Source organism: Phocoena sinus, chromosome 8 (assembly GCF_008692025.1).
Source record: "Phocoena sinus isolate mPhoSin1 chromosome 8, mPhoSin1.pri, whole genome shotgun sequence".
NCBI lineage: Eukaryota > Metazoa > Chordata > Mammalia > Artiodactyla > Phocoenidae > Phocoena > Phocoena sinus.
Window position 1 is genome coordinate 86,498,940 of NC_045770.1, and position 238,508 is coordinate 86,737,447.

General features: G+C 43.1%; 1 protein-coding gene across 23 annotated transcripts; it reads left to right on the forward strand.

Annotated features, from left to right (window-relative positions):
- The first annotated feature begins 132,251 nt into the window (after positions 1 to 132,251).
- CD44 (CD44 molecule (Indian blood group)) lies at positions 132,252 to 219,589 on the forward strand. Of its 23 annotated transcripts, none has more exons than XM_032639377.1 (19): positions 132,704 to 132,912; positions 167,990 to 168,155; positions 171,653 to 171,786; positions 178,138 to 178,206; positions 180,671 to 180,904; positions 185,491 to 185,613; positions 187,768 to 187,896; positions 189,127 to 189,282; positions 191,449 to 191,562; positions 192,266 to 192,382; positions 195,140 to 195,268; positions 196,746 to 196,877; positions 199,839 to 199,940; positions 201,753 to 201,842; positions 202,716 to 202,913; positions 205,894 to 205,959; positions 210,280 to 210,351; positions 212,460 to 212,538; positions 218,649 to 219,589. In XM_032639377.1, exons 1-19 carry the CDS (start codon positions 132,846 to 132,848, stop codon positions 218,851 to 218,853), a joined length of 2,382 nt encoding a protein of 793 aa, XP_032495268.1. In that variant the 5' UTR covers positions 132,704 to 132,845; the 3' UTR covers positions 218,854 to 219,589. The 23 variants fall into 23 exon arrangements, with proteins under 23 accessions (XP_032495292.1, XP_032495268.1, XP_032495269.1 ...); XM_032639378.1 differs by having other exon boundaries at positions 196,749 to 196,877; XM_032639379.1 differs by having other exon boundaries at positions 189,157 to 189,282.
- Positions 219,590 to 238,508: the final 18,919 nt, after the last annotated feature.

Sequence of the window (238,508 nt, forward strand, 5' to 3'; positions counted from 1 at the left end):
TCCAAGCAACCTTATTCTTCCTAGCGAAGTGGCTACTTTTTAAACCTCTAATTTAACCTCTTCTATATATGATATATACAGTTAAGAGAAACTTGGGCTTTTATTAAAAGTTGAGAAATTATAGCAAAATCATTATTTAGTCATGATTTTCCTTTATTCACACCTAAAGTAATTTATTTTTTCTGAAATTTCTTAGTCTATGAAATTACTACTATAACTAAAAAAATAGGTCTTTTAAAGATAAGGCTACTGTGGTCAGATTAAATTATATTAGTCATAGCACTTTATAAAGCATAAAGTATTATATGAATATGTTAAATTTTTAATCACATAAATTGCACTTGTTCTACACTTATGGCATTTATCAGGCAGCTATAATTTATTATTTACTTAGTAAATTACTATCCTTATCGAATGGAGCTACTGGTCTTTAGTACATACTTCATTTCCCAAGTTTGCATGCTTAAGTCAAGAGTATTTTAAGCCTAGTTTCAACTTTATCTGTAAACTACTGTGCTTTGGGTAAAAACTTTATCTCTGTGCCTCAATTTTCTCTTACCTATAAAATGAGGAAACAGGAGGGAAAATTAATCACACTAATGGTTGCTTACCTTGTTTAATCTTCTCAATTTTATAAGGTAGGTATATCTTACTTTATAACCATCATCACAAGACAGGATAAGGAAAGAAACTCAGGGATTATGTTATTTGGCCAAAGGCACACAACTCAGAAGCGCCACAACTGGGATTTGAACCTAGGTCTTTGTAAGTGCCAAAATTCAAGCTCACCACACTGCAGTATATAACTTTCTAGGTTGTGTTATTGCTGCAGGTATAGTTCTGTACTAACAGATAGCATATTCTACTTGCAGTAATTGGAAGGTCCTGTTCTTCAATAATAAAATGTGTCTACTACATGGCCACTCTTTTTTTTTTTTTTTTTTTTTGTGGTACGCGGGCCTCTCACTGCTGTGGCCTCTCCCGTTGTGGAGCACAGCCTCCGGACGCACAGGCCCAGCGGCCATGGCTCACGGGCCCAGCCGCTCCGCGGCACGTGGGATCCTCCCGGACCGGGGCACGAACCCGCGTCCCCTGCACTGGCAGGCGGACTCTCAACCACTGCGCCACCAGGGAAGCCCTCCCTACATGGCCACTCTTAATTCATATTTCTCTGTAGTGTAGTAGTTCGCTTTGTGCCTTTCTGGTGATTGATGCAGAAAGTGCTGAGGAATTTTTGTTTTCATTATGGACAACTATTAACCTGCAATGCTGAAGTTAAGGGTTGTAACTTCTATCTCCAAATAGAAGGCTTAGGAAAATAGAAGCTTAAAAAAAAAATAGGGGCTTAGTTTCTCTAAGGATAAAAAACATGATATAGGACATTTTACTTTAATAAATATCTTTGGTCCGAGTTCAGAGCCAAAGGTAATTAATTACCTCAGTTTTTATTTTGGAAGCTCCAGGCTTCTATATTGACAACTGTATCTCAGGGTCAAGCCTTCTATATTGACCACCTTATCAGTCAGCATCCAGTATTTGCAGCCCACTGGGTGTTGGAGAAGTTCATTGCATTGCCCAGGACAGATCTGTCTGCACTCGCCAGGGAACTATGAAGCCACCCTCCAGGGCGCGGGTCAGCCTCGCTGAGGGGGTCACAGTGCCACTGCGGGTGGGAGGCCTGGAGTACCTGCTGTTTGTGTGGGGAGAGCCATGTGGGAAGGTAGTCATCAGGCTGAGCTGGGGCTGCCATTCTGGGCACAAGGCAGGGGCAAAGCATCACTGGGTGTTCTACGCCCACTGAGCAGTCCGGCAGCAGCTAGAATTTGGCAGTGTCTCCCAGGCGCCTTCTGAGAAACTTACTGTGCTTGCTGTAAAGGAGAAATGCTTAGAAGAATCATCGATTAGTGCAGAAGTTCAGAGCAGGCACTGAAGGGTACAGTTGAATCTGAGAAATTAATTAGTGGCTGGCACAACAACCCAGCCAGATAGGCTGGGAAATAAAATGCGATCTTGTAATTTGGAATAACTCCAAATGATAAGACATCTTAGTAAGGGATAGCAGTCTATGTTAGATCTACTTTGTGGGTAGGAGTTATTTCAAATAAATTCCCCTGTTAGGTGAAACATTGACTAAAATGTGAAACAAAAGAAGATGTTGAGATATTATTCATTCAACAATGGTGAGCATCTACTGTGTGTCGGCACTGAGGATTCATAGTAATGGCCCTTACTCTCAAGCAGCTTAAACTACAGATAAATGAAATGCAATTCAGAGTTGCAGTAATCAGAGTCTGTGCATAGGACCTGGGCTGAGAGGCCAGTGTCACAGAGGAGGTAACATTTGAACCAGGTTTTTACATTACTGGTTATGACCAGCTCCTTACGGTTTCTGGTTTCTCTAATTTTAGTAACCAAATATTTAGCACTTGTTATACAGGCTCAGCAGTTCATTTTCCATGACCTTGACTCAGTACCTGTACCTATTACTATAATAACTTTAATCCCAGCAAAGCTTAGAAACTTAGTTGGGAGGAAAGCTACCTAGTGGCAAGTTGCATGGGCAGAGAGAGCTTTACACCCTACTTCTCGCAAAGAAAATATTCTTTGCCAGCTCATCATGCCTAAAGAAAGAGGCTGAGTCTGGAAGAAATGGTCACGCTTTGTATGATGGAAATGTGTTTCATGCCTCCACTCCTCCTACCTCTTCTCCAGGCCCGACTTTTTTGAAGGTGTCTTGTGTGTGCAAACGCACTTTATTAATAGAATAAGTCATCTGCCAGGACAGCCACTTCTTTAGGTAAATCTTCACGCCCATTGTTTTGCTTCTCAAGGGACCATCAGTCGAATTTATTTTCAGAGAATCAGGATCCTATCTTTTGAGTTCTCCAGCTGAGCAAAAACATAGGAGCAGGTAAAAATCAAGTTTAACTTTTACCATTCGGTATTTCTAATGCTAACTATCAAGCTAGTTTGTTCTTTAAATGCATTAGTTGAGAACAAGTGCTTGTGAAGTGGAAGCCAACTTTACTCGGCAGTGAGCACATGTAGCTTTTGCCGTGCTACACAGCCACCACCGTTAACTAGGTTTCATTACTTAGTAAATAATTTGTGGGCATTCCATTTTGACGCCAAATCATCTATTAATTATTGATGAATTAATAAGAATGTATCATCTCAACCTGTTAATTAAATACTAATTAGAATATCATGATGAGTTTCCAGGTATTCTCTTTATACCTATGCTTTGATGCAACTTTAGAAGAATGGAAATAGATGCTAAGATATATAGATGTAAGTGTTCCTGAGAGCAAACTCTGTCCTTTTAAAATTTCAGTCATTTTTCAGAGAATGCTTAAAGTCATTATTCCTTGCAGGTGAGAGTATATGAGCCTATGAATTAGGCAAAATTGGAAACTTAATATTCAGTGGGGTCACAGGGCTTTTGTATGTTTTGTTTCCTGAATGAGTCATCACGACTTTGGAAAATATTGGGAGGAATAGCTTCCTAAAAAGCCTTAAAAATGGAAAAACCGGTAAAATAATGTTTTAAAAGGATCGTTTGAGACATTCTCTACAGTACTCTTATTTTCTAGGTAGATATTTCAATATAATTTTCTAGTTACCTAGTTAACTTCATTCCCACTAAGTAGATACAGACCTTTTCTTCAAACTATACATATGCTGACCATGAAAATATAATAATACAATAGTAATAGCTAACTTAGTGTGTTTCAGGCACTGTTCTCCATGTTTTATATATGTATTATTAACTCAGAAGTTTTCATCATAACCTTGTAAGATAGGTATTAGTATTATCAGCATTTCACAAAAGACATGTTAAGTAACTTGTCTAAGATTACACAGCTAACAAGCGGCAATGACAGGATTCAGACAAGCAGATTGGTCCCAGAGCCTCACAAGAGATTCTTCTTTTAAAAACTTCAATTTAAAAGGAAATCCTGGAGGTTAGCACATTAAAAAGACTTACGAGTTGGGGAAATGCCTCTCTATTAATGTAGTGAAAACACCTTGCTGAACTTCTCGGTAGCACCTGCTACAGGACTATAGAAATAAGAATATTACAGAAATAAGTCCGTAGCTAAAGCCTCAGAAATCTTAATGTCCTCTAGATTTTAATATTAATGAATGATATATTTCTTTAACCTTCCAATTCACAAAGAGGTGGTAACTGGTGTGGATTAATAATTAAGGGTCCAACAGGAAAACACCTCAGTGTTCTCACTTAGAGGGCAAGTTATTGGGTGATGACCAAAAAGTTCTTTAGTTTTGCTATGAGATAACGAGCTATGGAAAAAGAAATGTCTAATAAATTTTAATTTAATAAATGTCTCCGTGGTTGAAAGTACATTTTCTTTCTATACAGATACCAGAGCTTGGTAAGTAGAAATATCTCCTCGATTTTCCCCAGATTGTTTTGCAAGTGTCTTGAATATGTTTTTCTTTGAAGTGTATTGCTCCTCCACCCTCATCCTTACTACCACCAATGCAGTTATTAGTTTGTAAAATATAACACAAGGCTTATACCTTGTAGGATGCCAGGCTGATTGGGTTTCTCCCACTCTTCACCTGTCTCAGCTTCTAAATGTGTCAGTTTAACCTTCACCAAACACATTCCTTTTTTAAGGACCTGAGGAATCTTGTTGGAGCAGTTCTGTGCCTAGGTTTCAAGAACATACCGATTAAGTAGAAGTATTAGCATTTGTCAGGACTAGCCCATAACCTTGTGTTTTCTCTAAGATGTTCTGAGGCCAGTTTCCCTTTTATGATGGGTAAATATGAACATTTTTATGACGGTAGCATTGACTCACCTTTTATTAAGAGGTTAGAGAAGTCTTTTTGTGCATTTATATTTGCAATACCATAAGACATTCAAAAGGAGTTTACCGGAAGACTCCTTATCTGCATCAGTTGTGTTTTTTCATAATTGAAAAATTACACTTTAATTGGAGGATGACTCTTCAGTAGAAGTTTCTACCACATGGTACTCAGATAAAAATAACAGATATTCGGTGGACTTCTGCTTCTTTTGTTTTTAAAGAAAAATTAAGAAGTTGGAGGGGGGATAAGACTGTGACAAATGTAAAAGTACTCATAATATTGGATAGATTCATGGACTAGGACACACCAGTAACATGGACAGTCAGAGATCTGATTTGATTAGGGACAAATTTTGTTAAAAGAAACCTTTAAAGTTTCATTGCAATTTTTTTTTTCCAGCACCGAAGGAAACTCCTTAGTAGTTAGTGTTGGCTATTGGCACTGGCCTAAAGTTTCAAACAGCAAGATTACCACGCAACAGAATTTTTAAAATTTCTATACATCTTGGTTTGGTAATTGCATTTTATTTCACCTTTAGAAAGATATGTTTGAATCATAAGCAATGACAATATTCGTGTACACTTTGCTTGGTGAAAGGTGGAGATGCTCACTGACCCTTATGTACCCCAAACATGTTCCAAATTTGACAAAAGATCAAACTCCTTGTTCACTACTTTGACACCTCTACCCACCTCTCTGCTCCCAAGGAGCCATTGATGTGGATTCAAGGGGGAGGACATTTATTAGGCTATGGTGCCAAGACTGCCTGCCACCTGTTAGGATTCTCTTATTCTTTCCACATGGCATGTGTGGTCAGATCAGCCTAAAGCCGTCCCTACTTGGAAGGCAGCCTCCTTAGGAAAGGCTGGATTAGGCGGATTCACTTATCTGCTTTGCATCTTCAGGAAAATCTCTTTTCCTTTTGATTTGTGTTCTTGTACAATTCTTTGTGTTTTTCTTGACAGGGGAATGGTAAACTCGAGCTGAGATAAGGGCGTGGACCTATAGGATAGAAGGCATAGAAGCTGTTCAACCTGTTTTTGTTCTTGGGTTAGGCAGTGGTGTGCTGGTAAATGTTTTAACAACCAGCTCTCTGGAAAACAAATGTATATACATATATAATCAAATGTAAGTCTATTAGAAATGCTACTGATATACAAAAAATAATTTATACAATTTGCAAATTGAATGGAATATACAATACTATTAAACAGTATATTATAAATACAGTAAGAATTCAATAGAATATACAGTTCACACACAATAGAATGTACAATACTCTATTGTAAATTTTTTAGAGCTCACCAATTCTCAAAGAATGCTTTCATTGATTTTATGGAAGCCTTGTATCTGTAGCCAAGCTATGATTGCAGTTGATGAATAAGTCTGGTTCCTGACATGAATGCTGGTTGATGTTTTTCTTTACATGAAAGAGTAAGATGATAGTTAAAACAACAAAGATGTCATATTTTGGAATTTCGCTTGTTTGTTAATGAAGAGAGTAGCATCCTTTCTAAAATCAGACAGTTTTCAAGTATTTAAAGAACATTTCCTCAAATTTTGTGCTATTCACAATGTACCAGCTACAGGCATGACGTATTTTAAAGTTTAATCTGCATTATTTATATTTTTCCATCACTTTAAGTCTAAAGACAACAATAAATCGAGCCCCAATTTTTTAGCGTTTGCCGATTTCCATGATATAAATGTTCTGATCTCAAGCAACCAATGTGTTGTCACTGAACATGGAGTTGGGAAGAGATGCATGGCCATGCACCATTATATAGCATTTCCCACCAGTGCATATACAACAGATGTAAACACCTCAAGAACATAGATAATAGTAAAATGTAGTTAAGTGATTAGGACATGATGAGCTTTGCATATTAGCTTTGTTTTTGATATAATTTATTTAATAGTAAGCTTATATAATTAACTTTTGATAAGGGTTTGCAAAATTCCTGAAAATTCCAGTCAGCATTTGTGAGCTGGTACAAGCCAGTTTCAGCACATTACTGGCCTTACACCTTCCAACTCAGATTAGTGGCCCCCTAATGCCAGTGGTGATGGGGCAGGAGAAGACATGCCAATACGCCATGCTGTTTAAAATACGGAATCCTGGCCCCCACCCCTGGAAATAAGTCTGAGATGAGACTTGAAACTGCAGTTCAGAACAAAACCAAACCTCCCCGGGTGACACTGATGTGCGACTACATTTAAGAACTGTCCCTCTGTCAAGAGTGCTTATAGTTCAAGCCAGCTCGCCAGGGGAGTCTTGAGTCAGGAGTCCTGTTAACAGTATGTCTTTCTTTGCCTGGCCTTGCTCTCTGCTCATGTATTGTTTCCCTTTGGAACCTCAGCGGGGAGAGAGGAGAATGGGGTCTGAGGAAAGCGAGTTCTCTTTTTTGAGATTCTGGGGATCAGCCACTTTTTCTTCCCCTGTTAACATGGGGTATCTTGGCTAGCACCACTTCGGATCCTACAGAAGTAGAATTCTAGCCCGCTTTCTCAGTTCCTGACCAGAAATTAGACTCTTAAAAGATACTCAAAAAGCAGAACTAGATATGAAAGGCCGTGGGCTCATTAGTTGGAACCATGAGATCTTTGGCTGGCTGCTGACTCATGGGGAAGTTCTGTCTCAGTAGCCCCCATTTTCATGTCTTTGTTTAGTAAAGCTTAACAGCAAAGCGTGATTGGCTCTTGTGTTGGCGTGGAGCCTGCTCAAACAAATGTAAAACAATCGTGGCCTCCATCACTTTTTTGAAATTAATTCATGAAAACCTGAAATTAGAACACATGAAGTAGGGAATGATGTCATTGTTTCAAAAGGGCTTTTGCTTTATGAAAAGGAGAAAGTCACCTAGAAAATACCCTTCAGATAATTTTAAACGGTGCTTACAAAATCCTCGCTAATGTATATATTTGTGGAAATACTATAGCATTAAGCATACTGAACCTATGTTCATTGTACAGTATCCAGAACCTGTTTTCTTATAGCTGGGAAATAGAAAATATGGTCCAATTGGGGCGGGGTGGGGGTAAGGGGGAGAATAGGGGAATTACATACTAGCATAAGTGTATCTTTGGAGACAGTCACAACACCAAAACCTTCTTCTTTGCTAGGCTGAGAGTTATTTGCAGGCAACGAGACTGAGCCATCAATTTTGAAACTGCTTTTGTCCCTGTAACACATCCTGGCCAATGAAATTACTAATGAAAATTAAGGAACCTTAGCTTGAGTGAAAGTTTTAAACTTTTCTTTTAAATTCTTGAAAAATCCATCATAAAACATATATATGAGGGAAAAGATTATGGGTTGTGGAGCAGGGAGGCCAGTGCATGAAGTCAGATAAACCTAAAATTGCATGTACTCATATAATTCTGTTATTTATTAATTCACTTTACCCAGAACTTCTCATGGACAATTTAAAAAGCCAGTGTCCAGGGGTGGGGGGCGTGATGTGTCCGGGACCATTAGGAGTCAAATTGTTTTCCTCATCAGTTCCCAAGTCCTCTGGTGAGCCTTAAGTACATTAGTGCACATGAGCTATGCTACAGATAGAAGCGAAAATAGGAGATGATTAGGGCATTACATTTTTTTTAAGTAATGACATTTCTATCTAAAAGCTTCCTTAAGATCTGTGAATGCATAATTTCAAAGGGAGGATGTCTAACCTGATAATGACAGGCAGGCTGCTCTTGGGCATGGAGAACAGAGATTGGAAACAAAAGCAAGCAAACTGTGATTGGTTTTACTGATTTGCTGGTGCCTCACATTTGTGCTGAGACCATTTACTCTATTTCCTTCTACCTTAGCTGCTCCAACTTGGAAATGTGTAATGTTCTGTGCAGCAATGTGGTCGTGGGACAAAGGGAACCAAGAGATCTGGTCCCTTTCACCACGTTTCCTACCTCTTCCCCTACCCCTCTGTATTTCACATGTCACACGTGGGGCTTGCTGACTTGTGTCTCTGCCTCTGTGCATCCCCTATCTTCCCATCTACAACCTCATTTCATGGATCCTGGATCCCTCATTTCATGACCTTATGCAAAGAGATCTTGTTCCAGGAAGGCTTCCAGGATAATCACTATTCTGTAATCCTCTGCAGACCAGACTACAGAACAAGCACAGCTCTCCCTGAGAGCCTGAGGAAGGTCATTGCTATAAGTCTCTTGGAGAGGTAGACTGATGCCATGAACTGGTGGTAAGTCCTGACTAGTCTCCACATGCTCTGTATGCTGTCCCTGGGGCCAAGAAGCAATGCCAGATGAAGCAAATGGGGACACAGAATTTTTTTTTTTTTTTTTTTTTTTTTTTTTTTTTTTTTTTTTTGCGATACGCGGGCCTCTCACTGTTATGGCCTCTCCCGTCGCGGAGCACAGGCTCCGACGCGCAGGCTCAGCGGCCATGGCTCACGGGCCCAGCCACTCCGCGGCATGTGGGATCTTCCCGGACCGGGGCACAAACCTGTGTCCCCTGCATCAGCAGGCGGACTCTCAACCACTGAGCCACCAGGGAAGCCCGGGACACAGAATCTTATCATGAACTTAGCAGGGATATTGTCCTTTCATGATACCATTCTGTATTACAATCCTGCTGTCCCTTTCCTTCCGTGGCTCCTTTTTAAGATAAAGTTGAAATTTCTTAGCCTAAGGGACAAAGCCCTTCATGATCTGGCCATGACTCTCCAGCTTCTCCCTTAATTATGTCCCTCTGCTGCATCCACATAGATCCATCTGTTTTTTGCATTCCCCCGAAATGACCACTACTTGCCTTTTTTTTTTTTTTTTTTTTTTTGGCGGTACGCGGGCCTCTCACCGCTGTGGCCTCTCCCGTTGCGAAGCACAGGCTCCGGACGCGCAGGCTCAGCGGCCATGGCTCACGGGCCCAGCTGCTCCACGGCATGTGGGATCCTCCCGGACCGGGGCACGAACCCGTGTCCCCTGCACCGGCAGGCGGACTCCCAACCACTGCGCCACCAGGAAAGCCCCACTACTTGCCTTTTAAAGTAAAGTTCAGGCAAGCATCACTTCTTGGCTCTTGGATGTATTCTGGGATCTTCCAGGTGGAGTCAAACAGTTCTCTGCACACCTATAAATGCCTTGTGGATCTTTCCTTAGAGCCCTTCTTACTTTGTCTAATCATGACCTTTCTTATTCACCATATTGTGAGCTTCCTAAAAGCAGACCATGTTTTTTTTAACTATCTCCAGCACCCAGGCAGAAGTGCCAGACATGTGGTAATTCCTCAACTAGTGGCTGAATGAATAAATGTCCTGTTGCGTACCTGGAAATTAAAATTAATGAATATGAAGAGAGGAAAGAAAGAATAAAGATAAGAGATTATCTCTGAGCCCAACTCCTAAAAGACATCAGAATTTTAACACTGTTCAGTGAGCCGTGGGAGTGACCCCCGCCTGTGATTAATGAGTGCTGGCAATGTGACTCAGGTATTCCTAGGAGTAGAAAGCCCTGAGAAAGGGCAAACACACTAGTCAGGAAGAGCTTGAAATAAAAATTATCATTAAACACTGAGGGAGAGCGGCCTTTGATAAGAAGTAATGCTCTAAGAATGCATCAGGATTCAGAACAAATAAATCTAGATTAAGAAGAGATTGTATCAAAAGGAACCTGTTTCGTTAGCTGGAAAGGGAAGAGTGATTCATAGCTCTCCTGGGTTGACAAAGTACAGGAGGTAAATCAATGACATGGTAGCAAAGAACCTACAGCTTCTTATTACAGTGTACTTTTAGCTCAGGAGAAGAAAGGTATTTTATTCAGTATGATAGCATGTATGCCACATGGCCATTTGGTTGATAAGGTCACAGAAAGTATCAATATATAGGACTTTTTCCAAGTTGGTGATAGTACCTATCAATGACCACTAGCAGCCTGAAGCTGCATAAAACAGCATAGTTGTGTTGGTTTCCCCCAAAAGGTAGTGTTTAACTTGTGGATGTGCTGGGTTGCATAAGGACAGCTGCAACCAGAGTTATATTGTGTTGTTCCCAGCCCAGCCCCACCCTGCTCCAAAAGGATTAATTATGGAAAAACCCCAAGGGCACAGAAATAAACAACACTCCATTTAAGGAAACTGTTCTATAGCAATTAAGCATTGAAAAGAGGCCCAATTCAGGATCTTGGGCCCTCACCTATGAGCTTAGAATCAAGATAGGATAAATTCTCATCACTACCTTTCTGCAGTGAATTGACAAGAACTTTCCTGGTAGAGAGTCTTACTGGTAGAGAGTCTTACGCTTCTTACCGGACCTACTTTAAAAATGATCAAGCATGTTGGCTTTTCCTCGGCAAAGATCTTGCTGGACTGGTGTTGGGCTCAGTGAAAGGCACTTGCCTTTGGGGAGGCTAAAGCTAGGAGTCCAGAATAGGGCAGTTAGGACCTCAGTGGCTTTGTTTGGAAGACCCCTGGAGACAGCTCTTTTTTCTAAACTAGTCTGGAAAGTAGCTCTCTTTGCCTGGCCTCTTGTGTTCCCTCATCTAATCATTTGACTGTTTCCCCCAAACCACATCAATGCACTGATAGGTCAGTAGGTGGCAAAGAGATCCCAGGCTGATCAGTTTACTTTTTAATGATTTTAGGCTTCGCTGCCAGAATCACCCTAATTTACACCATTGCCAGGAAGTGCTTGTGTTTGTCTATGGTAATGTGTGCGCTAAATAATGCAGGGGAATCCAGCAGGTGGTAGAGAGGGCACCGTCTACCTTTTGTCCTGCTTCTTTGTACATGCTGTTGAGGTAAACTGTGATTCTCACACTTCCTTTCTCACCTAAGCAAGCGAAGAAGAGGGAAGCTGAGTCCTCCAATCTGCCGGTTATTGCGTATACATGGTTATAAGCACTTACCTTAGAGCCAGACTGCCCGAGTTCCTACCCCCACTCCACCACTACTGTGTAACACAGGGCAAGCTGCTCGACCTCTCTGACTTTTACCCCATCTGAAAAATTGGGGTCATCATTATAATACCTTCATCATAGGGTTCTAAAGAGGATTAAATGAGTTAATATATGTAAAGTACTTGAATGTTAGGTACTATTATTTTTAAGCCCTTCTGGCAGGCACAGATTCTCAGATCTTCAGCCTTGCCATTGCAAAACATAGAATTTATAGAGATAGGGCTGATTGTCTAGACAGCTTCTCTTTTTTAATAAAGGAGAAAACTTAAATCCAAAGAAAAGATGGGCCTTTCCTAAAGTCAAATGGCTGTTAGGGATAGAGGGAGGACTGGCATTTGGGCTCTCTGACATCCGAGGCATCTTTTTAGTGGTCCATGGCTCTTGGGCAGTGAGAGGATCAGACTTCCATAGAGTAAACTGGCTATTTCTCAGACTAACTAGTCTTGTTTGCTTAGGCTTTCTGAATGGGCGTAAAGGGGAGGACTTTATAGTTTAAGAATATAATGCCAGAGTCAAGGTGCAAACTCAGGAGACACAAAGATTTCAGAGGGCAAAATTACAAACAGCCAGTGGCCAGGACTCCCATACTTAGAGGGCCTTGGAACTCTGCTTTGGTAGGAACTGATGGCTGCATAGGGACCAAGGTGGGCTGCATAGGAGGAGCGGGAAGTGGATTTGCCAGCCGGGGCTTAAAATAAAAAGACCTGTGGTCCATATACCTATTCAGTTTGGCATCCAGGCAGTAAACTCAGTGTCTTTATTTTATAGTCCTGTCTCACATATTACCTACACAAAATCCTCACCATCCCTCTCCCAAGATCGTGACTATCCTTATCAATCAGTCAAAGTAGGCATTATGGCCCTCTTTACTGCCTCGTCTTCCCCCTTCCCCCGTTTGTGGCTTCTTGACCACCTTAGTGTCCATTTCAGTGTGACTGAACCTCAATATAAAGAGCAGGATGAAGCACAGTGTGAACTGCCATGATAGGAAAAAAAGAATTTAAAATCCCCCTCTAAATAAAACTAGTCCACAGGCCCAAGTTGCAAGTGGTTACAAGGGTTATGCTTTTTTTGTGTGTGGGGAGCTGTCAACCTTGCTGGTCAAGTGGTCTCCCAGAGCCAGGGACAAGGGGTTACCCCCAAGGACAGGAGGAGAGTTCCTCTCCAAGACTGCAGAGCACAGCGTTCCTTTATTTTTGTTGTATCAAGATAGTCTCTTCACCCACCTGCAGGGTGAGGATAACTTGCTGTTTATCTCTCGGGTTTTCAGGAACTGGCAGTTACCAGATTTTGTCTGTTAATTTACTTAATTAATTCTTTATGCCTCTCTGAGCCCTGGCAGCTTGGGAAGTAAGTGTAGTGTTTTCTTCTGGAACTGAGCCTGCTGACCTTTTGAAACAGCCTAGGGCAGCCCTGGTGTTGGCTCCCAGGAAGAGGCATGTAGGGTTCCCTCTTTCCCTCTGAGGTTGGGGCAACCTCCAGTAGACCTTCTCCCCCTTTCCTTCAAACTAGGAAGTTGCAGTTGAAGGTGAAGCTGGTATGAAAATGATTAGCCTGAGAAAGCCCAGCAGGATGTGAGTAAATTAAAGAATTGGGTTTTTTTCCTTTGGGTTTTTAGGCAGGGGGAACCTATCTACTATCAAAACTAAATAAAAAGTACCAACATGAATGAATGTAGGGGCAAGTCCAAAGCCAAGATACCATTTTTGCTCTAAGTAAATCCACAAAGGGAATTTCCTCCCTTTAAAAAAAAAAAAAAGAGCAAGCTATTAGAAACTACTGCTTTCACCATTCTCTCTATGCCTAATTTTCCACTTTCTTCTGGGGTGGGGTGGGGGGGTAGGATGGGGGAGGTCTTGGAAGCTAATCAAGGAGAATACTGTCATTGGGTTAGATGGTTGGGGAAACTAATGACCATATATTTGGAGCCTTTATTGAAGGGGAAAGCAACTTGCTGCAGTTGACATGGGCCAAGGTGCTTGAATACAAGGCCAAGGTGACAAAATAAGGATGAGCCTGCAGTGAGGGAGTATACCACTATGTTACTAATGAGTCTGGCGGTCCCGATTTCTTAGAGGGAGAGGGCATCTAGATTTGGAGTTGCCTGCCTCAAGCATTAGAAAACATTTTACCTGCTGACTCTGTCCAGAGAGATAGAACTGGCTAAATATCTCAGTAGCCCAAATTCTAGGTCCCTGTTTGTTGAAAGAAGTCAGCCAGCATTCTGACCCTACTCAGGTTCCTAATTACTTTGAATTAGGTGGCCTGGAAAGCCCCAGAGATTTCACGTCTGATATCTGGAAGTCAGTTGAAAGAGAAACTTAGCAACAGGATCCCGAAAGAAAATATAAAAGTCAGCACCTTCTAGCAGTGGGTTCTTGGTCTCTGGAGTTTGTGTCCACACGTGGCCAGCGCCATGAGGAATCATGCCTCTTAGTTTGGGGAAGGGCACATGGCATCGTCTCACACTGGACAGTATAACTTTTACTTAAAGATGTGCCTGCCTGAGAGAGATGTTGCTTCCTTTATTGTTGTTGCTTTGAAACACAGTTGTCTTTTATTTTGCTCTTGCCATGGAAACTGTAATAAATAAAGAGAAGGGTGATTTCTTAATGGTCTTCATCTTCAGATGCACTTTTCTGCCTGATTACATCAGAGCATGTAGCTCATGGGAATAAAGAAAGGGGAGAGGGAAGGTGAGTATTGGCAGGACTAGGTAATACATTCATGTCTGGAGAACAGTGTACTCTTAGGCCCGTTTCTGACATTTGGTGTGGTTTTGTTTGCAAAAGGATGTGGTACGTGCATTGTACAATTTAAAAAAAATTTTTTAATTGAGTTAAATCCTATCTTTTTTTTGTATTTTGGCTATCCTTCACGTAACTTTCTTTAGGGGGGTGGTTTTCAATTACTTCAGCGTGGTGTCGCACAGACTCATTCCAGTGGAATCCAGTTAGATGGTCCAAATGCTTTTGTTCCAGAGGTAGACATGTGTTTTGATTTACATTGTGCTTGGATGGACCGTGTGTATGCTTCATTCCTATGGAAGACATAATTTGCAACAGAAGACTCAGAATGGCAGCATCCTGCTTGCAAAGCTATTGGAGGGAAAAAAAAGAAGAAGAACTTTCCGATTAATTCCAAAATCTAATACTGCTCTTCAGATAGATACCATTTCAAGAAGTTAACCCAGTGTGATTCTCAATTCTGGGTCTACAACAACCTCACTTGAGTGCAACATTAATCCTGCCCACCCTTATTCTGCCCAACCCCATCACTCCCAGTTCCAGAGAGTCCCAGTCTGTCTTGGGTGGGGGCCTTGGGATAGATAGGTAGGTAGGTAGATAGATAGATAGATAGATAGATAGATAGATAAATACATAGAGAGATAGATAGGCTGATTGATTGGATTTTTGTTTGTTTGTTTGTTTTGCGGTATGCAGGCCTCTCCTGTTGCAGGACGCGCAGGCCCAGCGGCCATGGCTCAGGGGCCCAGCCGCTTCGCGGCATGTGGGATCTTCCCGGACCGGGGCATGAACCCGTGTCCCCTGCATCAGCAGGCAGACTGTCAACCACTGCGCCACCAGGGAAGCCTGATTGATTTTATTAAACACAGGTGAGTTTGAGCCTCAGCCATGGTTGAGAAACTGAGTTTAAAAATGTGGGAGGTTTTTTAAAGGCAATTTGCTTGAATGACAAATAATAGATAAACCTAAGGATACAAAAAGAAGGAGATGCTTACAGAAATAAAGACAGCCAAATAATGTCTGTGGTCACAAGGCATCTTGCTTTTATAACCAACTGCTCCCTTATCTCGTGGGGTAATTTGACTTTACATAAAGGTAAGTGCTATAAAACTATAAAATTCCATTATGTTTTTGAAATCAAAAGCATGGGAAAAAGTCACCCCGAGCCATTAAAAAAAAAGACTGCCATTTCACTGGGCTAAATCTGGCCTCACATACCAAGGTGACATGTATTAGTCTCCAAATAAGGAGTGGTTAATTATCTGGATAGTGGTTGGCTGGTTCCTGGTAAATACAGTTTCAGTTGGATATGGACCCAAGCTTTATAAGGATTGTTCGGTACATACAACAGATAACCTGATAACAGCTACTTACCGTGTGCTGGGTACTCTTCTAAGGCTTTAGTACATCACCTCCCAACATCTCTACAAAGTCGGCATTGTTATTCCTACTTTACAAATGAGAGACTAGGTACAGACACTTGTCCACATCCTCTCGGCTAGTTGGCAGGGATTGGAACTTGGATCTGTATGGCCCCAAAGCCGTGCTGCAACCACCAGACCACTTTGTCTCACCCCTGCCCTGTGGAGTGGACCACAGTGGAACAATAAAGACCATGGAGCTGACAGCTATGCAACCACTTCAGAGAGGTATGTCAGAGATTTACAACCAAAGATGTGTTCTTAAGACATGTTATAGCAAAAAACCAAATATTCTTGTAAATGTGGCAGTGATGACTGAAGGGTTTTATTAAAAATATATTAAGTATGTACAGTGGAGTGTTAACCTCTGTTAAATCCAGGTGGCTTTATTTACCTCTCTATTTTTCTGTATGTTTGAAATATTTCATGGCTAATCATTCTTGAGCAAAAGGAAATGGAAGAAAGCTGATAAGCTCTTCTGCATTGAGTTATTCAGGTAGTTTTGCATAAACTGGAGGGCAGATAATTGCTGATATGACCTCAAAAGAGATAAGGAAGAGAAAGGAATGTTTGCTAATTAGCTACCAAGAAAAGAGAAATGTTAGGAATAATTAAATCACCTGGTTCTGTGTACTCCTCCAAAGTATTCTCCCTGTATGTCTCTTCTGACCTAATAACTAAGAGCAATCAGCCAACAATACACTCCGGGAGCAAAGAGATCTCATTAAGCTTCGAGTATCATGCCAGTGATGCATGTATTTTTTTCACAAATTATATATAGCGCTCATGAACTGGAATTGCTCCACTTTAAACACTCAAAATTATGAGACCAGCTGTCCTTAGTGGTTGCCTGGTGTTTGGAGTGAACCTCAAAGGCGATCCTTGGCTAGGAAAGATTCTTCCAGATTCCAGCAGCTTTTGTTAAAAGCAAGGCATATCTTATTTATGCTCCCTTCCAAGTTCAATGTAACACGGATGGTTGTTGCTTTGATTGTTTTCTTTTGGTTCATGGAAGTTATAAATGAAGTTTAATTTTCTAATCTTGCCCTTCAGAGCAGCTGACACATCTCAGCCAATGTTTGTGGTACGTGCAAAATATAAAGAAGGAGTAGCCGCTTCTCAGTGTATTTGGCTGTGGGACATTAATGTGCATGTCTTGTTAGTGGGAGCTGTTGATTTTAAGAAAGCTACTTAGATAAATAAGCTACAACAGAGGGAGTTCATCCAAGTTTTAATGAGACATCTCAACTCTCCCTCTGCTAAATTAATACATCTACTTTGAGATTTTAATCTCTAGGAAAAGTGACAACAGAAAGAGCAGTTGGAGAAACACTTCTTGTACACATTCAAGATATTTTTACAAAATCAAAGCTTTACTATAATTCCACTTTGTCTAAAAAAAAAGTGTATAAATGCAATTAAGGCTAGAAGAATATACAAACCAGAATGTTCATAGTGACTCATTTTCTCTTGAAGGTGATATTTTAGATGATTTTTATTTGATTTAACTTTTCTGTGTTTTCAAATTTCCCTGTAACAAGCCTATATAACTAGTTTAAAAGGAGAAAAAATACAAGAAATGTTTAAGTGTCAAGAGAAAAAGAAATATAAATATGCCCCTACATGTGACAGCTAGACCGTTTCTAGTGCTGGAATGTCTCAGGCTTCATTGCTCCCTTTGCAAATGAAGAACACAGTGCACCTGTGACAATAGCTACTGCGATGGCCAGGAGTGACTTCTGGCTGTCCTGCAGCTTCTGCAATGGAAAGAGTCTAAACAAATCTTCCTCCCCAAGGAAGGCTTTGAGGAGTGGAAGCTTCAGGAGGAACAGGCAGAGAGATGTATATATATATGTGAGTGTGTGTGTGTGTGTGTGTGTGTTACACACACAGAGGTAACGAAAACTTGATTTACCATAAGATATTCATTTACAAAATGAAAAGATATCACAGGTTCTTATCTGCCCACACTGGTCCTGCCACTGTACTTGTAGTCACAGTAATATTACCTATAATTATACTGATGTCTACACATATTCAAAAACAGTATTAACAATGAGAATTGTTATCTGTGGGTACAGATATGGTTAAACAGAAAAGAGTGGCCCTTTCTACCCTCTTGACCACTGCACACATGTAGGCTGTTTTCCCCCCATTTTGTTATGAACATTTTCAAACAAACAGTACAGTTGAAATAATTTCCTAGTGAACACTCTGTATCCACCATCTAGGTTCTACCATTAACCTTTTTTGTTAGGCTTAGTTTATCCCATGTATATCTATTCTTCTCTCCATCCATCAATCCATCTTATTTTGTAAATTACAAATGTCAATACATATCACCCTAAATATTACATCATGCATATTTTTAACTTGTTACTTTGAGGTAAAATTTATATACAATGAAATGCACAAATCTTATGTGGGCGTTCACTGAGATTTGACAAATGCATACAGCTGTTTAATCCAAACCTACCAGGCTACAGTATATTACCATCACCCCAGGAAGTTTCCTCATGCCTCTTCCCAATCGCCCCTGTCCTCACTCCCCCGGGCAACAAATGCTGTCATCTTTTTTCTACCATAGGTTAGTTTTGCCTTTTGTAGAATTTTATGCAAGTGGGATCATGCTTCCACTCAGCATAACTAACACTCTTACTAATGAGCTCAGATAGAAGAGTGTAGGGACAATTTACTTCCTTCTGGTCTCCAGTGTGTTGAGACACTCATTTGCTGCTGCTGCCACCCCGGCTGGACACTTGACGTAGCAGCTAGTTGTGGGTCTTGCCACAGTCTGTGAAACTGATGATAGTGCCGGGCCACCATTCACTGGGATCAGAGGAAAATGGAAATCCTAAGTTAGGCATTTATGGAATGCGTGCAGGAAACAGACACTGCCCAATCCTACTGGAGAGTACATAGGGAGGAGTCAAAACAGTCTGGCGCAGTGGTTTTTGTCATTAATCAGGGAGTGCAAATCTGCAACTCTCTTAGTGTTTGATAATACTTTTATTTTGCAATAAATCTTCTGGGCAACAATGAGCCGATTTTTTTTTAACATCTTTATTGGAGTATAATTGCTTTACAATGGTGTATAACAAAGTGTATCAGCTATACATATACATATGTTCCCATATCCCCTCCCTCTTGCATCTCCCTCCCACCCTCTCTATCCCACCCCTCCAGGCGGTCACAAAGCACCGAACTCATTTCCCTGTGCTATGCGGCTGCTTCCCACTAGCTATCTATAACTAAACTAAAAGTATACATTTAGTGAACAATTAAATACTAAGCTTCTGTATCTCAAGACAAATGATGATGAAAGTGCAACGTGCACAAAATATGCTTGGCATTTACTATCAAATCCCTCACTACCAAGGGTAAGATCCCTTTTCATTAGGGTGTCATAGCCATATCACCAACCACTTGAAAACCAGAAGGCACAAATCTGCCGCAGAAGACGCATCAGCATCTGCTTAATGCTAAGTGGGTATTTAAAGAATGTGTCCATAGATATGACTGCAGCTACAGGACGTGCGTTTACAAGTCACTTTACGAAGCATAGCATTGTCACTTAGATCAATGGAATATTGTCCTAAATTAATTTTACTTGTTTTCACTTTCAGATCTCTTGTGCACATTTGAAAAGTAAAGTATTGGGCAACTGAGAAGGGAAAAAATGGAGAACTTTGCAAACAGTTAAGTAATTCCAGTTTTACCACTGTCACTTGATACTTCAGATAGAAAATCAGTTCAGTTATATTCTGATATTGGATTTCTTTTTAAAATCCAATTCATGGAGTCCAAGGGAAGCTTTGGAAGTTCATCCTATCCAAAGGGAAACACTTGAGGATTTTTTGAATGTTACTGTAAATTCAATTAAAATGAATTAAAATGAATTAAATTCATTAAATGAATTCATTAAAATGAATTAAAATGAATTAACAACGAGGATAAACTTATTTGCTTTTCCATTAATAATATAAAAGCAAATTTTGGTGAAGCATAGCCATATAGTAAAAACTGTTCTTACTGAATGAAAACAGCCTGTGGAGCCAAATTGAACTCAAAATTGGTTGAGTGAACACATAAGCCATAATTTTGTACAAACAAGTCACAGTATTTTACCAATTAAAAAAAGAGCTGTAATTGTCAAACTTTATGCACACACGTACACACCCACAACAGCTAAACTACCAAACGTTTTGTGACAAGGTTAATGTTGAAATTTAAAAACTCCAACACGTTGGCACAGTAATATGAGCTTTATCCCCTTGCTGCTCGTAATCAATCAGATTTAAAACATTTTTAAGTCTTTGAATTTTTCTATTACAAATCAGCCTGTGCCCTATAATGTATTGAATTTTTGTTTGTTTAAAAATAACAGCTCTAAAATTTGATTGAACTCAATTTAAAATCAGTTGGAAATCTTTAAAGTATGCAATAAATGGAAAGCTCCCAAAGTGCAACTTTTGAAACTTTTGGAGAACTGCCATGAATAAAAGCAAAGCTTGCAAACAAGAAGATCCTGAAATATTTTCTTATTAAAGCAAAGATGGAACTAAACAAATAAACTAATGATCACTCAAACAGTATATGAGATTTGATTTGGAAAATTGGTAATTGAGTTTGGAATGTCTCAACATGTAGGAAGAATAATTTGATGGGGCTTCTGTTTTTTTTTATTAGATAAATTGGTATTCTGTGCCAGAATGAAGTAAAAGTAAAAAAAATCCTATGATTTTTCACCATTTAAATCTGATGAGCATGAAAAATAATAATAAATACAGGCAATCTTTACAGTAAATTTTGTCTTTAAAAATAGTTGTCAAAAAAAGTTACTCCAAATGGAAGCTGAAAGATAGTATCTGAAATATTTAGGCTGAAATATTTAGTTCTTTCAATATAGAAAAATATTTTTGAGAATATCCTTCATCCAGCAAAAATCACCTTGCTCTTACCAGCATCTATTAGTTATTTTCTCAATTAAAAATATTTTTTTTACTACAAATGACTCAGCTGAATATGTCAAGAATTTCAAATTAACCATAAATTACAATTTGAAGATCTCAAAAATCTTATGAAAATATCCGCGCAAAAATAGAAATATACTGAAGGGGCTTCCCTGGTGGTCCAGTGGTTAAGAAGCCTCCTTCCAATGCAGGGGACACAGGTTCGATCCCTGGTCAGGGAACTAAAATCCCACATGCCTCAGGGCAACTACTGAGCCCGCGTACCACAACTAGAGAGCCCATGTGCCGCAACTACAGAGCCCATGCACTCTGGAGCCTGCACGCCACATCTAGGGAGAAGCCCGAGAAGCCCACGCACCACAAATCAATGAAGAGCCCGCACGCCGCAAGGGAATGTCCTGCATGCTGCAACTAAGACCTGAAGCAGCCAAAAACAAACAAACAAATAAATAAATAAATATTTTTAAAAAGAAATATACTGAAAAAAATTCTTTGGAAAAATACCAGTGACACCGTTTTAGAGTTTAAAATGGCTAAGAACGAGTAAGCAGAGCACAGAAGATTTTTAGGGCAGTGAAAATACTCTGCCTGATACTATGATGGTGGATACATGTCATTACACATTTGTCCAAACTCGTTGAATGTATGCCTCCAAGAATGGACCCTAATATAAACTATAGACTCTGGGTGGTAACGATATGTCAATGCAATACATGTACCACTCTGGTGGGAGATGTTGATAATAGGAGATGTGTGCATGTGGTGGGGGGCAGGAGGTATAAGGGCAGTCTCTACACCTTCTGCTCAGTTTTTCTGTGAATATTACTCAGCCATAAAAAAGAACAAAATTTTGCCATCTGCAGCAACATGAATGGACCTGGAGGGTATTATGCTTAGTGAAATAAGCCAGACAGAGAAAGACAAATACTCTGTATTTTCACTTATATGTGAAATCTAAAAAGTAAAACGAACGAATGAATATAACAAAACAGAAACACTCACAGATAGAGAACAAACTAGTGGTTACCAGAGGGGAGAGGAGTTGGGGGGAGGGGCAAGACAGAGGAAGGGGGTCAAGAGGTACAAACTTCTAGGTATAAAATATTAATAAAATACAAAGATAGGGGCTTCCCTGGTGGCGCAGTGGTTGAGAGTCTGCCTGCTGATGCAGGGGACACGGGTTCGTGCCCCGGTCCGGGAAGATCCCACATGCTGCGGAGGGAGCGGCTGGGCCCGTGAGCCATGGCTGCTGAACCTGCGCGTCCGGAGCCTGTGCTCTGCAACGGGAGAGGCCACGACAGTGAGAGGCCCGCGTACCCCAAAAAAAAAAAAAAAAAAAAAAACAAAGATATAATGTGCAGCACAGTGAATATAACCAATATTTTATAATTTTAATATTTTAAATGGAGTATAATCTATAAAAATATCAAATCACTATGTTATACTCCTGAGAATAATATAATATAAATCAACTATACTTCAATAAAAAATATATATTTTAAAGGATAAAAATCACTAAGAAACTGATTGAAGAACAAGGATATGTACCAAGAATATTGTAATTATTATTTTTAATGGTCATATAATCAATATTTAGACATTTAAAGTTTTTGCATAAATATACATGGGTACATGTTACTTTCAGTTTATTAGAAATAATTTTTGAAAATATTTTTGAACAGGAGTTGTCATTCTATCAATATAACAAAACTTTTCTCAGTCAATAAATATTTCAAAAATATTTAACAAATTATTTTAACACTCCTTTCTCCTCTCTAAAGTGTGTTGTCATCCTACTTTTGAGGGCAGTTAAAAGAATACTATGCATCCTGAAAGCAGTCCTCAAAAGGGAGCAAAGGCAACGGGATAACCAGGGCACTTCTGAAGCAAGACACTTGATGAAGGACCGTAGTCATGTAGAACACCCAGCAGAAAAAAAGAAAAGGTCGGTTCCATTGACTCTGTTTTCTTGTCTGAAAAGAAAAGTTTGTCTTAAAGTAGATCCTACAAACCAGAGTGTGGGAATCACCTGGAATATTTTAAACAAACACTGATCCCAAATCTCCATGAGTGATGGAGAAAATGCAGGAAGCCGCATTTTCAAAGGCTCCCGGGAGATGCTGAACCAGCTGCCTACTCAATAGTATGCATATACATATGTATATGACATATGTGTGTGTGCATGCACACAGATGTGTGTGTGTGTATATATATATTTAATGGATATACACCAAAATGTTAGCCATAGTTAAGTTACCTTTGGATGGCACTATGGGTAATTTTTTAATGTATTTTCTCATTTTTGTTTGCCCATATTTTTTGAATTCTCTACAAGGAACATCTATTTCCTATGCCATGTTGTAAATTTTCAAAGATGTTCTTTATTAAATGCTTTTGAATAAAAGCAAACAAAATTTTTCCATATGTGTATAAATACTTTATTTTGACCTTTTAGTTTAATCTCTACTTCTTGAATTACTTTTCTGTGGAGAATACTTGGATAATTTTGCAAGTGATGGTAAAATACACATAGCATAAAATTTTCCATTTTAACCATTTTTAAGCGTACTGTTCCGTGGTATTAAGTACATTCTCATTGTTGTGCAACTATCACCACCATCCATCTTCAGAGCTCTTCATTGTGCAAAACTGAAACTCTGTACTGATTGAACAACTCCATATTCTCCCCTTCCTCCAGCCCTTTGCAACCATCATCCTGCTTTATGTCTCAATACATTCTGAGTACTCAAAGTATCTCATGTAACTGGAATCATACAGTATTTGTTCTTTTATGACTGTATGATTATTTCACTTAGCATAATGTCCTCAAGGTTCATCCATGTTGTAGCATGTGTCAGAATTTCCTTCCTTGTTAAGACGGAATAATATTCTATTGCATGTATATACCACATTTTCATTATCGATTCATTCATCCATAGACACATTGCTTCCATCTTTTGAATGTTGATAATAATGTTGCTATGAACATAGGTGTACAAATATCTCCTTGACTCTCTGCTTTCAATTGTTTTAGGTATATACCCAGAAGTGAAATTGCTAGATCATATGGTAATTCTGTTTTTAACTTTTTGAGGAACTGCCATGTCAGCTTCCATAGTGACTGCACCACTTTACATTCCCACCAAAAGCACACAGGGTTACAATGTCTCCACATCCTTGCCAACAGTTGCTCTTTTCTATTTTGTTTTGTTTTTGTAGCAGCATCCTCATGGATGTGAAGTGGTATCTCATTGTGGTTTTGATTTGCATTTCCCCAATGATTAGTGATTTTTTTTTTGATTAGTGATTTTGAGCATCTTTTCATGTACTTGTTGGCAGTTTTTATATCTTCTTTAGAGAAATGTCTATTCAAGTCCTCTGCCTATTCTTTTAATTGGGTTGTTTGTCTCTTTGTTATTGAATCATGGACATTTTTTGTATATTCTGCATCTTAACACCTTATCAGATATATGACTTGCAAATATTGTCTCCCATTCAGTGGGTTGCCTTCTCTGTTGATTGTATCCTTTGATGCACAGAAGTTTTAAATTTGGATGTAGTTCAATTTATTTATGTTTTCCTTAGTTGTCAGTGCCTTTAATGTTATATCTAAGAAATCATGGCCAAATCCAATGTCAGGAAGCTTTTCTTTTATGTTTTGTTTTAAGAGTTTTACAGTTTGCTCTTATATTTAGGTCTTTGAGTTATTTTTTTGCAGGTGGTGTAAGATAAGGTCCAACTTCATTCTTTTGCATGTGGAAATCCAGTTTTCCCAGCACCGTGGATTGAAACCACTGTCCTTCTCCCCCTATATGGTCTGGGCACCCTTGTCAAAAATCATTTGACCATATATGTGAGTGTTTCTGGGCTCTCTATTCTACTAAACTAGTCAAATGTCTGTCTGTATGCCTGAACCACACTATTGATCACTGAGTTTGAAATCAGGAATTGTGAGGCCTCCAGTATTGTTCTTCTTTTTCAAGTTTGTTTCGGCTCTCCAGGGTCCTTTGAGATTCCATATGAATTTTAAGATGGATTTTTCTATTTCTGGAAAATACATCATTGGGATTTTGAGAGCGATTGCATTGCACCTATAGATCACTTTGGATAGTATTTACATCTTAACAATGTTAAGTCTTCTAATCTGTGAACACTGAATGTCTTTCCACTTTTTGGTGTTTTTTTATTTCTTTCAGCAACATTTTGTAATTTTCAGTGTATAAATCTTTTGCCTCCTTGGTTAAGTTTATTCCTAAGTATTTTATTCTTTTAGATGCTATTGTAAATGGAATTGTTCTCATTTCCTTTGAAATTCCTTTTTAGTATATAGAAATGAAACTGATTTTTGTGAGTGATTTGGGGGTATTTTTCCCCTTTTTTTGGAGTTGGAAATGTTCTATATTTTGATATGAGTGGATTACACTGAAGTATACTTATATAAAAATTCACCAATTTGGACAGCTAAGATTTTTGTTCTTTACTGCACATAAATTAATCCTCAAAAAAGTAAAAAGTTATGAAATATTCCAAGCAAAAAAAGTGTGAAGGATCATCCTTTTACAGAACACTTTAAAAATAACAACTGAGTCAGTTGGAGTCTTAGGTATAGACAGGTTCTTTCCCACTCCATCCCATCCCAGGTAACCTCCAATCTGAAATTGCTGAGTATTATTCTCTTCATGGTTATTTTAATGGTAAGTTCACATTATGGGTTCTCCACCCAAACCTAGAAGTCCTTATTACTTCTTCTATTTGAAATTTTAAAGTCAATTATTAAGTTCAGTGATGAAAGTTATCAGAAGAATACTTTTCCTGAAAATTATTTTTTCTTAGAAAAAAAAAAAGGAAAATCAAAACTCCTCTCAGTGTAGCCTCAAATGCTGTACAGTCAAGTCACCCTGCAGATGGGGATGGGCTGTTGGTCATTCTCTGGGTCAGCAGGATTGTTACTTGGACCATTCTCTCCTCAACCTCTTGCTCCAAGTCACCCTTATACTGGCACAAAGCCTCTCTGACCTCTATGTTTTGGCAGCATCTTCTGAAACGGGATCTCAGATGTGTCAAGATCATGATTTGTTTTAAATCATTGTTTCCCACTTAATTTTTTCCTGCTTGTTGTTCTTCTTCCACTCATTTCTTTTGTTTGACATTTTTCTTGTTTCCTGAGGCAGGCTTGCATCACTATAAACTTCCCTTTTAGAACTTTTCTTGTGCCCCACAGATTTTGTATCATTGTGTTTTTATTTTTATTTGTCTCCAAGTATTTTTTTATTTTGTCTTTGATTTATTCAGTGACCCATTGATTGTTTAGTAGTAGCATTTTGTTTAGCTTCTATGTGTTTGTGTTTTTGAAGTTTTTTTCCTGTAGTTGATTTTTAGTCTCACAGTTTTGTGGTCAGAAAAGATGCTTGATATGATTTCAATTTTCTTAAATTTACTGAGGCTTGTTTTGTGTCTTAGCATGTGATCTATCCTGGAGAATGTTCCATGTGCACTTGAAAAGAATGTGTATTCTGCTGCTTTGGGATGGAATGTTCTCTATGTATCTATTAAGTTCATCTGCTCTAATGTGTTGTTTAAGGCCAGGGTTGCCTTATTAATTTTATGTCTGGATGATCTGTCCATTGATATAAGTGGGGCATTAAAGTCCCTTATTATATTGTGTTACTGTCAGTTTCTCCTTTTATGTCTGTAAATATTTGCTTTATGTATTTAGAAGTTTCTATGTTGGGTGCATATATATTTACAATTGTTATTTCTTCTTCTTGGATTGATCCCTTGATAATTATGAAATGTCCTTCTTTGTCTCTTGTTACAGTCTTTGTTTTAAAGTCTACTTTGTCTGAGATAAGTATTGCTATCCCATCTTTATTTTTGTTGCCATTTGCATGGAATACCTTTTTCCATCCCCTTCTTCACTTTCAGTCTTTGTGTGTCTTTAGATCTGAAGTGACTCTCTTGCAGACAACATATAGATGGATCTTGCTTTTGTATCCATTCAGCCACTCTATGCCTTTTTATTGTAGCATTTAGTTCATTTACACTTAAAGTTATCATTGATAGATATATACTTCTTGCCATTTTGTTATTTGTTTTGAGGTGGTTTTTGTAGTTCTTTTCTGTTTCTTCATCTTTTGCTCTCTTCCCTTTAGATTTGATTACTATCTTTAGCTTTATGTTTGGATTCCTTTCTCTTTTTTGTCTGTGTATCTATTATAGATTTTTGATTTGTGTTACCATGAGGTGTGTGCGTTTTAAGTTGTTGATCTCTTAAGTTTGAACACATTTTAACAACCTTGCATTTTCACTCCCCTCACCCCCACATGTAATGTTTTTGATATCATATTTTACATATTTTGTGTGTGTGTATCCCTTAACTACTTATTGTGGATATAGATGATTTTACTACTTTTGCCTTTTAACCTGCCTACTAGCTTTATAAGTGGTTTGTCTACTACCCTTACTGTATATTTGCCTTTACCAATGAGATTTTTCCTTTTGTAATTTTCACATATCTAGTTGTGGCTTTTTCTTTTCTTCTTAGAGAAATCCCTTTAACACTTCTTGTAAAGCTGATTTGGTGGTGCTAAACTCTTTTAAATTTTGCTTGTCTGTAAAACTTGATCTTTCCATAAAATCTGAATGATAGCCTTGCCGGGTAGAGTATTTTTAGTTGCAGGGTTTTTTTCCTTTCATCACTATAAATATATTGTGCCACTCCCTTCTGGCCTGCAGAGTTTCTGCTGAAAAGCCAGCTAGCTGATAGTGTTATGGGAGTTCCCTTATACATAACTAGTTACTTTTCCCTTGCTGCTTTTAAGATTCTCTCTTTCATTTTTCTCATTTTAATTACAATGCATCTTGGTGTGGTCCTCTTTGGGTTGATCCTGTTTGGGATTCTCTGTGCTTCCTGGACATGGATGTCTGTTTCCTTTCCCAGGTGAGGGAACTTTTCAACTATTATGTCTTCAAATTTGTTCTCTTCCCTTTTTCTCTCTTATCCTTCTGGAGACCCCTATAATGTGAATGTTAGTATGCTTGATGTTGTCCCAGAGGTCTCATAAGCTGTTCAGATTTTTTTTAATTCTTTTTTCTTTGTGCTGTTCAGATTGAGTGATTTCCACTACTCTCACTTCCAGTTTTCTGATTTGTTCCTCTGTATTCTACTGCTGATTCCTTCTAGTGTATTTTTATTTGTTGCTGTATGCTTCAGCTCTGTTTCGTTCTTCTTTATATTTTCTTTTTGTTAAACTTGTCACTGGGTTCATCCATTCTTCTCCCAAGTTTGTAAAGCATCTTTATGATTGTTACCTTGAACTCTATTGGGAAGATTGCTTATCTCCACTTCACTTAGTTCTTCTTCTGTGATTTTATCTTGTTCCTCGATTTGGAACATATTCAGCTGTTGCCTCATTTTGCCTAATTCTCTGTTTTTATTTCTATGTATTTGGTAGGTTGGTTACACTTCATAATCTTGGAGAGGTGGCTTTATGTAGAAGATATTTTATGGGACCCATCAATGCACTCCCCTTTGGTCACCAGAGCTATATGCGCTAAGAATGCCCTCTAAGTGGACTGCATGACCCTTCTGTTGTGGTGGACTGACTACTGTGGGCATGCTGGTAGGTGTGACTGGCCCCTGGTCTGGCTGGTTGCTAGTCCCTGCCTAATGCAGAGGCTGCCTGCTTCTGATGGGTTGGGCCAAGTCCTGGCACAGCTGGCTGCATGGCCCTGGGAGTCCTGGTCCTGAGGCCAGCTCATTGTTGGGCAGGTCTGTGGAGCACTAGGGGTCTTGGGGCTAGTTCTGGCCCGCTGATAGGCAGAGCCGGGTCCTGGGGTAGCTGGCTGCAAGTCTGGAGGTCCTGAAGCTAGTATCATCCTGCTGGTATGCGGGGCCAATTCCTGACATGCTGACTGTGGGGTCCTGAGCATCCTGGAGCTGGTGTCAGCCCACTGGTTGGTGTGGCCATGTCCACGGGGTTGTTGGGGGCTCAGGGGTCCTGTGGAAACTGGCCTGCTCATGGATGGGACTGTTTCCCTGCCTGGCTAGCTGCTTGGCCTGGGGTGTCTCAGGACTTGTGCCTACTGGCTGGTGGGCAAGGCCAGGTCCTAGTGCTAATAAGCTACAGGGAGGATTCCAAAATGGTGCTTACCAGTACTAGTGTTCTCACTAAAATGGACTCTCAAAAATGGCTGCTGCCAGCATCCATGTCCCCAATGGGAGTCCCAGTTGCCTCCTACCCCTTCTTGAGGCTCCCCAAGATCAGCAGGTCAGTCTGACTAAGGCTCCTTTCAAATTACTTCTGCCCTTGGTTTCAGAGCATGTCAGATTTTGTGTGTGCCTTTAAGAGTGGAGTCTGTTTCCCACAGCCCTCTGGCTCTACTGAAAATAATTCCCACTGGCCTTCAAAGCCAAATGTTCTGGGACCTTATATTCCTGGTGCATGAGTCCTGGGCTGGGGAGTCCAACGTGGGACTCAGACCCCTCACTCCTTGAGGAGAACCTCTGCAATTGTAATTATCCTCTCATTTGTGGTTTGCCTACCTGAGAGTATGGGTGTTGACTATATTGCATCTCTGCCCCTCCTACCCATCTCATTGTTGTTCCTTTTTATATTTTTAGTTGTGGAAGATCTTTTCTGCTAGTTTTTTTTTCTGTAGGTCATTTTCATAGATAGTGCTCTGTAAATAGTTGTAATTTTGGTGGGCCCATGGGAGTAGGTGAGCTCACTGTCTTCCTACTCTGCCATCTTGGTGACCAGAGATGTGTGTTGATTTTGTATCCTGCAACTTTGCTGAATTTGTTTGTTAGTTCTAACAGTTGTGTGTCTGTGTGTGTGTGATTTTCAGGGGTTTTACATAAAAGATCATGTCATCTGCAAATAGAGATAATTTTACTTCTTCCTTTCCAGTTTGGATGCCTTTTATTTCTTTTTCTTGTTCAATTGCTCTAGCCAGGACTTCTAGTATTATGTCAAATAAAAGTGGCAAAAGTGGGCATCCTTGTCTTGTTGCAGACCTTACAAGAAAAACTTTTAGTCTTTCACCATTTAGTATGTTGCTATCTGTGGGATTTTTATATATGGCCCTTATTATGTTGAAGTAGTTTTTTTCTGTTCCTACTTCCTTGAGAGTGTTTTCTTTATCATGAAAGTGTGCTGAATTTTGTCAAAGGTTTTCTCTACATCATTTGAAATGATCATGTGGATTTTTTTCTTTATTCTGTTGGTGTGATGGATTACATTCATTGTTTTTCATGTGTTGAACCACCTTTACACTCCAAAAATAAATCCCACTGGTCCTAGTGTAAAATCCTTGTAACATGCTGTTGAATTCTGTCTCCTCGTATTTTGTTGAGGACTTTTATATCAGTATTCACCAGGGATATCGGTCTGTAGTTTTCTTTTCTTATAGTGATTTGTCTAGTTTTGATATCAGAATAATGCTGTCCACAAATGAGTTTGAAAGTGTTTCCTCCTTTTATGGTTTTTGGAAGAGTTTGAGAAAGATTAATGTTAATTCTTCTTTCAGTGTTTTGTAGAATTTACCAATGAAATCATCTGGTCCTGGACTTCTCTTTAAGAGGTTTTTTGTCACGAATTCAGTCTCCTTTCTAGTTATTATAAGTCTGTTCAGATTTTCTATTTCTTCATGATTCAGTCTTGGTAGGTTTTGTGTTTTAGGAATTTGCCCATTAAACAAAAATGTTAAAGGGGTAATCAGTGGTATAATCAGTGAGAAGCTTGCTCTCACTTTTATCCTCATCAATTCAGTTCCTACATTCCTCCACAGGTAACCAATTATATTTATTCCTTGGGTAGTGTTCCAGTGTTTTATATACCATTACTATGAATTGAAGTATATATTTACTTTTCCTCCTTCCTAACACAAAGGCACCTTTTGCTTTTGTTTATTTTCTATTTAAGAATGTATTATGAGGCTCTCTCCATTGTGAGCTTCCTTTGTGTGAATAAACCATACTTTATTGTTGAATGAAAACATATCTTGGTTTAGAATTTTTAAATGACAGAACTGTTGCCTCAGCACTTTAAAGATAATGATTTCATTGTTCTATGGCATGCATTGTTGCTGATAAAAAGTATTGTCACTTTGATTGTTCATTACTTTTCAAGTAATCTTTTTTATTTCTGGTTGTTTTTCATTGTCTTTGGTGTTTTTCATTTTCCTCACAAATTGTTTAGGTGTGAATTTATTTTTATTTATACTATCCAGGACTCTTCTGTACTTGTTCTGTCTGAGAACTGAGAACTTGTGATTTTCTTCAATTTTGGAAATTTCTTATCTTTTTCAAATTATCACTTTATCCTGTATTCTCTAGTCTTACCTTCTTGAATTCCTATCAAATAAAGGATGACATGTAAAAATTCAAGCAACACCATTTATGTTGGACACCTTGTGAAGAGTAACCTTTAGAACTGTACAACATAGCAGCCCGATTTTATATCTGCCCTCCATATTTTCTATCTGTTCATTTGTATTTGCCACCTGTTCTCTGTGATACAGTCTAAGCAGTTTCCTCGGTTTTATCTCACAATTCACTAATTTTCTCAGCAGCTTTGTCTAGCCTTCTATTAATTCTTTATTTTATTGACTGCATTTCCTTTCTGTTCTTTGTCAATGTATCTTATTTTACTGTCCTTTTCTTTCACTTTGGATCATAGTTCATCCTCCCCTGCACTTCTTAAAACTTCTTAATTGTTTGAAACATACTTGCTTTGTTGTCTCTTTTAGATTGTTCTACTAGGTCCAGCTCCTAGGAGGCTAACTTTTTGTTTATGGTTCCTTATGACTCCTATGGTAGCTTATTTACTCACGTAGTTTTTCATTTTACTGCTTTTGATGTTGTGAGCTTGTCTTCAGCAGGAGGCCCATGTACTCTGGATTTTGGAAGAGGGCTTTCAATAGTTCTACACCAATTTTATGTTAATTCCTTGGATAGGATTTCTGCAAGACACAGGTAGTTTAAATCCAATCACCATACCCTTGCTTTCTACAGTTTTGGAGTACTTATATCTCAAGTGCAAATTTATTCATCACCTATGTCCTTGACAAATGACAGGCTTCCTTTATCTTTTTTTTTCTTTTTCTTTTTTTTACTTTTATACAAATCATTATACTTTCACACAATGGATAAACTCTTGAAATTTTTCATGAATATCAAAATCATACTTTAAATGCAATGGTAGATGTTTTCAAAAAGTAAATAATCACTTTCTACTCTACCAAAACGTAAATAAGGGCCCAGTAAGTAGGAGGTTGTTTTAAGTGAATTTGGTATTGCTCATTTAAAAAGTGATTGGGCCATCTTGATATATCCCCCTGTACCCCTCACACCACCCCGCTACAAAGCAGAAAATTCAGCAGAAATTTGAATATTGTTCAGTGACTCTCAGCTGTCATTAAATACCGTGGATAGAAATTCACCAAAAAAAAAAAAAATAAATGAGGAACTAAGGGTTTTGGTTTGCATATGAATTCAGAAGTAGCCTGGGAATTTGGGGTTTCCTAACTGTGGGTCCCCTGAGCCCTCTTTTCGGTGATACTGACAGCTTCTTGTGAAAAGTCAAAATGCCTGTGTTTTGGGTGTGGCTCCCAAATTTGCTTCTGTAACTAGTGTGACTCATTTGTTGGGCTCACTTAATATAAAGTTGTGGGAAGTTGTGGGAAGTGAGCTACTTACCAGGAGAAAAATATAGTACTTTGGGGGTTTCTAATGGCTTTCCTGAGACAAGGTGTCTGCTGAAATGAAATGGCATTAACACTTTGAAGGGTGTGTTCTGTGCCTGGCTGAAGACCTGAAGCTTGTATCATTTGATAACTTCTACTGGGAAGGAAGGAAAGTGACACTGATTGAACACCCATCATATGTAGGATCCTGAGCCAGGTGCTTTGCATTAAAAGATACTGTTTTTTGATCCTCTTAAAAACTTCATTTTATAAATAAGGGGATTAAGGTTTAGAAAGTTGACAGTCTTGTTCATGCACACAGCCAGCAAGTAGGTAAGGGAGCTGGGATTTTAAAGTTCATATTCTTTCTGAGTCCACTGGGCCTGAAAGGATGTACAGTAAAGTCATAAATTAAATTCACTGCTGGGAAAGTATGTAAAGGGCTGAAATTAGCAACTGTACCACCTTAAGAAAAATTAAAGAGAAACTGTGTGTGGTGAAGGGAAATTTTTTCCTAGTAAAAATTGTTATCACTTTTTTGGACTTCCTGTGTCTGATGCCCTGTCTTCATAGTGAGGCCGGGCCCAGCATGAAGTCCTTGTGCTCCATGAATATTACTCGTCTCTAATGTATTCCCTTGGTCCTTGTATGAGGCTGAGTTCTGACACCTGGGATGAGCCTCAGCAGACGTCAGACTGGTGTGTCATTTTATGAGTGAGAGCTTCTGAGCTAACTCCCATGAGCTGTGACTCACTGGGCTTCTAAGTATAACTTGTCATGGCTTCTCAGATAATGGGTTTGTCTCAATGGCTTCCAGGGACGGATTAGATCAGTCCTATATTTTGTGGGTCTTGGGTGTTCAACCAACTCGTGATATTCTTTGTGGAAACAGAGAAGAGTCTGACACGCTGTCCAGAATTTAAGTGGTGTCTCCAAAATTTTCACAGTGACTTGACAATGCCTCTTAGCAAGTGCTCCCAGGGTTCAGATGTCAGTGGTGGAGTTTGGCAGTCTTGCTTCAGGTCTCAACACAGGAGTGTACAAATCCTGAAAGAGCTTTGGCATCACAAGGACATCAATACCCCATGGCTGTGATGGTGGTGATGGGCGATAGACTTTACACCCCACAGATGCAGCAACTCAGGGAACAACAGAGGCAATAGCACTAGAGAGGGCGAATAGAAGGCAGGTTCAGAAGAGGAAAGAGTGTAAGAGTGTCATCTGACCTGTGGAAACTGACAGAACGTGTACTTGTGGGGCACCTCCTGGTGACTTTTGGGAGTAACTGGGGAGACACTGCCAGCAGTTAGTAGCCCTGCAAAGCAGACAGCAACAGCCTCTGAAACACAGGCTACATTGCCACACACTGCTGTGTCTGAAAGGGACCCGAGAGGTCCAACATTTAATTGTCACCCTTTACAGATCAAACACACCTCACAAAGGCTAAATGATTTTCCAGCATTACACGGGCTGGTTAGGAGCCACTACTTTTCAAGCCCCCAATTAGTTTTTTGTTTTATTGTGTGTTTTTTTGGCTGCACCGCGCGGCATGTGGGATCTTAGTTCCCCGACCAGGGATCGAGCCCACACCCCCTGCAGTGGAAGCACAGAGTCTTAACCGCTGGACCATCAGGGAAGTCCTCCCAATGAGCATTTTTGATGCACAACAAATATCTAAGTTTTTCCTCCAAAATTAAAATATGTTTCTGATTCAGTTGACTAAAACTGGTTGGGGGGGAAGTTGGGGTCATTTAAAAAAACATGGACAGTGTAATTCAGTGGTATATTTCCAACTGTAGGATCTTCAGAATGTGACACCATGGCTAAAGCTCTGTATCTACATGGTTCACGCAGAAATTTTTATAGTGGGCTCAGAGCTCAGGATTTGGAGGATGAATCTGCAGAGACTTCTCCTCTTCTGTCATTCGTATTGCCCCTCAGATGCCTCATCCAACCCTGACCAAATAGCTGAGACAGCTCATTATGGGGTGGGGATGAAGAGGAACCAGACAAAGGGCAAGAGGGACCTGGGGGCAAGTCTCAGCCTGAGTCAGACTTGAAAGAGACCAAGACCATACGCTAAGTGCAAAGGACCAAAGTCAAAGTCGATGCAAACTTGGGAGCAAGGCAAAGACAAGGTTCAAAGAGAATAGGAGCGAGCAAAGGAGAAGGGTCTATGGAGGGAAGAGCAGAGAGATTTCCTATCACTTCGGCAGAGAGATTGCCAACATTTATCAACTGATAGGAGCTACTAGAGCAATGGATTAGGGATCAAGCTTGGTGGGATTGTTCTGTAATTGACCAGTGATGTCTGCTCTGAACGTCAAGCACAGTGTATTTCCAGTATGTGGGAGTGTAGCCAGCTGGTTAAAAGTGCGAACTCTCCAGACTTTCTCATCTCTACCCCTTATGGCTGGTGACCTTGGACAAGCCACTTACCTTTTCAGTGTCTTATTTTCCCCATTTGTAAAATGGGATTAAAAACCCATAAAGGTTTTGTGAACATTAAATGCAATAATGGAAGTATATTACCTAGCACAATGCCTGAGATGGAGGCAGCATTCACTAAATGTTAACCGTTATTACAGTGTTATCCCTTATCTTGGACCACTGCCCTGAACAGGTTTGGGGTGTTCATAATATGTAAGGATGAGGATCAGATATAAAAGGCCACAAAGAACATGAGGTTAATTGGACAACTTCACTTTTTCTGACAATGCCTATAAGGCATTTTGAGTCTAGAGTATTTAAAACAAAACTTAAAAGTATGTTTTGAACCTGAATGCTGGACGGGGGGGTTGGGTTGTGGGCATGCTCTTAAAACAATGTGGATTTCATAAAAGCAGCCTCCACCTAATCCACATTGGTGCTAAGTGTGGGTTTTTGTTTAAACCAGTTGTGACATTTAATTGGCTTGCTCTCTGGTTATCTTTAGTCTTCAAACTTTTGAAAATCCTCCCTCTGCACTGGAATTGGGGGGTGGGGGGGAGATGGGAGTGAAGAAGCTTTGACCATGCAGGCTTGGACCTCATATTGTGTAACAGATTTTGCTGTGTGCAGATGGGGCTTGAAGGTGGCGCAAGCTTTTCTCTGAACACTTGTTACCCTACTGGGACTGGCAGTCTGTGAGTCCACCACTCACCTCCAGGTCTCTCACCCAGAGATTTTGTTCACTTACACCCCTCATACTTCAGGTCAAAGAGGGAAGGAAGCATCCCGTTGTTCCCACCTGTCCTTTTTCAAAATTTTTATTTTACTTTTGGCTGCATTGGGTCCTGGTTGCTGCGCGCAGGCTTTTCTCTAGTTGCGTTGAGCTGGGGCTACTCTTCATTGTGGTGCGCGGGCTTCTCATTGTGGTGGCTTCCCTTGCTGCGGAGCACCGGCTCTAGGTTAGTGGCCTTCAGCAGTTGCGGTACGCGGGCTCAGTAGTTGTGGCTCATAAGCTTAGTTGCTCTGCGGCATGCGGGATCTTCCTGGACAGGGCTCGAACCCGTGTCCCCTGCATTGGCAGGCGGATTCTTTCTTTTTTTTTTTTGGATTCTTAACCACTGTGCCACCAGGGAAGCCCTCCCACCTGTCCCTTTAAGATGTATGCTGTCGTGCTGTTTTCTCTCTCTCTGTCCCTCTCTTTCTCTCTTTGCCTTTCTCTGTCTCTCTGTCTGTCTCTCAGTATTTCTGCCCTCAATGCTGGCCATGCCTTGTTTTCTGAGGATGTAAACCTCTGCCTTCCTCTCTAAGTCAAATCCCATTGTTAATCTCAGCGACGCAACTTTCAGGTGGACAGTTACCCTGTTCCTAGTTCCTTGGTTCCTTGAATCCCTCATGACCAATGACCACCCCTCCATCCCACCTCAGCCACCCACCCATCTTTTCACTGTCATCACCAGGGAGTATACCACCTCTGAAATCTGTCAATATCACTCTTTCTGACCATCACCTCTTACCTTCCATCTCACCTCCTCTACCTGAGATATCATACTTTATCTCAGAGACAAATGTTTTATTCCCCACCACCCCCTCCCTACTCAGCAGCTCTTCCCTTTATTCACATCCCATCTTATCCTAGCTTAGATTTCATGGCCCACCATTTTAATCTCTCTTGCAAATACTCTCAAACTTCCTTGTCTCATCCTTTGTCCTATTCACCTGACACAACTCAAACTCCTTAACTAATCCAGCTTTCTATCTTCTGCCTTCTCTATGCTTATATGTGAACAACTGGACATTGCAGGAGAAAAATCAAAGAATGCAGTTCACTGGTTTCACTATAAATTCATGATCACAATTTTAAAAGATATCTAGTAATCCACTTTTTGAATAGAAGTCTGGCCTTCCCAGTTTCCAAGGTGACTATTTAGTATTCAAAACACACTGTCTTCCTTTCCTTATTTCTGGGGTCCCTCCCCCCAGACTTCACTAATAAAAGTGGCCAGACATGCACAACCTTTATTTCCCTAACATAACATAAAAGCTACAATCCTGTCTACATGCTGTCCCTCTTCTCCAAACTTCCTGTTTCAGAGCACAAAGTGTCTCATCTAACCAAGGGCCACTCTTTCTGTCCTCTCTCATTTTATCAAGGATACTTTACTCATCTCCTTTCTATATTTCTAATGTATCTCTCTTCTACCATGTTATTCCCATCACTACATAGATATAATGTAATAGTATTTACCTTAAAAAACAAAGAGAAAAACTCCCATCCTTCATTAACTTAACAGTCCTCCACCGGTTCTGCTCTTCTTAGCCAAAATTCTTGAAAAGCTCCAACATACTCTGTCCTGTATCTTCTATTTCATCTTCAACTCATTCTGGCTTCCATCCCCACTTCTTAAATGAAATTGTTTTATCAGAGTTACTGATGACCTTGAAATTCAAGATATAATTTTCTAGCCTCTTCTTTATCAACCCAGTTGAGCATCCGCTCCTTGGAATGCTTCCTTCTGCTGACTTTCCTTACCTCATCACCTGACCCTTCTCATTCCCTCAATATCCTAATGATAGGACCAAAGGTTCAGTCCTAGACATTTTCTGTCTACACACTCATGTCAAGACCTTAAGAGTCATCTATGTTGGCATAGCCATCTCTATGATGGTGGTTCCCGAATTCATATGCTCCCCTTTGATAGCTCGCATGAGTTCCGGGTTCTAACAATAATAGTAATATTAACTACAGTAACAACAACAAAAGTAACTAACACTGGACTGTTGACCACATGCCAGCCCTGTGTGAAGCACTTTTATGATGGAATCGTTGATCTTTATCACATAGCTTTGAAGTAGATCCACTGTGATCCTCACCTTATAGATGGGGAAACTGAGACACAGGTGCTTGTGTATCTTGCCACTCCCAATTTGTAAAGCATAGATCTGGAATTTTAAACTAAGCAATTGATTTTATCTACTAGACAGAAATTTTAGTACCTATCCATCCAACGTGTTTTCATGACATGTTACACAAGACAGAAATCTGAAAGCCATCTTTGGATTATTTCTTTCTCTCACTCTCCACATATAATTTCTTTGGAATTCCTGGTAATTTCAGGTTAAACACACATCTTGAATCCAATTACATTTTCCCATTTCTCCTGCCATCACCTGTCCAGGTTTTGTCTACCTTGGGACAATTTACATTAGGGGTTGGATAAATCCTTGTGGTGGGGACCTCTCATGTGCATTTGTAAGATGTTTTGCAGAATCCCTGGCCTCTCCCACTAGATGCCAGCAGCACCGGACCCTGGCCCCAACCCCAGTCATGACCACTAAAAATGTCTCCAGACATTGCCAAGTGTCCCTGGAGGACTGAGGACCACTAACTTAATCTAAGTCCTCACCATTTCTTGACTGAAACTACAACAATAGTCTTCTGCCTGGACTTCTTGCTTCAAGTTTTATTCCTATTTTTATTTTGTCATCCACAAAAACAAACAGCAAATGAAAATAAGGTTACAGTATCCTTCTGTCTAAAATGCCTTAATGGTTTCCTTAATGGTTTCCTAATGAACTTGGGAAAAAAAGTTTAAGGAAAACTATCACATTTTTCAAAGGCTTTGTGTGATCTGGCCTCTGCAAATTCACCAGTCTCACTTTATATTACCTTCCCCTTTGTTTCAGCCACGTAAGATTTCTTTCAGCTCCTTGAATCAGTTGACTTTTCTACCAACATGCTCTTCCCTCTGCCAATAAAGCTGCTGCCTCTCTCACCACACACCCACCATACACACACCACACACACAACATACATACCACACACACACCATACAAACACCACACACACCACATACACACCATACACACCACGCACACCACACACATCACACACCACATGCACACCATAGGCACACCATGCACATAGCACAAACCATACACACACTGCACACACCACACACACACCACACATACCACACACACCACACACACACCATACATACCACACACATCACACACACCACACACACACCACACACACCACACACACCACAAACACGACAAACACACCACACACACGACACACACCACGCACACCTCGGACACCACACGCACACCACGCACACCACACACACACCATACAAACACCACACACACCACACACACACCATACACACCACACACACACCATACACACCACACACACACCATACAAACACCACACACACCACACACACGCCATACACACCACGCACACCATGAAGACCACACGCACACCACACACATCACACACCACACGCACACCACGCACACCACGCACACCACACACACACCATGCACACCACACACATCACACACACCACACACACACCACAAACACAACAAACACACCACACACACCACGCACACCTCGGACACCACACACACACCACGCACACCGCACAAACCATACACACCACACACACACTGCACACACCATACACACCACACACATCACACACACCACAAACACAACAAACACACCACACATACCACACACACCACGCATACCACGCACGCACTACACACACACCACACACACCACACACACGTCACACACACCACACACACCACACACACACCAAACACATAGCACACACACCATACATACCACACACACCACACACACACCATACACACCACACACACATCACACACACACCACACATACCACGCACACCACACACACACCAAACACATACCACACACATCACACACACCACACACACACCGCACACACCACACACACCACACACCACACACACCGCACACACCACACACACACACCGCACACACCACACACACCACACACACCTCGGACACCACACACACACCACGCACACCACACACACTACGCATGCACCACGCACACACCACACATACCACACACACCGCACATACCACACACACACACCATACACACCACACACACCACACACACCACACACACCACACATACCATACACACCACACATACCACACACACACCACACACACACCATACACACCACACATACCACACACACCGCACACACCACACACACACCATACACACCACACACACCACACACACGACACACACCACACACACCTCGGACACCACACACACACCACGCACACCACACACACTACGCATGCACCACGCACACACCATACACACCACACACACACCACACACACACCACACACACACCATACACACCACACACACACCACACACACCATACACACCACACACACCACACACACCACACATACCATACACACCACACATACCACACACACACCACACACACACCATTCACACCACACATACCACACACACCACACCTCCTGCATACCACTCCTACCCTGTCCTGTTTCAGAAAATTGGTCGTTGTCGGGCTTCCCGGGTGGCGCAGTGGTTGAGAGTCCGCCTGCCGATGCAGGGGACACGGGTTCGTGCCCCAGTTCGGGAAGATCCCGCATGCCGCGGAGCGGCTGGGCCCGTGAGCCATGGCCGCTGAGCCTGCGCGTCCGGAGCCTGTGCTCCGCAACGGGAGAGGCCACAGCAGTGAGAGGCCCGCGGACTGCAAAAAAAAAAAAAAATTGGTCCTTGTCATTCTTCAGGTCTCTGCTTTAATGTCACCTTCATGGAGAGACCTTCTCTATTTCCTCTATGAAAACATGCTCCCATTGCCCCTCCCGTTATTCCCTGTCCCTGCACTGCACCCCGCTTCTTTCGTTATTTCACTCCCTGTAGTTATGTATGCTTTCCGTCCCCCACACCCGTCTGGAAGTCCCCTGCAGGCACAGGACCTGCCAGTCCTGTTTACTGTGGTGCTCCTGACACCTGGCACAGGGCCTGCCACACACAGACAATAGGCACTCAATGGAGAGACTGATAAAATGCATGGCACTTAGAATGACTGAATAATTTCAAAGACTTCCCCCAAACCCCGGCTGATGGAGCGCAGTGCAATTCGGGAATAATGCTACGAGTAAAGGAGGGGAATTTAACCACAACCAGTTTCATCAGAGCCAACATGGTTTGTCTTGGAAAAAAGGAAATCCTATCTGGGCCACCACTGTGCATTCCCCAGCACTGGTCTGTCCCAGGTCAGGCTTGTTATTTCTGGCCCCAGTTACCCACTGGCTAAGTCCTTGGGTAGCATGGTTTTTTCCCTTTCAGTTTGTGGTTTGTAACTTGGGGAAGTACCCCATTATCAGTTCTGCTGGGCCTCCCATTCAGGATGTTAGGAAATGGGAATCAAGTGTAACTCCCTTGGGACCGTTTTAACCTCTGTGGTTTTTGAGAAAGTCCGCCTCTCCCAGAACCAGCCTCAGAAGAGAGGAGATGCACAGCAGGGATAGTATTCTATGACTTCTGGGACTGTCGCATCACTCCCGCCATCGTCCCTGGTGTGGTGTGTGTGTGTGTGTGTACACATGTGCTCATACACATTTACTACAAGTGGCCTCATCATTTCTAAAGCTGGAAGAATCTTTAGGCACATGTAGCATAACCTTCTCATTTGATGGAAAGAAATTTAGGCCTTGAGAAATTTGACTTGTCTAATGTCCTGCACCTAGTTAATGAAAAAGCTAGAGTCAAATAAAAGTCAGGCCTCTTTCCACCATATCTCACTGTCTGAAAGACTCATTTCAAAACAGAATATTTGGTTATTTTTTCTGATGACAGAGTAACATGTGGAGGAAGATTCCGAGTGCTCTGGGTTCAGTTAACCCTCAGAAGAACCACCTCCAGCTTCCCTTCTAAGAGGTGGCCCTTGGCAGAGGCATTGTCAGCAGGAGCCTGTCTCTAGGTGAAGTCCCAGCCTTGTTCTCTGACCTCAGCCCAACCCTTGCTCTCCTACCCTGTTGGTTTCTTTGTTTCAGCCATGAGTTATCAACAACCAGCCGGCCTGCTGGGGTTCCGCCTCTGGCCCGTTGTCAGTGGTCCTGCCTTCTCCACCTGGCCAATCCCCGACACAACTCCAGCCCCCTTATCTGGCCTAGTTCTTGCTTATCCTGAGCATGTATTAGTCACACGCAACAACTTTGGATGCAACCCATCAGCCCTTTTCCTAAAAACACCTATCAACCCAGACCCTTGATCACCAAGGGAACACAAGAGCCCAGGCTGACACCCCTTCCTTGTCGGCCTCCTGCTTCCCTGGAAGTACAGAGAGAGAGGCCACCATACAGAGCACAGGGCATTTTCCATAGGTACAAACTGATTTGTTTCCATTCTTCGTTGAACTGTTTTACAGTGCGTGAAATTTTGTGAGCCGCCACAAATCCTCCTCGGAGGCGCCCAAGGGAATAATAGATGTGAGCATAAACAATTATTTATTGTGCCAGAATTTGCTAAAGGGCACCAAATAACGTGAGAGATAAGGGCTGTACTCTACAGCTCAGAACGGGCCCTTTGATATGCGCAATATCAGATCATAAGAAGATCCAACTGCAGAGACTGTTGTATAAGGAATAAACTGTAGCTTTGGCTGTTTTGGAGAAGATTGAAATATGTGGTGGACACTTACCCTTTTGTTTCTTTGGGTTCTCCACCTTTCCACTCCCTCTATTTTGGGGCATTTTCCCACCCTGATGTGTTTTGTGTTGGTAGAACCCAGTACCCTACCTCTTCCTATAGAAGTTGAAAGAGGGAGCTTCTGAGTTCTGCCACTGGGGCTTGTAACCTATACTTATCCAGTCAGATGCTCCTCTGTAGGACATGGAGTGTGACACAAGGCTGGGGGTGGGGGGACACCTAGAAAAAGTTTATCAGAGCAGGAGACAAGAGCTGCACCACTGGCAGTGTACACAGCATGTCTTAAAGGAGTTCTTCCTCAGGCGTGGTCTTGACAGTGCTTACTGTTCCCTGAATCTCGGGAGCTGCTCTTGTCTTTGCCTTTTTCCAAACCTCACTCTCTCGCTTTCCTTTCTATTCTGTGAACTTCCCTGAACTCTTCTGCTTCTGTTAATTCATCGCTGATTTCTGTTGCTTGTGCTTAAGGACCTTGGATCGTACAACGCAAGTGAGGTGAATTCACCCTCCCCAGCACTCTTCTCTATGGAATACTAGAAATTCTCAAAGGCACACTTAAGTCACTGGTTTTAGAAAAGGAAAAGGGGGGCGGTGCTAGAGAGGTGCTTGTATGATCTATGCTTTCCAAAGAGATAATAGAATTGTGGGCATCAATAACAGTTTATCCGCAGATCTACGTGACTACAAACATAATATTAATTGAATGAATGAGTAAATGAGTGAAATCTGTCTCCAGAGAAAACTTGGCTCTTATTTGAGTTTCCTGCCCAGTTGGGAACGACTGTACCTGGCACTCCATATCTTTATAAGTGCCTCAGAGTCTTACTTTACAGCAAAAATGCTCTTTATCTGATAAATGTCTTGAGATGCAGAAGGCAACTGGATCCTGGAAGTCCTGATTCCTTAAGCTCTGCTTCTTTCATATGTTCTAGAAGGAAGTCATCAGAAGAGGGATTGATTTGCCTATGTTTACTTGAATCATTGTTATTATCTAGCACCAGGCTTATGACACATTCACGGATCAACCCTGAAACAGGCTTCTGTACTCCTGGGAAACTCTCCTGAGTTGGAAGCTAATTCCTAAATACGATTGAACATGTTTCCAAAAGGACATTAGATGACCTGCAGTGTACCATCTGGAAGCCACATGGAATACAAATTCTTCTTTGAGACCTGGAGACTAGGCAAGCAGGCTACCTCCAGGGGCTGTACCCCAAAAATAACCCCACCAGCATCATTTCTGGTGAAGCATCTTATTTCGTTCATAGGGGACTGTTTCACACACCCTCCTTTTCTGTTCGTTTTGTTTTATTTCAGTGGTCTTGTAATGGGCATGTGTGGGAATCCCTTACTAAAGGCGAAAGATGGCATTTTCTCTAAAATCTAAGCCAAGACATGAAGAAGTTCCAGAATATAAGAAGGCACTTCCTTTTCTGGAAAATGAAGGTGTGGTGGGCTAAAGAATTTCTCAATACATTCCTCCACAAAGGCTGGTGCACAACTACTCATCAGCTCTGAAGAGTTTTAAAGGCACAGGCTGCTACACATGCTTCCCTCCACTTCCCAAATCAAAGAGCCAGGTACATCCTGGGAGAGGTGAAACCTGAGGGCATGCTGGGGTCACTGCTGGAATCACTAGGGAACAGGCTTGGTCTTGATCAGAGAGGCAGGGGTATGAGGGAGTATGCTGAACTAATCCTGAGTCATCAGGAGGTTGACTTCTCAGCTGGGGAGGGATCTAAAGAATCAATCCAGAGAAAAGGGAGTGTCAGAAGGTAGGAGCACTCAGTTCAAGCTGCTTCGATAGGAACCTGGGAATAGGTAGGAGGACAGTCTGACTGATTGCTGGATAGCATCTTTCTCATCTACCGACATGGTACTCTTGAATCCATGTCTTAGAGGGGCTGCCTTGTGTGGATCTGATAAAAGAGCATGTACACTTATTTAACATAAAAATTTGAGAACTTTCATCTTCAGGTATCCACGTTTAGGTCTCTTGCTGCTTCTCACTGGGGCTGGGAGAATAGAGTCAAACTCACTTAGCTGCCCAATTCACGGGAAGCCTTGGCTTGTGTTTAGCTTATATTACTTAGCTTATAAGATGGAATTGACCGTGTTCTCTCTATTTTTACTGTGCCATTTCTCTAAGGATCTCTGAGTCTTATTTTAACAGCAGAAGTATGTTTATCTTTGCTGATCAAAAAAAAAAAAAAAGTCTGAGATACAAGAAACAATGGATCCTGAAGAGTCCTAGTTCCTTAAGCTCTGCTTCCTTCAGAAATTTTGGAGGGTAGGCATCAGAAGAAGCATAGAGAGTGAGAGGGTTTTGGGAAGGTGAGGAGGGAATCCCCCATTAAGAGTCTGTTTACGCACATGGTGGCCCAGACCTACGGAGATCTGGGTAGAGACAAGGGTGAAGTGAGACTGTGTTTTGGAAACTGTGGTAATAAAGAACCGATGAGTCAGGGCTTACTATCCCCAGAAAAAGATACTGCTCACCGGGGAGGCTTTGGGGCAAAGCCTGTACATTTATCTGGGGGTGGGGTTGGAAAGGCAGATTGGCAGGTGGGAATTTGGAGGGAAAGGAGTGGGAGGAGAGAGAGTATGAATGAACAAAAAGTGGAAAAACACATTGGGGGGAATAGTACTGAAAGTGGGACTCCAAGCGGAAAGAGCTGTCAAAACAGGAACAGAACTCCTGTGTTGTGCTGACAGTATAGGGAGATTTGTAGGTTGTATGGGAAACCCACAGACTTCATTTCATTTTTTCTTCATGCTTCTAATTTTAATTTCTTTTCAATCCAGCATGTGTGAAATTATTGGTGTTTAGAGCAATGTTGTCTTGGTCACCTTAGGGCTATACTTAATGTCCAAGTTTAGGGGTTAACCAAATATAGCATACCTGGAAACAGTCCTTTATTTATCGGTAGCTGAAATAGAAGCTGAGTCACAGAAGTGACACAAACACATCTGGTGCCTGTCTCAGACCTCCCAGTTCCCCGGGGGTGCTGGTGAGTTTGCTCTTCACTTGCTTGGGTTTTCAATTCTCCTCTCTGTTGATATCCGCACACCTGGCTCAGGGATGATCCCCCTTACACTGGTCTTTCTCTAGTTATTCTCCCAGACGTCAGTGACTAGATATTTATGGGTGACTTTCAGAGTTGAGCTATAGGGCCTCTGATAGACTAATGTGTCAGCAATTCCACTCACTGGTCTAAACACGGGTGATGGAATAGAGCTCAGCTTTGAAATTTCAACTTTGCTTAAACTGGATTTCATCTGTGCTTGAAGGGAAGGAGGAAGCAGAATCCATCTGGCTTGGAAAAAATGTGTACCCTTTTCCCACCTGGTAGTAATCAACTACAATCACTGTAGCTGATTATCCCCCCAGGCCCTAGCACTGGTACAGAGGAAGGAATAGGCTGGGATGGAGAGTACCACTATCTCAGTGGCTCAGAGTCCATTAAAAAAAAGTGGGATGGATTTACATCTGTAAGTCGTGGTAGTTCATCTCCTTATTTCCCACACAGTCTTTCTATCACAGGTAAGACTGTGAGAATGCTCCAGTGTAAGATTTGCCTACATCAGGGGAAATCAAGATGATCCCCTGGGTGCAAGAAAATACTAGAGCCTCTATTATATTCATTTTTATCTTACCCTTTAAAATGTTTTCTTTTTGTGTATATGTTATAATATGCATTGCATACTACTATATTGGTAGATATATGTTATCTATCATCTAATATCTTTCTATCTCATTTGTCATCTATCTATCCATCCTTCTATCACAAGGTTCGTTGAGCAGCATTTTTGGAAGGTCAAATTCATGTGAGATTCTATTTTAGTAGGCTTCAGGTAAGACCTAGGAAACTGTAGTTATCTGATTCATTTATTTTCATTAAGGAACCTTTCCTTAAAGGTAACCTTACATAAAATCCTACCATGTAAAGGATAAAGCTGGGGCCACTCTTTTGAAGGGGGGCTGAAGGCAAGGGTAGGGGATGGTCCCACCCTCCAAACTTTCCCTTCCATTTGTTCTCCCCTCTGCTCTCCTTGGTCTGTGTAAACTCCCACTTGGAAACCACCTTGATAGCTCCCGAAAGATGCATCCTTGGAGATTAACTGGTTCAGTGTTTCAAACTGGACTAACAGGACATGGTTCCATTCTCAGGTTTGATCTTGTAAATATTTCCCACTAGCCGGGTCCATCCCAGTCTGTCTTTCATGCCACGTGCCAAACACCCCCTCACAGCCCAGGCTAAGCAAAGGGACTGACATCGTAAATAGACTCCTTCTTCCTCCTAAGAGAAGGCCCCTCCCCAGGTAATTTCCTGCCTTGCAATTACTACTTCATTTTTCCTAACATAGTGACTTCCCCACAGTAAACAGCCAATGTATTCATGAAGAGTCCTGTTCAGGGCAGAGTATGATCAGACTTCTGCAGCAAACATTTCTCTGATCTTATTTCAGACTTGCAATTAGCTCCCTCTGCAGAAGGAGATTCTGCTTAAACTAAATGCAACCCCCTATCCGAGGAGCACCTCATCCTGTAGCTGATCCAGTTATGCTTATGCATGGTTATAATTTTCTTTCTGATTTTATTTAGAGATTGCCTATTTCCCAAGGGCAATTCACACTGTCATTTATAAAGTTATGTTGTCTTCATGTTTAACCTTGAGGGAGAAAATTGTCTATAGAAATAGGGGAAAACATACGGTGTATGTAGCAGATACAGATAAAATACTCAGATCCCCTTTCCAGAAAGGACTCACTGCCCAGCTACCAGGAGGATAACGAGGTGACAGCCTCTCCTCTTAGCAACTTTTGAGCTAAATTCACACTCTGCTCAGAGTGGCACTAGCCCATAACTGAGCAGGGCCATGGGATAAAGTCATGGCCATTTCCACCTGATGGGGATGCACTCCAACAGGTAATCTTGCTCTGGAGCAACCTCTGGGGCTAACAGAGCCTGTACCACAATCAAGTGGCTTCCTCGTGGCCATTCCTGCCACCTCATATTTCCTTTCACAGGTGTTACTCCCCACAAGACCTCATGCTTCCTAATTCTGTTTTAGAGTCTGCTTCCCGGAGAATTAGAGGTTGAGGGGGAGGGGAAGGAAGCAGGAACCAAATACAGGTTGCAATATTCTCCCAGATTCCCTGAGTTTACTATTCCCAGCCTGTGGCTATGAATAGCTCCTGGGGAACCTCAGAGTTATTGCAAGGGGTCTGCAAATATACCCACGTGCCCAACATTGCCTATAGCCCGAATACATAATATGTCCAGGTATTTTGAATAATATATGTGCTATTTTTCAAATAACAATTCACTAAAATAGCTTTTTAAAATAGTGCATTTTTAGATCAGTGGGCTCTAATAGTTATACACACATACACATATGCACATCAGGGGAATTTTTTGCATTGAAGAGGTGTCTTCATGTTAAAAGGGCTGAGAACCACTGTGTTAGTTGATGCGGCCCTCTGGCCTTCAGACATGAGCTGGGAATTTCCAATGTAATTTCCGGATAAACTTTGGGAAAGGCTGTGTAATTCTCAGATGGAATAGCTCTAATTTGACAAATGTTGATGGCTCAGGGGTGCTAGAATGGTCAACTTTAAAGGGTAATGAGATACCGTGCGGCCTCTTGGTACGATATCAAATCTCCTAAAATGTGCTTATGTTCTGACCTTCCTGTTCAGAGACATGACTAGGTAAAAAGTGTTTGACTTGGGTTCAACATCTCTATTTGTTTTGGGATAAATTGCCTTGTCTTAGCATACAATAGTTACCTTTAGGGAGCAGGTACCATGTAATTTGGGATTACTATTTAGGTAGAATCATATAACTGAAAGAGGCCAGCCTTCCTGTCCTACGGAGGAGAACACTGAGACTTATTCTGGGGAAATATAATAACTTGTCCAAAGCCACAGCTAATAAGTGGCACGTGTCTCTCTTAACGGTAGATAGGAACCAAACTATGGCTTATGATTTGAGGTGTGAAATTTATTAGCTGTAACAGTCAGGATGGGCTGAACTATGCTGCTATAACAAATAATGCCAAATGTTAGTGGATTAACATGAAGGAAGTTTATTACTGTCTCAGCTGAAGTCCACTGTAGGTCTCAATGGTTCTCTAGGACACCTGTGCCCCAGGGATCCAGGCTGCTCTGATCTTATGACACTTCCATTTCAACAAATGGCTCCACAGTTGCCACAGCAGAGGAAGAGCATGCTGCAAGATCTCTCACTGGCCGTTAAACACCTTCGTCCCTCATGACACAGGTGGTAGACCGTATCTGTAATAAGAGGTGAGGAGAGCTGCATAAAAATAAGCACTCGACTTCCCTGGTGGCACAGTGGTTGAGAATCCACATGCCAGTGCAGGGGACACGGGTTCGAGCCCTGCTCCGGGAGGATCCCACGTGCCACAGAGCAACTAAGCCCCTGCGCCACAACTACTGAGCCTGCGCTCTAGAGCCCACGAACCACAACTACCGAGCCTGCATGCCTAGAACCTGTGCTCCGCAACAAGAGAAGCCACCACGATGAGAAGCCCACGCACCACAACAAAGAGTATCTCCTGCTCGCCACAACTAGAGAAAGCCTGTGGGCAGCGGTGAAGACCCAACACAGCCAAAAATAAATAAATTTTAAGAAAAATCACCACCTTGAGCATTCTCAGAGAAGAAAATGGCTAGGTTGTTTAAAAAAAAAAAAGCACTCAAAATCCCTACCATACCAGCCTCTCAGAGTGCCAGAAAAATTTCATTAGTTATTTTTAAGGTAAATTTCACAAGTTCTCTGAGAATAATAATTTATTAAGTCATTAGCACTCCATAGCATACATCATAAATTAGTTTATCAGTTTAGGTTTAGTCACTAATACTTTGAAAAACTGGACAGCTGTGGTGGAAATACACTTTAAGAGCCTCTCTTAATAAAAGACAGCTGAGGGGTTTGGGCTGGCCAGACAGAGTTGTGTGGGAGACACTTGGGAGGCCCCAGCTCTGGTGATGGATGGTAGTTGAGGGCAGTGAGTGTCTGAAGGAGAAGACTTTCTAAGGGCAGACGGGGCACTCAAAGGGGTAGAGGCGGCCTGTGACCAGCTTCCTTGAGTTCAACACTTTGCCCCAGGCTGCTCAGGTGAGCAAAGCAACATGCAAATGTCCGTGGATGTATCTGAATGATACCAGGTCTTATCAAACTCTTGATATTATGTTTGTCTCCAGTCTGCCTTCCCTCCCTGGCCGCCAAACACTGCTTTGAAAATAAAACTTTGCTGACCTAGACTATTGGGTTTCCTGCCACATTTTGGTGTCTGTAGTGCTAGGGAGACCAAAGTGGCAGAGAGACACTGCAGAAGGAAGCCAAGCTTGGTTTCAGCGTGAATTACTCCTTGCCATCTTCCAGGCTACTACTTCCATGGGCCTGGCTCACCGGGCTGAGGTCACTGGTCTCCACTGGGAGCTTTGAAGTCTTCGAGCTGAGTGTTTACCTAAGTTCTTTAAGCCATCTGGGCCTATGGAATGGACTTGGACACCATCTTTTTTGAGATCTTCTGCATTTTCACTTCAAGCTGAAAATATTAAAAAGTGAAGAGCCACTTCTGTCCCTAGCGGATATGGGATGTTTACTCTCAGACTAAGACAAATGAGGGTCAGATTAGAATAGAACAGAGTCTAAGGGTCTGGCCAATTTACTCTAATGGAATTTTTCTTCAAACATGGGCTAATAGACATGTGACTTTCTAGTCCAGTTCATGACTTTGGAGGCAGTCTGCTTGGGCTCATACGCTGACTCAATCATTTACTAATTATGTGTTTGTAGACAGATTACTTAATCTTTATGCACCCCAGCTTTTCTTAAACTTTAAAATAAGAACCACTGCATCTGCTTCAATAAATTTGAAGGCCATGGGGCACTCAATAAATATGAACTATTATTGTTTTTGTAGTGCTTTAGAGAGATTCGGGGGGAGAAGTGTGATAATTTGACATCTAAGACCACCGTTGTTATTGTCAGTAATAATACTACAAGGTCTAATGTGATATACTGGCAGGTACTTCAGTTTCCTCATCCATAAAGTGGGACTGACGTTGCTGGCCCTTCCTACCTTAGTGGATTCTGTGGTGCATCAAATGAAGTGAGAGATACCTTGAAAAATAAACACGTACTATGGAGACAGGAGATCTTGTCCATGCTGTGCAAGTAACAGCAGCGATGGCAGTGGTAGCTGTCGAGTGTCTTTGTCCATCCTGTTGCCACTTGGGCTGATGCAATCTCTGCATGTGGCTGTGACTGAAGAGCTGGGTTTTGCTGGGGTAGGTGGGACTCGTTCTTACTGCACTGCTTTGACAGAACCTCGTGCTGATGAGGGCGTTGCTTTCTTTTTCGTTTTTTCATTTTCGAGTAGTATTTATGGATTTTTTCCCAATTTGAAAGTAACACGTAATCATTATTGAAAATTTTTAAAATATGGAGAAGCTTAAAGAAGGCAATTGAAATCACCCATAATCCCATTACTAAGAGACCCGATGACTTGTGTGCTCTCCCACGCTGCCCTCCCCTTCTGTTTCTGGTTCTGGTTCTCCGTGCGCACACACACACGCAGACACACACACACACACAGAGGCATCGTACTGATGGTGCGCTTTGACAGGCTCTTGTCAATTAACAGCGTGTCAGGGGCATTTCTTACCTTGCTTAATATTTTTCACAGCATTCCTTCTCCTCACCCACTCTGAGTATACGGAGCCCTACCTCCTAAGGAAGGTCCTCCCACCACCACCCCATACCTCCGTCCCACCCCTCTGGACTTGCACGCATATGAGGGCATTGTTTTCTGACACCCAACGCTTCTATCCATGCAGTCAGAGGTGCTTCTGCTAGGAGTTGTCTGTCTCTGAGAGGTCAGTGCCAGAGCCTGGTTTCCAGTTCAGAAAACCACAGGATGAGCAAAGCCGAGTCCTGCAGCGGCAATATACCAGGCTCCGGCGGTGGGCTGGCCCTCGCTCTCTCTCTCATCTAAAGAGTCTTTTTGAGGCTGGATTTGCTTGGCTGCCCCTGGTTGGGAAATAGTAAGAAGCTTGCATTCGTGGAAAAAGGAAGGAAAAGACAATCACCAATGCTTTCATAAAACCCAGCCTGTCACAGTTCCTGTTTAAGGAGGAGGACTCATTTTCCCCTAAGTTGAAAATATTTGAGCCAGGATGGGAGGTGGGGAGATGGGAGGAGAAATTGCCCTCTGGCCAGAGCCAGGCAGAGCTTTGCATATACAGTGAAATATACTGGGGCTCTCATTTTAGGGGGAGTTCTTTGCTTCCAAGCAAAAGAAACCAACTTTAGCTAATTTAAGCAAAAAAAAAAACCTAAAAATACACACACGTATACATCATGGCACGCACACATACATGTTAGAAGGCCACAGAGCAGCTCACAGAATCAAATAAAAAGCTAAAAATTCTGGCTTTGTATGGGACAGGAAACTAGGTGATCTAGGTGGGAGAGACTAACGGACTCTCCATTAGTTAGGGATCCCTGTGTCCCTTCACCCAGGATTTCTGTTCCCTGGAGAGAGTAAACTGGCCTTGCTTGGTGACATGCCAACTACTTGACCCGCAGAAGGTGAGACGCCTTGCTTCAGGCTCTGTTAGAAGGGAGGATGGGCTCCTGAGCAGGCCGTAGAGCAGATGTCTACCAGTCTGCTTTTTATCATCAGCCTCTTTGCTATAATTAGTTCCCCAAGGCTGCCTGAATTTACATTCATGTAAATGCAATTAATGTGTTTCTGTTTTATAGCATCCTTGATAAAAATTAAACCATGCTAAAAGTGGACGACAGTCTTCTCACTCAATACAAGATCTCTGCCTTGGCTTTGTGGTCCACCTGGAGAAAAGGTGCTTAGGGCTTCCTGAAGCAGTCTCTTGCTTCACCTGTCTTCCCTTTGATGGCTCCATGCTCTGGATTCTGGAAGTTTGTGCCCCAAGAGCCCTGGTTACCCAGCCTAGCTCTTGCTTTAGGCAGCAAACTAAAAATAAGTGTCCACAGGACCATTCTTGTTGGCAATGACAGTTGGGCTGCCACCTCACCACAGAGACACTTGTCATTTGGGGGTTTGGAAAAGGGAAACACTTAAGTGCTAGTTTATCAGCCAAAAGAAGCTACGACCAAAAAAACACAGCACCCATCCAACCCACAGACATCTGGTCAGAGTGTCAACTTACAGGGGAAAGTTTAGCCTGTTATAAATTAAAGACATAGAGGTGGTTCTTTATTTACACATTTGCAGGGGGAAAGGGGAGACAATGTGAGCCCACAGCAGCTGCCTTTTAGAAGTTTCCAGGGAAACTTTAAAAGAGAACAACATTTTTTTAAAAAAGTGTTAGAACATTTTCAAAGTATCGAGGAACAAAGAAAAGCCTGCAACAATGTACAATATTAATATTTTGGTGTGTTTCCAATCCTGGCTTTTAGATTGTGAGGATGAACTTAGGGGTCAACTTGCTTCCACGCCTGTCATATCTGCTCTCACTTGGGAATGAAGCCTGGAATCAAGTAAAAGTTTAATCAGTGTAGCTGGTGTGCTGACAGGTTTTCATGCATGACATTCATAAGCCTCCTTTATCCACTTAATATAACATAAGGTTTTCCCCATGTTTGAAAATTTCTTTGCCGGTTTTTTCTCAATGGCTTTATAATATTCCACCAAGCGGTTGCTCCATAACTTGCCGAAGCAGGCCTTTGACGTTGCACATGAAATGTCACAAGCAATGGGTATTTTTGTGCCTAAACTGGGGCCACCATTTGTCAAAGTCCAGCCTCACAACTTCTTGGGTGTGAGGTTTTTATACTGTCACTTTTTTTTCTCTTAAAAGGCAGCTCTTCACTGGACAAAGTCTAATTATCCAGTTCATAGGTGATTCTGCCCTAATTATTCTTCACTCTTTTCCCTCCTTTTATGTTTCTGGAAGTCATTTCCTAGATTGTTAGCAAGGGTACTAGAAAATTAAAGAGAGGACAAACTTTAAGTACTTATTGCTAAGTCATAGAAAAAACTTCCTGGGGGACTGTAAGAGCCAGAGGGAAACTTACTTAGGAAATCCATCAGACAGGTCTAGACACTGCTTTAAAAATATGGGAACTGCTCTTATAGTTTTTCAAAATATATTTTATATTGCTACGGTAAAACATGCTTCTGTTAGGCACATGGTAATTGTGTGTGTGACAATAATAGCAATAACTTTTTTTCTTTAAAGGCAGAGAAGAGGATTTACAAGCCCACATTTCTTTTCCCTCTAGAAGTATCTAACCTTCCTCTCTTAGAAGCTTCTGGGGGCTCAGATATTAATAGTGTCCATCTTTCCTACTCCATTTATCTAGTCACCTAGGCGTGCAAATTTAGAGTATTTACTAGAACAACAATGATCAAAACAAAAACAAGAACTATCGTTAACTGAATGCTTGCTGTATGCCAGCCACTGGTCTAAGACTTTGAGAGAGAGACCTAACAGAGGGAGGATGTATACAGCAGGTTCAGTGGGCTTTTTGAGGTGATGACAGCCACAGGAAGAGTGGGGGGATAGGATGCTGGCGAGGGTGAAGGGTCCCAAGTGTGGAAGAGCATGACCTCTTCTGCCATGGATGGAGATTAGCAATAGGGCAGGAAAGTGGCATCAAATATAGCTGGAAGAATATTTAATAAGAGAGGGACAAGATCCAATTCATATCTTAAGAAGAACATACACATCTACATGGAGATAGATTGCAGGGGAAGTAGGGTGTGCACAGGAATGAACTGTGAATGTGTCTGGGGCAGTGGATGATGGTGGCCTGGACTCAGGGGCTCTGGTGGAAACGGACCAAAGCAGATGGACTTGGGATGCATTTTGGAGATAGAATTGACAGAGCTTGCTGGTAAATTGCAAAAAGGAGGTAGGGTAAGGGAGACATAAAAGCCAAGTCCTGTGTTTTTCTGTTTGAGCACCTAGGCTGTGGTGGTGCCATATACTTAGGATATGAAATCTGGAGGAGTAACTGATTCATGGGTAGGAAATGGAAGTTTCTATTCTTACCTTGTCATTCGCCAAAATAGACATACTGACCAAAGATAGAAAAGCAAACAAAACAAAACTAGAAACTTAATGCTTTAATCGTTTTTGTGTAGTAAAAGGAGACCAGACAGACCTAGGACTGCTATTTTCAAGTTGTACGATTTAAATTACCTAGCCACCTGCCACTGGATGCTTTAACCTCCTAATCTTTAGAAGGGAATTAATATTGCCCGTCATGCATTTTTGTTGACGTAATGTATGTGCGGCTCCTAGCCCAGTCTCTGGCACATAGTAGTTCCATTTCCTAAGTGTTAGCTGCCGTGCTTAGAAACAGCCTGCACGAGATAGAGCTGTCATATGCAGTAAAGGCCTCCTTGTGATGGGCTTACACACACCTTAGCCTGGGTGACAGGATATATCCCTGTTACTTTCCATCCAAAGTCCCACATTCAAATGCTTTATTCCTTCCGTGGAAGGCCTTTTATCCTTACTGAAATACCAGTGGCCTTGAAAAGAGAATCGTTTAAGGCATATCTGTCAATAATAGAAAGCCATCCTAATGTAGTGATTAAGAGCATCGCTTCTGGAGCCAGACTGCCTGGGTTTGAATCTTATCTCTGCCACTTATGAGCTGTGTGACTTTGGGCAAGTTACTTGACTTCTCTGTAGCTAAGTTCCCTCATCTGTGGTATTGGGACATTCATGATTCCTACCATGAGTTTTGATGGAGGTAATACACATAAAATCATAAAACAATGCCTGGGAAATAGTAACCATAGTGTAAGAATGTGTTAAATAAAATACAAATAGTTAAGGTGTTAGAAAACATGGCTTTGAGAAGGTGAGGAGAGAAGGATCAGGTCAGGGAGGAGAAGGAGGGCTGGGCCTCTGGAGGAAGCAGAAACAGTAGGACACGGTGGCTCCAGCCCCAAATATTAGATCTAAGTTTTCCCTTCTTAGAAGCAGCCTTTAATCCATGTTGGGCTCACGCAAGGTAACACGCACAGAAACATGCATTTCTGCTGTTGCTGCTTCTGTCGGCAGAATCTCTCTGCCTGGCCTTCATAAAGATCGTGTGAAGGTGTCCCCTACCCATCTGATTTGGCCTAACTATGTGGTTTCCTATGGCTTACCGAGGTCTCAACTGAAATCTGGCCACAGACTGCTCCTCCAGAGACTCAAGGGATGGTTCATCATTTCTGGCGTTATTATAAATGGACTGGGGAGTCCAGGAAATGTGTACGTTTCCTTTCTTATCATCCTTTCTTCAAGGAAAATGTTTCATGGACTGTTGCATCTAGATGGCTGTTGGCTTTTATCATTAATTCCCATCTGAGCCAAACTAGGGACAGAGCGTCAGCCTTTTTGAAAAATGGGGCAGCGGAAAGGATGTTAGTGAATCCCAAACTCACCTGGAACTCTAGCAGCATCTGAAGACTGTCCCTCAATTTTTCCAAGTGTGGTGAGGATGCAGAGAAACTAGGTCACTCATACATTGCCGGGAAGCGTACAAAATGGTACCACTATCCTGGAAAACACTGTGGCACTTTCTTAAAAAAAAAAAAAAGATACGCCAACTACCACACCACCCAGAGATCGCACTCTTGGCCATTTATCCAGGTGAAATGAAAATTAGTGTTCACACAGAAACCTGTACTCAAGTGTAGCAGTTTTATTGGTAATAGCCCCAAACTGGGAACAACCCAAGCGTTCTTCAGTGGCTGACTGGTTAAGCAAACTGTGGTCCATCCACACCGTGGAATAGTACTTGGCAAGAAAAAAGGAATGCGCTATGAATTATTCGTATAAGCAATAACCTGGATGAAACTCCAGAGAATTATGCTAAGTGAAAAAAGCCAATCCCTAAAGATTATATACTGTATGATTCCCATTCTTAAAATGACCAAACGGTTGAAATGGTGAACAGGTTAGGAGCTGCTAGGGATTAAGGAGGTGGTGGGAACAGGAGAGAAGTAGCTGAGGCTGTAAAAAGATGCCATGAGGAATCCTTATGGTGACGGAGATCTTCTGTATCTTGACTGCATCAGTGTTAATATCCTGGTTGTGATATTGTACCATGGTTTTTACAATGTACCATGCGGGCAAACTGGGTAAGGAAGGGTATCTGCATCACTTCTTAAAACTGGATGCGTGTCTACAATGATCTCAAAGTAAAAGTTTAATTTTAATAAATAGAGACAGGATAAAGACTGTTAACTGATCCCCAAATTCATCCTGAGCTCTACCAGGACCTAAGTAATGCCCTTCAACTTTCCCACATTCCTTGCTCTAAAAGAATTTTTAGTTGTTGAAAGATGTAACCAGATGCAAGATTAGGTAAACATTGATACATTGTTAGATACATTGCTTGCCACACACAGTTAGGCCCTCAGCCCACCTACTGTTCATTTTATCACTCATTCATTCAACAAACATTTATGGTGCCCCTCCAATGTATCAAAGACTATTCTAGGTATTGTAGATACAGGGAGACAGATAACAGACTCTGAACCTGAATGGAGCTTATATTATAATGGGGAAGACAGATAATATATAACACATACATAAAAAGATGATTTTAGAGAGTGGTAAGAACTAAGGGTGCAGTAAAACAAGGGGATGTGGACAGTGTCAGGAGAGGGGAACCTCTTTCAATAGGGGAGTGAAGGAAGGGCTTTCATAGCGGACAATTTGATCTGAGAGTAAATGATGGAACAGGGCCCCAGAGCTGGGGAGAAGAGTATTGCTGCATTACCTTTACAAAAATCACTCTTGTGATATGAAGAACACACTGACAGGAAACAAAAATGAGAGTGAGGGGACCAGTTCACAGCCATTTCAGTGGCCCATGCCTGCGGTGATGGTTTCCTCAACTAAGGTTTAGCAGTGGAGACAATGGTGCCATTTTCCAAGATGAGAAAAACTGTGTGGGAAGAGGGAATGCGGTTGGTTGTGTGGGAAGAGTTCTGTTTAGTCATGTTCATTTTGATATGTCTAATAGACATCCATCTGCACTGGGCCATGAACATTGTTCAGCCTCATTCTTTGTCAGTCTCCCCCCAGCCAGTGCTAGAAAGATGCTTTCTAGTCCATATTAAAGTAAGGTAGGGATGCAAAGAGCCATGAATAGCCAAGACCACCTCAAAGAAGAACTAAGTTGGAGAGCTTACTCAACCAGATATCAAGATTTATTATAAAGTGACAGTAATTAAGGCAGTGTAGCATTAGCACAGCAATAGGCAAATAAAGCAATGGAACAGTGTAGAAAATCTAGAAACAGACCCACAGGCACTTGCTTTATGAAAAAGGTGGTACCTCAGAGCAATGGTACAAACTTATCAAAAAATAATCTTATCAATAAGTGGTGCTGGATCAAATAGATATCCAAATGGAAAAATAAGAATAAAACCCTACCCCTGCCTTTTACCAGAGCAAAAAATATCAATTCTATGTGGTCCATAGATTTTAAGTACGAAAGCTTTTAGAAGATAACACAGGTCAAGAATAGCTTCTTTAACTTGAGTTGGCAAATATTCTTGAATAGGACACAAAAAGTACTAACCATAAAGAACAATATTTACATACTGAACTTTATTAAAATTAAAAACTTGGATTCTTCAAAAGATACCACTAAGAAAGTAAAAAAAAAAAAGAGTCAAATTACAGAGTGAGAAAAGATATTCACAGTACATATAACTGATAAAGGGCTCAATTCAGAATATATAAAGAACTCTTATAAAAGACAGATCATCCAATTAAAAACAAATCAGCATCTCACAAAAATAGAACAGCCAATGAACACAAGAAAAGGTGCTCAACTAGTCATCAGGGAAATATACATGAAAATTACATTGAGAGACCCCTAACCACCCACAACACCTGTAAGGGTGCGGAGCAACTAGGACACATACATTACCAGTGGGAATTTAGAGCGATACAGCCATTGGGGAAAGTTTGGCAGATCTACTAAACCTAAACATAATATGTTCAAAACCTGTCAAGTCTATTCCTGGGTATACATCTGACAGAAATGAGGGCTTATGTTCATCAAAGACATGCACAGAAATGTTCAGCGCGACATTATTCATAATAGCCTCAAGACAGAAAAACTCACATGTCCATCAAGAGTAGAACAGATAAATACACTGTGACATATTCATAGAGTGGAATACTGTACATGACGAAAATAAATTAACCACCGCTACACACGACATTGATGACTCTCACAAATATAATGTGGCATGAAAGAAGCTAGTTACAGAAGAATGCATATTGTCTGATTCCATTTATACGGGGTTTGAAACCAAACAAAATTCACCTGGGATGTTGCAAGTCAGGAGATGGTCCCTTTAAGGAGCAAGCAGGAGGTAGTCGTGTGAAGGGGTGGGAGGAGGGCTCTGGGTGCTGGTAATGTTCTATTTCTTGACCTGGGAGGGGGGTACATGGGTGTATTTACTTGGCAATAACTCATCAATAATTCATTTAAGGTCTGTGTGCTTTTCTGTGTGTATGCTCTACTCAAAAAAAAGTTTATCTGAAAAATGAAATGGGAAGGCTGATCTTCACTTTAAGAAATGATTAAAATGTTTCTCCCCTCTGTTTCTGACACCACTCCCCCATCCAAGTTCCCCACTGCATGGGAACTTACTTGTTCTCACCAAATGAATCAATCATAATGGAACAAATTTAATGGATTTCCAAAGATTGTTTTTTTAAATGTAATGTCTTCCTTGTAAGGTCATTAAAAAAACCCTCTGCCTTTAAATAAAACCATCACACCTCATCCTCCCTCCCTTTATGGTGAAGAAAACTGAAATGCTACATCCAAGAACAATAGTCATTCTGGGACCAGAGGTGAAAATGGATCAGAAATTCATTTGATATTTATTAAGCAGTTGCTAAATGTCAGGCATTATTCTCGGCACAGCAGATACAGCAGTCAACATGAGAGAAAAGATCTTTGTTCTCGTGGAACTTAAAATATAACCCCCAAATGAGCAAATGTCATGGAGAGAAACAAGTGAAGGGGCGTGGGATAGTGGGGGCCAGGGGTAAGTTTTGCTGTTGTGTAGAGGGTGGTCAGAGAAGGCCACACCCAAAAGAGAGAGACCTGAAAAAGAAGAGAGGTGGCCATGCAGGTGACAGGGAAGAGTGTTCCAGGCTGAGGGAGCCTGAGGTGGGAACAGTTTCTGCATTTGAGGAACAGCCGGGAGGCCGGTGCAACAGGAGGGGAGTGAACAAGGACCAGAGCAGCAGGAGACAGAGACAGAGTCCACTAGGGCCCCCCAGGCCATTGTGAGGGCTTTGGCTTTCCCTCTGTGTGAGATGGAGCCACTGGAGGGTTTTGAGTAGAAAGAGAGACATGATCTGACTTAGATTTTGAGAATCACTCAGGCTGCAGGGGGAGAATAGACAGAAGGGGGGGGTGGTGGTAAGAGCAAAAACAAGGAGACCAGGAAGTTGTTACAGGGATACAGGTGGGAGACCTTAGCGCCTTGGAGGGCCAGTGGAGATGGGGAGAACTGGGTGTATTTCATGGCAGAGACAAACAGGGTTCAGCGTTTGGAAGTGGGTTGTGAGACAGAGAGGAGTCAGGGTTTTGGCCTCAGCAGCTGGAAGGACAGTTTCTGTCAACTGACATGTGGGTGGAACAGGTGTGGGTGGAAGGTTCTGAAGTGCTGTTTGCACACTTCTGGTTGAAGACGTCTGCTAGACATCCCAGTGGAGGCTGTAAGGAGGCAGCTGGAGATAACGAAGCCAGAGCCCGAGGGAGAAGCTGGGACTAGAGGTGTAAATGTGGGTGTTGGTGCTTCAAGCCATGAGACTGGATGTGGTCACCTAGGGAGAGGATATCGCCAGAAAAGAGAAGTCATGGTCTGAGGAATGGCCCTCTGAGGTCAGTCCTGCCCCAAATCCTGCTTCCACTGTAGGAAGGGGATGTCGTCATGTTGGAGGAATTGGCCCCCATTCACCTGGTTCCAGATGGCTGATGTGTTGCTGGTGTGAGGATACATGGGGCAACACTGTGACCCAGAAACTGGTCCTCAATGGAGACCAAACATTGTGTGAGGGAAACAAGCAAACATCTTTAGCATCCCTCCTCTCCCTGTCCCTAGCTCAGTTGGGATTTAAAATAGTGACCTGGAGGGCAAACTTCTCCATGCTAGTCCTGGTTTGCCAAGTGCCCATGGCCTTCTCCTCTGGCATTCTCTTTGTCTGTCTGCTAGTCCAGCTGAGCGCATTTTACTCTCCTGGAAGAGTGCTTGGTCCCTGGGCAAGCAGAGCATCCTTTCACACTGAGCCAGAGATTGCAGGCTGGAGGAAGGCGGCCTTCGAGGCAACAGGGGCTTGGAGAGGAGCTGTCCTACACATTTTACCCATTCGCTGAAAATCTCTCATAACGTTTTCCATTCCCCTTCTAATGAATCGTCAGATCATCAGGGCCCCTGCTAGAAAGTTTATAAAAACCTCACAGGATTTTAAGGTCTGAACAAAGAGAAGAAATGGCTGACTGGGGCCGTGGCAGGCTCAAGTCAGAACCTCTTTCCCTGGCTGGTCTTTATTCCTAAAACTGGATTACAAGGGAAATGAAGAAGAGTGTTGGGGAAGAAGCTTTTGAAATGCTTCTCAGTTTTCTCCCTTCCTCGGCTTTACTGTCTCCGTTCAGGCTCCCCAGCACTCATCTGAGGAAGTCCCAGCCAAGAAAAGCATCAACAGAGAGGAGGAAAATTGGAAAAAAACCCAATAGCAGCAGGGATGGTGTTTATTGACCTCAACTTTCCAGTGTCCCATCTCACCTTCCAGAGACTCCCATTGTTTCCCCACTTCTGTTACCATCCTTTGGAACGATTCTAACATAAACTTGATTTCCGTACCCACTCCCTCCCACTCGCTGCGTGATCCATCTTTTCCTTCTTTTTCCTCTCTCTGTGGTAAAGGAGCAGTGGACAGACATAGCTGTTCTATGGTCTCCTGAAGTCTCCATCAGCTGGTGCCTCTCTGAAGACCTTCCACCCTGCCTCTCCTCACACAGTCACTAGAGACTCTACTCTCCGCTTTTCCACCTGAGAGGGAAAGTGGTCCAAGGAGCCCTTTACCTGAAAATGAGGACGGTGTTTACGCAGCTGTGCCCACCTGTTTCAGGATGGGACTCCCTCTGGGTCAGCTCTTGGAACGTGGCACACAGCAGTGAAAAGTGGGGAGTTTGAGATCCCTGGAGAATTGGAAAGATTGAACTCTCTTTCTCTTACTTTCAACCAGGATCCTAGAACACAAAAATGAATTACAAGTCACTTTCTGCTTCTTGGAGGTGGTGAGAAAGTAACTGTGTTCGGTGTAGCTACACTCCACATACAAACACTGATGGAAGTCAATGGAAAGGGTACATTTCTTGCCCTTCTTCCCCATAATGTTCCCGAATAGGTATCAGGCAAGCATTAAAAATAATCTTTTGTGCTCAACAAAAATTAGTGAAGACATTGATAATACTAGGTGCCTTTTCCATTCCAAAGGCCTCCCTCATAGTTCCCTCACCCAAAATTTTCATTTGCTCATTTATTCATTCAATATATTTTTATTGAATGACTACTGTGTCCCAGGCTGGCTGCTATGTGCCTCAGAAAGAATGGAGAACAAGGTAGATAAGTCTTACAGTAAAAGTGATGGGAGTGGCAAATAAATAAACAGATACATCCGAATAATTACGTATTTTAGTAAGTGCTATGAGATCTTTGTGGGCTGCTAGCCCAGAGGGTGAGGTTCGAAGAACTACAGGCTAAACATAGAAATAAAAGGAAGTTGCATTTTTTAATGACTTGCTTTTACATGTAACTTAGGAAATATTCTTTGGAGAGTCACAGCAGAATTTTAAAATGGAATTGCTTTCCCTGGAACTAGGACATCAGCAATACCCATGATCTCATGAAGGCAGATTGCAGCTCCTAAAATGCCTTCAAATGATGTGGCTTTGCCTCTTTGAGGGAAATAAACCAAAGGAACAACCCAACTGCCTCAGCCACAGACACTACTGGTTGTCTACCCAACAGCTGTTCTCTACTTGCCTGCCCCCTTTTCCATAATCTTGTGGGGAGGTCTTTGTGACCTTGTCCCTGCGAGAATGGTCTAAAACTCACCACTGGTCACCTATTTGGGAGAAATGTGTATCACGCCATCTCCTTGAGAGAGATGATGTTATGAAGGTCCAAAGGAAGTGATGTGGGTTGATACTTTCTCTTCTCACCTTGCTTTCCTGGACTTAGAGAATGAAATCTATACCATAGCCCTCTGCTTTCTCAGCTCCTCTTCAAAGGACCCAGAGCCACCAATTCTCTTCTGTGGCAACCTGGCCAGGTGGCAATTTTCCTACTCTCTGGTAGCTTACAACTGAAGTTCTGCTTGGTAGATGGGGATGAGTAATCCTATTTTCCAGAAACCCATAAACCTGGTTGCCTTCCCAAGCCTTCCCATTTCTGGAAAGAGGATGGAGATGATTCTATGGTAAGTCAGGGTAAGAAAGCCAAACTAAAGCTTCCCTCTGTTAGGTAGGGAGATGGCCTCTATCTCCATCCAAAAAGATGTATCTTTTTTCTACTCTTTTCCTGGTCCTTAAAACTGTCCGACCAGCTCAAACCACATCTCTCTGCCTTCTTGTCCTTAGATCCTCACAAGCAGCACCCCGTGATGTTTGAACAATTTGACCATGACCCTGTCTTACTGTTCTCAACCTGCTTCTATTTGAATCCCATCAGACCTGACCCTTCAAGTTCAGTCTCTAGTCCTTCTCTGGCCCCTCCAGTTTTGTTATTCTTCCATGACTCTACTTGCCCTTATTTGAGCCCCCTGCTTTAGTTCTAGGGAGAGCTCTATACTTGACCCCGCTTGACACAAATCCCATCAGCCCAGGACTTGCTAACCAGCTTCAGCTCTTTCCTTTCTTCTATGACACCACCACTAGATGTGAACTTAACATGGGTGTTGCTTTCCCAGACCATGCACACCGAGCTGAGCATAAGAGGGATGCCACAGTGGTTGAGTCATGCTTGTAAAGTTCATACCTGAACTGGTTTTCAGGCTTTCCACTTCTCCCCATATCTCCGTGGTCTCCTTACTACGTTGGCTGCCTACCAGTCCTGTCCTGGGAACCTCTCTGCCAGCTAACTTGCTCCTCAACCTGCAAGCTCTGCATCTCAGACTCAGACTAGCATGTTCCCTCCTGACCTTGTGCAGCATCTGAGCTCACATCTGAACAACTGTCCTGTAAAGAATCATCTCTGGGGAGTGACTATGCAGCTATTAAAGTACCTCTTAGAGTCACTGTCATTGAAGGAACTTTTTTTTCTGGACACGTGTAAGTAAAACTTTTTTCTTCTAGTTTTATTGAGATATAAGTGACCTGCAACACTGTATAAATTCGAGGTGTCCAGCATAATGATTTGACTTACATACCTCATGAAACGATTGTCACAATAAGTTTAGTGAATACCCATCATCTCATATAGATACAAAATTAAAGAAATAGAAAAAATTTTCCTTCCTTTTGATGAGAACACTTAGGATTTACGCTCTTAACTTTCATAGATAACATACAGCAGTGTTAGCTATATGAATCATGTTGTACATTACATCCCTAGTACTTACGTATCTTACAGCTGGAAGTTTGTACCTTTTGACCGTCTTCATCCAATTCTCCCTCCCCCCAAACCCTGCCTCTGGTAACCACAAATCTGATCTCCTTTTCTGTGATTTTGTCTGTTTGTTTTTGAAGTGTAATTGACCTACCACACTGTGTTAATTTCTGTTATACAATGTAGTGATTTGATGTTCCTAATTCTCATTTCAAAATGATTACCATGATAAGTCTAGTTATAATCCATCACCATACAAAGATATTACCTAATTATTGGCTATATTCCCCACACTGTACATTTCATACTCATGACATTTATTTTTCAAGAGGAAGTTTGCACCTCTTAATTCCCCTCACCTATTTCTCCCCTCCCCCCAAACCCCTCCCTTCTGGAGACCACCTATTTGTTCTCTGTATCTATGACTCTGTTTCTGTCTTGTTATATTTGTTCATTTGTTTTGGTTTTTAGATTCCACATATAAGTGAAGTAATACTGGGTTTGTCATTCTCTATCTGACTTACTTCACTTAGCATAATACCTCTAGGTCTATCCATGTTGTCACAAATGGCAATATTTCATTATTTTTTATGGCTGAGTAATATTCCATTGTGTGTGTGTGTGTGTGTGTGTGTGTGTGTGTGTGTGTGTGTGTATACATATATATATTTACCACATCTTAAAGCATTCATCTATTGATGAGCACTTAGGTTGCTTCCATATCTTGGCAATTGTAAATAATGCTGCAATGAACATAGAGGTGGGTATATATTTTCTAATTAGTGTTTTCATTTTCTTTAGATAAATATATCCAGGAGTGGAATTGCTGGATCATATGATAGTTCTATTTTTAATTTTTTGAGGAATCTCCATACTGTTTTCCACAGTGGTTGTACCAATTTACATTTCCACCAACAGTGCACAAGGGTTCCCTTTTCTCCACATCCTTGCCAATACTTGTTATTTGTTGTCGTTTTGATAATAGTCATTCGGACAGGTGCAAGGTGATATCTCATTGTGGTTTTGAGTTGCATTTCCCTGATGGTTAGTGATGCTGAGCACATTTTCATATGCCTGTAGGCCATCTGTATGTCTTCTTTGGAAAAACGCCTATTCAGATCCTTTGCCCACTTTTTAATGAGGTTGTTTGGTATTTTTCATGTTGAGTTGTGTGAGTTCTTCATATATTTTGGATATTAGCTCCTTATTGGATATATCATTTGCAAATATCTTCTCCTATTCAGTAGGCAGCCTTTTAAATTTGCTGATAGCTTCCTTCTCTGGGAAAAAGCTTTTTAGTTTGATGTAGTTCCATTTGTTTATTTTTCTTTTTTTTCCCTTGCCTGATGAGACAGATCCAAAAAAAATATTACAAAGAACAATGTCAAAGAGCATACTACATATGTTTTCTTCCAGAATTTTTATAATTTTAGGTCTTACATTTAAGTCTTTAATGCATTTTGAATTTATTTTTGTGCATGGCTTGAAAAAGTAGTCCAGTTTGATTTTTTTTGCATATAGCTGTGCAGGTTTCCCTGGACATCCTTAACTAAAGAGGCTGCCTTTTCCCCACTGCATATTCTTAGACAGATTAATAGCCCATATAAGTGTGGATTCACTTCTGGGCTCTCTATTCTGTTCCATTGATCTATGTTTCCATTTCTTGTGCCAGGACCATACTGTTTTGATTACTCTAGTTTTGTAGTATAGCTTGAAATCAGGGAGCATGACTCCTCTGGCTTTCTTTTTCTTTCTCAAGATTGTTTTGGTTATTTGGGGTCTTTTGTGTTTCCATACTAATTCTAGAATTACTTGTTCTAGTTCTGTGAAAAATGCCATCGGTATTTCAATAGGATTACAGTGAATGTATAGATTGCTTTGGGTAGTATGGTCATTTTTATAACATTAATTCTTTCACTCCATGAGCATGGTATATCTTTCCATCTGTTTGTGTCATCTAAAATTTCTTTCATCAGCATCTTATAGTTTCCAAGTACAAGACTTCTATCTCCTTAGTTAGATTTATTCCTGGGTATTTTATTCTTTGTGATGTGATGGTAAATGGGATTGTTTTCTTAATCTCTTTCTGATAATTTGTTGTTAGTGTATAGAGATGCAACAGATTTATGTATATGAATTTTGTATCCAACAACTTTACTGATTTCATTGCTGAGTTCTAGTCGTTTTTTGGTGGCATCTTTAGGATTTTCTATGTAAGGTATCAATGACAGTTTTACTTAATCCTTTGCAATTAGGATACCTTTTATTTCTTTTTCTTGTCTGATTGCTGTGGCAAAGACTCCAGTACTATGTTGGATAAAAGTGGTGAGAATGGGCATCATTGTCTTGTTCTTTATCTTAGAGGAAATGTTTTCAGCTCTTCACCATTGAGCATAATGTTAGCTGTGGGCTTCTCATATATGGCCTGTATTATGTTGAGGTATGTTCCCTCTGTACCCACTTTGTTGAGAGTTTTTTTTTTATTATCATAAACAGATGCTGAATTTTGTCAAAAGCTTGTTCCACATCTATTGAGATAATCATGTGATGTTTATTCTTCAACTTGTCAATGTGGTGCATCACAGTAATTGGATTTGCAGATATTGAACCATCCTGTCATCCCTGGGATAAATCCCACTTGATCATGGTGTATGATCCTTTTGATGTACTGTTGAATTTGGTTTGCTACTGTTTTGTTGAGGATTTTTGCATCTATGTTCATCAGAGATATTGGCCTGTCATTTTATTTTTTTCTGATATCTTTGTCTGGCTTTGGTATCAGGGTGATACTGGCCTTGTAGAATGAGTGCAGAAGTGTTTCTTCCTCTGAAATTTTCTGGAATAGTTTGAGTAGGATTGGTATTAACTCTTCTCTAAATGTTTGGTAGAATTCACCTGTGAAGCCTTCTGGTCCTAGACTTTTGTTTGTTCGGGTTTTTTTAAATTACTGATCCATTTTTATTACTGGTAATTAGTCTGTTTATATTTTCTATTTCCTCTTGTTCAGTCTTGGGAGATTGTACATTTCTAGAAACTTGTCCATTTCCTCTAGGTTGTTCATTTTATTGGCATATAATTGTTCATAGTAATTTCTTATGATCCTTTGTATTTCTGTGGTGTCAGTTGTAACTTCTCTTTTATCATTTCTAATTTTATTGACTTGGGCCCTCTCCCTTTTTTTCTTGATGAGTCTGGCTAAAAGTTTATCAATTTTGTTTATCTTTAAAAAAAAAAACAGCTTTTAGTTTTATTGATCTTTTCTATTTTTGTCTCTATTTCATTTATTTCTTCTCTGATCTTTATTATTTCTCTCCTTCTACTAACTTTGGGGTTCTGTTTGTTCTTCTTTTTCTAGTTCCCTTAGGTGTAAAGTTAGGTTGTTTATTTGAGAACTTCCTTGTTTCCACCGGCATCCTTGTGGTAGAATGATCTCTGAAAAATGGCTGCTGTCAGTGCCCATGTCTCCAGGGTGAGCTTCAGTTGCCTCCTGCCTCTCCTGGAGGCTCTCCAAGATCAGCAGGTGGGTCTGATCAGTAGGCCCCTTTCAACTTACTGCATCTGCCCTAGGTCTCAGAGCATGTGAGATTGTGTGTGTGCCTTTTCGAGGGGACTCTCTATTTCCTACAGCCCTTTGGCTCTCCCAGAATTAAGCCCCATTGGCCTTTAAAGCCAAATGTTCTGGAGGCTCATCTTTCCATTGTAGGACCCCCGGGCTGGGGAGCCCAATGTGAGGCTTGGATCCCTCACTCCTTGGGGAGAACCTCTGCAATTGTAATTATCCTCCTGTTTGTGGGTCACCCATCTGGACATATGGGTCCTGACTAGTTTCTTCCCCTCTTACTGTCTTGTTGTGGTTCCTTCTTTATGTCTTTATTTGTAGAAGATAATCCCTGCTAGTCTTTAGGTCTTTCTTATCAGTAGTTGCTCTATAAATTGTTGTAATATTTATGTGCCCATGGGAGGAGGTGAGCTCAGGGTCTTCCTACTCTGCCATGTTGGCCACTGCTCTGGTAAGTAACACTTTAAGAAAACCGAGATAAAAGATTTCATCAGGAAAAAAGTTACTAAACTAAGTGACTTTCTGCTTTTAAAATGGGAGTACTGTGTAATTCTTTTAAACCTGGAAGCATATTATTTTTCACAATAAAATTTGAGAATAACTCCAACGAAACAAATGAGTGATTCCACTTATGGGAAGGTAGAATAGATGTAATTTTTCCCATTTCTTCCATTAAGTGCGAGAGAAACCCTGAATATTACATATAAAACAAGTATAAGGAGCATCTGAAAGGGGAGAGAAGAAGATTGGTTAGGGATATTGGGACCCACAGAACAGAAAACTGGTGAGTTCCCTGGGTTTTCTTGTTGCCTCGTATATCCCAGACTTGGAGCTGATGAAGACAGCAACCTGGGAATGCCAACAGGCACAGACAAAAAAAGTCACAACAAAAGTCTGCTTTCTGTAGCCAAAGTTGTAGGAAATGGGTAGCCTAGTAAGATAGAGAACTTTGAGATAGTAACAGCTCTGCTCTAGCCAAACACCACAGAGAAAGCTATGGCCTCACTCTTACTCATTCCAGCAAAGACCTAGGGGGAAACATAAATTTCCACCTTCGCCAGACTGTAACAAGGCCCCCTAACACTGCAAGCCCCCACCTCACAAATAGGGTGATGTTTAAAAAAAGCTAAGTTGGAAATGTCTATGTAGAAGATACCAAGGAATATACAAAAACTTCCTGGTATGTTCAGCAAGATCACTAGGTACAAAATAAACATAGAAAAGTCAATTGCATTTCTATGTACTAACACTGAACTCATGGATATTAAATTTTTGAATGTAATACCATTTACAAGTGCTCAAAAAAATTAAGCACTTAGATGTAAATTTGACAAACCATGTACAGGATTTGTATGCTGAAAACTACAAAATGTTGATAAAGGAATCAAAGAAGACCTAAATAACTGACAGGCATGTTGTGTTTGTGGACTGGAAAACTCAACATAGTTAAGATGTTAATTCTCTGCAAACTGACATTAAGGTTTAACACATGTCCTGTCAAAATTTCTCTAAGGTTTTTTGTAAACATAGACAAGATTATTCTAAAATTTATACGGAAAAGCAAAGGAACTAAAATAGTTAAAAGCAATTTTTTAAAAGAAGAATAAGCAGGAGGAGTAGTTCTACCCCCATTTCAAGACATTATACAGCAGTAGTAATCAAGACTGTGTGATATTGATAGAGGGGCAGACAAAGAGATTAATGAAACAGAATACAGAGCCCATAAGTAGACCAATACATATATGCCCAGCTGATTTTTGACAAAGGTACAAAAGCAATCCAGTGAAGGAAGGGTAGCTTTTTTAACAGGGAGGAAGGAGCAATTAGACATTCATAAGCAAAAAAAAAAAAAAGGAAACTTAAGTCTCATAATTTATATGACAATTTAAATGGATTGTGGATTTTTAATGTAAAATGTAAACTATAAAACTTTTAGAAAAAAACATAAAAGAAATTCTTTGGGATCTAAAACTAGGCAGAGTTCTGACACCAAATGCACTATCCATAAAAGGAAAAATTGAGAAATTGGACTTTATAAACAATAAAACCTTTTTAACCATGAAAAGCCTTGTTAAAAAGATGAAGACTGGAAGAAAATATTTGTAAATTATATATTTGTGATATGATTTGGATCCAAAATATTTAAAGAGTTCTCAAACTCATTATAAGAAAACAAAACAAAAAAAGCAATAAAAAAAATGGGCAAACTCTTTGAACAGCCATTTCACCAAGAAAATATCAGATGTCAAATAAACAAATAAAAGGTTCAGATCTGAAAAATATCAAGTGTTAAGAACATAAAAAGTTCTCAACGTCATTCGCCATTAGGAAAATGCTAATTAAATCATAATGAAATACTACTACATGCATATGAGAATGACTAAAAAAATTTTTTTTAATGGCTATACCAAGCGTTGGTAAGAATGCAGAAAACTGGAACTTTCCTATATGACTGGCGGGAGTTTCCAAAACACTTTGGAAATCAGTTGAAATGTTTTTTAAAAGTTTAGACAGATCCAACATATGATCTAGCCATTTTATTTCTAGGTATTTACCGATGGTAAGTGAAGGCATATAATCATATAAAGACCTATTTATGAATGTTCATAGCAGCTTTATTTTTAACAGCCCCAAACTGGAAACAGCCCAGATGTCCATCAACAGGTGAATGGATAAACAAATTGTTTTCAGACAAACTGGAATATTATTCAGTGATGAAAATAAGTGAATTGTTGATGCACATTTCAACACGGAGCAATATAAAAATAATTTTGGTGAATGAAAGAAGCCAGACAAGAAAGAGTGCATAGTGCATGGTTCAATTTATATAAAATTCTAGAAAACACAGAAAATAGATCAGTGGTTACTCAGGGATTGGAGTAGGGGAACATATGGGGAGAGGTAGGAAGAAGAGATTTAAAAGGAGCATGAGGGGCTCCCCTGGTGGCGCAGTGGTTGCGAGTCCGCCTGCTGATGCAGGGGACACGGGTTCGTGCCCCGGTCCGGGCAGATCCCACATGCCGCGGAGCGGCTGGGCCCGTGAGCCATGGCCGCTGAGCCTGCGCGTCCGGAGCCTGTGCTCCGCAACGGGAGAGGCCACAGCAGTGAGAGGCCCGCGTACCGCAAAAAAAAAAAAAAAAAGAGCATGAGGAAATATTTGGAGGTAATGGAATATGTTCATTATTCTGGTGGTAGTGAAGTTTCATGACAAATTTATACATATGTCAAAATTCATCCAATTGTATGCTTTAAATATGTACAGTTTTTGTACAATTACTCAAAAATACACCTATTAAAAAGTTCATGCTAATAAAGTTTTGACCATTGATCACAATTATTACAGAAACATTCACCTCAGTTAGTATTTGTTGAGCACCCATTTCACGCAATCAGCTCTAGTCAAACCACAAAACAGCAATAATGTGAAGATCTGATAGTTTTAGATTTATTCCAAAGTCATAACAATTAAGTTACAATTGTTGACTGGTTTGAAGGAGTTCAGATAACTCAGAAAGTATTCTTCCTAAGCAAGTATAGACAGTTTCAATGTGGGGATATAATGCTTATTAAAAATTTATTATAATGAAAGAAAATAAATAGAAAACAACATTTTTTTAAATGAGGGAAGGAAGACTCCAAAATTAAAGAATAAGTTCTCTATTTAAAATAGGATTTGATTTATAAAGTCTTCAATTTCACTCAACTTTTGAGAGAAATACTTATCCCATAAAGTAAAAAGATGTGTAGAACATGGTGGTCAGACTGATCCAGAGCAGCAGGCTATGTCAATTAACATTATTTTAAAAGGCTTGTGTAGAGTTGTTTCAAAACTGTTGGTTTTTTCCAATTTAAAATCTTATTTTTGAAATTTATGAAATAGTTCCCAAAGTCCTACCCTTGTGAAGAAGTGGATTTAGTCATATCCATATTGAATTGCTTGTGAAGTTTGTTTTGCATTTTCATACCATAGTAAGGTCTTTCTAAGGTCATAGTGTTACTTTTAATAACAGCATCAATATTATTCATAATGTTGGTTTTTCTTCATCCTGAAGCACTCAATGTGTAGTCTTGAAGCCATGCACTGTGGCTGCCTTTACCTGGTTTTGTCAGGGTTTTTTATTCATCTAAGAGAGAAGGGTTTTCTCTAAATCCATAGGTATTATAAGACAAACCCTTCCTAGCACTGACAGGGTAGTCCCATTGACTTTTATGCAACAGTGGTGCACAGAGAAGATTTCTCAGGCAGATGTCCAAAGAGAAGACAGACCAGTCCAAAGTGTTGGCAACAAAATCTTGAACTGAGATAGTGTTTATGGAAAGAAGGAGAGTGAATCCTGGCTGCAGTGTGGAAACAAAAGCAGATGTTGGCTTACTTAAGTGTACTCATTCTCTAGACAGGCTGGGACCTCAGTGGCTGACAGAGGGCAAGATAACAAAGCTGGGAACTGCCAGGTCCAAGACAAGCACACCAAGATTGTAAAATAGGACTGGCCCCCAATGGGGCATGGAGCCTCCATCAAAATCCTGTCTACTAGAAAAGGCTCCCATGAGCTAATAGGTCAGCATCCACATTTAAGTGGAAACTTTTGGGCAGGAAGAGCAATATCATAGGATTTTCTAGAACAGGGGTCAGCAAACTATGATCCGTAGGCCAAATCTGGCCCATGACCTGTTTTTGTAAATAAAGTTTTATGGGAACACACGTCTGTTCATGCTACAATGGCAGAATTGAGTAGTGACAGAGACTTGGGGTTTACAAAGCCAAAAATATCTTCTATCTGGCCCTGTACAGAAAATGTTTGGCAACCCCTGTTCTACAAGAGGGTGAGGCTTGGAATCAGTATTGTGGTCCCAGGTGAGATGTTTGGTTTGGAGACATACACCAGGCATGGGCTGAGAGGAACCCATGATCGAGGCAGGATGTCAAAACCACAACTGAATGGTTTGGAGTTCAGGACCTCAGGTACAGGCAGAAACCAAGGCAAAAGCTCGGTCCTATTGACTGGACAAACATGATGGTGATTAAGGAAAGAAAAAGGCCCAGTAAACTTGAGGGATCCAAGTTACCTTTAGTCATAGAAGATACCAAGTCTAGGACAGCAAGTCCAATTTCAGTGACCTGCGGATGGGTTCGAACCAATGGTCAGTTTGAAACGCTCGGTGTTGAACAGAGCTGGGAAGGCAGAGGCTGACCCAGAAGGAAGGAACTTTCGAGTCCAAATAACCTGGCTCTTTCTGCTAGAAAGTAGGAGTATGGTGTTATACTCTCCATTTCCTCTTCAATATGTAGCTTATCACCCTCACCAGCCCAGCGTGATGAGATTGAAATGTCTCCTGGCTTGGGTTGCCATATGTAGCAAATAAAAATACAGGAGGCCCAGTTCAATTTGAATTTCAGACAAAGAAAAATTTAATGAATAAAAGTATATCTGAAATATTTCATTGGACATGTTTATGCTAAAAATTGACTCATTATTTGAAATTCAAATTTAAGAGACTTCTCTGGTGGCGCAGTGGTTAAGAATCCTCCTGCCAATGCAGGGGACATGGGTTCGAGCTCTGGTCCGGGAAGATCCCACATGCCGCGGAGCAACTAATCCTGTGTGTCACAACTACTGAGCCTGCGCTCTAGAGCCCACGTGCCACAACTACTGAAGCCCGCACACCTAGAGCCTGTGCTCCGCAACAAGAGAAGCCACCACAATGAGAAGCCTGCACACCGCAATGAAGAGTAGCCCCTGGGCTTCCCTGGTGGCACAGTGGTTGAGGGTCCGCCTGCCGATGCAGGGGACACGGGTTCGTGCCCCGGTCCGGAAGGATCACACATGCCGCAGAGCGGCTGGGCCCGTGAGCCATGGCCGCTGAGCCTGAGCGTCCAGAGCCTGTGCTCCGCAACGGGAGAAAAAAGAGTAGCTCCCGCTCACCGCAACTAGAGAAAGCCCATGCACAGCAACGAAGACCCAACGCAGCCAAATAAATAAATACATTTATTAAAAAAACCAAACAAACAAATTTAACTTGAGTCCTATAATTTTTCTGACAATGTTATTTCCAGGAAACTGGCCATCTTTGTGATAAATCACGACTAAACTAAGCAATATTTTGACTCCTGGGACAGCAAGAAATTTCTAGTCTTTTGGTTTCTCCTCTAGTCTCTTTTGCTTCTCCCTTTCTCCACATACAGACTTCTTTCCCACCTCCTTCCATCTCTTCTCTACCACTTCCTTTCCAAGGGCTGTCCAGGAGAGGGGACCGATTGCATTTATCAACACTTCCAGTAATTATAATATAGCTTCAACTGTCATTGATTAAACCAGAAAAGGGCTGAAAACTGAGAAAGAAGAAGTGAAGCTTTTTAAAGTGACTCACAGGAAGGAAACCTGGTGAACAGACAGTTAGATGATTGGCTTCTGACTCATAGGAGCTTTCTTTTTCTTTTTTTAATCTAATCATGCTTTTGCCTATTTCTTTTATCATCCACTGATGATTTTTTTTAACAACCATGATTTATTTTATTTTATTTATTTTTTATACAGCAGGTTCTTTTTAGTTATCTATTTTATACATATTAGTGTATATATGTCAATCCCAATTTCCTAATTCACAGGAGCTTTCTTTGCTAGAGATCTGTAGTCCTCTATCACCATTAGTTTGCTATCAACAAACCACTGTCTTGGTAGAGGACTTGGGTTTAGATAAACGGCGTGGCACTTGCTGGTTGCAAATGGTGAATTAAAATGGACATTTTTTTTAATTTACAAAGAGCCTCTTAGATTAAAATCAGAGGGCTCTGTAAAAGCCATGCTCATTGGTTTTAAAGCATTACGCCAGCACCGTGTTCTGTGAAGATGTTCTTAGGAAAGTTTCAAGAACAGTCAAATCGTTTTATGCTGCGGTCACAGTGGATTAAAGCTCACCTGCAGGGAAAAGGATGTGGGCTGAGATTGTGCTCAGTGATGACTTGGGTAATATATAAAACATGTAGAAAATACCAGTCTGATGTGATTTGCATTATTTCCCCCATCAGTCAGTTCTCTAACAACCTTCCCCCCATTGTAGCAGCATTAGAGGTGCCCATTTGGGTCTCCCTTCAAGAAAGAACTTACTGTTCAGCAGTAAAAGATGCAGTTAGCTTACAGCCTCCAGCTGTCAGTACCTTAGGATCCACCGCACCTTTAGAGCAGGAGCCATGCTCTTCCTGGGGCAGCCCCCAGCCAGTGACTGAGCACAGAGTAGGCCTGGCCAATTCTTCAACATGGTACTCCTCTGATGAGCAATCTTTGTTCTGGAATCCCTCATTGGGTTGGCCAAAATGACTCAGATCTGCGTCGTGATCTGAGGCTTTCCCTGTCCAATTGTACTTTCTCCCTCTTTTATCTTCACAAGTGTTACTCCCCCAAAAAACTCTTGCAATCTTAATTCTGCCTCAGTGTCTGTTTCCCTGAGGGCACACTTGACCCAACCATGATGGCCCCAGGGAAGTGGATGGAACAGATACCATTTTAGCAAGGAAAAAGATATTTTTTTTTTTTTTTTTTTTTTTGCGGTACGCGGGCCTCTCACTGTTGTGGCCTCTCCCGTTGCGGAGCACAGGCTCCGGACGCGCAGGCTCAGCGGCCATGGCTCACGGGCCCAGCTGCTCCGCGGCATGTGGGATCTTCGCGGACTGGGGCACGAACCCGTGTCCCCTGCATCGGCAGGTGGACTCTCAACCACTGCGCCACCAGGGAAGCCCGGAAAAAGATATCTTGAGGGATACATTCTTACCCGAAAGGAAGAGGGGGAAAGGGCACACTCATTCCTGTCCAGCAGAGCACAGGAATGAAAAAAGAGGTGGACGCAAGCTAAGACCCTCACACATCAGAGTCTTGCCTTGCCTCTTCCTTGAGGCCAAGCCCTTTTTGGGGAGGGAACTATGAAAACATTCAGAAAGGTATAGAGAGACTAAAAATATTAGGGCAAGTGACCTACTTTCCCATGCACAGCCTGGAAGAGGCTGAAAGCAACTAGGTGAAGCCCAGCATGTATCTGGTACCATGTCTAACATGGCTTGGGTGGGACAGTGCAGCATTAACAAATGGAGGGACCTTGGTAGAAAACGATGAGATGTATCCCTGTATTCCAAGGTGCCCTGGTGAAGGTGAGGGAGGTTCAAGATGGATCAATGGAAATGCAGAGGCCTGAAGTTGGAAAGTGGAGGCCATTGACATCAAGTAGTTTGACTTCCAGAGGCAATAGCAGTGTCAATGTCCCATGGCTAAGTTTGTCCATTGCATGCCAATGAACAAACTAGACCGGGAGTAACTCATGGGACACCAGCACAGGACCCAAACACCCAGCAGGGATGCCCCTCAAGACCGGAGGTCACCATGCTGATTTCCACACCCATAGCCGCATGGTAGCCACACCCCCACCAGCCAAAGAGCCAGGTGCTAACATCAGGAGACCAAGGGACACCAGAAGAGGCCAGGATATACCGGCTGACCATGTACGTTCAGTCTTTTCCTACATGTTCCATAGGGTTGAGGGGATACAAGGAAGATTCGATCAGTTCTGGAAAACAAAGGAGCTGCCTGTGTTGGCATGTCTGAATGTGTGTTAATCACTCGGTGACCCCACTGCTCTTGTTACATTTTGAATTTTAGTCCAAGCTATGGAGTTAAGGAGGGTCAGACTTAGTGTCTCTAAGCCATATCTGAATAGCAGGTTCGAGCTGAGAACCTCCATGGGCCAGATAAGTTATAGCATCCATGTATGGGAATGTTTGGTTTCTCTCTAGACCTCATTTTCCAAGGGGTGGGAGATAAACCACTGGTGATAGCCAAGATGATTTTAGGTTGTGTGCAAACACCTTTCATTAACACTGAATCACACCCAAAACATCCCATTTCCGGTTTTTCTCCATCCTCCTGATCACATAAGAGGAAGTCTGGGTGCCGGTCTCTACCCTCCCCCAAACTTGCCAATTCCACCTGCTAACAAAGTGAGAGCAGATTTCACATTCAGAGTATCAGCCCCGCTCCACCCTCAATCTATTCTTCATGAAGCAGCCACAATGATCCTTTAACAGAAATCAAATCACACCACTTCTCTGCTGAAGACCCTCCCATGCCTCCTCATTTAATTCAGAGGAAAAGCCTGAATCTTTCTTGTGGCCCCCAAGGCCCTACCTGATGTGACACGTCACACTCCAGCCTCACCCTCTCTCCTCCCCTCTGGCTCACGCTGCTTCAGCCATGGTAGCCTCCTGATCGGTCTCGGGATGCTCTTTGCCCAGAAAGCAGCCCAGCTCAAGTCCTTGCCTGCCACAACTTGACTCAGAGCCACTTCTGTAGTGAGGACTCCTTTGGTTCTCCTCTCCTGGACCGCAGCTCCCTGACCTCCATCTTGCTTTATGTCTGTGTGTGCACTCAATACGTTTTATGTGCTCATCATGTTTTGTTGTCATTTTGTCATTTGAAAAACTAAACTTGTCATCTTTATTTCCTGCCTCTCCCTTGAATGTAAGCTACATGAAGTCAGGAATTTCTGCCTGTTATGTTTACTGCCATATCTCCAACATCTGAAACAGGGCCTGGTAAGTAGTGGGTGCTCACTCAGTATCTACTGAATGGATAACTGAACTCTTGGCTTATTCCTACATGTTATTATCAGTATCATATCTTTCCTTTCTCAGCCTCCCTTTTAATTCTCCTTCCTTTCCTGGCAAAGCAAACACAAACGAATACACACAAAACACACAACAAAAAAACCCACAAGATGCTCTTCGTTACCCCTTCTCAACTTCATGGAAGTTCTAATAATCATGTATATTTTATATACACATATATATTATAAATACATTATGTTTTATATATACATTTTATCTATCTAGATACATACACACACGTTATATTTTCCTTTCAGATGGGAGATTTGGGGTGTGGAGTACCAAGGGAAAAGAATTTGGGGAATCCTTGACCTGGCTGACTTCTACCCTTCTCCCAGCTCCCTTCCATCCTCCCTCCGCCCCTGGCCCCCACCCTCCTCTCACATTCCTGCCTGCTGAGTTCTGCTCCCCAGCAGCCCTTAGCATTTGGGCTGGGATGGTTGGAACGCGCGCGGGCTCAGCATTTCCAGGATTCCCTCACTGGCTGAGTGGGGAGCACAAGAAACACATGTGTCGGGCTGCTTCTTCTCAAGACCAGAATTTGGCGTGGCTGTTCTGTGTGACTGAATGACAAATCACGAACACACAGCTAGACCTCCGGAACGGAGAGCGAGATAGGTGGAAGCGGAAGCAGGCCTAGCTCCCCACCGCTGACTGATCCTGTTTACTCTGTTTCTTGTTGTCACCACAGCACCATGTCGGGTTACCAAGGAGATAGAAAGAAACAGACCTGTGAGAAGCTCTCCGCTGGAGCGTGGGCGGCAGCTGACTGTCAGTGAGGGCAACGCCCTCATTCTTGGCTCCGCCTCTCCTCCCACACCCCGAAAGAAACCACACAGGAGCTGGAGTTTCAGGAGCTGTCTTTAGAATGCAGACCAGAGCTTGCGCACACCTACTCTCTGGCCCTCGTGCCCCTTTGAGCAAGAGGGTCTGCGGGCTTGGGTCTTGCTGCTGGATCTGCGGGCTTTTCCAAGCCTTGGGGATGTATTTGTGTTGTAAGAAAACACCTGGCTTTTTTCAGGGGTCGGAAGAGATTGGTGGCTGAGCTGTTTTGCTCTCGTGTGGATGGAAGGCTGTGAGATGGGGCCCTTGATCACCACGGAGCCCCTGGAAAATTGGAAGGAGAGGTGCCAGGAGCCAGGCCCCAAGGCCTGGATTCCTCATCTGAGCTCGCCTGCCGTTAGCAGGACAAAGTAATAGCATGGGGACATCCACACCGAACTTTGAGAAGGAACAAGGCTAACTCTGATGGTGAGCCGGCCCCGTTTGTACATGCCAAGGTCTAAAAGACCATGTTTGCTTTTGACAAGCCTTTGGGAATATCCGGTAATTACGGTAATTCCATAATCATGCTACTAAACGCACCTAATGCTTTCATCTTTACAAAGCTTGTGTCCATTTTCCGCCTTCTCCCCTAGAGAAGGGGGCTTTATTTCCCCTACTTTACAGATGAGAAGGTAGAGGTGGAGGAACTTTCTGCTACCATAAAAGTAGCAGGAAAGCATTTCAAACCCAGATCTTATGACCCCACATGTGGGGTGTTTCCACTCGTTCCTGGTAGAGGAGTTCCTGAAACAGGAGCCTGAAACCACAGGGCTTACTGATGTAGCTGCAAACTGCAGCGCTCAGACAGCAAGAGAAAATGCATTGCTCTGGAGGACCTTAGCGTGTCTCACACAGGCGGAATATTTACATGTGTTCCCCGCACGGTCTCCGTAGCAACTGTCAGAGGTGCAAAAATGCGTCATCAGTATTTGTTAGAGGATGAGAAGAGATCCTCTTTCTCTCAGCGGGCAGGGCTATTTCCATCCACCAGCTTTGTGACTTCTCCCAGCAGCCAGTTGGCAGGAAGGTTTCAAACAACAGGGAACCCGCGGATCAAACCAATTGGCGTCTGAAACTTGCAGGATGGAGGGACCTCATCTTCTGTTCCCTCTTCCAGGCAATTAAGCACGGAGTCAGGAAGGAATTTTGTTATTCAGAAGTCTCAGTAGAAAGGAGCTGAGAGGTTGTGGTTTCCAGCTTTTAACCACAGCATTTAACACATGGCTCCATTTTCCTTATAGTTTCCAAGTGCACATCATTACCTAATTCTCCCTGGAGAATCGATATTGCTTTATGATGCATATGTATCAGTGATGTGAGCTAAGGCTCAGAGCCAGCAAACAATGTCTTTCTCATAAACCTTCCTCCCCAGCCTCCTTTCCCACATTGCACCTTGAAATGATGCCTTCTACCCTTTCTATGTCACATGCTCCATGGGCTCCTTGGTCAGGAATGAAGTCTACGTTGCTGCAATGAAAACTATAATTCAGTGCCCGTATGTGCCCCAGAATATCTTATCTCCAACATCTCAGTTTGGGACTTGTCATATGTGATTTGTGTGCTGTTGTATCATGTGTCAAAATCTTCCAAGTGCTTTGGGAGAAACAGGAATCAGAGAATTCCTGATCCCCAAAGATCTTACAGTCTAGTTTACCTAAGCTCTTATGTAGCATTCAACCCAGCTTTACACACTCAGCATGAGACCAACACATCTATTAAGCCCTATGTGAAAAACTGAGCCCCTACACAATTGTCCCTGGCGGGTCTGGACTCATGGCTGAGCAACTGGTGTTGTTGACCAAGACTCCTGCTCAGAAGGACTTGCTTGGGGTTTAATGTCCTATCACTGCTGTCTCACATTTCTTAGTTTATCTTCGTATTTGTGTCTCATAAGTGAAGTCTGATGGGATAATGAAGCTCAGCTCACTGGTGGAGCTGCCCCCTACCTCCAGCCCCTGGTGTCCCAGAACTCGACCTCTTTCCCACCCCCATCCCATGACCACTGCCACCCTCCACCCAGGGTGCCCACCAGGTCTTGTCAGCATGTGGGGAGCTCCCTTCTACCTCTGCTCCCTGTAGGAGACCTGGGAGCCGATGCAGGAAGGTTGGTGGTTGGGTGTGTACACCATGGCATCTTGGGAAACAGCATGACAGTGCTGTCCCTGCCCTGGCCTGTCAGTGCCATAGTGCATTTGACTTGGTGGGGGTCTCTCACCCACCCCCATTGGTGTACCCAGTGTGTGCTGGAGGTTGTAATCCCTTGGGGGGCACAATGGCAAGCAGTGGGAAGGGGAGATGGACTTCCCCGTTACATTTTCGTTTTGTGCTTGAACCCCACAGTTATGTAGCCAGACCAAATGGACTCCAGCGACTCTCTCCTTTCAATCCAAGCAGGTTTCGTAAGGCTGTCATGAACAAAGCTCGTGTAAGCCAATCCTGCTTTCCTGTCAGTTCAATGAAAAACAAATTGTATTCTGTTCCTCAGAACCCATGTCAACCACAAAAATACCAAATTATGGAAATGAGATGTGATTACTGTGAAGTCACCTCCTAGGCGTATTTAATAGATCTGATGTATTTAACATATGCAAAATAATCATGATCTTTAGAATTTACTATTTTAAGATATGACCCACACCTTAAGGTTTAGCAAGCATTGGTTTGTTACGGAAAACCAAGAACCATTTAAAGTTTACATCATAAATGTGTCTTGTGGGGGACTTTCCTGCAGAGACTGAACTGACTGAAGCTTTGCTCTCTAAACTCAGGTAGACATTTCAAGTGTTGAAAAGTGTCATTTTGACGATGATTTCTTTCAACGCTCGTCCAGCTTTGGAAAGGAAGAGTTACAAATAACAAGGCATGAGATTCCCCTCAGGTATATTTTTAGCAAAATAACACCTTGTAAAATTTCCTGTCCTTGTACCCAGCTGCCGGGCGATGGCATAGGAAGTTGATCCAAGCTGACACACATTCATTGGGCATCTGCCATGATATGAGCTGAACCCTGGGCCCTGGGCAACATGGAGGATGTAGAGATAAATAAGATGGTCCCTGCCTCTAAGAAGCAAGTAAGACCCTCAGCTGGGGAAGAGATATAAATTTATAGCTGCTGAAGGGAGCTGGCTAAGAGCTCACCGGCTGCTGGCAGGCCTTTCTTCATGGCTTACCCCTCCCGGAGCACCATATTGTCGGCAGAAGGCTGCTTGGCCCAGACTAACTGTGGACAGGGCTTGATCACTTACAGGCCATTGGGAGTTGCTGTCTACAGCTTGACACATTGAGAAGCCTGGCTTTCTGTTCTGTCTCTAGCATAGGAATTGCTTTTGGAAAAGCACCGTTTCTTGGGGCAACATGAAGATTACCCCGTGGAAGACCCTGGAAATATGAACTATTATTATTATTGAGGGCTTGTTATATGTGAGACACTGTGCCAGATTCCAGGCATATAGACCCTGCCTTCAAGGTGTCATGGTAAGTTAGAAGAGATACAGATGTAAGCAAATGACTAAAGTGTGCATGGACATTGGGCATGGGGAGATGACAGTCAAAAGACCTAATATGAAATCTCGGCTCTGACCAGCTGGCTCTGTGACTTTAGTCACGTCCTGTAACATCTCTGGGCTCTGGTTTCTTTATTTGCAAAATCTGCCTGGGGGAAGAAGAGTTGTCTGTTTGGTCTCCAAGGTGCCTTTCTGTTTTAAAATTGCCTGTGTCTTTTAATTAACATCCTAGAAATAATCTGTGCTCCATAGGCAAGATTCTTTCTGAACTTGTATTAGTTTTCTAGGTCTGCTGTAACAAAGTACCACAAACTGAGTGGTCTAAATAACAGAAATTTATTGTCCCACAGTTCTGGAGGCTGGAGTCTGAGATCAAGGTGTTAGCAGGTTGATTCCTTCTGAGGGCTGTGATAGTCTTTTCTATGTCTCTTCCTTAGTTTCTCGTGGTTTGCTGGCAATCTTTGACATCCCTTGGCTTATACAACTCTGTCTTCATGTTCATCTGGTGTTCTCCTAGGTGCATTTATGTCCACATTTCTTTTTTATAAGGACATCAGTCTTACTAGATAAGGTCATATAGCTCAGAATAACCTCATTTTAACTGTGTAATCTCATGTTAAGTAATTACATTTGCAATAACCCTATTTCCAAAGAAGTTCACATTCTGAGGGATAGGACTTCAACATATGAATTGGGGAGGGGTGGGACAAAATTCAACCCACAATAACCTGTTTTACTAATTTCTACCTTGGAATCTTTGGTCCATCCTTATCCAAGTTGTTAAATCTTTTTCATCTTAATTATCAGCTCTGATCAATTGTAGTGATTACCTGGAGTGCTGTGTTGAGAAGGGTTGTGAGTTGACATCAGGGATTAATGGGAAAGGTGACTAGAATTGGCTCAGATTTTTTATTTCCATGGGTACAGGATTTAAGGAATAGGGTTTTGTCATGTGCCTGCTCACCCGAGGAGCAGGAGATTTAAAAGTCTCGCTACTTATCCCTAAAGCAGAAACCTCACCAAAAAGTGAAGGAAGGACTGCTTTTTTTAAGATCTCTCCATTTGAGATGGTATTCAAAAGGTGATTGCCAATTTGTAGTCTCACTGCATTTAATCATCCTTGTAGGGCCTTTCAGCCCAGCCCATGAAGATGATTTAGTCTTCAACAGGACTCAACTATTCCATAATGAGAGTGAAGGGAGTTAAACTTTTAGGAAGACATGATCAGTCTGGGCTTTGTGAATGTTTTCTTCCTTTTCTTTTCTTTTTTTTTTTTTTTTTTTGCTTTTAATTGTTTTTAATTTTTAAAAAATGTAGGAGGGGAACTTTTGTGATTTTTGTTTCTTTGTTTTTTAATTTTTATTGGAGTATAGCTGCTTTACAGTGTTGTGTTAGTTTCTACTGTATGGCAAAGTGAACCAGCTATACATGTACATATATCCCCTCTTTTTTTGGATTTCTTTCCCATTTAGGTCACTACAGAGCATGAGTAGAGTTCCCTGTGCTATACAGTAGGTTCTCATTAGTTATCTATTTTATACATAGTATCAATAGTGTATACATGTCCATCCCAATCTCCCAATTCATCTGTGAAAGTTATTTGGAAGCACCAAAAATAAATCCTCACTCCCACTCTTTTTTTTTTTTTTTTAAATTTTTATTGAAGTATAGTTGGTTTACGATGTTGTGTGAGTTTCAGGTGTACAGCAAAGTGACTCAGTTATACATATACATATCTCCACTCTTTTTTAGATTCTTTTCCCATAGAGGCCATTACAGAGTACTGCTCACTCCCACTCTTTACACCTATAACGTCAAAACCACCAGACGACGACAGTTGCTGTAGAAATCTAAGCACGTGGAGAAATGCCCACCTTGAACTAGCTAAGCTTGGTACGGGAGCCAAAAGATGGGAAATGACAGGAAGCCAGTTGTCTGTGTCATTGTGGCTACAAAGGAAGTACTTTCAGGAAAAAGAGGAGACGTGACTATCCAGGGAAGCCTTCATTTTTGTTTCATCTGCTGAGTTCCTTAATGAAAACCTGGCAGATAGAGATAGAGCCAAAGCCTGCTCACTTCCAGAGAATATTTCTATTGAGGCCTTTGTACTCAAGACATTCATCTGAAATATGAAGTCACTGATTTGAAGCTTTTTGCATCATATGAGGGGCTCAGGGTCTCACCCAGGCACTGTTTCAAATGTTTCCCACTAGTGAAGGCTATATTCTCTTCTTGTCCAAAACTACATTTTTGCTTCTCCCTGTTTGACCCTGGCCCTCATCATGAGAATATGCCCAGGCTAGTCTGCTGGAAGTAAGTCAGAGACACATGGAAGAGAGCCAGGTCATCCAACCAAGGCCATCCTAGTTGAGCTATCCCAGTCACCTAACAAACTTGTCATAGGCACATGAGTGAGCCCAACCACCATCAGCCAAGCCCAGTACAAACCAGCAGAACCACCCAGCTGAACTGTAGACTTGTGAGAAATAAGGAATGTTTGTTATTTTAAGCCATTAAACATTGGGGCGGTTTGTTATGTGGCAATAGCTAGCTGCTACACATGGTGTCCCTCATGTAGGGGTAAAGAGAAAGGGTAATAGATTAGGCATAAGCTGTGTCCAGTGTTGGAGTTCAGTTGTGACTAGGAAACTGATGGGGCAGGTCTGTTAGAAGGCTATTTGCATGAGATGCCTTCCCAGGAGAGAATTCATCCCAAGGAATGAACAAGTCAAGCAGAGAAGCTTAGTCTGGGAATGATGACTTAGTCATCAGAGACTGAGAAAATCCACCACAGTGTCTGTTACTCTAATGCATCTTCTGACTTAGGGTCAGCGAATTCTTGTTTGACTTTTATGATTGAGGATACAGCTCCCCAGCTTTGGGATAAGTGTAGAAAACTGTAAAGCTAAAGCAACATTGGAGGAACATGTGAACAAAGCACCAATTTGGTACCCAGAAGATTCCAGCACCTCAGTCAAAGATAGGGCAAAGATAGGGTACCCAGAAGAGGACTGAGTCACATCTGTCTAAATAGCTACATTAATTCATTCATTTATGTGTTCAACAAACATTGAGGGCTATCCAGATTACACTGTGTTAGGTTATGTTAAGGGGAGACAAATGTTTTCATAAGGTGGGGTCCCTGCCTGTAAGGAGCCCACAGACCAGTTCACATTTAAAAATAGGTTTTATATTGTGTGCTCTGATTGATTGATAATGGCTGCCTAGAGTACTCCAGGGGCATTTGAGAGGCCAGATCCCAATTCAGAGGAGTACTGTGATTGATTAGCAATGTCTGCTTTGGTCACATAGTTGTAATCCTGGTGGTCTAGTTTTATGTCCTGGCTCCATTTACTCATAGATCCATAAACTAAGCTTCTTGCATGTATTATATGTAAAATTCATCTCTCACTATCTCTTCATGCCTTGGCTGAGTGACAAAGAGCTGATGCTAAGGAAGGTGGTTCTGAGTTGGCATTCTTTTTTGACAAACAAAGGAGCACGATATTTTCTCTGTATGTCTTTTTACTCCTCCCCTATAAGTCAGAAACACAGTCCTCAGAATGGGGATGGGGTAGAATGGAGTATGGAGGAAAACCTATGTACAGTGACAAAAAAGACTCCACCATCCTCCAGCAGAGTGATAAAGGGTTTGGGGGTGAGAAGACCATAACCCAGCTTTGAAAAGAAGCACTGAAATAGTACCAAGCCATCCTGACTTGGCATCATATGGGCAAGGAAATAAAGACGATCCAACCAGTCACGTTTCTTGTATTTATCTAGTATGAATGTGGCTAATCTGTTGACAGCCTTGCCGAGCCTGCGGATCCTGGAGAGGGCCAGGCAGCGCTCCCAACGGGCATTTAATGAACATCATGGAGACTTTTCAGTAGCCCCTCTGGAGACCCCAGGCTGGATTGGATGCACAATACTGGACAACCATGGGGAGGTGAAAGATCTTAAACTCACCAGTCTGCCCTGTTCCTGAAGGTCTGTTCATTTTGTGAGCCATCTAGAACTCAAAAGGCTGAGTATTTAATAAGGATTTAATTAAATATGGCTTTTGTCATCTGCAAGACCTGTTCTCAAGTCTGCTCTGCCCTTCTCTACTCGTGTGACTTGGAGCAAATGCCTTAACCCTCAGTGTCTTCATTTGAAAAACAAGGGGTAAAAATAGTACTTACTGCAGGGGTTTTGTGAAGACAGAACAAGTATGTAAAGCACTCAATAGAATGCCCAGCATATAGTAAGTGCTCAATAAATGACAGCCATGATTATTAGCAATTAAGTTCTAGACTCTTTGGGAGCATCACCCACACCCCATCCCCTTTCTGCCTTCTCCTTTCTACTCACAAGCGGTAGTAGGCTCTAACTCCCTGTGGCCAGAAGCTCTGGGTGCAGGCTCCCAGGGGGCCTGGGTTTCCCCTCTTCTTTCCCCGGGCCCAGCCTCAAGCCACCCTGCAAACACAAGTCATGTGGGGGTCACTTGATGCCCAAAGGAGATGCTGCTTTCTAAGCAGCTCAGCTTCCATTTCCAGGCCTCTTTGGCTTATGTCTCTGCACATAAAGCCCGGTGTGTATGTGAGGCTCCAGCCATTGTGACACTGAGTAATGAGAGGGCTGCGCAGTGGGTGAAGAAATGAAGCTGCTGAGCAAAAGCCAGCAGTGCTCCTGGCTGTTTACACCCGGCCGCGGACAGCGCCTGCTACCCAGGACCCAGGAGGACGGTTTCAACACCGGAAGCCACAGGGCCCAGCAGAGCCACCCCTGTCAGACTGCCCTGCTGGGTCACCTGACCTGGACAGGGTGGTGGGGATAAGTTTTAGAGGAAGTGACACTGGATAGGGAAGTGGGGAAAATGCCCTCTGGTTCTTGCACTCTGGGCTTCCGTTTCCTTTGGTCAACAGGAAAATAAAGCACGTACCCATCATGCCCAACGTGGGACGGAGTGATAGGAACACAGGGCTTGACAAGGCAGCTTGGCTTCAACACTTGCCCCTACTACCTTCCACCCACATATGCTTGGACAAGCCTCATCACCTCTCACGCAGCCTCAATTTCCATATCTGTAAAATAGGGACCGTCACGAAGTTGACACAAGGATCGCGTGAGATCATGTATGTCTCAGCCTTTTTAAGGCAGGCAGTTATGTGCACAAATATTTCTTTTGCTTACTTGTCCTTCTCTCTGTGCCTTCTCTTTTCTTTGCTCTGCCTCCCTCCTGTCTTCATTTATTTCCTTTTTACCAGGCTTATCCCTGAGGCCAGGGATTTTCAAACATTTCCACCAAAATGCCCTTAACAACCAAAAAGGGTAAAAAAGATTTAGCCTAAAGTGCCTATTATAGTGTGAAATTTCTTTGGCATCTCATGTTTATTGTTAAGATTCCTGTGACTCTCGTGTTGGGCTCTATGATCTATCGATGTGTAACAGTTACTGTTGTTCTTGGATGAAAACAACAGAGCCTGCTCTCAGTAGCTCAGACAGAACAGGAATTGAAGGGCAACTGTAGATTTTGTAGGGGAACCAGAGAGTCGAGCCCTCCCTGTACAGGAAACATGCCCAAACCACCCCTCAGGGGCTGCCCCCGTGAATCCCCAGTGGGGTTGGCCTTGAACACAAACACCACAGCTGCCAGATGGAGCTGTGCACACCGAGCCCACTGGAGACTGGATGCTGAGGCACCGCCACCACTGTGTATGGAAATCGGTGCTGCTGCCATGATGCTGCCAACACTTGGATTCCTCAAGGCCCCATCCTCAGAGGCTTTCTGCCAAATTGAGGTCTTATGTGAATGTCTGTATGGCCTGGTCTAAGACACAGCCCATAGTTCAGCTAAAAGAGAAGATGGAAGAGCCAGTTCCGGCAGGACCCACCACGTGGGACGTTTTCCCAACAGAGAAAGGGCTTTCAGAACACACTAAGTGGTCATAAGAGACCTCACCTATACACTATCTACTTTAACATTATGTTTTAACCACCAATCAGCAAGTGAAATGAACGTTCCAGAAACATACACTCTGTTTTCCTAAGCTTTGTGTACCTGTCACTGTTTGTGTATGGTCTCAGGGGCACAGGGGCTCCAGCCTAAAAAGCCAGGCCTTAGACCCTCCAAAGGCATTCCCCAGCCTCATCAAGTGTACCCGGGGTTAAAGAGTCATCACTGGGGCTTCCCTGGTGGCGCAGTGGTTGAGAGTCCACCTGCCGATGCAGGGGACAGGGGTTCGTGCCCTGGTCCGGGAAGATCCCACATGCCGCGGAGCGGCTGGGCCCGTGAGCCATGGCCGCTGAGCCTGCGCGTCCGGAGCCTGTGCTCCGCAACGGGAGAGGCCACAACAGTGAGAGGCCCGTATACCACCGAAAAAAAAAAAAAGAGTCATCATTGCCAGAAAGAGAGCGCAGCTCCTATCTCCTAGGAGCAGAGGCATGATGGAGACATTTGAATAATGCTGGCTACGTCACTGTCATATTGGACCAAGGGAGCTGACCTCCTTTCACTGCATTGGTCACCATTCCCACTGTGAAGATCAACTAACGTTTCAGTTGATGTTGGTTTCCTTCCAACCTTTCCCATGGAGCCTTGGCTCCTATCTGGTGAAGGTGAACAGGCCCACTCAGCCCATCTCATGTCCAATTTTGTTTACAATACAACATCAAGCCCCTCCCCTATTCCGGTCCATAATTCCTATTGGGAATGGAACCCACTGGGAGAAAGCCATGAAAGGACTGTGCCTCTTTTTCTTAGAACCTTGACTTTTCTTACTTATACATCCCGACCTCTCATCACCTTCATTAGCAGAAAGCCCCAAGGCCATCAATGAATCTTTGAAATAAAACATGATTCAAATCTCCCTGTGGCTGAAGGGAGCAGGGTTGGTGCCATGGAGGTTCACATCTTCTCTGCAAAATGCAGGCCGACATTCTCCTAAAGACAAAGGCCTGTCATTGTTTGGAACTGATTCACTGTGCAAACCCTCTCCAGGGTGTGGACTCTGAAACCACTGGCCAGATTTCAAATATGAAAATGCAGAATGAGAGGTATTTTCCCAGTTGGTCACTAGAAATAGAGTCCAGGAAAGAGCCCTAAAGTTGGAAAGTACATTTCATAGCAGTTTTTTCCCCTAAAAATAGAAAAGTAGCTTTGCTGTGCAAGAGGCGGGACTGAAGCCCTAGCCCAGGAAGGAAAGGAAGGCTGCCTTGTCTTGACCTGGTAAGACTCGCTTCCCTGCTCGGCAGGAGTCCTGTCTCCTGAGATATGACCTCAAGATCCTGAGCTCAGCCCTCCTGCTGCCCAACCATGCTGTATTCCACATGAAAGGAGTGACCGTCCATCTCTCGCCATCCTGCCCAGACCTGTGTGCTAGGTTGCCAAAGCTTGCCTTTGGCACGGATCTGGGGTCATTGATAGTAGGTGTATCAGCTCCAAGAAAGAGCAACCTGTTGGAGGTAGTAGGCAGACATTTAAGGTGGTGCTCGTGTATTTGCTGAATGGACTGGGATAGGTGTCCTCATCTTCTCACGTGACTCTGGAACGTGACTTGTGTTCCCTGGGAGCACACCAGACTGGGTGACAAAAATGGGTTGCCGCTGACAGCAGTAAATCACGTTTCACTGGTCTCAATTGCTGTCACACACTTCAACTTTCCTCAAAGTGGCACTCGAGGGTTTCTGAGCTTTCTTGGGGTTTTATCAGATGCTCTCAGAAAGAAGCCCTTGTCGTTTGCACTTGGTGCCTGCCATTGTCATCCTGTCCCCCTCTGGCCTCTTCCAGGGGAGTCCCATGTCTGTGATTCTTCAGTCAACAGCCACGGCAAGAAGGGTCATGCCCAAGACTTCCTCTGTGCACTCAAGGCCACCGCTTGGTCCCTTTGCACCTGGAAATCTTTTCTGCTCAGGTTTTTCTCATAACTTGTCTCTCCCAGGAACTCTCACATTGAGTCCCTGTGGGGCTGGATGGGCCGATATGGCCAAGTGACATCACCATACAGGATCCAGAATCAGGCTGCCCTTCCCACCATGACTGCTTTGTTATCAGGCCAAGCTTCTCGCTCCTCTGGGTTCTAGTACCAGCTCTGCAGCCGACTTGCTGAGTGATCTTGGGTAAAGCATCTAACCTCTCTGGGTTTCAATACACTTATCTGTAAAACACGAGAGACATGCTACCTTGTTTCCATAGTCGCTTCTATTCTAGGATTTGGTGACCCTTTGGAGGCACAATGCCTTAGCGACCAATACCCAGGAAGGTATTAGCTACCTCTATGAGCCAAGTGGTGGCCAGGCGCTCTGTAAATAAGGGATTGCTATTTTCTTTCCTCTCTCTGACAAGAACAGGTCTCTCTGCTTATCGCTCTGTTCAAAACCCTCCAGTGGCTTTCTGTCATAATTAGAAAAACTCCAGACTCAGTGGCATCCTATTTTGGTGACATCACCTCATACTCTTTCCACCCTTGTTTAACACACTCCCCTACCCCCGGCCAAGCTTGCCCTATCCCAGGGCTTGGCAAATGACGGTCCAAGGGTCAAATCTGTCCACACCTATTTATTCACATGTTGCCTATGGCTGCCCTCGTGTTACACCAGCAGAGTTGAGGACTATGTCTGTGTAGCAGCAACAGAGACCATATGGTCCATAAGGCTGAAGCTATTTACTGTCTTCAGGAAGAGTTTGCCAAGCCCTGCTTTTCCCATAGCCTCTTTTATCCGCAGCACCTATCAGTATCTGAGTTGACGAATCAATCTGCTTCCTTGCTTTTTGTTTTTCTCCCCCCATTAGAATGTGAGTGCCATCCAAGTCCAAGGACTCATCTGTCTTGATATGAGTGGTTTCATTCTTTCTTAGCACAGTGCCTGACACAGAGGCAATAAATAACAGAAGCCCAGATGGAGTTAGCTCTATTTCCTCTTGCTTTATTGCAGCAACAATGCACACAGAGGGTATCATGTTTTGAGATCAGTGGCTGTGCTTCTCAGTCGCTCTGATGACAGTGGTGATTATTCAGATTGTGGTGCCGGCTGGCTACCTCTGGAGACCCTAAAGAGTATTCACAGAGAAAAGAAGAAATTAAAAGTTTTGAATATCCAACTGAGAATGCAGATAGAAAATCAGCAAGCCTCCGTGGTCTGGAAGGCACAGTGCCTTGTCTAAGCAAGTGGCTCAGACCCCCATGGCACTTACACTTTCTCCTTACAGCCATACCTATGGCTCCATGGAAGTTTCTCATGGCTAGTTGAAAAGACAATAACAGACTAGGTGTGTGGGTGGATTTACATAGTATCCTTGCACCAACAAGAAGTGGATGCCACTACTTACGGACCTACTCAGGGGTGGCCCTAAAAGATAGTGGTGATGGAAAATTGTCTGAGTGGGTAGAACTTTTGGCAGTGCAAGGACTTTGGCTCTTGCAGGATTAGAAGACTGGTGACAAGGAGGTCTGGGGAGATGGATGTAGATGGATCTCTAGGAGTGGGTACAAAGTGTAAAGACATCTATATGTCCTGTGAATATACTCACCAAGGGCATTAACTGCAGACGAGGTTCCAAACAATCAAATGGACAAGATGATCTGTCTGAGGGATGTCAGTCCTTTTTCCAGATGACCCTGTGCTCCCTCCATATGCAAAGTGGTCCTGGCAGTAGGGGTGGGTGCCATACATGGGCCCAACAACACACATGTCCCCTTACCAAGGCTGCTCAAGCTGTCACCACTGCCAAGTCCATTCTGTCAAAAACGAAGCCGATATAAGCCTCTAATGTGGCACCATTACCCAAGGAACCGACAGCCACCTGGTAGCAGAATAACTACAATGGACCCCGTTTATTATGGAGAAGGCAAGGTTTTGTCCTAGTGGGAAGAGATACCCATTTCATTTATAGAATTTGCTTTCTTTACCCACAATGCTTTTGCCACCTCTTTTGTTTAGGGATGTATAAAGAGCTTTATCTATTACCATGGTGTTCCACACAATATTGGCTCCAAACAGGGAACTCATTTTTTAAGAGCAACAAAAGTATAGCATAGGGCTCATGACTACGGAATTCATTGCTGTTTCCATATACCCTCTCATCCAGAGAGAGCTGACTGGATATATTAGCTATCTACTGCAAATTACCCCAAAACTTCACATTTTAAAACAACAAACGTTATCTCCCAGTTTCTTGATGGGTCACGAATATAGGCATGGTTTAGCTGGGTACCTCTGACTTAGGGTTGCTCACAAAGCTTCTAGCAAGATGTGGGCCAGAGATGTGGTCTTCTCAAGCCTTGAGTAGGGGAGGAATCACTCACTCGCACACACAGCTGTTGGCAGGCTCCAGGTCCTGGCTGTCTATTGGCTGGAGATATCAGTTTCTTGCCATGTGGACCTCCTCAAAGAGCAGCTTACAGCTTAGCAGCTGGATTCCATCAGGGCAAACAAACAGAGAGCAAGAGAAAACCAGCAAGAGAGAAGCCAGAGTCTTTGCAATCTAATCTTAGACATGACATCCCATCACTTTTGCTATATTCTATTCATTGGAAACAAGTGACTAGGTCCGGCTCACGTTCAAGGGGAGGGGAATACACAAGGATATGAGTACCTAGACAGCCTGCTGAAGCCTCATTTATAGTCCTGTAGGCTAGGGTGCTGTCCTACAGTCTGTAAAAATGACTAACAGCTAACATGTGGTACCACCTCTCCCACCAGAGGATTCACAGGTCTGGAAAACCAGAGATGGAGGTAGAAGTATCCCCTCTCACTATTACAAGAAATAACCTACTTAGAAAAATTTTTCCTCCCTTCCCTGTGTCTTTGAGTTTAATGTGTTTGGAGGTCCTAGGGCCCAAAGGTAGAATGCTTTCCCCAGAGACCACAGCCTTGGTTCTGATAAATTATAAGCTGAACCTCCTGCTGACCATTAGGGGTGCCTCGTATACGTGAACCAACAGAGAAGATAGTCACTATTTTTTCTAAGGGAAAAGTGGGGTGCTGATACAGAATGGGGGCAGGAAGGATGTTAATTGCTCCTTTGCCTCTGTTTTCCTCACTACCTTATCAGAATAGCTCTGGTGGTGACTAACGTTTTAGATTTCAGGCAACAGTGTGATGGAATTCATCACCCTGAAATGATGCAATATTTGAAGGACTTGGAAACTGCTGAGAGAGAGGTGTGGGCTGAAGTGAATAGTTTCTATTTTCCCGTCCCAATCCACTCTGCCCTTCTTCATCTTTCCCTCTCTGTTCCCTGTGAGACTGACTTTTAGAGACCCTATCACTGGCTTTTCTTGCCTCTGGCTTCCGAGAAGCCCTGGCAGGACATCACAGGGTTGAAGGAGATAAGTAGGGTTATTTATTCCTCCAGTTCCTGCCAGGTCAGTTCTCAGATTGGCAGTGACTCTGCTTCTCTGGCAAAGATTGGTTTTCTGTGTTTAATTTTGAGTGCCCTTGAAAGCAGCACCTGAGAAGAGAAGTTGAGTGTTGGAACTTTACTTGGGAATTGATCTCAGGAGGCAGAAGGAACAATAGAGTGTTTATTAATGATCTGGTTATTGCCCTTGGCAACTGGGGCTCAGTCACTTTGGGGATTCCCTGAGGAACTGTTAACCAGTGTCCCAGAAGGATTTCCATGGAGACTGAGAAGTTTGGCCATTTATCCATTGACTCCTAGTCACCATTGATTGAAATTGCTCCTGCAAACACCAACTCCATGACTGTCTGTGTTGTACCTATGTTGGCTAAGTGGCCTTCGGCAGCCTTGGAGAAAGCCCCAAGCAGCAAAGCAGAGACATTTCTTAAACAGTCTCTCTTTCTCTGTCTGACTTACTTCACTCTGTATGACAGTCTCTAGGTCCATCCACATCTCTACAAATGACCCCATTTCATTCCTTTTTATGGCTGAGTAATATTTCATTGTATATATGTACCACATCTTCTTTATCCATTTGTCTGTCAATGGGCATTTAGGTTGCTTCCATGACCTGACTATTGTAAACAGTGCTGCAATGAACACTGGGGTGCATGTGTCGTTTTGAATTATGATTTTCCCTGGGTATAAGCCCAGTAGTGAGATTGCTGGGTCATATGGTAATTCTATTTTTAGTTTTTTAAGGAACCTCCATACTGTTCTCCATAGTGGCTGTATCAATTTACATTCCCACCAGCAGTGCAAGAGGGTTCCCTTTTCTCCACACCCTCTCCAGCATTTGTTGTTTGTAGATTTTCTGATGATGCCCATTCTAACTGGTGTGAGGTGATACCTCATTGCAGTTTTGATTTGCATTTCTCTAATAATTAGTGATGTTGAGCAGCTTTTCATGTGCTTCTTGGCCATTTGTATGTCTTCTTTGGAGAAATGTCTATTTAGGTCTTCTGCCCATTTTTGGATTGGGTTGTTTGTTTTTTTAATATTGAGCTTCATGAGCTGTTTATGTATTTGGAGATTAATCCTTTGTCCATTGATTTTTTTTGCAAGTATTTTCTCCCATTCTGAGGGTTGTCTTTTCATCTTGTTTATAGTTTCCTTTGCTGTGGAAAAGCTTTTAAGTTTCATTAGGTCCCATTTGTTTATTTTTGTTTTTATTTCCATTACTCTAGGAGGTGGGTCAAAATGATCTTGTTGTGATTTACGTCAAAGAGTGTTCTTCCTATGTTTTCCTCTAAGAGTTTTATAGTGTCCAGTCTTACATTTAGGTCTTTAATCCATTTTGAGTTTATTTTTGTGTATAGGGTTAGGGAGTATTCTAATTTCATTCTTTTACATGCAGCTGTCCAGTTTTCCCAGTACCACTTATTGAAGAGGCTGTCTTTTCTCCATTGTATATCCTTGCCTCCTTTGTCATAGATTAGTTGACCATAGGTGCATGGGTTTATCTCTGGGTTTTCTATCCTGTTCCACTGATTTATATTTCTGTTTTTGTGCCAGTACCATATTGTCTTGATTACTGTAGCTTTGTAGTATAGTTTGAAGTCAAGGAGTCTGATTCCTCCAGCTCCCTTTTTTCCCCTCAAGATTGCTTTGGCTGTTAGGGGTCTTTTGTGTTTCCATACAAATTTTAAGATTCTTTGTCCTACTTCTCTAAAAAAATGCCATTGGTAATTTGATAGGGATTGCATTGAATCTGTAGATTGCTTTGGGTAGTATAGTCATTTTCACAATATTCATTCTTCCAATCCAAGAACATGTTATATCTCTCCATCTGTTTGTGTCATCTTTGATTTCTTTCATCACCATCCTATAATTTTCTGAGTACAGGTCTTTTACCTCCTTAGGCAGGTTTATTCCTAGGTATTTTATTCTTTTTGTTGCATTGGTGAATGGGTTTGTTTCCTCAATTTCGCTTTCTGATCTTTCGTTGTAAGTGTATAGGAATGCAAGAGATTTCTGTACATTAATTTTGTATCATGCAACTTTACCAAATTCATTGATTAGCTCTAGTAGTTTCCTGGTGGCATCTTGAGGATTATCTATATATAGTATCATGTTATCTGCAAATAGTGACAGTTTTACTTCCTCTTTTCCAGTTTGTATTCATTTTATTTCTTTTCCTTCTCTGATTGCTGTGGCTAGGACTTCCAAAACTATGTTGAATAATTGTGGCAAGAGTGGACATCCTTGTCTTGTTTCTGATCTTAGAGGAAATGCTTTCAGTTTCTCACCATTGAGAATGATGTTTGCTGTGGGTTTTTCATATATGGCCTTTATTATGTTGAGGTAGTTTCCCTCTATGTCCACTTTCTGGAGAGTTTTTTTTTTATCATAAATGGGCGTTGAATTTTGTCAAAATGTTTTTCTGCATGTAAAGAGATGATCATATGGTTTTTATTCTTCAATTTATTAATATGGTGTATCACATTGATTGATTTGCATATATTGAAGAATGCTTGCATCCCTGAGATAAATCCCACTTGATCATGGTGTATGATCCTTTTAATGTGTTGTTGGATTCTGTTTGCTAGTATTTTGTTGAGGATTTTTGCTTCTATATTCATCAGTGATATTGATTTGTAATTTCCTTTTTTTGTAGTATCTTTGTCTGGTTTGGTATCAGGGTGATGTTGTCATCATAGAATGAGTTTGGGAGTGTTCCTTCCTCTGCAGTTTTTTGGAAGAGTTTGAGAAAGATGGGTGTTAGGTCTTCTCTAAATGTTTGATAGAATTCATCTGTGAAGCCATCTGGTCCTGGACTTCTGTTTGTTGGAAGATTTTTAATCACAGCTTCAATTTCATTGCTTGTGATTGGTCTGTTCATATTTTCTATTTCTTCCCGGTTCCGTCTTTCTAAGAATTTGTCCATTTCTTCCACGTTGTCCATTTTATTGGCATAGAGTTGCTTGTAATAGTCTCTTATGATGCTTTGTATTTCTGTGGTGCCCATTGTAACTTCTCCTTTTTCATTTCTAATTTTATTGATTTGAGTCTTCTCCCTCTTTTTCTTGATAAGTGTGGCTAAAAGTTTACCATTTTATTTATCTTCTCAAAGAACCAGCTTTTAGTTTTCTTGATCATTGTTATTGTTTTCTTTTTTGCTATTTCATTTATTTCTGCTCTGATATTTATGATTTATTTCCTTCTAAAATTTCGGGTTTTGTTTGTTCTTCTTTCTCCAGTTCCTTTAGGTGTAAGTTTAGATTGTTTATTTGAGATTTTTCTTGTTTCTTGGGGTAGGATTGTATTGCTAGAAAATTCCCTCTTAGAACTGCTTTTGCTGCATCCCATAGGTTTTGGATCATTGTGTTTTCATTGTAATTTGTCTCTAGGTATTGTTTGATTTCCTCTTTGATTTCTTCAGTGATCTCTTGGTATTTAGTAATGTATTGTTTAGCCTCCTTGTGTTTGTGTTTTTTCCCTGTAATTTATTTCTAATCTCATAACGTTGTTGTCAGAAAAGATGCTTGATATGATTTCAAGTTTCTTAAATCTACCAAGGCTTGATTTGTGACCCAAGATGTGATCTATCCTGGAGAATGTTCAGTGTGCACTTGAGAAGAAAGTGTAATCTGTTTTCAGATGGAATGTCAATTAAATCTATCTGGTCTATTGTGTCATTTAAAGCTTGTGTTTCCCTACTAATATTCTGTCTGGATGATCTGTCCATTGGTGTAAGTGAGGTGTTAAAGTCCCCCACTATTATTGTGTTACTATCAATTTCCTCTTTTATAGCTGTTGGCATTTGCCTTATGTATTGAGGTGCTCCTGTATTGAGTGCATATATATTTATAATTGTTATATCTTCTGCTTGGATTGATCCCTTGATCATTATGTAGTGTCCTTCCTTGTCTCTTGTAACATTCTTTATTTTAAAGTCTATTTTATTTGATATGAGAATTGCTACTCCATCTTTCTTTTGATTTACATTTTCATGGAATATCTTTTTTGCATTTTTCCATTGCATTTGCATGGAATATCTTTTTCTATCCCCTTACTTTCAGTCTGTATGTGCCCCTAGGTCTGAAGTGGGTCTCAGCATATATATATATATATATATGACACCATATATATAGGTCTTGTTTTTGTATCCATTCAGTGAGCCTGTGTCTTTTTGTTGGAGCATTTAATCCATTCACATTTAAGATAATTATCGATATGTATGTTCCTATTACCATTTTCTTAATTGTTTTGGGTTTGTTTTTGGAGGTCCTTTTCTTCTATTGTGTTTCCCACTTAGAGAAGTTCCTTTAGCATTTGTTGTAGAGCTGGTTTGGTGGTGCTGAATTCTCTTAGCTTTTGCTTGTCTGTAAAGCTTTTGATTTCTCCATTGAATCTGAATGTGATCCTTGCTGGGTGAAGTAATCTTCATTGTACGTTCTTCCCTTTCATCACTTTAACTATATTGTGCCACTCCCTTCTGGCTTGTAGAGTTTCTGCTGAGAAATCAGCTGTTAACCTTATGGGAGCCCCCCTGTACGTTATTTGTCATTTTTCCCTTGTTGCTTTTAATAATTTTTCTTTGTCTTTGATTTTTGTCAATTTGAATACTATGTGTCTCGGTGTGTTTCTCCTTGGGTTTATCCTCCCTGGGACTGTCTGCATTTCCTGGACCTGGATGGCTATTTCCTTTCCCATCTTAGGGAATTTTTTGACTATAATCTCTTCAAATATTTTCTCGGGTCCTTCCTCTCTCTCTTCTCATTCTGAGACCCCTATAATGCAAATGTTGGTGCATTAAATGTTGTCTCAGAGGCCTCTCACACGGTCTTCAATTCTTTTCATTCTTTTTTCTTTATTCTGTTCCGTGGCAGTTAACTCCACCATTCTGTCTTCAAGGTCACTTATCCGTTCTTCTGCCACAGTTATACTGCTATTGATTCCTTCTAGTGTATTTTTCATTTCAGGTATTGTATTGTTCATCTCTGTTTGTTCCTTAATTCTTCTATGTGTTTGTTCGTTAACTCTTCTAGGTCTTTGTTAAACATTTCTTGCATCTTCTTTTTTTTTTTTTTTTTTTGCGGTACGCAGACCTCTCACTGTTGTGGCCTCTCCCGTTGCGGAGCACAGGCTCTGGATGCGCAGGCTCAGTGGCCATGGCTCACGGGCCCAGCTGCTCCACTGCATGTGGGAGCCTCCCAGACCGGGGCATGAACCTATGTCCCCTGCATCGGCAGGCGGACTCTCAACCACTACACCACCAGGGAAGCCCTCTTGCATCTTCTTGATCTTTGCCTCCGTTCTTTTTCTGAGGTCCTGGATCATCTTTACTATCATTATTCTGAATTCTTTTTCTGGAAGCTTGCTTTTGTCCACTTCATTTAGTTGTTTTTCTGGGGTTTTATCTTGTTTCTTCATCTGGTACATAGTCCTCTGTCTTTTCATCTTGTCTCTCTTTCTGTGAATGTGATTTTTGCTCCACAGGCTGCAGGATTGTAGTTCTTCTTATTTCTGCTGTCTGCCTTCTGGTGGATGAGGCTATCTAAGAGGCTTGTGCAAGCTTCTTGATGGGAGGGACTGGTGGTGTGTAGAGCTGGGTGTTGCTCTGGTGGGTAGAGCTCAGTAAAACTTTAATCCACTTGTCTGCTGATGGGTGGGGTTGAGTTCCCTCCTTGTTGGTTTTTTGGCCTGAGGTGACCTAGCACTGGAGGCTACAGGCTCTTTGGTGGGGCTAATGTCAGACTCCGGGAGGGCTCATGCCAAGGAGTACTTCCCAGAACTTCTGCTGCCAGCATCCTTGTCCCCGTGGTGAAACAGAACCACCCCCTGCCTCTGCCAGATACCCACCAACACTACCAGGTAGGTCTGGTTCAGTCTCCTATGGGGTCACTGCTCCTTCCCCCTGGGTCCTGATGTGCACACTGCTTTGTGTGTGCCCTCCAAGAGTGGAGTCTCTGTTTCCCCCAGTCCTGTCAAAGTCCTGCAATCAAATCCAGCTAGGCTTCGAAGTCTGATTGTCTGGGAATTCCTCCTCCCATTGCCGGACCCCCAGGTTGGGAAGCCTGATGTGGGGCTCAGAACCTTCACTCCAGTGGGTGGACTTCTATGGTATAATAGTTCTCCATTTTGTTAGTCACCCACCCAGTGGTTATAGGATTTGATTTTATTGTGATTGTGTCTCTCCTACCATCTCATTGCAGCTTCTCCTTTGTCTTTGGATGTGGGGCATCTTTTTTGGTGAGTTCCAGTGTCTTCCTGTCAATGATTGTTCAGCAGTTAGTTGTGATTCCGGTGCTCTCGCAAGAGGGAATGAACACATGTCCTTCTACTCCGCCATCTTGAACCAATCTCTCTCTCTCTCTCTTTTTTTTTTATGACTAATAGTCCATTTGTATATATGTACCACATCTTCTTTATCCACTCCTCTGTTGATGGACATTTAAGGTGCTTCCATGTCCTGACTATTGTGAATAGTGTTACAGTGAACTTTGGGGTGCATGTATCTTTTCAAATTATGGTTTTCTCCAGATATATACACAGGAGTGTGATTGCTATATCATATGGTATCTCTATTTTCAGTTCTTTGCCCTTGATGTGGGCAAAATGCATGGAACTGTCCACCACGTCGTGCTAAAGTCAGGTGGACTGAGGGTCTATGATGGAATATGTCACAGTGTCTTCTCACTCTCTCATGGTTACAGGACCCTTTGCCCCTTCAGACCCATCATCACAACAGCTTTTGCCCTTACTAGCCCTAGGGTGCTTCATCATCCCTTGTTTGTTTCTACTCATGAGCACTATGCTTTGGTAAATAACCCCTCCTTGAACCCTCTCCAATCATCCTTTGGAGTGGCCATCTGTTTTGTGCCAAAATTCTAACAGATAGAATGAATGAGTCTCCAGAAGTGAATATAAAATAAGCTAAAATCCAGACAGCTAGTCTAAACAAGGCCTAGTATTTCTACAGCCATCCACCATGCACATATCTGTTCCTTATTGAAATGTTCAGAGCCACAGAATCAATTTTCTGGCTCCTCAAGATCCAGAGACTTTGAGAAAGCACTTTTCATGCCAAGGAAACACATGATTTCTTTTATTTTCTTTAATTTTTATTGGAGTATAATTGCTTTACAATGGTGTGTTAGTTTCTGCTTTATAACAAATTGAATCAGCTATACATATACATATATCCCCATATCTCCTCCCTCCCATCCTCCCTATCCCACCTGTCTAGGTGGTCACAAAGCACCGAGCTGATCTCCCTGTGTTATGTGGCTGCTTCCCACTAGCTATCTATTTTGCATTTGGTAGTGTATATATGTCCATGCCACTCTCTCACTTCATCCCAACTTACCCTTCCCCCTCCCTGTGTCCTCAAGTCCATTCTCTACATCTGTGTCTTTATTCCTGTCCTGCTCCCAGGTTTTTCCAAACACTTTTTTTTTAGATTCCATATTCATGTGTTAGCATGCAGTATTTGTTTTTCTCTATCTGACTTACTTCACTCTGTATGACAGACTCTAGGTCCATCCACCTCACTACAATAACTCAACTTCATTTCTTTTTATGGATGAGTAATATTCCACTGATAAATGTGCCACATCTTCTTTATTTATTCATCTGTGATGGATACTTAGGTTGCTTCCATGTCCTGGCTATTGTAAATAGAGCTGCAATGAACATTGTGGTACATGACTCTTTTTGAATTATGGTTTTCTCAGGGTACATGCCCAGTAGTGGGATTGCTGAGTCATATAGTGGTTCTATTTTTAGTTTTTTAAGGAACCTCCATACTGTTCTCCATAGTGGCTGTATCAAGTTACATTCCCACCAACAGTGCAAGAGGGTTCCCTTATCTCCACACCCTATCCAGCATTTATCGTTTGTAGATTTTTTGATCATGGCCATTCTGACTGGTGTGAGGTGATACCTCATCTCATTGTAGTTTTTATTTGCATTTCTCTAATGATTAGTGATGTTGAGCATCCTTCCATGTGTTTGTCGGCAATCTGTATATCTTTGGAGAAATGTCTATTTAGGTCTTCTGCCCATTTTTGGATTAGGTTGTTTGTTTTTTTGATATTGAGCTGCATGAGATGCTTGTACATTTTGGAGATTAATTCTTTGTCAGTTGCTTCATTTGCAAATATTTTCTCCCATTCTGAAGGTTGTCTTTTTGTCTTGTTTATGTTTTCCTTTGCTGTACAAAAGCTTTTAAGTTTCATTAGATCCCATTTGTTTATTTTTATTTCCATTTCTCTAGGAGATGGGTCAAAAAGGATCTTGCTGTGATTTATGTCATAGAGTGTCTGCCTATGTTTTCCTCTAAGAGTTTTATAGTATCTGGCCTTACATTTAGGTCTTTAATCCATTTTGAGTTTATTTTTGTGTATGGTGTTAGGGAGTGTTCTAATTTCATTCTTTTACATGTAGCTATCCAGTTTTCCCAACACCATGTATTGAAGAGGCTCTTTTCTCCATTGTATATTCTTGCCTCCTTTATCAAAAATAAGGTGACCATACGTGCGTGGGTTTATCTCTGGGCTTTCTATACTGTTCCATTGATCTATATTTCTGTTTTTGATTACTTGTAGCTTTGTATTATAGTCTGAAGTCAGGGAGCCTGATTCCTCCAGCTCTGTTTTTCTTTCTCAAGAATGCTTTGGCTATTCGAGGTCTTTTGTGTTTCCATACAAATCGTGAAATATTTTGTTCTAGTTCTGTGAAAAATGCCATTGGTAGTTTGATAGGGATTGCACTGAATTTGCAGATTGCTTTGGGTAGTATAGTCATTTTCACAATGTTGATACTTCCAATCCGAGAACATGGTATATCTCTCCATGTTTGTATCATCTTTAATTTCTCTCATCATTGTCTTCTAGTTTTCTGCATACAGGCTTTTTGTCTCCTTAGATAGGTTTATTCCTAGGTATTTTATTCTTTTTGTTGCAATGGTAAATGGGAGTCTTTCCTTACTTTCTCTTTCAGATTTTTCATCATTACTGTATAGGACTGCAAGAGATTTCTGTGCATTAATTTTGTATCCTGCTACTTTACCAAATTCATTGATTAGCTCTAGTAGTTTTCTGGTAGCATCTTTAGCATTCTCTATGTATAGTATCATAGAGTATGATACTATACTATATATTCTCTATGTATAGTATCATAGTGTCATCTGCAAACAGTGACAGGCTTTATTTCTTCTTTTCCAGTTTGGATTCCTCTTATTTCTTTTTCTTCTCTGATTGCTGTGGCTAAAACTTCCAAAACTATGTTGAATAATAGTGGTGAGAGTGGACGACCTTGTCTTTTTCCTGATCTTAGAGGAAATGGTTTCAGTTTTTTACCATTGGGAACGATGTTGGCTGTGGGTCTGTCATATATGGCCTTTATTATGTTGAGGAAAGTTCACTTTTTGCCACTTTCTGGAGGGTTTTTATCATAAATGGGTGTTGAATTTTATCAAAAGCTTTTTCTGCATCTATTGAGATGATCATATGGTTTTTATCCTTCAATTTGTTAATATGTTTTATCACATTGGTTGATTTGCATATATTGAAGAATCCTTGCATTCTTGGGATAAACCCCACTTGATCATGTTTTATGATCCTTTTCATGTGTTGTTGGATCTGTTTGCTAGTATTTACACATGCTTTCTTTCAGAGGTAGCATGCAAATTTATTATTAAAATTTTTTTTCTGTATGACTTTGAAATATCTCAGGAACAGAAGTTTTTTTTTAAGGAAATGAAAATCATATAACGTTTAATTCCCTGAAACTAGCAACATTGACATCTATCATTCTGTGTGACTGCCCAGGATATAAACCTCTTTGCTATGTATGGAGAATTTCCCACCTTAAGACTCTTAGTAGAAGGGAGAGACTACTTCCCAGACTCCTCTGCAACAAGGAAATTTGCATGTGACTCAGGCTCCACCAGTCAGACACACCCATACGGGGCATCCACCAGAGAGAGAGCTAGTGAGGCAAAGAGGCAGGAATCCTTGTAGCAAAGATGGTGGCAGCAGGAGCAGCTTCATCTGTTTCTTCAAAGCAGCAGTGTTTCAATGAGAGCAGCAACGTTCCATGCTCAGAATTGGAGGTAGAAACAGCACAAGTGGTGCCGAGCATTGGCAGTAGAGGTGTCTGGTTGTGACCAGTCTGGGCATGATTTTGGATGTTGTCCAAAGCTGTGTAGATTCTAATCCTGGTTCATTGTCCCTGGCAGCTTTTTGATTTCAGATGTTGTCCATGGATGTGTAGGTTCTAACCTTGGTTCATTGCCCCTTGCAGTTTTTTGATTTGTGATGTTGTCCATGGATGTGTAGGTTCTATTCCTAGTTCATTGGCCCTTGCAGTTTTTTGAGCTAATGAATACCTTTTAATAAATTCTCCCTCTTCCCTCCCTTTTTTTGCTTTAATAGCCAGAATCCATTTCTGTATTTTGTAAATAAGTATCTTCAAATATGAAGGAGGGTTTCATTAATAGCCTTTTATAGATACATAGTATTTTATAAAAATAATTATTGGAATTTGTAGTAGAATTAATGAGTAAAATAAACAGTGTTAGAAATTCTAAGTGCAAAGTTGTCTGGTCCACTAAATTTAAACAGCTTTACTGCTTGCCGGGTGATCATTTATATCATATGTGTCTGTATGTATAATGTGTACATGTATATGTATGTGTGTGTATATATATCACAAGTACAAAATTATGCATTAGTGATGTCCGCCTGTATGAAAGAAGACTGTAGGCTATGAAAGGTGCTCTATTTAGAGCACACACTGATTGGGAGTGTGTCCTCCTTTTTGGGAGAAAAAAGAACTTCAAGTGTTAAAGGACACACAAAGATGATAATGGTTGGGTCCTCAGACTTCCTTACTTCATTCCATCATTTATTTTGTGCCTCTTTGAGATATCATATCCAATTCTCCCACTTTCCCTATAAATCCAATGTGTGTGTGTGTGTGTGTGTGTGTGTGTGTGTGTGTGTGTGTGTGGTGTGTGTGTGTGTATTATTTTAGGTCATTCCTCCTACGGAGACCCTCCTGCCTCCATCTCATTGAGCTTTACTACTCAGTCACAGATGGCTGGAAGTCCCTCTCTCTTTTGGAAATCTCCCTTCACTAAAGGATAAAGTAGGGAGAGGTCAACATAGTGCCATGACCGTACATGATATTAAATAAATATTTGCTTCCACATGCCAGCTCAAACCCAAGTATTAAATTCTTCCTCACCCAAACATTCTCCCCTCTTCCTGTTCCTACAGAGTGTCTTGGTTGGATTGCACAACTAAGCAAACTCAATCTGAATCTATTGAAAAACAAAGTAAGAGTCATCAAGTATAAAGGCCTATGTGCCTTCATTTCAACTCAATTATATACTCAGTTGTTGAGTGGCTAGTGTTTTCTAGGGACGACACTAGTGATTGCTGTTGTTATTATTAAGGGGGATTTAAAAGTCTGGACCAGTGGTTCTCAGAGTGTGGTCCCTGAACCAGCAGTATCAGCTTCATTTGGGAATGTATTGCAAATGAAAATTCCCAGGCTGTACCCCAGACCCTACTGAATCAGAAACTCTGGGGGTGGGGCCCAGAAATATGTATTTGAACAAGTCTCTCACGTGTTCTGGAGCACACTCAATTTTGAGAACACTTGCTCTAGAACAATGGCTCTTAATTCTGGCTGCCCTTAGTATCACCTGGGATGCTCTTTCAAAATAGCAAAGGCTGGGTCCCACCACTGACCAATTGAATCACAACCTCTGGGGGTAAGGCCTAAGCACTGGGAGATTTCAGAAGCTCCTCAGTTACTTCTGTTGAGCTGCCAAGGTTGGGGACCAATGATCTAAAGGCTCACATTCAGTATAGTCATGGACTGTAAAGAGCTCTAATACAAAGCAAAGTGGGACAGCATTTTAGAATAAAGATACTAAAACAGGCTACAGATAAGTAAGGAGTAATCTGAAATAATGCTAGTTGCTGTAACAGATACACTTCCAAAGCGTTGGTACCATAACATGCATTTCTTTTACCCCTGCAACAGCCTAGTGCAAGATCTGCAACTCTCTGCTTCATGCAGCTGCTCCAGAGACCCAAGCTCCTTCCATCTTGTGGCTCCATCCTCCTCTAAGTCCTTGGAGTCCTCCCCATTCAGCAGGTGGATAAGGAAGGAGAGTAAGGACCTCAGGATATATGGCCCTCACCAAACTTCATGGGAGGTGTGAACCCAGGAAGAAGAACTTGAGAGAGCTTTAGCAGGCAGCCCTGTTGCATCATCTGTGATTTTCCTCAAGGGACTGCCATCAAACATCTTGAACAAATGAACTGCAAGTTTGTAGGAAACACATGAACTCTGCATTCCCATCAGTTATATATGGACTTCCCATGCTTTTCCAAAAGAAGGCAAATAAAGAAGTTATATAGGGACTTCCCTGGTGGCACAGTGATTAAGACTCTACGCTCCCAATGCAAGGGGCCAGGGTTTGATCCCTGGTCACAGAACTAGATCCCACATGCATGCCGCAACTAAGAGTTTGCATGCCACAACTAAGGAGCCTGCAAGTAAGGAGCTGACGAGCCGCAACTAAGGAGCCCTGGAACCGCAACTAAGGAGCCCACCTGCAGCAACTAAGACCTGGTGCAACCAAATAAATAAATAAATATTAAAAAACAAAAAAAGAAGAAGTTATATAGTTGGATAACTTGAATATGGAAAAAGTGTGAATATTTTGAGGACACAGTGAAAACAGCAGGTTTTGAGGATAAAGTCACAATAAAGGAAAGAGGAGGAGGAGACTGTTAGAACCTTCCAGATGTCTCGAAGAAAGTAGTTTTACAAGTCTAAAAATAACTGAGATATTTGGATAGGACGACAATCTGACAACTATGTCTGTGAAGGTTTCCCTATACACATTTATGTTTATTCAATCAAGCTCTCCATGTATCGTGGGATGTGCCATTTCTCAGCTATGATAATCACTTGGCATCAGAATCTGCCGGAGGGTTTGCGTGAGTTGCCTTCTGGGTCATGTAGTGGCAAGTTGAGGGCAGCCATGATGGGCTGTGGGTGGTTAGGAAAAGGCAGTGGTTCTGTGGGAGGCTGGTAGAGTTATTTACAAAGCTTTAGGTATTTTAGGCAAACCATTCTAAAAGTGACTTTTTCAAAGATGCATCAACAGAGGTTTCAAAACTGGCCAGAAATGATGGTTCCCGGCTCTAATGCAAGTTAGCTACATCTCCTGGAATTACAATCTAAAGTGTTCTTTCATTCATCGATTCAAGAAAAGTATAGAGAGAAGGAAGCTAATGTTTGCCAGAAACTGTCATGCCCTGGGGATGCACCAGTGATCAACACAGAATGTGCACCCTGCTTTCCCTGAGCTTGCGTCTGGTAGGGATGGTATATGAGCAACTGGCTCTTATAGTGCAGTATGATAAGACCTTTGTGGAGTCTTAGAGGATGTCCAAGGTGGCACTGACCTAGTGTTTGGAGGAAAGGGTGTATTGGTTATAACTGTGCTTGACTGCAAATAGCAGACTCCATCCCCTCACCTTGACCTCTCCCCAGGGAGGGGGAAAGAACAGTGGCTTTAACAACTAAGAAGTTTATATTTCCAGAAGCAGGCAGTCCAGGGTAATATGGCAGCTCAAAGATGCCATCAGAGCCTTTGCTCAGTCATTCTTAGCATATGGATTGTGTCCTCATGGTTGCAAACTGGCTTTTAAAGTTCTAGGCAGCAATTCTGCATTCCAGGTAGTAAGAAGAGGAAGATCAGATGGCAAAATGCCAGATGAATCTGTTGGAGGTTTTCCAGAGTCTCAATCCAGCACCTTCTTATCTTTTTGGCCACATCTGTGTCCCATGGCTACGCTAGATGCAAGGGTGGTGAGAAATGTAGCTTTTGCCTCAAAACTTCGCCAAGTCAGGCTGAAGTGGACTTGCGTTCATCAGGCAGAAGGCAAAGTGGCTACAGTGAAGGTTATTCCAACCACTTGTCCCAGGGGCCAGGTTATGTAGAGGAAGCAGGCACTGCATTCCTCGCCACTGTGTTGTAACCTCCATGGGTTTTGCTCTTGTTTTTGCAGCTCTCACCGCTCTAGCAGTTGCAGGTGATCACAAGGCAGGCGCAGGTACGGGGACCTGCTGAAGCCTGAAATCACTTCCCCCGATTCCCCCCATTTCGGGCAGACCCACCTGCAAGCAGGCTGGGTGTGCTCCATGTTGGATGCAACAGGGAACCATACGGATTCCCCTTCCCCGAGGCTCCGCATTCAGTGAAGACATCAAAAACACAACCATTCCCACTTTAAGCATTTCACTGTTTTTACACATTATATTAATTCCTCCCAGCAAACTTGAAGGGAAAGCAAGTATGTGGTCTCATTATAAGGATAAGGAAACAGAAGGCCAGAAAGGGTGACTTGCCCAGGGCCACACTGCAGATTAGGGGCAAACACTGGACCAAGATGCTGGGCTTGCGCTTCTCTCCTGTCCAGAGCCAGCTCCTGCCCCGGTGTGGATGCCTATGAGCTGCCTACCTTCAGCAGGGCTGAGCTGAAAGCCTGGCTCAGGTAAGCAGGAGGATTGGAGAAGGAGGATGGACGGGCTGGGGGCCGCAGGCATCGGAGCCGTCAGCCATGGTATCTACCAGCATTGCTGATCGGTCCCCACTGCCCTGGTCCCCTCCAGTTCCTGCAGGGGAGATGGTGGCGGCTTTCCTTACGGTCATAAGCTTCGGGAAGGTGTTCCCATCCTTGGCCTGCTAGGATGGCACCTCCCTGGACAAGTTCCCCCTCTTTTCCCAGTCAAACACCGCTGGTTCTTTTCCCTTCGCAGAAGACCTGGGAAAGTTGGTCTTATTCTCTTCAGTCCCTTCTTGCTCTCAATTCCTGTGGAGTCTCCTTGGCTGTGAGCAGGCTTCAGGGCGGAGCTGCTCTGAGCCAGCCTTGGGATGGAACGGCGCTGGCCTTCCCCCAGCACTCTCACTTTCTCTCCCTTCCCTCCCAGCGTGGCTCTGGCTGTCTCCCCAACCCTGTCCAGTCCTGGCAGCCACGGCCTCAATGTTAGTTGCTAAGAGGAACTTTCACACTTCCCCCATGGACCATGCCTGGGCCCTAAGCTCAGGCACCAAGCTGGGTCTTCACGGAGGCTCACGAAGACAGCTGTGTGGACGGGATGCGCTGAGCTGTCCCTCTCATCACCGTTCCCACAGCCTGCAATGCTCTCCCAGCTCCTGCGAGGCCTATGCGTGACTCAGGATTCAGTTCAAGTTTATCTCCTTTGGCAGGTCTTCCCTGGCCCCTGTCCCCTCCACTGTCACAGGCTCACCAGTGTTGGAGGATTCCCTCCCCAGGTCCCACGGGTCTCAAAGCATCGACCCCGCTCCAGTGTACTATCTGTGTATATGTCTTCTTCCTCCCTCCCCCAGAGTGTTAGGTCCTTGCATTCTCTAGATCTAAACATTGCCTGGCACTTAGTAGGCCCTCAACACATACCGGATGAATCAAGGATGCATTATGGTGCAGGATATTATGAAAGCATGTGGGAAAATCTTTTGTCACCTTCTTGAGGTACCTTAAGCTGAAACAGTTGCAGAGAGGGAAAGAAATAATCACAGTGCGTGTTTGTTGAGCACTTAGTACATGCCAGGCATGATCACAGGCTCTTTGCAGGTCCCTGAATCCTTACAACAACCTCCATTTTGCTCATTAGAAAACAGGCACAGAGAGGTTAAGTAACTTACTCAAGGTCCCACAGCCAGGAAGTGGTGGAGGAATTTCAACTGTGGAGCTCAGGCTGTTAACCCTTTACCACATGTGCTGCATCTTTAGTGCCAGCTCCCCACCCTCCCAGCCAAGCAAGAGCCCTCATGTGTATTAAGTAGACAAAAAGACAAGACACAGCCTTCCCAGCCCTTGCCACTCATCCCTGTGCCGATGTGGGAGTGAGAGGCAGAAGGGAGGGCTGAGGGCCGGCTGGAGGGGAAGCTGGGGAGACCTCTACAGAACAGGTGCGTCCTCGGCAGCCTGGGAAGATGCAGAGCGCTCATGGCTGAGGAGCTGGGGCCCTTCCTCCGCAAGATGGGGCAGGGAGAAGTGGCTGGGTGGAGACCCACATCAGGGCGGGAAAGGTGCCAGAGCGTCCCCATCACCCGAGGAGAAAGGAGACTCCTGTTTATCAGTCAAGGGTGAGCTGGGAACAGCTCTCAATAACAGCACTCTGGCTTTGGGAGCAGAGCTGGTTGCTTTCTCCTGGCAGAACTAGGAAATAGAACCACCCAGACAGGGCTCGCTGTTACCCACGAATGTCTCCTTCCGTTCAGGTGTTGCCACAGTCTCTGAAATGCCACCACTGGCGAGAGATTTGGAAACCTTATCCCTTTCTGTTCTCGCAAGATAGAAAGAGTTCATGTCATTTTAGAACTTGTCATGAAAAGCATTCAGATTCCCTATCTCAGTTGAATCTCCCAGGTTGGCTATAAAGCCTGAGGGTTCGCAGTAGCTACTGAGGCACTCAAGTGATGCGCCTGTTTGACTCGTACACAGACTGCCTGAATCCCACTTCTGACTGACTACAGAACCTGGGCAGCTCTCCTGCCCTCCCACTGCCTCAGCTCTCTTTGCCCATAAATGGGGTGATGATAGGACCTACTCATAGAACTGTCAGGACTAAATAGGTGACCGACATGACATGTGGCATCATGCAGCATCATCTGGCACGTGGCAAGGGGTAATGTAAGCATCAGCTGTTATCATTATTCTGTTTTATAGTGAGGAAAAGTGAGGCTCAGAGAGGTGAAGTGACTTTCCCCAGGTCACACAGCCAGTTGGTGGCAGAATGAAGATCCAATCTCTGTAACTTGATCTTCCAGCTTCTCCTGGGATGTTTGGTAACCGGCCCAGGAGATGGGCTAGAGGAGAGCAGAGCCATGGTGCTCTCAGACTTGATTGTTTGGGCTCCCTCTGCATTTGTCACTACCATGCGAAGATGTGGTAAGACCCACCCTTTATGGGACAAGAGAAGCTGTCCTCATGGAGGTGCCCCTTCGATGTATGATGGCATTTCCTGTGGTATTTGGGCCCTTTGGGGAAGCATAAATTAGCTAATGTCTAAGAAGCAGGGGGCCCCAGCCAGGGCACTGGGCAGGCACTGTAGTCCTGACGGTATGTGGCATAGGGGCAGTGTTCTGTCTAAACAAAACTGTCCCTGAGCTCCGTGGCCCTGGGGACAAGACCCACCATTCCCTGGGCTGTACTCCTTGAGAAGGAGGTTGGGAGGTCTAGCTGGCAGGCAGCCCTCACGGGCTAACCCAGAAAGGCGGCTTGGTCTCGAGGACATTGGCACCGTAGCAGGCAAGTGGCAAAAAAATGTGAGTGAGATATACGTGTTTGAAAGACAACACTAGGCCGTGAGCTTTCCCGGACGGCGTGGCTCAGACTGGAGAGCTCCCAGAGGGCCACATGGCCTTTTTCTGGCTCTTGCCCATTCTCCACACGTCGGGCCATGGGTACGTGCTCCGCAGGGCCAGCTGTGAGGCTGGGGTCTGCTGTCTGGTCCTCCCTCCCTTGTGCATACGGGGGACCCGGGGGGGCCCTAAGCCGGAGCTGCTGCCCCAGACTGCAGCAAAGCCGCGCCGTGACTACTGCCCTCAGACCCGAGCTGGCTTAGGCTTCACCAGAAAGGAAAACGCCCCCTCCTTGTGCAATGGGTGCAGTCCCTTCTGGAATCTTCCACAAGCCAAGCCTGATTGAGCGTGGGTGACCGGGGACCCGGGCACTTGTCTATTTATTTTGTATCCTTTTAATATTGTTGTTACAGAAGTAAACACCCCCAAAATAGAAAAGTTAGAAAATATGGATGACAAGAGACATGAAAACCATCCATAATGCTGCCTTCCGGAAGTAAGTCTGGTTTACTTTTCCTTCCAGTCTTTTTTCTGTGTCCACATGCGTGTGCACGACGTGCTCCTTATTCAAATGAGAACATAGGATGAATTGTGCCTGGGGAATCCGATTCTTCTTCATTTCACGCTGTAGGGGTGAGCACGTATCTCTGTCAGAACACATTTTTCTTTGCCAACATGTTTCCTCACTATTTGTTTTCCCTAAGTCCTCTTTCAAAGGTGTTCAGCACTTGGTTTGGGTCACAGGTCCCAACTGGATCCCAGGATCCGGCCCTTTTGAGCTAAGTGTGCCAGGGCAGGCCCTGTAGTTTTGAGTAATGGAAAAGCCCCAGGCTCGCTGTTTGCAGCAAGTGTTCGTGCCCAGCCCTGCCCGGACTCATGGGCCATCTTAGACGAGTCACTTCACCCCTCTGGGTCTCAGTTTCTTTGCCTATAAAACGGGATGGTTGGTTTAAGGGCTTTGCCAGCTCTAAAGCGCCGTGACTAGGCAGCTGGAGACTCATAGGATTCCAGAAAACTCTGGGAGCGATGGCTGCTGAGGGGGAGTTGCTTCTTCCTGGTGAGTAAGCCAGAGTCTGGGTCTAGGCGAGCCGAGCTGGGAGTCTCCGTCTGGAAGATCTGAAAGCCCCTCTGGGGTAGTCAATGCCCTGTGCTATAGTTCCCAGGGCTGGGTCCTCCCCATTGGCTCACTCCCCACCCATGTGGACAGGGAGACGGCAGCTGCTCTGGTGCCAGCGCTGACCTCACAGCTCCACCACTTCTTGGTCATGGTATTAATACCCAGAACCAGCGGCCAGCAGTGGCTAGTTACATCTTGAAATACAAGCCACGTGACCCGGCAGGAAGCCAGTGCCAGCCAGTGCTGGGGCCACACTGCAGAGCTAGTGGGATCCGGGAAGGACCTAGGGAAGACACCTTGGGTGGGCAGGCCTTCTCCACCTCCCTTTTCCTACCACTACCCTCCCCCCCTTCCCTTCCTCCTTTGCTCCTGGAGCAGCAGCTGGCTTTTGTCGTTTGGGTTTGAAGAGATCCTGCCACGAAACTTTGGAGGCCAAGGCGGCTGCTGTGTGTAGGCTTCAAAGGGGCAGGAACATTATAAAATAAGAGCTGCAGAATCCTTCTCCCGGAGGCATGGACTGTTTCCCCGGCACATTCTCTTGTAGAAATAATAACAATGACAACAATCATAGCAACATTGCTACCATGTAATGAGCGTTTACTAGGGCTAGGAGCCAAATGTTCACTTGCTTCCTCTTATAATGGGTAGTCGTCGTTAGATTGCTCCCCAGAGTGAGGTACCGCTATTATCATCCCCATTTTACAGGTGATGACATGGAAGCTCAGAGATTAAGCAATTTGCCCAAGGCTCTCCAGCAAATGCAACTGGACTCAGGACTGTCTGACCCTGCTCTTCCACCTCCTTGAATTTCATGCCTCCATTGGTCAGAATCCTTCCACCATAGTTTCAGCTTTTTCTTTGTAGGCAGAGATTTCCAGAGACTTCACAATTCTATCGGTTCTGGACATCTATGTGCCAGGTCCTGTACTCACCAAGGGTGTACCCCAGATATGTGAGGCTTGGTCCCCAACCTAGAAGTTTAAATCGTCATTGATGAGACAAAGGGTATAGATCCTGCAGTCCTAGGACGCATTTGTCTTTTTCATCGCATCGTGGAAAGAACATGTGTTTTAGGGCTACGCCTACTGCAGTTTGAATCCCACCTCTGCCACTTACTAGCTGGGCTGCTCTGGGCAAGTCTTTTACCCTTTCCGTACCTCAGCTTCCTCATCTATGAAACCGATTTTATAGGTTGACTCGTAAGCATTAAAGAGACTATATGTAGAGTACTATCATATAGTAGGTGCTTAATAAATATTAGCTATTATTATAATGGCTGAAAGAATAGGGTCCTGAGTCAGATAGTCTGGGCTTGATCCTACCTTATCCACGTACCAGTTATATGACCTTGAATTGTGTACTTTCGTCACTATATTCCTCAGTTTCTTCCTCTACGAAATGGGGGTGATATAGGATTGTTGTAAGGAGTAAATGAAAGCATACGTATGTATCAGAGCAACAGGAGGCATCTTAGCAAATATTAAGTAAGTACCTTAGGAAATACTGACACATATTAACTGTTCAATATATGCTAATTTTTATTATTAATTATTTTTACTTTATTACTAGCATCATTTTATTTTTATCATTATTATTAGTCATCCATCTGATTTACAGATTCAAAATCCCCTCACTGATTCTCCTAGATGACCGTATTCCTATCCATGGCACTACACATTAAAATCGTCCAAATTTACAACTTCAGAATCACTGAAAAGTTTTCTTTCCCCGTCTACTGTCATCTTGTCAATTCTTTCTGGATTGTTTCTTCCACCAAAGATCTCCTTTCCGTTCCCACTGGCTTCATACCTCGTCAGTCATTTCTACCTGATGTGAATGCAGCTTTTCTTCTGGGAGCCATTATTGATGCGGGGAGAAGAAGACATGGTGGCAGCGGGCACATGGCCCTTCCACATCCACTCCCCTCTGCTTGATTATTTCCGATCTACACATGCAAATAATTATGCCCTGAACTTAGTTCTATCTGCTCCCCTCCTGGAAGAACAATCAATGGTTCCCCATGTCTTTTACTTTATATACAGATTCCTGAGGTTGAGATTCAATATTTTCCACAGGCTGGCCCAAACCTGCCAGGAGTCACTACTGTTGACTCTCTACCTTGCATGTAGATTATGCAATTACTTTATACCCTTCATAGTAGTTCACCTGTCATTGATTGGTTCAGGATTGGGCGACCCTAAGCCACTTCACATCAGTGAGATGTGAGGAGAGATTTGCTCAGGGCTTCTGGGAGAGAGAAACTTCTTTTTCCTCTCTACCTTTCAACGTGAACAACCTGTTCCCTGGATGCAGCTGGCAGCCATCTTGTAGCCATGAGAACGGCCATGAAGAGGGCAGCGTCAACACGGAGCAGAGGAGAACCAAGAGAAGAACAGAGAAACAGCATGGAGCCCTGGTCAAACTGCTTCTGGAGTTCCCCTGGCTATGGACTGCCTGCCTCTTGGCAAGAGAATATGGGTGGCAATGATGTTTGCCACTTTCAAGCCTGGCCCCTAAAATGACCCCTGCAGCTTCTGCTGTCTGGCTGGATGCAAAGGCCCAAGTGGAAGGCTCTGTGAGGGCTTTAAGGCATGGCCAAGCCACCAGAGGCAAGAAACCTGGATATCTGAGTCACTGTTTGAAGGAGAACTGCCCGGGAATGCTGCTCCACCAAGAACATCTGCATTGAACCTCGTGTAAGAACAAAATAAAGTCCTATTGTGTTAAGCCACTGGAGTGTTGAGATTATTTGTTGGTTAGTGAACCCTGCCTAACACGGATTATAAAGACAGGGTTTAGCAAAATCTTGGGGCATAGGTTGATGACAGTTCTATCCAGATGCTCAGCAAATGACAGGTTAAAAAAAAACTTTACCTGATGACTAGGAGAAGGATAGCAAGTAGAGGCCGTTGCAGTGGAATGGGTCACCCAACTGAGAAGGGATGGTTAGCTCAGTTTCCTAATGTTGGCTGTGAACGGCATGTGCTGGGCAGTCTCTGGACACTGACTCTACTCCTGTTCTTGGGGTCCCACTTGGGCCTATTATATAATGGCCCTTCTTTTAGGTCCCATAGACCTCCTCCCTCTTCTGCCTTTCATTTTGACAGATGTTACCAAACCACCATACACAAAAACTAAGCCCATTTGAAGTCCCATCAACTCTTTATGGGTTGGGGGTGAGTGCCTATTTCACTCTGTACTATCCAGCACTGCATATTCTGAAACTTTAATTTTGAAAAACCTTTACTGTGGTAAAAAACGCATAACATGAATTTTATCATCTTAACCCTTTATAAATGGACAGCTCAATGGCATTAAGTGTCTTTGCATTGTTATACAGCCAATCTCCAGGACTTTTCCATCTTGCCAAACTTAAACTCTTTACCCACTAAACAACAAGTGCCCATTCCCCCCTTCACCCCCCCCCCCCACCCCGCCGGCAACCGCCATTCTACTTTCTACCTCTATGAGTTTGACGACTCTACGTGCCTCACGTAAGTGGAAGCATACAGTATTTGTCTTTCCATGATTGGCTTATTTCACTCAGCTTGATGGTTTCAGAGTTCATTCACGTCACAGCACGTGACAGCTTCCCTTCTTTTTAAGGTGGAAAAATGTTTCATTGTATGCATCTACCACATTTTGCTTATCCATTCATCCATTGGACACTTGCGTTGCTTCCACCTTTTAGCTATTGTGAATGGTGCTGCTATGAACATGGGTGTGCAAATATTTCTTCAAGATCTTGCTTTCAAGTCTTTTACTTATACAACCAGGAGTGGAATGGCTAGGTCATATGGTAATTCTATTTTGAGTTTTTTGAGGAATCACCATACCGTTTTCCATCGTGGCTGCATCATTTTACCTTCCCACCAACAGTGTGTGAGGGTTGCAAAGTCCCCACATCCTTGCCAGCACTTGTTGTAGTAGCCATCCTAGTGGGTTTAAGGTGACATCTCACTGTGATTTTGATTTGCATTTCCCTAGTGGTTAGTGACATGGAGCATCTTTTCATGTGTTTGTTGTTTAATCTGCTTTAGCTTTTTATTTCCATTTTTTCATTCTGTTTGGAGGTCAAAGAGGAACTTTCTTCCCAATGGTGAGATGTTTCCACTTCTCAGTCTTATAAGGACTACCCCAACTTGGCAAACAACTGCTCAAGTCTGCGATGAGCTGCATCTCAGTGGTGGTGGAAAAGCTCACATTCATGATCACCATGCTCATCAGGAGCAAGGTTTACACAGCACTTTGTAGTTTACACGATATCTCACTTGACCATCACAGCAGCCTTGCAAGGTGCAGAGGACAGATGAGGAAATTGAGGTTCAGAGATGAGAACAGAGAAATAGAAGGAAACTGGTTCTTTAAAATCATAACCACTGAAACAAATGTCTAGTGATGCACAACAGACATGTCTGGCCGCCTACGCAACATCTGTTCTCTCCTTTTCTCTTTGTCAGAGCCCGATTTTGTTGGGGTATCCACCTTATCCGGTCGTAACTCCATGAGTAGGTCTAAAACAGTAATGGTGGTTCTAGCCTTTTGCTTAGAGATTGGTTTCACAGTGGCCAATACAGTGTGAGGGGGATTTTAGGAAAGATTTCTCATCTAAAATAGTGAAGCAGGGACAGCTTGGTCTCTTCTTTTTTTCTCGATGCGGTGATTCCTGGACGGGATGCCTGGAATTTCAGCATCGATCTTAGGAACACGGGTGGGACCAATTTTAGGATGAAGCCTAAATTCTGGGATGACAGAGCAGAAGGAAACTTGTTTTAATATCACTGAGTCATTGTTAATGTCACATTAGCATTTTCCCTTGTTGTAATGCGAAATAATAAGCTTCCCAAATGTAAATTGGGCCAATTTGAACTGGGATTTTTTTGTTTTGTTTATTTGTTTGTTTTTGTTTGTTTGTTGTTTTTGCTTCTGACCTAATCTTATTCTATGGTGGACAGAATTACACATTGACAGGAAAGCAAAGTGAAAACATGAATCAAAAGCCATGAATGTCAGAGCTGCATCTCCATGTTAGGGGCGCCCGCACTAGGCCAGGGGCTAAGGGGAAGGTCAGGAGAGAAGGCAGGAGAGAGTGGGTCTAACCTTGTGGTCATAACCACATGTTGTATGTGAGACATACAACACAAGGTGCAAATGGTGAGATGGAACCTGTTCTCATTATGTCCAGCAGGTCAGCTGGACATAATGAGACCCAAATATTGGGTCCAGAAAGAAACCTGTCATTCCCTGGCCCAATAGTTTCTTTCTTTTTTTTTTAAATTGAAGTGTAGTTGATTTACAATGTTTCAGGTGTACAACAAAGTGATTCATATATATATATATATATATATATATATATACACATATATGTCCTTTTTCACATTCTTTTCCATTATAAGCTATTACAAAATATTGAATATAGTTCCCTGTGCTATACAGTAGGTCCTTGTTGTTTATCTGTTTTATGTGTCATAGTTTGTATCTGTTAATCCCAAATTCCTAACTTATCCCTCCCCCTGCTCCCCCTTTGGTAACCATAAGTTTGTTTTCTATGTCTGTGAGTCTATTTCTGTTTTGTAAATAAGTTCCTTTGTATCGCTTTTTTTTAGATTCTACATATAAGTGATATCATATGATACTTGTCTTTCTCTGTCTGACTTACTTCACTTAGTGTGATAATCTCTAGGTCCATCCATGTTGCTGCAAATGGCTCGATATTTTCATGTGGAGGAATTTCAGCTAAAAATACTCCTGGCCTCTCTAATCATCCTTTACCCCCTCTTTTCTGGCCAGTGAGTTTGGAGAAAAACCAAATATTCTCCACTCAGCCCCTCCCTCTTCCCCTCTTTCAGACCCCGCAGCGGGGGACCATTCTGGGCTTCCATCCACTCTGTGGCAAGTGGAGGAAGCCTGAAGGTTTTTGGAGGGTATGCTGCAAGTTTGCTTCAGAGGGCAGTGTTAGAAAGCTCTCTCTGACCACATATTTAAAACAGATTCTTTTCTTCAGCTTTTCCTAGTAATAAAGCTGCTATCTTGATCTCCATCTATCTGTCTCCTGAATATATTTCTTCTTTAGCTCTGAACTCAGGAAGGAATATGAAAGACATTATTCATTAGACCCCTAAATCTTAACCCAAGCCACAAAATCAAAATTATTAAGTATTTAATTTAATACAAAACCTCACATTACATCTACTAGTCTATTGCTCCTATGTTATATTTCCTGCAGGATATGGAGGGACAGGAATGTTTGAATATGCCTGTTGTGATCTGGAGTATGTTTTCCAAAGTTAAGAGGGCCAAGGTCTCACAAAGGTCTTTAAAGAGCCTACAAACAATAAAGGATGGAGGGGGTGTGGAAAAAAGGGAACCCTGTTGCACTGTTGGTGGGAATGGAAATTGATACAGCCACTATGGAGAACAGTATGGAGGTTCCTTAAAAAACTAAAAATAGAACTACCATACGACCCAGCAATCCCACTACTGGGCATATACCCTGAGAAGACCATAATTCAAAAAGAGTCATGTACCACGATGTTCATTGCAGCTCTATTTACAATAGCCAGGACATGGAAGCAACCTAAGTGTCCATCGACAGATGAATGGTTAAAGAAGATGTGGCACATATATACTATGTAATATTACTTGGCCCTAAAAAGAAACGAAACTGAGTTATTTGTAGTGAGGTGGATGGACCTAGAGACTGTCATACAGAGTGAAGTAAGTCAGAAAGAGAAAAACAAATACCATATGCTAACACATATATATGGAATCTAACAAAAAAAAAATGGTTATGAAGAACCTAGGGGCAGGGCAGGAATAAAGATGCAGACATGGAGAATGGACTTGAGGACACGGGGAGGGGGAAGGGTAAGCTGGGACGAAGTGAGAGAGTGGCATGGACATATATACGCTACCAAATGTAAAATAGATAGCTAGTGGGAAGCAGCCGCATAGCACAGGGAGATCAGCTCGGTGCTTTGTGACCACCTAGAGAGGTGGGATAGGGAGGGTGGGAGGGAGATGCAAGAGGGAGGGGATATGGGGATATATGTATATGTATAGCTGATTCACTTTGTTATAAAGCAGAAACTAACACACCGTTGTAAAGCAATTATACTCCAATAAAGATGTTAAGAAAAAAATCAAGTAAGGACAGAGATTTGACTGAAGTCTCAGACTCAGCACAGACAGGAGATGTGTGTAAGGAACAGATGGCAGGGCTGAGAGGTGTGTATGGAATAAGAAGTTCTAAAATAATTTGACCTGTTGGATGACTGCAAAGCAGGCTGTGTTTGCCTCTAAGAAAATATTCTGGGTTTCACCCACATGATGTTGAGTCAGCTGAGTCTAAAGGGACAGAAAAAATAGCGTTAGTAGCAGTAGCAGTTACAGCAGCAGTAGGACTAGTACCAGCTAAGATATACGGAATGTATGTTATTTTATTTTATTCCGTCCTCACCACAACCCTATGGATTAAGCATTATATTAGCTTTGTTTTACATTTGAGGAAATTGGGGTTAGAGAGATGAAGTAGTTTGTCCAAGGTCACACAGCTAGCAAGTACCAATTCCCATTCCTGATAAATTTTCTGAGGAAAAATTTGATGGAAGCAAAAAGCAACATGCATAAGAATTTCCATTAGAATGTTTGATATAATTGTGACCAGACAAAGCAACTTACATGGACATCAGCAAGGAAATAGTTTAATAAGTTTTGCTACATCCAATCAATGGAATGCTAGATATAATTTTAAAAGAGTAATTCTGGAACTCTCGTTGAAAAATGAGCACTAGAGAATTCAGTGCTAAGGGAACAAAGCAGAAGAGAAAATGGTGTGTACACCGTGATGGCAAACAGTGTAGGAAAAAGAAAGTCTGAGCACGTGTGATCAAAAACTAAAAATAGGCTTCCCTGGTGGCGCAGTGGTTGGGAGTCTGCCTGCCGATGCAGGGGACACGGGTTCGTGCCCCGGTCCGGGAAGATCCCACATGCCGCGGAGCGGCTGGGCCCGTGAGCCATGGCCGCTGAGCCTGCGCGTCCGGAGCCTGTGCTCCGCGACAGGAGAGGCCACAACAGTGAGAGGCCCGCGTACTGCAAAAACAAACAAACAAAAACTAAAAAGAAATATCAAAAACAAAAATAACTTTTAATAACAAAAAGATTGGGACTTAGATGAATCTTTTTTTCTTTTTACCAAAATTATTTTCAGCGTTGCAGAGGCACTACCTTGTCAATAAAAGCAGAACAGATCTGAATGGAGCGCTGTAGGCAGACCTACATGCTTGTGCCATCAGCTAGTTTGTTGGTGGGGGAAGCGTCCCTGGGAATGTTGGGGAGAGCTTGATACTTCTGAGCCTCCATCCGACTTGCATGTATTAGCCTGATCCTAGGTGTCCTTTTAACTTGAGGCAGACGCTGAAATCCTGAACACAGGTTTCTATAAGCATCCCACAGGGAAGGGAAACTTTGATTCTGACTCCAATCAGCTAGAATTCCGAAACTCCACGTAGCAGGGAGGTTTTGCAGACTGCCCAAAGTACTGGTGACATCACTGAGTCGTGGGTGGAGAAAGGCATGGGAGAGAAGGTGAAGACATTTACACCATAAACTTTTCTAGAGGAAATGAGATGCAAATGAGTAAAGGGCAGGAAAGAGAGAAACAAATGCTGAGGTGTTGGATGGTGAGTGACTTTCTCGAATGGTTAAGACAGGAAAAGGCAGGCCAGTAACCCAGTTTCCTCAGTCCACAGAGGCCCTCATTGCAGTAGAAAGAACAAGGGCTTTGGCATCAGACAAGGTTCCGTCACTGGCTCCACTGCTGTGTGACTATAGGCAGGCCACACTTAACCTCTCTGATCCTCAGGTTCTTTATCACTAAGTGGCAATAGCCATTCCTACAGCACGGAAGTCACTGAGACATCCTGAAATCACCCTTCTCCCAGTGACTGCTCTATACAAAACTGGGACTTTCTTTGTCTTCCATCTCTCTCCCCGTGGAGATGGGGACTGTATAGTATATTCTGTGCCCTCCGTGTTTATCCCATGAGCTAACTTCCGGTCATTCTGTCTTTCTCCCCAGCAAAGGACCAGAGAAGCCTGTCCTGGCTTCCTGAGGGAAGAGAGAAGTGTAAAACAGGCTGTGCCCTAGAGCCATCCTCTGCTCTGAAGGTTAGTTTCCAGATTGCGTGTGATGAGAATGGAAACACATGAAAGACCTACACCAGGCCACCAGGGGCCAACACTCTGTGGGTGGGGAAAGAGAAAGGGACAAAACCCGACTGACAAGGTGGCAGACCAAGGTGGTGAGAGCGAGACTAAAGTTTCAAGAAAAGGCATAAATGTGGTTGGTGGGAGGGGAAGCCAGCTGAGAGGTAGGAATGAAGGGAAACTGGGGAGATGATGAACAATGAGGATGTGAGGAGGAAAGGGGGAAAGTGAAAGGGAGACAAGTCAGGGGGAAAACAGAAGTTAAAAGAAGATAGAAAGAGCGGGGAGTGAGAAAGATGAGACGTATCTGAGAAATCGATAGAATGCCCATCATTCCTGTGCATCCCGCAGACGTCACCCACCTCTGCCTAGCACAGGGGCACCATGACTACAACGTAGAGGGGAGCAAGCTCCGGTCATGGGACATGGGGCAGTTTCTCCATGAGATGAGGCAATGCATATGCCACTGTTGGTTGATTTGTCGGTGGAGATACATGACCCCCTGTTCTGGGGGTTCCCCTCCTCCACAAGACTAGGCCAGAATAAAGAAAGTTTTCCACTCTTGAATAAGAGCAAGCCATGTCTTGCCAGTGCCAACTATCACTGGCATGGCCCCACCTGGCCTGGGAAAGGGGCAGTGGTTGCTACTGAGAAGCCAGATTTGGTACAATTGGAACAAAAGCCAACGAGGTCTTAGGTACAGCCTCTTTCTGGGTTTTCCCTCCGGTTTTTCCTGAGAAATTTCCTCGTCCACATCCACCTGAGCCAAACTTGCTGGGGAAGAATGATCTTCTCAATTCATTGACCCAGCAACAAGAGTGACTGATAAGCCTTTACAAGTTTAGATGGCAGATGCTGGAGCATCAGCTGGCTGGCAGAAGAGAGGCTGACTGGACCTTCTCTCAGGATGTCACCTGGTGGTCCTGCCTCCTGCTTCTCAGGTTTGACAGCCTCCTGTGCATCCCTTTCCAGAGGCCGCCTGTCCGGACCACTCACAGCACTTGTAAGATTGGACCAGATCACCCTCAGCCCCATTTCTCACAGACTGGGATGAAGATGGGCAGGATTTCCCTTCCAGTTCTACTGCAGGCAGAACAGCTCCAACCAGCGTGGGGTAGAGACTGCCCTCGGGACCAGGGCGTTTCCCTAGAGATGAGGGGAAGCCACTCAGCATGTGTGTGTGCAACCTTTGTGCACACACCTGAAGACACCAGTTATGCTTACTGCATCTTAATATGTTTTTAAAATATGATCGTTTTATGATTCAAAAGTTATATGTATTTATTTATAATGTGCATACAAACGTCTAGTCGAGACAATTTTAAATCACCCATAATGTAATAACCATATCGTGGTTATGTTATTTTAAAGAGATTTTATCTTTTAGAGACACATTCTGATATATTTACAGATTAAAAAGCCATGATGTCTGGGATTTGTTTCAAGATAATCCGGTGATGAGGAAGGAAGTAGGAGGTGCAGACAGATAAAATAGACCATGACTTGATAATTGTTGAAGCTGGGTGATGTGTACATGGGAATTCATTATACTTTTCTCACTATCTGTTTATTTATATTTATGATTGAAATTTTCTATAATTAAAAGTGTTTTTTTAAAGATTTCTACCTTCCTTTTGTGCATATGTATCCTTCCATTAAATCTTCATTGCCTTGTTCGGAAAAAAATCACCAATAATCTCACCCCATATGCTTCCAGCCCTTTTTCAATACAAAGATATACAAAAAGAGAGACTGTACTCTATTGGGATTTGTAACAATGTGTTGAAAATAAGACCTTATTTATTTGGTCAATATTAATATTTGCACACTCTATTTCTTTTTTTATTGAAGTATAGTTGATTTACAATGTTATGTTAGTTTCTGGTGTACAGCAAAGTAATTCAGTTATACATATATAGATTCTTTTTCATATTCTTTTCCATTATGGTTTATTACAGGATATTGAATATAGTTCCCTGTGCTATACAATAGGACCTAGTTGTTTACCTATTTTATATATAGTAGTTTGTATCTGCTAATCCCAAACTCTTAATTTATCCCTCCCTCACCCCCTTTCTCCTTTGGTAACCATAAATTTGTTTTCTATGTCTGTGAGTCTCTTTCTGTTTTGTAAACAAGTTCATTTGTGTCACGTTTTAGATTCCACGTATAAGTCGTATCATACGGTATTTGTGTTTCCCTTTCTAACTTACTTCACTTAGTATGATAATCACTAGGTCCATTCATGTTGCTGCAAATGCAATTATTTTATTCTTTTTTATGGCTGAGTAGTATCCCATCGTGTATATATACACCACATCTTCTTTATCCGTTCATCTGTTGATGGACATTTAGGATGCTTCCATATTTTGGCTATAGTACTGCTATGAACATTGGGGTGCATGTATCTGTTTGAATTATAGTTTTCTCCGGATATACGCCCAGGATGGGATTGCTGGATCACATGGCACCTCTATTTTTACTTTTTAAGGAACCTCCATACTGTTTTTCATACTGGCTGCACCAATTTACATTCTCACCAACAGTGTAGGAGGGTTCCCCTTTCTCCACACCCTCTCCAGAACTGGTCATTTGTAGACTTTTTAATGATGGCCATTCTGACTGGCATGAGGTGATATCTCATTGTAGTTTTGATTTGCATTTCTCTAATAATTAGCCATGTCGAGCATCTTTCCATGTGCCTCTTGGCCATCTGTATGTCTTCTTTGGAGAAATATCTATTTAGGTCTTTTGCCCATTTTTGGATTAGGTTTTTTGTTTTGTTTTGTTATTGAGTTGTATGAGCTGTTCGTGTATTTTGGAAATTAACCCTTTGTCAATCACATCATTTGCAAATATTTTCTCCCAGTCTGTAGGTTGTCTAGACAACCTTGCTTAGTCTAGTTCAAGGATTTCAAAATTATGTTTTGTACTAACTTTGTGAGAAGTTTCTTAAAAATTTAAGCCATTGACATTTTGGGGATGCTGTTACTGCAGTGTAACCCAGACTGTCCTAATAAACTTAATATTCCATCCTCATGAGAGATGGTAAATATTGATCATTAGCATAACCATTGCCCCATCCTGGAGATGTGATAAATACTACCAACCCGTCACTGAACCCTTACCCATTGATCTGTAAGACCTCAGAATCTTTCTCATCACAGTGACCTAAGCCATCACTACTAGTTAATTAAAGCTGGAAAATGAAGGGAAACCTACCAAAATCATCCTACTGCAATCAGCATAAAATCCAAATTTCCTACCATAGCCTGCCAGGTCACACAAGAGCTAGACCTTACCCTCCTTTACCATCTCATTTCCTAACCACTTATTTCTCACTCATTCCACTCCAGCCACACTGGCCTTTCTGTTCCTCAAACACACCGAGAATATTCTCATCTCAAACCTTTACACGTGCTGTGCCCACTTTTTTCTGAAAGATTTTCTCTCATATTTTTGCAAGTTTGGCTCAGATGTCATCTCTTCAGGCAGACCTTCCTGTTCACCTCATTGAACTTACCCTGCATCCTCGACTCACCTCCTCAATGATAAGAAAACACTAGTCTGTCTTTTTTCGCTGTTGCATTCCCATTACTGAGTGGTTCCTGGTCCATGGAGGTGCTTACTAAATATTTCTGGAAATAATAAAGCAACTAATCTGCCAACCCCAGTATAGGGCATAATCTTTTTGAGGAGAGAGAGCAGGTCCGGCTCATTTGGGGCTTTTCCTCCGTGCTGAGTCCATGTAATGTCTCCAGTAAGGTACCCTTAAATTTCTGCTTGATTGGTGTTAGAAGGCTCTTATTTCCCTTTGTATCATGGTAGATTCATATCTGTGCCTTTTTTCCTTCCACCTCACATACACTCACTCAAGAGGTCTCCTCTTTTCTCTCTTCTCCCCCCGTCTCTCACCACATCCTCTCCCAGTGAAGCTCAGTTCAAGTGTCTTTCTCACACACACACACACACACACAAGGCCTTCCAAAACAGCAGTCTACTGTGGTGGGGAAGCGGCATCCAGCCCTAAAATGGGTTTGGGCCTGGCCTCACATCCAAACACAGTACCTATTCCCTTTTCTGTAGGAACTGACGCTAAGCCCCATCCAGACCTGGCTGGAGCCTCGAGCCTGTGTGTTGGAGCCCAGAAGTTTCACCCTTTGGGTATTTTGAAGAGAGGCAGCTGTTACCATTTGCCAGCTGAAAGGTTTGCCTTTGAAATAGACTGTGAGGCATGTTCAGGCAGAAAGGGGCTTTTTGGAGAAGGCCTGGGAAGACGGGACTCAGAAGACCTGCCACTCAGTTGGATTGCCATGCAACTGTAGGCAAATCATCAGAGATGTCTAGTGTCTATAACAGTGAGAAGAAATAATTGTATTCTCTCGGGACAGTTGGATGATGGGCGGAGGGGTTGTAGGTGAGGCCAGGTAGTGAAAAGAGCATGGAACTTAGAATCAGAAACCCTGAGATTTAGAGTCATAAGTCCTGAATTGAAGACCCGGTAAGAGGCACATCCCAGCCATTTAAGCCCCTGTTTACTCTTTTGTAAAATAGACAGATGCCCTCCTATATTCATCAAGTTTTTTGGTTGCAACAGAAACCAGCTAAAGCTAACACAGGCAGAAGAAAGGGGGTTTATGAAAGGACATCAGGGTGCATCACACAAGTCATGCAAGAACACAGTCAGGTGTCAAGAATGAACTAGAACGAGGAACCGAAAAAGTGTCAGAACTGAAGTTTTTCTGCCTTTCTCTCAGCTTTTGCCTTATTCTTCTTTCTTTTGTTTCTTCACCCACACGGAGGTACATGGCTACCCCACAGCTGCCAACTATGTGCTTTACAGGTTCAGCCATACTCCAATCCCAAGTTTCTAGACGAAAGACACTGATTGGCCCAACTTGCATCGGGTGTCTGGCACCTGGTCCAGTCAGTCATGGGCATGGGAGGTAGGGGTCACATAGTAAAATTAAGGCTGCCATGGGAACCTTTGAGGATCTAGATGCAATATTGACAGAAAGAATTATAACTTGTGAGTTGGGCCAGCAAACCAAAAAGTGGCTTGTGTGGACTATGGTCACTGGATAAACCTTCAGGTGCTGTAAATAGAGAATGGTGTTTATTTCTAGGAAGGACATACAGCTATCTCACAATGATATTCTAAGGAATGAAGTCATAGTCCTATGCAAATCTAGAATTTTCTAGTAAGTAATCAAGACCTGAGTTTTAAAGTCGACTCATTCTTAAACAACGAGGTCCTACTGTATAGCTCAGGGAGCTATATTCAATAACCTGGGATAAACCATAATGGAAAGAATATGAAAAAAAAAATATATATGAATAACTGAGTCACTTTGCTGTACAGGAGTAATTAATGCAACATTGTAAATCAACTGTACTTCAGTAAAATTAAAAACAAAAAAGTTGCCTCATTCTAAGAGACTAACTTTTCAGTGAGTTATGAGAATCAACATTCTCCACCTTTTACCTTAGGTACTTCTTCTCTACCTCCACAGGTCTAACAAAAGCTTCTGAAGGAGATCTTCCTTCTTAAAAGAAACTGACTGAGATAAAATCGAGTGAAAACTAATTAATTAAGACTCAAATGACTTAGTATTTTTGCTAGATCAAGATCAGAATGGGATCAAAAATTTCTATCTCTATATCTCTTAATGGCAAGAAAGATTTCCTTTAAGTAAAATGAAGATGCGACCTTGGATGAGTCATCTGACATTCCTGAGCCTCGGTTTCCTTATCTGTAAAATAGGAATGAACTTTTCATAAGGTTGTGGTGAGAATTAAATGGCATTGGGTTTGGTGTGTACTAAGCACTGGTGGTTAGCTGCTGTGTCTATGATAATGGGGTTGGGGTGGTGGTGGTGGTTGTGATGGTGATGATAGTAATAATGATGGTGGTGGTGATGGTGGTAATAATAATGGTGGTGGTGGTGGTGAAGTGATGGTGTGATGGTAGTAATAATGGTGGTGGTGGTGGTGGTGGTGATGGTGATGGTGATGGTAGTAATAATGATGGTGGTTGTGGTGGTGAAGTGATGGTGTGATGGTAGTAATAATGGTGGTGGTGGTGGTGGTGGTGATGGTGATGGTGATGGTAGTAATAATGATGGTGGTGGTGGTGGTGAAGTGATGGTGTGATGGTAGTAATAATGGTGGTGGTGGTGGTGGTGGTGATGGTGATGGTAGTAATAATGATGGTGGTGGTGGTGGTGAAGTGATGGTGTGATGGTAGTAATAATGGTGGTGGTGGTGGTGGTGATGGTGATGGTGATGGTAGTAATAATGATGGTGGTGGTGGTGGTGAAGTGATGGTGTGATGGTAGTAATAATGATGGTGGTGGTGGTGGTGAAGTGATGGTGTGATGGTAGTAATAATGGTGGTGGTGGTGGTGGTGGTGATGGTGATGGTGATGGTAGTAATAATGATGGTGGTGGTGGTGGTGAAGTGATGGTGTGATGGTAGTAATAATGATGGTGGTGGTGGTGGTGAAGTGATGGTGTGATGGTAGTAATAATGGTGGTGGTGGTGGTGGTGGTGATGGTGACGATAGTAATAATGATGGTTGTGGTGGTGGTGGTGGTGATGGTGGTGATGGTAATAATAATGGTGGTGGTGGTGGTGGTGGTGGTGAAGTGATGGTGGTGGGGTTGGTAGTGACAATGGTGGTGATGGTGGTGATGATTACTTATGAGAGAATCAAGAATATTTAAATTTTGCTCAGCATCTAATAGTCACATAGTGAATTGATGAAGAGGCAAACAATTTTCAGACAACCCCAAGGATATCAGCCACCATTATATACCGATCATGGATATGACCAACACAAATCATACTTCAGTGTTCATTAACGCAGATCCCTTAAAGACTTCCAAGAAACGTTTAACCAACAATTTGTATGACGTGGAGAGAAGATGAATAAATAAGAATTTTAGTTACTACATGTGCTTAAAAGAAATACAATTAAATTTCTTTTAAATAATTGTGCAAACGATACAGACTCTCACTTGTCTTCCTCCTAATTAGGTTACTACATACGGTCACACACCATTAATTCAAATCTCAACTTCAAAAATTCACAGTTTTAAATTAGTTACTCTCCAGTTGTGGGATTTGGTCCTAAAGGCACACCATTTTAACTTCCAAAGGTCTGTGTAAAGCCCCTTTGGCAACGGACATGGACATCCCTAGACTCCAGAGGCACCCTGTCCCTTTGGCATTTCCAGAATGCACCAACTACTTCAGTTGCCTTACTTTGAAAGCCTTAGTAATCCTAAAGGCTCAGCTTGGTAGTCACACTTGGTTAACTCGGGACCAATTAGTCATGCAATGTCATTTATTTATCGTGAAGATTGCTTCCCAAATGCCCGGTTTATTTGGACTTCACTAATAATTATGTCACGAGAGCTTTTTCAGCGCTGCTCACATGCATGTGTGGAATTCACACTGTGAGGGTGATCTAAGAATGGATTTATTTTGGGGGAGAAACATGAACGGAATGGCACTTTTTCTTTACTTTGCCAGCTTTCTTCTTCTCTGGGAGAGAAGAATCGGATGTTATCCCTTTAAAAGAGCCCGGTGAGCTGCTGTGTTTATAATCCTCAGATCCCATGATTTGGTCTCCCATCTCCCAGCTTTGCTCCACACACGCCTGCTAACATTGGTTTAGATCTGACTTTTCTTTGCTCAAGAAGAACAAGATTTATTACTAGTCAGAAGACAGCAGATCTCAATATTTTAGGAGGAAAAATAAACAAAGTCTAGTCTGCCAGCAGGATCCATGCTCCAGCTCCCCTGCATCTTCTGAAAGTGGTCACCCAGTTATGACACTGCTGCTTGCGTTTGTCTCGAAGGTGTTAAGATGTCTAAATGCTTCTACATATTCGCTCCTGTGATTCCCAAAGTCACCCTATAAAGTGTGTTGGGAGGAAAAAGAATAACAGTCATTCATGCATTTATGTCGTGTTTATTTACTGAGTGCAAACACTAGAGACGGGGCATTGCCAGGCACCCAGAACTGAGGATATACTAAGGCCCAAGGCAGACATGGCCCTGTCCTTAGGTAGCTTAGAGGCTGGTGGGTCATGGTCTCCCACCATGAGGCAGAGACCCCAGTAAAGAGTCTCGATGCCTGCTTTCACTTACTACTCATAACAGACTGTGAGAACGTTCTTATTAATCTCATTCTGTGGATGGGATAACCCAAACTCCCAGAGGTTAAGTGACCTGAGTAAAGTCACGGGCTGCTCAGCGGGAGAGTCAAGGCTCAGACTGGGGCTTCCTCATCCAAGGCTGCTGATTGAGTCCTGGATTCTTTCCAAACAGTGTAATCTCATGTCAACCCAGATCAATTCAAGCTCTCTTTTTCACTTTCCCACATCTCATAGTTAGGCTTAAAAAAGTATCTGTTGCAATAGATATTGAGCATCAAAAATTAGTGGTTTTGAGGATCTAACCTTTATAGAGGCTCAGAGAAGAGCACGGGGAAGTCTTTTTTTTTTGGATTGTTCATTGCAACATTGTTTGTAATTGCATTCTAAATGTCCAAACGGAAGTAATTGAAGGATGGTATTATCCATACAGTGGAATACTATGAAACTATAAAGTAACAATAGTAAGGATGATCTTGAGACCAGTGGTGTGGGCAGAGTGGGAGAGGGGCGTCTGGAATGGAAAGGAGACGGGGGTTAGCTCTGAGAGGTGATCCAGGAATTCCCAAAGGCTGACACTGACTCAGTAAGTCACCAGGTCAGTTTGAAATGAGTCATTTGTGGCATGGGGGCAAACAACCTCTGTCCCTCACTAAACTATCGGGAAGAAGGCAGGCAAAAGATTTCCCCTGGGAGAAGAATCCTAATTACAATACTGAGAATTTGCATGCCCCTCTACAGTTTGCAAAACACTTTCACACCCGTCTCTTCTCTTCGTTTGCTGAATGTTTACTGCCCAAGTGCAGAAAGGACCAGGGTTCAAGATGGCCTAGTCTAGTGGTTTTTATACACAACTTTTGATTGAAGTAAAATCCTTTGTCAGAATGAAATCGCACACAGTAGTCTAGTGTATAACATTGATGCGAGTGGGACTTCTGTGGCTGGGAGGGGGGAGGAACAACCCATGCCTAAGCCTTTGCTTTGACCTCTGTGTTTCTGAAGGGTCTCCAAAGAGCCGCCTAGTTCCATGAAACAGAAAGACAAACATTGTTTCTAGTATTTCTAGTGAATATAAATACCCATCCCACATTCTCCCCCCTCCTCCAAAAAAAGAAAGCTGAAAGCCCTGGAAGTGACATGAGATGGCCAAGGCCATTCCTTGTCCAATGTTCTTTCCATGGGACCCACTAGGGCTTGTTTCTTGGTGGTTAGAGCCTGAGGATCTGCTTGGAAGCCAGTGTGCCCCCAGTTGCTGCAGGAAAGTGTCCTCTTCATCACTGAGAGCAGCAGGGTCAACTCTGCTGCTACTGGTGTCATTATCAACGTGCCTGGTCGTCAGCTGGGGCTCAGAGGCATTGTCTTTGTTTCACACAGGCCACCCCATGAGAGAGTCGTGGAATGCCAGCCACTGAGCTTTTGGGGAGTAGTGGGTCCAGTGATTTTTTAGCCTCAAACACTGTCCCTGAAAATGCAAGAAGAGTAGCCTATAGTCAAGCAGCCTTTCCCCAACTCAAAAACTTACACTGAACTAGATAGTGTTTGTTATTGGCTAAATGTTTGTCTCCCCTGCAAGTTCATATGTTGAAATCTTAACCCCCAGTGTGAGGGTATTAGGAGGTGGGGCCTTTGAGAGGTAATTACATCATGTGAATGGAGCTCTCATGAATGGGATTAGTGCCTTTATAAGAAGAGACACACAAGAGAGCTTGTCCTTCTCTCTCTCTCTCTCTCTCTCTCTCTCTCTCTCTCTCTCTCTCTCTCTCTCCCTCTCTCTCTCTCTCCCTCCATCCCCCTCTCTCCCTCTTGTGAGGATAGGAGAAGACAGAGAAGATGACTATCTGCAAACCAGAAGAGTGTTCTCACCAGAACCAGACCATATTGGCACCCTGATCTCGGACTTCTCAGCCTCCAGAACTGTGAGAAATAAATTCCTGTGGTGTAAGCCACCCAGTATGTAGTATTTTGTTACAGCAGCTCGAACTAAAATAATGGCGATGGCTGCACCATTTTGCGACTGTATGAAATGCTACCTAACGGCTAAAATGTTAAATTTATGTTAGGTGTATTTGAGTACAACAACAATAATAAACTCACACTGGCTCCCTATTTCTTAAGGATCAGACTTCCTAGTGTAATTTACAAACTGGGCCCTGCTTCCCCCAACCCCGCCCCGCCAGCCTCATGCCTTGCTGTCCCCCTTCAACCTTTTCATCTGATCAAATGTTCCAACTGCTCTCCAAAGTCAAAAGGGGATTACTTTCCCTTGGAAATTCTGGCAAGGCTCCTTCAGGGTCTTGTCACAGTTACTGGTAACCATTATCATTTTCTGTGTGTCTCACCAGGCAAGAATTCCATTCAGATTTAGTTTCAGCCGTCCACATTAACAATAGATACCGTTTTTTGCTTTTCAAATATTAAACCACAATGTTATAGGTAGATATGAAATTATGATGCAAAGTATTGTTTTTCAAACTCAAAATGCCTCTGCTGAAGAATATGACAATCTCCTCCCTTTTTTGAGATTTGCCAAGCAGGATAGATGGGGGAAAAGTGGATTAACGTTTGCATAGATAGGAGTATACATGGAAGCAAGAAAGAAGAGACAGATAAAATGATGAAAGGATATGTGGATGATAGATGGTTGAATGATGGATGAATACATGTATGAACAGATATGTAGGTGGATGGATGGAGAAGAGAATAGTGTATAGATGGATGTGGATTTACAAAGAGATGCGAAAAGCTTAAGAAAGATGGATGAGAAGCTGTATGGGAGGGGCGTTGGAAGAATATGTCGTTGGATGGATGGACAGATGAAAGGATGTGTGGTTGGATAAATGGATGGACAAGAGGCTGGATGGATGTGAGTGCATACTGGATGGACAGGAGGATGGATAGATGTGTGAGCCCCGGAGGGATGTAAGGTAAGATGGGCAGATAGACGAATGCGTGGATGGAAGGATGTTTGGGAGGATGAATGAGGGTGTGCGTGAGAGGGTGGAAAAATGGGTGGATGGATCCAGATGCCAGCCTGGGACTGGAAGATGACACATAGGTCAGTGGAGCCAAATACCAGCCCCATGGCTGGCTATCATTAGCTTTCTCCAAGCAGTCCTGATAAGAATCAAAAATTCACCTGAGGTATGTGGAGTTCCTTCTCTTTCAAGGGAAGAATGAGCTCTTCCTCTCTCCCCTGGGAAGAATCGCAAGCTCCCCACCAAGGGCGGGGAAAAACCACTCTCCCACTGTCCCAGCTCCTCTCCCAGAATATCCAGCTGCCTGTGAAACCCAGAAAGAAGAGTTCCCCAGCCAGAGTCAAAGAGAAACCTAGCGGCGAGGAGAGGCCAGAGGCTGAACCCAACGGCGCGAGGTTTTAGGACTCAGTCATTCCCTCCTGCGTCCAGAGGCTGCGCTCCCAGACGCCGGGAGAGGAAAGCCGGTGCGCCCCGGGTGCACGGGGACCCCGCGGCACTCCGGGCGCCCGCCCAGGAACCCCCCCGTTTTACCAGCTCCGAGGAGAACGGGGCGGGGGCGGAGGGAGCAGCGCCAAGGAGAGCTGGTATGTCTTTAAACTTCTGCCGGCGGCTTAGTCACAGCCCCCTCGCTTGGGTGTGTCCTTCCTCGCTCCCTCCCTCTTAGGTCACTCTCTCAGCCCTGGAATAAAAACTGCACCCAACTTCCGAGGCGCCCTCATTGCCAGCCGGACCCCAGCCTCCGACAGGTTCGGGCGCCCTGCTCGCCCCGTGCTCCGCTGCCCTCCGCCCAGCGCCCGGCCCCTCCGGCCCCACTCGCTTGCTTTCTCGGCCGCTCCGACGCCATGGACACGTTCTGGTGGCGCGCAGCCTGGGGACTCTGCCTCGTGCAGCTGAGTTTGGCGCAGATCGGTGAGTGCCCGCGGGGGCGGCGGGAGGGAGTGGCCCGAGTGGCCGGGACCCAGCCGGCAGCCGCGCGGGCTGAGTTGGCCCTGGGGGGCCGGAGTCAAACGGGCGGCGAGCGGCTGGGATTTGGTGGAGAGCGGGGCGAGGATTTGCGCTAAGCTCTTGGAGAGCCTGTCGGTGGGAAGCACCGTTTTGTTGAAAGGAAAAGAGAAAGAGCGAAGAAAAGTTTGCTGGGCAGGCTGCCGGCGCGCAGTCGTGGGTGAGGTCTTTGCAGACGGAGGAGCACGGGGCAGAAAGTAAATGTATTCCTGGGTGCGCGCAGCCCGTGTCTGGCCTAACTCCTGTGTCCAAGGGCGCTTGAAGCCTGGCTGGGCAGTGGCCGGGCAGCGAAGAACTGGGCAGGGCAGGGACAGGGACTGGGGCAGAGGCAGGGGCTGCGGCAGGGACAGGGCTGTTAGCGAGGTGACCGTAGAGGTGGGCACAGTTGCCAGGCGTGAGAGCTGGTGGCAGTGAGCTTTCCAGAAAGGGGTCCTGGCTTCCTGCGGCTCCCCCACTGCGCCTGGGTTCCAAAGCTCTTACAGTTGGCTCCGGTCACTAACGATCTTAATGCTTGTGGGAACTTGAACTAGCTCTGTGGCGAGGTTCTGGGTCACCACGAGGTGCCAGCCTGGGGCGAGGAGTGTGAGTAGGAGAGGCAATGACTGGGCCAGCTGCTCCATCCTTGCGGCCTCCTCCTTCTGCCAGTGAGTTAGGGGAAATCCAGACAGTAATGTGACTCCTATATTCTGCCTGTCAGCCTCAGAGCAGGAGGGGCCACCTGGGCTCCAGGGGAGGCCTCAGGGATCCTGGAGCCGGGCTGCCAATATCCCATCCCAGCAGGGTCTGTGCCTTTCGGTGGCTGTGGACGGAGTGGCTGTGTGTGAGAGGTTCTGGTGAGGCTGAACTCCAAGCATTCCGTTGTCTATGTATCTACAGATAATCACGTGGCTGATTTGCTTATCACCGGCAAAATTAACTTTTCTTTTAAGACGTGCCAGCTGGGCATTAAGACAGCTCAACCTGTGGGTAATTCCATTCAACAAGTATTTATTAAACCCAGCTCTGGGGGTACCAAGAAAGTAAAAGGCACAGCCCTACCTGGGTGCTTTAGACTGAGGATAAGTGGGGATCCAGGATTCAGATTCCTGAAACAGAAAGAGTAATAATTAATAATAATCATTAGTGGTGAGAGGAATGACAGCAGTAGCCCTCATTTATTATACAGTTGGACTGTGCCAGGCACTGTGCTAAATTCTTTACATGCGTTCTCGCATTTTACCCTCACAATGGCCAAGTGAGACGTGTTGTGTCGTTAGTCCTGTTTTATAGGAGGGAAACAAACTGAAGCTCAGAGAGGTTAAGCGACTTGCTGGTGTTCACACAGCCAAGAGGATTGGTGCTCATGTGAACCAGGCCCCTTAGCCTGTTGCTTAGCCAGAATCCAGCAGGCTGTATGTATGGCATGGACAAACTCGGAAAGGCTTTTAGGGAAGGAAGGGTCGGGTCGTGGTGGACCAGAGGCCTTAGAGGAGGCTTCCAAAGGGAACTGGAGCTCCGAGGAGTCCTTGAAAGGCAGAGAAGAGGGAAAGATTTCAGGGAGAGCCGCGAGCTTGGCCTCAGGGAAGACAGACCATGCTGGCGTCTCCATGGCCTCTAGGGAAGTTTATTTGTATGTTACTTCCTGTGACATCTTCTGCTTTGATTCTGAGGATTCTGACTCCCCACTCCTTCCATCCTTAGCCCTGATTCTTCTAAAGGGCCCCATCCCCCAATATTTGGCACTGTCCTGACCCTTGAAGTTCTCCCCGAGACCAGTGGGCTCATTCCCGCCCTGCGTTTCCGTGGTCCCTTTGGGCAGCGTCACTTGGAGGAAGCACAGAAAAGTGCCAGTAGCCGTAACTGCCTGGACCCGGGCTCTCGTGTGCTTGTAAAGCTGTTTGGAAGGAACTGAGACTTGGAAAGGAGATGTGACCTAACAGCGGGCTCGGGCTGGGCAGGAAGAGAGAGGAAGGACTGGGTAGAGGGCAGTGCGATGAGCCCTCCATACCTCTCCGCCTCCTTTTCTCTGTGGGTGAGAGGTCGCTGCTAGGGAACTGTGCCCCTGGTGTTTAGAAAGAGGGGTGCATCTGAGACCTTTGGGGCTTGTGGGTGGCCGGCACCCTTCTGATCCCTCTGAGCATTAAAGACCCCTCTTTCTGGGAGTTAGAGCTTTGGCTGTGTTTTCCCAGGTGAAGAAGAAAGGAAGCAAACCTCCAGCGCTGCTGAGGTCAGTTAGCATCAATTAATTCAGCTGTGCCCCCCAAAACACAATGGACATCTTACTTCCTGTAAAGGCACAGTGCTAAGTAGGTGTGTTTGAGGCTAGCAGCCAGTAGGAAAAGTTTCCATTCTTTTTCCAAATTGCCCCACGCAGGAAAGGATGCTGGGCAGCGTGAAATTCTTAGTTCATGACAGATCCCCTTCCATTCATTCAAGAAATATTTCCTGACTCACTGTCATAGACCCAGAGATGGTGACTCCAAAGATCATTTAGAAAAACCCTTTCTTTTTCCCAAGGAGGAAACAGATCCCAAAAGGGAGAGAAAGGTGATTTCCCCTCTCTCAGGCCAAGTGTTAGTGCAGGATGCTTTCCAAACCTCAGGTCTCTGAAACACCTTGATCCTCAAGGACTGTAACAGCTCCACCTCTACTCCCTGCAGGGGGTGGGGACAGTGTGATCTACTGATGTAGCAACATTTGTTTCATGCCTGAAATACTGTCTTAAATACTCATTACAATTTTGCATTTTCCTCCACAATATACCCAGTTTAATATAAGAATAATGATATATTTCTTATAATCAAGCAAAGTTGCTGCTTGGGGAAGAGTCTCTATACTGTCTGGGGTCTCCTGGAGTGTTGCTGGATCCCTCCCAGTTAGGAGCACCCCAGCTTTAAAAGCCCGATGCTCTGCTCCTCTGTGAAGTAGGGTCCTAAGTCCCCAGGAAATACCATTTACTGAGCACTGACTCTGTGCTAGGCGTTCAGCCAGGGGCTTTGAATAGGTTATCCTATATAAGCCTCATGACAGCTCTATGTACATTTAGCGCTCTCTTCATTCCATTTTCTAGATAAAGAAACTGAGGCTCAGGGAGTTGACGTGACTTCCTCAAGGACACACAGCTAGTGAGTGATGGAGTTTTCTAACATCCCCCATGGTAGACTCCCATGCCTGTGTTCCTTTGACTCATTACCTTGCCTCTGGAGGACTTTGGAAATTGTGTGAGACCAGTGAACATGAAGCCTGGTATGAGTGGCTTTCCTCTCCCACTGGCAGGCCGAGGACTCTTAGCTACCCTGCTCTGCCCTGTCTCTCCCCAGCCCTGGCCACAGCTGTCAAGAGATGCCAACCTAGTTATTTGTTTCTAAAATAAGTCAATTCCCTTATCAGAGTCCAGCTGCCCTTCTAGACATGCTCTCACTTGCAGGCTTGGAAAAAAGGGAGAGGCTGTTCCTTGTCTAAGAGACAAGTCAGGGCAAGGCCTTTTGCCTGGAAATTAAGAAAGGGGCCCTGCAGAGGCCCTGACCCCACAAGCATTCTGGGTACAATGACCCAGGAAGCCCCCTCATCCCATGCTCAATGGAAACCCTCAGCATTTAGCAGGTCATACGTGCCCAGTGAGGGAGAGTCTTGAGGACCCCGGTCATGGGCTGACACGGTTCTCTAGAAAACTCAGGGGTCTTGAATGGAAAGCCATTGTGGGGCTCTAGGTGAAACGTGGTCACTCAAGTGAGATTTCAGTTTGGCCTTGCGTGTCAGACGGTTCCAGGCGGGGGTTCCCTGTTGGAGAGGAGGTGGTGGGAGCAAAGCAGGCCTCCCCAGCCATCCATCCTGGCTGGGATGGGGGCTGAGATACCGGCTGCCATTGTGTTTCCCCTGCACCTCCTTTTTAGCTGACTCTACCCAGAGCCTGAAAGGGAAGTGGGTCTTGTGAAAGAATGAACTGAAGCAGTGGCACACGCCACCACACAAAGTGCAGTTCTCACAGGGGATCTTCTCTGCCTCAGAGAGAAATTCTGGGGGTTTGCACAGCCAGAAGCTGACTCAAGCTCCTTTGTGTCCCCTCTTGAACAGGAAGCACACAAGTGTTCTTTAGAATCACCAGGGGAGGCTGGTGCCTCCAGCCTTAAATTGGAACCCCACTTCTCACTCCCTTAGCAAGTTGATATTTTTCTTCAAAAGGGCCCTCCCCCAAAGCAGGCCAGCAAGGGTTTGGGAAGTTTGTGGCTGTGGAGTCTGGCTTGGCGTGGACGCAGTTGTTGGGCACTCCAGATTTTCCAGGAGTGTCAGGATTTCAAATATGCAAATACTCTACCAATTGAAACCTAGTGTATATTTTGACTAACTATTTATATATTTTTCTACAAATAAGTACATGGCTTTGTGTGATTAGAAGTCAGAAACTTGCATGGATTTTTGCATAAATGAATATCACATTTATACAACTCGTGAATCAGTCTAGCGTCCAATTACATTGATGTTTGGTTCAGAAAATGTGTACTTTTGGAGAGGAACATTTGTATTCCTCTGCTCTCCATTTTTTGATCACCCCAATATGTGAAGTACCAAGAAAAGCTACATATAGGGTTTTTGCTTGCTAGGTGTGGACACACACAAGGTGTGGGTGTGCCCGTAGGTATATATGCATCTGAACACATGTGTCTACACATAATGTGGGTACTGCTGGTCAACCCTTAAGCATTTATAATGTGTCCTCTGTGGGTCCCATGCTGTGTGGGGTACTACAGGGGGATTAAGTGTGTGAGATGTGGGACTTCTATCCAAGAACCTTATGGTTCTACACATGTAAGACAGTGCCATCAAGTGACAGCCTGGCCATTTTAGGTTGTAAAGCCAACAGCCTTGCCAAGCTGAAGCACAGCTAGGAGGGCTGGGGAATCAGTGATGGGTGGGGGCAGTGTGGACAAGAGAGGATTTGAATATCTGAAGAAGAGGGAGTGAGATAGGGGTGTGTATATTTCTGTTACCCTGCTATTAATTTACCTCCTCTCAAGTAAGTTCATTAACTGGACAATATATCCAACGAACGTTCACACACTCACTGCCTATTTGGTGCACCCAGCGGATAGGTCCTGAGAGCTCATGGTCAGAAGGACACATTCCTCACTCCTGAGTAGTTCATGGTCTAGTGTAGGGTTTCCTGGATAACGGCTGACTGTGCATCTCTGGCTTCCACACACTAGATTCTGGTAGTGCAAACCTCCCCCTCGCCAATCCCGTGTGACGACCAATACTGCCTCCAGACATGGCCAAATGGGGGGGAGTTGGTTGAAGTCGCCCCCCCGGTTGAGAATCCCTGGTGTCACTGGATGGTGGCCAACTTCACCTCTGACAAGGAGGTATCTGGTTCCCATAGGTCCCCAGTTAATTAGCCTAAAAGCTGCACAGGCAAATCAAGATAAATAAGCGTATTTGGGACCAACGGGCGCTAATGACTTTCATGCTTCTCATTGGAGGAAAACCCCAAACCAGACAGATCTTCTCTTATATCTCTTCTGCAGTGCTGTGCGGGCCCCCTGACATCAGGGATCGAACCACATTCATTTCTGTGGTCCCGGATCCCAGTCCTGGCCCGTAATTGTTACCAGTAACTGTTGAACTGAAAAGAATGTCTAGAATATAGAAATTACTACATCCACGCTATATATGAAAGCATGCCTGATGGTCTCCCTGAGATACAGATGCATTTGTCTGTATATGACAGCAGTGGTGATGGCTGCCTTCTCCAGGACAGGGCTGAGACGGGCGTTTGGCCGGCCAGCTGCCCACCGCAGGGCTCATGTTTGGTCTGCCCAAGGAGGGAGATCGCCCGTCTGTTTGTGGCTTTGGTGGCTGCTTGCTGTGTCTGGGGACGTCCGTCTAAGGACAGGGTGACTCACTTCTTGGGCCAAGAAGAGAGTGAGAGCCAGGCAGGATGATGACACCAATCCCCAAATTGAAGCCTCAAAATAGAACACTCCCGTGCAATGGCCCACTTGGAGCTCTAGTTATTTTGGAGATGCTGATCTGAGTTTGGACTCTTTGCGTGAGAGGCCCACACCCTCCCGTCCAACGCCACACCTGCTTCTGGGTGGTGGCAGCTGGGAGAGAAGCAGAAGTACTTCCCAGAGGTCCTTGCCTTCTGTGTGGGTCTCCTACAGCAGCTACAGGTCTCTCGGGAAGCCTGACATCTGCTGCGGAGGCAAACCGTGCCTCCTTTCCACGGAGCTTGCCACATGGGAAGTCGCCCACAACCAGGGCAGGACCTGCCTTCCCATGGGTCATCCACCCTGTGAAACGTAGGGGCAGGGAGTCAAAGACAGGACGAGGGGGTGGGTGTCATGGGGGCACAGAACCTGATAAAGCCAGATCTCCCTGAGTTTGGGGTGCACCACCTGCCTGGGTGTGTCCTGAGGCCAGTGTCCCTCCTAAGAACAAGTGTACACAGACAGGCCCCAGGTGGGTGGGGAAGGGCTGAGTCACCAAGGAGGTGATTTGCAAAACTCAGGCCCAAAAAAATCTTTCTCGAGTCTTCAGCTTTTGAGAGTAAACATTAATTGCAAAACTCCAGGGAAAGAGAGAATTCACGTAGACCTGTCATTTTGAGCCTTTGCTCTGGTGTCATGGCGAGTCTCCTTGAGCTGTGCCTGAAAGTTCATCTTCCTAACCCTCAACCTTTCTTGAGAGTTAGAGCTCTTGTGCCTTTTATGGTTGTTTCTTTGCAGCTAGTTGTATGTATTTGAGATACCGTCACCGCTACTACTAATAATAGCAAACACAGAGTGCTGACCACATGCCGACACCATCCTAATTTTTCCTCTATACTAACTTGTTTAATCCATGCACTAACCTTAGGAAGAAGTGTTATTATTATCCCTCTTGTACCAATGAGAAAACTGAGGCATAGAGAATTTAAGTAACTTGCTCAAGGCCACAGAGCTGGTTAAGTGATGGAGCTAGGATTCAAACCCATGTTGTCTAGCAGCTGCGTTCATGTTCTTGGTCACTGCATTGCTGTGCCTGCCTTCGTATATCAAGATGTCAGGGTGCCCCAGAAACCCGAACGATGATACCTGCTAGTATGCTGGCTGTCTTCATAAATCCCGTTTAGGAATCCGAGGTGGGCAGGATCTTAATGTCCACAGAGCTGGTTTTGCTCTCCCTTTATACATGTGATGTCAGAGGAGGGGGCTGGAATTGCAAACATGAAGGAGAAGGAAGTAATGGAAATGTCTTCGCATTCATGCTCTGAGCAGCTCATTCATTCCAATTCCTGGGTACAAGTTCTGTTTTCTTCTATATGGGGTGGAGGCGGGGGGAGTTGGGGAGAGGCTCGGATTCAAAGGGATGGTGAATTGAGTTGTTTGTTCGTGATCACTTCGGTACTTGTCACCTGATGGACGATGAGGTTGCTGATGCGTTGCTCCATCATCTCGGACTTTGGCTCATGACAGGATAAAGTTGGGAAAGGAGCCAATCAGACAGCAGCAAAAATGTTTGCCCTCAGCTTATGGGTCCGTGATGCCAGGACCTTCTCTCTACCAGCTAGAACTGGTGACAGAAAGGGGTCCTCTGAGAGCGAAGGCTGTCAGGAATCAGCCTACGCTCACCGTGGACACCAGGAATCGAGCAAAACCTAGAAGTGTGCTGCCACCCTTCTTCCCAGCTCCAGTGCAAACCAGTGGTCTGGCTTCTGTTTGGCCCAGCAGGTGACCTTTGCAGGGGGGTGGGGCGGGGACGGTAGCGTTGCCTCTGGGTGCCCTGTCTGAGAAACAAGCCATCCCGGAAGGAAGGAGGCAAAGCCCCCTGGAGATGTCTGACTCAGTCTGCAGGAAGGGACCTGCGCCTTTGGCCTGGGGGCAGAAACTCATCACAGATCCCCATCTGTTTCAATTTCAGTACATCTTTTTGCACTTGAGCGGGTCTGTAGTGCCTTCCAGAAGAAACCGCATACCAGTAGCGGATCTAGGCAGCGTCTTTTTCTACATCCTCTCTCAAAGAGAACCCACCAAGATATTAGAGTGAGGATGGTAAGACCTCTTCACAAGTGTTCATCATTATGGAAATTGAGATGCTAGGGAGAAATTAACAATTCCACGCAGCTCAGACCTGGTCTCCTGCCTCTGACCTAGAAGGTCATTTCTGCCCAGGCCCCTGGCCTCAAAAGTATTAAATGGCGTAAACACTATACACCAGTCACAAATGTTGCCATTGTTGAATGTGTCCAGTCCGCGAAGCAGATTCCAGCAGAGCCAAGTACCATCTTAACAGTCTGCAGGAGACCAGTTGACGTCACTGAGTCAGCCCCGCAGCCACCAGTGAGTTTCAGGGCCACACTTCCCTGCAAGGGGTGGACAAGGGTTCAGGTACCCACCAGCATGTTGGTCACATAGACGCAAATCAGAGTTTGGAGAGAAAAGTAATACTGCTGTAGAAATCTCCTGCCCAGAAGTTCGTCTTTGCAGTGGATCCCCTGTGATGGCACTAGTTATCTTTCCAAGGTCAACCGTAGAGGTCAGGTACATCCCTCTAGACTTCCCAAAGTGACTTTTACCTTCTCCTGTTGTCTACTAACTGTTTCTCCCTGATCATTCATAAAAACCCCACAAGCATATTTCCATCTAAAAAGAAGTTCAAGGGATGCCTCTGAGCTGTATTACGATGCTCTGTTTTCTTTCACAGGTGATCCTGTAAGCTTCTTAGGGGAAAGCTTATGCATTATGTACATTTGTGTACATTATGTACAATTTTGTATTGATGTAGTCCCCAGCTGTCAGTTCCTCAATTACAGTAGACGTTCAATAAATATTGGGTGGCTGACTGAGTGAGTGAAATTTCTAGATTTGGCTAGCAAAGCCATCTTTATCATTTCCCTTCTGTGATTTTTTATAGGTTCTGGCTGATTTTTCTTCATCCTTTTTTATCTTTCTGATCTATAGAAATCTTTTTATTATTTTTTTCTAATGGCTCATGTTCACATCTCCTTGAAATCGCTTTTCTCTGCATGCTCTCTAATTTGAGCGTATCCTTCTTCGAGTTTGACATGTCAGGCAAGGCAGAGGAAGTTTAGAGCTCACTGGGTTTTGTCCAGTAAACCAGGGATCTTGATTTCTTTCTTTTTTTGCGGTACGCGGGCCTCTCACTGTCGTGGCCTCTCCCGTTGCGGAGCACAGGCTCCGGACGCACAGGCTCAGCGGCCATGGTTCACGGGCCCAGCTGCTCTGCGGCATGTGGGATCTTCCCGGACCGGGGCATGAACCCGTGTCCCCTGCATCGGCAGGCGGACTCTCAACCACTGCGCCACCAGGGAAGCCCAAGGGATCTTGATTTCTTAGAAGTCTGTCTGCCTCTCAGCCCCAGCACTGCCCTCCAAATCCGGCCTCATGTAGAAAGAACCCCAAGCTTCAAAATCATGTTCTCAAGAATGCTGAGAGAAAAGCATTTGGCTTTTCGGTCACTAAGTTAAAAGGGAACAACGGGAGGAGTTCTTTCTTTCAATGGTTTAAAGACCTTCCATACCAAACCAGCTATTTCGTATGGTGGTATAGGAGTTAGGAGGTTGGCTTTGGAGGAGGGCCATGTGGAAGGAAGAAGGGCTGTAAAACAGGTTGATTCTCCTTCCCGCCCCTTAAGAGCAGCGTGAGCTCCAGCACCGCACACATTAAGTGTCTATAACAATGTTTAGAGCTAAGTGTCTAGTACACCGAAGGTGCCTCAAGGATAGAAATGACTATGATATTTTAGTTCCTCTCTGTTACTGATTCACTATGTGATGCCAAACCAATCATTTTGCTTCCTATTTGCCTCCAATTTTCCATGTGTGAAAGTTGATCTGTGCAGTCCTTTCCAGGCCTCGTGTTCTATAAACCCACCGTTCTGTGGGCCCACAAACACCTAAGCCTCATAAAACTTAATGGAAAGAATAACACAACTATAATGCAGTCCCCCGCAGTGCCCCCAGCACACAAAAGCGATGCCTGGTTCGTATTAAATGTCAGAAGTGAATTATTAATCCACACCAGAAACAACAAGCATACGGACCCAGTTACACTCTAAACTCCAATGGGCAAGAAGGACTCCTAGGCCAAGGTGCTTTGCTCAGAGGACTCCCCCAAGTCCTCCCGACCACCTGCGGGTGAGCAGATGAAGCTTAAGCCAGAGAAGTTAGCAGCAGGCGTCAGTCACACAGCTAAAACTGCAGGAAGTTAGCCCTGGGATTAGCCACAGGATCTGGATGCAATAATCTTTGAAAAAACACTGCTTCAAGAGGTCAGAGCAGTAAACCCCTGAAGAAGAGAAAAGACTGTGTCCTTCACTCTCAAAGCTCCATGAACACATTGGATTTCTCAGCTTCCCTCAAGGGAACCCTGCAACATGTTGGTGCAAAATGAACCCTAATATTCAGCCAAAGCAGTGCTTAGAGGGCAAGCTCTAATATCCTAGGGAAAGTAACTAGGACAGCCATGGGAATCTGAAAAAAATAAAAAAGGCAAACAAAAGCAAACAAACATCTAGATACCAAGGCACAGGGCAAGGCAGACCTTTGAGATGGTGAGTTGCTTCTTCTACAGAGAAACTTCCAGACTCCTACTAAGATATTTCTTTCTTTTTCACGAGACCAGAGAAACTCTTCCTGCTCAGTGGGGGAAAAAAAAGAAAAGAAAGAAAAGAAAAAGGAAGTTATAAAGACTGTGTTACTTAGGAGTTTGTCAGAGTGGTGGGTCTGAGACTAAATGCCCTGTTGGGGTCTGACCTTCTATCAGTCACTGAAAATCCTTGTGAGATCACGGTCCATCCTGGGTATGCCCATATCCATCTGGAATCCACTAACCAGAAGTTGAAATACAACACCAGGCTGGGTTTAGTTCTCCTGTAGTAGGCAATGCCCTCGGTGATTACTGGGTACCATTCAGTCATCTGTGTCTCCAGCCAGTCCCCCAGACACTGCATTCTAGGAGAAGTGAGAACCACATGTGGCCAGCAGAGGCTCAACATTTCTCTGTTTTAGTCACAGGATGACTGTGGGCAAGGTTCTTCCTTTATTGGTTGCCTCTGTTTCCCCAGTTGTAAAATGGGGCTACACTCACCAATCAATGCACTAAAAACTATCATGTGATTGGAAAGAATCCTTTGTGGAAAGAAGTGAGGGATGGAGAAGATCTAGTTTCTGTCCTCAGAGAGTTTACCGTTTGGTGAAAGAAAAAGTAAACAAGTGAAGTAATTAAGTATACAAGAAAGCAGACCTCTCTGAGCGGCAGTTGTATAGGATGGCTTCATGGAAGGAGTAAAGTTTGAGGATGAACTGAGCATGGGAAAGAAGATGGACAGAGAGAGGAGAGCAACCCAGAGAAGTGTAAAGGATCAGCTGAAAGTTTAAAGTCAGAGAAATAAGTACGGCTTGATTGGGGTAAGGAGGGGGCTCCATCTACCTGAATAAGAGATGCCATGTTGAAGAACAGTGAAGGATGAGGTTGGACAGATTCCAGGTGATCATGTAACAGTGGCAACATCTATGAGATCCAGTTATGCTGCCCCAGAGACTTAGAAGTTCTCATGATACCCTCTTTAGACTGTGCTAGACAGAGTTCAGAAAAAGGCCAGCTCCAACATTGGTTGAGATAAAACTTTGGCAACTTTTGGCAATTTAAGAGAATCCCAAACAGACTGTATGGCAGGGCAGCAATAACAAACAGATTTCAGCTCCTGTACCATTTCCCATTGATTGCTAGAGGCTGCCTGTGGGGCTGTGCTAAGAAGCCAAACCTTGGCTCAGTCACAGAGAGTGCTGTGATCCATTAGTGATGTCTGCCATGGGCACAATATGGAGGATTTGACCCCGCTGTATCACATGGACATCCCCACAGTAGAGCAGTAGGCTTTTCTAGTCTACATTTCTGATAGTTGTGTGTAACTCTGGGAGTTGAATCTAGTCAGCTAGCCATACCATAAACTCCACCTCCTTCCAGAGCAGTATAAATGCAGTCTCTCACCCAGAGGAGTTTGGTCCCTTGAGCCTTCTCTTATGATTAATTCACACTCTGTTTTACCATTACCCCAAGTGAGGTAAGATGCTGGGAGCAAGGAATTTCCTCTCTTTGAATCAGGGCCAGACTTCCTGGCAAAGAGCTCCTTCATGCATCGGCTTCTCCATCGGCAAACTGAGACGACAAAAATGATTCCTCAGCCATGGGGGTGATAGGAGGCATAACTAGCTCATGTGAGTTAAAGCCTTTGAAGATGAAAAGATCGTATATGCACGTTAATTACAACTTTTAGCAGCCCTGGAGCCTCTGCATTCTCAGCTGCCACTGGGGCTCTTCTGTGCTTCCCAAATGCAAACAGTAGCAGCATTCCACAGGCTGGCCTTCCTGGGTCCTGCTGGTAGAATCCAAGTCAAGAAGGCTGGATTCTAAACTCAGGCTGGTCAACGCACTCTGGGCTGCTCAAGTTTCCCACTGTTCATCCCCAAGGGAAAAAGCAAGCTCACTACCTGGGCAGGTAAGATAAGGTAGAACCAAGGTATAAACAAAAGGCTCCATCAAGAGTCTACTAGAAATAGCCCCTGGGTGAGATTAGGACACTCTGCTCTAATTCCCACTGTGTCAAAGCCTAATTGTGTGACCTTGGGCTACTGGCTTTATCTGTCTAATGCTTCAATACAGTGTGTGACCCACCCAGGGATAATAATCTGTCTGCTTCCCCTAGACCTCTCCACCTTTGCCTGCTGGTGTGAAAGTGTTTTGTACTGGTAGGCAGAAGCACGTGATGCAGAACTACAAGGTTCTATTATTACCTGAAGTCACTTTCACCTTTATCTCTGTCTCCTGTTGCTAGTTGACCCCAGTCATTGAAACTGTATTCTTCAGAATGCTCACCCATCTCCTGCGAGCTGCCATCCCCTCCTGGGCAGTGCTTATCTAGGGGGCCCTGCTCTGTGCTCAGGTTCTTGGTCCTGCCGTTTCCAGAGACAGGCGGAGGCAGCCAGCCTGCAGGGGACTGGGGTACCCTGCCAAGTTGAGTCACAATCCCCTTACTGGGGTAACTCAGTAAGAGTGCTGGAGGCAGGGGCAGGAGGGCTTTCAGATGCTTTGCTAGGGCTTAGGTGCAAGACTGAGCTGGGTCGAAGTATGGATCCAAAGAGGGAAAAAAGGAGAAAGGGAGAAAGGGCCCTAAGTGAGAAGTTTTCATGAGCTGGTGACACAAAGCCCATGATGATGGCATGTCAGGATGGGAGAAAGTGCTAGAAGTTGTATAGCCCGCTAGTTTTATTGGACAAACAAGGGAAGGATGTCTCAAAGACTGCACGTGACTTGCCCAAGGTCATACAACCAGTTCGAGTCAAAACTCTGGTTTCTGAACCTCAATCCAGTACTCTTTCCATTTCATACTTTCAGATGATAGAGGAAAGGGCACTAAACAGGAGGACAGTGGCTGACCAGGGCAAGAAGACTTGGAGTGACAGAGAGGAAGATAAAATGGTCCTGGGTTTTTGGGACCCAATGGGAAACAGTGTAGGTGTTTACACTCTGCTGGGGTCTTCATTGTACCTGAATCTGGTTTCCTGTGTAGTATCTTGTACATCCATATTTGGTGTTCGTTTTGATCCTTTTTGACTCAATGAGCCTTTGGAAACCGGAAGGCCCCGCATAACCTGGCATTGCTCTTGCCCAGCCTCTCTGATCAATCATTGGTTTCCACATGATCCATGTGTTCACTTAACACATATTTATGGAATACCAGTATGTGCCAGGCACTCTGCCAGGGGCTGGGGATACAACTTTAAATGAGAGGCACAGTTTCTGCTCTGATGGAACTTACCAGCTATCCGGGAAGACATAGTAAACAACTAATTATGCCCTTATTTAATTATACTTGTGATCAGAGCTAGGAAGGAGAAGCCGGAGCTCATGAGAGCTGGTAACAGGGAGTCCTCAGCTGATCTAGAGCATCAAGGAAGACTTCTCAAGACTTCTCAGTGGCTAGCAGTGACTATGTTTGCAGGATCCCCACAGTTCCTTGGGAGGCCTACCTGTTGGACTTCTCAACCCCACCAGCTCTCAGGACCGGGGGACAGTTTGGTGGGTGGGGTCAAAGCTCCTCATAGCAACTCTAGCCAAGGCAGCTCCTAGTCTAGCTGCCTCTCGCGTGGGTCATCTGAGTAAGAGAGCCAGAAAAGCAAGTTTTATTCCTCAAGATTCTGAAAGCAACCAGTTTATCCTACCTGCCCTGCAAAAGACAGTGGTGGGAAGAGAACCATGGGAAGCTCCAAGCTGACTCAAGCTTTTAGAAGCACATGTTGGGGGAGAAAAAGAACCCAAACCCTGGGAAACAAAAAGTGTCATTTTTCCATGGGGAAAAATTCATAATTTACTTAGGAATCTTGAGCATTAAGCCTCGGTTTAGGGTCAGATTTATTGGCCCATTTTATTGGAAGTTTCTTGGTCTTGTTTTAAGCACTTTGGTGGCTAGAGCTCGGGCCCAGGGTCTACTGATGTGTAGGAAGTGGGAGGGTTATAGGATGACTTCCAGCAGCCATACAGGTGAATCTCCTGGGTCCAGGCAGGAGGGTCAGGCAAGAGCCCTGGGATTCAGATGTCCAACCATTTGACTACAAGGGCCTCACTCTTTTATTTCCTTTGTTGGTGGTTAACTACTTGGAGGTGACCAGAGTGGACTCTATCAGGAGAGTGAGATAGATGTGGTGAGAAAAAAACAAAAACACAAAACATCACTTATTTATCAATTGGTAGAATATAGGCACCGGCAATCCAAGTGGTCAGTTATAAACAACTGTGTCTTATAAACAAGAACAGGTTCAAGTTTATTTCCCCCCCGCCCACCCCAACCAGCAATGATGATAACATCCTTTCCCTTTTATTCAGATGTGCTTTCTTGGGTTGGAGAGATAAGGATGGAGTTATAGCTATCATGATTGAACATAAGCCACACCCCATCTATGCATCAAACCGTGATGTGTAGCCCCCCATGTAATTGTTATCTGTCACATATTTCTTGGTATACCCACATCAGTTCATGTCAGCTGGGTATCTCTGTAAGTAAAGAATAATCAACCCTCATAAAACATTATCTCCCGTAACAAGAAGTATGGAAGTAGGATGATTCCAGAAGCTCGACGTTGTTATCAAAGACCCAGTTTTCTTCCAGCTTCCCACTCTGCCCCTCGCAGTGTCTTTCTTTAGTTTAGCCTCCTTCGTGGTCCCAAATTGACTCCTACAGTTCCAGGCATCCAATGGAAAAACAAAATCATTATCCAGCACCAGAAGGATGCTTATTCATAAACATCTCTTCTAGAAAAATGGAGGAATGGCTTTTCTAGAAGTTCTTAATTGACTTCCCTTTGGAAGAATGGGGTCCCATTGCCTGGAATGCCCACATTGAACCAATCGCTGGCAAGGAGAACTCTGACCACAGTGCTTGACTTAGACCAGTCATGATCTACCCAATTGAGCTAGGAGTTGGGGCCTCGCCTCCCCTGAAGCACAAGCTTGAGATTTGGAACAAAATCGGGTTCAATTAGAAGAATTTTATTGCATTGGTAACGATGTCTGTTATAATGAGTAAGGCCCTAAAGGGAGTCTATGCAACTGGTAGAGTTGTAGGCAAAAGAAAAAAGGCAAAGCTAAGTTCTTGTGTTTCTAAGCCACACCCTCAACCTTATCCTAAGAAGACACGCCTCACAGACGAAGTTCACATGGGGGACACACTGCAGTTTGAGGCTTAGATGATCTGGGTTTATACTCAGTCACGATAGCTATAACTTTATCCTTTTCTCTCTCCAAAAAAAGCATATCAGGGAATAACCTTAAATCTGTTATAATTTATAAGAAACAGTCCATCTTTGCACACTTGAGCACTTTATTATTAGGGACTCATTATTGCAACCCATCTCAGCACTGCTCACTAGTCTGTAGTGATCCATTTAAAAAGAATTACTGTGACCTTGGAAGAGCATCTTATGAGATGATGACCCCCAAAGGAGAGAGCCTGCTTCCCTTTTCAAAAACTACACTCCTGGAGTGTTTTAATGTGTGTGAAGTGTTTTCAGCTCCATTATCTAATCCAGCCCTCATATTAACTTCGTGGCTAGCATTATTACACTCCTGTAGAGGAGGGAAGTTTAACGACTTTCTCAGGGTCATAGAGCTAATTAGTACAGATTCAGGATTTGAACCCTAGCTGTCCACCCACAGAGTTGATGTCCATGTCCACCACACTATGTTGGCTCCCAATGGATCTGACTTGCTTTCAGGGAGTCTAGAATTGGCCATTGAATTTTATATTAATAATTGCTCTTTCATAAGCAGGAAAACTCTTTCCTAATAGTTTCTTTGAGTCTAAAGTTCAAGGGCCCAACATCTTAACATTTAATAAGCCCAAAGGTGGACAGGTGGGTTTTCTGGGCCAGTCCCCTGCCTCCCTATGCAGTTACCTCATGAATCTAACAACACCGAGGGAAACTCAGGATTAAAATTTTTTTTCCCATTCCTTTTTATCACTTAAATATCATTAAAGGATTTATAATGACTGAATCCAGGGAAGAGAAAGCCAGCGGATGTTTAATGTGGACCTCAAGAATGTGATTTTTTCTTACATGGGAAGGGGGCCTCTCCTTCTCGAAATCTAATGATGAAAGAGCTTGAGGAAATGGATTCTATCAAACTGAAATGACTTATGCTTTATTTTGAGGGTGAATTTCCTGACTGTGAGGCCCGCTGAGCCTGGTCTGCTGTTCCCAGTCCATCCTTCAGTTCTCAGCTGAAATGTCATTGCCTTGGGGAGGCATCTCTTGGGGACATCAAAGGCCTTGAGGAGGAAAGGCCTCCCTTTAGACTAAGGGCTCAGCACCTTGCACTTCTGTTACAACATTTACTGTGCTGTGTTGTTGACTTGTTGAGTGTCTGTCTTCTCCTCTGGACCATAATCTCCTTTGGCACAGTGACCTTGCCGACCTTTTTCAATGCCCTGGTCCCAGTGCCTAGCACAGTGCCCGTGGGGGCACTGAATGAAACCTTGTTGAATGAATACACTTGGGATCTGTCTTCTCTTTTCTGAAGGCTGGTGTCCACTTTAATGTTTGGTTGGATTTCTGGGATTGTGGCTTACCATGGTGGATTCAGGCCGTGATGTCCAAATTCAATTAAAAAAAACAACTTTATATGTGTATGTATCCATGTATCTTTCATCTATCATCTATCTATCTATCTATCTATATCTGTCCATTGGAAAAAGAGGCAAGTGCTTAAAAAGCAAATGAGGGTCAGCAAGCAGACCACATCTTTTCTCCTCCCTTTATGGCCATGCACCACCCCAATTTCCATTCCTCTTCCTTGGCTGGCGTCACCTAAGAAACAGTCTCTTCCATGGTTTCCTGCGAAGGTACCAAACAGAGGCTGAATATGTGCAATATTTCATGGATGTGAAAGACAAGGAGGAGACATGTTCTGCTGAGGGCTAGAAGAGATGGGGCAAGGTTTGGGAAGGAAAGCCTTGGATATTCTAGACTCTTCTTCCTGGGGGCAGAGGGAGGGGCTCCCTGTGGCTTGCTTCTGGAACATGTTTGGGGCAGCTCTATTTCCTTTCAAATAAGTATCATCAGATAATCTCCAGCCTTCCTTAAGGACTGTTTCTCGGGGTAGAGGAAAGGTACCCTATTATCTCTTTGGGCTTCCTGTTCTTTGTATTGTTTGGAAGGCTAAAGTCAGCAGCTACTTCTGTATTCTACATTGTTTGCCTTGTTAAAACCTTTGGAAGACGCATTCAAGTTTCTTCTCCAAATGAGCTTCCCAGACCCCCTGGAAGACATTTAGAAATAGGCCACCAGGGAATAGTGTCTGTCAAAGTCAGGTTTTCTACCTTCCTCTGAAGGCTAGATTAGAGAGTGTGTGTTTACTCATCATCCTACATAGTTTAGCCTCTGGGCTAAGTACAGGGGTCAGGGATGCATGAGGGGGATCGAAGTCTGGTATCTCCGGCTCTCAGCAAGCAGTCTGGGTCCTGGAGTTAAACCTGGGTTCGAGTCCTGTCCCTCATCAGTTCTGTGTCCTTAAGCAATTGACAACACCCTGAGCCTCAATTTCCTCATCTTTAAAATGGAGTAATAATACCTACGTGCAGGGTTGTGTCAGGACCAACTGTGATCGCGTGCGGAATGACTGACAGGGAGCAAAAAGCGTCCTCAGTAATCATCGAGATCACTGTAAGTATCAGACCTGGGACCTCTCCCTTCCCCTCAGCCCAAACTCTGTTCCTGCTGCACTTGAGACATGCTTCCAGCTGCCTTTGGAAGATTTTCATTCCATTTCTGGGCAAAACATTAGCCAATAAGATCTCATTTAATGTGGGGGGAGGGCGCACCGAAGCGCTGGCACCCCCGTGCTTACTGGCACAACTGTTGCCAGGCATAAGGTGGCATAGGCTGTTCCGGGAAGCTTGGCCATTGCAGAAGCTGGTGGAAGCGAGTGGGGAACCACGCTCCAGGTCCTGTCTTTACTTGCACGCTGACAGGCGGTCTCCTGGGCTGCTAGTCTCAGCAGGATCTGCCTCTTCCTGCCCTCGGTGCTGGCAGTCGGCAGTGAGGCTGGAGGAGGAAATGGTATCTTCCTCCCTCTTGGGTAGAAGTATTTCTTTACAGTACTGTTCCCTGGTCTCGAGAGTATAGAAAGACCCTTAGGGGCAAGTTAATGCTGTAGCTTTCTTCTCATTCTGGAAATTTTGAAGTTTCCCAAAGCCCACTTCCTCCCCAGAAGCCCGGGCTTAGAATTTCCTGGTTGTGGAGGTTGTGGAGGGGACTAGCTTTTGAGTACATGAAGTGCCCACCCGTCAATCATTGGGGTGTTCAATCCTCTTATCTCCCAGAATACCTTGAATTGTCTCTAACTGCTCAGTTCTTTTCACCTCTAAAGAAAGGAACATCTGGCCTCTCCCAGCCACACCTCAGAAGTGGCTAAAACTTTTGCACCTTTTAGTAGGAGTGTTTGCCTTCGTGTCAGGTTCTGATTTTGCTTTTAATTTCATAGGAGTGTGGTTGCAGACTGTAGTTTGGGCTGAAACAGAAGATTATCGAAACACAGATGATTGTTCGTGGTGTAAATACATTATAAATTAGAACCGAAGGGTCCCCCTGGTATCTGGGAGAGCTGTGACTCGTCGTCCAGGGTTTTATCTTCCCGTGGGAGAAGGAAAATTAAGCACCTATTATGAACCAAACGCAACCCTGGTGTTTCCCTTGAGTTTATTATCTAACTCCCATAAACCTCTCTTGGCGGTACGCAGCAAATATCAAATATCCACTGAATAAATAAATGACTGAATTTCCTTAGAGTCATTTTGCAGGCTGAGAAACTGAGGCTCGTAAAGATAAAGTAACTTGTCCAAGAAGGCTCCGCTCTCATGTGGTGGGGCTGGAATTCAATCCTCTCCCTCTCACATCACACCAGCGTTCCATTCAGCTTTATGGGACCCATCCTGTCCTTCCATCTCCAGAACTGGAGGCCTTGAAAATTCAAGGCATCTCCTTTTCCTGAGAATCTGGATTTTTCTGGCTCCTTGACAATGAAGGACCTTGAAACAATTTAGTACTACCGAGAGTTATCTTCGGGAAAACAGGTGAAGGGAACTTCCCTCTTTGCTCTTCCCATTCGCAGTGGGACCTCCGAGACCACCAAGGATCAGGGAGCCAATCGGGGGTGGGTGTCTCCACTTCCAGTTGTGCAGGTGGGAGCTGCTGAGAAGCACCTCACTTGAGGATTGTCTCACAAGTAAAGAATGGTTTGCATTGGCCCGTGATGCTGAAATTCACTGCAGGGAGCGCTGGGGCTGTTTGTGGTAAGTTAGGAGTAGTCTCTCTAAGGAGATCAGCCATCCTGCTATGCTTCCCTTAATTGAAACCATTCTCTCCGTCCAGCTTGGATGGGGCAGGTTGTAGTCTCTGTGTGCTGGAAGGCATTTAGCTGTTGTAATTGGAGAGAAGGATGCTGGTAACACTCTTGTCTATTGTTTCTTTTTGCTGGCCACTCCAGCCTGCTTGACGCATCCATCACACCACCACCGCCTTGATTCCAGAGGGATATGCCACAACCCTGCAGGCAAGAGGGAGCCACTCGGGTTCCTGGAGTGTTTAGAGAACAAGTTTAAAAGAAACGTAGACTTCTAGAGGCAGAGCGTTAGGTTGGCCAGGGACCTAGACACCACCAAAGCCAACTTCTTCCTGCTCTGATAAAGAAACTGAAGCCGTACTGATAAGTACTGACAGCTTATCAGTAAGAAGTCCAACTCTAGAGCCCAGGTCACTGGACTCTAATGCGTTTCCCACAAAACTAAAGAGACATCTATTGGGCACCATACTATGTATCAGACATCGTGGATATAAGGATGAACAAGGCATAATCCCAGTGGAACCCATTTTGATTATGTGGGTTAGTATCACTTGAGGCATACTTCTTCCTAGAATAATGTTTTATAGATAGTGTCTGTCTGTCTATCCATCTGTCTGTCCATCCACCCATTCATCTGTCTCTTTCCTTCTTCCTTCCTCTCTTTCTTTCTTTTTTTCTTTCTTCCTTCCTTCCTTCCTATCTACCTACCTATCTATCATCTAGCTACCTATCTGTATATCTATCTGTCATATGTATTATATAGAGTAGGAGCTCATGTATTGTATAATTAGGCTTCTGACTCCTAAATGGAGGTCTTGAGTGGCTATTACCAGTGATACAGTGAATGACCGACCAGTTAATCAAGAATTGTCAGAGTGGGAGGCTCTTTATGATTAAGTAGCCTTACATAACACTTAATCTTTGAGATGATTGCCTACTATTGATCAAGTCCCAGCCACTTGGCTAAGCGTCAGGTACTTTGCTACGTGTTTCAGGTGCATTTCCCCACTGACACCTTAAAAGCACCCCATGACGTAGGTATTGCCTTCACTTTACTAATGAGGCTGAAAGGTTAAGAAAACATGGTGTGCCCAACATTCCACAGGAGCCCAAGCTGGGGCTTGGACCCAAGTCTTTCTGATATGAAAGACTATGACCTTGGCCGCTGTGCCATCTTACAATAGCATAGGGGTAATTGCTCTGTCACCTTAGTAACTATAAACTAAGGGAGGCTGAAGATGCCAGGAGATCCTTGTAAGCCTTCAGAGGGCTGGTGAGTGGACACATCACAGTTGCACTCTGACGGGCTGCTCTGTCACGCTGTTTGGTTTGCCTCCTTGAAGTTCAGGCCAAGACCCAGAAGGGGCAGACAGAGCCATCTTCCATCAGCTCTGTACCCAGCTTATGACTCAGATGGAACTCTTATCCACAAAGCCGGGTCGTTCGGTTGCCATACCTTTGCCTTCCAAGTCTCCCTTGTTTACCCTACTAAGTCCACATGCTAAGGACATCTCGTTATGGACCCTGGAAGGCAATGAATTCCAAATCTGATTTAATCTCTCTGTGTGTGTGCGTGTGTGTGTGCGTGCGTGTGTGTGTGTGTGTGTGTAGGTATTTCCTTTCGCCATGTATCTGATCTCACCAAGAGCTCCATAATAAGTAGGGAAAATATGCCCATAAGTTCATAGAAGAGTGTGCCTCAGACCACACAGACTGCCCGAAAAGGCAGCCTGTTCCCCTTTTATTTTTGTGTAGCTTTATCGCTCCCGAAATTGCCTTATTTATATGCTAATCGTTTCCCTGTATATCGTCTGTTTCCCCACACTAGAGCATAAGCTCTTTCAGGGCAGGGACCTCGTATGTCTCCTCAGCACCCAGGTTCATATCTGGTACATAACACTCACATCTTCTGGAGGGTGCTTTGAATGGATGCCTTGCGCCACGCCCTAAGAAGACCAATTTGGGAGGCACAGATTTCATAGGAGGAGGCCCTGCCCTGTTGTGCCTATCCTGCTGCTTCTAGAATGTCTCTCAAGTGTCCGGGCTGAAAGTAGCTTAGGCCTTCACCCAGGTGTGGTCTCTTGCCACGTTCGATGGCTATTTAGTTGAAGGAAAATCAAGATCTTATTTTCTTTTGACAACTTCGCAGAAGGATCATCTGTAGCTTCCTCCATTTCCAAGCCTCCTGGCTTTTTGCGTGAGCCATGTTCCTTAAAAGCAGGGAGTTATGCTCGGCCCACTCCGGCTACACATGAAATGGTAAAGGTTTTGGTCCAAACCCTGTGGCTTGAGTCAGATTTAAAAGCTTGTCAGAAGTGTGTTCTCTGGAGCCTGGCGTTTGCAACTGGCATCTGTGGTTACAGATGAGATTTCAGAGATTGAAAGCTCAGGAAGAGGTGTGAATTACAAGCTCTTAGCTCACAGGGCAGTTGGAACTGTACTGATCCTGGAAATCTTTTGGCCCAGATTTTTAAAAACTATCCCCTCAATCCAGCCTCTCCCTCGATAGGGTTTCTGCTTTGAAACATTTGTATTACTCTTAAAAGCATCTGGAGAATAAATAAGGGTAGGGTTCTTGGACTGGGAAGGGGCCTGTTACTCACATGAGCACTCACACCCCTCTTCACTTTAGCATCTGATGGAGAGAGAGAGAGAGAGAGAGAGAGAGAGAGAGAGAGAGTCTACGAGAAAAGAGAGCAATTGAGTCATTAAAATACGACCTGATGATTTCTGAGCCCTCCTAATTCGGAATCAGTGAAAATCTAGATCTCTCCTTGGTCACTTCTAATACTTGTTGTTGTAAACAAATGCTTTTGCAGCTACATCACTTCACTGCTGATGCATTTGAAGAGGAAAGGGGTGACCTAAAGGCATGGTTCTTGTTCTATCTCAAACCACGTGAAGGTCAGGATTGGTAGTAGGTAAATTGTAAGTACAGGGCTACTGGCAACCAGGTGCCAAGGCTTATGAATGACTTTCTTCTCTTATAAACTGCAGCAAACTCATGGCTATTCCTAGAAGACTTTGCGTGCTCACTCATTTGCATTTGGGTAAGATTTTTTGAGTGACAGGGAAAGAGGCCACTAGGGATGGCAAGGTACCTGGTGCCCATTGGAGTGTGACTGACATGGTCCCTCCTGTGAATTTGAAGTGGTGCCATGGGGGAAAGAGGATAAAAACCATCAATCTAAGGGGTGTCTGAACTAGGTACCATCTGTCATGGAAAGAGAAGAGGTAGCGAGTTACTATCGAAGCCAGGTGGAAATCCAAGCCATTCCTCAACATTTTCCTCTCACTGTGATCCTGAGACAGTCACCCCTGCCTAGGGCACAGGGCTGTTAAGTCCCAGTGCAGGACTCATTTCTCTATGAAAATGTCCCCATCTCCTTGGGTCTGTTAGTTATCCCATTGGAGGAGACAGCAGTCACCATCCACCAACTCTATTGGCATGACACTAGCAAATACAAATCCGGTAGATGCTCAAACTATCTGGCAGGAGGCATTATCCTGCAATTCACCTGGGATCTCCTGAAATTAAGTGATGAGAGAGGCATTCGTGTGGCATTTAAGAGAGAGGGGCCAGGCTGCCTGACCCCCTAACGGTGCAAACTTGGACAAGTTCCTTTCCTTTTTTTTGACATTATAATAAGAGTCTTTATTCCAAGTACTAAAATTCAGAAATAAGGAAAACAAGTAAAAAGCCAACAATTACATATTTATGATGTAGTTAAAATAACTTCTAAAGGCGACTTACATTTAATTATATAAATAAATGAATAGGAAAAGACCAAGTTTCTTAACCTCTCCAAACTGTAGTTTTCTTATCTGTAATAAGGTCTGATGTCAATAATAGTCCTTATCTCATACATTTATTGTGGGGATTAAATGAGATAATCAGTGTGAAGCACTTAGCACACAGTAGGTGCTCCATCCATGGTAATATTTCTGGGGAGCCCAGCCATAGGCTCAGCAGTAGGACCCGTCCCAACCACACCCCACAGGGTCCTTTCATTTCTAGCCTCCAGTGTGAGAATCTGTGTGCCCCAAGCAGAGGGGGGTGGCTTTGGTAAACATCTGGGCTAACTCACGTCGGAGACCAGATATCATCCCAGCGTTTGACTCATGGCCCTGCCACTTTCACAGCAAATGTTGAGTCAGTTGTGCTCTGGACCTCACTTGTTTCATCTACAAAATGGGATTGATGATTTGACCTCTCAAAGCTGCTCTGGAGATCACGCAGTACGACACCTGTTACCACATCTAGACTAACGTCTGACACGATAGCAGCTCCGTGAATTCCAGAATCTTGTCTTTATCACTTGAAAGGATGCTAAAAGAGATAGGGAAGAGAAAATCAAATCCGAGCTGGAGATACCCTGGACTGTGTGGTGATGCTGGATGCTAAAAGAGATAGGGAAGAGAAAAATCAAATCCGAGCTGGAGATACCCTGGACTGTGTGGTGATGCTGGATGCTAAAAGAGATAGGGAAGAGAAAATCAAATCCGAGCTGGAGATACCCTGGACTGTGTGGTGATGCTGGATGCTAAAAGAGATAGAGAAGAGAAAATCAAATCCGAGCTGGAGATACCCTGGACTGTGTGGTGATGCTGGACTCTGTGGGAGTTGGTGGTGGCCTTTTGTTCCCCTCCATCTGGATGGCTCTGCCTGGATGGCTCTACCTTCTGAGCCTCACCTCAGTTTCTGGATCTATAAATCCTCTCGAGTCCACTGCTCTCCAGCCTCCATCCCTGTAGGTTAGGATTGGAAAAGCAGACTTTGCTATGTCCTCTCCACAGGGTGAGCCAGGGACAACCTTTAAGGGGAACTTTACATTGCAAGGTATTTTTATTCTTGAGACTGACAGGAAAAAAAAAAAAACCATGCTAAGCCTGTATCACTTGTAAAGCATTTTTATACAATGCATTTCATTTGGGCTGCAGCCTTTGAGCTGCTAATTACTTAGCGCTCTGACCCTCTGTTTCCACAGCTGTCACATGGGGCAGCTAAACGTCTTAGGATGCTTTGGAGCCCCTGGCACATCGCAAGCCTTACCAAGGGGTGGTTATCATTGCTATGATTGGCGCCTACTGCGGTGGTTTCCAGAGTGTTCCACGCAGCCTCCTAAAGCATTGTGGAGGGTGTCAGGACCATTGGTGGGGTGGGGTGGAGGCTGGGCAAGAATGAGCAGCTGGAGGATCGAGGCTCTGGGGTCTCCACCCTCACTCCTACTCCCACAGGAGCAGCTCTGCTTTCTCCTATCCTAAATATTGTGGTTCTGCCTAAGACATCATTGGGAGGGGGAGGGGAAGAAAAGTATGAAAACCACTGCTCTTCTGTCTGAGTGCTGTCACTTTTCCCCTTTGCTTGCTGACACGCAAGATGGAAAGGGCAGCACCACGGGTAATGGGGAAACTCAGAAGACCTTGAAAATCTGAGTTGAGGTCTGGGTTTTATTCAAACTCTGTAAGACTTTGGAGTCTCTGAATCTCTTGCTCCTTTGTTTCTTCATCTGTAAAATGGGGCCATAGTACCTACCTGATGGGCCTCATGGGGCTGCTTTTGGATGTGGAAATGCTTCATAATTGGAGATGGAAAGTTCCCCCATGGCACTATTACTGACGCTTGTACTTTGATCCACCTGTTCTGCTGGGGTTGGAGAATACTAGATTTTTGGGAAGCTTTCTGAGATGTTCATACTGTCCCAGGTGTGCATATAACTCCTCTCCGCTTTACCCCACTAGCTTCAAGCATTTCCTAACTTCCTGCTTCATCCTGGGAGGCAGGAAGCCTAGGTGTGAACCAGAGACCTAAAGTGACTTATTCAACATCACACAGCATATAATGAACAGGAGTCAGGCTAGAACCGTTTGTCCTTCTCCCAGATGGGGTCCATGGCTCATCAGCGTGTCAGTGACTCACTAACCACCGCGAGATGCAGCTATTACTTGTGAATGACAGTCTCAGCCCACCTCAGCTCTCATGACATACTTCCCTCAGGTTAAAATCAGCCAGTTCCTCAAAGATCCAGCCACAGACCTGAGCCAAAGCTGTACCTGAACGAGGTGTTATAACTGTCATTAGCTCCCCCCACAAAAATCTAACTATGAAACAAAAAGTAGGACCTCTTTTTTTTTCTACTTGCAACAGGAAAAACCCCATGTGGGCCCCTGAGATGCTTTTTCATTTCATTTACCACATCCTGGGTTTGTGCTAGCCAGTCTGCTAAACAGATATGGTCCAAAAAAGAAGAAAACAAGGTCTCAGGCCCAAAGCCAAACATTTCCCGGTCGCCATGGCAACACGCAGGGGCACACACTGTGGTTTCTCTCCCTCAGCTGTCTTCCCGGAGACTCGCTCACCAAAGACCATTGGCCTCACAGAGTTGGGTACTGAGGTAACAGTTCTGGGACACACTCTCCTTTACCAGAAAGACTGTTGGATCCAGGATCGGGAATGGGGGCCTAACCAGACCTTCCCACCCTCTCCCCTCCCCCAGTTCCCATTACTCCACCAGGAGGCAGGGGTGGGGGTCTTTCTTCAGACTCCGTACAAATAATCCAAGAGCTTCACTGGATTGGTTCTTTGGAGGCCTAGACTGAAGGGCCAGTGTAGTGGCTGAGAGAACCCTTGGACTCTTCTCTGACAGAGTGGATGTGATGGGCCCTTGCTGGCTGCCATGACAGGCTCCTCGGACACAAAGGCTGAGAGGTCAGGGGATATAGCCAGCACCAAGAAGTTGGGGTGCATTTCCCTTCTAAGTGCCAAGGGATGAATCGCTCAGTTGAAAACAACCCAGGACACATTCTGGAGGAAATTCTCTCGGTATGATGGTGTATGACTATCTTCTCTGCTCATTAAACCCTCACCCGCCTCCAGGGCAATTCGGGGAGAGACTGAGTCCTTCAAGATTTATGGTCTGCCCAGGGCAGCCAGAGGCGATTCGGCCACTGAGTGTGATTTTGGCCTCGTTCAGAATGGGATGCTGAACAATAGACCCTTTCACCAGGCGCTCATCACATGGGCATCAGGGGATGGGGGCGAGAGATGTGGGGCAGCAGGAAGGCTGCCAGCCTTCTGAACTGGCAGGCCTGGGTGGCAGCAGGGGCTATAATAGCTAGGAAGACTCCCAGATGGAAACTTCTGGGCTTTGAAGACATCAAACAATCACAATGAAGAAGAGAATGGCTTCTTCATGTCCCATTAAGACAGTGGACTGTGGCTTTATTGGAACGGCTTGCTCAGGCCTCTTATAAAAGCAGTTCAGTAGTCAGAAAACTAGCAGTTATGGACCCCGGAGGTCCTGCTTTCCTCCCAGCTGGCTGGGGGACCACGCTCAGTCATTGTGGATTTTTGTTTTCTCTCTTGCGTCTCAAGAGAATTTTTGATGCTGGCTGGCCATTGTTCCTCCTCGCTTTAAACACAGATGATCCGATTAGCCATAATGCTTTAAAAAACAATTGGCCTTATCTATCTCTCCCTAGTTCTGATTAGTTCGGTTAGATTTGTGATGTTGCGTAATCTTTTTCAGACATGAGCTCGGCAAATCAGAGGACAGAAAGCGAATCCCAGCTGCTTCATGATAAACACTGTAAAGATGAAAAATGTGGAGAGCTCGCTGGTGCTTCTGGCCACCTCTGCCCAGGAGGCTTGCATGTGACTGACTCCAGGGGCTCGACGGAGTCAGATGCAGTGAGCCTGGAGTGCCATGCTCCAGCTAGAAGGGCCTGGTCTGTTGAGGTTTGGGGGCTGGGCAACAGACATCTCAAAATGTCACAAGGACAGCCTGTGGTCTGGCATCCCAGCCCTGGGCCAACCTCTCTTCATTCTGTTCTGTCTGGCCTTGGCCAGAGCCCTCAAGCTGTAAAGGACAGAAGAAGCCTGAGGCTGAAGCTGGGGTTGGGGGGGGGGGGGGTCTCTGATCCCCAGGGGGATCTCGGGAAGAGCACAGGTAGAATGAGAGAGAGGAAGCCAGACCTCTGTTGGGGGAAAGCCAGCGAACACAGAGACCTCGGAATCTTTGCCTTGGGGAGAGGGTGGAAGTTCCATTAGGGCAGGTTTTCCCACCTAAGTTTTCCAAGCCTTTGAGCAAAGGGCCCTGCCCTGTTAAGCCTTTGGTCCAGAATCAAGAGACCTGTGATCTTAAAATAATATTTGAGCTTATTAATATTTAATAATATTGAATAAGCTCAAATTCCTCTCTGCAGAGTTCTCTTTTAATGCTCACCTCTCTGCACTTTAGAAACCACGTGGAGAAGAGGGTTTCCTGTAGTTTAGCATCTGTCCCACCCACGAGGTGCCACTTAACACTGCAGTATGATCAGCTGGACTGCCCAGTCTGAAACCGGGTCCACTAGCCCCTAGCTCAGGTCATACGTGTCTTCTCAAAGAATCAGTTACCTCCTGCATCAGATGGGGGTAACAAAAGTGCCTACCACATACCACTGTTGTGAGAATTAAATGAATTTTTAGGTGTAAAATGTTGGAAACCTCATATGGGCCTGATTAGGTGAATGTTTGCAGTTGTTCTCATGGCCGTGGGAATTGCACAAGTCATTGGGTCTCAGGAACTGGCCTCATCCCCATCTTCAAGAAAACCAACTTCCCCAGACACATAGCTGCTCTGGGACCAAATCAGAAAAAAATCTAATTCTGCCTCATCCTTCCTGAGGAGATGACAAAAGGAGCCAGACACATCTAGGTGGTGCCTGTTGGAAAATACATTCATTCATTTTGGACCGTCTGGAGAAGTCTGGTTCAGAGAATTGAGTGTCTCTGGGCACAGCGTGATGGTAGATCATCTCCTGTGGTCTTCACATGGGACGCACTGTGTCTGTCATTCCTGTCTCAGGAGATCCGGCCTCAGAAGGGGCCCTATGACAGGATGTGAAAAGGCTGTGCTCGTCTCTGAGATGACAGCGCAAAGTCCAGGCAGACAACGCCAGTTGCCAAGCTGAAAGTTGGTCTCTGAAACATTTGCTTTCAGGGAAAACAGCAGAGGTTCTCAGAAGCAAATGCTTCGGATTAAAAACATTTAAACATTTGAAGTGTCCGCTAGGGAATTCTCAACCAGGCCCAGCTGGTGATTCTATTAGACGTGACGTGGGGAGTAGACCCGAGGCGTGTTCTGTTTGCATCCTACACATCTGCTTGTCCTGTGTGTGGGGGAGAATATTCATTCATTCATTCATTTGTCCCACACGTGCCTCCTCTGTGTGGTGCTGCACAGGGTCCTGGGGACACGTGCTGAAGGAGAGACGCAGCCCCTGCTGTCATGAAGCCCACAAGGAAGTTCCAAAATTCCAGAATCCTGGAATTTCTAATTACTGAAGAGACCTTAAAGATAATAATTTCTTGTAATTCTTCACCTGTTTCTGTCACAGACATCTTTGAGGAGCTAATGGAAGCTGAGGGATGCTGTCTCTAGCCAAACACCGACACACACACACGTGCGCACAAGCATGTAGACACATATATACGTACACACACACAGTCTTGCGTATAATTTCCCAGGTTTATAGACCCCTGAAGACCAACTTGTGGATTCCAGGTTGAACACGTCTTGTCACTCAGCTCCACTGCTAGTCGGCTGTGTAATATCCCCACCCTCACTCACCTCTTAGGAAAATATGGACACATGCACTTAATGGTGAGTTGGGTAAAGATTACACAGTGCTGTACTCTCGGCGGACGCCGTGCTTTTCTATCCCTCTCGACGTGACTGGAGCAAACCAAGAAGCTGTTTGTCTCAGGCCCAGGGCGATTTTACTAGAAAGATCTGTTTTCCTTGATGTGAGGCTTAGTGAAAAATATAGGTAAAATTAATGGTGTTATGGGTCAGCTTTGGTTTATCCAAATAAGAATGAATTTACCCAGAACCCCACATAATGGGCAGCGTAGCACAGATGTTAGAACCCTGACTCTCCCACTTGGGTGACTTTAGATACACTGTTTAACCTCTTTGTGCCTCAGTTTCCTTGTCTCTGAAGTGGGTTTGGCAATAGTGCCCACTCCATAGCACCTTTGTGAGAATTAATTTAGCTGAAGTAGATCAGCCACCTAATAAGTATGCAATACTCATTGGCTCTGATTAAGTGCCAAACACCGTATCAAGTGTTTGACATATCTTGTCTCATTTCACGGTCCCACAAACCCTGATGTTACTGTCATCGCATCAAGGAGAAGGCTGAATGTCAGAGAGGGTAAGAAACTAACTAGCTGTGTAACCTGGAGTGAGTGGCAGTGTCAGGATTTGAACCCAGTTTGGGGTGGATCTCTTCTAAGTTGAACTACCAGCCTTCACGTGAGTTGGTGCCAGAGAGTTGGTTAAACAGTTCTCTTGCAGAGCTCCTTTTTTGTGGTCTTCCTGACAGGTTACTGATAGACCTCTTCCCACGTGGGCAATGAGATGCTTGGGTGGGGGCCGATGACCCCTCTGTCCTCCTGGCAACCCCATCATAACGAACACCCTCCAGAAAGGCTCCACCCTGAATCTGAAAGTGGCCTCCAAACGTTAATGTTGCCCATTGGGCCTCTTGGAGGGAGGAACTTGGAATCTTTCCTTTATTACATGATACAGGAGATTTATTAGAGACCAGAGGGCTTAACGGAAAACATTCTTGATTCACGTCCAGTTGGACAGGCTTGTTTGAGAGATGCAATCGGCCATTTAATATTAGGTTCTTGAGTCACGGCAGCTCCCGCATCACAGGGATCTCCGTTTCTCACGAGAGATGCACAGATATCTCCGGAGTCCAGCCTCTCTACACGGGTTTGCAGTGTGGCCAGTGCCATGGCCATGGACACGGGTGCCTGTCCAGTGGTCTGTGGTCCTTGGCTACTCACGCCTCGGCCTTACCCTAACCTTACTTGAACCTTGGGGATATTCTCAGCTATACACGGGGGAGGTTGAGAGGGCGAAACAAGTTATGTAAATCGGGGTGAGGAGTATAGTGTGCCCTGGTGGTTAAGCCTGTGGACTCTCGGTGCCCAGACTGGCTAGGTTTGAATCCTGGCTCCATCATTACGAGCTCTGTGAACCTGGGCATGTTTCTTCCCCTCTCTGTGCCTCAGATTCTGTATCGGGAAAGGTGGGGATAATAATATTACCTACTTCATAGGGTTGTTTTACGGATAAAATGAGTTAATGCTTGTCAAATGCTTAGAAGATTGCTTGGCATATACATAATTAGCGCACGACATGTGTTAGCTACTATTATTGCTGTTAGTATTATCAATACCCTTTGGGGTAATAATTTCTGTTTGCGTAAGTGTTAAGAAAGCCTGTTGGAAAGTCTTCATAAATTATCAGGGCTTAACGGATACACAGCCCTGAAGGCTTGGTCCTTTTTAAGACACGAGGGACCCAGAGGGGAGGAACTGAATACTGTTGACCTGAAGTGAAGGTTTTGGCACCGTCTTTGGAATTCCCAGATGGCTGAATGCCATCAAGATTAGGAGTTGGACCTTTTCTATGTGTGAGATTAAGATAAACGTAAGCCGTGGAATTCTCACATTGCATAGAATTTCCTCATTCGTTCAGCAGCCCTTTTCTGACACCTACTACACACGCTGGGTAAGCGTCGCATTTCTAGGAAGGCTGAAGCTTGATTTTATCTGTCTCTTCCTGTCTTGGCTGACCTCAAGCGCACACATCACACATTCACGCTCACATGCACAACTAGAAACACACTTACACATTCCTGTGTGTATCATCTATCAAGTGATGTTGGCTGCCGCCCGTGGAACTCAAGGGATTTTATTCAAACGTCTCTGTAAATCGGTTCCTTTCGCATTTGCATATTCTGTGTGCCAAGTGGCAGACTCTAATTTATTTTAATAAGACAGAAACTGCCATTCAGCTCCAAACCACCGTCCATGCCTCAGACTTTATTTTTAACCTAGGAGTGACAGCAGCCACCTGGCCACACGCTGATGGGCGGTCTGCCTCTCCTGGCATCTGCTGAAGTGTCCTCTGTCTCCCTCACCTCCAAGAAACTGATTGGGAGGCTTTGCTGCTCTTTTGTAAGCTACACACAGAGGACCCCCGGAAGGACGGTCACCCAGCGTGACAGTCTCCTTTGGCAAAGATGGGCCGACCGAGGCCAAAGCTGAAAATGTCAGTAAAAACAAACAGCGTTTCAAAAGGGCCTTGTACATTCCCCCCTCTGTGCTCCCCCGGGCTCATCATCCAAGTATTGTGTGAGTGGCTTCCAAAGGACACCACGCCAAAAAGGAATTAGTCTCCCCAAAACACGTTTTCTCCATTTCACCTAGTTCTCATGTTTTTTAAAAGCACCTCCATGCTAATGATGCGAAGAAAAGAGAATCACTTGATATTGGCTTATGTCTTTGCAAAAGCTCTACTTTTTATGTCTTCTTTTACTATTTTCAGAGTTGAGAAAGGTTGTAGAGAAGTTTAACAGTTTTCTTATCATCTCGATTTGCATTCATCAGACTCTGTTTTCTAGTGATTGGAAGCTGCTTCCTGCTCAGAGAGGAGAAAGCAGTTGTTGGCTGTACAATCCCATTAACACTGACCCTATCTTTGTCATTATGTAACAGTTGTTTAGGTGTATCTCTCCCCTCCAGAGTGAAAACTTGCTCTAATGATATGAAAGGATTCTTGGGCACATAGCAAAGTGGATTGGAGCGTGGGTTTTGGCGTTGAACAGACCTGAGGTGGAATTCCAGCTCTGCCACTTAATGGCTGGGTGACTTTGCAAAGTCATTTCATTTTTCTGAGCTTCGGTTTCTCCACCTGTAAATAATACATACATACATACAAGTCACCTCTCAGGGTCTTTGAAAGGTGATGCCACACGGAACCCCAAAGTTGCTGGGTAACCAGGGACGCCGCAGTTGCAGTCTTCTCCGCCCTGGCTATCAGCTCAGAAATGTAAAACAAAGCAGCTGGGATTCAGGAAGGCAACTACAGGCTCTGGACAGCAATTCTCACTTCCTTGGGCAGCTCACTTTTCTGAGCCCCAGTTTTCTCATTGATAAGTAAGCAGAATCTTCCTGATGACCTGTGGACCCACCCACGTGAGAGAGAGATTCTGAGTTAAAGCCAATTCTGTCTGAATTGGGACTGACAGAGTGGTGTCTGGCATTGGCAGAGTCAATGTCTGACTGTCTTTGAGGCTCAAGGAAGTGCTCTGCTTCACCAGGACAGCTTCAAGGACAGAACCTTTCTGTGTTGGCGTTTACTCAAGTGCAAACTGGGCATCATACAGAAGAATACTGAGTTTTCAGTTAAGGGCTTTGAAGTCTTTTGAGATTGTTACAGAGGATCAGGGAACACCAGGTGATTTTTTTTTTTTTTTCAGCTCCTTATTGAGATTTCAGATTCATGTCTGCAAACTCACAGAAGTCCCAGGACTAAATCATTTTTAAACTGCTTGGTAGCAGTTAGGTTTCATTTTGGATGCATTAACTCTTGCGAGTAAAGAACAGGTCTTGGATCTATCTGGCAATATGTTCAAAGTGTGTTTTTGAAGAAATTCCAATGAGTTGTTCATTTATTCAACAAATATTTATGGAGCATCTGCTCTCTGTCTGCCACTGATGTGAGTGTTAGAGAAACAGCTGTAAACAGGCAGAAGGCCTTTGCTTTCTTGGAGTTTCCATCAAAAGAAAAGGCAGACAGAAAAAACCAAATGCACAAATAAATAGACAAGTTGCTGTGAAGACACAAGAGCATAGTAGGTTGAGGGAGACGCTGAGGGTTGGATAAGAATGTTCAGGGAAGGACCCCAAGTTGAGGTGATTTCAAGTTGAAAAACAAAATGGGATGATCAGAGGACAGTACATTCTAGACAGAAATGACCATCAACAGAGGAATGGGTAAAAAGATGTGGTCTATATATACAATGGAATACTACTCAGCCATAAAAAGGACTAAAATTTGCCATTTGCAGCAACATGGATAGACTTAGAGGACATTATGCTAAGTGAAATAAGTCAGAGAAAGACAAATACTGTATGCTATCACTTATATGTGGAACCTAAAAGATAAAACAAACTAGTGAATATAACAGAAAAGCAGACCCACAGATGTCGAGAACAAACTAGTGGTTAACAGTTGGGAGGGGCCGGGGGACAATATAGAGGTAGGGGAGTAAGAGGTACAAACCACTGGGTGTAAGATAAGCTACAGGGATGTATTGTGCAACAAGGGAATATAGCCAATATTTTGTAATAACTGAATGGAGTGTAACCTTTAAAAATTGTATAAAAAATTTTTTTAAAAACCTAAACATGTAAAATGCACTCATATCAGTAAGTTAGGTCCAATATTGTTTGGTATCCCATCTATCCCATCTTGTTCTAACTCCCCCTTAGAACTGACTTCCACACATATACCCTATCAATATAGTTTTTGCAAAATCTTAAAAAAAAAAAAGAAGTGGTAAAGTCAGACCTAAATGTTTAAGGTGGGAAGGGGCTCAGAATGTCCAGAGGAACTGAAGGAAAGCTTTGTGCCTGGAAGAGAGTGAGCTACTTAAAGGTTAGGAGCCAGGTCATGTGGGTCTTATCAGCCATGATAAGGAAATTTATTCTGGGTGTGACTAGAAGTCACTGGAGGTTATCAGCTGGGGAGCCGTACCTCGTGATTGTGGAAAAATACTCATTAAGTGGAAAAAAAGATTCCTACATCTAAAATTGTATATTTAGTACCATTTAAAGTACGCAAGTATATACATAACACACACATTCAGAAAACAAACTGAAACAAGATATAGCAAAATGTTGAAAATGTTTGCAGTAGTCTTCTTAGAGGTGGACTTGCTTTTCCTTCATTACTTCCCTGAATTTTGTAAGTTTTCCCCAAGTTTGTGCTACTTTCCTAATCAGAAATAAATCACATGCTTTGTAAAAACTTTGTTGTAGAGCAGTCGGTGGAGAGAATGTAAAAGTGATGCTACTCTCTGCCTCTTATCTCAGATTTGAGAGTGAAGTAGTGATGCTTTGAAATGCTACAGTGAATGTTGAAGGCTCTGGCCAGTAGGGAGATTATTTGTCTTTTTAATGAGGCTGCTCTAAAGCAGACTTCTTATCCTTTCCAAATTATTGGTGCAGAAGGATCTAACCTTTTCTTTTCATCCCATAGATCTAAATATAACCTGCCGATACAAAGGTGTATTCCACGTGGAGAAGAATGGTCGCTACAGCATCTCGAAGACTGAGGCTGCTGACCTCTGCAAGGCCTTCAATTGTACGCTGCCCACCATGGCCCAGATGGAGGCAGCCCTGCGCGCAGGGTTTGAGACCTGCAGGTAAGGGACCAGCCCCCACCTGCTGCGGGAAAGTAGGCTGCCTGGGTCCAAGGGGTGGGGCTTAAGGCCCAGGAAGGCTCCTCTGTGACAGCTGAATGGCTGCTTGCCCGGAGAGTTGGCACCACCCATTAATCTGGCCAAGTCCATCTGGAACCAGTATGACCAGCTGAAATTGAGGGCCGGCTGAAGACACGTTTGTGAATCACAGAGGGAGGGGTTGCCTAGAGGAGGCCCTTAAGGGTCATGTGTTGGAAGCCACTTGCCCGAGGTGCTTCCACAGCATGCTCTCCAGGCTTTGAAGAAGCGTGCAATATCCTTGTCAGAACCACAAGAGAGAGGGAACCAAATAACAGTGCTTGAAAAAAATTTGTGCCTGGTGGAGTCTTCACCCTGCAGACTCGGCTAAAGCAGGTTTTTCAAACAACTCTCTCTCTTTTGATTTTGTTTCTCTTCTCTGTTGCTCTGATTTGAGAGAAAAGGGCATGAAAATTATTGAGATGTATTATTACAAGTGATGGGAAAGCGATGAGAGGGACCAAGAGAGGCCTCCTACCTCCACAGTGCTCAGGGAGCTGTCCTCAGGCCCAGGATAGCTGCTCCAGGATATTCACAGCAGGCATAGCCCTTATTTTTCTGAATTTCTCATGGCCCTGTGGAAGGTGGTGCACATTAAGAGCGAGCAGCGGTGACCACCGTGGTGAAGTGTTTCGGTTTGGTTTGTTTTCTCTAGAAAAGCTCTGGGGAATCTGGACAACTGCTTTCTGAAGTTTCCACCCCAGCCCGCAGCTACCCCTCTGCACTTTTGCAACGTGATAGCGTTAGGTAACGTGGTTCCCTTTTCTCTTCAACACGCAAACACAGGCTGCTTTTTAAAAAGCCAAGCTGCAGAACTCTTTATGGAAACCATTAAATGTAAGTTAAATACGTCTATCCCCTGTCCTTGGTTACAGAGTAAGGCACCCATAGTATGGGTGGGAACTGAGATACTTCTGCTGTTGAGGAAAAAGCACATCTTCACAGGTGCACTAATATGGTAGCCACCAGCCACAGATGGCTATTTACGCTTAATTAAAATTAAATAAAATCAAAACTTTAGCTCTTCATTGGCACTAGCTGCGTTTCAAGTGCTCGATTAGCCACAAATGACTAGTGGCTACTTCATCGGGCAACGTAGGTTATAGAACATTTCTGTTTTGCAGAAAGTCCTAATGAGCAGCACTGCTCGAACACAAAGAGCAGATGTGTGCAGGCATCTGTGTGTGCTCAGAGCAGGGTCTTGGGAGAATATAAAAGGAGCAGATAGCTCTGGTAGCTTCTGAACCCGAGCTGTAGGCTGCAATGAAGGAAAGCTAATTAGCAGGTCCACTTATTCTATTCCTAAGGCTAATTGTTTAAATATGGCCCTGACTAGGTCAGTGGCCTAAGAAAGTGGATTTAGTAAGCTGAATTTTGATTGTGAAATGCAGACAAGGCAAACTTGCTAAATATGAGAAAAGTTCTCATATGTTGAAAACAGGGGACGTTCTTACTGTACCCACTGGCCAATCATGCAGCCCTTAGATGCTGGGTGACCCCAGCCCACCTGCCCATATCCCTCTCTTAATCCTCAGACTGCACCAGGGGTCGGTTATATGACCCCACTTTGGAGAGGAAGCAGCTGAGGCTTAGTTGCAGCCCACCCTGGGCCACATCACTTTCATGGGGAGGAGATCGGATACCGGACCAGCTTCCGAGGCCAGGGCAAGATTCAATGACCCCGCCCTCCCTAAGGACTGAGAGCAAAAGGGAGATGAAAGTCTGGTGCATGGATGGATTTGCTGAGTATTTCTTTCCTCCCTGGGAACAACAACCTACTCATGAAGTATACACATATATAAATTTTAATATCTCCAACTTATAGACGGGATGACACATAAAACCAGCGGTCGACACGATGTGATAAAAACTCAGGAATAAGTTAAATTCCAGAATGTCGGTGTGATACAGGCTAGCAGAATGTGATGGGAATGGGGTGGGCATGAGGCTCACCAAGGAGTGTTATTATTTTAAAAAAACGAAGAAAAACTGTGCCAAAGACAGCTATCATTCTACCCATGGCTGGTTTTAAGTGTTGCAAAACTTATTTCCATAATTTCACGCAGGTAGCTATGAATCAGATACCTGCCACAGGACAGATGTGAGAGTCTCACGGGTGATGGAAGAACCTTAGCATCTCCTCTCTTCTGTCTGCCCCACCCTGATTAGTAGCAATTCTCAGATACGTGGAAACTTACTAACATTTAATTGCGGCCGCTCCCCGCACCAAGCTCAGAAGTCTTTGGAGAAACCAGTCTGGCCATTCAGATGAGGAATTAGTCATGTCAGCTTTTGCAACTTAGACATAATGATTTCGATGTGCTTAGAAATTTCAGACTCACAACCATTCCCATAGGTCTTGCAGGGTGATGCAGTATGTACTGTCACCCCTGGCAGGAAAGATTAAAAGGATTTGGGCTGTGCATTTTAGCCAGCACTGCATTTTCAAAAACCTGTTGGCTTTAGCTTCTCCCTCTCTGCTCTTCCCTTGCCTCTGCCTCTTCCCTTGTAAATGGTATTTTCTCAGCCCACATCTCATTTTCTGAGGCAATTTATATTGGAGAGAAATCGTGCGGTAAGTATTCAGCCACCACGATGCTGATCGAAGAGGCTGGGTGCTGTATGTTGTATCTGAAAGAGCCACCGGCTCCAAACCTCTCCCAGAAACACCATGGTGGGGCAAAGGGGCTTAAGCACTTCTCTGCTGCTTCTGGAAAATTCCTGAGCTAATGAGGCACTGCTATCTACTTAATCACTCTGACTCCCATTTTAATGACGGTCGATTTACTTCCACTGGCAATGGAATTATGCCTGAGATGCTCATGGGACAAGATGCATTGTATCTGGCATATAAACAAGGCTTTGTGTTTAGAACAATGAGGTCTGGAGTGAGGGAATCACAGGAAGAGGTGAGGCCAGGAAAGAAGAGGAGGGGTTGGGAAATAAGGCAGGTTTGCCGTTCGTGGACTGAAACGAAGAGCCACCTAGTTCTGTCTGATGCGAGGCAGTCATTTTCTGTATTTTCTGGCAAATAGGAAGGTAATGGCGGGCCAGAGTGGGTCTCACATCGTCAAGGGGTCATTCTGTGACTCGGGCGTCCGTCTGCTTCTTCAGACTGGCCTGACCGCTGACCATAGATTTTATTTGAAACTAATTTTTTTTTCTTTCATGAATCGATTTTTTCAAACACTTTTTATAGAGCTCCAAAAAAATCACTTTGTCTTCATCAGCCTTGCTGGTCCCTTTCACTGTCCCTCTGCTGTTATTTTTGGCTTTCCCATAACTCAGTTGTCGAAACCTTGTAGCATCCCTGGGGTGAACTGAAGGAAGTATTGCGCTGCATGAAATGTCATTCGATGGGATGTTATGAAACCCCTGCTTATAGCCTTGCGGGTGGATGACCTCTGGTGTTTCTTTTGCAGGTACGGGTTCATAGATGGGCACGTGGTGATCCCCCGGATCCACCCCAATTCCATCTGTGCTGCAAACAACACGGGAGTGTACATCCTTACATCCAATACCTCCCAGTATGACACGTATTGCTTCAATGCTTCAGGTTGGTTCCAAGTGGATTGGCTTTGTGTTCTGGGTTGCCTTTGGCCTGCCAGTCTTTGGCAACATGGTTGACAATCTTGGCTTAAGTGGGGATTCGTGTAGCCTCCATTCACATAACAGATGTTCACTGAGTATCTCTCCAGGAGAAGAAGGATTCCTGTCTCCAGGGTGCTTACCTACTAAGTTGGAAAGGCCGACAGTAAACAAATACATATTAAATAACGTAACATAAAGTCAGAGCGTAACAAGCGTTACAAAAAAGAAAGCAGAGCAAGGAGCTGCAGAGTGCTGGGGATGCTTTGTTTTCCTGAGAAGATAGTCAGGGAAAGTACCTCTGAGGAGCTGGGTATAGGGAGAGCCCTGAGCGAAGTGAGGGAGGGAAGCCATGGCACCGTGGATAGCAGTGCAAAGCCAGGCCTGTGGGAGCATCATGGCCTGTGCTGAGAGTAGCAGGGAGGCCATGGTGGATAAAACCCGGTGATCAGAGGGGAGAAAGCTAGGGAATGAAGTCAGAGAGGTAGGCAGGTGCCAGGTCGCATAGGGCTTTGTAAGCTATGGTAGAGAGTTTGGACTTTATTCTCAGCGTGATGGGAAGTTATGGCAGGGTTTTGAATAAGGGAGTGACATGAATCGAATCTAATGGTAGCATTGGGGCATAAGCCAAATGGCTTCGCTTGGAGGTGTTTGTTACATGTTGGGGCTGGAGAGAAGGCTGGGAGGATATACAGTAGGCCTTTGACCTTCTTGAGTCCTTACCCAACAACTGAAAACCCAACAGCTAGAGAATAAGAAAGCCAAGTTAGGATATGCGTGCTGGGCTGCTGGCCAGGCCCCCCTCCCTGTGTAAGGGACTTGCTTCCAACCGCCAGCCTGGAGACTCGTGCTTACAAGTCTAATTCAGGCCCTAGCAACGTCTTGAAATTCTGTGCACCGTAGATCTTCAGGGTCTTTTGAAGAGAGTCAAACCCAGCAATGTCAAATTTTTGAATGCCAGCCATCAAATGTCTTACTCCTCAAATGGGGCCTTCTGTTCCCCCCTGAAGGTTTAAGAGTGTGTGAAGGGGAAGACGGAGTCACAAGGCAAATGTGGTACATCTTGTTGACATGTCAGTTTCCTTAAAGGTAGGAAGGGGATGTTAAATTAGCTGGAAGATGACTTGAGATATTACCTATATGAGATAGATATTATTACATGATGACTTAAGACATTGTTTTTATAAATCAAACACAGATATTACATATGATAGTAGAATATAAAATCTACATGGATTTTTAAGCTTAAATAGGGGCATCAAAGAAATTGTGAGATTACATCAGTAGCTTTTGGCTTCCCCACCCATCCACTGTTGTGTGAGCAGCAGGGATGAGAGTGGGAATTCAGAAGGGAATTCTAGCGCTTAGGAGAAAGAGAAAATACCAGGGCTGGTTAGTTGAAATGGAGTGCATGAGGCCAGTAAATTATGTCAAATTTATACAGGTCACTGAACCGATGGAGGGGCACTTAAAACGAGGAAAACTACAGAGTGTTTACTCTTCCCTGTTACATAAGCAAAGAACACAAATGGAGTTTGACCCAAGGAGGAGAGTCCAACTGAGGCTAAACAATACGTGATCGCTATCCAGTCCCCATACCTATACCAGAAAGTCTATTCTAATAACATGATGAGAAAAACCACATGCAGTTATTCAGTAGGAAAGAGACACAGAGCAACACGTGGTCTAACTAGGTTAGCTTAATGTCAGAGGTCGGAGGAAGGCTTCGGGAAGGCTTCGTGCTTTAGGTGAAGGGGTTGGTCACGTGGGAAGGGCAAATTCAAGGCCGCATACTCTCCAGCCTCTGCCTGTTGCTTCTCCCACTGAATCTTTTCGGGTGAATGTATGCAATAAGTTATGTTGTAGTATATGCACATTGTCTCGCCTGTTTTACAAGTCGGTATCCCTTGCTGGAAAGAACCTTCATTCAAAAAGGTAGAAGCTCCCACTGTTTTATCACCTGGAGTTGAAGCTGTCTAGGCCAGTTACTACTGAGACTTTTCTCCCTGTCCTTTTTGCCCATAGGGTTGGGCCCATTTTCAAAGAAGGGAGTGAACGGTACCGATGAACTTTCCTCTTCTTTGGGGAGGTTAGTTCTGTTAAAAAGCTTGAGATGTCCGAGGGGTAGTGCGCGGCAAAGCAGCTGTAGCGAAGTAGTAAAGTTCAAAGCGATGGTTTTCCTTTTCTCGTATCTAAATTTACTCAATATGGTTAGAGCGCTTTTATCAATTTTCTATATGTTTTAAAAAGAGTATTTATTGATCAATGACATGCATTCAGTAGTGTGTGGGGCAGGGTGGAGTTAGAAGGAACCAGAGGGCATATTTCTTGTCTTGGGATTTAATCTTGTTGAAGTCATGAGATGAAAAATAAAGGAGCTGGGGAAGAATGTTTATCTAAGGATAAATACATTCTAAATGTCTTGGGTTAGAGTTGAATGATGATGGGAGTGTTGAGTGAGAGACAGCTCTTGATAACCTTGTGCTCTATGCCAAGGATTCCATTGGAAATACCTTTGAATCTATCTTAGCCTGAGACCTACGAGCAAGTGGTCAGGACTTGGTGATGTGATCCCGACACAAGTTGGCTACAGGGACCAAAGCCAGCTCCATCTTAGCAGATACTTTCCATAAGCTTACAATTTCAGCAGTGTTTTTGTAAAACACGGCCTACGGTTTACAAATGAAAATAAGGCTTCATAATTTTTATTGCCTCTTTTCTCAGGGGTCAGGCCCAGCACAAGCTTGATGACTTCTGTGTTAACACAGAGAACTGACCTGAATTAGGTCATTTTTGAAGTTTGCTTTCAGTAAAATACCTCGTTCTCTTTTCAAGGAGGATTTTAGGGGAAGATTCTACATTCATCTGTTCATTCATTCACTCATTTATTCAACAAGTCTGTATTGGGCATTGAGGAAGCTGTCTTTCTATGTCACTGAGTGATTGGCTAGACTGAATAACTAACATTTCTCTTGGCCATTTTGGTGTGGTGGGTGCAAGGTTTCTGAGATGCAGCCTATCAGGAAGCTCATCTCAGAGTCTTTCTAACAAATCCTTTGGTTCAGGGAAACCTCACCAGGCTTGATTCTCCCAGCAGTGCGATGCTCATTAAACACAGTGAAAGGCTGTCCAATGACGCCCTGTATCTGACATGGGAGCGTGAATGCATTAACCGCGCATTTGGGTCAGCATCCATCTTAGTATGTTTGCCAGACTTGATGTTCTTTATAAAAGTTAGGGTGAATTGGAGCATGAAGGGACTCCATTCGAACCAATGCTCTCACCATTTGCAAAACTGTCTTAGTGTTTTTGACATCATGCTTCGTTCTGTTACAACTTTACTCCTGGAAATCCCCAGTGTACTGCTGTTACCTGCAATTGTGTTTGAAGTTGGGGGAGGTTATTCCATCCCTGCCACTAAGAAGCCATAATCCAAGGCCTGTTTCTGGGTCTGCACAATATAATAATCTCAGAAACATCTCATAGGTCAGGACAGTTTCTGGTGGTGTCCCCAGAACAGACTGTGTAGATACTCTGCAAGATCTCCCAGGTTGGCTATTTGCCCTGAATTTCAAGTGAGGGAATCATTGGGAAAATTTTTTGAAAACTGTAAAAATCTAAAGAAGTATTATTATTGTCTCCCATGACCTGTGAATTCCTCAAAAGCAGACACAGAAATGTTTATCTTTTTTCTCCTTGTTTATAATGGGATCTGTCATATGTGTTGAGTAAATGCTTAAAATGAGTAAAAGAACCGATAGATCTGAAACTTCCTTTAATTATTTCTTATGGCATTGTCATTCAGGGTTCATCTGGATGTTTCTTGACCTGTTTGTATTTGCAGACCATTTTGGGGATTAATATCTTAGGTATGTTTACTGGAAGAATGGACTGTTGGGAAATTATATTGGTGTGTTTTTTATTTTCATTCATTCAACAAATATTTGAGTGCTTCTCTGTCCCCATCACAAATAAATTGTTCTAGCCGAGAAAGATGAAGTTACTACTCATCTTGTGGGGTTTCCATATTTCTGTGGAGGTGGGTGGGTGGCAGAGGGTAGGGAATGTGAGATGTGACATGAACAGCCATCAAGTAAAGATAGTTTTAGCTAGCAGTAAACCTGAAGAAGAAATGAGAACAAATATGCAATGGTGATGGATGTGGGAGAGTGGTGAGAGGCTGGTTTAGATTGGATGGTGAGGAATGGCCTTACCAAGGAGGTGACTTTCTCTTTGAAGAGTCTCTCTTCGGAGAAATCTTTTGATCAACGCTTGCAAGAACAGCTATTTCTAAAACCTGCTCTTCTGCAGTTGAATATATAAAGCTCCCAGTTAGTTTCACTATGAGGCCAAAGAATAGGCAGGTAAAGGGCATCCCCTTTATCTGTGGGAAAAGATGCTCCTAGAAACTGGGAAGCAATCAAACCCTGTTTCATTTAACTTGTGTTTTTGTCCAGTGTCATAGGTACCCAGCAATTTATGGCAGGACACTTAAAATACTTGTGATAACAGACTTCCTTGTGATAGCAGTCTGCCTGCCTGCCTCCCTCTATCCATCCATCCATTTATCCATCCATCCACCTGCCCATCCATCCATCCATCCATCCATCCAACCATTTGTCCATCCATCCATCCATGCATGCATGCACCCATCCACCCACCTGTCCATCCATCCATCCATCCACCCATCCATCCGTCCATCTATCTATCCATCCACCCACCCACCCATCCATCCGTCCATCTATCTATCCATCCATCCACCCACCCATCCATCCATCCATCCATTCATCCATCCATCCACCCATCCATCCATCCATCCATTCATCCATCCACCCACCCACCCACCCACCCACCCATCCTTCCATCCATGCATACACCCACCCACCCATCCATCCATCCATACACCCACCCAACCATCCATCCATCCATCCATCCATCTACCCATCCAACCATCCATCCATCCACCCATTTATCCATCCATCCACCCACCCATCCATCCATCCATCCACCCATTTATCCACCCATCCATCCATGCATCCATGCATCCATCCATCCACCCATCCATCCATCCATCTCTTTGTTCTTTCCTCTTTGCCAAGAAGCAACTCTGGAAAAAACCAACCTAACAAATAAGTTTCCATTTTACATTAAAGCGCACACGCACACATACATACACACAGACACATACACACACACACACACACACAGAGTATAAAAGCTGTAATACACAAATGAATCCAATCTTCCTGTAACAGCAAAGCCAGTTTAAAACTCTCTGAGTTTTTAGAGCTCAACACAAGGTCCAGTTATGGAATAGAGCATTTGGGCAGGAATGGAACCACTGGTTAAAGCATTCTACAGGCTTCCTTTAGGACTCATGGGATGGCAGGCAGGGTGGAACTTTCAGGGTCTGCTTTCAGAGAGCTTTAGACTGTGCTTCTCAAAGGGCTGCTCTTGTAACATTTGTGGGTGATCAGGCAGGCCCAACATACAGTCAGAAATTTTATCCCTGAAGAAGGGGGGGAAGTAGAAGGTAAATGGAGGACAAAAGAAAAAGAAGTCAGAGGCGCCTGTGATGAGATAAGCCAAAACAGAAGCCTCAGGAAATACTACTCTGGGCACCCGGACCAAAGGCGGACAACCTCAGAAACTATATGGGGAGAAGCAGTCTATATACGGTAGGCATTTAGGAGATTTGTTAAATAAATTAATTTATACATTAATTAAAAGATGAAAGATTAGTTTTTTAAAAAATATTTCTACTAAGTAAATTCTTTGTTGATTATTTTAATCTTCAGATTCTCATGCTGTTCGTGTTGACAGGCATTTGATTGCATTTGTCGGCTGTGTTTTTCCATCATTTCTGTAAATTATTAGGATTACACGTGATTTCCTCATTATAGTTCATACATTTCTTTATTTTAACAGTTTTACAGTTACTCCCATATTAATTTTATAATAATAAATTAAAAATAACTTCTAATGTATACCTCATTAGAGAAGGACCATGTCTATCGTATTACCGTTGTATCCCCAGCTTTCCACAGTGCTTGATATAGAACATGTACATTTGTTAATGAATGAATTTGTTGGCATGGGGAGGGGAACAAGTAAGCTTCCAAAAATGTGTGCAGCAAAATAAAAGTGGGAAATTCGTCACCAAGGTCAGAGAAGTTCCTAGGAAACTTAAGTTTCAGAAAAAGAGAATGATTTGGGATAAGTTATAATAAAATACCATCCTAACTAGTAGAAATGGACATCAATTAGGCTCCTATTTTTTTCAAGTTCTCATGCCTTTTTTTTCTTTTCTACTTCATAGCTCCACCTGAAGAAGACTGCACATCAGTCACAGACCTGCCCAATGCCTTTGAAGGACCAATTACCATAAGTACGTATCTCTTTTAACCTTGATTGAGTTGTCCTATTCTTGGAGAAAGGATGAGGTGCATTTTCTATGTTTTATAAAATAGCACTTATTTCCCTAAGGTTAGGGACAGTGGCTGTGATTTACCATCCCTTCCCCTTTTCCTTCGATGACTTAAGACTGCTCTCTGGTTTACCCCAATACATTGTTCCTCAAACATCAGTCGTCTGAAAACTACTTTCACATTTTTTTGGCATCTCTGTGGACACAGAACTATCTTTTACTTGATATTTTTCATTTAATTGACCCATTCTTTTCTACTTAAAATACATTTTAAAAAACTGCAAATGGAAAGCCAACATCTCTGGCTATAAATAAAATGTAACCTTAAAAATAAATGTAAATGTAAGAAGAATTCAATGATGTTCTTAAATTCTAGCTGCTGAAGGCTCTGAGTCTGAGCTATGTTCTCTCTCTCAGAGACAGGGATTGATAAGTGTCAGGGGTAGGGACATTCTGGCCCCCCAAATTTTCTGTTTGATTTAACTGGAGTATTGAAAAATGATAACAAAGGATACAAACTTCCTGATATGCGTTTCAGCATGATTTACAACATGTCGACCTAAAACCATCTTGATTATCCTCAGAAGTAGGCAGCTGGCACTGTGGAAAACGGAATATTTCAGCCAGAATTTTCAAATAGGTCAACCTGTTAACCTTGACCTGATCGACTCTGAGCCTCATTTTTTGAGAAGTATCACAGTGATGAGGAGGCTGGATCTCTGCCTCCTAAGAGCCAGACCCCTCCGTGTGCATGGGGACAGTGATGATGGTGGCAGGGGGACCAGAATCGCCCTGGACCACACAGTTCCAGCCCCCCACAGTTAGGAAAGAGATTGCCCCTGGCCTATACCTTGGAAAAGGAAGGGGAGGCCCGCACTGTGAGGTGTGCTGTCTACATCAGGCCTGGTTTGAAATCCTAGTTCTTTACCACCCGGGTGATCTGAGCCTCAGTTTTCTCATCCGAGTAATGAAACAACATATGAAATTTGTCATGAAAATTAAGAAAGATAATGTGTCTGATGCACGCCTGGCCCATAGTAGATGCTCAATAAATGCCCCATTTCCTTGGTCCCCACAGATCTCTCTCAAAGTCTAGACCTGTTCAAGTTTAGTCATATTTTCTCGTCAGAGCTTTATCTGCAGAGATAATTAGGGTGATTGAGACTTTGGAATGTTTTCAAATTTATGTTTTTTTAATAGTTCTACTTGGGCAATCTAGATAGGCAGACAGACAGACTCTTTAGTCCTACCAGTGCCATACAGCAGAAAATCATTTCCGCTAAATGCACACTTGTGAAGTGAGTGACCCACGCTTGAAGGCAACAAACACATTTAGAGGAGAACGATGAAAGAAGTCCTCCTTGCTCTTTCTCCTCCTGTCATTCTAGTCATCTTCTTGTTTAAACCAAAGACTTTGACCTTTGTATACATCTGTGCTTCTTCATTTTAGGTTGAATTTCACAGAAGATGGCAGAGGCTCTGTCGATATTTAAGCATGCTGATTTCTTAGCCAGGACTGGAAGTTCATTTAAACTGACATTTGCCGCTTAGAAAGAAAATTTAATTCTTTGTGGATTTTTAAATTTATAGGCATACCTCAGAGGTATTGCGGGTTAGGTTTCAGACCACCGCAATAAAGTGAATATTGCAATAAATTGTTTTGGTTTCCCAGCACATAGAGAAATTACATTTATACTATACTGTAGTCCAAGTGTGTAATAGCATTATGTTTTAAAAAAACATGCCTTAATTAAAAATATTTTATTGCTAAAAAATGCTAACCATTATCTAACAACGCAGAGTTTCCACAAGCCTTCAAGGTGTAAAACACAGTATCTGTGAAGCTATAAATTGAAGCACAAATAAATGAGTTATGCTTGTATACTCCCTGCTGAGACCGATCACTTCTTTGTCTCCTATTTCAAATCCTTTCTCGAAATAGGTGGAATTAATAGCAACAAATATCACATGCACTTGAGAAGGGAGGGTGGGGACCAGGCAGGAGAATTATCACTTATTGAGCACCAACTCTGTCTTGAACACTACGCCAAGCACTTTCCATACAACATATCATATAGTGCTCATAGCAGAAGCTAGTATCATCCCTATTTTACAAATGATGAAACTGAAGCTCAGAGGGTTACCTACCTTGTCTAGAGCCACACGAAGCTGGGATTCCAACCTGGGGACTCCCAAACACACCCTTTTCCCCCCACCGCATTTCCAGGGTGTGTGGGTGGGCAGGGAGAGTTCACTTTCTTAGTGCATCGGTCACTCTATCCCCCCAACTAGAGAGGTAGTTAGGTGTTGGTTTGCTTCATAAAAAAGAAAAATAGCTTTGAAGTCTTCTAAGATAAGCCACAGTTTTCCTGCAGTCGGAAAACGTCAGCTGTCCAGCTCTGAAAGTGCCTTCTCTGTCTCCCAGCTATTGTTAACCGTGATGGCACCCGGTACACCAAGAAAGGGGAATACAGAACTAACCCCGATGACATCAACCCCAGCACCACTCCCGAGGAGGACATGAGCAGTGGATCCTCCAGTGAGAGAAGCACTTCAGGGGGCTACAACATCTTCCACACCCATCTTCCAACTGTGTACCCGACCCCGGACCAAGATAGTCCCTGGGTCCCCAGCAACCCAGAGACTACCCCAGCTACCAGTAAGGAGAATGAATCACTGTGCTTTCCGATAGCGATTCGTTTGCAAAAAACGTCTCTGCTCTTCCTGAGCGATCCCCACTCACCTGTTGATTGCCTCCGTCTCTAGAAGGTGGTGACATCATCTGGGGAGGCGGGCTGCTGTGGTTGTCAGTGCACCAGTGCACCGTATGCATTGACTGCTACTGCCTACCTTTCTTTTTTTTCGTCTACAAGAAGTACCATATTGGAAGTTTTTCGGAAGAACTTCCCTTGTTCTCTTGTCCCAGAGATATGGTGACAATTCAAGCCTGATGCAGAAGCTCTTTTCATTTTTGCATGTTTCCTTCTTGTTCTTATCCATCTGTGGATAAGGTTGTTTTCATAAAGTTGTGATCATAGCATATGCATGCCATTTCATCTGCTACTTTTCTCAGTTTAATTTTATATTTTTAGGTTTTAACCTGATTTATATTCATATTATTAATTGAGTAATAATTAGTCATATCCACCACCCATGATTTGCTAAGCAATTCCTTTGTTTTTGGTCTAAGGAAGCATACCTGAAAGGAGTTATCTGATCAAAGTAATCTGCTTAAAAGTATGCTATCCCAGCTGGTAGGGGAAGGTTCTTAATTCTTGCTGGGTTATGTGGGTATCATTACTTTGGGACAGCTAGAGTGCAAATATGTAAACACTGCGTTAGATTTCTTTGGGTTTTTGGCCCTGGGGCTTCACTTTCATTGGAAGGTGTTTACATTTTCCCCTTGTCTCCTTCTCTGCTTCCTTCTTTGCTTTTCCCCTATGGTTTGTTTGTTTCCCAGATGGGCTGCGTCCCTCCTGTGGAGGATTATTCACGCTCAAATAGGGCAGCTGCTTCTTCAGCAGCTTTCCTACTATGGTGTGGATTTTCTCTTTTCCTGGCTCCGGCTCTTGAGGGGTGGAACTTGGGTCTTCAAAGAGTGTGGCAGAAATTTACTGGTTTGCAAATGCTCCAGACAGGGCCCTTTTCTATTCCTCATCACCCAGAAGCCAGGGAAATCACCAGAGCACTAGGATTTTTTTTTTTTTAACATCTTTATTGGAGTATAATTGCTTCACAATGGTGTGTTAGTTTCTGCTTTACAACAAAGTGAATCAGCTATACATATACATATATCCCCATATCCCCTCCCTCTTGTGTCTCCCTCCCACCCTCCCTATCCCACCCCTCTAGGTGGTCACAAAGCACCGAGCCGATCTCCCTGTGCTATGCGGCTGCTTCCCACTAGCTATCTGTTTTACGTTTGGTAGTGTATATATGTCCATGCCACTCTCTCACTTCGTCTCAGCTTACCCTTCCCCCTCCCCGTGTCCTCAAGTCCATTCTCTACATCTGCATCTTTATTCCTGTCCTGCCCCTAGGTTCTTCAGAACCATTTTTTTTTTTTTTTTTTAGATTCCATATATATGTGTTAGCATACGGTATTTGTCTTTCTCTTTCTGACTTACTTCACTCTGTATGACAGTCTCTAGGTCCATCCACCTCTCTACAACTAACTCAATTTCATTCCTTTTTATGGCTGGCTAATATTCCATTGTATATAGGTGCCACATCTTCTTTATCCATTCATCTGTCGATGGACACTTAGGTTTTAATGTAAGGTTACTTTCTCAACAGTGTCTTAAATTTCTGTTAGCATCTTGCTGAGAAGGGTGATACAAATAGGGTTGGGTTGTGATCCTCAGATTCTTTGAAACATTTCAAAAAGCACATATTTTCAAACTTCCCATGATTTCCGAGATTATTAGCTCTCCAAAGATTGTGTCACTGTATTGTCTGTAATTCCATGGACAACCCTTCTTGAGAGAAGCTTCTGCAAACCAGGCAGGTGGGCTGCTAGTTACTTGCTGCTTCTTGAGTTCCCTGCCTTTGTAAAGTAGCCACATTGAAGGGGTTTATCATCAGGACATGCAATTTTGTCAGATGTTGGCAAACGCAACAACTAGTGGTCTCAGCAGGAAGCAGATCGGGTCTATCCTAAAGTACCATTTCCCACCAAAGAAGAAAATAGTGACAAAAGATATCTTGTGGGAACCAGATGAAATTAACATTCAAGCTGCTGACAGCCTATAGAGAAATAGTATTTCACATGTCCTTTAAAAAATGCAATGAGGACACTTTATAAACATTCATAGCACATCTTTTAAAGGACCGCGCCTCTCCTGCCTTAGTCAGCAAACATATTTTGAAGACCTACTACATACCAAGCTATTCTAATGCCTGGGACCTATTGGTAAACACCATTAGAAAATAATATTGAGGAGAAGTAAGGATTAGTAACCTAGTCATTCATTCAACTGGTATTTGAGGTCTTCTCTGTGCAAGACATTGCTCTAGCTACTAGGCCCTCAGAGTTGGACCTACCTTCATGGAGCCTATAGGCTGTTCAGAAATCAAGGAAATGATTTAGTTAAAAGTATGTTTACTTAAATACAAATAGTTCAGGATTTGGGTTGAGAAAAGAATTGTGTTTTCCTCTTTCCAGAGCACTTAGTTAAGTTTCAGTAGTTTAGGAAGAGAGAGACTTGTATGCTCAGCAGAGTGAGTCCAGAGCCAACTTGAGAGTCATGGAAGTGCTATAGAACCCATTACGGCAGTGCCAAATAAATCAGCTCATGGGAAGAAAGGTGTCAAAGAAAAGAATCAGGTAGAAACTTGAACGTAGCGTATGGTGTACTCAAACAAGTTAGCGCTGGTTCATGAATAGACCATAGTTTCTAAGCCCAGTGAGGAGAATCCCAAAACCTCATGAGTGTTGGACTCAGAGTTGGGACTTACCAGGAGGGAGTGATTGCAAATCCCCTCTAATGCGTACAGGAGGGCAGAAGTCAAGAGGAGGGCTGGCTGAGCACAGAGAAGAGAATCTTGGCTTGTGTGGCTGATTCCATCCTTAAGGGTCCTTAGTGGGTGGCAATAGGGAGAGCCAGTGAGAACGACCATCTGGCTAGGTTTTGACTTCCAGCAGGCTTTCTATTATAAATGTTGTTTTTGGAAGTGCTTTCCTGGAGGCATGTCATAAGCCTTTTTTCTATTGGTGATCAGGAATTCTTTGGAATCCAAAAACTTAAACTAATTCAGGAAGCAGACTCCTGCCTTGGAACTCTCTAGTTCCTTGTCTTCTGGGTGTAAAAGAAAAATATATATGTGTGTGTGTTTATATATATAAATATATATATTTAAAATTTTTATCATTATTATTATCTTTTGGTCTGGCATGATTTACTTGGGTGGGGAAAATTGAAAACTCTGCTGTCTTGGCAGTAGCTTTTTTCATTTTCCCCAAATCTCATACACCTCTTTTTAGGAAGACAGAAATAATGCCTATTTCTGTCTTGCTTTTGTATGTTTGCTTCCTGTTGGTCTCTATCTGATGTACTATAGGGTGAGGGTGTCCAGAGTTCTGCATCTTTAATAAAGTTACTGAGGTAAGAAAGTGGGGGAAAGTGGAAAATCTGCAGATTTTCCAAGTGGATGCCCAGGTTTATCTGGGGGCATCAGTGGTGAAATTGGTCCCAATCTCTCTAGTCTATTCTGTGTAAATGTGTCCTTTGAAGCATAGAGCATGTTGTGTAGGTAGTTGACATTGAGTGTGTATAGAGTCAAAGCTTTTAACCTGGAGTTCATGGACATTCAGTAGGTTCAATGATAGGCCATAAGCTATTTAAGAGCCACCAAAAATATGCAAAACTTTGAGAATACGTATGTGTAGGATCTGTTTTTCGAGGAGAGAAGCAATAACTTATATCAGATTTTCAAGGGCGCATATGACTCAAAATGGTTTTTAAAAATCTCACCTGGTTTAGATGTTTATCCTGATGATCTTTGCCATTCTTCTACAGGGAAACATTCTCGACTCAAGTCTAGCTTGAGAGTCAAGTGGGAGATTTCAAATTGCAAAATAGCACCGATTATCCTTTCTCTAATTTGCATAGAGTCCAGAATTTCTCTAACTTGGGCAGTTGTGTTTCTTTTCTGGAAACACATTCTGAATTAGAATTAAAAGTGACAGAAAGTGTTAGATGGATACTTGACAAAGCTTTATCTGATTTCAACACTTTGAATACACACCCTTTGCAAAGTTCCTGCTCAAGTATAAAGCTTGACTTGAGATTAATGAGTGTGGGTGGAACTTTGAAATGCCAGTTGTCATCACAAGCTTCCTGGGTAAAATGATAGACAGATCCAAAAGATACAAGCAAGCACCTCTAAAGATATTCCGAAAATAAATGAATGATCCGGTTCATGGCTGGGTCACCCAATCAGGTAGCTATAAAATCTCTTTTCCATCACGGGTTATTCAGTTGCTACTTGGGTTTGTTCTGAGCCTGTATTCAGGGGTCTCCGTTTGAAGAATGGGTAGCACTCTGTGGTTATCCATACAGAATTTGCATTTCTGATGTTGTCCTAAGATTCTAAGAGACTTTAGGAGACTGGAAAGATAAAATCAGGCCTCACTCTTCTCTAATCTTCACTCTATAGTACATGCATACATTTTATATAGACAGGACTGAGAGTAAAGGTTTTCTAGAAAGACCTCACAAAATGATATTTTCATAATTGATCCAGTTACTTCAACGGTGCCCTCAAACAGCCATGCAGCAGCTCAGGAGCAAAATAATTGGATATGGCCCCCATTTGGTAATTCACAGCCTAAGACTCAGGATCAGACGACAACAACAGCAGTGGCAGGTAAACTGTTAACGTCTTTTGCTTATCTGTTGTCCTAAATGCCAAGCCTTTCAATGTTAACGGAAGGGACACCATTATCATGCTGAAGTTTCCTACTGATGTTCTGTCACCATCCTTAGGACAGGATCTTGGTACCATTTCATTTAACAGAGAGGCCCACAGATCTGCGGACATGACTGGATTCTGCCCAATGTCCTACTTGTTTTCCTTTGGCAACATGCACGTAGAATCAGAATTATTTTTCCTTCAGAGCTTCAATTAAGAGATTAATTCAGAACATGTCCTCTTGAAAGAAGTCTATTAGAAAATGCATACTCCTACTTTCCACTGATCTAATTATCACAGCCAGTAATAATAATAGAGGAAAATACTGATTTACAGATGGAAAGTATAGGCCCTGAACAATTGTTTGGACATCTGATACCTCAACTATAAAGTGTGGGAAGTGACCTGTTGCTTTATATCAAAATCTAGGCCTCTAAAAAGCTCCCTGGATGTATGACTGTTAATTCTAAATCACTATAAAGTGTTTTTGAGAGTTTGAGAGCTTTTGCGGAAAAAAGATTCAAAGTCTGTAACAATGGGATATTACAAGCATACCTTTACTTACTAACTTTCGTTGATGGAGGATATGGCCATATTTCAAAATAATTAAGCATTTTTTATGCAGGAAAAGAGTTATAAAAATGGTCCTTTACATTTGCTTAGCTTATAATACATTGAATAAACTGTATTTTTTATTTTCACAAATACTCCTGTGAGGAAAATAGTACTGATGTTATGTTATGATTGCATATCATACTGATTAAGATAATGCTGGAGAGAAAGAGAGAGAGAGAGAGAGAGAGAGAGAGAGAGAGAGAGACTGACTGCAGAATTTAAAAAATGGTATTTTTAAAATGTTGACTATGTTCATCTTCATAGTACAAACACTGTGAAGGAAAAGGTCTTGTCAGTACTTCATCTTGTGACACTTCTGGGCTTTCTTGATAACTGGAAAAAAGAAATCTAATTCACTTTACTTTTGTACTTGGCGATTTAACGATGGTTTCAGCCTCTCTGCTCGAACTTTTTTCAGTTTTTTGTCTACTATTCTCTACTGTTCTTCTGATGCACATCATGGTTGCAGAAATGGCAGTCTTTGGAAGTTTTCAAGTCAAGAGTCTTGCTTCTGGTCTTGTTAGTGAGATCATTGGGTCACTTCATCTTCGTTTGTCTTTACTGATTGATTATCCTATTTTCAAAAACTGGGTCTCAAAATGTTCTGTTCTGCTTTGCAAAATCTAGTGTTGATATAAAAGCGACCATGGGCAAGGCTGCTAGGGAATTTGGATGCCAACTGAAGTGGAATGGCATCTCTTTCAGGCTTCCACCTCATGTGTCCTTCTTCCACGTATCAGGGGTTTCTGGGGCTATGTGTGTGGGACTGCTGGCAGAAGTGTCATACCCTAAATTCTTGGAGGATGATATTGGTTGACCAAGATAGAATGTGTAGAAGATGATGCGCGAGGACTTATCATCCTTTAGCATCAAAGACTCTCAGATGTGGAGAGGATCTTAAACAGTCTCGTTCCATCAACATTTCCAATCGTTTAATCTTTGACACAATTTTCCTGCTAAGTGCTCTTTCTGATGGTGGGGGTTATAATACTTTCTGTATAATACTGTCATTGTTGGAGAGTTCAGATTATTACCTTTTAAAATCTAACATCTGGAAGAATATTGATCTCCCTGAAATTCTCACCACAGGTCCTAGTTTGACCTTTTAGGAACACAAACAAAACTTTAATCCCTTGTTTATGTTATAGCCTTTCAAAATTCAAAGACAGCTCTCATGCTCTCCTCAAGACTTCTCTCTTGTTTAATCACCCTAACTTCAGACAAGTCAAGGTCTGTCCAGCACAGCTTTTTCATCTTCAAGTTGAGGAGCACGAACCAGATGCTGTTTAAGATCCTTCCATCTCTGACATTCTATGAACCCTGGTTTGGGCCTTGGAAAGAAATGGAACTTCTGTGCTTTTTCTCTTTCTTTCCGCCATCTGTATCATGTATAGATGACTCTTGAGTGGTAAAAGAATGAAAGCACATACAATGCTATTTCTTAGGCACTGATAATTAACCTTTCAACAATCAATTCAATTATGGTTACAACAGCTTTGATGAGCACTAGTGGTACAACTTCCAAAACAGCAACCAAGAGGCAAGAAGCTCAGGATTGGTTTTCTTGGTGGTTTCAGCCGTCAGCAACCAAGATTCATCTTCACACCACAACAATAATGGCTGGTAATGAGTTATTATTATCTCATTTCTTATGTTTTCTTGGCAGTCTTCAGTAATTTTCATTAACCTCGGGGATATTGTCAAAGTCTAAAGTTCATGCTGGTTTCACAAATGTTTTTCATGACCCTGAGATCTATATGTTTGACTTCTTAGTACTAATAAGCAGATTTCTTCTTTCTATTCTATAGAATTAATGTAGCCCAGGAGGAGGCTAATATGGGAGCTGGAGAAGGGGGCTAGGTCTTTCTCAATGACAGAACAAAACTTTGACTCTGAAAGATGTTCTAAAATGACTGAAGTGATAAAAAAAGTTCTTGACTTTTCATGAGAAAATAAAATAGCATAGGGAGAGCTAACAAAAATCTCCATCAATGGAACTGTTTTTGGGATAGATACTCATAGGATGCAAAGATAAATGGTCATTCTGAAAGATAGCATGAATCTCATTCAAAATATCGGAAACCCCTTTCTAGTAAAGAGACATCTACAGTAACCACTGCGAAGAGGTGGAGGCTTTCCATCTCCTTTCCTAGGGTTGCATCCTAAAGGGAAAAAGTGAGAATTTCCCCAAATATTGGCTACAGTCCATTCTAGTCAACCCTTTTGGTTGACTAATAAATGCCCCGCAAAATTTCTCTGTTAATTGACTAATTTTGTTTGTTTGTTTGTTTGTTTTGGCTACATGCTAAAGTATTGATGGGAACTGCAGTATAGCTTTCATTTGCGTTCAGACCTACAGTAATCGATAATCGAATGCTAGAGAAGATCAAACCTCATAGCTGGGTGAATAGCAAATAGTGAATACAACTAAGGGATTTTTAGAAATGACTGACGTGTTTAGATTCCAAGGTTTTACTGAAGGTGGCTTGATAAAACAAATAGGCTCGTGTGAAACCTTTTCGTTCTATTCTTGACACCCTAGCTTTCATGGCATATGGTTAATAATAAATGCATCTGAAAGCATGGGGCTGTGTTTATTGGCCTTCTTTTTCTTTTACTTGTTTGGTGGGATTATGTCCATATTTATTCTTTTAACTTCCTTAAAAAGAGTGTTCAGTTGTAAAGATCATAGCCAGCTGTTTTTGGATCTATACATTAGCTTCAGAGACCAGAATATAAGAATTTGGGGTATAGAAGTCAAATCTCTCACTCTCTTCTTATGATCTCGGGAATCCTTTTATACATTCTGTGCCTGATTTTCTTCCTTTGTCGAATGGGTTGCTTGGCATCCAGCTCAGCCACTAATGCAAGTCACCACAACAGGTACGGATTCAAATATCATCTCAGCAGGCTGGGAGGCAACTGAAGAAAATGAAGATGAAAGTGACAGACACCCCAGTTATTCTGGATCAGACACTGATGATGATGAAGATTTTATCTCCAGCACCAGTAAGAATAATCAATTCCTGTAGAACCATCTATGCCAGGCTTATCGATTAATCTGAGTGATGCCCAAGAGTATCGATCTTAGGAAATAGTTAATATGAAAATTGAGCATGAGTCTATGATCACAGGTTAATTATACCTTGATGAGATTATGAAGGAAAAAACTGATTTTTTTTAATGGAAGCCAAAATATATTTGGAGGAGAAATGGAAAAAATATCTTTTATAAAATTTCTAATGCCTCAGGTACTTCCTGTTTTGTTTATTTACGTGTTAAAGCTGAGCTATATAACAAAACAGTGCCAATTATTAAAAACAAATAGTGAAACCATTGCATAATAGTATCCAAATTCGTGACAATTATAAACCTTTTTGAGAACAGAGATGGAAATTGAGCTGAAAGGTCCTTTAAAAAAATTCAAAGGTTGGTCTAATATTCTGCCAAATGACTGAGTTTCCTATACATACCTGTCATGATCTGCGATATTGCTGAACCGAGATGAGATCCTGAACCTGACTCTATCACAGCTCTGCCTTTTTTTTTAGAGAAGATGTGCCTTTGAGGTGCTACATGAGCTCCCTCAGGTCACAGAAGTCCTGTCCATCCAATTGGAACCTGAGGGTTTCATCCCCAAAAGGACAGCACCCCAGGAGGGAGGGGTCCAAAAGCATAGCTTAGGCCTGAGGCATCTGAGTATATGACATCGATACAACAAATACTCGAGATGAACTATATGCTTTATATCTAAGCTTTCAAGTAGTGTATTCCTTAGTTGGACACCCCTGCAGAGCTCAGAGACCTAACAAAGAAACTCTCTTTAGTTACTTCAAAAAGAAAACCAAATACCCCAAGACACTGGAGCTTTACTATTATACTGTCTGCTGGGTTCAGGATGTGGCCACATCTTCTAAGTCGGGCATCAGGAAAGATGTGGTCTTGACACTTGAGAAACTAAACCCTCTTGAGTGGCAAGCCAAACAGATCAACCTGAAAATGAATCGTATCATCAAGCTCCAGGGGAAAACTTCCCTTGATATTATTTCATCTCTGTGGCATATTTTCCGATTTCAGCTCACTTTTCTTCTTGGCACCTGTGCACGTAATTCAGCATGATGCCCTCTCTCTTCTATAAGGGCATGATAACTGCCAGTTTTTCATGCTTACTGAGAATGTAGTTAATGATTCTAAACCTGATTTTATTAACTTGTGAAATAGAACTGATAGTATTATAGTTCTGAAAAGAGTTTTGTATTATTTGGGTATCAAAATAAAGTTTGAAAGAATTAGGATGTATTTGCAAATAACCTTTCACAAAAGACATTGATTCTGATTTTGTCCTGGTTCTTCTGTCAGGTGCATCTCCTCTTCCAGCCCTATCATTTTGGGTGACAGTATCAGGGCACTGGTGGATGTATGCCCCTTTTTATCTTTGGGGAGCTGCTATGATGGTGGTTGGTTACCTATGGTGTTTTCTACTGAATGTGTGCATCTTGGTTTTCTTTCATTGGCTATGAATGGCTTGCTCATGAAATGCTTTGTGTTTGATGAGAATACCGTAGGTGTTTGATAAATATAAATATTCAGAAATGTACAGCTAAATCACATGGCTGTTCTAGGTAGATATTCTTTGTTAGAATCATCTATAGGAAAGCTCTGGCTGCGCAGGGTGTTTCTTTCCCCACCAAAACTAATAATGTAAACTGGTCATCATGGTATAACTTTTCAGGTGTCTGCTCTTCAGCCTGAGGATCTACATGTAGCACACTTGGCAGTGTTACAGATTCCTTGGGCTTTCCATTGCAGAGGGTCCTTAGAGACTGCATGGACAGGCAAAGCGCTGACGTCTTTGGTTCTCCTTGGTGTAGGGCTGGTGTTTTCAAAGCTGTTCTTCCTCCTGCTGCAGCTTCTTTGGCTGCTTCCTCCAGAAGATCTCATGTTCTGACCCCTACGTGTTCTCTGACAGAATGCAAAGGACACTGAGATGCTTAACAGTATGGCTGAAGCAAGCTGAAGGCATTCTCTGCTTTCCCTTCATTTCCACTCAACCATCTATACAGCCTGGTATAGATGACTTACTCTATAGACTAAAGAAGGGAGACGTATGCAGAACAAGTGGTGAAGGCTCAAGAAATAACATTCTCCTAATTACTTCAATCATCATTATCACAGTTTCAACCACACCACGGGTTTTTAACCACCCACAACAGAACCAGGATTGGACGCAACCGAGCCCAGGCCATTCGAATCCAGAAGTATCACTTCAGACAACCACAAGGATGACTGGTAATGGGTTACACATACTTAATTAAAGACTTTTTTTTCCCTCCAAGTCTTTGATGCTGCAGAGGTCAATCATCAGGACACAGTGGGAAATCCAGTTAATATCTCATCACAGATTCTTAGTGAACTTTCATGAGGATACTCAGTTCAGCTTAGGAGTCATTTGTCAATTATATCATCTGGGCACAAGACATTTTATGTTGCTTCATTATAAAAATGAATACGGGGCTTCCCCGGTGGCGCAGTGGTTGAGAGTCCGCCTACCGATGCAGGGGACACGGGTTTGTGCTCCGGTCCGGGAAGATCCCACATGCCGTGGAGCGGCTGGGCCCGTGAGCCATGGCCACTGAGCCTGCGCGTCCGGAGCCTGTGCTCCGCAACAGGAGAGGCCAAAACAGTGAGAGGCCCGCGTACCGCAAAAAAATAAAAAAATAAAAAAATAAAAATGAATACATTAAAATGGTTTGTGGTGCTGCTCTTGATAAAGTGGTTGTAGTACAATAACAGGTAATCATTAAGAAATGTCCATGCCCGTTGGTTTTCTCTTGGGAGATATTAGTGGATTCACTCCAAAGTATTAAGAGGAGATACTCAGAGGTACTATTTAGGCATTGACCATTAGATGACATGTACTTTAATGAAAAAACAGAACAATCAAAAGTTGGTTGATAAAAAGTCACAGTGTATATAACCATCATCACGACAGATGTGGACAGAAGTAGCACCAGTGCTTATGGAGAAAAATGGACCCAGGAAACACACTTTTCTCTCAGTCACCGTGGATATCATGATGAAGAGGAGACCCAGCATCCTACAAGCACAAGTAAGAAGGATGGCAGTCATCAGTTCTGGTTTAGTTGAGTTAGTGAAGTCACTCCAGAGAATGGGGAAGACTTTTTTGCAGACATTGGCTACATCTTCTATTTCCACACAGTAATTTCTTTTCTCCCCAGAGCATGAAAAGCTGCCAGATCTGCACACAGTTTCATAGAAATTGGAATAAAATACTAACTTGTCAGGTGGCCCAAAAGGCCAAAATGTTTAAAAAGATCTGACATACAGTTTTTGTGTTAAAGTTTCCCAGAGGTTCCATTTGGGTAATTTGTGTATTTTTATGGAAATGTATGAAGAAGAGTGTGTTCTTTTGATGCTTAGTAGTGGGATCTGGAAAGAAAGCATGACAAGTGCAAGGATCTTTGGAATTCTTGTTTTCTATAAAGATCTTTGATGAATTCAGTTTCTTTTTCACATTCTGTTCCTCGCTGCATTGTAGAAAGGCATCCCTTGTACTCTGTGGAAGAAAGTCAATCGCTCAGATGGTCTATATATGAATTCCTTGACTGTTCTTTTTTTGTTTTTAAGCCCAGGGTAACTTGGGGAAGGCTTTGACGCTGTTATTTTTACTTATGTGCAAACATCTCAGGTTTCCTAAAACAATTTCAGGTCTCACTACTGGCCTATGAGGATAGGACAAAAAAAGAAGTAAGAAGTGTATACTCTTCTTTTTTTATCTATCTCTCAGAGAGATGCCTATGATGTTTGGAATAAAAGAAGCTTTAATTTAGGGTAACAGCTTGTAGCATTTTAGAAATTATGGTTCAACCATGATTCTCATAGCCTTGAATACTCCTAAAGCAAAAATGTAAGAAACAATCACTTAGAAGCCAAAGAAGTTTGGGAATCCATGGTTTGAGGAGGTCTTCAGACAACAAAAGAAAAGTTTCAGACATCGGCTAGGACTGAATAGGTTACTACCTCCTGGGCATTGTACTGAATACACCCATCAGGCCTATATCTCATTATTGACCCCAACAGATTCGATATACGCATGTGGATTATAGGCTGAGTTCACAAAAGAGTCTTCTGATAGAGGAAGGACATAAGAAACAGAAGTCTCTTCAGAATGGGATTCTGTACCAGTCCCTTCGGGTCCTAGCAGTGTATTTTAGAAATTATTTAAGACGGTTAGTACTTAAAAAGTGGAAAACTAAGAGGCTTGGAATTAATGATCCTATTGTCTAAAGGTGGGGGGGGCATGATTACTGGAGGGTAGTTGCAAAACAGGGCATAACAGAACCTAACAGAGGGAAAGCAGCAGCTGCTGCAGCAGTTCTTTTATCAGGACTTGCAAAACATAAGTGATTCTGGGCGTTATCAAAAGAACATTTACAACTTCCAGAAGAGAGTCATTTGCAATGGAAATCCATTACTCTGCTAACCCATATATTGAAGACAACAAGGAGTTACTGGATATTTAAAGGATCATTGTGTTTTATAAAGAGACAGGTAGAAGTAGTATAGAATAGTGTGTGTGTGTGTGTGTGTGTGTGTGTGTGTGTGTGTGCGCACATTTTTTTTTAAACTTTAAGTATGCAGTCTATGTTTTGGGTTAATTTTTCTTTTTTTGTAATTACACCCAGTGTTTTCTCTAACTTTATTATTTGTCAGGAGGTAGTGATTTAGTCAGGGGGAGGTAAAACTTAAGATTTTGGGGTTTTTTTTCCCTCCCTCTGGATAACCAGTTAACCCCAGGGATGTTTTGGCCCATGCAAGGGTGAAACAAGGACAGTAAGTTTTATTTTTTAAATGTTTTCGCAATTATCAAATCATGCATATTAATTTCTAAAATAATGAAATAAACCAGTTTTACAAGTTGCAAAATATACTTCAGTTTGGCAAGTTTATACACTCTCATTTTTTTTTCTTTTTTTAATTGAGATATAGTTGATATACAGTATTATAACACTCTCATTTACTTGATGAACTAAAACTTTAGTATTAGTCGCTACAGATGAAAATGTCAGTGGCTTTCTGATCTTTACCAAAGGCACCCCATTACAATTTCATTTCATTCATTATGCCCTTTTTAAAACTGGACAATTACAACACTGAGCGTTTGAAATTTTAAGCCTGTCACACACTCCTACTCTTTATATAATGCCAAACACTGGCTAGAAAAGTTTTTCTCCACTGAATTAATTTTCTTAAAAAGTCATTTTGGCAATTTTAGATGCTCCATAGACATAACTTTGTAACATGTCAGTGGGGTAGCGTCTCACATTCCCAGCATCTTTCATGCTGGGCAAATGCACTTCTGGTGTATTTCCAGTGTGTGCAATTATGAGTCATGTGACCACCTTTTGAGAAGGCTTCCTACTAGGCTGATCTTGTCATGGACTGTTATATAATATACTCCTCCCTCCAAAATCACTGAAGACAGGTTAAGTTTTTTCAACGAACAGTTCTCTCAGACAAGACGTATGAGGCCATAGACTCTAGTAAAATAAGAATAATACTGGAATTCATAGACCGTGGTCTGGTCCTAACTTTGTACCAACCTGGCTATATGATTTTGAGCAAATCAAAGCTTCTTTGAGCCCCAGTTTTCCCATCTGAAAAGCTAAAGTATCCGGCCATTTGATTTCTAATATCCCTTTCAAGAGTATCCGTGGTGTCTCTCCTTCCTGCTTTCCTTTTCTGCCTTCTCTCCCACATGTATATGCTCTTAAGGTAGAAAGATATGTGTTGGTAAGGAAATTAATTGAACAATAACGGCTCACAATTGACATTCTTCTCACAGCCCGGGCACCCCCTACTAGTACAACGGAAGAAACAGCTACCCAGAAAGAGCAGTGGTTTGAGAATGGATGGCCTGGGGAATATCCCCAAATGCCAAAAGAAGACTCTCATTCAACAGCAGGGACAACTGGTAATGGATGGTTTCACAGGCAGACTTGGGTGAAAACTTCCTCTGGGGTTAAGTACTGGGCATTGAAGACAGTGAACAAGAAGAATTTGAAGGAAATGTCACAAGGTGTTACAGTTCCTTAATCACTTACCATTCAGTCAACACAGAGCCAACCCTTAAGTGCGCGTAACAAATCACCAGAACAGAAATGGATACAGGCACATAAGGAGACACAGAGAATGTGCCCTTACGTACGTCACTTTCAGATCTAATTTTGGGCATCCCCTGGTAAGAGGATGCAGGGACTCTGATCTTATAAAATACTCCCTTTGCTTTTGTAAAGGAATCTGCTCTATGATATGGGTCCAGGCTTTACAACACAGTTCTGTGAAATCCTGGGCTTGTTAGAAAGCTTTTGGTCAGAACCTCAGTAGTCAAAGAAATGGAGCCAGACATTTTGAGAAAAACACCTGTCTGGTGTCATTTGGCCCTTTGTCATGTTTATTTGGAGATTTCTCCTTGAATGTACAATGTTTCCTTCTTAGATTTATGAAAAACACCTCTTCTCTATATTTGAATTGTGGGACTGGGGAGATTAGACCCAATCTTGTCAACATTTCTAAGTGATGCCAGATAACTTGGCTCTGTCAGGTCCTGTGCATGATTCTTTTGTCTGTGTGACAGAAATATTGAAATGCATGCAAGATGCATTCTTGCAAAACAATGTGAATTCCATATCGTTACTTAATATCAGTGAGAAATATCCCTATGTTTTTATTTGCAATATAGAATGTAACGCACGATGTTCTTCTGGTATGTGGCAGCTTCTGAATGCATAGCTGGCAGAGCAGTGGATTCAGTGACTGGATATGTGGTGTAGTTGTTGCTAAGGGGCTACTATTGTCATCTTTTCCACCTATACGTCTTCAGTGGCTCAGAGTGAAGCCAAAGCACATGCTGCATTCTTATATGCCACTGTGCCATAAATCTCATTGTTAGGAGGTGATGCTTCTAGTAGATTCCACTCATGCTTTTGAGATGAATGGCATTTACTTTCATGTTTATCTCAAGGGAAGCTGTTACGTGATTCCTTCTCTAAATCACTACTGGCCTAATGTGCATTTCACTGGGACGTGGTTGTCTAGGAATGACATCATGTGTTTGGACTTCTACACTTCCTCCCTTACGGGATGGTGGCAACATGGTGTGGGTAAAGAACTATTTCTCCTCCATCTTCACTTGATGTCTATAACTTCTCATCTACCCACTGGAGAAGTCGTTAATGCTTTTGCGACCTCTAGTTCACATGCTGATTGCTAGGGAAAATGAGCATGAATGAACCTATACCTGCTAAAACACTCTGCAACTTCCTGGCGCTCTATATCCGGAAGACGGTTTCATTGTCTTGTATAGAAAATAAAGTCTTTAAAAAAATCAGTGTATCCCTGGCCAAATGTCAACTAACACTTTGACAATCGCTTGAACTGCATTGTCACAGCAGCCTCAGCCCGTGACAGCCATCAAAATCAAAGAGTGACAGTGCAGAGCCAAGAGGACCGTTCCTGGACTTATTTCTTCGACCCAGTCTCACATCCAATGGGACGAGGTCATCAAACAGAAAGAAGGATGGGTAATAATCTCAGCTTTTTTATATATTATGTTTTTGAAAGCCCCCAAATGGCTCTTCTCCTAGAAATATCCCCTTGGCTTTAGACCAGTCTGCTTTCCTAAGGAACTTTTAAGTTTCTTCAAAAATTAGTTTTCTTGGTAAGAGTGATATGCATCTGAATCTGAAATCCTAGGTGAGAGTGGAGAATTTGGCGGGAAGGTTAAAGAAGGATTAGTCCTAAGATGATGGGAGGGGAAGTCTTTTCCTCTGAATAGGAGTAGTTTCAAGATTTCTTTTCCATTTACTTCTAAGTGCAGGGTTTTAAAAAGAGTGAAGTGATGGATTCAGTGACTGTCTCCATTATAGACCCAAAGATAAAACTTGTCTTTGGTAGAGAAATCTTAGAGATCAAACACTGATGAGTACTCATTCCAAACAAGTAACTAAAAGGCTCAGAAAACGGTATTAATTACTCTTGCACTTAGAAATAAATACTATACCCAGTGACTTAGGATTTAGACCACTCTTGTCCATCAATAAATGTTCATGAATTTAATGAATGGACAACTTTTACACAAGATGGAATCCTTGTTTTCTTAATTAGCATTCTTATTTACCTATAAGCAATTCAAAAACAGAATTAAACAAGAGAGAGTAAGAAAATACTAGCTGGAGTTATGCAAGAATGGAAGATTGTTATTTTATTTAACAAATTTTTATATTTAAAAGGGATTTTTCCTTTATCAGAACCAGATGACAACATTCCTGAGAGAATCTGAAAGAATTGGTAGCAGGTGGTGCCCCACTTTTCTCAGTGTTTATGAAGTGGAAGAATCCATGTTTTATCTTTGGGAAGAATCCTTACTATATCCATGAATAGAATTATGCAAGTTTTATTTATTTATTTTTAATTTAACAAGATGTCTTGATCACAGAAATGTAACATTCCAAAAAGGGAGATCAACCAAAAGAACCAATATGGGGATATGAATTTTCAGTCGTAGCATTAAATGTATTATTTGGGTCCAGACTCCCAAGGGTATACGTGACACAAAACTACTGAAATGAGTTCTCAGTATGCAATGATAATGTCTCTTGGTATTGAGTTAAACAAAGTTATCTCCAAAATCAATCCAACAGTTTCTATGGTTTCATTTCTCCAGAACACCCTAACTATGTTGTACCCAAATATTAGTGATCATATATCCCTTAAAGTACAATCGTCTTAAATATCTGCTAATAGAATTGTATTAATACTTTATGTGCAATGCTTTATGGAGACAAACGATGTACACTTAATTCATGGTCCATGCTCTTAAGGAACTTAAAAGTTAGCCAGGAAAAGAAAACAGTTACCTTCAAAATAGATCTAACAGTACAATAAAATAAGTAATAGATGTCAAATGAATATTGCTAGCAATAAACACAAAATAAATTCAGAGGACCCCTTGGAAGACATCAGAGAAATGTAGATTGGATCTGGTCTTTGAAAAATGGAAAAAACCCTGGTTAGTCAGAGAAAGGGAGTTGGAGAAAGTTTTTCTAGGAAGGAAGCACATGTAAGGACAGGCTTAAAGGAAGGAAAGCCAAGGAATGAATTTGGCAGAGTGAATGGATCCGTATGTCACAAAGGAAGATGACTGTGAATGGTGAGGTTGGGGCCATTATGTTGTGTGGCTGAAGTGCCACTTGCAGGCCCATTACACATTTTATGCACATGGTGGCTAGAGGCTCTGATGATAACCATTGTGGAAAACCAAGCCAGTAATAGAGCTTCAGAATCAATATTACGTCTCCATACTGATGAACAGAATGAGTTTCCGTCAAACTGATGATGTTAAGAATGTTACAATTGGCTTCAACCATGGAATGGTGTGATACCTCTTAAAGGAAAGATGAACAAGAGTGTCTAGAGACCATCAACAGGCAGGACTTCTTCTGGGAGAATATCCATTTGGGGTTTTGATTTGGATTAGTTAGCCTTTCCTCTTTTTTGAATAATTACTATTACTATTACTACTACTACTACTATTATTATTATTAAATAATAGAGTCAGCCACGTTTTGTCCTACAAAGATCTTGATACTCTTTTCTTTTTATATGTAAAGGCTGCAATGTAGACGTGGGCGCCTAATATTCCACTGTTTCCCTCCGGAGTCATCTGGAGCACATTAAATCTCCCCAGAGGCAGCAGTGTGGGTGGTCTTTGAATCCAAGAGCCAGCAATAGTGATGGTGTTTATGGTTTGTGTGACCCTCTATTTCACTCAGGACTTATTTCAGCAAAATCGATTTGTGATAGTTATTAGAAACAGCTTCTATAAATATTTCAGTGAAATTTCTGTACCACTCAACATTGTACATGTTACATTCCAAAGACATTTCCTACTTGCGTTTATAGGAAGAATGATTCACTGACATCCATTGCTGCTTATTCCTTGCCCTAAAATGTTCCTGTAGCCGCCAACTAGATAGTATGGGATGATGATTTTATGTTTTAGTTGTACGTTCACTTTGTGAAGCGAAAGAGGAGCAAATGAGGGAAAGGGCTGTAACCAAAGCTTTTGTGCCACGTCAAGGGGATATGACAAAATGGTGCCTGAACCAGTGCACTTTGTCTTTTCTGCATGTGTCAGATCACTTGTGTAGAATGGGACAAGTCACACGTGGGTTGTATTTCCATCTGCCTGCAAGGCTTGGGAGACCCATCATGTGCTCATCTAGCATTCTTCCAGATTCAGCAAAAAAAAGAACAAAAATTGTAGCTTTCATACGACTCAGCCTTTAAATGAAAACCAGTTACTTCTTGGGATGCTCTTTTGGAGAGATGATAATCCGTTTCAGTTCTGGAGACGTGAATCAGTATGTGCTTTCTTTCCTCTTATACAGGTTTGAATATAAGAATAATTTGTCTCTAGACCATAAACAACCCTCAGATAGTAGTCAGGAAATCAAGCAATAACGCTGATTTAATTCCTTCAGATGTGGACACCAGCCATAGTACAACGCTTCAGCCTTCTGCAGGTCCAAACACAGGTTTGGTGGAAGACTTGGACAGGACAGGACCTCTTTCAGTGACAACTCGTAAGGATAATGACACTCGGTCTCTGTTGATCTGTGTTCCTGCTTCAGCTCTTGCTCTCCTCGGCCCCGATGCAGGGCTTGGGCTTGGTGATGGGACAGCACATTCAGGGCTTGGTGATGGGACAGCACATTCAGTGCTGCGTGGCTCAGCTCAGCTCAGAACATAAAAGCTGTCTTCATTTTCTATATTTTCTTGACGGTTCTTTAAATCTGATTATACCTTCATTTGTGGTGTTTTCCAGATTCAATGACTTTATGTTGAAACATAAAAAAAAAGGATGTGGGACTCCATTCCACTTGATTTCCCTTTTCTGAGTAGTTATGTCAGTGAAATTTAAGACCACAGCTAGGACAGTGGTGTCTCTATGCTTTAACTGACCAGCTCCTTTAGATTCCCATCTTTCAATCAAGGCAGAAGAGGGGTAGCCTTTTTTCAGTGGCTGTAAAAACATGTTTTGGGGCCAGATAATCACAGAGAGTAGGGAAATCACATCAGCCCACAGAGGAGGAGCAAATATGTTGTTGACAATTGACATGGGTTGCAGGGCCCGGGAACAAAAGAGGAACAGTTGCTATATCTCTTCCTATCGCTAAACATCTGGTAGAAACAATGCTAAACTTCTAGTAGCCTTAATGTCCACCACAGGTATAGGGCTATCCTAGATATCACCATAAAGTCATTCATAATTTCTTGACTGAATATGAAAGAAATCCAGAATTAAGAGGGCCTCATTTCACTGTTGGCTACACATAATGGGCAGAGTCTTTTCATGTGAGCCCTTTTAGGCAAAGGGAAAAATCAGCAAGGACGTGTTAATTGTCAAGAATGTAAATAACCCAGTGTTAAGCGTCAAAGCAGATGCAGATAAGCCTTAAAATGCTCCTTGACCATGGAGGGTCTCATATTCCTACTTTATGTCCCTGTTGACTTTTGTTTTGATGTTGGGTTTGCGATTTGGTGACTGTCTCTCTCCTGGTTGTAATATTTACTTGGTGGTGGACATGGCTTAGTGGTGTGCTTTATGGAGTGCTTGCACCTGTAACTCAGAGGTCAGTCCCTTTCTTAGAAGAACACAAAAGAAATTAACTCAAAACAATGAAAGCCATTTCAGATATGGGCAGTGGTTCAACCTGAAATGGATATATATCAGTGAGGACCCTGTGTTTGCCCAGACAAGCGTTTCCTGGCATTTCAGTGCAGTGATGAGAATTCTCATCCACAGATGAGATCAAAAACCTAATAAGTGAGTACAATGGTAACTTAATTTAATGTTCTTTAGAAGAGACTTAAGTGTTTCCTTGTATAAATTTGATCTGAGTTACCTGAGCAAGTTATTCTAGATGAGCTTCTTCCTCTTTTGTGGTTACATGTATACTACCTGTTATGATCGTGTTTATTTTCCCTGTAGTCACACTTCTTGACACACAGCTAAGGTGCTCTTGATGGTTGATAGGAACACCGGGATTCAAACATTCCTTTTTCTTTGTCTCTGTGTTCTCTGATTTTCCTGAGTGACAGGAAGCAACGCTATAATTGGGCCAGGATGATCCAGGGTGGGCAAAGTTTTAGCCCAGATTTCACCTTGGCATTTTACCTTGTTTATTGTACTGAAAAACAAAGCCAACTAGGGGCAAAGCAGAATTCTGTCGCGCATTTCTATTGATCACAGAAGAATGGTGTGCACAAACCTTGGTATTCCTATGCATCTATCCATCTGACTCCACTGTTATTAGATCCTCCCTGTCAGCAGATAACAGAGGGTTTGTTTCATGACTACAAATTAATACTGGATTCATCCCTCATTGAAACAGAGCAGAGCGATACTCAGAGCTTCTCTACATCACGTGGAGGCTTGGAAGAAGACAAAGACCATCCCATGACTGCTACTCCAACATCTAGCAGTAAGGACTGTAAAGCCCAGGTGGCTTCGGCTATTGACAAACAAGTCAATGAACTATGGGTGCTTTTGCAGTGTCTTTGGTGGAGGTGCCTCAGTTGGCTGTTGTGCTCTTTGCTCCTGGTCAGAAGCTGTGGCTGGCGATGGTTCTTGGAGTTTTCTGCTTTGTAGATCTCTTAGAAGCCATTGTATATTAAATGCAAACTATATGTTTTTAATCTTAAAGTTTGGGTTTCTTAAACTCCAGAGTTAGTGGCTTTGTTTAAAAATAACAGATCACTTATGTATGATTTGGTGGAAAGATCTGAATTATATCACTCTCTATTTTCCTTGCATTAATAATATTATTTTGCCATTTATCCTCTGGACCATAAATCCATGGTACTGGTGACCAAGAAGCAGTGCCCTCTGGCAAAGGAAAGAATAATCAAAGCCTCAACGTCTTTGAAACTTTGCATTTGCTCTTCCAATCGCAGGGAGCATAATTTTACCTGTCAGCTCAATAGCTTGTTTCTTCCACTTCATCAAAGGTGGGTCCAATTGAGTAAGGGCTCAAGATTATCTAGTACCTGAGTTGACTTCAAGGTAACAGTTCTAGTGGCATAAACCTTATTTTAATAAGCCAGGTAGATGATGCAACAAATGTCTCTTCTAGATATTAGGATCACCAAAATCTCTTCCGTTGAATGATGTCCAGGCGGTACTGATTGCAAAATATTGATCCTGTTCAATAGTGTAACAAACCACACTGTCTTTTGCTCCATGTTCACAAATAACAAGTGGAAAGCTTTGCAGCCATTTCACGTTCAGAAGACAAGCACACAATTGGTGGTGGTCTTACAAATGTGGTTTTACCATTGATTCCACCTCCACACAGATAGGAATGATGGCACAGGTGGCAGAAGAGGTGAAAATCTTCCTGAGGACTCAACTACTTCAGTGGAAGGTTATACTCCTTATTCTCCAGACACAAATGAATACAGAACCCTCATCCCAGTGACCCCTGCTAAGACTGGGTCCCCTGAAGTTACTATTGTTGGAGATTCTACTTCTAATGTTGATCTTTCTTTATCAGGTAATTTGGCCATTTGTTATCTGGTTTGCTTTCTCTACAGGGAGAAACAACACATCCTTTCATATTATAGGGGATGTCTTCTGTGTAGGCTGTGATTAGACTGATTTGTAACATGGGAATGGCTTTCACACAGATCATCATTCTAGTGCCATAGATTTATTTTAGATCATGTTTTCATTTGCCTGTGAAATTTCCATCTATTTTTTGTGACTTGGTTGTTACGGCAGAATTTCTTTCTTTGTCTTCTTCCTGATCTTGGGATATATTTAGTTGAACCATATGAAGTGGATATTTTTGTAAGTGAAAGTAGTCAAGTATCAATTTCATTTGATTCAACTAATATATGCTGCCTATGTAGTAAGGTTTTACCCAACTTGTGAATAATTTCCATATACTAATATCTTTGCTCTGAAATTCTCTTTTATTGGTGATGGATTGGTGAATTTTACTTTTGGTGAAGGGCTTATGGATAACCTCTTCTAACTACATTGTACACTTAAAACTATATGATTCAATCTACTGTTAATGACTAGGCACCCTTTCTCTTGTTGTGATGGCAAAGAGATGACTGAAGATGACTTATTCAATTAAGTTACACATGGAATGGGACTAGCAATCCTCCCTGCTTCCACTTTTGTTTCTCTGTTTGCATTAAGAAACTAACATGGAAGAAAAGGAAACTGCAAAATACCCTGGCTAAGAAACTAAAATTGAACTCTCTCTTCCTGGTGCCAACTGTTCAAATGTTCTTACCGTTCAACCATTAAGGGATATTAGATATTCATGATTTTAAACATATATATATATATATGGTAGCATATGTGTGTGTATATATATATATATATAGTAGCCTATGTCTTTTCCCATCCCCCTCCCTCTCTAAAGAATAATAAATCTTATGAGAACCCAACATGTAAAACAGATAACAGCTGTGATACTGTTACTTGATGTGGGACAGAAAACCCAGAATGAGAATGCCACGTGCTTGGCCTCTATCCTAGAGCCCACATGCTTGGGCTGCCCATCCCAGGGCTTCAAGGAAAACAGTTTTAAAAAATACTAACCTCGGGCTTCCCTGGTGGCGCAGTGGTTAAGAATCTGCCTGCCAATGCAGGGGACACGGGTTTGAGCCCTGGTCCGGGAAGATCCCACATGCCACAGAGCAACTAAGCCCGTGCGCCACAACTACTGAGCCTGCACTCTAGAGCTGGTGAGCCACAACTACTGAAGTCTACGTGCGTAGAGCCCGTGCTCCGTAGCAAGAGAAGCCACAACAATGAGAAGCCCGCGTACCGCAATGAAGAGTAGTCCCCACTTGCAGCAACTAGAGAAAGCCCACGCACAGCAATGAAGACCCAATGCAGCCAAAACAATAAATTAAAAAAATATACTAACCTCGACAGTATTGGCAAGACAAAAGCCCTTACATTCGTTGGTTCTTTATTCAGCATAGGTCTGCCCTCAGTTATTAAAAATTCCTAGCACCAGTGTCAGTGTTCTTCTGGAGAAATGAATCTTAGAGCACTGTCTGGTTTCTTTTGGCAAAATAGAGCCCTTTATGCACCCAAATGAATTTAAATTTTAAATGGCAATTTTAATAGTTACAGTAGCCTTGAAGGATTACATAGTCTATTTGTTAGTAAATAAAATACTTTCTACAAAATTGATATTTACATACCCTGATTCCTTCTACATTCTGTGGTGGTATAGACAAATTTTCCATGGTTCTCCATGGATTAAATGATCTATCACCCTTTGTTTTCTTCCAGAACACTCAGATAAGGCTCATTGCCTCCCATACATTTTTTTTCTCCATCATTTTGCTTGATGTTAAAAATGAAAACATCTGGAATTGTGGTGGTGGTGATAATGGTGATGGTGGTGGTGGTGTTGGGGGTATTGGTGTTCAGCATTTCAGCAAATGCTGTTCTCAGTTTTTCTAACCATCAGCCGAGGAACAAAGCAGTCTATCTCCCCCGTACAATTACATAATCGATTACAGGTCACCTGTGTCTGCCTGTCTAAACAAGGACATGGTGAAGATCAGATTACTGTGTATTCCTTATAAGAACCTTTCATAATGGGTGACCATAGCCATTTTATGAACTATTGTCCTGTGTTTTGTTGCTTTAAGATTCCATTAGAGTTTTGGAAAATGTGTGGGGAGGAGGGAGAAGATCGAGAGTTGCCATATGCTGAACCCAAGATTTGACCTGTGGGTCCAGATTTTAGCAATTCATAAACTTGCCTCATCTAAAGCCTTTTGGTGATGGATGTTTGAGAAGATGGGATTATAGTAACCCTTGGTGTTAAAAATACAGATTTAATTTTGGGAACTATTATTTGGAACATAGTCTAAAAACCAGGCGCACCTTAGCCACGTGTCAGTTATCATCTGCCCATTTCTTTGTCACTTATTTTCAGACTTTTCTCTAGATAAACAGCTAACTTTTCTCTTTGAATCCTTACATGATTCAACGCCAAGATCCTTTACTGCACACCAAAACCTTCTTCTATTTCCTGCCTCAGAGAAATCTCTTTAAATGTTCATGCCCTAAGCCACAGAGTACATGCATTCCCAGTGATCACATTTGTCATGATCCAAAGCATATAGTCCTTATTTCAAAGACACAGCATCAAATCCGCACCTCACACTTGCCAAGACCTCATAATATTTTGGTAGAGTGTTACAGTTTGGGGATTTTTACTAAAGCCGCACTTCCTATGGTCATCCTTGCAGGTCTGTGCTGTCCCGGTTTTTAGAATTTTGATTAAAGTTCTAGACCACTCATCAGTAGATGGAGCAATGAACAATATTTCATATCGTGGAACCCATTCGAAGCTGCTTTGTCATTGTTTTTGGCTACCTTTAAAAGGCTAAACTTCGTGATGGGCTGTGTGAAAATGCACACGTGAGGAAAAGCAGATGGCGGTGTAACTGAGCACACAGTACTCAACCTCCCTTTATTGCTCCTTACAGAAGACCAAGACTCATCCCATGACCCCAGCGGGAGGTCCTATACAACTCATGGATCCGAATCAGCTGGTGAGTTTGAGCTGCTTTAGTCATTTATTGTTATTGTCATTGGACCTGCTGATCATTCACGAAGTATGTGTCAGTGTCTCCTGAAGAGCGGTTCTCATACGTTCCCTGCATGAATCACAGTCACGGGGAGGACTCATTAAACTACATTGCTGGGCCGTATCCTTAAAGTTTCTGATTCGGTAGGTCTGGGGTGGAGCCCAAGCATTTGTATTTCTAGTAAGTTCTCTGGTGATGCTGATTCTGCTGGGACAGGGACTCCACTTTGAGAACTACTGCTTTCAAGAAAACTCTTCCATCTGAAAGGATCAGGAAGAATTCAGGCAGGCGCTCAGTTTAACATTGCATTACACCAGAGCGATTTAGAACATGGGTTTTGGAGAAAGAACGGCCTGGGTTTGATTCCAACTCCTCCACATGCTAACGAGAGACCTTGTTTAAAGGATCTGAGACTCGATTTCCTAACCAATAAAATTGGGATAATAATAATTGTCACAGGGCGTTCTTTTAAAGACTAAATGATGTATCCTTGTAAAGCATTTAGCATAACCTCGCCTCCCCGAACATGGCGTAATAGCTAGCCTTTATTGAGAATTTACTGTTGTGCTGGTGGCGTTGTTCTAAACACTTTACATGTATCAGGTTGGACCATATGAAACTGCCATTTCTGTAGGTCAACAGTCAAATATCAGTGATTTCATATGTTTCATCTATTATTAACTCATTTAATTATGTCAGTACTGTTATTAGCCCAATATTACAGATGAGGAAACTAAGGCTCAGAGAGGCTGAGCAACCTGGCTGAGTTAACATGACTAGTGAGCTGAGTGGTGGAGCCAGGTCTCAAGCCCGGAGGTCTCCTATTGCCTCTAGAAGCCGGATCTGGAGAGAGTACCCTGTAATGACCGTCATTACTGCCGTAATTACTGTAATGATCACACCCCTAGAAACATGACTCCAGGCAGCAAAAGTAGGCCATAAGGCAGGTTGACTTGTGACCACTGATGCTGGGGCTACTGAAAGGTTCTGCCAGTGCGGTCTCACTGTGGTCTCCCTGACAGTCACCTGTCCAGGTGACCCCATGCAAACCAGGTAAGCCATATGAACTATTGTCCTCCCCTTCGTGCCCAAGTGGGGGTAGGGTTACTTCCAGGCTTGAAGATTCACACACTTACAGCAAATATGAAGATGGATATTTACATGGTGGCTTCAGTAATAACCTATACTGTAAGAGCACAGGGATGTAAGGGCCTAATAGAAGTGCTCCTAAAATAAAGACAGAAGTCCCAAGCTCTCTGGGGGCCTTGGGTGGGGCAGTTAGCCTTTCCTAGCTTCAATTTATCGGTAAAAAGGAGATCAGAACACTGGCCTCCGTTACCTCCTAGAGTTCTTGTGAAGAGCGTGTGGTATCAGGAATTTGAAAGTGCTTTGGAAATGATGAATGGATCTCTGACTAAAAGGAAGTGCTCTTTAAAATCAAGAGACCCTGGCCACTCCAAGTGTGGTCCCTGGACCGGCAGCAGGGACATCACCTAAGAGCTGGCAGGAGATGCAGACTCCCCAGTCATCCCAGACCAACTGAATCAAGAGCTGCATTTTAACTAGGCCTCCCCCACCCCTCCCCCACTAGGTGGTTTGTATGTATATTGAAGTTTGATTAGCACTGTCTTAGACTTTTACCTCACAGTCAGAGCCAGTTGAATGATCTCTGTGCGTATGTCTTAGATTGGATCTCACCTCCCAACTGCACTGTCAAGCATCCCTCTTTGCAGAACTTCCCCAGCCAGCCCTACCCAGGCTAGATTTGCAGGCCTCTAGGGCGCAAGGCGAGGCGGCCTGCTGTGTCTCGTCCCTCTTCCTCCAGCTTCTTCAGCTCTTGCTTGAAGTGAGAATCGGGTGGGCGGGAGCAGTCTCTTTTGTTTGCCTCCTGTGCAGGTGTGTATTGTTCAAACGGGAGGTTTCATCTGGTTGTACACACACCCAGATCTTTCCTTGCTGGGAGCACTTTTTTGAAAATCAAAATAGGGATTGTGATCCATTAGTGGCGTCCCATTCAAATATCAAAGACTGCTATGAGTCAGAGAAAGACCAGTGAGAGTGGCTGTACCTCTTAGGTGGTTTTCAAGGCAAGGATCTCTAATTTAGATGGCCAGTATCCCATGACCTGTACAGGCAAACACCTGCCAATAATGACCAAGGCCTCTGGGAGGCAGCTAGAGGAAGCCCCTTGGACTCCTTCTGAGATTTGTAAAGTAAAGGGCCACTGTCAAAATGGCCTGCTGAAACAGCCAGATGTCTGGTAGACTTTGTTTTGCTCCATTTTGAGTTTAACAAGAACATCAAATTGCATAAACAGGAGCCATTCTACCCAAAATAACCACAGCCATCAAAACTGCAGAGTCCCCTGTGCACAGTCTGCAGTTTGACCCTCTGAGAAAAGACCATTTAAGGCCTGGCTATCTTCATTCATTGATTAGCCAAACAGACTTCCTTGGTTTTTTTCTTGGAAGCCTTCAGGATTCTGCAGAGGGGTCCTATTGGGTAGGGAAAAAGAGTTGATTTTAGTGGGAATTTTTCACATTTCACTTTGAAGCAGTGGAGGAAGCACAAAACACACACACACACACACACACACACAAACCAAAACTTTCATTTGGGTGAGTGTCCTTCACAAGATGTCTTAGAAGTTTCTTTTAAAACGTAATTCCTCCGTCATTTTGTTTATTTACTTATTTTTGGCTGTGTTGGGTCTTCGTTTCTGTGCGAGGGCTTTCTCTAGTTGCGGCAAGCGGGGGGCCACTCTTCATCGTGGTGCGCGGGCCTCTCACTATCGCGGCCTCTCTTGCTGCGGAGCACAGGCTCCAGACGCGCAGGCTCAGTAGTTGTGGCTCACGGGCCCAGTTGCTCCGCGGCATGTGGGATCTTCCCAGACCAGGGCGCGAACCCGTGTCCCCTGCATTGGCAGGCGGACTCTCAACCACTGCGCCACCAGGGAAGCCCCTCCTCCATCATTTTGATGAACCTCCCGTTCTGACTTTTGGATTCTTTATCTTGTGATACTTCCTGTTCCTTCCAGTTTGAGATCCTGTATTTGTCTCCTGATTTGGTTTTGTAGCAGTAGAAAATGTTGTCTTCTAAGCAATGCATGCTTCAGGAATACATTAACAGGCACACTCCTTCAGGTGATTTTTCACAGACAGAAGGGGCCATTGCCCCTCCCACCCCAAATCCTTCTTTTTTAATACCTGTATTTATATCTATTGAAGATATTGGATGTGGTTTCTAGATTTGTTTTCAACTACCTGGAGCATTTGAATCCCCTAGGGATCTTGTTAAAAATGAGGATTCTGAGGTTAGGGATGAGGCCTAAGACTCTGTATTCCCAGCAAGCTCCCACGTGAGGTTGCTGGTCCAGGGTAGCAAGGTCCTAAGTTAAGAACAGAAAATTGTAATGTGACTGCGTGCAAGCTCGTACTGCTCGCTGCATGACAGGCCAGTAAATCAAGAGATGAGGTGTTGGGGCAGGGAATAGTGACTTTATTCAGAAAGCCAGCAGACCGAGAAGATGGACTGGTATCGCAAAGAATGACCTTGCCTGCGTTAGAATTCAGGCTTCTTTTATCCTAAAAGAGGAGGGAATAAAGTCAAACTTTTCCTGGTTTCCGGTCAGCCTCCGGAGGGGATGTGTTAATTTCTTCCTGCCTGCAGTCATTCGCAGGTGATGCTGATCAGAATGTTTCCTATGAGTGAAACAAAGATATTTTACCATAATGCTCATTCCCTGGGAGGCAGGGTTCCCAAAGATGGGCCATTATGTATAATTTAAGCTTATAGGTAGCATCTCTTTAGTGATTGACTTGTAATAGAAACAGAGGTTGTTCCCTATTACAGGAACTGCACACAATTAATTCTTGTGCACTTCTTTAAACCTCTGTAAAATGATGATGAAGTGGATTCTATTATTACCCCATTTTATGAGTGAGAAAACTGAGAGCTAGAGAGGAATGACTTGACCCAGCAGATGTTGCTGGCAAGAGACAGAAGTAGGGCTTGAACCCAGGGCTGTCCTGCTTAACAGCCTCTTAAACACTGCATAGTACTGCCGCTGAGAATTCTCATGATTTCCAAACCTTAGCCTTAATCAAACCGAGTTTTCTGGGGAGGTGTTTTTCCATGCAACACATTATAAATGTCTGTGGCTGGAATCTATAAATAGCTTTACGGTGACGCAGCGCATAGAGCTTGGCCCTATGTGCTGCTCTGTAAGGAACTCGTGGTTATGCGTGCCAAACTTTGGTTGAGAGATGTTGTTTTTCTCTTTAGGGCACTCAAGTGGGAGTCAGGAACGTGGGGCAAACACAACCTCAGGTCCTATGCGGAAACCTCAAATTCCAGGTGAGTTTTGAGCTGTGAAGGAAAAATAATGCTAAAAGTGGGTCTCTCTGAATGTCCCAGAAAGGAAGCAGAGACCAGCTAGAAAGCGTGTTCTCCTGCATGTCTAACCTTGAAGCTGATGGCTCCTCTTTTCAAGCTAAAGGGTGAATGAGAGCACCACAGCCTCTTGGTGGGAAAGGATGGGACATTCCTTTTTATCTCGGTCCCATAGATTGACTGAGCTCCTATTTAGACCTGTCCCTGGTCTGTCCCATAGAAGCGCCATGTTAGTTACTACAGCTTCCTTCCCAAATGAGTGATCACCCCAGGGGCTCCTTGTCATCCCTGATCCGTTCCTATCCCAGTCCAGTTACCGCTTTACTTCCGGGTTTTGGGTGAAGCGTGTAAATTTCCCCTTGCATTGCAGACAATGGGGAGATACAAGGGTCATGTTAGGAGGAGTGAGAATATTCTTCTGGCATAAAAACTAAAAGAAAAACTACTTTTTCTCGAGGGACAGTCTTTACTGATCCAGACGGAAGAAAGTTTCAGAATGTGTGATGTGCAGTGAGAAGGCTGGGCCACTTGGCTCCCTCGAGCATAAGGATTTAAGGCATTTGAGGCAAATTCTTTATTCCACTTGGGCTCAGAACTGGGCATTTGTAAAGGGGGATTACAATAAAGGAAGGTTTTTCCTAGGGTTGTAAATGACTCTTTTAACTCTGCTCTTCAGAGGTCTCTAGACTGAGCCTCCCTTGGGGAGAGGGAAGAACGTGGTGTGGGCCGCGTCCCCTTACCTCGGCTTATCTGAGCAGAGCACGTGGAGAGGGGGAGTGGGCTGGGGGGTGGGGGTGGGATGCAGTTTGCTATAATCAGGCAGCAAGATTTTCCCCAGCTCTAGTGAGAGTGAATATGGAGCATCTCAGGGCTAGAACCCTGGGAAAAGAACAGAAATGGTTACTTCCTGTCAGCCTCCCCACCTCCTAACTCTACCTCCCTCCCCAAAACTCACCTAACCAGGGGAGGTCAGACAGAGGCAGTACTGAGCAGGAAATCAGAGGAGTAATCAAGCTTCCGAAGAAGAATGGCCAGTGAATGGCTTCCCATTTTTCTTGTTCCTTAAGCTTTAGTTCATTGCGTGGATGTACGGCCCACTTTGCAATTGACTTGCAAATTGTCAAGTCATATTTTAATCCCACTAAAGCTTGGTTTTAAAACATATAAATAACATTTTATTGGTCTACAAGTGATACATTACTTTTTGGAGACATTTTTGAAAATACAGCTAAACAAAAGGGTAAAAATATAAATCCCTTATTATCTACCTCACCATCCAGGAATACCATGGTTACCATTTTCATGTAGGTCCTTTCTGTTATTTTTCAATCTAATTTCTATACAAACATGTAATTATACACACTGTTTAGTAAACTACATTCCCAACTAGTTGGCTACAGCTTTCCAACGTCATTAAATACTCTTCCCCTGTATCTTAGTACACAATACAATGGATGTACCCTAATTCGTTTAACCAGTCCCTAATTGTTGGATAGTAGGTTGTTTCCAACTTTACTATCACAAATAGCACAGTAATAAACATCTTTATAGCTAAGTCTGAGGTCCTATATATTCCTAGAAGTGTTAATGATGGATCAAAGGCTGTATATCTTGAAGGATTTTGACAAGTTTTGCCAAATGACCCCGCCCTATACACACAGGAATGTCCTTTTGCCCACCCACTAGTGGCCTCCATTTTTGTTCCTTAATAAAATGTAAGGTGAATGCTCTCATATAGGAAAGGAATGTTCCTTTAATTTATTTAATAACATTGCACCAAAGGCATCTACAGGTTTCCACAGGTCATTCTACACATTTTTGGAAACGTGTTTTTCTTCGGGGGACTTGGAAATCTTGACTGATGATAAGTGATGAAAACAAGAGTCCTGCTGGGCAAAGACCTACAGCAAAATAATTCTTCCAGTACTGTCTGGCTGTTGACTGGACCTTTGCTTGGACCCATGTATAGAGCTGACTGTAATTCTTTTTTGGACCAGGTCAATTTGTAAAGTGCATTTCTGTTTTCACAAGCTTATTTCCCAAGTTCATGGATATCTTTTGCTTCCCACCAGAATGGCTGATCATCTTGGCATCTCTCCTGGCCCTGGCTTTGATTCTTGCAGTTTGCATCGCTGTCAACAGTAGGAGAAGGTAAGGGGATGCTCTTCGGGGCCTTCAACCTTGAAAGGGCATCATTTAAACTTGGGCTGTATAACTACTAAGTATAAAACAGATAAGCTATAAGGATATATTGTACAACACTTGGAATATAGCCATATTTTATATTAACTTTATATGGAGTACAATCTATAAAAATATCGAATTACTAGGTTGTATACCTGGGACTAATAGAATATTGTAAGTCAACCATACTTTAATCTAAAACTGAAAAGCCTTAGGTGATATGTCCTTGCTACTCAGAGTGTAGGCCCTGGAACCAGCAGCCTCCGCGCCCTGGAAGCTTGTTAGGAAGGCAGCATGAGATGCCTACCCCAGACCTCCTGATCAGAGTCTGTGTTTTGATAAGACCTAAGGGATTCATGTGGACAGTACAGTTGAAGAAGCTCTGCTCTGGCATATACTCCTTAGAGAAAGGAGACTGTGATTATTTGGACATCTGCTTTTAAATAGTGGTTGACTTTTTTGTGGTTCTTAATTCTGGGGGCGTTAAGCCCATGGAGACGCTATGTGCTGAAAGTTGTACAATATCTCACCAGGAGGACATAAAAGATATACTCATTCATTGATTCATGAAACACATATTTATTGTGAATTCATAGTGCACAAAAACGCTATATAGAGTTTCAGGGGTTGGCCCTTTGGCCTGTCTGAGGCCCCTAGAAAGTTCTAGAACCCTTACCTAAAGCAGGTATCGGGTTTGTGTTTTTATTTGCTGGGTTGTTTTGTGGTTTTTTTGGAATGACAGTATTTTCTGCTTTCTGGAAGCTGTCATTGAAAGGATTCAGGTTACGGCCTAGGTAGAGTTCCCTGAGACTGAGGTGTATGAGACAATAAAAAACTTTCCTTAGGGAAGTCTGAAAAACGACAGCTCCCTAGAACCGGCATGTGGGCTGTTTTCATACTGTCAAACGTCCCCTCTCTCCGACCTCAACCAAGGCCTATCGTTTTGGAACGTACACAATGCGTATACCTGATGGAGCTGTGACCAGGCTCTAGAAATAATGCTACCTAAAATGAAGTGAAGTAGAACAGTAATTCTAGCATCAGAGGAAATGAGCTTTCACAGGGGTATTCCGGAAGTGTAATTCTAAATTTCCTGTTCAACTTGTTCTAAAGAACCACGATTTTTCTCCAAGCAAATGCAGGGGAACATTTAACCTTTGGTAAACATGCCTTGAGGTTCCTTCTTATAAGGCAAAAGAATCTTACATCCAAGTGGGACCACATTGATTGTATCACTAGATCATCTAACAGGCCAGAAAAATGCCCCTCCATTTGGGGAAAGACCTGGAGAAAATTCTAGAATCTTTCTTGTTGGCTTTTGGAAAGCAAGAAACAGCTCATTTCATTGCCGTGTTACAGCCCATACTTATCGGAGGAAATCAAATAATGTCGTTTTACACTGGTACAAGTTAAAGAAAGTGCTTTTAAAGTCGAATAGCTGTGTTGCTATTTGTACCTTTGAGGGCAAAATAAAAAAAAATATTAGTCATGATAGCCAATTGTATAAGGAACAAAAACTAGGAAAATAAATCTGAAAGACCTCCTAGAAGTCTCCCATGACTAAATGGAAAGAGATTTTTTAATTTTCAGTTGAATTTAAATAATGCGATTTGAGGGAGCCCTTACAAAGAGTCTTTATACTTTCCCTCGGCCTCTGTGTTTTCTCCTAGATGACTTTTGCTCAATTAAATATGAATTTCCTATTGTCAGAAATCAATCCTTTTGTTCCAGGCCCTAGAATGCACCACTTCTGCTCACATATACAGTCCATAAGCTTTGTGCACGTCACCATAGAAACGTTGGCCTCAGATGCTCGCAGCGTGGGAGAGAACTTGGAGAAGCATCTCAGTTGTCCCCAGAGCAGCTGGAGTCCCTGCAGTGTAGCTGGTTAGCTCCTGTGTCGCTTCTCATCATGTCTGCAGCAAAAACGGGCCCCCTTGCTTTCCTCCCCCTCCTGCCAAGACCAGTGGTCACCCTGGCAACAGGCAAACAGGGACACACAGGAGCTGGCACAGCAAGTGTCTCACAGGGAAAGTAGCTGCTTGGATGCTGTAAATTACTATGTCCTGATTTGATAATCAAAAACAGATTTGCCACGTAGCTAAAGGGTGGTTAACAGCTGCACAGGGCCCTGAGTGTGCAGTGTGTTTCTAAAGCCGCCAGCCCATTTCTAATCCTCTTAAGAGGCTGAGGCCTTTCTGCTTTGCGCGTTCCATTATAGAGGGATACAGAATCCTATTTTCATCAAAGAAAGTTTGGTTGAAGATGAGAAGCCTACAGCAGCCATTCATTTATTCAGCAAACCTCTTTGAGGGGTGGCTACGACAGTCAACACTGCAGAGAAGAGGAGACATTACAACGAAAGGGTACCATCCCTTCTCTGCAAGAATCTTGGGCTTTCGTGACACTATTGGCCTGTTGAATTTGAGTCAGCTAATGTTTTATTGAGAACATTCTCTGGGCCAGGCCCCGTTATGTTAATTACAGTTAAAAGGTAAAAGTGGAAAAGCATTAATTGCTGAAGTGGAGGTGGGAGAGTTAAACATGGCTTCCACGAGGAAGTGATCCGTGAGTTTCCATCATAAAGCTGTAGCAGTGTAGCCCACTGTAATCTCTGCTAACCCAATCTCCTGCCCTCTACAGAGCTGTCCAGTATAACTTTCTGTGATGACAGAAGTGTTCCACGTTTGTGCTAGTACACAACCACTAATCACTTGTGGCTACTGAGCCCTCGTAATGTGGCTAGTTCGACTTAAGAAGTGAATTTTCAATTTTATTTCATTTGAATTAGCTTAGGTTTAAATAGACACATCTGGCTGGTGGCTACTGGATGGAATTGCAAAGCTCCAACACAATGCAAAATAAATCTCTAAATATCTTTAAGGACTGTCAGGTAGAAGAGACAGAAGGTCAGTTGTTAAGTTACTCCTCACCCACCCAAGTCTTTCAGGATAACTCCCCCATGCCCTAAATATATGTTACCTGGGTTCTAAACCCCACCCGCTCCTGGCCGGCTTCGGTCTGGCATCTTCTACATCGTGTCGTCAGTGCATCCTCAGCTAATGCCTGAGATTGAAGGGGAAAGGAGATACAGGCCATATGCAGTTCAGTAAAAATCTCTGACCTTTAGAGTCATAAAGTCATAAAGTTGCAGATCCGGTGTAGTTCCTGGCTGTACCTAGCGGGGTAGCTTCGCGTGATAGGCTCGACTTCTTGGACTCAGAAAAGAGGTTAGCTGGATCACCTCTGAAGTACCCTCAGCTCTAATGTTTCTTTTAACATTCCTATAACTAATAAGAATGAAAGAATTAGAACTGGCTTTTTAAAAGTGCTTATGAAATGCCCGGAGCACCAAATATTGGGCTGAGTTATTTATGAGCATCACCCTGCCCTCCTGAAAGAACGCAGACGAAAAACAGAGACCATGAATCCAAAGGGAAATGGGGTCAGGACCAAACCCAAGCCCAATATTCCTAAGCCCTGCACGTCGAATGTTACCCACTTTCAAAATCAGCTTCGTTTAGGGTAATAACATTACTCCCCACCTTCACCCCCTTGCACAACATTTTTTATGAGTATAAATCACTTCCCCACGATACTTCATCCAACTTCTCAAGTACACATTAGGTAGGTGAACGGGATTTACTTTAATAAGACACCTTTTCTCCAAAAAACATCTGATGCAAACTATTATATATGGAATGGATAAACAACAAGGTCCTACTCCATAGCACAGGAAATTGTATTTAATATCCTGTGATAAACCACAATGGACAAGAATATGAAAAAGAATGTATATGTATGTATAACTGAATCACTTTGCTGTACAGCAGAAATGAACACAACATTGTATAAATCAACTACACTCAATAAAATTGAATTTAAACAAAAAGCTATCAAAAACAAAGAACATATGAGATACCCCCTGGCAATCTGAAAAGACATAAGCAGCGTCCACCTTTGGCCTTTTCCATCATCTTCAGGGTAAATATAACAAGGTGGGTGGAGGTAGCCAGAAGAAACAAACCAAACACATTTCATATGGCTCTGGTTACATTAGCAATTACAACAAGTGCTTCTTGAACATTTACTGTGTTCCAGATACTGTTCTGAGTGCTTATCCAAGGCCTCGGTTTCCTCACCCCACGTTGTTCAGGGGAGCAGCAAATAAAACAGTGGTAGACTTATGTATCCAGTGCCAGCCTCTGTTTCAAGGGATGTTCACAATCCTTTGACACTGGTACTCTTAACAGCCTGGTGTTACAGATAAGAAAGCTGAGGTTCAGAGAAAGTGAAGTGAGTTGCCCAGGTCACACAGCGTTAAGGTCCCCAAACCAGGCCTTCCAAGCCCCTGCTCTTGTCTATATGGACTGCATCCATATGCCCAGCCCCACAGACCATCACAAGTCAAGCATCCTTCTTCCCCCGAGCCCTCATCAAGCGTCATGCCAGAGGAGACAGGATCAACCTCCTATTCAGGATGTATAATGTCTGACTTCCCCAAACAAGGGATTAAAGTTTATGGCCTTGGCAGTCCCAGAGGGAGTGGCCCATGATCATGAATAACAGAAGCTTTGTCTGTACAACTCCACATATCCAGTGGCAAAGTGAACAATTGCGACTTCATACTGTTGCCAGATCTCCAGATGGTTAGTAGCCTGAATTGAGTGCGGCAGAGCCCAGGCTTTCGGTCATAAAAGCCTAGATTTGAACATTGACTCGATCCCTCAAGCTAGTTTCTAAACCTTCCTGAACCTCAGTTTCCACTGCTGTATGATGGGAATGACAGCTGCTTTGTGAGATTATTGTAAGGATTACTTGGAATTACATGCAAAGTGCCTGGCATTCGGGAGGTGTCCGATAAATGCTAGCCCATGTCCCCCATCCCCACTCCATGTGTAGTTGTGAGGGTCTGCAACCTTTGCTTTTGTTTAAGCAGCATCTGACTTCTAGATGTGTGGCAGTGATTATGTTACAGGAAAGAGGAAGCATTGCGTCAGGCTGGGTATGATAAGGCAATGCTCTGACCCAGCAACCAAGGCCACGGTCATGCCCTTCCATAGAAGACCTTCTGCATTTGGATCTTAAGTAATGTTACTGAGAAATCTTAAAGTAACAGTGAACAACTTGCCAGGAGGTAGTATAAACCTCCTATATCCAGGGTTATACGGCAGTTAAACCAATGTTAAGAGAAAAATCAATATGGCCTTATACTGCTAGAAAAGAGTTGTCTCATTCTTCTCGGTACTTGCAGTAATAACCCTGACAAGGCCCACAACGTGTTGACCGGGAGAGGAAGTAATGGGACTTCCTTGAATACGCAAATCAGAATGACTTACAGTCGTTCCGTTGATGGTTTATCTGAGCCTGCAGAAACGGCTGGAGTTTAAAAGAGGCAAACATTTCCCTTCTTTAGTATGGTGGAAGGAGAGTTAGAACTCGGGAGTCAGACACACTGGGGTTGAATCCCAATTCTTTTAGCATTGTTGAATAACCTGGGGCAAGTTATGGAATTTTCTAGCAAGGTTTTTGTTTTGGCTCCGGACACGCAAGCGCAGCGGCCATGGCTCACGGGCCCAGCCGCTCCGCAGCATGTGGGATCTTCCCGGACCGGGCACGAACCTGTGTCCCCTGCATCGGCAGGCGGACTCTCAACCACTGCGCCACCAGGGAAGCCCTGAGTTATGGAATTTTCTGAGCCCCAAGATTTCTTTGGCTGTGATAACGGGATAATGATAGCACTGGCTTCCCAGAGCTGTGACCACTGATTCTCGAACTCAAGTGCACATCAGAAAGCCCTTGAGGGTTTGCTAAACCACAGACCCTGGGCCCCTCTCCTCGAGTTTTCTGATTCAGTATGTCTGGGGTGGGGCTGAGAATTTGCATTTTTAACAAACTTACATTTGTTAACTTTTGCTGCTGGTTCAAGGACCTCACTTTGAGAAGTGCCACTTGTTAAGAGTCAGTAGGATGAAACATACTCAGATTGTCATCAACTGTAGTGGTGGTGGCAGTGACAGTGACGATGATAATTGGGTCATTGCACCCATTTCTCACGTGATTTTTAAAATTATTAGGTGTGGGCAGAAGAAAAAGCTGGTGATCAACAGTGGCAATGGCACTATGGAGGAGAGAAAGCCCAGCGGACTGAACGGAGAAGCTAGCAAGTCTCAGGAGATGGTGCATTTGGTGAACAAGGAGTCGTCAGAGACCCCAGACCAGTTTATGACCGCAGATGAGAGGCGGAACCTGCAGAATGTGGACATGAAGATTGGGGTGTAACACCTACTCCATGACCTTGGAAAGAAACCATTGTCAGAGACACAATCTTTACAGGGAGCTGGGACACTTCACAGATGCGATGTGCTACTGATTGTTTCATTGGGGATCTTTTTCAGCATAAAATTTTCTATTCCTTTTTGGGTTTTTGTGTGTGTGTGTTTTGTTTCTTAAAGTCAGTTCCAATTTATAAAAACAGCATTGCTTTCTGAAATGAGGGCCCAGTTAATAATCGGCAAGAATTTGACTGTCCCAGTTCCCACCTAGAAGCCTTTCACCTCCCCCCCGGGGTGTGTTATGGACGGCTTCTAGCAAAAGCCACACATCCATCTTCCTGGTCTTCAGCCTTCCCTCCACCCCACCAACCAGGGAACAGCCACCTGCTAAGGACATCCCCCAGGGCTAAGAGGGATTGGTCCCTGGGAGGAAATTTGAATGGGTCCATATTGCCCTTCTAGCAGCCCAATCCCTGGACATTTCTTTCCAGTGGGGTAGGGGAAGGGGATGCACTAGTCACACATCCGCTTCTACAGACCCCCTGGAAAATTTTCAGATGCTTCTGGAAGATACCCATACAGTGAAGCTATTTATCTGTGGTAAGCTATTTATCTGTGTTTTTGAAATATGAAACCCTGGAGGTCCTTTGATCAGAATGATTATTTTGTTGTTGTTACTTTGTCAGAGGCATAAAAAGGTTTACGCTAATTCATAATAAACATCTATACTTCTTCCACTTTAACCCTTTGTGCTGTGATCCTTCAGTTTCTTAACCAGCAAAGTCTGGGTCCCGACAGCTCATCAGGGAGACATGAGAAGGTCCTCCTTGCAGCTCTTCATCTCAGAGCTAAGCCCCCAGTCAGGCTCACTCACCCAAATCTCACAGAGGATCAAGGGAGGTAGCATTGTTTTATTTCTGAGGCTCTGAAGGCATTCTGTCCTGTCTTAGAACCAGAATTGTGAGAGGAGGAGCTTCAGCTGCTCTTATGTATTAACGGCTCCCTAGTCTCTCCCCTGAAAGGCTGTAAAAAGTCACATCAAATTTGCATGACCGACCATTTGTGATGTCCCATGTCCTAGACGCTGACCCTGTTCATGATGTCCAAAAACAATATGGAAGTGCCTTCTGACCTTTTGCAATAAAAGGAGAAACCAGTGGAAATCAACAAGCCTAGACGGTACCCAACTGATTGACGCAGGTTGGGCAAGTGGGGTAGGGAACAGTGCAGATCCTGTTGGAGGATTTTTATGGCTCTATTTGCTTATATTTTCCCAAGCCAAGTCTGTCGCCAACGCAGTTGCTACTCAGGGTTAAGCTAAGTGCCTGGAGAATCCCTCAAAAGGTTACAGGGCTTCCCACCATTGGAATCTTATCACCAGATGGGCAGCTTTATGGCCAGATAAGAGAATAATGGCTTTATCCCTTGCTTGGCAAGTCCTCTGTGGTCTTTATTTGTAAATTGAGGAAGCTCCGTTGGTCCTGGAACTTCCCAAGGCTACTTGTAATAGAAGAAATTGAATCTGTAAAGTAAGCGTTCCTATAAAATGGGACCCATAAAAAGTAATCTGTTTCCTAAATTGATATGCTTAACTGGCAGTGTTTCACTGCCCAAATATGAAAAAGAAGGAAGAGAAGTAAAAGGTCCCCCGTAGATCAGGGCTGGGCTTACACCGAGAATTGATTCTGAAAGATACACTTAAAGGAGAGATGCCGGCCTTCTGCTCACTCTCAACCTCTGCTCTCCCCTCCCCACCCTCACACCCCCCACTCACCCCGCTCATAACACCCTCCGCATCATGGTCTTTGAAAATTTCCTTTCTCTTTTGTGGACGTCCTCGATCAGCTCCATATTCAGCTGTCCGGTGTTCTTTTTATTTTCAAGTTGAATGAAAAGAAAATGGACCTCAAGCCACGCTGTTGTTACTGCCACTAGTGTCCAAGTACCCCCGCTTTCCAAGAGCTGTCCTGGGTCTGCTGCAGACCCGAACAGGCTCATGCAGGCTCTTTAACCTAAATGCAACAAATCATAACAGGGTCAGGTTCAGGCAGGCCAGACCAGGCTCTACCTGTCGCCCAGATTCTCTCTGGGGTCCTGGATAGTCATAGAAGTCTCACAGCTAGGGATGGTTTTCCACCCCTTCTTGACATTCCCATCAAATAGGCTGAAATAGGAGATTGTTTTCTACTTAATTTTGGAATTAAATATGATCTTTCCTTTTATTATTGTTGTCATCTCTCACTTGGATGTACCCCTGTGTTCTTAAGATAGGAAAAGGGGAGGTCTAAAGCATTCATCCTTGGATGCAGTACCCCTACAATATTGCCTGTGCTCATGGAATAGGATATATTCTATGCCACTTGAAATAAGGGCGTAACTCCAGAAGCACAAGTTCACTACGCGTCATTCCTACCAGTGACTTGCCAGGTGGCCTGGGCTAGGTCATTAAACTGAGCCTTGTTTGTAAAAGAAAGGGGCCAGCATTCTATTATTTTGCAAAGCTTAAGAGAGCGAAGCTGAGAGCTTTGCAAACCTGAGGGCTTAAGGTGTAATTTTTCCTAGAACTGTAAATCTTTTGCGTCTCCTGAAGGCTTCCTTTAAATTAGCACCGGGTGAAAAATAAGATGAGGCAAAAGACAACTTCATATCCATATTTTGCAGATTCTAGCCTGACAGAGTAGATTTCTCTAGCAGAACCTCCCCAAAAGTTTTACATTGAGACCACTGGCACCTAGAATAAATTTCATAGCCTACATTTATTCAGTGCTGGTACTGCAGAGGAATAGGAGAAAGGAATCTCCGACTTCTCCAGAAGAGGAAAATGTACTTAAGAATAATGTTCACCTTTGTGTCATAGGTATGCCTTTTGTAAATCACTTGTATTGAATATCCCAAGAATAACCCATTGTTCATGCATGTACAATGACCATTGTTTGATTTTTCACAGCACACCCTTCCTCTGATTTTTATATATATTTTTAATGGACCAGTAATAATGAGGAAAGCACGATATGTATATTGCCCAGTTGAAAGCACTTATTGGAACATACTAAAAGGCTGCTATTAAAAGGATAAAGGAAATGGGCTCAGGAGTCTCTGATTTAAAGGGGTGGGAGGTCAGGGGTGGGTTTGCAGAGCTGTGATTATCTGGTTGTCTGGGTAATTTAGACACGAAAGGCTTAAAGGTTTATGAGGTGGCTGAAGCTTCATACTCATTTTATTTTTTTCTAAGAAGAAAAATTACATGAATTTCTGTCACTTGAGACTCTTCTTTTGGAGAAAGTGTATGGCCTACACGTTTCAAATTAAAAGAGACACTGTGAAGTGTTAGTTCTTCAAAAGCCAAGAACTACCCCTGGCCCTCTAGTTAAAGAAAGGAGAGAGAATATACTTGCCTTCATTCCCTCATGCAAGCCTCTAAAAAGACAATAAAGCAATATTGCAAAAAGGCATAAACCAATGGGATGAAAGAGGGTGGAGGAAGAGACAATATCAACAAAAAATATGAAGCTGGAAAGTGACGGTTCATTGATAACTGAGCAAATTTGGAAAAGCTGAACCCTAAGCCAGCAGTGGGGAAAGTTGAGAAGCAACCAGATTTGTGTAGCAGAACCCCCGAAGTCTTCTGTGGTGGAGAAGGCAGGGCTCAAATTAGGGGAATGGGTTTAAATGCATCTATTTAAGATGCAGTCAGAACCCCAGATCTTCTTTCCCACTCTAAGTAGCCAAATGATGGTTCTTTCCCAATCCCAGAAAAAGACTGGAAGGTGATTCTCTAACGAGGACAAATGAGAGAGTCTCTGACTGAGGGGCAACAAAGCATACACATTTGACATTAAAAGTATCATACCAAAAAGAGAAACCATACGTAAGGAATGTTGAGTCTCCCTAGACATTTTTTCCCCAGCTTGGCTCCCAGAATGCAGGCAGCCAAGCATATATGCTCCAAGCAAAAGCTCAGTCTTTCTGGGGAATCTGATAAACTTCAGAGCAAACCTGAAAGATACTAACAAGATAGTTTCCCAAGGAAATAGCCCAGCAAAGCAATCTACAGTGAAGATCTCAAACCCTACCAGGTACATGGGGTTCTTAGCTTTCTGTGACTCCCTCTTACACATGATGAGCAGAGACAATTCATGGAGAAGAAAACTTAAAAATATATCATTAATAATCTCAATAAGAGAAGAGGAGATAATATCTATCTATGAAAGAAGAACACAATGCTAGTGTAAAAAAGGAACATTCAGTGAACACCCAAAAAAAGAAGCTTTTTAAAATTTAAGCATGAAAGCACAAACTAAAAAATAAACGCAGCAGAAACTTTGCAAAATAAAGTTGAAGAAAAATCCCAGAAAACAGAGCAAAGACAAAGCAATGGAAACAGAGGAGAAAAGATAAAAGTAGAGAAAATTCTAGGAAATCTAACATGCAAATAATAGCAATTACAAAAAGAGAAAACAGAGAACATGAAGAAGAAGAAATCATCCAAGAAATACATCAAGAAAATTCCCCAGAGTTGAAGAACATGAATATTTAGACTAAAATGACTGAACGCTTAGCACAATGGACAAAAACAGACCCACACTAAGGCACATCATCATAAAAATTCATAACAGTCAAGATCAAGAGATTATCCTATAAGCTTCTGAGGAAGAAAGTTTACATCATAAAGAGGATCAAGGATCAGAATAGAATTAAACTTCTCAACAGCCACATTGAAAGAGCGAGGACAGTGAAAAAAGTGCCTTCAAAATTCTGAGCGAAAGGTTTCCAAGCTAGAATTCTAATGTAGCTAAACCACAAATTAACTGTAAAGGTAGAGTGAAGACATTTCAGATATGCATTGTCTCCAATCCTATTCACCCATTCCCAGGCAACTCCTGAAGGATGTACTCCAGCAAAACAAGGGAGTTACCAAGAAAGGGGAAAACGTGAAATTCTGAAAGCAAAGTACAAGGAATTCCTAAAGTGATAATAAGGGGAGACCCTGAGATGACAGCTGTACAGCATATCTAGGGAGCAATTAGTCCAAGCTAGAGTACTGATTAATAAAGGAAACAACAAATGTCTCAGCTTCATTGACCTCTAGTTAAAAAGAAGATTACTTTTTGGTTATATCAGTTACCTACTGATGTATTTAAAACCACTCCAAAACATAATAGCTTAAAATAACAAACATTGGTTATTTCTCACCAGTCCACCCATTGGCAAGGTGCTTCTGTGATCTGACCAGAGCTCAGCTGGGATCTGACCGGGGCTCAGTTCATGACTGGACTGCACGTGGCTGTGGTTGATGAACAGGTCAACTAGAAACTGGCTGGTCTACCATGGCTTCGTCTGGGATGGCTGGGACCACCGGAGTCTCTTTCTATGTGTCCCTCACATGCCCCCAACCACCTAGTATAGGCCTGGCAGGGTTCCAGGTGAGAGCAAATGCCCATAACACTTCTTGAGGTCCAGAACTGGCACTCTATCCTAACACCATTTACTATTGGCCAAAGCAAGGCATAAGAGCAGCCCAGATTTAAAGGCTGAGAAATAGCTTCTACCTCTTCATGGGAGTTGCTGCAAAGTCCTATTGCAAAAATTGTAGCTACAAGAAGGCCAATGACCAGGGCCATTAGTACAATCAACCTAGGACAGATGTGTTGAAAGATTCTTGCTTTCAAGGGCACCTCTCATGTTTATGCTTAAGATACACACACCATTTTGGCTGTGTTGGCAACAACATTCATTTAGAAAGACATAAACAACTTCATAAATGCCATTTATTGGAAAAGAAAGCAGGATGCTGTGTAAATATAGTTTGGGAGATTGCCTGGGACAGTAGAGAGAGCTCTGGAATTAGACAGATTTGAGTTTTAATACTGACTCTACCACTTAGCTGTGCAGCCCTGCTCACACGGCTTAAGTACCTTGAGTCTTAGCTTTCTCGTCTGTAAATAAGGGACAATAAAACCTTCACAGGGTCGCTATGAGGATTACAGGAGGTAATAATTATTGATACATGGCAATGCGTGGCATATATCAGGCCCTCAAAAATCTTAGTTCCTATCTGAATGCTAATTCATCTCCCACATGCACACTCTAGGTACTTGATTTCTCTTTTCATCACCCTCTCCAGTTTTCCGAAATCTAACCAGCTTTTAAATGTGTGTGGCTATTAGGGTACCTGGAGCCAGACTATTTCAGGATCCAAGGCTCTCAAGAGTGATAAGATTAAATGAAATCTCCCAAGAGATTTTAACAGAGATGCCTTTTGCTTTTAAAGCAAGGCTGAAGAGCAAGCAGTCCAGGAAGCAGGTTAGCTGGTGTCCCTTGATGAAATCTTGGCTATTCAAGCTGTGGCTGCAGACTAACCAGAGTTGGAGCCCCACCCACGGCTTTGATCATGACCTCCAGGAGGTAGTCTCACCCCACCCCGACCCAGGTAGAGCTCTTTCTTCCCCTTAGTACACCTCTTCACCTTGTCCAGGTGTCACTGAAGCAGGCCTTACTCTGCCATTTCATTAATTCGCCTGTGGGCCTGTCTCTTTCATGAGACAGTGAGTCTCTTGAGGGCAGGCTTTGGCTTTGTATCTCCAACACACAACAGAGGGCCCAGCTTTGTAACAGCCTCAAAAGCTACCATCTGCTGAGCATTTATGGATACCTGGGTTTACACATCTGTGAGTCTTCCCTACAACCAGTGAAGGGGAATTCTTATCCCATTTGAACAGGTGAGGCACTGGTGGGTACCAAGAAGTTAATTATGGTCCCCAACTACACAAGGAGAAGGTGGTGGGACCTGAAATGGAGCTCAGCTCCATCCAAAGTCTCTGACTTAACGTGCTTTATTGACTATTGGCAGAAGTTTGGTAAACTGAATTTGTCAAAGTTAAGAGATGGTCTCCAAATGACGCAAACCAGGTCAGCACGCTCTCACTCTCTGTGCCTGGTGGGGCAAAAGGAGGTATTCAGAAACCACAGGAAGGGTTTAGGGATGAGTGAGTGAAGATACACTCACCATTTAGGCCATAGTGGTGATAGAATTAATTTAGGAAACCATAAACGACCTCATGGATCGCTGTCTTTATTGGAAAGGGAAGGAGCAAGTCGTGTGTGAATGTGAGTTTTGCTATCGTGCCCTGGAGAAAGGGTCAGGGGAGCAGCCAGTCTGGCTGAGCTATCCTTCTTTCCCAATAACTAGCACCCCAGCCTCCAGCCCCCTCCCTTGACTGTGTTGACATCTGGTCTTCATCACCAGTGGTTTGCCCATCACGACTCCCCATCACCCGCCTCTTCAATCCCACCCCCTCAGGTTTCCAGACTGCTTGCTTCATCATATGATGACTACTGTTTTCCAGGAATCTAGTCCAAACCACTTCCTCCTTCCTAACTCCTTAGAGGGGAATGGCAAAAACCTCAAGAAAGGAAGCTAAAGTTTGGTGAGAAAACGGTGGTCTTTAAAATGAGACTGGGAATTCCCTGATGATCCAGTGGTTAGGACTCTGGGCTTTCACTACGGAGGATGCGGGTTGGATCCCTGGTCGGGGAACTAAGATCCCGCAAAACACGTGGCACAGCCAAAAATAAGTTAAATAAAATAAAATGAGACTCCGAGTTCAAATCCAACCCCTGCCACTTACCCCCTTTATGACCTTCACAAGTTATTGAATGGCTCTGTGCCTCAGTTTCCTCATCTGTAAAATGGGAATAGTAATTACTACCAGAAAGACTGCTGGTGGATTAAATAAGGTAAAGTGTATAAAATGCATGGAATATTGTAGATGTGCACTGGTTTCCTCCCTCCTTCCTGACATCTTCAATGTTTTTCTTGTGTGAATCCATAGTAGGGACCTAGATAGAATATGAACCATGATGCAGGGGAAGTCAGAGGTATTCCAAGAATTTTTGAGCCCCTCCCAAACCCGTCTGAGAATTGGGGTCCTAAGAACCTCCCACCCTGAGATGCCCAAATAGCCATCAGAAAGGAAAAGAGGTTCCCCTTCTGCCTTCTAGGGAAGGGTGGAATTATCTAGGCTTATTATTAACACAATCTTACTACACAGAGGCCCTGCTACTGCCAAGCTTCAGGCTGGCTCCTACCTAGATGGGGAGAGAGAGGAGACAGGTTGAAATTCCAAGGACCGAGCTCCAGAGATCCCAGGCTCACACCTTGGGAACTCTTCCATGCAAAAGTGGAGAGACAGGTTTTTAGCACTAAAGGCTTAAGGGCAATTCAAACTTCAGGCAAGGTTACTGGAGTTCAGGAAGAGCTGTGCTTTTCATTTTCTACTCCTCCCAAGATTCTTTAAATCTCATTAAGAAATGAAGAAAGAAATGCTGGGAAAAGCTGTCCGAAGGATAAAAATAGAGCTAGAAGAAGGCAAAGAAGAGCAAGACTTGAACAGTTGCTGTGAAAGGAAAAAGTTAATACTTATTTATTAAGGACCTTCGACATATAGCAGATATAGAAATCAGAATAGGTGTAAGTGATCCCAAAAAAGTCTCAAGAAGGACAGCATCTCTCCTCTCATTCTCAGTGAGATTTGCTGGATTCACTCCCAGGGCAGGTTGGACTGGTCACACTTGCCCTCTCTTCTCTTCCACCCTCTGAAGCCACTTTCTCTGGCATCTGGAACCCGGCACCTTCGGAAGCACAAGGTCTGGATGGACCTACAGAGTCATTGGCAACCCAGTGCTCTGTCTTAGGGCAGCACAAGGCTGGGACCTCTCTCAGCAAGCCAACTTCCTGACCCCTGTTTTAAATCACTCTCCCCTTTGGCAAAATTTAAAGATTTGTGTAAAAGCGAAATAAGAAAAGTCTTTTGTTCATCTGGCAAAAAAAAAAAAAAAAAAAAAAAGTTGAGACCAATGGAATTCTCCCATCTAGTTTCAGTCCTTTCAGATACATTGTTTTCCTTGTTAGTCCAACCATCCTGTTGGCCTTTTCTGGCCTGTTGATAACACGCCTCCTAGTGGACGCTTCGGAACATCCCTCTGGTCCACGTGGAAATTGAGTCCTGCCACCTGACTTCAGTCCTTGAAAGGAGTAGGAATGGAACTGAGTTGCCTGGATGATGGGACCGAGGGTCAGGGTACAACTGATTGTCCACATTTTCTTTTAAATCACTATCTTGTGTTTTGAAAAGGATTCAATGATCATTAAAGGAGAAGGAAATCATTAGTTACCATTTAATCATAATACTGAATACCTCCTGTGTGCTGTGCACTGTGCTGTGTGCTGGGCTACACATCCTAGTCTGTGGGATACAGACAATCTCAGCAGAGGACCTGCCATGACAGAGGGATATATAGGAGGGAACCTATCTATGATGGCTGGCATTGACTGGGTGTTTACCATCCACCAGACACTGTTTAAAGCATGTGGTATGATGGAAGCAACCTAAGTATCCATCAACAGATGAATGGATAAAGAAGATGTTGGGTGTGTGTGTGTGTGTGTGTGTGTGTGTGTGTGTGTGTGTGTGAATATTACTCAGCCATAAAAAAGAATGAAATTTTGCCATTAGCAACAACATGGAGGGTATTATGCTTGGTGAAGTAAGTCAGACAGAGGGAAATACTGTATACTTTCATTTATATGTGGACTCTAAAAAAACAAAATAAATGCACGAATATAACAAAACAGAAACAGACTCACAGGTACAGAGAACAAGCTAATGGTTACCAGTGGGAGGACGGGTTGGAGGAGGGGCAAGACAGGGGAAGGGGATTAAGAAGTGCAAACTACTAAGTATAAAACAAATAAGATACAAGGATATAATGTACAGCACAAGGAACATAGCCAACATTTTATAATAACTTTAAATGGAGTATAACCTATAAAAATATCAAATCTCTGTGTTGTACACCTGAAACTAATATAACACTGTAAATCAACTATATTTCAATTTAAAATTTTGATTTAATTTAGAAAATTTAAATGTGGTTATGTATTAACTCAGTTAAGTTATTCAACCTCTCCGTGGTGAAGCAGGTGATAGAACATAGCTTATAGAGTTATCGGAACTAAACAAATTAACGTCTTGAAGGTCTTGGAGCAGTATTTGGCACAGCACATCACGTGAATGTGTGCTAAAATAAGAAAACTGAAACAAAACTCAGAACACCCATGTGAGATCAAGTACTTTATTATCCTCATTTTACAGATGGGGAGACTAAGCCACGGGGAGCACAGTCATTCGGCTAGGAAGTGGCGGAAACAGGATGTCGATGTGAGCAGCCTGGAGCCAGAGCCTGTTCTCCTAACCCCTGCATACACTGCTTCTGCCCTCACCTACCCATCTTTTTAACAGGAATGATTTTCATTACAGCTCCTAAGGTGCTGGCATCAGCACTGACCAGCTAGTAAATGAGTTTCGACATCATCTGGGATTCAAACAGTTTATGCCTACTAGTCAGCTCTAAATGTAGCACATATTATTTGTCTGTTTGGTGTTTGGGGAAAAGTTCAACTCCATACCAAATCGTGGCTCTTAACTTTGGTTTGGAATTATTCTTTTGGCTATATGAATTTGCTAAAAGCATCTAGGCTTCTCAAAGAAGGGATTGGCTTATTTGATGGCTTGTCTCATTCTTTAAAAAGAATTTAACATTAAAAATACAAAATTAATGGTCTACTCCATTACTATAGAAAGGTAAATAGACAACCAAACATCTTTTCTGGAAAATTCTTTATTCCCAGAAGTTTTTTTTTTTTGCTGGAAATGTTTTCTGTTCCCAAAAGTATCCTCTAAGTTTAACAACTTACACAAATGAGTTAAATTTCAAATAATATCACTGGGACTGTATGAACTGAGAGTTCTTCCTGCCTTCAGAGTTTAGGGAAACATGATTTGGATAAGATATTCTTTACTGTCCAATAAGAGTAAGGTGTCTGATAAATTACCTCAGAGGCCAGGTGGGTGTGAATTGCTCTAGTAGCATATTTAGTCCAGGTACTAATTCTGCTAGAAGGAGTGTCAAGATGAATGGAAGAAAATGGTATTTGTTATTTAGGTCAGGACAGGGGGTTTCTGAAAGAGATTAATCCTGGAGGTGATGAGATATGTTTAATTTTAGGTAATCCAGGGGAAACCCAGCCACCACCCAGGGTGGCAATCTCTCACCAAGTTTTTCTTCCAATCTCTCCAGTTCCCTGGGGAATCCAGAGGACACAGAGATGGAGCCCACCGTTCTCTGTGGAACAGCTGCAACTTGGAGGAGGAGAAAAATAATTGACATCCAACACGGAAGGCTGGGAAAGTGAGGGAAGCAGAGAGAGCTGAAAAGGGAAGAGACGTCATGGTTTCTGTGGGAAGGGGTAGTGGGTACTAGGAGAAAGGGAGGGGACACCAGAGATAGATGGGGTTAATGGAGGAGAGATGATGAAGGACAGGAAGTAAAAGCAGACAAAGAGCAAGCCTTGGAAAGGCATATCTCACATTGCCCACTCCAGGAAGAAACATCACGCACACACAGATACACACACACATCACACTCACACACACCAGCTTGCATAGCCTGGGGATAAGGAAGTTAAATCAGGTCCACAGTGCCTGGATGTCCTCTCCCCATTGCATTCTTACAATTGAGGAAGGATTTCAAATCGCCAGTAGCTGGAGTGGTGTAGCCTTCACAATAAGCTTCACGTTCCCTGCAGTGTTCCTCTACACCTAGAAGAATGCCTGGCACATAGCAGGTGCTCAATGATAAGTGCTGAACAAATGCACAGGTGAAGCATAGCAAGAGACACATCTTATGTGGCAGAAAAGGAGGAACCTAATTCACTGGTTGCATTTTGGAGATTTTTTTTCCCCAGGGTATTTGAATGGGGATAGGGTGTCTGGTTATTTTCAATCAGGTCATAACAGAATTAAGCTGTGAATATATTCCCCAGGACAGCTGCTTAAGAGTTAGCAGAATGTCACCAAGATGTCAGAGTGGACCTAGCTAGCTAGAGGAGTGATGGTGTACAATTCATCTCCTACATACGAACAGGTTCTGTTCCAAGAGCACGTCCGTAAGTCCAATTTGTTCGTAAGTCCCACAAAGTTAGCCTAGGTACCCAACTAACACAATCGGCTACATAGTACTGTACTGTAATAGCTTTATAATAATTTTCTCACAAATAATACATAAAAAGTAAACAAACAAAAAATAAAACATTTTTAATCTTGCAGTATAGTATCTTGAAAAGTACAGAAGTACAATACAACAGCTGACATACGGGGCATGTTTGCATCTTTGAAAGTTCGCAGCTTGAAGGTTCATATGTAGGGGACTTACTGTATAGAAGAGCTTCTTATACAGTGGTGTGTATAAACGAGGGACATATGGGCCTGGCACTGCTGGTTGGGAAAGGATGCAACATGCACTGTTGCTCACATTTGAGAATGGATATCCCCCCTCGGACTGTCAGTTAAAGTCAACAGCTTGAATATAATCATTTATGTATTTTTCTCCTTAAGAATTACTCAAATTATAACAAACGTATCGAAAGTATAGACCAACCTGTACAAAAAAGAATGGAAGAAGTCACTTCAGAAAAAGAGATTTCAACAGATTTTAGAAGACAGAAAGCAAATGGTAGAGGGGTTCCTGGTTCAGCTGGTGTAGGAAGCTCTAACCCAAAGTGTGTGCAGAGAAAGTATCTCTGAGAAGAGGTCCAGCAGAGCCCAGGAGATGTCTATGTCTTGAGGTACCTTGTGGACAGAGAGTGGGTGAGAAACAGAAAAGCATGACTTAAGCTTGAGCTAGACAATCTTGGCCAAAAGGACCCTCCTGCCCAGGACTTTGAATCTTGAGCAAATGACACACAGACAAGCGAGAAGTAAAGAGAGATTCACAGCTGTAGGAACGTGGTAGACATGTCCAGTGGCAGAGCTGGTGATGGAAGTCATGGTGGCAGCACCCTTGCAAAATTAATCTGCCTTCCAGTCTCCAACTATCCAAGAGAAGAATAGAAAAGGGGTATCTTTTCCTCCTCCCTGATTATTACTTACTGAGTGGACAGTATGCCTGAGGGCATCTTACTTAACATTTTGGGGCCTCAGTTTGTTCATCTGTTAAATGGGGTTAACGAAGGCACATATGTCATAGAGTTGTTGTGAGGATATAAATAAAGATATCCATAGACCAGTGTCTGGCACTTAATACAGATTTGATACATGTTAAACAAGAAGCTGCCTGTGTGCTCCACTAAGCAACATGAGCATTTCCCGCAGCAAGAATCCAGCCGGAGAAAGAGGAAAGACTTTCCTCCTGACTCCCATCAATTCAGAGGATATCTAGACACCCATTCCATTGGGGCAGAAATATAGGTATAACATTAGTGTGGGGGCATTTTTAATCAATCAATTCATCATTTTAGTTTCCAATAACATAACTATTTTTAATATACATATATATATACATTTCTAATTTGAAATTGGTGCAGAAAAATTTTTTTTGTGATTGAGACTCTCTAGCCTCAATCTTAGAAAAACAACTTTTACATTATAGCAGCCGAGACTGCCTTTCCTTCACCTTGCCTTTGGAAACCTTTGACAATTGAGTTCCCTTCTCTTCAGACCAGTTAAACATGTATCATCCTCAGATAGTTACTGAAACTTAAGTGTTTGATTTTGTTTCCAAATGAGGCTGCAACAGAAAGGAAACATCTAAGCTGAAACCCAGAGCGGGAGATAAATTTGCCTGATATATCAAGCAGCCATCTGCCATACAAACAAATACAAATTCTCCATGGCCCCTAATAACAAAGTTTATTGCCCACTCATGCCATGCATTCATCACAGGCCTCAGACAGGCTCTGCCATCAGAGACACCTGGAGACCCTGACGGATGGCACAGTCACTAACTCAAATACTTTCATTACCTGCCAGAGGGAAGGAGAGATTCTAGAAATGTGAACACCTGTACAGCTGGAAGAAGTCACCGCTTCTCAACCCCAAATAATTGAAGATAAAATAGAGAGATGTTTTATGCCCTAAAAGCCAGCTCAGCCTCAAAGGCAAAATCAGTTCAAGTACATGGTTATCGTGTCTATTGTTAAAACCTCTGCAGGACCTAAGGCAGCATCCAGCATAGTCTTTCATTAAAAAAAAAAAAAAAAAAAAAAGGCTCTGGGAAAAATAAATCTAAGGACATGGCTTTCTGCCTTAAGACTGATTGGCTCAAGGTACCCACAACTAAGAGAAAGGGATGTGTTTCTAGAAGGACTGTAGGTGTGGCTATTGGTATATGAGGCTGGTTAGAGTCAAACAGATGAAAGCCAGCAAAACTTTTAAGAGTCGTGATGCCACAGAGACCATGGGCCTCAACTAGAAAACTCTGTAATTGATCAAGACTTAAAAGGAGCCCTGGACCCTAACTTTCTATTAACAGAAAGCAGAAGATGCTGCTACAGGAGAGATTATTCCTGAATGTTCTCTTCATGTGCATCAATGAAGTATAATGGAAAAAGAAGGGCTTACTAGGAGGTGGGATTCAGGGTCATTGTCGGGGGGGAATGGACTGGCTCCCAGGGAGCCAGATCAAGACCTAATCAAGAAATTTCCCATATCCGTCTTTGAGGGGGCCCTCTAGTGTCTGCCCACCTGGGTTTCTGAAATGCTATGGCTCAGTGACTTGTAATTCTTCCATTTGTCCCCTTTCCAGAGGGGAGTATTTAGGGTGACTAAACTGTCCCTATTTCACTATGGGACTATATTGGGGGTGGGGGCGGTGTGGAGGAGAGATTAGAAGCTGCGGAAAACTTGGATTTTTTTGTTTATTGATTTCTAGGCCAACAGGAGCCACGTCCGAACCATAGGTAGGAATTTCCATGCATCACCCCAAGATCCTGGGTTTTGAGCTTGATGCCATAATTGGATGAGACTTTGATGTGGTCTCCCTTGGTGAAGTGGTGAGCACATTTTGCGTTTGGAAAACAGAGTGCACCAAATATTAGGTGACGAGAGAAGTGGACCGTAATAATTTGTTAGTGCTGTTCAACAAATGTTTCTGGATCATCTCCATTCTGAGAACGTGGGGGGACTGCATTGCATTCTCCCTCAGAGCTGGGTGGGGCTGTGTGTTAGTTCTGGCCGATGAGTTGGGAGCTGAGGTGACATTTAACTGTTCACGTGAGGACCTTCCTAGAGCTCTTTTCTCCCGTCGTGTCAACACAGCTGTTCAAGATAGTAGCTGGTTTATCATCGAGGGATCCTGAGTAGGGTGCAATGAGCAGGGTGACCTATGCAGACTTGTGGGAGACCTACGTTTGAGCTAGTGATAAACTCATCTTGCTGAGGCCACCGAGACTTGGGTGTTGTTTGTCATTGCAGTTCAACTAATCCTGGCTGCTACAATTAAGGATGGCAGATATAAGACAGACATAAATCACAGCCTCTTCTCTCTTCTTTTGCAGTCATTGAAAATCAAATGGGATTCTTTCCTAGTGAGCACAGATAGTGCCTGGGAATCCCCGTCACTCTCAGAGTTGATCAGAGTTGACACTCAAGATGACACTCATTGGCCTGTTGACTTAGCAAATGATTTAGGGAAGAGAATATGTTCTGATGAGCTGGGCCAGCTATTACAGGTGTACCTTAGAGCTCCAGGTATCCTTTGAGATCTTCTCTTTACCAAACACGTGTTTCATTACTCCAGGGAACAGTTAAGTGGGTGATGCAGGACCTCCTGGGGTGACAAGCATGACCAATCCTCTCTGAACGGCCGAAAGTCTTATGCATAATTAGGCTTCCAGATTAGACATTGAGGAGTATGGCACAGAGGTCCAAATGCCATTTAAAAATGGACACTGTGGCAATATACTCTGCTGGGTTGTTTGAGGAAATGGAGCCAGTATAGTGGGAGGCATTGAAACTGGAAAGACCTCCAGGTCAAATTCTTCTGAGGTCGTTTCTGAATCTCAGTACCTGTAAAATAGGGAGGGTGATAGCACCTGCCTCACAGAATTGTTGTGAGAACTAAAAGACCTAAGGTATACAAGAGCCTGCCATGTGGTAGGTACGTGTGGGAGGAGAGCTGTAGTAGACGCCATTGGTACTCTGCCCAGCTCTCCTTCTGAGTTTGGTGCACCCACTCCGTAACTGCTGTGTCAAAGCTAACAGCTCACAGCTGCCCCCTTCTCTAGAGAATGACTCTCTGCAAATGGGATCTGTCTTACCCTGGAGGTTCTGCCTGCAACCCCTAAGTGGCCCACAGTCAATGACTGACTGATATGGGTGCCAAAGACAAGTCTCCTTTCCTCAAGGGGAGACAACTTAAAGTTAGACTTACCCTGAAGCTATCTCCTTGCTCAGTTCTTTCCCTTCCGTCTCCTGCTACCCTCACGTCCTTACTGCATTTCCTGAGAAGTACTCCCTCAAAAAAGTCATATGAACTTGAATCTTGTCCAAGATTCTGCTTCTAGGGATGCTACCTATGACAATAGCTACTATTAATCATAACTGTCAGGCTCTTAAGATTGTGGCCGTGCCCCGGAGCTGCTGAAAGCTGTATCATTTTGAGATGATGCTAGCATAGCAATGGATGAGTTCCCCAAACCAAAAGGCTGCAAAAAGTTTCTCCCAAGTTCTGTTCTTGAAACTGTTGAGAGAGAACAGGAATGTCATTCAGGAGAGAAGACAGGGCAAAGGAGAAAACGATGATGGGAAGGGAAGCTGCTGGGAATAGACTCAGCCAAGAGAGTTCTGGAGGGCCCTGTTGGGTTGGCCACGTTCCATAGAAGCAGCCTTTCTCATGACATTTCTCTCTACTAGTACTTGCAACACTCTGAGCTAAGGACTCCTCGAGGGACTTCTCCAGTGAAGAAAAGGATTGCCTCATTTCTGGATGTCCTGTTTCTTTTCCCGTTGGAAGAGCCAGCTCAGGCTCCCATCCCAGTGAGAGGCCAGTTTGGCCAGGCTGAGATTCGCTTCCTGTCCCCGAAGAAATCCAGTGCCTTCCGTCACTGCCACGGATCAGAGCTTTGGCAAGTAACAGAAGAAAGAGTAGAGGGGCACCTGGAACACCCAACTGTACAGGCTTATAACGTTCATGAAGGTTCTCTAGGAGTAAAGATTACCCCAGGCCTGTTCAGGAGAGGTCATGGTCCAGCAACAAAGCTCAGATTTTTGGAAGGCCAGCTGAGCCCTGCGTTATAGACTAGAGTCCATGTGATATGGCTGTAAAAGAGCCCAAACTGAGAAAGAGGAAGCCAGGCTTCCTCCAGCTCAGTCACTAAGAAATTGGGACTGATGATGCGAAGGACGATGGTAGTGATGATGACGATAGCTATCACTGACTGAACATTTACTATGTGCCAAGTACTGTGCTAACTACTTTATGGATGTTCTCTGTTAAAGCCCCTATAGCACAGGCATGATTAGCCCCATTTCACAGATGAGGAAAGTGAGGCTACGTAAACACGCCAAGGGTCTATAGCTAGGAAAGATACAGAACCAGGATTTAACCTTGGTTTGCCACTGTATTGTCTCTAATTCATTTTAAATTATGGTACCAATTTCCTCATCTGCAAAAAGGCACGGCTAAACTTCAAATATTTGCCCTCTGAGGTCCTTGCCGGTCTTACAGTCTAGAACAATCTCTATCCTCCTCACCGAGATGAGAGGAAAGTCTGGGATCAGGAGGGTAAGCAACCAGAAAGGGGATACTGCATTCCAGCTGAACTTTTCACTCAGATGAAGACAATTTGGAAATTCCATGGCCCCTCCCAGGCCTGGAAAACATCTGAGAAGTGACAGAAGGCATCGGAGAATTCCAGGAGAGCCAGGTCATGCAACAAAACGAGTATACCTCAGACAACAGCAGCTCTATATATTTGCCTTTTTTTTTCCTTCACTGGAAAATCTAGGCCTCTAGATTTTTCCAGACAATATTTGGAAGACTAAAATCTGATTACCTCAAATCACAGACAAAAATAGATCTTGGGGTTTTTCATATTCATTCTGACCCAATCAAGTGCATTGGAGGAATGCAATAACGTTTTATTTGTCTGCTCTCTGGAATTCAGAAGAATTTAAAGTCATTGCTTTTAAATGTTTGAGAGTAAAAACAGTATTTATATTGGATGGCTTTATTCTCCTTATACTGTTTTTGGACAAGCAGTGCGGACCCAACTAACACTCCTGAATTTCAGCCTCTGTGGCTCAGTTTTTCTTATAATGACAAGAGAATTAAAGATGGCCTCTCACCACCTCAGTAGAACGATGAATAAACGAAACTTTAAAAAGTACCAGGAAGGAAAGTATTATTTTTCCGGGGACTCCACAGTCCTCTATTCTGGCAGGGCCCACGTCAACTGTGTGGGCATCTCCACCCATGCCTTCCTGTCTGGGCTGAGAGGTAACGAGCGGGGAGAGCACCTCATGAAAGCTTCCTTGGAGGTGCCTGAACCTTCTGTCACCTGTGGTTCTTTGAAGTACAGAGTCCTGGCTTCCTGTTTATGTCAGTATGCCTGGAAGTAGAGGTGCCAGAAGGTCTCATGCCTTAGGTGGCAGCCACAGAGCTCTTCCTTTGCAGAGACACTACCCTTTACGTTTCTATAATCTTCCATTGCGGGGGGAAGGGAGTGTAGCTAATGGGGCTACTAGTGGTTCTTGGGGTAGGTGGAGAGATTTTTTGTGACTTCCTGTAACTTCTTCCGTCAAACTACTCTTTGCATCATAGCAAACGGCCTGCCGACGCTGGGTGGAGTTGCTGGGCCTAGCGCATTGTTGGTTAAAGAAGAGGTCAAAGACTTAGCAGGTCCTCTCTGGCTACCGTCAGAGCTGTACTCAAAGGCCGCACCATGTGAGCCTGAGGAAAGAAGCCTTCAGCTTTCAATTTAAATTCCCCTTTTAAAAATGCTCTGTGTTCCTGCTAGAGAGATGGACTCCATCAAACAGCCAGCAGCGTGTGGAGGTCCACCAGGCGGTCCAACAGTGTCCACAAGTGGGCCCACCGAAGGAGCCATGGACAAATAGGTAGAAGAGTTGAATAGGAACTTTTCCGTCATGCGCACACACACACATACACAGAGAGAAACACAGACGCACAAATACATACTTTTTTTTATTGTATCTAGGAGCAATGCCCAGGAAACATATAAGAACGTTCATAGCAGCACTATTTGACATCTGAAGACAACTGGGAATGAGGCAAATGTCCACTGGCAGGAAAGTGAATAACCAAAGTGTGGCACATTTCACATACTATGTAATTATACGGCAGTGAAAATGAACGAACCACAGCTACTTGTAACAACATGAACTGAGAAACACATTAGGTAGAAAAGAGACATGTTGGAAAGGACCACATGTGGTACGATACCCTTTTTTATAAAGCTCAGTAATAAGCAAAGCTTGTGGAGTCATGCATGTGTGTGAGATAAAAATATTTTTTAAAGCAGAGGAATGATAAACACAAAATTCCCATAGTTTCCCCCGGGGAGTAAAGCAGCTTAATGGGATAAGGAAGGAGTACAAAGGTCAAGGGAAGTTATTGGTGATGCTTTAATTTTCCCACTGGCTAATAGATTCGTATGATTCTATATGATGTGGCATCATGACTTAGATGTAGGTCACATATATTCTTTTGTATGTATATGACGTTAAAATAATCAGATTAAAAAATAAAACTATCTGTAGTCACGATGACTTACCCAGCTGACGGAATTCAAATTTCAGAGTT

What these genes read in the sequence shown, in the direction of transcription:
- CD44 (XM_032639377.1), top strand. Translation starts at nt 132,846, where the DNA reads ATGGACACGTTCTGGTGGCGCGCAGCCTGGGGACTCTGCCTCGTGCAG. An exon ending in GCTGAGTTTGGCGCAGATCG is followed by an intron (nt 132,913 to 167,989) that starts GTGAGTGCCCGC and finishes TTCATCCCATAG; the next exon opens with ATCTAAATATAACCTGCCGA. An exon ending in TTCAACAGCAGGGACAACTG is followed by an intron (nt 195,269 to 196,745) that starts GTAATGGATGGT and finishes GCATTGTCACAG; the next exon opens with CAGCCTCAGCCCGTGACAGC.